Source organism: Cololabis saira, chromosome 21 (genome assembly GCF_033807715.1).
Source record: "Cololabis saira isolate AMF1-May2022 chromosome 21, fColSai1.1, whole genome shotgun sequence".
Lineage (NCBI taxonomy): Eukaryota > Metazoa > Chordata > Actinopteri > Beloniformes > Belonidae > Cololabis > Cololabis saira.
This window is the reverse complement of record NC_084607.1, coordinates 27,067,740-27,279,951: the sequence shown is the minus strand read 5'-3', so window position 1 is coordinate 27,279,951 and position 212,212 is coordinate 27,067,740. Positions and strand designations below refer to the sequence as shown.

The 212,212-nt window shown below is 41.6% G+C and overlaps 11 protein-coding genes, 2 long non-coding RNA genes and 1 pseudogene across 16 annotated transcripts; 6 read left to right on the top strand and 8 right to left on the bottom strand.

The window, feature by feature from the left end:
- Window positions 1-12,156: 12,156 nt before the first annotated feature.
- Window positions 12,157-18,368, bottom strand: il2rb (interleukin 2 receptor, beta). Of its 2 annotated transcripts, none has more exons than XM_061712309.1 (10): window positions 18,030-18,368; window positions 17,230-17,321; window positions 16,939-17,077; window positions 16,727-16,796; window positions 16,376-16,466; window positions 16,085-16,227; window positions 15,831-16,005; window positions 15,647-15,749; window positions 15,476-15,554; window positions 12,157-15,297 (listed from the first exon to the last, which is right to left on the bottom strand). In XM_061712309.1, the coding sequence occupies exons 1-10, from the start codon at window positions 18,032-18,034 to the stop codon at window positions 14,479-14,481; spliced, it is 1,716 nt and encodes a 571-aa protein (XP_061568293.1). In that variant the 5' UTR covers window positions 18,035-18,368; the 3' UTR covers window positions 12,157-14,478. The 2 variants fall into 2 exon arrangements, with proteins under 2 accessions (XP_061568293.1, XP_061568294.1); XM_061712310.1 differs by lacking the exon at window positions 18,030-18,368 and adding an exon at window positions 17,426-17,959.
- A 5,581-nt stretch (window positions 18,369-23,949) lies between these two features.
- LOC133422699 (uncharacterized) lies at window positions 23,950-25,099 on the bottom strand. Its single transcript, XR_009770758.1, has 3 exons — window positions 24,714-25,099; window positions 24,365-24,474; window positions 23,950-24,256 (listed from the first exon to the last, which is right to left on the bottom strand). It is a non-coding gene; the product is annotated as an uncharacterized LOC133422699 (long non-coding RNA).
- Window positions 25,100-32,418: 7,319 nt separating this feature from the next.
- Window positions 32,419-41,857, bottom strand: LOC133422045 (SUMO-conjugating enzyme UBC9-like). Its single transcript, XM_061711928.1, has 7 exons — window positions 41,556-41,857; window positions 41,204-41,289; window positions 40,992-41,075; window positions 38,989-39,061; window positions 34,349-34,458; window positions 34,062-34,141; window positions 32,419-33,765 (listed from the first exon to the last, which is right to left on the bottom strand). Exons 2-7 carry the CDS (start codon window positions 41,267-41,269, stop codon window positions 33,702-33,704), a joined length of 477 nt encoding a protein of 158 aa, XP_061567912.1. The 5' UTR covers window positions 41,270-41,289; window positions 41,556-41,857; the 3' UTR covers window positions 32,419-33,701.
- A 5,402-nt stretch (window positions 41,858-47,259) lies between these two features.
- Window positions 47,260-55,309, bottom strand: LOC133421562 (3-mercaptopyruvate sulfurtransferase-like). Its single transcript, XM_061711216.1, has 3 exons — window positions 55,186-55,309; window positions 48,769-49,386; window positions 47,260-47,809 (listed from the first exon to the last, which is right to left on the bottom strand). Exons 1-3 carry the CDS (start codon window positions 55,307-55,309, stop codon window positions 47,514-47,516), a joined length of 1,038 nt encoding a protein of 345 aa, XP_061567200.1. The 3' UTR covers window positions 47,260-47,513.
- Window positions 55,310-56,014: 705 nt separating this feature from the next.
- Window positions 56,015-70,493, top strand: LOC133421746 (uncharacterized). Its single transcript, XR_009770696.1, has 3 exons — window positions 56,015-56,065; window positions 70,251-70,316; window positions 70,482-70,493. It is a non-coding gene; the product is annotated as an uncharacterized LOC133421746 (long non-coding RNA).
- On the bottom strand, window positions 62,131-65,137 carry LOC133421744 (3-mercaptopyruvate sulfurtransferase-like). Its single transcript, XM_061711497.1, has 2 exons — window positions 64,541-65,137; window positions 62,131-63,443 (listed from the first exon to the last, which is right to left on the bottom strand). Exons 1-2 carry the CDS (start codon window positions 65,124-65,126, stop codon window positions 63,148-63,150), a joined length of 882 nt encoding a protein of 293 aa, XP_061567481.1. The 5' UTR covers window positions 65,127-65,137; the 3' UTR covers window positions 62,131-63,147.
- A 4,880-nt stretch (window positions 70,494-75,373) lies between the features above and the next one.
- On the bottom strand, window positions 75,374-78,119 carry LOC133421561 (thiosulfate sulfurtransferase-like; annotated as a pseudogene).
- An 8,529-nt stretch (window positions 78,120-86,648) lies between these two features.
- On the top strand, window positions 86,649-96,178 carry si:ch211-256m1.8 (uncharacterized). Its single transcript, XM_061712427.1, has 4 exons — window positions 86,649-86,693; window positions 90,076-90,538; window positions 90,716-91,117; window positions 91,597-96,178. Exons 2-4 carry the CDS (start codon window positions 90,095-90,097, stop codon window positions 95,473-95,475), a joined length of 4,725 nt encoding a protein of 1,574 aa, XP_061568411.1. The 5' UTR covers window positions 86,649-86,693; window positions 90,076-90,094; the 3' UTR covers window positions 95,476-96,178.
- Window positions 96,179-104,052: 7,874 nt separating this feature from the next.
- Window positions 104,053-110,261, top strand: mief1 (mitochondrial elongation factor 1). Of its 2 annotated transcripts, XM_061712486.1 has the most exons (6): window positions 104,053-104,191; window positions 104,288-104,441; window positions 104,539-104,719; window positions 104,814-104,849; window positions 105,140-105,411; window positions 107,194-110,261. In XM_061712486.1, the coding sequence occupies exons 2-6, from the start codon at window positions 104,295-104,297 to the stop codon at window positions 108,028-108,030; spliced, it is 1,473 nt and encodes a 490-aa protein (XP_061568470.1). In that variant the 5' UTR covers window positions 104,053-104,191; window positions 104,288-104,294; the 3' UTR covers window positions 108,031-110,261. The 2 variants fall into 2 exon arrangements, with proteins under 2 accessions (XP_061568470.1, XP_061568471.1); XM_061712487.1 differs by lacking the exon at window positions 104,814-104,849.
- An 8-nt stretch (window positions 110,262-110,269) lies between these two features.
- Window positions 110,270-117,911, bottom strand: napsa (napsin A aspartic peptidase). The gene is made up of 9 exons (XM_061712488.1): window positions 117,742-117,911; window positions 116,396-116,561; window positions 114,846-114,969; window positions 113,985-114,103; window positions 113,697-113,896; window positions 113,464-113,586; window positions 111,852-111,996; window positions 111,681-111,779; window positions 110,270-111,060 (listed from the first exon to the last, which is right to left on the bottom strand). Exons 1-9 carry the CDS (start codon window positions 117,807-117,809, stop codon window positions 110,899-110,901), a joined length of 1,206 nt encoding a protein of 401 aa, XP_061568472.1. The 5' UTR covers window positions 117,810-117,911; the 3' UTR covers window positions 110,270-110,898.
- A 6,144-nt stretch (window positions 117,912-124,055) lies between these two features.
- On the top strand, window positions 124,056-132,332 carry LOC133422448 (uncharacterized). 2 transcript variants are annotated; one of them, XM_061712446.1, is made up of 12 exons: window positions 124,056-124,134; window positions 124,418-124,617; window positions 126,766-126,838; window positions 127,070-127,274; window positions 129,242-129,355; window positions 129,528-129,608; window positions 129,719-129,796; window positions 129,888-130,001; window positions 130,120-130,206; window positions 130,346-130,385; window positions 130,939-130,996; window positions 131,480-132,332. In XM_061712446.1, exons 3-12 carry the CDS (start codon window positions 126,798-126,800, stop codon window positions 132,222-132,224), a joined length of 1,563 nt encoding a protein of 520 aa, XP_061568430.1. In that variant the 5' UTR covers window positions 124,056-124,134; window positions 124,418-124,617; window positions 126,766-126,797; the 3' UTR covers window positions 132,225-132,332. The 2 variants fall into 2 exon arrangements, with proteins under 2 accessions (XP_061568430.1, XP_061568429.1); XM_061712445.1 differs by having other exon boundaries at window positions 126,960-127,274.
- A 1,819-nt stretch (window positions 132,333-134,151) lies between these two features.
- Window positions 134,152-137,236, top strand: atf4b (activating transcription factor 4b). The gene is made up of 3 exons (XM_061712734.1): window positions 134,152-134,310; window positions 135,366-135,821; window positions 135,917-137,236. Exons 2-3 carry the CDS (start codon window positions 135,470-135,472, stop codon window positions 136,885-136,887), a joined length of 1,323 nt encoding a protein of 440 aa, XP_061568718.1. The 5' UTR covers window positions 134,152-134,310; window positions 135,366-135,469; the 3' UTR covers window positions 136,888-137,236.
- Window positions 137,237-137,673: 437 nt separating this feature from the next.
- si:dkey-110g7.8 (GTPase IMAP family member 8) lies at window positions 137,674-150,119 on the bottom strand. The gene is made up of 6 exons (XM_061712733.1): window positions 149,361-150,119; window positions 147,467-148,034; window positions 145,353-145,450; window positions 145,026-145,157; window positions 142,693-143,283; window positions 137,674-140,797 (listed from the first exon to the last, which is right to left on the bottom strand). The coding sequence occupies exons 1-6, from the start codon at window positions 149,389-149,391 to the stop codon at window positions 140,724-140,726; spliced, it is 1,494 nt and encodes a 497-aa protein (XP_061568717.1). The 5' UTR covers window positions 149,392-150,119; the 3' UTR covers window positions 137,674-140,723.
- A 1,321-nt stretch (window positions 150,120-151,440) lies between these two features.
- Window positions 151,441-161,219, top strand: adsl (adenylosuccinate lyase). Its single transcript, XM_061711043.1, has 12 exons — window positions 151,441-151,686; window positions 156,858-157,061; window positions 157,166-157,210; window positions 158,086-158,165; window positions 158,304-158,475; window positions 158,582-158,628; window positions 158,744-158,834; window positions 158,935-159,004; window positions 159,100-159,247; window positions 159,355-159,535; window positions 160,776-160,952; window positions 161,056-161,219. Exons 1-12 carry the CDS (start codon window positions 151,549-151,551, stop codon window positions 161,140-161,142), a joined length of 1,440 nt encoding a protein of 479 aa, XP_061567027.1. The 5' UTR covers window positions 151,441-151,548; the 3' UTR covers window positions 161,143-161,219.
- Window positions 161,220-212,212: the final 50,993 nt, after the last annotated feature.

Genomic DNA, 212,212 nt, shown 5'->3' with positions numbered 1-212,212 from the left:
ATAATAATAATAATAATCTACTGCTAATAATTAGCAGTATATTTGTGTCTCTTGTCTTAAGAGACTGAAAAGTATATATATATATATATATATATATATATATATATATATATATATATATATATATATATATATATATATATATATATGGCTCATTGTAGCAACTATACACATTGCCAACAACAGGACTTGTTGCCTTCATATCCAATGACAATGTGAATGACATGTCATTCAGCCTGGTCCAAGAAATGATTATGTCATATATATATATATATATATATATATATATATATATATATATATATATATATATATATATATATATATATATATATATATATATGTATATATATATATATATATATATATATATATATATATATATATATATATGTATATATATATATATATATATATATATATATATATATATATATATATATATATATATATATATATATTTTTTTTTTTTTTATTTATTTTTTTTATTTTTTTTTTTTTTAATTTAGGGGGTGGGGGGGTTGTACCAAATATGGTAAAGTTATAAAGCCTAAAGTAACAAATATATGGATTAATTAAGGGTGTGGTCTTTGGACCGACAGCAGGTACAGCCAATGATTAGCTGTCATCACTTTAAAACAGTTAAACTAAAGAACCATGTATGACACAAGTGTACAAACTTAAAACCCAACAACAATGACCCATCAGTTTTGACTCCTGAGTTGTTAATAAGGACAAGAGAAAATAATTATTCATATTTTAAAGAGAATACATCTTATGCATTGCACTGACAGACCGCTGGGACTGCCTGAAAAGTGGACGAGGAGGGACCAGGGGTGAAGTTAGCCAAGCAGGATGTAGGCTGTGGTAACTGCTATATATATATATATATATATATATATATATATATATATATATATATATATATATATATATATATATATATATATATATATATATATATATATATATAAATAAAATATACTTATGTACTGCTGAATATTCTCCAACTATGGTTATTTAAGATGAGATGGAATGAAGTCCAGTGGAAATCCATCCCATGGTCTAGCAAAATTAAACGGATTTAGGACCCAAAGACAGGACAGACGCAGAGGCTGGAACCCCAAAAATCAGTGATTTATTAGGCCAAAAAGCAAAACAAAAACGCTGGTGAGCAGGTTTAACAAAAAACACAAGCACTTACCGCCAGAAAAAAACAAAAACTTGGCAGGACAAAAGGAGAGTGGGAACAGTACGGACCAGCAGGAAGCAAGGAAAGACAAGACCAGATATACACAGCAGGCCTGACGAGACACAGGAGCACACGATCAGGGCAGATGGGAACAAGGGAAGTTAAGACATAACTGAAACACACGGACACGGGGTTTCAAATAAAACAGGAATTAAACACCAAAACTGTGACAAATTTGTGAAGTTGTTTTAGGGACTTGTGGATGCTGTGTCCTCTAAAGACGAGAAGCAGCTTCCAGCTTATTATCAGCACAATGGTCTGTCTGACATTAAAAAAGGGTTTGAATCAGCAGGAGTCGCCATGGGGCATTTTAGAAAAATTTAATTTAATATTTCTTCCTTGTGATAATTATAAGTAAGTACAAGATTTTAATTATTGCACTCTTGTTTTAGAAATGGCATCTTATACATTTGATTAAGACGTCCAGCCCGAGGCCACAGATGTGCGTGTTACCAGCTCATTTAGCAGCGGGAACATTTTGAGCTAATGGCCCTTTAATGGGTTTGTTCTTTGACGATGAAATGCTCATGCAGAGCAATCAACCTGGTCCCAGATCGCATCATCTCTGTGTGAGCTCAAGGCTGACAAACAGTAAATGAACAGTACTCACAGAGAAGTTGCTTTGTTTGCACAACACGGCTGAGAATTATGAAAAATGTTCTTAACGTCAGTCTCTTGCATGTGATTATAATATGTTTTTGATAATTGGTAGTTTGCCATTTTTACTCAGGGGAGAAAAGCAGCTTTATAGTTACAGTTACAGCATGTCCAAATATAACTTTTAAGAGAATTGATCCTTATTTATCAGCTTTGTGACAAATGCAGCATATCTGAAGTGATCCACTGTTTTAAAACATAATGCACATGGATTACAACCCCCAATGCCAAAAAAGTCCAGTTGTTTCATGATGTAAACAAAGACTGAACACAATTGTTTATACAAAAAACAAGATAAAACATATCAGATGTAGAAATTTAGATATTTTGCAATTTCATGAAAAATGTATGCTCATTTTGAATTTGATGGCAGCAGCAAGTTGCCAAAAGGTTGGAACACGGTGCAACAAAAGGCTTAAAAAATAAGCTGGACTATAAAGAAACACCTGGCGGATCATCCTGCAAGTAATTAGTTTAACTAACAGCAGGCCAGTGACATTAGTTGGTATAAAGGAGCGTCTTTGAGAGGCAGACTCTCTGAAATAAAGATTGGGAGAAGTACACCAAGCTGTGAAAAACAGCATACACAATTTCATAAAGTTTAAACTTTAAATTTCTCATCATTTATGTACATTTTACTCTTAAGAATCTGAAGAAATCTCTTGCGCTTGGAACAAGGCTGAAAATCAATATTGGACTGGAACATTCAGACCTCGGGCAGCTCTGCTTTAAAGACATGGAAAAGTCTAGGTCTCAACACCTCCAGAAATCTCCTCTAACATAGTTCACTGTATCATAAACAGAAACACTAACGTCTTCTCTGTGACAACGCTCGTTGAAAATGAAAGCAACATTCTCCGAACTGGAGAGCAGAGGGACCATCTGGCTCATTATCACCTTCTGAAATGATCAGATTGCACATCTGCAAAGGACACATCTTTGTTGAAAGGTTTTAAAATCACATATGCTCCCATGCAGACAATATCCTCTTCAGGGGAAGGCCTTGCATCTTTTAGCAAGACAAGGTTTAAACACAAAATGCAGTCGTTACAAAAGCATACAGAAGTAAAAGTACACTGTAAGAAAAAAAACGCTGTTTTTACGGAAAAAAACTGGCAGCTGTGGTTGCCAGAATAATACTGTAAAAGATACAGTGGATTGTGAAACACATTACAGAACAACCTGTAAATTGTACAATTTTAAACTGTAATGCTTTACAAAATAACATTATACAATTTACCTAAAACTGGTAAATTCAACATCCATTTTCAGCCAAATTAGCATGACTATACCTCCATTAAAACTATTTTCTCCTGTACAATTTACGTGCAGCCATTGCTTATTTGACATCTAATCCCATTAAATTTCACTGGAAAACATCAGAATAAAGGTATTATTAATCGGTAAAAGCCTCATTATAAGACAATAATTTGACTGAATTTTTCCGCTTATTTTATTGAAAGATTGTGTGTTGTGTAATATATTTTGTAGTATTAATAGCAGCGTTTTGTTGTGAAATAAAGATCTATCTATGATTGAATTCTTTGAGTAATGTCTTAATTAAATTAGTTATTACAAGTTAGACAGACAAACTCTGACACAATGTCAACAAAGATTTTCATCTGTAACATTTACGGTCCTTCACCGTTGCTATTCCACAGTTTTTTACGGTAATTTCTACGGGCTTTTCTTACAGTGATAGAGGAAAGTAAGGAAGTGGAGCTCCTGAACTGGCCGGCCTGTAGTCCAGACCTTTCAGTCCTATATCAAACAAGTGGGACCCTATTCATTCCCTAAAGCTCCAGCGGTCCACCCAGGGTCCACATAACCCCATGTGGATTATATCTGCTCTACAGAATGGGCTTGAGCTTGATTTCAGCAAATGGCACCGGCCCCGTTTGGAGTCAGTATTGTGGACCCTAGTTGGGAAGCTTATATAGACAAACATGTGGGGCCCATGAGCAATACAAGTATACAAAATGAGCTAAGAAATAGGAACATTGTGTGGTTGCCTAATAATTTCCTGTAACATATGGCCCACATTTAGAAAATGAACCTCCTAAAATCCAGTTATGCCACTTACAATCCTTGTGGACAAACACAGGAAGGATCACCATGCATGACACCTGCAGACAAACCCCCTTTTCCTGCCCACCTACAGATACATGCTGGTTGGAAACTCTTCCATCCTCAGATGTACATGTACTGTTATCAGGAGAAGAGAAGGTGCTGTATGCTGCCAAACATCAGGTTAGGTTTCCGACCTAACGTGTTTGGAGTTGATGCTGCCAAGGTTGATCGGCCCTGGCTCATGGATCATTTCTTAATTATCTGAAATCCTTTAAACATTTAATGATCTTAATTCAAAATTCACAAAGGTGAAGGAAAAGACCGCAACCGTTCACCATTTTTTTGGATGTCCGTTCTAGCTGAGGAGGCTGAGGCAGCGAACGTGAGCTCAGCTGCTGAACATTGCTGCTTTCATACGCTCTCAGATCAGAGGAATATTCCTCTGCTTTTCCAGCAAATGTAACCTTTAAGAGACTCATCTGAAGCCACCAGATGCTGTGAACCACCTGCAGTCAGGAGTAGTCACAGCAAAGCCCTTAATAACTTAGAAGCTGATAGAGCGTGGACCAGGGATTTAAACTATAAGTGAGGCTGTTTGCACTTAAATGAGACCTAGCAGTGTGGTGATCATGGGGACTTTTGAGGCGTTTTCCCCCCCCGATCACATCACAGCCCCACGCTCATTATTCCTGCAAAACATGTCTTTTTCTGCTGTCATAATTATGGAGAGCTGCATTGAAATAAAGTATAGTTAAAATTTCTGCATTCGAAGCATTCTTGAGGTTCAGCTCAGGGAAAACAAAGAGTTGGTCAGAAAACGTTGTGTGGTTCCTCTGACTTGTGCGTGCAACATTGGAGACTAAATCTGCTCCAGCCCTGGTGGTGATAGTGAGGTTTCTGAAGTGTTGATAAGATTACTCTCTTATCGGAGTCCACTTCCTGCATTAGTGAACTAGTGCAGGTCTTTTTTTTTTTCCTGTGACGTTTCTCTAGTGGAAAACACAGATTTATGTACCTGCAGAGCTGATGGAGTTTGAGATGAAGTGTAGAAGCCAGAATCATACGAAACGGAGAGCAGATGGGTTCGGGTTGTGCAGCAACTTTCCATTCATCAGCACCCTTCAAGGACACCGCTGTACGAGACCCAGAGGTTGACAGTGATTGAAGAATTAAGAGAAACTTCTCAACAAAAACCACGATTGTAAATAAACCTTCTTTTGTAATTTAACAATTTGTCTTGTAAATGTCTTTCGATTAAAATGCAACTTGTAGTTTTCTTATACTCTGATATCTAATACCAAACTTTAGCGCTGTGAAAACATTAGCAATCGTTAGTTAACATCGGTAACTCGCCAGGGCCGATCATTTCTCCTCAATCGACAAGTTAATTTCTCTTGAAATGCTAATATTTTCTCCTAACCCTGATCCTTTATTGGTTACTTTGAAGTCTATCAAGCTAAAACAGTTCCAGCTTTGTTGTGTCATATTTAAGTGCTATTAGCTACATGTTCAAGCCTCAAACTCTTAGCTTCTCTGCGAGTTTATCCTCTTAGACCGATCTTCACCATTCTCCCTCATGTTTTACAGCGGCTGATCTGTTTTTTTCCCCTTTTTGTTACTTTAAGAAGATACAATAGTGTGTCATTTTAAAACAAGGTGGCACACTTTAACGATGTCTGAGTAAAATGTGACTTGTTTTGGTTGAAATAGCGTACGAGATACAAGAGCAGCCCTTTTGATAATGTCTTTACGCCTCTGTTTAGCAGTCAGTTTAAAGGGGTCGTTTCAGTTTTACAGCTTCACACCACCTGATACAGCACATACATGTTGTTGTATTTTGCTAAATACTCAAGATATCGAAAAAGACAGCATGATGTGAGTGAAGTTGGGTGTGGATAAACATGAAGATGGATAATTGTCATATCTGTGTCTGTGATGTCACACAGCTCTGGAAATCTGATTGGCTCATCAGATGAAAGGTTTCCTGAATGAAGAAGCTGCAAACTAACTGACATGGATGAGTTTTACTGGAATTATTGAGCTGCTTTTCAAATTTATGGTGCCACTGGTTCTTTCTTTGCAATATCTTATGATAATTTTTTTTCCGTTAAAATTTTGTTTTTAAACTGCCAATTCAAACTTGTCTACCATTAATTTCTATCCCAGTTTGGATGTTGTTTTGATCTGCTTGCCATTCTGGCTGTTTTTAGGGCCTGTTATGATGATTAACCATGACATGTTAGGGGGGCAGATAACTGAGCAGAGGTTTTTTTAAGGGGGTCGTCATGCTCAAACCCACATGTTAAAGGGGAGATGTTAAGGAAGCTGATCAGGAGGGAATCTGAAAGCATGAAAGAGGAGGTTTAAACCATTTCTTGTGGTTGTCATGGAGAATGTGAGATCACTGGCACATAACATGGGAGGGGTGGGAACCCTGATGGAAACAAATGAGCCTTTTCAGGCATTAGGTTGGAATATATTGTTGACTCCAACTCTGCAGTACCTGTCCTACACACAGGGGAACAGGGCAGAAAGACTAAATGAAGGAGGGACTGCAGTGTTTCTTAGCAACATGGCCCAGACCTGCATGTTACTCTGAAGGAACGGATGGAGATATTGAACTGTTGGATGTGAGTCCTTATCCATGTTTTCTAATGAAACTTCATATGTGAAACTATATGTGATCTCATCAACTCAGCTGGAGATTTCTGCAGATTTCAACCAAATTTCAACCCTCTCTAACAGTTGGTTAACTAATTTATTTTTCCATTTTTCATATGACTGTAATTTCCCTTTTGTTCTGTTATATTTAAGTCTCATTTGCGTCAATTCAAACCCCCAAATACATGCTCTCCAACACTAAATCTTTTTCTTTTCATATGCCATGGTCAAAAATGGACACAACTGATACTCTAACAGCTCTTAATGTCATTGTACAGCTTTCTTTCTTTTAAGAAACATTATTCTTGCAATGTGTTTCAGTCACGTGGGCAGTTAAACTGCATGTTGCTCAAACACATGCCATTACATATAACAAGCCACTTTTTAAATGGAATCAGGTGGCTCTCTGCTAATGAGAATCTATTTTAGCCCAGTTTTTGTTATTTTTATGATTTCAATCAACTATTTCCAAAGCAGGAATGCATATTTAACCTGAAGTCTTCGCCCTCTTTTCCTCCTCTCACTGCAGCTGATGGATCCTCAATGTCGGATCATAAAGAGATCTGTGCTGCTTTTAACAAACATTTTTTAGCTGCTGGTGACCTCTTTGACAAATCTCATTCAGGACCCCCTCTGTCCACTATTGTTCCTGATTCTCAGGATGCTCAGGCCTAGCTTTACATTGGAGCTCTTTTCTCCTGGGGAGGTGGCAAATGCCTTGTGTGCATTACATTCAAAACATTCAGTAGGTGAGGACAAACTTGACCCTTACTTTTTAAAGCTGGCCAGCCCAATTATAGTAAATTATGTAATGTATATTTTTAACCGTTCTATCTCATCAGGTACAGTTCCTAGGGTTTGGAAAACTGCTTTCGTGACTCTATTGCATAAAAAAGGTTATAAAGCTTTATTAAATAATTATATGCCCATCTCTAAACTGTCATGTCTGGCGAAAATACTAGAATCACTAGTGAATGCCCAACTTAAATCATTCCTTTCAGCTCATTCTATTTTAAGTACCCACCAATATGGTTTTAGAGAAAAGCACAGCACTATCACTGCCACCACTCTCATTTTAAATGATATTGTTTTAGCTCTGGATAATAAGAAACACTGTGCAGCTCTTTTTATTGATCTCTCAAAGGCATTTGACACTGTTGATCATACAATTCTTTTACAGAAACTCCGTAACATCAGTTTTGATGATGTCGCCTATAATTGGTTTAAGAGCTATCTCATGGACAGAGAGCAGTGTGTAGCAATAGGAACTGAGAAGTCGGAGTATGGCAAAAAAAGAAAAGGTGTTCCACAGGGCTCAGTCCTTGGACCTGTTTTGTTCACTATTTATATAAATAATATTGTTTCCGCTGTAGCTGGCTGTAGCATTTGATTTGATTTGATTTGATTTGGATCCCCATTAGCTGATGTAGTTTACATCAACTACTCTTCCTGGGGTCAGATCAATAAAACAATAAAATAATATGATAAAAATCAAAAATCAAAATAAATTTCAGAAATATCACATCACAAAAAGATTTACATAGACAACGTACAGTCTATAAAAGTAACAACATTTAACAAATCAGCAAATTTAACAAACATCACAAAAAGATTTACATAGACAACGTACAGTCTATAAAACTACCAGCCATTAGCAAATCAGCAAATTTAGCAATTAATTTAGCAAGCAAATAGCAGCAAAGCATAGTCTTAACATCCAATCAGATATAGTGACATGTGATTTTGTGGGGGATCATCACACATATACAGTGTCAAAAAACACACTCAGATGCAGCAAGACACACTGTAAATAAATAATTTATGGTTACACTACCTTTTGTGAGCTATGTATTTCTTCACTTGTTTTTTGAAACTGACCTTGCTCTGGGTTTTATGCTTTTTGGCATTTCTCTGGGATGGTGGGTGGACGATGAGTCTGTCATGGCGGATTTAAGCAATGTTCCCCTTGGCTCTTTCAGCTTTCATCTTTGGGATGAGTTCTTTTTGTTTTCAGCCTTAATGCTTCGGAGAAGTCCTCATTGAGGAAGATGTTGGTGTTTTTCAGTTTTTTTCCCCTTACCATGACTGCCTCCTTGTCTTTCCATCGGAGAAACTTGACAACAACCGGTCTGTGTCGGTTACCTGCCTTAGGGGCTCCAATGCGATGAACCCGCTCCAGCTCAATCTCTTCCTCATTCATCTTTAGATTTTCTACTAGAATCTTGCGAACCTTGCTTTCAGTATCATCCTATCCTGTTCTGACTCAGACACTTCATCAATAATAATGTTATTTCTTTTTGTCTGTCCCTCTATATAGTCAGTTTTTCTGTCAAGTGATAATGTTGATTCACACACAGTGCTTAAGCCTTTGCGTGTTTCTTTCAGCGTTGCAACTAGCTCCTCACTGTTCTTTTTCTGGTCCTCCACCTGTGATTGTGTGTACTCAAGACTATGTTTGTATTCTGTGACATCTTTCACAAGCTCGTCTACTCGTTTGTTAGTTGCCCCCATAAATAGTTGCAAATAAGTTTTAAAGTTCTTCTCTTGCAGATCCATCATGTCTTTAAAGACAGTTTTTTGCTTTTCTAACAATTCTGCTACCATATTGACAGTAATGTATTCATCATCAGCTACATAGTCTTTAAGATTCACATTCTTTTTTGGAGGCATTTTGAGTATTCGATCAATTCAAGTTCCACTTACAGTAGTGGTTACCAGGGAGCCTGGTGGTGATAGCTGTAGCAGGGCCTGGTGGTAACCAGGGAGCCTGGTGGTTAACTAGGGAAGGAAGATTCTCCAAAATGTAAAAAATATTGCTGGAACAAGTCTAATATCAGATGTGATTTAAAAAGATTCAGTATTCATCTGTATGCTGATGACACTATTCTTTACTGCATCTCAGATACCCCAGAGTCTGCTTTAACATCTCTCCAGCACTCTTTTGCTGATCTTGAAGTTGCACTCAATAATCACAAGTTGGTTTTAAATGCAGATAAATCTAAATTTATGTTTTTCTCCAGATCCAAAAATAAAGATTTGAGTAATTGCACCCTTACTACTAAAAATTGCAGTTTTATTGAAAGAGTTATTGTTTATAAATACTTTGGTATTTATATTGATGAAAATGTATCTTTTAAATATCATATTTCAAATCTGGCAAGTAAACTGGGGCAAAAGATTGGCTTTTTCTACAGGAATAAATCCTGCTTTCCCTTGCATTGCAGAAAAACCCTTATTGAGGGAACTTTTTATCAGTTTTAGATTATGGTGACATACTGTACAGACATGCCTCGGCTACAATGCTAAAGACCCTTGATTCTGTTTATCACTCTGTCTGCATTTAGGTTTATTACTGGTGACCCATATAACACTCATCATTGCATCCTGTACAGTAAGGTTGGATGGTCCTCCCTCTCTGACAGGCGAGATTTTCACTTCTATTTATTCATATAAGGCTATTATTGGCTTGCTGCCGACTTATGTTTCCTCCCTCCTTGCTTGGCCCGCTAGTTCACACCACACTCGATCCAATGACTGGCTTACACTACAAGTCCCCCGAGTCTATACTGAGCTTCCTCCACCTGGAACTCATTACAAAGCACTCTAAAAATCAATTCACTAGTATCTTTTTGTCATTTTAAATCCCTGATATTAAATCTTTAAAGCACTGTTTGTATCTGTTTTAATTGATTTTATTGTTACATTATTTATTAATTGTAACTTCATATTTGTTTAATTGACTGTTCTTTTGTTGTTTTGTTTTTGTTTTTTGTTTTTTACTTTTGTATTTGCTCGACGTCATTGTAAATGAGGGCTTGCCCTCAATGATTTTCGAGTTTAAATAAAGATATATATATATACAGTACTCGAGTTGAGGGGGGATGAGCGGGGATGGCGTCCCCCCAGAAATAAAAACGGTCAAAATCATCCCCCCCCTGTAAAACTGCCATCCCCCCTTTCCATCCCTTATGACATTTCATCAATGAATGTGGTTTTACTGCTATTTCAACATTTAGAGTAATCACCAGAAAAATAACACCAGAAAAATGTGACAATTTTCACCTGTTTCAGGTAAATTTTCAATTGAAATAGCAGATTTTTCTACTTATTTCAAGTGAAAATCTACTTGAAACGGGTGAAAATTGTTTTAAGTGTAATGAGATTTTTTTTTACTAAAATTAGACATTTTAACTAGAAATAAGACAAATATTCTTGTTAAGATTTTGAGTTTTTGCAGTGATCCATTTTACTTGTGAAGGACAGAGTCATATTGATAAGTTCAGAAAACTGTTCTTTATTGTTGTGTTTTGATGTATTTGATGTAAGCCCAGTGGATATTTAAAGCTTACAGAAGGCTGCATTTAACTGCTGCTATGTCATTCCTGCAGTATTTCTGCAGGTGTTTTGGTCAGTGCTATTATTTGTAATATATTATATTATTTGTAATCAGCACAAATTATCTGTCCCCATATGATAAAATCCACCATCCCCCCTGATTGTTTTTACAACTCGAGTACTGTATATATATATCTTGTTTGAAAAAACAAGTTTGGGATGTTAAAAATGCGCTGGTGTCTGCGGCGGCTGCGCCGGCGCCTGCTCCCGACAGATCTCTCCACATGGAGACGGTGAAGATCATCTCCACACCTCACATCCAACCGCACATCACATCCAAAACCAGCTCCGAGGTTTCCCGCAGAAATTGCATTTGCAGAAGCTGAAGAGGAAGGGTCATCTAGTGGTAAAAAGAGCACAGTACATATCCAGTCTTCTGACGCATGAACTGTCACTGTGCTAAACATAACTGCGTCAAAAATAGCACAAACCCAACACAATCACCAAACAGCCGTATCACTCCTCAATTGTCCTTAACTCGAGCTTTTCCCATAAATACGACTCAAATATTATAATAAACTGCCCCCACAACGGGTAACAAAATCCCCTCTTTCTGTACTGTAGAAGGGAGGATGAGGCTTCACTTGCACGGCTGAGCTGCAACAAAGACAACACACACCCTGCAGAGGGTTTAGTGCAAACGGCTGCTTTTCAGTGAAAACCTGATAAAGTGGCTTGCTTGACACAATTTAAAGGAAAATGCGGTGCGCTCTTGTGCAACTGAAAAAAGGAGATTGTGGAAACGCTGATGAGAAGCGACGACTTGAGTGGTTTCTTACCCGACATGGGTTGAATATTTTAAATTCTGTGTGAGGTGAGCGGATGTTGCTGAGTTTAAATGTCAAACCGCACTCTAATATACATTCACACATACACCACCTGGACCACCTGACAGGACATGTAAACACTCCGAGCAGCAGCAGCGCGCAGCCCGAGGAAAGGATGATTTATGGTTCCGCGTTACACCGATGCAGTGCCCACGGCGTAGGGTACGCGGCAACGCCGTACCCTACAGCGTAGAGCTCTGCGTCGATTTAACGCGGAACCATAAATCACCCTTAACGCGCCCCTTTGTCACAGCAGCGCACATGCCCACCCTCAATCCACACCGACACAGGAAGTCACGGGGTGACCCATTTCTACCAGAGCTTTTATTTTCTTTGGTCTCTGTACATATGTCATGGAAACATTGCAGCACATGTAGAGACAAGGCAAGTCGACATTTTGCCATTGACCTCAATCATTTACAAGAGCTCTAATACAATCTGCTGTGACCGAGGACACAAATGTCAATGGTTACTGTCTGTCAAGGGCACCAGGTGCAGCTATGATCTTTTTCTTTTGGTGATATGGGATGAGATTAAAGATCAGAAGAGGTACGAAGGTAACACACACCAACATAGACGGCAAACCAGCTGCCTTTCTTTCAACAGTAAATCAGTGTTTGATAAAAGTATTTAATGCATAATTAGTCCCAGGAACTCAAGAAGTGGACATATACTGTCTATCAAACACTCAAACTCAAAACAACGTCAAACATAGATACTATTTACACAATAAAAAAAAAAAAAAATGATTACCTGCCTTCAAAGTTCCTGAAGAACTTTTTTCAAAGCATCATTGTAAAATGAAATGATAATTTCCATTGGTTCTTACAGCATAGGTGTTTAAAACTAAAAAAACTGCATCTCCCATCAGCCCCTGAGGGTGGTGTTCATTGATAAGAATCAATGAGGTCATAGAAACTAAATGATGGAGAGTTTAGAGTATCAGCTGACTTTGGCTGATCAGACTGTTTCATCACAGTTTCATCATACCTGCATTTGTTTTGTTGTGATTCTGTTCACTGTAAAAACAATCTCATCAAAAAACTAAAGCTAACACAATATATTAAAGGTTTAGAGGTTAAATAGGCTGATTATAATGATTAAAAATGGTAAAAGTTAGCTGTAAAGATGCTCTACTCAAACATTTTACAGAAAGTACAGACAGAACTCCGAGCCATACTTCAGGCATTTATCAAGGACATCGAGGACTGGATGTCCACTAATCTTTTACTTCTAAATTCTGATAAAAGAGAGGTTATTCTCTTTGGTCCCAATGACCTTAGGGATTAGATGACATCATGATGGCCTCCACTACAACTGTGAGAAACTTTGGAGTTATATTCGATCAGGATTTGTGGTTTAAACATTTTAATCAGGTTTGTACTACACTGTTTTTCCATCTTCATAATATCGCAAAGATTAGGAGCATCCTGAAAATGCTAAAAAAACGAAATAACACGTTTGTATCTTCTAGACTAGATTACTGTAATGTATTATTAGCAGGATGTCCAAATTTATTGCTGAATATCCTCCACTGATCCAAAATGCAGCAGCTCGAGTGCTGACAGGAATCAGCAAGAGAGACCACGTCTCTCCAGTGTTACTCTCACTCCATTGGCCCCCGTAAAACTCCAATAAAAAAATGTATTACTTGCGTATAAAGCCCAAAACATCTTAGCTCCGCAATATTTGCATGACCTGATAGTGCCTTATGTTCCCAACAGAGCTCTCCGTTCTCAGGTGCAGATTTACTCGTAGTCAAATGTGTATTTGGAGGGCGGGTCTCCTGCTATCAGGAACCATTACTATTGTAGTTTGTTGCGCTGGACTGGCTCTTCGTTTTCTCCTCTGTACAGGTTTGCAGGCCAGAGCTTTAGGAGCTGCATGCTGACCTGCAGTCCCCCCCTCTAACCATCTCAGCGTCTGCTGTCTACATCTGTTCATATAGTCGTCTCTGTCGTCCACCAACTAACCAGGTATCAGTCATATGAACATAGAACTCTTAGTTCTCCCACTAAGGAATAATTAATGCTAATATATCTTGTCTTGTGTACCAGTGACAATAATATCTGTGTCTCCCATTTCTCTGTCCTTCATTCGTATGATCCAGGTCCTGCTCAAGGTTTCTTCCCTCCTAAAGGGGAGTTTTTCTTGCTACTGTTTGGCTTAAGGTTTTTCCCCCACCAGGGGAGTTTTTTTACCTGCCATTGCTCATGCAATAATTGCTCAGGGGTTCATGTTCTGGGTCTCTGGAAAGCACCTAGAGACAAGTTGGGTTGTAATAGACACTATAGAAATTGAAACTGATATATTTTAAAGGAGAAATGATTTGAAGGAAAAAAAATATTGTTGTCTAAATTAACAATTAACCTAAAAATACAGAGATACTCTTTCACTGTGGTATTTTGACCCAAACATGTAACTGATATATAATCAAAGCAGCACAATTTAAAAAAATAAAATACAATATATATTTCTGTTTATTTGAAAGAATATTTGATTTCTTTTAAGAAATGTTGCTCCTTGAACTTTCAGCCTAAACCACCCAAAGTAACCTTTGAGTAGCATGTGACATCTCCTTTAAAATAAACTAATGGAGATTTTAATCACATGTTTTCAGATGGATTTATTGCTGAACGTTGTCTGCAGCTCTTTGAGTGTCAGATATCCAGTTTTACAGGGTTCCACAGGCATGGAGGAAGAGCGGCACACACCACCTGTGACCAGCCGTGAAACTGAACTCTCACCTGCTGCTTCCTCTTTCTCATCCTCATCCACATCCACATCCACATCCACATCCACATCCACATCCACATCCACATCCACTTCCACATCCACATCCACATCCTCATCCACCTGAAGGCTGCCAGAGGTCTGCACGAGGGTGGGAGGCTGAGGATGAACTGGAGGAAAGGAGGAGGGAATATGTACAGGGAGGATGAGAATGGGAGAATGCTGATCATTGAAAACCTCGTCCTCTTCTTTATCCATATCTCTTGCCTCATTCTGTTCATTTTCATTTTCAATGCCAAAACCAGAGTCTGGACTCACTGGTTCCCTCTTGAGAGATTCATAAGAAGGACATGAGGTGAGAGGCATGCACAAGGAGAGGTTAAGGTCGTGGCTTTTGGGCAGATGTTGGAAATCCTCTTTATAGGTGAAGTAGGCTTGACTGCCGTGACTTTGGGCTGAGCTGCTGCAGGAGCTCGACATGAAGTAGCCCATGTTGGAGAAGGTGGACATGGAGGACGAGTTGTAGACGATGATGTTGGAGCCAGATGAAGGATAGCCCTGGGAGTGGAGCAGGGCACTGGTCAACGACTGAGACGGTGAGGGCACCTCATCCCAGTCCCTACACACCTCCACTGGGGAGATGTCTTCGCGAGGCTGGGCCGTGAAGAACGACTCCGGGAGTGACACGGGATTTAGCCATTTCTGGGGGAAAAAGGGACGGATTCAGGAATCTGCTTTGGATAATTCAAACTAGACGTGCATGCAACATTAAAGAAGCTTGTCCAGTGTTTTCCAAAATTCAGAAAACCAGTAGGAAACTTTGGATAAATTCACAGACAGTCTGAATATTCATCTGAAATCCAGAAGTGAAGACTTTTACCTTTAGATTTCCTTCGTGGACGGATTGGAGAGTGTGGAAGTACTTGGATGGGTTTGGTACCGGCTTCCTTCTGAGGAGCCTGATCAGGAATAAGTGAAGTGGTAGGTTTGACATATGCACACAAACACACAGACACTAATAAATAGACAGAGCGGATAAATGCTCACTCACCCTCTGGACTGGCAGCACTTGTTAAAGATCAGAATCAGAACAATGTTGAGACACAGACAAAGCACGGCTCCGGCCACTATGAGAGAAATCGGAACCGGCCAGTCTGAAACAGAGGGATGATGTTGTAAAATCCCCGTATGAACCCAACCCGTGTTTAAATTCACTTCTACGCCCATGACGATACCTTGAATATCCACCGTGTCCGTCGCCTCTACCCAGGTTGTTGCTGGACTCCAGTTGCTCCACTGGCTTCCGGGCCGTTTAAATGGCATGACTCTCACCCTGACCTGCAGCTCTCCCGTCAGGCTCCCTGCAGGTACTCTCAGCTCTTGCCCAGAGACAGAGAAATTCCTGGCGTCCTAATAAGTAGGGAAGCGTCAAATTATCAGCTACACTGGACTGGATCAGTGGTGCGTACACTTATGCACGGGAGCTCACCCTCCATAACTGGTTGCTCTTTTTGATCTGAACCTGGAAGTCAAATCTTTTTATTAAGTAGGAAACCGGACTGCCCGGAGTCCATGATATCCAGGTGCCGTTGGACGTGTTGACAGTGGGGGTGTCTGGAGGATGCATCTTAACTGTAAAAAGCAAAAAGTCACACAGACAATACTTGGATCAAACGGTTGACCGATTCCATGTCTTCTCTTTTGCTTTTTAAACTTTTTCGCATGGACTTCAGGTGTGACTGCAGCAGGACATGCAGGTAAAGACGTAACAGTAGCTCACTGTGATGCATTAGGTTGTAGTCCGTGAGGTTTTCCATCCACTTGTCGCCACACCTGATGCTGATCCGGTCCATCTTCTCATTACTGAAGAACTAATGGAGGGACAAGTTCACCCGATTTTAATGAAAGGAAAACCAAACATTAATTCTAACTGGGATTAAACATGAAGTTAATCGGCAGGGTAAGAAGTAAAAACTAACGAATGCTCTCAAAGGCTTGAAACAAGGACACTGGACTCACTTTTCTTTTGTTCATCCATGCAGAAGTTAAAAATAAATGCAAGCCGTGTTTCAAACCTTTGATAGATGCCATGACCTGGATGACTGGGAGTCTGAACCAGCTGGGGACTTACTTCACTGTTTGCAAAGACAAAACTGCAGCCGGGAGGAGAGTTTCCATGTTCTTTTAGCTCACAACGTTCACTACAAAGGAGGGACAGAGTCAAACTTATGAATACAACTGCACTTTCTCTTCTTCTCTCAATAAAAAAGGTGTAATTGCTCTCCATTCATCATGTTTTGGCAGATGCAGCAGTATTTTAAACAAACGTCTGTCGTATCTTACGTGACTGGTTTGGATTGTTGTGTCTTGATATTCCACACCTTCTTCACTCCAGAAATCCAACAGTCCGTACCAGAACCCCCCCGAGAGCCGCCCCAAGTACAGCTGACATTGTTGATAAAGTCAGTGGTACAGATGAGTCCTAGAGTGACGGAGACGTGGGAGACACAAAGAGGGAGATAAAAATACATGTCATCAGCATAAGCGGTCATCAGATTCCAGTAATCTTGGATTGGTTTATGGCATCTTTGGGCTGAACGAGACACGAGGTTTAAAACTGAATAGCGGTCATACCGGGGGAGACTTGGTGAGAAGCATGCACTGGAAACAGAGCGGCCAGGATGTGCAAGAACCACAGCCCCTCCATGGCCTGGATTGGGACGCGACTGTAATCAGACAGGACTGATCATTTACTCAACATAAATCAGTCACATATTCAGCTCAAAATGTCCTGTCCTCAAGAAAGCTGATTAAAAAAAACGTGTTTTACTCTGCAGCTCGTTTCTGTCAGATGGAAGCATCGGCCGAACGGAGACGTGATAGGAAACAAACAAAAACCCTGAGAGAGGCGGCAGCTGCCGGGGTCTCGATAAAGCTTCGACAAAGCCTCGCCAAAAGCAGAGGCGCCAGTCTCGGTGCGCTGCGGGGAGATGATCGACCTCGTCTAAGCGTCAGCGGTCCTGTGTAGATGTAGCAGCTACAGCGTCACACGGCTTACTTCTCACTTTTACGGGCTGGTGGTTTCTGCTTTGCAGAACTCAAAGGTCAGTCAGTCAGTCGGTTAGATGCAGCAGGCACTAAAATATGTCACCTTAAGAAAATGTATGCAAATATAGTTGCACGTTATGAGTCAGCCAGCTCTGTTTTTCCCCCCATCAAAGCTTGAGGTGAGCTGGACTATAAGTGACGTGAGTGTACGTGTAACAGTAACTCACTTAGATATAAATAAACAAGCTAAAAGAGAAATATGAGAAATAAAATACGTTGTTAGAAGACATTTATGTTATAACATAAGAATATATGAATCTATATATATATATATATATATATATATATATATATATAGTAAGAGCAGAATTTGTTTAAAAGAGTACCTCATGATTCTTGTCAGCCAGGGGTCAACAAGAAGAAACTCATCGCTCCTCTGGACTAATGAGATGGTTTCTTCTGCTGCTTCTTTCTCTTCTACTTGTGCTCTCCGTCACTCACGCTCATCCCTCCGCCTACTTTTAATTGCCCGGTGACTTTTTTTCCACTTGAAACCTCTGGTGTAGGTCTGACAGGAAGCTTCGTGTAGTGGTGAGTGATAGTGAGAGGGGATGGGCTTGGGGGGAGAGCGAGGACGGTGCTGAGGTTGGTGGAGAGGGGTTGGGGAGCTTTGCTCAATGAGCACCTCCTCCCGTCCTCCTCCTCCTCCTCCAACAACAGCAGCTGCTACCTGGTCCTCATCACGTGGCTTAAAAGGTTGTAATAATTGTGCAAAAAACAAGAAATACATAGAAACACCACATCCTGTTTCAATCACGACTCAAAGTGAGGTTGTAGAGACAGACGCCCGACCTATGAAGTGGTTTCGATCACTGAAACTCAACTTAAAAAAAGGAAGATTCAAAGGAATTAAGAGGCCTAAACGTACCAGATTTAGAACAATGGGGTGATATAAAATAAGCTCTCTGTCAGTTTGGCAGACACACAGAAGCTGTAAGATATCAAAACCGCTGCCGTTTCAGCCACAACCGCTGCAGATGAATATAGTCAACTCAAGTGTTACTTAGCGGAAAAGGGTTTGAAAGTTAACGCAGCTGCCTGTTCATCACCCACTGGTCACCAAACCTTTCACTTCTGCAGCACCAGGCTTCAAGATATTTCCATTGGATGCAAGACCTCCATTGATGGGTCATGGGTGACGCCTCGTGGAGCCTTTCAGAGGCTGATACAATATCTTGAGATGTTTATCAAATATCTGTGGCATGCTTGGGTCAAAATATCACGGAACATATCACCCATTTCAACTATGTCTTTGCATCTCTACTCATAGCAGGCAAACTCCACTCTTTCAACTTAAAAGTTGATTGCAGCCAGGAAGGATGACAAATGCAGTTCCTCATCTGACCACTGGGAGCTAGCTGCAAAAGTGAGTCAATCAGTCAGTTCAAATGGTTTTGGTCTCCACAGCTAGATTTAACATTTATGACAACTGGACAAAAGGTGAAGTTTTTAGGTTTGATTTTACAACATGAAAAATGATATCAATTAATAAATTATGTTTAATTAAGAGTGTGGTCTTTTGATTGACAGCTGGTGCAGCCAATGGCTAGCCTAGTTGTCATCACTTTTGCTACTTAATGCCCTTCTGAGCTATGAATAAAGACATTACAGAGCACATTGACTTGTTTTTAAAGAAAATACTTGTTACCGTGCTGTTAAAGGTATAGTCCCTGATTTTAGAGAGCTAGCAAGATTTGAAATTGGCACCTCCTCTAAGCCCCACCCCCTCCTCCCCCTCCCGTCAGCGCTCCGTCCAAAGCCACGCCCCCACAAACTTTGGGGAACGCGCATTTGCAGGAGTCGAGTTTTCCAGGAGATTTTGGACAGCACATTTTCAACAAAACTACCCCATGTCTCATTCACCTGTAAGTGAAGCCGGTTTTAGGGGGGGGCAGGGGTGGGCTGTGCCCACCCAAACGTGCGTCCTGCCCACCCAATCAAATTTATGGGGATCCTTTATTTTTTTATAAATATAAAAAAATATCACAGAATATGTGTACCGTTTCTGATTGGGTGGGCAATGCGCATCATTTTTAGACACAACAATGAACGCATACCACAAAAGTTGTGTCTTTGCGGAGGGACCGACGTCCCAGCAAAATGAGAACAACAGAGAAGTTCAGAACAGCACACAGAGCACACACTAGGCTGATTTATGGTTCCGCGTTACACCAACGCAGAATGGTGCGTGTCGCCGTGTACCCTACGCGGTAGGCTACGCCGTAGGCTATGCTGAACCCTACGCCGTAGCCGTGGCTCCAGAGCCTGCAGGGCACCGCAGCACCGCAGCAGGTTGGGCTAACCGCTTAAGTCACAAACCGCCATGTCTCCCCCCTCAGCCGATCATTTCAGGACCATTTCAAGTGGAAGTCCGATGGAACCTGCAGTTAATCAGCTAACCACGATGCCGGTAGCCGCAGGCCGTGGGACCTCTGCTAGTCCTTGTTTTAGATCCAGCAGAACTCGTTTTGGATGTTGTTTGGCAGCAACACTTGAAATGAGGACGTTTGGACAGATTTGATCAGAATGAATGTAAAGTGAAATCATTTAGTAACTAAGAAAACCAAGCTAAAATGGCTAAGTGTGATTGAAATAAAGATGGGTTTGTTCCAGCTGACTTCCCAGACCTGTTTGTTGAACCCATTTGCAAGTGTGTGTGCACCCACAGTATGATGAAAAAAGTAGCTTCAAAAGCGCTCTTCAGAAAACGGTGATGCTACGCGGGAAATGTTGAGATCTGGGCCAACTGAGGCAAAACGACAGGATTGCGTAATGTTTAAATTTTGGGGCTCTCAAGCACAGAAGAAGTGATTTCTGTCACTTTTAAAGGAACAGCAGATTCAATACAACCCAAGGTTGATTATTAAATGGCAAGGAGCTTAAACCTTTGTTTGGGAACAAAACCACCTAAACCAAAGGAGAGAGCAGAATATGGGTTTGCGGCAAAATGGCAATTAATGTTGACACATGAGACTGCTGATCGATGTAAACGTAAATGAAAAGCCTTCGACAAGACTCAAAAATCTGTGTTAGAGTCCCTGGAAACAGACCAGGGTCATTTTAACTTTTTACGTATAAAGGAAGTGTACCTTTTTGGCATATGTATACATATTTATGTACTCTTTGTTATAACAATGCTTCTTGGCAGATGATGATTGTACTAATGAACCTCCTTAAAGATGGATGGATGGATGGATGGACACACCTTCATTCAAACAAATGGGGAAGTGTGTCCAAACTTTTGGTCTGTACTATATATATATATATATATATACACACACACACACGTGTGTATATATGTGCTCTACATGCCCATCTAGAGGGAAGTCAAAAAAAGAGATCATGTGTTTTCCTGCAATCATGTCACCTTTGTAGTGAAAGGTTAAACATGAGCGCAGTGATTGCTGCTGCACGAGCACAACCTCTAAGATCAATCTTAAAAAGGATATCTGGTGTCAAGCATCTCAGACCTGAAGTTCAATGAAGGGCCATTGTGTAACACGCCTCCATATGTCCTACACAGATCTGCAAGCCCCCGAGCATTCATGCGTACAACTTAACATCTATTGCAACACTTGATGTTTGAACTCTATAGAGTCAGAAGCTTCTTTCAGTCTGTCTGCCAGGCCGGGTTCACGCTTTCAGTGGGCCAGAGGGCGATCAGAGGCATTTGCGTGGGTTTCAGCAACAGCCAGAGGTGGTAAAGGGGGAGGAGAGTGAGCGTGTATGTGTGTGCCTGGAGCCGCAGGAAGAAAAAGAGCACGAAGCGCTCACTGAAAGGTCAGCGTCCGCTGAGTCTGAGGCGGAAAAGCCGCCGAGAAGACCAAGTTAGTGTTTGCGCTCAGAAGGCTGCAAGAAAACAGTGTCAAATCAATACACCGCTAGGAAGGGTGGGGGTGACGTCTGTGGGGAAGAGGTGAGAACAATAACAAGGGAAGGTGTAGTCATAGTGAAAATCCTGCAACTGTATAAGAAATAAAAGAAAGACGATGCCACTCCTGACTACTACAGGGTTAATATCTTCATTATTACGATCAGCTGAAGATGGGTCAGTCAACCGGCACTAAACACGGCCTCTCACTCCCTTTAGCTCATTCTGATGACTCATTCAACGGAGGAGTAAACAGTAAAACACGTACAATTCCTGTAAACACGGCCTGACGCAATTGCATTCAATATCTTGTGAGGCAGAATGCTGCTTCATAATCTGACAAAATATACTCAACACCTGGCCACCCGGCCTTGATGGAGATGCTTTGATAAACAACGCAGGTGAACCCCGAACCCTTTGAAATAAACTAATGTTCTGCATTAATCTGCCACCATCATCTAAGACAGAACACTTTACTTTGACGCTGCATCGTTCAGTTTACACGTTATACCTCAGTCGGTGGAGAGCCACATCAACATTATCCTGTAGAACATTTTGGGAAAACTGGGAATGAATTCATCCTCTGAATGAAGGCAGGCGGTCGAGGTTTTGAGGCAGCAAAGCAAGACCAAACCATGACGCTCCCTTCGCCATACTTCCCTACTGGAATGATGTAAGCTCTGCACATCACATGACACTCTCTATACACCGACAACAAGCCGTTAATGAAGTGCTCTTTCATCAAAACAGAGGGAAAAAAACAAAAAAACAAAAAAACCCACCATCCCTCTTTGTGAGTGACCATTGAAAGGTAATTGGACCAGTGGCTTGTCTTGTCTTTGGCATTTCCCATCTGCGTGTTTGGAAAGGTGTGGCTTCAGAGCCTCACTTGCTTTTCCCAACATCTTCTACACCCCCTTCAGACTCCTGGACCCGTGTGGGTCGGGTCAAACTGGGCGTTAGGGGGGCACGATGGCGCAGCAGGTAGTGCAGCCGTCTCACTGGGTTCGATTCCCGCCGGGGACGCTGTGGGCGCTGAAGTGCTTGTTAGTTCCCCCATGACTTCAGTGCCCACACCCTGGGTGGGGTTGGCGAAAGGATCTTTCTGTGTGGAGTTTGCATGTTCTCCTCGTGTTCCCCTGGGTAGCTAATGTGTTCTACCATCACAACAACATGCAGCAGTCCTGGGCTATACATGTCTTGTCCTGGGCGCCAGATGGGGAGGATCCGGCCAGAATAACGTGATCCTTCCACGCGCTACGTCCGGCCGGAGAAACCCCACCCTGTCTGGTGAAAAGAAGCGGCCTGCTCACTCCTCAGGTTAAGGAGGAGACCTGAGCTCAGTATGGCCCTCCTGGGGTTGGTAGAGGATGGCAATGCCCAGGACTGTTAGGTAGGAGCACTGGGTGATAAAATGGGGAAAAAACCGGGATAAAAATTAAAACAAAAAACAAAAAAAAAACTGGGCGTTGAGGCTTTAAAGGTCGGCCAAGCTGCGAGATTTAGCGGTGATGTTGGCTAACCACCGGAACCATCCGGAAATACGGATCCGGGGCTGATCAGATATCAACCCCCAACTGAAGTCTGAAATGAAGATGCACGGATAAACTCAACCAGATGAATGCACGGTAACATTAATGAGCTCCTTATCTTAGCATGAGCTAAGCTAAAACAGCTATCTTGTGATAATTCAGGTAAAGTGGGCTTGTTCGCTCCGATTTTTAAATTAATCTGAGGTTTGACAGTCAACTCCTGTAACTTTCTTTTGCATCACTGCTGTAAACGCCTAACAGGTTTGTTAATTAAAAATGCAGGAATAATGGTTTTAAAACTGCTTGTGAGTTATGAGCTTAAGCACATCAGGGCCGTCTGCTATTGCAATTTAAATGAAGGTCAGATCACATTTGTCTGGTAGATTACTGCAGAAAACCGGTGCACCCTGATGGGAACACATACTTGTACTCCGCTGCTGCAGGTTAGTTGGTATCGGGGGAAGAGTTTAAATGCAACAAGTGAGGCGATTTTGGCAGTTAGTGCAAGTCGGTTAATGTAACTTCAAAAAGTCCCCAGAGTGCTCTTCATCTGCGTAGTAAAGCCTGGATTTGATTGTTACTACAGACCTGACAGGAGAGGCAGCAGGCTGTGACAAAAAAACAAGTTTCAGTGGTTTTGAGCTGAAACCACCTTCATTCTACTGCTTTTACACACAAAGCAATAAATACCTGCTGCCTGCACTCTGCAGCTGAAGTCCTTCACTTTGAGCCCGGACATTTTAGACAATAATCATCAAAATATCAAAGTGAATTAAATGCAAACATTTCTGACCACTTTGAGCTTTAATGCTTTTTATTTAATTTTCACATATTGACACAGGCCATGTCATCGCTGCTTTACCACTAGTTGGGTTGAGCTTTAAACCAAAATAAAGCATTTTCTTCTGTAACAATAAAATGTTTTAGCAGAATTTCATGTCAAACACACTTCCTCTTATTTGTTGAAAGTAGTGAGCAGCACTAGCGGTTTCGTGTCCAAAGTAAGCCAGAGTGTGAATCAGAAAGGCGTCGTGTTATGTTGTGGTGTGAAAGAAGGAAACAGGACCTCATTTTGCGGCGCCCTATTTTTCCATTTCCGTCAGCAACTTGTCGAGCTTCTGGTTCATAATGTTTGTCTCTGTCCACTGGACTGCAGAGGAAAAACACAAATGTGAGACGTAAGCATGAAAAGAAACATCACATCAAGAACCAGATCTTACCAACAGAGATTAAATATATACAAATAGAAAGTACTTACCTGGTTGATTGTGTTGTGGCCGAGCCACAGGTGGGGCTCAGCAGGCCGAGCGGCCAGAGTCTGGCTGATGTACGAGTCCCTGCTGACGGACTTCCTTGTTGACGGAGCCCCTAGAGACAGAGAGCTCAGTGGCTTGAACGGAAAGTGGACACGATCAATAAAATACAACAAGAATATAATGTAGGGATGGATTATTATTAGCCAACACGTATAAATGTGACAGAGAGGACGACATCTAGGGAAAAACAGTAAAGGAGGATCAGTCTGAGAGTCACATACACCGTGCAGTGTGTTGCATTGGACACGGCAACATTTGCACACAGATAAAGTATTCAGTTTCATTACTCACCATGTGCAATTGCTCTACTATCTCATCCTGACCATGTGGCAAACATGTTCAAGGTGAAGGATGTAAGACCATCTCCAAGCAGCTGGATGTCCTGTGATGTGGCTCTAAATTTTATTCAGGAGTTGAGTTTGAAAGGATGTCCTTTGGACCGAGGAGACAAAACTGGAGCTTTGTGTGAAGTCGCATCAGCTCCATGTTCAGAGACACAAAACTGAAGCCATTCGAAGAGAAGAAGACTGCAGCTAATGTGAAACACGGAGGAGGCTCGGTTCTGTTCTGGAGCTGCTGCGCTGCGTCTGGTACAGGATGTGTTGAATCTGTGCAGTGAAATCTCACGACTGTCGAGATTTTCTGGAGACAAATGTGCTGCCCAGTGTCAGAAAGCTCGGTCGTGGGTCTTTCAACTGAATAATGAACTAAAACACACAACTAAAAACAGCCCCGAATGGCTCAGAACAAATAGAGTCCTGGTCTAAATCCGACTGAACGTCCACGTAACGAGCTGAAACATGATATCTGGAGAAGAAACACTTCAAACCTGAGACAGCTGGAGCAGTTAGCTCATGAGTAGGAGAACATAATACCTGTCTGCAAGTGCACACAGAAATCTTCATTGAGTTGTGCAACAAAATATTAAGTTGAGAGTCCCATCGTTTTTGTCCAGGCCACTTTCTTTTGAACCACAATTCAGAAGCAATTTATGATTTTCATTAGTCAATACTGCGTAAATTAATTATTATTGCTTTTGTCAATGTAAAGTTATTTTAGTGACCATTGACCTTTAATTAAAGGTTACAAACAAATTTGGCCACGTTTGCAGCTAGCTGTCAGTGTAACACAAGCAGTCCCCTCAACTGTGCACGGACTCACTCATGCCGACGTACGCAGCCAGCAAGCAGCGCTGTCCAGGCTCGTCTGCTTCACCCACCTGATCCTATTAACTCAAAGGGAAAAAAAGAGTTTGTAGGTGTGAAAGCCATGTGACACGATTAAGCATGAAGTTGTGTCAAACCACACCACAAATAAAGGATATGTTGTTTGCTCATCTGGTGCACTTTGGTGTTAACACGATACAAAAAGGAAATAGCTTAAGAAAAGCAATAGTTTCTGCTCCTCAATCTGAAAAGAGCTTTAAAAATAACCATCGTTTGGAGTTCAATGTTCTAGAAACATTATTCATAAAGTGGATAATATTCAAGACTATTGCCAATCGTCCCAGGAGTGGACGTTCCAGCAAATTTACCACAAGGTTAGATCATGCAGTGCTCAGACCAAGTAAAAAAGATTTATATGGATGCTTTTGCATTGTTGGGTCTGGTGTCTTTCAGCTTCTTCTTCACAATACCCCACAAATTCTCTTTGGGGTTCAGGGGCCTCATTTAAAATGGACTGCGTAGGAGTCATACTAAAAGTGCACGTACACCTAAAAGCCGAAAATGCCAGGCGCAAAAAAAAAATCTGGATCAATAAAACCATGTGCACGCACACTTGCACGCAATGTTCACTTTATAAATCACAGTCCAGCTGGAAGGTTGCGCAGCTGAATCCGCCTCATATCCCGCCCTCTAGACGCCCACTTTTTACCTTAAAAGCGTAATGCAAAGTAGTATTTGCATATGAATGAGCTTGCTGAGCATGCGCAGTGGCTTCCTGCAGCCTGTTTGGCGTCAGAATGAATGAACGTGTCCAGCAACCGTGCCACTGAATTTCACTGAGATCTGAGATCTAGATGTTGAGGATGAGGTGGAGGACAGGAAAACGACATTATTTGGTGGTGACAGTAAAAGTAGAAAGAGTATATAAATAGTATAAAATAATTAAAGCGAGTGAGTGGCAGCACGTCGTTTCTGCGCTAAAAGCTGTGAGTCCCCCGGCGCAACAGGGGGGACATGTCCCCCCGTCTTTTCAAAATCCTGTTTTTGTCCCCCCCACTTACAGTTTAAAAACTAACGGTAGGCTCAGCCTGTAATTGCAAATCATCCAGACACCCAGTGCGAAGGCGATGCGAGAATGGCCCGGCAGCCCCGCCACCCCCTCCTCCCCTCCAGTCTCCCCTCAGAGCTGCTCAGGGCTGATTTATGGTTCCGCGTCACACCAACGCAGAGCCTACGGCGTAGGTGCGCGTCGCCGCGTACCCTACGGCTTAGGCTCTGCGTTGTTTTAACGCAGAACCATAATTTAGGCTTTCACCCGCACGTAAAGGTTTCACGCGCGCGTAAAACTCATTATATATATAAAAAAATCTGTGTCCCTTTAGGGAAGAAATGAGGGGCTCCGTGCAGCCCCTAAACGCTCTACGAAGCCCCTCATTTGTTCTGTCCTAAAGCGGTGGGTGTGAGGAGGTTCCCCGCGTGTCACCGCGGCTGCAGCAGCACCAGAGTCCTGACTGACACTGAGCTTCACACACAGAGGAACACGATCAGCGCTATTTTATTATAAGTCTGATATATGTTGTGATATGTGATGACATTATTAAGAGTATGACATGAATCTGGCTTCATTTCACCACCTCAAACCCTGCGTCCACAGTTCCCCGTGTCTTACGTAAATTCTTACGGGAGGGTCCGGGTTGCCGTAGGGATACGCAGATTATAGATAGTTTTTTCTTTTTAGATCCCAGCCTTTGCGTAGAAGGTGGCTTGCGCATCTTTCAGGCCCTTTTTGTGCGCAAGCAAGCTTTATAGATGAGGCCCCAGGTCAGGGAAATTGGCAGGCCAATCGAGGACAGTAATGTCATGGTCAGTACACCATTTACTGGTGGTTTTGGCACTGTGGGCAGGTGCCAGATCATGCTGGAAAATTAAATCATCATCTCCATAGAGCTTCTCAGCAGACGGAAGCGTGTAGTGCTCTAAAATCTCTTGGTACACAGCTGCATTTACTCTGGACTTGATGAAACACAGTGGACCAACACCAGCAGCTCACATGGCTCCCCAAACCATCGCTGACTGTGGGAACTTCACACTGGATTTCAAGCAACTTGGATTTTGCTCCTCTCCAGCCTTTCTCCAGACTCTGGCGCCTTGACTTCCAAATGAAATACAAAACTTGCTTTCGTCTGAAAAGAGGACTTTGGACCACTCTGCAACTGTCCAGTGCTTCTTTTCCATAGCCCAAGTCAGACGCTTCTTCCGTTGTCTTGAGTTCAGAAGTGGCTTGACCATGGGAATACGGCTATAGCCCATTTCCCGGACACGTCTGTGAACTGTGGCTTTTGATACCTGGACTCCAGCTTCAGCCCACTGTCTTTGAAGCCCCCCCAAATTCTGGAAGCAACTCTTCTTCACAATGCTGTTAAGGCTGCGGTCATCTCTCTTGGTTGTGCAGCGTTTCCTGCCACATTTCCCCCTTCCAACAGACCTTTTGTGGATGTGCTTTGAAACTGCACTCTGTGAACAGCTTGCTCTTTGAGAAATGTATTTGTGTGTCTTCCCCTCCTGATGGAGGGTGTCAATGATGGTCCTCTGGACAGCAGTCAGATCAGCAGTCTTCCTCATACTTGTGATTTAGTGCAGTGGTCCCCAGAGAGAGAGAGAGAGAGAAAAAGAAAAAAAAAAAAAAAATATATATATATATATTTTTTTTTTTTTTTTTAATTAAAAAATAATTTCTGTAGAATCCCCGACTGATGATGGATGACTCTCAAACTGATGGTTCACAATGTTTTTATTCCTTGGATGAAAATACACTGCAAACACACCGTAAGAGCTATAAAGGAATAAAATAAAATAAAATAGTTAGACTTTCTACATTCATATAAGTTTAACTTAAATACAGACCGACGCAGCTGCTCGCTCAGTTGGCAATAAAGCTACCACAATAGATGAGCGACCAAACTCAAGCTGGACATAAATACGGTATAAAATTTGCACAAATCCTTATCAGCAGGTGCTTTTTGTGTCAGTTGGGCACCACTTTAGCATTCCCGACACTAGTTTAGTCTTTCAGACACACTTTCTACTGCCGTTAAACTTTTACCGTTAAAGTCCGAAGCGCCGGATGTTTACGAGCTACACCTTTAGATTGGGCCGTGAAAATATTGTCGGACATTAAACCGGTCCGCGGTTCAGAAAAGGTTGGGGACCACTGATTTAGTGTACTGAACCCAGCTGAGTGTTTTTCAAGGCTCAGGAAACCCTTGCAGGTGTTTCCAGTTAATTAGACGATTCTAGTGATTAATTGAATACCCTAGTATACTTTTTCATGATATTCTAATATTTTGAGATAGGGTATTTAAGTTTTCTTAAGCTGTAAGCCATAATCAGCTATATTAAAATAATAAAAGGCTTACAATATTTCAGTTGATTTGTAATGAACCCAGAATGTATGACTTTTTTTTTTTTTTTAATTGCATTACAGAAAATAAAAAACTTTATCACAATATTCTAATTTTCTGAGACAGTCCTGTATATCTCAGACCCTTCAGACCTCACTGAGCATGTTAAAAGTCTGTGACAGCAACAATTGGAAGAAAGCTGGAATATTATAGATTGTTTGGGAGTGTAACCAGGAGAGTTTTCTTAAACCAGTTCTGGGGCTAATGAGGCTGAAAGCTACAGCTAGGTCAAAACTGGATCATGAAGGACACCAGGAAATCTACATCAGAATGGCTGATGTCAAAGTTCTGACTTCAGCTTCAAAAGGAAAAAAAAAAGAAAAGAAAGAATGAACCGCTGTGATGGGACCTCAAGAGAGCTGTGCTCAATGAAGTGAAGAAGAGTTGTGAAGAGGAATGGACCAATTCCTCCACAACCAGGTGAGACTGATGAAGTCATACAGGAAGTGATTACTTCAAGTCATTCATCCTGAGCATGGATATACAAACTAATGAATCAGAGGGATTGTCCATATTATCACTTATAAGATGTAAAGACCTACTGTGACCAGGTCCCTAATTTTCATTATAATTATTTTTACACAAAAAAGAAAAAATAACATCTGGATTCAAAATGGGTACTAAATTTGCTACATTTTATTTCATTCTTTTTGATTTTCATTTATTGTAATATTATTACACCAATACACAAATTATTTACTGTATATAATGATTGTTTGAGAGTTTACCAGACAAGGTTCAAAGATGTTCTATAACCATGATCCACTTTGATCCTGCTACCTACAGTATCTGCTTAAGCAATGCCTTCATGTTTTCTTTTTCTTTGAATTGCTTTTGTAATTTTTTTAAATTATCATTATTAGTGTAAATATTATTATGGGATACCATATTGTGTAGAATAAAAAGACGTGTAAAGTTTCATAACTTCTGGGTCCAGATGCATAAAAATGTGTGGTTTATAAATGCACAATGTCACAGACATGACTTCCTGTAAACATCATAGAAATGGCACAAAAAAACACACTATTTTCACCATAACAATAGAGACATGACAGTACAGCTGAGCAGATAAAACAAATTGAAAGTTGTTTTATTAGTTGTGGTCACTTTTGAACTCTCAAACCAAAAATCCCTGAATGGTTCAGCGCAGAGAGTGGATGATGATAAAAAAATCTGAAATAAATCTCTATTCTACTCAGAAACAAGCTCAGTTCAATGATCAGTTTAATGTTAAATGTAAACACTCTGCACTGACTGAATTGTTGAAGGGTAGGACAGGTGCATGGTTTTGTTGTTTATGCATGTGGCTCCTGGTGCAACATCTGATAGCAGGTGAGTGATTCTGTTTTCATCCCCGTCAGGACTGACAGGAGAGGAAGAGGGAAGGAGGACGCAGGAAGTGAGAGGAGCTGAGGTCATAAACTTTTAACAAATGTGGCGCCCCTGCTTCAGACATGTCATTTCTCATGACTGCTTCAAAAATCACTTATGCAGGTTTTCTGCACCCGTGCATCCTAACCTATAGCTCCTGGAGCCTCGTGGTGCATTGAAGGAAAATAAGATATTGTTTAAGGTGTTTTGTTCCAACTCAGGCATTCTACTTAAAACTAGGACATGATTTTGTCGTAGAAATCAACACACGGACTCAGGACCACTTCTGGAAATCACTGTCAGGGAACTCAGTCACAAATGTAAACACTATGTAAAACAGACAAAGACAAAAACAGCTGCACAGAAGTCCAAGAAAGTGTGCTGCTTTCTCTGAATCCAAGTTTATATTGGATGGACAGAGGTTGAGTGGACCGAACAGTGCTCTTACAAATCAAAAGGTATCTGGCTCCAGTTTAACTCATCAATGCACCTTTTACGGAGTTACGGAGAACTGTGCACTGGCTAACATTTATCTGCAGAGCATATCTTGGCTTAGTTCCATGCTTTTTGTGTACAAATGTCCAAAGATATATATATATATATATATATATATACATATATATATATATATATATATATATATATATATTCCTAAAAGTGAACTGAAATCGCTCTTAATACTTTGAAAGCTTAAATGTCAGCGAAGGAAGGAACCAGTGGTTATGTTTTTGGTTTAACCTTTATATGAATATCTATTTTTACTTTTGTGAATGTGTTATAGGTGAAACGTGTAGTATTTCACCGTATGATAACTGTGCTGCCCTCTTGGCAAGATGAAAAAAGATCTTGATCTCAGTTGCCCTGTTAAATTAAATAAAAAAAACAAATTCTTCTTGAAAACTAGGACACGGGGTTCTTTGTTGTCAGCACAACTCTAGAGTCAGCATCCATGAACAACTTACACGTTTGACGGCCCCATGAATACCGGATCAAATATTATGTTTTAAGAACAAAATATGCGGCCAAGCAGGAAATGTCTTGCTTAATTAATCCAGCAACGTGGTGATGACCCACATTCTGCTTCTTCTTCATCAGTAAGGTCCAGAAAAACAGTGTGCATTGCAAAATGGAAAAATACAGCAAAGGAGGTGTTAAACTCCTGAGCAGTTAAAATCAGCAATTGTTAACAAAGATTTGAAAAGGATGTAAACTTCATAAAATCACCTTTTTCAGCTCTGTACCATTTTAACTCAATTTAAGCATAAAAAACAAACAAATGATTGCATTCTGGTTTGTTTTACATTTTACATCATCATAGTGACTTTAGGACCACTTGACAACCTAAAAGGTGTTTTTGAGGTCATTTTTCATTTATGGGACCAGCTGCTCGAGAGCATCAACTATATTCACACACCTGGAAATGTGTTGGTGCGGAGACAGAGGCTCAAGCTGTGCTAGTTTTGTCCAGCAGGTAGTGGCGGCAGCCGGAGGCTCGGCACCTCGGGGCTGCAGAGTCTTCATCAATGCAAAGGGAGCCGTTCAGCAATGCATGGGTCAATGAGAACAACACGCTGTGTGCAAAGAGCTGCAGGAAATAGAGAGTGAAAAAAGCAGTTTCTCGCCTTAGCCTGCGCTGGGTTTCGGTATTTTTGGTTTCCTGAGGTCATAGTGAGATGATAAACCACTGGAGAGGCACAGCCAAACAAAACAATAGGTGTTACATTTCATCAGAATGTCACACACGATAGCTGAGAAAACTATCTGGTTTCACCTGGGTGCGGGGGGGGGGGGGGTATGTCACATTTAGCTGCAACACACGCACTCATTTTTACATCATTACTGTATTGTTACTATTTACCACCATGTGGAGCTTCTAAAGCTACAGCTTGATGTGACCGAAGTCCCTACAGTTTATTGACGGCTGCAAACAAACAAAACTTCCACAAACTAACAGAAACACCAAAAAATAAGGTCAGACGAGAAGAAGAATGACCCGAATTGATCCGTTTGGTTTTTATTCAACTTTATTTCACAATATTAGACCATCATTTGTGTCTTTTGTTATAACACCACACATAATGTCAACTGGCTGAAACAATATAAAACAGTACTTCCACAGCTTTCTGTTATTTATATTATTTACATGCACTCGTATATTTAGAGGCAAAAAATATCAGGCCTTCGATTTCCTCTCAAGTGCACTTTCTTTTTCTTTACGTGGTTGTTGAGAGGCCATCTCAATGAGGATCCTTTAGCTTCTTTTAGCCAGTCACTCATTTTTGGTTTTTATATACATTTATGTTAATTGATGGAAGTATTATGGCATAGGATGATCAAATGAAATGGGCCGAAACAAACACATGATAACAGGTTTTCTTAATTTTGACTACGCAGTTTTGTTACATGATAGCACACCATCTTTGGAAGAAGACAACACACGGACGAATGTGCATGAGGTTCACGACTGCAACTGACAGTTTCACTCTCAGCTGGATTCACAAACGGCATCTTCACAGCAAGTGTGTTGAACTGCGATTCAGGATGGTTGGAGGAAGCAAAGCCCTGGTTCTCCTGCCCCTTCACTCCGACCGCCTTCTCCTCCGAGTCGGGCAGGGCTTCGCTTCCTAACAACATTAAGTGCCACAATTTGGTTCATCACCAACATTTGAAGTGCCAGGATTGTCCTTTGTATGACTTGTGTTTTCTTTTGATGCTTATCTGAAAACTCAGACATGATGGATGTATATAATAAGAAAGAAAGAAATTCCACTGTGGCTCCGACTGCTTCTAAGGTTTAATTAAAAACTGGAAGAGTGTAAAATAGATAAAATCTCCTCCTCTCCTGCGAACAGCTGAGGACGACACGTCGTAGCTGGACAGGACGTGTTATTTGTGCAGCTCTGCCAAAACTTTACTTACAGTTTTAATGGATGCATGAGTAAACCGAGCACTCATGATAAAACTGGACATATGAATTATACAAGTTACACATGTCATAATGACAGCAGAGTCTTAGCATCATCAGCTATGCATTGAAAATGCATAAATATTTCTCAAAGACGGATACAATCATAATCTTATTGAATTTTTGTAGTTTAAAAAAAGAAGAGAAAGAAATAAAGGAAGGAAAAAAGAACAGGCGTGTTTGTCACCTGTGTAACAGTATAATATGAATCACAAGTGGATTGTTATTGGAGTGGTCCTTGAGGAGCTGCCTGCCTCCTGCTCGTCACCACTGTGGCTTCAGGCTGCTCAGGCGGGACGGAGGGCAGCTCTCCTCTCTATGTGGGGGCAAACTTCTTGGCCTGCGCCCTTACCCGCTTCTCGTAGTCCATCCTGTTCTGACTGAAACAGACAATCGCAGCAACAGGAACATGTTTAATCCACTTTTATGAGCCTTTAAAAACATCTTCAGAAGTTCCTCCAAACAATTCTGAAACCCTTATAAAACAGGACTTAATACTTTTATCCAGATACGACCTTGTCATGCTGAAAGTGTAACTACTTGTTATTTAACCAGCACATGTGAACAAAGAAAGGTTTTAACTGTTCTCAAATAAAGCAGCTCCATAAAGATTTTATTCAGAGTTCAGCTGAAGGTCCTCCAGCAGGTCACGTCTTCACCGCACGCACACACTTACCAGTAAATTGTGTACGCTTCCGCTTGTGCTGGGTCTTGAATGTTGGGCTCATTAAGCAGCTCCTGGATGCCCAACAGGATCTTGGAAAAATTAACAAGAAAAAAAAAGGATTAATGCTGTTATCTGAGTCGGACTTGACTCTACATTCATCACTCTTGTGGCAACATCAGATCCAGACCCCCCCCAATGGGAATCTACCGATTCATTCCTCATTGGTTTTAGTAAGAGTTCATACACTTATCATAACAGCACTCTAACACAGAGAGAGCATGAGTGAGTTGTCAAACCTGTTTGATGGTGATGGCAGGTCTCCAGTCTTTGTCCTCCTCCAGGATGGACAGACACACTGTGCCTGACGGGTACACGTTGGGATGGAATATGGGTGGCTCAAACTTGCCTGTGGAGAAATGTTGAAAATAAAAAAAACATCAGAATGATAAAAGCTTAAGTAAACAGACTTCCTGGAAGTGAAGATTTCTCTTATAAAAAAATAGTGTAGTTGCTGTAGAAATCCATCATAAGCTACTAATCATCACTAATCAAGTGATTGTCACAATATCTTTAAAAACACAAAATTATGAGTGTTTTCTGTGCCACATTTAAAAAGGCTCACACCTGCCAACATCACTGATCACCCACTTTGATCATGCAGCAATACCAGCTCTGACCACATGGGGGCATCGTATCACCAACAACATTCACCAGCATGATAGTCTGACCCCCCCATTATGATTACAGCATTATCAGTGGCTCTTATCAGCACACCAGAGCTATAAGCCTTCATGTGGTCACAAGTGGTGTACATAAAGTAGTTTTCAGTGGCAGTAATGTTCACATGATGCTACAACTACCATGTTTCATGACACCAGGAAGGGGTTTATTGATATGGCATTCTCCTGTATATTTACGCACTAACATGCAATTTATTCTTGAAATAGTGCATTGACAGTTACCTCTGTTGAACTGAATATTTATAGATGCAAGTAAACGCTAGACCTTTTCTAAACTTCCCTCTGTCAATCAACTAATTAAACTCTTCCTGACAAGACATGTGTTTGACGTTCCTACTTTAAAAAGGATGTACCTATATTAAAATGAACAGCTCAGCAACTACAAGATGTATTTGAATAAATTACATAATACTAATGAATAAAATTCAAAATATAGGCACATGTAGGTATATGTAAGATTACAACAGAAAAATAAATTCAATTCACATATTAGCCGGCCAGAGGGGAAAAAAAACAAAAAACCTTATCTTTGTCAAAATCAAACTCCAATTACAATGAAGTTGAGGCGTTGTGTAAAAGGTAAATAAAAACTGAAAAAACAATGGACCTTTTCAGCCTAGATTCAAATCAATACACTACACAGACCAAATATGAACCCGTCTCTTTAGATTCCTGCATCAAAAACCAAAAAACACTGAATACATTCTAAAATATCTCATTTTTTTTGTACCAAGACAGACTTCCCTGGTGTGAAAATTACTTTTTTAGAAAGGTTTTTTGAGAGAAATGCGGCAGTTCTTGTGCATTTAGGTTTTTCAGGGAAACATTTTTGATTTGATCTTTAGGTCACTAAATGTATTAATGTCTTGTGACGGCCCCTCCGGGCCACTAGGTGTCCCTGTGCCTCTTGCTGGTTTCTGTTTTGTCTTGCAGGATCTGGGTGACAGTGGCGGGTCCTCATCAGGCTGATCAGCCACACCTGCGCCCGGTGTGGTTGGATATAAAGCCAACGTGTTCCCCCGTTTTTCCCTCGCTCTTCCCTTTTGGACGCCCAAGAGCCGGGCTGTGACAAAAATGGGAGACCAGACGGAGGTGCCACCATAGCAAGCAATTTATTTTTCAAAAAGCAAGAAAATGTGGAAGTCGGTATCAGTGGTGTAAGCTTGTGTGTGAGTGTGTATGGATGACAACAAAACAAACAGCAGCTGCGTCTGCGAGGGAAGAGAGAGGGAAAAACGGGGGAACCCGTTGGCTTTATATCCAACCACACCGGGCCCAGGTGTGGCTGATAAACCTGATGAGGAGCCTCTACTATGACCCAGATCCTGCAAGACAAGACAGAAACCAGCAAGAGGCACGGGGACACCTAGTGGTACGGAGGGGCCATTACAGTCCTTCTTTGTATCAGCATTCAGTAATTTGGGTTTTGAGTGATTTTGGTGAATCAACTTCTTTTAGGTCTTTAAAAGCTCTTCAAATTCTCTGTGCTGCTGAGTTCCGGTAACCTGCTGTTTCATTGGAAATATCTGTGTGTTTTGGCTTTTGATTAAATAGCAAAACCATGGGACAGATTTTAGTCACTCATCAGGGCTGTTGTTAGGGTGTCCTCTCACATCTTGTCCGTCTGTGTAACTAAAGTGGTCTTAAGAGCCCGTTCATGTCAATAATTATGATTTTAGGGACAATCCAGAGTGCTTGATTAAACTGTTGAGGTGACGTGACGACAGCTCGATCGCTTTGAAATATTTTAACAACATGAGGATTTAATAATTCACCTTTGTTTATTTGTTCTTTTCTTATATTTTACTTGAAAATAACTGATTCACTGTAATGATTTAATTTAGGTTGCAGTGAGATTTAATTTAAGATTTAATTTAATGTAGTGTGTGCTTAGGAACAGCTACACCTATCTTTGTCAAGAAACTGCAGTCAGGTTAGCTCTGGGTTGAACTTTAAATATTGTGATTTAGGTAGTAACATGTTAAACCAGTTATCGACAGACTGTAAAATTGGTCTTGTAAGTCTACATGTGCAAGACAATCTGCAAGAGAGATGGTCTGAGAGCACAAAAAAGGTTTTAATCTGTCATAGACACTTGAGATGACATTAATCAAGTGGCGTTTCAAACTGGGATATGATGACCAAACACCATTGGTAGGTCCCCATGTAGAGATGGGCTGCAGAAAGCAAAGCTGCTGGCTCGATTATATGGAGCTAGAACAGTCTCATAATTCACAAATGCACAGGACAAGTTTTACAAATGCACAGACCGATTTGCAAATACACACACAGTTTCACACGTGCACAGAACAATTCACACGTGCGTAGGACAAGATACACAAATGTATTTTTGATGCACACACAAATATAACCTGATTTACACATGTTTTTTTGTCTGTGAGCTGCGCTGGATTTGTGTGTGAGTTTTGAGACTCTCCTGACGTGACAAGATCCACACGTAGGTTTTTTTTAACACGGAAGGATCTGCAACCAATCAGATTAAAGGGGCGGATACACCTGCTGTTTGAGCTGCGTTAGCGCTGGTTTGTCGGGCTGATCAACCAGAGCCGTCAGGAGACTGCACTCCAAGTCCTGCCGATGCAGCAACTGATGATGAAAAACAGCGGAGATTTTTATATATTTGCTCCGTTTGGTTTCACGAAGTATTACTGTCCCGCTGATTCATCTCAGAACCAGACAGACAGCAGAGAGCTGCTGCGCTGCCTGGCGGGGACGAGCAGCGGCTGCAGGTGGAGCAGCACGCGCATGTCAGGAGATTAATTTACCCAAATATCTGGAGTAACGTTGGTATCAGTCGACTGATAACCGAAGAACCTCTGTATCCAGCTCAGATGTTTGATGATCGGTGGACTAAACCCCGACCAGCATCATCACGGCTGCATCTTCCCATGCATGACTCTATCTGCACCGGGAATGTGTTGATCTGCCACCGCTGTTCTGACACATGTTTGTCTCTGTGTGGTGGCGATGTCACATCATAAATGTGAGGATAACAGCTGCTTGTTTCTGACCTCCGTGTCTGGTCCCTGGTCAGCTGGTCTGACCGGGACCAGCGCCACCCACGGCCAGAGCCAGAACGAGACTGCAGCAATATTCACCCCCGTCAACAGGCTTGTTCTCCTGAAAGACACCTGTAGTTCAAATATATATATATCTCCGCTGTTTCTCATCAGCTGCTGCATCGGCAGGACTTGGAGTGCAGTCTGCTGGCGGCTCTGGTTGATCAGCCCGACAAACCAGCGCTAACGCAGCTCAAACAGCAGGTGTATCCGCCCCTTTAATCTGATTGGTTGCAGATCCTTCCGTGTTAAAAAAAACCTACGTGTGGATCTTGTCACGTCAGGAGAGTCTCAAAACTCACACACAAATCCAGCGCAGCTCACAGACAAAAAAACATGTGTAAATCAGGTTATATTTGTGTGTGCATCAAAAATACATTTGTGTATCTTGTCCTACGCACGTGTGAATTGTTCTGTGCACGTGTGAAACTGTGTGTGTATTTGCAAATCGGTCTGTGCATTTGTAAAACTTGTCCTGTGCACGTGTGAAACTGTGTGTGTATTTGCAAATCGGTCTGTGCATTTGTAAAACTTGTCCTGTGCATTTGTGAATTATGAGACTGTTCTAGCTCCATACGATTAGCTGCTCGTTCTTACTTTTTTCAAATCAGGACTCCTAGCTCTAAACAGGTATGTAGCAGCTGTTTTGCCTCATTCTTGTCATTCAACCATGTGTTCACTTACCAACTTGGTGCTGCAACTGTGTGTTTAGGTAAAAAAGGTCTTGACAGGAGCATAGTTGAGCATGTACCCTTCATTTGGTGTGGTGCTTGTGTGCATCGTGTCATGGTTCATGATTAAAAATGGCTTTCAATGATCTCTCACACACAGATCACAGATTAAAATATATTTCTATGTTCACATAAGCTGCATGTGGTAACAATGGCATTTACAGTACCTTTTTCATATTTTATAGGAACTACAAAAGGCATCTATAAGACAATGTTTATCTAAGCTTACGGTTTCTACCAGGTCATGTTATGCCTAAACCTAATATACAAAGCTTTTATTCCCTGAACTTTCCTGCTCTTGTTTTGAGTAGGTAACTTCATGTACATGTTTCTTCTTAATAATACGCTACGCTTCATAGCCCGACTGCAGAGGAGAAATACTCACATTTGGGTGGAGAGGAAGGGTAGTCATCTTTGAAGAGCATTCTGAGTTTATAAAGGCCTCCCTCCCACAAGGTCTGATGAATGAGTAGAGGAACAGAAGCTTCAGCAAAACTGAGAAAATGCTCAAGTCAAAAGAACAAGCAACAAATGCAAATATAATTTTTTTAAAAGATCCACCAATACAATATTTTTCCACAGTTATAGAGCAATCATGTTAAACATTATTTTCAAATGAACAAAATCCTTGTGGTAGTGATTTAAAATTGTTTTTTTTGCCACCAATGTGCAGCCCCAGGCCAAAAAGATAAAAAAAAAAAAAAAAAACCCTTACAGATCAAATTAAGCAAACACAAAATGTTAACTTAATTTCTTTAAGTATAACTTGCCATGCCATTTCCCCACAACAGGTGTGTTTCTATTACCCATAATAGGTGCTAACTGAAACTGTGTATTGAAAATATGACTAATGGAAACATCAGTTTCACAAAAACTCCTTAATATCACACAACGATTTTTGTATTTGCATGAGGTGGGTTTGAGGGAGGTCATATGAGGTAATATAAAGATTTCCTTTTACGTAGGAACTGGTTCATTTGAGCCTGATGTGGCAGGTGCAACAAAAGGAGTTACTTCTTAAAACAGCCTCATCCTAAAGTTTTTACTCCACTGCTCCTTTATCGAAAGCCTTGGACGTGCCAGACTCTACACTTAAGAGCCTGGTCTTGTGAAAATTCACAGCAAATATCTGGCTATCAAGCTAACAACAATGGCAGCTAGTGGTTATAGAATAGATTTTAACCAACCAAATATTACAGACGGGTTGGACATCTATCTCCATTATCCTTTAAAGGACTATTTGTGAGGAGAAATTCTGACTTTCTTCCAAAACATGGCTTAATGCAGTGTTTCCCAACCCGGGTCCTCGAGGCCCACTGTCCTGCATGTTTTAGATGTTTCCCTTCATCATCACACCTGATTCTAATTAAGTCCTAATTAGCTTGTCATGAAGGTCTGCACAATTCTGTTGATGAAATATACCCTAGATCAGTGGTCCTCAACCTTTTTTCAGTGACGTACCCCCTCTGAAATATTTTTTCAGCACTTTTGGTTATAAAAAAAAAAAGACCTAAAACAGCACTGTGCCATCAGTAAGTGATTTATTTAAACAAAAATATTGCTGCTACGCTTCAACCACGACTCCATCGTTGGTCCAAGTGATTGACAGGTGAAGCCAGGTGATTGACAGGTTAGGTGGAATCATCCTGGTGTGGGGGAAACTCTGCGGTTTTAGGATAATAAGTTGAATAGCCTACTCCTGAAGATAAAATTAATTTTGTGAATTTAGACTTATATTTTCCTCAATTATTTATGAAATATTTATTTTTAAAGGATTTTTGCATGGATGCTACTTTTTAAATATATGTATATTTTAAAATCTCACGTACCCCCTGTAGTGCCTTCACGTACCCCCAGGGGTACGCGTACCCCCATTTGAGAACCACTGCCCTAGAGCAGGGGTGGCCAACCCTGGTCCTCGAGAGCCACACTCCTGCATGTTTTAGATGATACTCTGCTTCAACACACCATGATACAAGTACCTGTGTCATCAACAGAATTGTGCAGACCTTGATGACAAGCTAATTAGGACCATTAATTAAAATCAGGTGTGTTGAAGCAGGGTAACATCTAAAACATGCAGGAGTGTGGCTCTCGAGGACCAGGGTTTGCCACCCCTGCCCTAAAGTTAATATTCATCACAAACAAGCAGGTTGTTTACTAAAGCAGACAAACTAACGTTCTTTGCTTGAAGTTGTTTTTAAAACAGCAAAAATGTGCAGCTCTCATTAAAATTTCATAATTACAAATATTTAAGGCCTATGTTTGGATGGCCTACTTTAACCCTGTGTGTGTGTGTGTGTGTGTGTGTGTGTGTGTGTGTGTGTGTGTGTGTGTGTGTGTGTGTGTGTGTGTGTGTGTGTGTGTGTGTGTGTTTCAATAACGTACTCCTTTCTTTCCCGGGATGGCACATTCCCAGTTCATCAGGTTCATGGTTCCATCTGGATTTTTAGTCGGCACAGCAACAAAACCCTGTTTTTACACCAAACACAGCAAAGTCCACTTTGAGTCAGAACTTTGTTTGGTCAATATATTAATAAATGTGCACATCAAGACATATTACATGCGATATCTATGAAGTATTGGACGGGGATTCTTACAAAAGGGTGGTCTTTCCTCCAAGCTTTGCGCTCCTGAGACAGTCTGCTAAGAGCAATGCCAGACATTACTGCTCATCAACGCCTCCCTGTGGAAAAACAAAACCAAATAACACGTTCCCTTCACGTTAGACACACATTACATATATTTTATCATTTTATTTCGCATGAACAACCCACGCGGATCAAATTTTGAGTATTGACCAGTTTAAGTTGATAATTAGACGGGTGTTTGTTGCCCTTTCCTCTCCAGTCCTCGGGAGGAAACTACAACCTAACACGACACACAATCAACAAGACAAACACACACGCAAATAGTAATGACGTTAAGTTGCGTTTATTCCAGTAACCTTACCTCTTAATTTAGGACTAAATATCAGAATCGGGGTCAGGATGGTTTCAGGAATAGGTTGCTAATGCTAACGTTAGCTCCACTGTGACGGAGACTGGGAAAAAAAAACAGCTTTCCCCGTTTAAAACCTTCTGCTCGGCAGTTAGGCTGGTACTGACCCGCCCTGGAACACACTGCTGTTACAGCGATCCTACTATATGTGTTTTTGACATGTAATGACGGTCTTTTCAGAGAATTTACCAAGATTTTTGTCAAAAATAATGTAAGTGAAACCCCCTCGACGGCTAGCCTTCCGCTACCACAGGACCCCAATTTGTTTATTTCGGAAGGACCTGCAGGCAGTGGAGCGGACACCTCGATCCCGGCACAGGGCTGGGCGGCTGGTGTTGTTGTTAAAATAAAAAATAGTTTAATTGAAAGCCATTTGATTTAAATATAAATACATTCAAATTAAATGCGACATTCTGGAATAAAAAATATTTCCATATAAGATATCGTTAAAGCCACTCTATAGAACAATCAAAGTCAAAGTCATCTTTATTGTCAATTTTTCATAAAATACAAGAAATCGAAAGTACGTTTCCCCCTTGACCGACATAAAATAAATACAAATTTAATAAAATAGTAGTGCCAACAGATTTTAAAATTAACTTAAAGGGGACCTATTATGAAAAACACATTTTCTCTTGCTTTAACATACATAAAGTGGTCTCCCCTCAGCCTGCCAACTCAGAGAAGGAGGAAAGCAACCAAATTCTGCAGTGTCTGTACAGCCGCCCGGATGATCCGTCCAGTGTGATGTGGATCTACGAGCCGTTCAGATTCTGCTCCCTTTCGTTACGTAACCAAAATGCAATTTGCATCGGTTGGCCTCCGATCCGTGAAACCACGCCCACAACTAAGGGTGCTTTCACACCTGTGGCCCGTTTGTTTTGTTCCGATTCAGGGGCTGAACCGATACAGTTGTTCCGTTTCTCGTTCGTGGGGTTTGTGTTCACAAGGCAAACGTCTGTACCGTTTCAAAGCTGTTAACAAATTCCATGCGTGAACCAGCGGCTCTCTGATTGGTCAAATGAACGCGGAAGGAATTTCCTCTTCCGCACCCCGGGAAAAACAACACGCCCCGTTCAGCGCAGCGCAGACCGCAGCCGTTGGCTTTGGCTGATTTATGGTTCCGCGTTACACCAACGCAGAGCCTACGGCATAGAGTACGGCGTGGGCTCTGCGTCGATTTAACGCGGAACCATAAATCAGGCTTTACCCATTCATTTATGTGCGCTCGGCGCAGAGCGGAGCTCAGCAGCGGACGAGAGGGCGCCTGCTGCAGCCGGGTTTGGGCTGCGCAAACCCTGCCCGAATTGAACATTGTTTAATTTCAAACAAAGTTTAATTTGTGCCGTGCTGGGAAGACATCTCACACGTCCAATAGGAGAGGAGTTGGTGGAGGACCGACTCCTCTCCTTGCGCCGCGGCAGCACACACACAATGAATGGAGTTGTCTCGGTTGCTGTGTGGATCATGTTCTCACTCCAAATAAAAAAAATGAACCGTTTCAGGTCTCGATTGGAATCGGGCCGAGACCACCTCTCCTAGGCGATCTCGGAACACTTGTTTTGTACCGTTTCAGAGCGCGATTGCTGTGTTCACATATAACAAACGTTCCGATCTTTAGGGGGAAACGTTCCCTGTATCGGAACAACTGCTTGAAACGGTACAGGTGTGAAAGCACCCTAACTCAGCCGGCCGAAGCTTCCGACATTTTTTCGTAGCGGTGTATCGCGTCATTCAGGCAGCCAATCAGCACAGAGCCTCATTATCATAGCCCCGCCCACACAGAATCCCGCATAGATAATGAGGTTAGAGAATGGGAAGATAAAGACATTGCTCAGAGGCTGAATTTCTAATTTATTTAGCAAAAACAATCAAAACCTTGTTTTTAAGACATTAAAGGCCTGTTTAAAATAGGTATTAGATGCCATAATAGGTCCCCTTTAAGTTGAATAGTAAAAATTGTTAAAACACTATATACAATGTGTTTTAAAATGTTTTAAGGCGGAGGAGTTAGAAGAGAGTTAAGCTTCCTGGCGGCCTGGTGGATGAAGCTGTTTGCCAGTCTGGTGGTGCGAGCCCGGAGGCCTCGGTATTTCCTCCCCTCACCTCCTCTGAACTACCGTATCAGCGATGTCTGATATGGGCCGGGTCCAGGCTGTGATGTCAATATTAACATTGTTCTGTCCCAGGAAAAGTCTGGGCCCCATGGAGTTAAATCAGCTTTCTCTATCCCTGTGATGATAGGTAACAGAAAACGTATCAAATTGAAGAGAAATGAAAAAAGTTCAATTAAATCTGCCAATCTGTTGAGTATAGCCTCAAAACGCACCAGTGTCTCCTGTTAAGTATTTACATTTAGCCCTTTTAAATATCAGGTCTCTGGTTGGCAAATCTTTCTTAATCAATGTTTTTATTAAGGAGATTTTTTTAAGATGTTTTTAACTGAAACTTGGTTAAGTCAGGATAATAGTGCAGCAGTTCTTATCAGTCAACACCCCAGAATTTTAGTTTCTTTAGTGAAGCAAGAATACATAGGAGAGGAGGCGGAGTTGCTACTCTGTTCAAGGACAGCTTCCAATGCAAGAAAATGTCTTATGGTCAATTTGATTCCTTTGAATATGTTGCCATTCGGTTAAAATCCCCCTGTCGAGCAATCTTAGTGACCATCTACAGACCCCCCAAATATGATGCAAGGTTTTTTGATGAGTTTGCCAAACTACTGTCAATTATGTGCATGGATTTTGACTGTGTTGTTTTAGTGGGTGATTTTAACATTCATGTTGATAATCCCAAATATGGATGTGGTAAGGAACTTTTAAATATTCTGGATAATTTTGGGCTTTCCCAGCATGTCAAAGATTCAACGCATAACCGAGGACATGTTCTAGATTTAATTATTTCCAAGGGTCTTAATATCTCAGAGGTTGTGGTGAACGATGTTGCTCTGTCTGATCACTACTGTGTTTTGTTTAAAATGACCACTGTTGCCAATCCTATGAAAGGTGAAGCAGAGGTAATCAGAAAGTGTTATATAAATGATAACACCTGTGCATTATTCACCCAGGGTTTTACACCATCACAAACCCTTCCCTCAGTTCTAGTTGATGACCTTGTTATCAGTTTCAGTTCCAATGTTATGACTGTTATTGATTCTATCGCCCCAATTAAGACCAAAGTTCTGTCCGGGAGGAAAAAGTCACCCTGGAGAAACGCCACATTGGTTAAAGCACAGAGAAGGGTATGTAGACAAGCAGAACGCAGGTGGCGCAAAAACAAACTCCAGGTATATTACAACATTTATAAAGAGAGTCTTCGCAATTATAACCAGAAACTGAAGAATGCAAGGCAATCGTATTTTTCAAAGATTATCGATAGAAACAGTAATAATGCTCGCACAGTGTTTTCTGTGGTAGACAGACTGACAAACCCCACAGCCTCAATCCCCCCTGAATTGCTGTCTGAAAAGGCATGTAATGACTTGGCTGCCTTTTTCACAAACAAAATATTACAGATAAGAAGCAATGTGCAGCTCCAACCCAGGAATGATAACACTCCGGCCTTCCCGTCTAGTAAAGCTGGGACAGTTCTGCCCCTTAGATTATACAACCCTAACGGAAACGGTTTGCATAAACAAGACGTGAAAAAACTTATTCATGCATTCATTTTCAGAAGGTTGGATTATTGCAATAACATTTTTACAGGCCTTAACAAGAAATCAACCAGGCAGCTGCAGCTGATCCAGAACGCTGCTGCCAGAGTCCTTACAAACACCAGGAAACTGGACCATATTACACCGGTCATGAAATCACTACACTGGCTTCCAGTGAGTCAAAGGATAGAGTTTTAAATCCTACTGCTGGTCTACAAAGCACTGAATGGTCTTGGACCAAAATACATGCTGGATCTGTTAGTTCCTATGAAGCTCCCAGACCCCTGAGCTTCATCTGGATCTGGTTTGTTGTGATTCCCAAGAACCAAGCAAGGTGAGGCAGCGTTCAGTTATTCTGCTCCTCACCGGTGGAACAAACTTCCTGTAGACCTGAGGTCGGCTCCAACTGTCATCTCCTTTAAATCAGGCCTAAAAACATTACTGTTTACTCAAGCGTACTCTTAAATTAAATACTTACCTGCTGTACTCTACTGCCCTTATTTTTAACAGCTTGTGCTTTTTATTATTTTACTTCTTTTCTTATCATTTTATTTCATTTATTCGTTATTTAAGCGTACTGTTAAATTAGCAACCTGTGCTTTTATTATTATTTTACCTTATTTTCTCATAATTTTATTTGCTATTTACTGTACAATTATGTCTTGCTGCTTTTAATGTCGATGTAAAGCACTTTGAATCACCTTATGTTGAATTGTGCTATATAAATAAACTTGCCTTGCCTTGCCTTGCCTAGGGAGGGCCGTGGGCTCCAGCTGAACACAGTCCTGTTGCAGTTACTCGTCTGACAGCTAGAGGCTGGCTGCAAATCTAGGCAAAGTTTCAACAAAAATCTCCAAATCTCAATTGATTCACATGTTAAAATGTCAAACTTTAGAGGAGAAATAAATATATTTACAGCCTGGTTTGAAAAAGCGTTTTGGCCATAGTCGTTTGATTTCACACCCATGACAACTCTGAGGTGGGCGATATTTTTTTGTAACATGCCAGGAGAATTTTTATAAAGAAATACATTTATATTTAATATGATTGATTGACAGTCGGCTCAACCATTGGCTATCAATTATTACTTCCTAATCTGTAATTGCCATGTTACTGCGCTTAGTGAGGCATCCACGTGTTTGTATTAACCCAGCATTGGATAAATGCAACAGTCATTTTTGATTTTGCCGTCAAGTCAACATGTTATACCGCTGAAAATATCTGACAACAGCTCTGCAGATATTTTAATGGGGTTCAGCTGAAGGAGCTGGTAGCAAACTAACTTTGATTGACATGCAGTGGGTGTGTTTCCATTGGCTTCTCAAGCAATATGGCTGCAGAAGAAAAACGAGCTTCATAACCGCTGTTCAGAAACCCGTTGGGTTCAGAAACCCATTGTTTTATACAGTCTATTATCTCCACTCAGCAGTTATTTTGGTGGCTCAGCTGTCTTATATGCCCCCATGTGATCAGAAGTGGTATTGCTACATAGAGTTGCTTTATATACTTGGGAATTTTGATAACAAAGGATGATAAAATAATGATGAATGACAACAGAGGTTTTTCTTTGTTTGTTGCATAACGGTGAGCAGTTTTTGCATAAGTGATAGAGGTAAGGGCTTCCTCCAAACAGGTTCATTAGAAAAAATAAAGGGAATTAAAAAGTGTAATTATGTTAGAAAATTCTGTGATAAGCTCACTATTAAATAGATTTATTTAAAGTTCTAGTGGCTGAAAGTATGTAATCTTGGTATATCTTTGGCATTGTTCCTGACGGTATATTGAGCCAGGTCTTTAAAGCTGTTCATCTTTATTTCCTTCCTAAATTGCTTGCACGAGCATCAAACTAAAAAACTACATTATTCATTAAAAAATGTGTTTCATGCAGCTTTTTTTAATATAACATTAATAAACTGTTCTGACAAACTGGTTGAATAACAATAATGTATAATATAGGCTTGAATAATGTCACTTTCAATATGCATGCAGAAAAAAAGTCCAAAAACATACAACAGATGAAACAAACATTTATTTGTACATGTAGTGATGAAGCTGATGAGCTGTTTATTACTCCTTTAAAAGGCTGATGGTGGGTTTCTGTAATTTGAGACTCTCCCCAGGTCAGTATAGTACTGAATGCAGTGGCTGTCTACCTGTTCCCTTGAAATTATAAGGCCAGTATTGTCATTTTTTGACAGCAAAGATGGTAAAGACCCTCTTTGAAAAAAAATAACACGTTGTTTATCAATTATTCTTCCCACTCACTTCTTCCCCTCGCCCTCTGATATGATGTTCTCTGGAGACGCCCTTTTGAACCATTCACTCCAGGAGCCATCGTAAAGACAGACCCCGGGGTGCCCGAGCCTGTGAGCAGCCAGCGTTACGTGACACGCCGTGATACCAAAGGTGCAGGTGGACCACAGTGGCCGATCCAGGTCCACCCCCGCCTCCCTGAAAAGCTCCGCCAGCTTCTCAGGTCCGTGATGCTTTCCTGATGCGTCCAGGAAAGATGTGTACGGCATGTTGATTGTTCCAGGGAAATGTCCAGGCAGTATATCTGTCACCAAACAGACAAGAAAGACATGAGGAGTGGAGATTTTGAGTGACAATAACTCTTATTCACTCACTCAACAGAACATTATTCTCTGATGTTTTAGCACGAGTAGATTGATTATTTGTGGAAAACCTTCAGGGCTGATGTCTATTAAATCATCAATATGTGAACTGAGAAACTATATTTGCAAATGTAAACCAGAGTCATAAATGAATTACAAGGAGAACTCGGAGCAACAAGCACCAAGAGATCTGAAGTTGCCAGAGTCCTTATCTCAATAAAACAGTTATTCTGGGATGATAGGAGGAAACAGAACATATTTGAAAACTTATTTCATTATACTTGAACATCCAACTTGCCAAATACTTTTTTAAAGTGTGCACAACTGTATTAAACGGCAAGAGGAAGTTATACCAGTCAGTAATGATTAGTTGTTGTTTCATTTACTGCCCTTTGAATGAAGTCAATGAATAATAGACTATTTAAAAAAAACCTTCAGGGCTGATGTCTATTAAATCATCAATATGTGAACTGAGAAACTATATTTGCAAATGTAGGCCTATACCAGAGTCATAAATGAATTACAAGGAGAACTCGGAGCAACAAGCACCAAGAGATCTGAAGTTGCCAGAGTCCTTATCGCAAGAAAACTGTTATTGTGGGATAATAGGAGGAACCTTGCCAAATACTTTTTTAAAGTGTGCACAAGTGTATTTAAATGCAAGAGGAAGTTATACCAACTGTTTCATTTACTGCCCTTTGAATGAAGTCAATGCATAATAGACTATTAAAAAAAAACTGTTTCCATGTTCATGTGCAGACTGAAATGAGACTATTTTCTTTATTATTTTCTTATCTTATCTTATTTTGTCCTCATTAGCAGCTCAAACTTTCAGAGTATTTGCATGTACGAGCCTGCAACTTCCAAACTCCTGATTCCAGTTTAGTGTGCATGTTCTCACCATCCTTGGGCTCCGGCTCCGTCCCCCTGAACCTCCCTGCAGACCTGGCGTCCACCACCTGGACCTGCCTGCTCTTCACGTTCTGCAGAACTTCTTCATAACTCTTCACCCATGCTGCGTTCAGGGACGCTCGGAATTCTCTGCGCTCCGGTTGACGGTGCTCCGATGTGAGCGGGTGACCGTCGGCCACCCAGTTCTTCATACCTCCGTCCAGCACCGAGACCAGGTCGTGTCCGAACAGCCGGAACATAAACCACACGCGGGGGGCGCTGAACGACCCGAAGTCGCTGGTGTCGTACACGACGACATGCGTGTCGTTCCCGACACCGAGATTTCCGACGTACTCGGAGAACTCGCGGGAAGTTGGCAGCATGTGGTCGAAGGCAGAGCTCTTGTCGCGGCATTCGTCCATGCTGAAAAACGACGCGCCCGGTATGTGTTTCTGAGCAAAGTCATCTTTGGCGACACGTTTCGTTTTCGCAGGGTACCAGGACGTGTCAAGTACACGAAGTTTGGGACCCACGAGTTTCTTTGTGACGGCGTTTGCCAGCCATTGACCCGACACTACTGCTCGACTCTGAGCCATGACTGCGACTGCACTGAGGTCACGCCTATTAACTGGACTTTACACCCAGGTTTAGTTGCCCTGTAATCTGTATATAAAGATCAGATAAAATAATAAGTGCTCCACATAGGAGTTGCTTCATCAGTGATCCCTTAGTCATAGTTCATAGTGAATGAATTAATGAATGAATGAATGAATTAATTTTATTTTGGTGTCATGTCCGAAGACCCATCCCTTACAGGATTATAAGACACCAGAAACAGAAAATCATCAATACACAATATCACCACAGGTGGAAAAAGTACAAAAATATTGTACTTAAGTAAAAGTACAAATTTTCTGCTTGAAAATTACTTAAGTAAAAGTAAAAAGTACCCATTAAGAAAATTACTTAAGTAAAAGTATAAAAGTACCTCAAATTAAATATAATAAAGTACCAAAAGTACATGGTGTAAAATGTACTTAAGTACAAAAGTAAAAAGTACAAAGTACAAAATTCAAAGTACAAAATTATTTTCAAAAGGATTGCAAAGAAATGAAGAATCCAAGAATTTGCTTACAACTCTAAATAATGGTGATATTATTCTGACCCCTTTAGCGTTTGTTTCCATTACCCCATTTTAATTTCGTCGGCTTGAGCGTCGGCTGCCGCTCAACCGGATTTATGGTTCCGCGTTACACCAACGCAGAGCCTACGGCGTAGGGTACGCATCGATTTAACGCGGACCGATAATTCAGGCTTCAGTCTTCATCGGTCCTCGACGCGACGGCGGTTCCTCCGGCCTTTCCGGCCGGCCTCTGCAGCGCAACTCCCCCGGGAGATGCGTCTCCTTCTCGGAGAGGTCTCCCCGTCCGCCCCAGGTGTCTTGTCACGGAGCCGCCGCCGGGCAATCACGGGCAATTCACTCGCCCCCTTCCTTCCCGTCCGCCTTATGGTTCCGCGTTAAATCGACGCACACCCTACGCCGTAGGCTACGACGTAGGGTGTGCGTCGCCGCATACCCTACGCCGTAGCTCTGCACCGGTGTAACGCGGAACCATAAATCAGCCCCCGCTGTGCTGTTCTCACGGCAATAGCCTACATTTTCATTTAATGTAAGACTTTAATTTGTAGCGAGTAACGACGTGTCCAATTTTAAATATAGCGGATTAAAAGTACGATTTTTTCCTTGAAAATGTAACGAAGTAAAAGTAAAAGTACAGAAAAATGAAAGTATCAATAAAAGTACAAATTCTCAAAAATCTTACTTAAGTACAATAACGAAGTACTTGTACTTCGTTACTTTACACCACTGAATATCACACGCACTTAATTGGGAGCTGCACAAAAACAAAATAAATAAATCAAAAACCAGAATGGATATTTTTACATATATGTTACTTTTCTTCGTTTATCCCATGCTTTCTCCAAATAGTCAGCAAGTGCAAATACTTTATGATCAAAAATCCATTTGACTCTCTCAGCACCGCTTACCCACATCAAATCCAAATTCTTACACCTATCAAACAATTTTTGACGCAGCTCATGATACAGAGGAAAATAAAATAGAAAATGGAACTCATTTTCAATGTCATTAATATCACAGTAGGGACAAATCCTCTCTTCTTCTGGGACCCCTCGATAACGTCCCGTCTCAAGGTGCAGAGGCAAGATTCCACAACGGATATGGGCACATAATGATCGTTTTCTTTTAGATAATGAGGCACAAACGTACTTTTCACAGCTATAACAACTTTTTATCATACTAAATATTCTTAATTTTGGTTTATACAATATGTCCTGTGACCATTTGATCTGATATACATTAAACAAGGCTTCCTTAGCCAAAGAGACATTCACAACGCTCCCATTCTAAAATACATGCAATTTGTGTATATATATATATATATATATTTATGTTTCCTGTTTCTCATTTTGTTGTTTACACTGTCTTTGTTTACATAGTCTTTGCATGTGTGCACTTTTACGGAGCTGCTGCCTAATCTCATTGTACCAGTATAATGATAATAAAGGCTTTCTATTCTATTCTATTTCTATTCTATTACAGTGTGCATATATGCATGTTTAAACCTTTCACCTAGTTCTCTGAGACAATCACAGGAAAGAAAAAACATGCAGACACTGAATGCTGTGCAGACCACTTAAAAAAACAACAATCTCAACCCTACAGTTTGATTACATTTTAGACCTGCTTCTCATTTCCAGGTTTCATAAAAAGTTGTTTTAATCCAGTTACAATCAATTTTACAAAAATAGCCCGTTTGGAGATCATAACACAGCACAGATCTGGTGCTGCTTAAAGTACAGAATAATAATCTTTTATCCCTTGTGCTGATCGATCTCACAGCAGCTTTTGACAGTGTGGAAAATTCAGTTTTCATTGCTTGCCTGCAGTGGTTCAGCTCATACAGGAGTTTTGTTGTTATGATTGGTGACTTTTCATCCTCCGCTGCCCTTCTATCCTCTGGTGTGCCACAAGGTGCTATTCCTGGTCCTTTCCTTTTCTCACTGTATATGCTACCGGTAGGATTAATTTTTGCTAAGCATAAGCGTTCTTTTCATTTATATGCTGATGACCTTCAGGTCTATGTGCCGGTGCTCCTAAATGCTGAAACTGCTCTTGATTTTCTGCATAGCTGCCTTGCTGATATAAAATAACGGTTACCCCCCAAACCCTCTTTATTTAAATGAAAGTAAAACTGAACACATACTCTTTGGTACCTCTGATTTACAGCATAGTGTAATGTCTAACATGAGTGTCAGTCAAGCAGTGAAAACATGAGGGGGGATTATTGATAGAATTAATTAATTGATAAATTAATTGATGTTCTTGTTCAAGCAAGCTTTTGGCAGTTTCTTCTTTATAAATGTATTTTATTCTTATTGTTGTTAGTTAAGTCTTTTGTGAGCGTTCTTGTTTTAAATGTGAAGCACTTTGGCCCCGTGTTTTGTTGTAATGTGCTATAGAAATAAAGTTTGATTGTTTGATTGACTTCAAATGGACAAATCAAACAATACGTCATCAGACGGGATAAAGGTCCCCAGTCAGTGGTTTCATAACTTTAGTTTAAAACTACTAAAAAAAAAGAAGAAGCTGGAAATTGCATTAGACAACAGCATGAGGTTGCGTTCAGTTTCACTCATGCCACTTTTATTAAACTTCTTAACATGCCGCATCAATATATCGTGGTAAGATGTGGGAAAAGAGTCAAAATAATGGTTATAAGTGTGTCAGCGTCCAGTTATAGAGGGTTATGAAAAAGTTTCTCTATTTGAAGATGAGGAAAGACCTGATGATGACGTCTTCTTCTTCTTCCTCCTCATAACTACAGTACAGCCTGGTCTCTGAGTGTCTTCACTTGCCTCCACCAGCTATTGACAGCATCTATGTTTATCACCACATCAGGCCTATCTGTGGATTAGCATTGGTGCTAATCATATGTCCAGAGTCCACGTGCACCAGTTTAGAACAATGACGCCTCAGTTTATTAACATCAGCAGCAGACTGACGAGAACAATCAGAATTCAGAAAGTTACAACACTATTAGATTACTCACATGAAGTCACGAGCATTTAGTCAACCACAGTTTACTGTCTGGCTTTGAAGTGGTCGTTCAGTATCAGCGCCCAGCAGGACTCACAATGTATTTCGACAATGTATTATTTCACAAATGGCGACGATCTAACACCTGATTGGACTCTACATATAAGTCCGGGAACAAGGGGCACCATGAACTTTCCCAAATGTCAGACCAGCCATTGTTAGTAAAAGCCTGCTGATTCATAGCAACGCTTTACTTCAAGGGAATGGGTCACTACCACTCGAGTGCAAACCCCGGTGATGGTGTTGGATTGATTTGAATCATGTGTGTTGGAGCAGAGAAACATCTGAAACATGCAGAGCAGTGGGTCTCCAGGACTGGAACTGAGAAACTCTTGATTATAAGTAATTTATAAGAAGTAAGCACCTCCACCAGGGCCTTTTATTTACTGTAATGTTTGTTAGTAACGCTCGTCTATCAGTGATGGACAAGAGACTGAGGACAGAGAGCTGGTGGACCGTTTTGTGGCATGTTGAATGTGAAGAAGACAAAGGAGATGATTGTGGATTTGAGGAGAGCAAGGATTAAGTCAGATAGTTTTTCCATCATGGTTGTAGAAGTGGAGGTGGTGAAAGAGGATAAATACCTTAGTCATCACCTGCAGACTGGACTGGAGATGCAACACTGATGCTGTTTATACAAAAGGACAGAGCAGACTTGACTTCTTAAGGAATCTGAGGTCCTTCAGCATTAGCAGCAAGATGTTGTCCATCTTCTATCATTCTGTTGTGGACAGTTCAATCACATCTGCAGCCATCTGAGATTGTACAATTCAATTTCCCAAATAGATAAAGTACTTTGAATTGAAGAGAATTACATTTTGCAATGTTTTTTGCTCAGAGGTCACACTGTGGGTCTCTGAAAAGCACCTAGAGACAGTTTGTATTGTAATAGGGACTGTATAAATAAAACTAGATTGGAACTGGTTTATAGTTTTTTTCTTGTGATTCTTGAGGTTTTCCTGATTTAATCTGGTTTTCTTGTACATCTGTATGCTGTGTGCCCCCCCTCCCCGTCTTTCCTAGTGTCACCCTTTTCTTATCCGATGAAAAGGCAGTGCAGCCTCCTCTACCCATGTCCTATGGTGTTGGTTTGTTTCTTTGTTTTCTTGGATGGGCTGTACTGGAAAATCAATTTCGTTTTGGGGATTAATTAAGTATTTTGAATTGATTTGACGTAGGCTTCCATCTTTGTTGCATCTCTTCTCTTTTATTATCGAGGTGACCAGTTTTATCTGTCTGTTTAACTTGTTTACCCATTCTACTTAAATGCAGCCATTGTAGCTGTAGGAAGTCATTTTACTGATGTGTCATTCTCATGCTGAAATAAGAAAAACCTCCCTAACAAAAGCTGTCATCTGCAAGGTAGAATTAGTAAAAACCTATGTATATCAATCAGCTGTTAAAGTGCAGATGTGCAAGTTTGAACTGTGCACAGCTTAAAAGACATATTGTCCCTTTTCTCAATAGCTTGAAAGACTAAATAGAGATTGATATTTCAGACCCCAAAAAGCAATATATTTGGGCTTAGACTGGGAAGCCTTTGAGACACATGGCTCAGTTACAGCACTGGCAGGTGTTACTGTATGTCAGGCAAATGTGACTGAAAGGTCCCAAGCCTGTAGTTGTGGGCTGTTTCTTGGTCAAACATTCTTTGCTTCTTGGGACATACAACAGTTTTCCACTCTTCTGCTTCATTTTATTTTCCTATTTCTTTGCATGGTGGAGTTTTAAATTTTTGTTGAATTGGTTTCCCTTCCCCAGGGTTTTTCGCCACTCTCTCAACTTAGCAACATTTTTTCTGGTATCAGAGTGTAAAACTGTCCTCAAAGGACCTCCTGTCCAAAACAACTTTATCTCTCCAACCTTTCGACCCACAGGTTCTCCTACCTGCAATCTGCAGTTCACCATGTTTACTGCGGCTTAACTGTTTTTCCTCGGTCCGCAAGCCACTTAGGATAAAAGTGTCTGTTAATTGTAATGTAATAAAAGCCTGAGCTTGTTTTTCAAGAAACAAAAAATTGTTTCCTAATTTGATTCCTGTGTTATGCTTTTATTTAAACTTCACAGTGTCACAGCTGTTGACGTAATGGGGCTGTAAAAAGGAGCTCTAATCACCTCCATATAGTTAAAGTACTAAAGTGGCTGCCAGTCTGTGAACAAACAGCCATTTAAAGCACATATTAAGATTTTTTTTTCAGTATTTATAGCAAGATTAAATCCCACATATTTATAAAACTTTAGATGCACCATTTCTTGGCTCTGGAACTTTTCCTTGGAATCGTGAGTAGGGCCTCATATCCACCACCTGGAAGCTTTGAGAGCAGATATTATCTGTGATATCCTCAAACGACTTCACCGAGGAGCGGCTCATGGTGGGCTGAACTGTGCAGGTCCAGGCCGGGTGTGGTCCCTGAGATCGGGCGACCCTCTCTGACCCGGTTCCTGAAGCACCGACACGTGCGGATGATCAAACGTTCAAATCATCCACCAAACCCTCGTGCTGGAAAATCCTCCGTAGTCACTGGCATTGTAAACAACCACATACTTTCTAATGCCCAGGCGGCCGACGTATAATAAATAATTATTTCTTAATTAGCTAAATTTATTATTTTACCAATGAGCCAAAGAATAATATACTTGTGATCATGTTTTTAATAGGTGGAATATTAAAGTTATTATAATAAATATATTTCTAATATGATTGATTAACAGTTGGCTCAACCAAATAGCCACATCTTTAATGTCCATGTTACTGCGCTAAGCTAAGCAACCACGTTTGTATTAACCCAGTATTGGGTAAATGCAACGGCTATTTTTGATTTTGCCGTTGAGTCAACATGTTAAATGGTATATTCCACTGAAAACAAATCCAACGACACCTCTGCAGATATGCTCTCAACAGTTTTGTTTTAATCAACATTTTCCTTCACACTTTCTGCATTGTGTAATACAGTTTCATGCTAAATTTCTGGATGCAGCAGTAGAGTATGTGGCACAGCAAAGCTTTTCCAAGATGCTTCGAGCCTTCTGACAGATCAGTGCCATGGGAGGGCTTGAGGGTCACAATCCTCCAGCAGTTGCAATGAATCGGCTCACAAGAGGCACTACAGCTATTGACAGATCTACTGTAAGTTATTTATTTATTTATTCATTTATTTACTTACTTACCTACTCACTTCCCAGATTTTCTGTATTTGATGCATTTGATAAGGACAGCAAATGTGTTATGAAAGAAATAAAAAAATGTGTTAAACTAAATATTACCATTGCATGAATAGTAGCCCGTGTGAGTGAAGCTTAAAGTGTTGTGATTTGGGATTTGTACAAATTTGATCATGTAAGTGGCAATAAAAACTCAAGGAAATGCGGGCAGGCATTTAGTTTCAAAATAAATGCAGGCTTCATCAGATTTTATCAAAGACAGATACTGTAAACTGCATGTGTCTGTGTTGGGGGTTTGTTAAGAAGAGCTATGTTCAAAATATTTTTCTTGCTTTTAAATTTGTTTTCTCTTATTTAAGAACAGAAGACATAAATGAATGCGATTTAGTGCATGTTTGTTTCGGGAAGGGGTGCTCCTTAATATGCTTATTTCAGATTTGTTTCATAGCTGCATCAACATGTATAATGCTGTCTGTTAGAAACACCAAATGCTGCAGCAGGGTTGGACTACTCATAAATTGTGGACGATGTTCTTGCAGCAGCTCTGCCATTAATTTTGTGTTAGCTCTGCACCAGCCCTCACAGCTCGGCTGGCTCATGTTTCACAATTCATTAAATGATAGCCCCTTGAGATGTGCCATCTCATTTTCAAGGGGGTCCCAAGAAAACATACAACATTACAATATATCACATTATAGTCTAGACATACATGACATAAAACAAACATAGACATCTTGCTCACCCCCTCCCACACACAACCCCCACCCACATAAGTCTAGTTACAAAATAGACTCATTGAATAACAGGAACAATGAGATAAATATAACATAACAGAGAGAAAAACAAATAAATTAATTAAATAAATAAACAGAAAAAAGGACAAAAAATACATAAATTAAAAACATAGGCATTTTTTTAAGATGAGAGTATAATGACAACTTAAAACAAGGAAAAGAGGTAATAGAACGCAAAGAGAGAGGAAGATTATTCCAATGCGATGGAGCTTTAAAATGAAATGATCTTTTACCAACCTCTTTTGAAATTCTAGGAACAAAGAAAAAAGAACAATTCATATGTCTGAGTGAGTCTGGAGAGTTTTATGAAATCATGAGTTCTTTTAAATATGGAGGACAGTGAAAATAAACATTTAAAAAGGAACTGAAGCCAGTGAAACTGCCGTCTAGATTTGGGTTGCAACCAGTTCAATTAATCAAACATAAAACAATGATGTGTTCTGAAAGGACAACATAACACAAATCTACATAATGAATTAAATAATACAGTCAGAGGTTTAAGATGGATATCTGGAGTATTTTGACACTGATGTTTATTGTCCATGTTAGCTCATCCACCATTCCAGGAAAATCTGGCACCAAATGCTTGCCATGCATATTGTATTGTATTGTATTGTATTGTACAGGCCTTGAAATAAGCAAACATATTTTACCCACAGTCAGTTGTTATCGCACATTTCCCTCTGATGACACACCATCATGATGAAGCGCGGTGTCGGCTGCGCTTCAGCACCGTGTTGGTGGACAGCTCCTGGCGCTCTGCTGCAGTTACACTGTCCCGCCACTAGGGCGCACCTGACCTTCAACACAATGCCCTTACATCAGTGGTCTCCATTCCTAGTCCTCGAGAGCCACTGTCCTGCATGTTTTAGATGTCTCTCTGCTTCAGCACACCCTGATACAAATGACTGTCACCAACAACGTAGTGCAGATCTTGTGGACAAGTTGGTGACAACCTTTAATTAGAATCAGGTGTGTTGATGGAGGGGAACATAACATGCAGGACAGTGGCTCTCGAGGACCAGGAGTAAAGACCACTGCCTCGCATCATAGCAGAATGCATCAACCACACAGGAGCATCTCACCAGCACAAACCCTGCACTGATACAAATATTGTGCTTGATCTACTTAAAAAAATAAGTCAACTTTTTGCATGAGATTATTATGTAGATCAAGAAAGACTAGTCTTTGTATAAACTACTTAATTTTATGTATTTAAATAATACATTTTGCAAGTAAAGTCAACTTAATTGTGTTAAGTTTACTTTATCAAAATTAAGTTGACTTTAAAAAGAAAAAAAGAAGGAAAAAAGGGAAAAAAGAAAAAAGAGAAAAAAAGAAGAAAAAAAGAGAAAAAAATAAAAAAGGAAAAAAATTAAGTTGACTTTACTTGCAAATTAATTTTGTACATACTGAAAATTAAGTCATTTATACAAAGACTAGTCTTTCTTGATCTACATAAAAATCTCATGCGAAAAAGTTGGCTTAATTTTTTTAAGTAGATCAAGCAAGATATTTTTTACTGTTGTGTTCTACATAAAACAAATAAAGCATGTTTCATCTAAATGTTGGTCAATCTGCCCAATAGGTAAAAATTGTTAAAGGAAAAGTAAATACAACAAGATCATTGCTTGTTGTTTGTGTATAAATGAAAAGATTGCCTGGGATTACATAAATACTGCTTGTTAAGGAAAAAATGCACAATGTCTTGTTTTTTGAACAAATGCAGATTAAGTTCAAAACTAGATGTATTCATGTAAAGCAACAAACTTCATTTTTAATTGTTAATATCACAGATTTAAATACGTTATGTTTACATGCGCTTAGATTTATTTTTTTCAGTGTGCTGTCAGTTTGTCCTAAAGCAACAGGATTCATACCAACACTGAAAAGAAGGAAAGGAACAATAAAAAACAAAAGAAAAACACACATAATACACTGAGCGCATGCTGAATGACAGGAGACCAGCTTGCAGCTTTCATTGTTACTGAGATGGTTGTTTAACCGTGATGACTGATCAAAAATCAACCTCGGCACAAAAAGGGCCGAGGGAGGTGCGAGTGATGCTTCCTCGTATGACCCCTTCATTTTGACCCACTCCGGGCTGGCCTTTGAGGAAATACCTGGAGTAACAGTGCTCTTTAGCAGATCCCCATTAACCACCATAATACTCTACTCAGAGTCTTCCTATATTGATGGTTTTCTCTTTTGCCGTATTTCAAAATAGTGCATTTTCGGCATGTTGTTTCAGATTTTGGGCAATACTTCTTCCAATCATCCGGGTCACCCTCCTGAATGGAGGAATTTACATGTACTATACAAAGTAATCGTTTGATTTGATAAAAGGCTCAACTTGTCAACACATATCTTTTCTCGGCAGTGCACAGGCTTTAGGATGGCTTTTTCTGTTCTTCATCTATATGGAAGTTTCACAGAAACTGTAAAGGTGTGTTTTGCCACTCGCAGCATTTGCAGACTAGAACCGAAGCCGCTCTTCTGGAAGTCTCTTTCTCTCACACTCCGACAGTCCCATTAGAGTTGAAGTTTAAATGCTCTAGTTTTCTCTATTGTTTCAGTTTAAAATGATGTTTACTTTACTTTCTAAATTAAAGCCGGTCTTCTGTTTTACAGCATGATCACACAATATTGGAATATGAAGTGCCCCATTAAGGAAGAAAGTGTCTCTGAAAGTTAAAAAACACAGAGTTTTCATTATATAAAGAAAATTCAGTGCCAAAATATCATGTTAAATAATTTAATGCCCCTGAGTGTTTCAGCTGTTGTTCAGCTGTCGGGGTAATTAATTTAGTCTGTTCTGGTTCTGTCATCAGCAAATGTCACACACATTCATTAGAAACGGTGATGACATTAATGTCATTAAGCTTTCAAGCATGCACTGATTGTAAATTAAGTTGCTTTTGTTCAGTCCCAGACCGTTGTCATTAACTCATTAAAGGACTGTTTGTGAGAAAATCTGACATTCTTGCAAAACATGTCATTTTACAGTTTGAGGTTTAATAACATTTCAAAATATAAACAGAGTTTGTGCTAAAAATGTAAAGAAAACGCAGTTTATGATACAGTTTTCACACCAGAAATATTGTGTATTGTGCTTTTTCATTGTACATGTTTCGCCATACCAACACAAAAATATATCCTACAGTTGATATTTATCACAAACAAGCAGGTTGTTTACGAAAGGCAGAGAAAAACTAAGGTTCTGAAGTTGTTTGAAGTTGTTTTGAGTTCAGCCAAAATGTGCACCTCTCATTGAAATGTAATAATTACAAATATTTAAGGCCTACCTTTGGATATTTTTAGGAATTGTTGGCCTACTTTAAACCAGTGTGTGTGTGTGTGTGTGTGTGTGTGTGTGTGTGTGTGTGTGTGTGTGTGTGTGTGTGTGTGTGTGTGTGTGTGTGTTCAATAACTTACTTTCTTTCCTGGGATGGCATATTCCCAGTTCATCAGTTTCATGGTTCATCTGGATTTCTACACTTTGTACTCATGCAACCACTCTTTGTTCAACTCCTCTTCAAGGCTGTTCTCGTGATAAAGCAACTAACTTTAAAGGAGCTTGAGGCCGGATTGTGGCAAGATTTATGAAAAAAATTCATATACGTTTTAAGTTTTCTAGTAATAATGTCAGATGAAGCGTTCCAAACCCAAAAGAATGAGCCCTATAGTGTATCTCTCCTTTGCCTTGAACAGGCTGTGTGCTGCAAAATGTGCTGCAATTCGGTCCCGAATTTCCCGCGCTGGGCTGCGGATGTGACGTCACATGACGCTGCATGCAGGTTCTCCCCGTTCTCCCGTGCCGGCTTCACTGTTGGCTGCAGTACCCCCAACGGCCGTCGTGGTGAAGGGTGGCGCTAGAGTCATTTCTTAAAAGGAGCCTCATGCTCCTTTAAGTCATTAAGAATTAACATGCGGAGCAAGGTCGCAAATTCCAACTGATTTTTAGGTCTTTCTATATTTTAGTTTTTCTTACGGCTTGCAAAGACTAAATATACACCAGACAGAAGCTACTGTTTTCACAGGACTCCAAGAATATATATATATTTGACATATAATAATGGGATCATAAGGGAATTTACCAACATATTTTTAAAGAGAAAGTGACTGCAAACCCTTTCGACGGTTAGGTTTCTGCTACTACAGGACAGTACTGGACACCTGAATGATATATGTCACAGGACAGTCTTGGTTTTTCTCTGCGCGTCCAGGGTACAGTAGATATGTTTTTTTTTTTTTTACTTAAAATAATATTGTATTTAATTTAATGTAAATTAATTTCAATATTACTTTAAAATTAAATGTGACATATAAGAGATGGTCACATATTTCTAATATGATTGATTGACATCTGTAATCGCCATGTTACTGCACTTAGCAAAGCATAAAGCAACCACGTGTTTGTATTAACCCAGAATGGGCTAAATGTGTCTGTCATTTTTCAGTTTGCTGTCGAGTCGAGATGTTTAATGGCATATTCCACTGGAAACATCCCATGACCCCTCTGCAGATATTTCGGCGGGGTTCGGCTGAAGGAACTGGGTGCAAAGCTAACTTTGATTGAAGTATGATGGTGTTTCAAAAAACAGTGGGTAACGTGACCTAATGCTTCACCCATTGTTTTATAGTCTATTATCTCCACTCATTAGCAGTTATTTTGGTGGCTCCTGTTTCAACTCAGCTGCCTTATATGCCCCGATGTGGTCAGAACTGGTATTGCTACATAGAGTTGCTTTATGAATGTTGATGTCAAAAAGAGGTTGATAAAATAATTAGGAATGAAAACTTCAGTTTTTCTTTTTGTTGAATTAAGGTGAAACATTTTTTGCACAAGTGACCGCGAGAAAAGCTCCCTCCAAACAGCTTCAATTGGAAAAATAAAGGGAATTAAAAAGTGTAATTATGTTGGAAAATTCTGTAATAAGCTCACTATTAAAGAGATTTATTTAAAGTTCTAGTGGCTAAGTATGTAATTTATTGGTATATCTTTGGCATTGGTCCTGACGGTATATTGAGCCAGGTCTCCAAAGCTCTTTATCTTTATTTCCTTCCTAAATTACTTTGTAACATCAATCTGGAAAAACTACATTATACATTAAAAAATGTGTTTCATGCAGCTTTTTCTACATAACATTAATAAACTGTTCTGACAAACTGGTTGAATAACAATAATGTATAATACTGGCAATATGCATGCAGAAAAAAATTCCAAAAACATACAAAAGATGTAAGTATTTATTTGCTCATGTAGTGATGAAGTTGATGAGCTGTTTTTTACAGCATATAAAGGATTCACTCACTAGAAACTGTGTTCAAGCAGCTATAGTGATCAGAAAATCTTGATTAGTCTGAAATACTGCAACTCAGCTTCTTCAAAAGTAGTTGTATTCTTTCATTTGGCCAAGTTCTCTTTTATTTTAATCTGATCTGCCTTCCCCCGTAAATGTCAAGTCCAGATCTGAGTAACAACAACTCATCACTCAAACATGATTGATGTTGAGAACAAACCAGTCTAATGCTCCTTGGAATACAATCACACAATGCAGGTCATTTTCTGAGCAATTCGTAACACATGACATTTGTTTATCCATTAGAGTTAAATCGTTAGGAATTAAATGCTGTGCATCCATGTCTGTGTGCAGTCACCCTGGTGTAACAGACCCAACGTACATGAACTTTGCTCTAGAAATCACACAAAGGACTAAACTGGTTTACCCCAGTGCCAGCTTTTTCCTCAATGTTTGCATTTAGAAAAACATTGTTTATATGTATCCATGTTATCATTATATGTTGTTTTTTTTCTAAAAAGATCAATAAAAAAAAACGAACAACAGTGTTCATGCAAGATTTTTAATAGATGTATATTAATATATATTACTGTAATGTACACATCAGAGTAAACTTGATAGTTGAAAAAGATGTGGCCACTTGTGCAAATGCATCATGAAAACGCAACCTATCGTAATACTGTATGAAGTACTGTATACTGTAAGAATACTGTATGAAGGCAGGTGGGGATATACTGTATGCATAATGGAGATAAGTGCTTTAAAAGGCTGATGGTGGGTTTCTGTAATTCACGACTCTCTTCAGGTCAGTATACACTGAGTGCAGTGTCTGTCTACCTGTTCCCTTGAAACTATTAGACCAGTATGGTCTTTTTTTTTGGACAGCAAAAAAAAACCCACCTTACTTTATCATCAAGGTTATCACCTTGTTTATCAATTATTCTTCCCGCTCACTTCTTCCCCTCGCCCTCTGATATGATGTTCTCTGGACCCGCCTTTTTGAACCATTCACTCCAGGAGCCGTCGTAAACACAGACCCCGGGGTGGCCGAGCCTGTGAGCAGCCAGCGTCACGTGACACGCCGTGACACCAGAGCCACAGGTGGCCCACACCGGCCGGTCCAGGTCCACCCCCGCCTCCCGGAAAAGCTCCGCCAGCTTCTCAGGTCTGTGATGCTTTCCTGATGCGTCCAGGAAAGACGTGAACGGCATGTTGATCGCTCCGGGGAAATGTCCAGGGAGAACATCTGAGAGGATGAGATACAGGAGAGACATGAGATCTGAAGATTTTGAGTGAGAATAACTTTTATTCAATCACTCAACAGAACAACATTATTCTCTGATGTTTTAGCATGAGTAGATTGATTATTTATGGAAAACCTTCAGGGCTGATGTCTATTAAATCATCAACATGTGAAGTGAGAAACTATATTTGCAAATGTAAACCAGAGTCATAAATGAATTACAAGGAGAACTCGGAGCAACAAGCACCAAGAGATCTGAAGTTGCCAGAGTCCTTATCTCAATAGAACTATGTTATTCTGGAATAATAGGAGGAAACAAGTGTATTTAAATGCAAGAGGAAGTGATACAAGTCAGTAATGATTCGTTTTTGTTTAATTTACTGCCTTTTGAATGAAGTCAATGAATGATACACTACTAAAGAAAAAAAAAACTGTTTCCATGTTCATGTGCAGACTGAAATGAGTACTATTTTGTCCTCATTAGCTGCTCTAACTTTCAGAGTATTTGCATGTACGAGCCTGTAACTTCCAAACTAATGATTCCAGTTGACTGGGCCATTAGATTGCTAAACAATACACAACAAAACATAACATAACAGAACAGGTGTATTTTTTTGAATGATGTGAGAGTTTGTTTTGTATTGTTTGTATTGCTTTTATGTTTTTATACTGTGCTTTTCATATTTATTTATTCCTCTTATTTTTGCTTCCTTTGCACTTTGGTGGGAACATCCCAACCAATCTCATTGTAACCTGAGCACAATGACAATAAAGTCTATTCTATTCTATGATAGGAGGAAACAGAACATATTTGAAAACTTATTTCCTTATACTTGAACATCCAACTTGCCAAATACTTTTTTTAAAGTGTGCACAAGTGTATTACACGGCAAGAGGAAGTTACACCAGCTGTTTCATTTACTGCCCTTTGAATTAAGTCAATGAATAATAGACTAAAAAAACAGTTTCCATGTTTATGTGCAGACTGAAATGAGACTATTTTGTCCTCATTAGCTGCTCCAACTTTCAGAGTATTATTTGCATGTACGAGCCTGCAACTTCCAAACTCCTGATTCCAGTTTAGTGTGCATGCTGCTCACCATCCCTGGGCTCCGGCTCCGTCCCCCTGAACCTCCCTGCAGACCTGGCGTCCACCACCTGGACCTGCCTGCTCTTCACGTTCTGCAGAACTTCTTCATAACTCTTCACCCATGCCGCATTCAGGGACGCTCGGAATTCTCTGCGCTCCGGTTGACGGTGCTCCGATGTGAGCGGGTGACCGTCGGCCACCCAGTTCTTCATACCTCCGTCCAGCACCGAGACCAGGTCGTGTCCGAACAGCCGGAACATAAACCACACGCGGGGGGCGCTGAACGACCCGAAGTCGCTGGTGTCGTACACGACGACATGCGTGTCGTTCCCGACACCGAGATTTCCGACGTACTCGGAGAACTCGCGGGAAGTTGGCAGCATGTGGTCGAAGGCAGAGCTCTTGTCGCTGCACTCGTCAATGTCGAAAAACGACGCGCCCGGTACGTGCTTCTGGGCAAATTCATCTTTGGCGACTCGTTTCGTTTTCGGCAGGTACCAAGACGCATCGAGAAGGCGAAGTTTGGGACCCAGGAGTTTATTTCTGACGGCGTCCGCCAGCCATTGACCTGACACTACTGCTCGACTCTGAGCCATGACTGCGACTGCGCGGGGTCAGGCAGGTGACAGTCAGCGGATACGTTGCCTAGCAACTAACGTCAGCACATTTTTGTTCTGATTAGCTGACCTGGCGTGGGGAATTTTTTTTAACCCCTTTTTTGTGAGTGAAACGATTTTTTTAACTATTTGACTCGAACCTGAATTCAATAAGATGCATATTTTTGAATGCCATGAACACGTGGAAAACAAACGATTATCCAGCAATTCACTTTAATACAAAATAACATAATGAACTGAATAAAATAAGTATCTTTCTTAAACAGAAACCTGTCCTGCTTGACTTAAAATTGTATAAATTCATATAAAACAATAGAAAGAAAGAAGAACATCCATTCTGTAATGGTGCACATATTTAGTGCAATAACAAAAGTGCAAACAGAAAGTCTGTAAAAAAAACAATTTGTGCCTCAAAGGCCATGACTGTAGGCTACAGTTGTAGTAAAACAGAACAAAATAACTTATGAACTGAACAGCTCAATGCCATTTTCCATTGGCATTTCATGACTATTTTTTGACTCTCACAGTAATACAGGACAAAGTGCATCCCTTTTCAGATCAATACGGGACGATTCTGTTTTTCAACGGACGGTTGTCAACCCTACATGGCACAGAGAAAACGACTGTATTCATCTCTAATGAAAGCAAAATATTTCCCCCGTTTCATACCATCTCCATCTATTTTCATACAATAACAATATGTTTTTGTTGGTTCAGAATAAATATGCTTCCAACGGGATAATGTCTCGATGAACCTTTTATAGATTCAGAAAAGTTTTAAGAAATTTGAAGGAATTAAACTTGACCGCCTTTTGTATAGACATATCTGTAGACTGCAGTGTCTTTTCAGTGTGAATGTTTCCCAGAAAGGAAAAGTATTGGGAGAAATGGGATTTACCAGCAGTAATAATCTCTGTGATACGCCACCAACCCTTCAAGGATTTGGACAGGACAGTGTGTGTGACAATGTGCATATATTGTATATATGTGTGAATATATTAAAGTTACAGATGTATTTAAACATTTCAAATATCTCTGTGTGTGTGTTTATGTATTGTTATGCTGATTATATTAATAGAATCCAATATTATTTCTTATTTTTTAATTCAGTCAAACTGACCAGTACTGTCTCTCTATGCATGTGTGTGTTTTGTGATACACTGCAAACATCATGTACCTGGACACAAACACCAAACATTTTAAGCCTTCTATCTGCATGCAAACTATGAAAATATGCCCTTTTAATGTATCCAAGCATCCTGTATCATAGTAACATGTCTGACCTTTGCAACAAAGGAAAACCCGCTGGAAAGTCGGTTGAGAATCCGGTGACTTCTGGTTATTTTTATTCCTTCTAAACAGGTGAGTGAACGGAGCTGACGACCGGTCCAAGGACACGGCCACACGGTTTGTAGGCTCATATAGGTGGCAGCAGTTGTCAAATTCAAAGGAAAATTGGTGGAAAAAAGGCCAAAGGAGTGGGCAGGAAAAAGGAAAAACAGTGTTAGGAATGCTTATATATTTTAGCCATTGAGGAGTTACAGCTTATTAGAACTAAGATTAAAAAGGCCCAAACATCATTAGGGATTTGGGACGTTGCTCACACTCATGCAGGCAAAATGTGTATCATATGGAGGTATTACTGCGATGGACTGGCGACCTGTCCAGGTGAACCCCTGCCTCCCGCCTGAAAATGAGCTGGGATAAGCTCCAGCAGATCCCCGTGACCCTGCAAAGGATAAATCTGGTATAGATAATGGATGGATGGATGGAGGTATTACACAGGGTTACGTATGTTAACTCTTGATTCACTTTTAGTAGTTCCCTTATCTCAAGAAAACAGCGACGAAGGGGAGACAGCCAAGAGTGGTTACTTGAGTAATGTTTTGTTTGGAGGGAAAGAAAACGAAGAGAGCCGAGTGAACAGGACCAATCAAGGCCCTAATGAAGGGAGGGCTAAGTCTAAACCTCAGTTCCTCCCCATCAGTTTAGCCAATTATGTTGTAATCTAAATATTTGCATTTTTGTCAGTAGAAAACTATGATGCACATTCTTTAATGTGGTCTTTCTGGGAGGTTGTCTGTCGAACAGAAAAGGTCCGTGTGTAAGTTTACTTTGAATCCCCAATAAGAAAAACTTTAACTGTTGAAGAGAAGTTGTTAGTCTTGTTTCTCATATCAACTAGCACAGGTTTAAAACACCTAACGGCAGCAAAAAGCAATTCAAGTAGTGACAATTAAACCAAACTGAGGAGGACAGAGGACAAATGATTAAAATATATTTTAAATCTACCTTTTTTGCTCAGAAAAAAAACATTACAATGTGAAAGTTACCAGGCTGTTCTATTTAGTTTTTTACAGTATCGTGGTTTTAAAACAAAAAAAACGATATATATATATATATATATATATATATATATATATATACATACATATATATATATATATATATAAAAGAGATGAGACGAATCGTGTATAAAGATTTATGTGTAACTATGGCTCAAAACTCTTACCAGTAGGTGGCGCTAATGCGTCAATTTCTTGTTTGCCAATCGACTGAAGGAAGTGGTCTGAGCTAAAATTATGCAAAAGACTCAAGAACAAAATGAAAACTTTCTCACTTTGTGTTTACAACCAACAACATGTAATACATCTCTATGTGTAATTGGTTTTAACTACCAATGATTTGCAGAAACTGACAAAGGAAAGCTCTGGTCCTGTTGGTCCTGTTACATCATCTCACTTCATTGCTCATCCTGTTCATGCTCATTTTGCACATTTATGGAAAACAAAGAAATGAAATAATGATAATATAGATTAATAATATTAATCAATTTAAACAGTGAGCTTCATTCATGGTTTCATGTGATCATTATTTCAGCTGCATTTACATGTATTATACACTCATTGCACAAACCTACAAAAAGCCATTGAAATAATGTCTATTTTTTTCTTCTTCTTCCTAACTGAGTAGTAGAATCTGGACGTGCTTCTCAGATGTGGATGTGAGATGCCACAACGTCCTGCACATCTGAAGCACTAACTGAAAGAGATACTTTCTGACTTTGGCTGCCCCAACAAAACAATAAGGTTGTGTTTTGTCAGAAGAAAAAAAATCCAGGTCCCCTTTAAGTGGATGTGGTGGAAACCTTTGTGTCTCAGGATGAAAAGAGAAAAGAATATATGCTAGACCCAGGAGCTGCCTTTGTGTTGACCTGATAATGACGTCTTCTCCTTCCTCATAACTACGGTGCAGCCTGGTCTCTGAGTGTCTTCACTATTGACAGGATCTATGTTTATCACCACATCAGGCCTCTCTGTGGATTAGCATTGGTGCTAATCATATGTCCAGAGTCCACGTGCACCAGTTTAGAACAATGACGCCTCAGTTTATTAACATCAGCAGCAGACTGACGAGAACAATCAGAATTCAGAAAGTTACAACACTATTAGATTACTCACATGAAGTCACGAGCATTTAGTCAACCACAGTTTACTGTCTGGCTCTGAAGTGGTCGTTCAGTATCAGCACCCAGCAGGACTCACAATGTATTTTGACAATGTATTATTTCCCAAATGGCGACGATCTAACACCTGATTGGACTCTACATATAGTGGCAATGTCCGGGAACAAGTGGCACCATGAACTTTACCAAATGTCAGACCAGCCATTGTTAGTAAAAGCCTGCTGATTCATAGCAACGCTTTACTTCAAGGGAATGGGTCACTACCACTCGGGTGCAAACCCCGGTGATGGTGTTGGATTGATTTGAATCAGGTGTGTTGGAGCAGAGAAACATCTGAAACATGCAGGGCAGAGGGTCTCCAGGACTGGAACTGAGAAACTCTGGATTATAAGTCATTTATATTATATTATAAGTGAATACCTCCACCAGAGCCTTTTATTTACTATAATGTTTGTTAGTAACGCTTGTCTACCAGTGATGGACAAGAGACTGAGGACAGACAGCTGGTGGACCGTTTTGTGGCATGTTGAATGTGAAGAAGACAAAGGAGATGATTATGGATTTGAGGAGAGTAAGGATTAAGTCGGATAGTTTTTCCAGCATGGTTGTAGAAGTGGAGGTGATGAAAGAGGATGAATACCTTAGTGGTCACCTGGACAGCAGAATGGACTGGAGATGCAACACTGATGCTGTTTATGCAAAAGGACAGAGCAGACTTGAATTCTTAAGGAAGGTTAGGTCCTTCAGCATTAGTAGCAAGATGTTGTCCATCTTCTGTCATTCTGCTGTGGACAGTTCAATCACATCTGGAGGAATCCGAGCAAACTGATAAAGAAGGCTGGCTCTGTTCTGGAAATGATACAAACGATGAATAAAGAAAGTACTTGGAATTGAATTGAATTGCATTTTGCAATGATTTTTGCTCAGATATCACAAAGCACCTTGAGACAGTTTTATAATTTTATAGAAACATGTAATAGTTTTCTTTTTTTTTTCTACATCTGTGCTTTGCTTCCTGTTTTAGTTTGAAAGTGTGTTTTCTGTGTGTGTTTATTTCATTTTTTTTACTTCCTTTGGTCCAACCAGACTTCTGTCTGTTCACCTGTTTGTGGCTTTTGCCCTTCTGTTTTGGATTTGGGTTCAAATAATTCAAAGAATTTGTCTAAACATACAGTATACAGAGGAAGCACAGTAAGAAGAAGGATATAATAGTGAGTACATTGAAGAGTGCCTGTTTGGATGCCACAAGTGGAATATCTGCAGTCCAAAAAGCAAGACATGGCTTTTGAGCTTGAAGACTGCAGACAATATCATTTAATGGCAGTAAGAAGTTGAAGCAGCTTGTTCACTACATCTACAGGCATAAAAAGTTCTCACAATAACAAACTAGTTGACGATGATACAAAGCTGGACCCTGGGAAAAGAGGAATGAACAAAGTTGATTGTGGTTTTCCTTTGAGAATACATAGTCATTTTTTTAATCCATCCCTCAGTCAGTAATGTTTGCAGAATCTGAAGTTTATCCTTGTTCAGTATTTAGATCTATCTTAAATCCATCCAGGTGAATGATCTAAAGAATTGGCCCTGATGAGATCACTGTATGACCTTAGGAGGATTTGTGTTTTTTTTTCTTTTAGGGAAAGGGTCAAGAACACCCTGTTTTGCAGCCTCCTGGAGCTACGGATGGAAAAGATGTTGAGATGGTAAACATGCTCAGTTTTATACTGACATTAGTCCGACAAAGCTCATTTGAAGTGTCTCTTTACTACTTATGCTCTATTATTTATACGTGAATAATAGTTTATGCCACTTTGTACAGTAGTTTTGCTAAAGGGAGAATACTTTCTTCCTCTTCATCTTTCCCATAGGACAAGACTGCAGCCAGGATCATATCTGACTGTAGACTGTAAATCAGCAGAGTGGGTGGAAATAAACCAACATTTGTTTTCATCCAAGATGGAGTTGCCCAATGCGCTAAGAATGGAAGAGGAGGAAGATGGCATCCGGGAAGCATTCAAGTTCAAATTCTCCACAATCCAGGACATGTTTTATGCTGAGATTTGTGACAAACAGGTACCGGTATACTGATTGTGAATATAAAATGGAGTATTGCAGTCAATAAAAGCTTACCTGCAACCACCAGCCTACTTTTTACATTAACAGGACTGATTGAGGACATTTTATTTTCATTTCTTGTAAATAAACATCTGTTAAAATGTACAAACCCTCTGAGCAGACAAAAACATGTGTCAATAAATACATTTTCCATTAAGTTTAACGTTCTACATGGACTAATGTCGCTAAACTACTGTATAAGCTAAGAATGGAGTTTATTGATGTAGGCTAATGGAATAATAATGCTGATAGACATAAAATGCAACATATAAATTCATGTTTCTCGGGTTAGTGTTGATTATTTTAAAGTGAATTCAACAATAATATATCAACAACAACAAGAATAAATCGACAACAAAGCGGCTTCTTCCAAAAGTGTGTATGCAGTTTTATTATGAAGTTTCTTGTGCATAAGAGATCGTCAGATAACCTGATTGTCAGTCAACCGTTAGCATAACAAACCACCCACATTCGGTATTAAGATTCGGCAATTTGCAACATAACCCGTGGATTCAGGTCCTGACACTGAAGCAGCCAGACACTCTTGGGCCTCAAACCTTTAGGTCCTCCCATCGTAGCACAGACTGTCTGTATACAGTCAATTCATCAATACTCATTAAGGGAGTCATAAAGTATTTTGACACAATTTCCTGAGGTCTTCCTGGAAAGTCTGTGACTGGTTTATGTCCAAATGCTATACCGATACCAGTTCCCTCTTCTGCCGGGTGTTGCTCAGTTGAAACTGTTAGTATTACTAGCTGAAAAAACTGCCTTTCAGTCAAGTGGCAGCAATTACCGTGCTGATCATTTTCAACTGTATTTCATACAGTTGGAAAAAGAAAACCTACCTTCAGGTTTACTTCATTAATTTTGCCACTAAACACAAATGTTGATCAGCAGTTATGCATTTTTAATTAAAGTGAGCCTGAACCTATGGAGGTCCTAGATGTACATGTGCAGTTCATAGATGAACATAGTTGAAGTCATGACTGCAAACCTTATTAATCAGGAAATCCAACTTTTTGTTTCTTGGTTGAGTATGAAACATCTTGGAGTTCTCATTTCTTAACAGAAGGAGTATTTTAATTGGAGTATTTATCATATAAACCTTACATTTCCTCATGTGTCTGTCAGCCAGTAAGAAGCTGAGGAATTTGATCTTGCAGCCGGTGACCTGACCGACCTCTGACTGGAGGAAGAAGAGCGGTGCATGAGCTTCACCTTGCAATCTCCCATCCATCAGCAAAAACCCTCCAAAGTTTTAACTTTGGAACTTTGGAAAGTTTTAACCATCCCGTGCGTCTCTCGTGTCAACTGCCTATTGTTAAAACCTACAGGCTGATATCAAAGCTTCCTTTTATGTCTAAAATATTGGATAGAGTGGTAGCAGGACAGCTAACTACTTTTATGGAAAATAATGCATTTTTGCACATATTTTAGTCCGCTTTTAAGAAAATACACACCACAGAGATGCTTTAACCAACATCTTTAGTGATATAAGGATGGCTGCTGACTCTAGCCGACGGTTTTTGTTCTACTTCACTGAAACTAATTTGGAGCGACATTTACTTAGAAAAAGCTTGGCAACTTTTTCCACATAGAAATTCTTTGCGATTTCTACTTTAGAAAATCTTGAGAAAGTAAATTTTACTTACTAGAAAGACTTGTTTTACTTAACTCTAGTTTTTTATTCAATTCCAAAACTTATGTAAAAAAGGTTTAACTTTTATAGCTTTATTTTTAAGTAATATTGATGTAATTCTTACATAAGAAGTAATCTAAATCTCACTGCTACAGTATTTATCTCCACAAGCCTACGGATACGTTTTCCTAGAAAAGTGTTTGATAACTTTGAGGGAACATAATGTGGTCCTGAAATAATAAAACTATACTCAACATATAAACAAGACCTTGAATGGACTATTGATGAGCAACAGAAAAACTGTTTTATCTTGAATAAACTCAATGTCACACTGTTGGTTTACTTGGTAGCAGAGCCACCAAATTAAATGATCTTTGTTTAGATTCTTAAGTGACGGTACTCAAGAAGAAGCTTATTGAGCATAGATTGGACTTTTGGAGACATCTTTTATGCAGTGAGCTGCAGAAAGAGCTTCTGAAATACTTTTAATGTGCATCTGAGTTTAATTGTGTAACATTTTCATGGATAAATGAAACCCATCAGCAGAATTCCTGCCTTAGTCACACTTATGCAGTCCTAAAGGACTTAATTCCCCTGAATGATGATTATCACATGGGGAGAGGCTTCCTGCATCTCGTTGTCATGGATGACGATAACCTTTAAGACGTGATGAGCCAAGTCTTCTCTTACGATCTCTTTGCTCACACTCTGATGGACAATAATTACATAAAACGTAAATTGCTGTAACGAAGACATTGAATTTTTAATTTCTGAAAATGTACGCTACCCTTCAGCGGGTTCATGCAGATATGTGATAAATAATAAATAATAGAAGTGAAATAAGACACTTAAAGTCAAAGATTGCTCATCTGCTTCATCTCATGAAGGACAAACAAGAATATTAAAGCCAACGAACAGCAACAGATGAGGCCAAATGATGACGAGGAGATCAAACGTGATCTTTAAACGTTTGAATGTAATCCTCTCTGGGACCATGTGACCCGTACACTCGTGCCTCACTCAATAAAAATTCAGTTTGTACATATGTTTTAAGGTAATATTAAAGAGTGTTTTGGTTACTCATTTCATAGGAAACAAATTAAAAGGGTGTGTGTACTTCACATGAGGTGATCCAAAGGTGATCCAGAGTGATGGGGAGCGTCGGATCAGATCAGACCTACTGTAAGCCCCATTAATGGCCTGAAAAGTTTTGTGTAGATTTATTAGATGAAATGACTTTGTTGACTGCCTATAGCTACAACATTTAGTTAAATGTTGTAGCTGTAGGCAGTCATTTTACTGATGTGTCATTCTCCTGCTGAAATAAGTAAGGCCTCCCTAACAAAAGCTGTTTCCTGGAATGTAAAAACCTATTTATATGAATCAGCTGTTAAAGTGCCTTTGCTCTCTCAACTTACTTAGTGACATTTTCTTCTTGCATCAGAGTGTAAAACTGTCCTTGAAGGACCTCCTGTCCAAAACAAGCTGGTGGAAATCCCCACAAATTCTGCTGTTTGGAGTCACCATTGATGTACCAGAGAGACTTTAAGGCAGACGGAAAATGACTGAAGACGGCCTGAACCAAAACAATGTTATCTGATTAAACTGGAACAGAGGTCACAGACTTACTACTCACACAAACATACAAATACACACACACATGCACTATACGAAATTCACATACGAAACTATAAACACACCTTCTGCTATTCAACGCTTTTGCTGTTTTTTACCCCCTCCCCATTTCCTAGTGTCACCTTCTTCTTGCCGACCCATGACTGCAGTCTACCCATGTCCTATGTTGTTGGTTTGTTTGTTTGATTTCTTGGATGGGCTGTACTGGAAAAATCAGTTACACTTCGGGGATTATTGAAGTATTTTTAATTGAATTAAGTATGTTTCCATCTTTGTTGCATCTCCTCTCTTTTAGTATCGAGGTGACCAGTTTTTATCTGTCTGTTTAACTTGTTTACCCATTCTTCTTAAATGCAGCCGTTTAGCTGCTAAAAAGTTAAATTTTGTAACTGTAAGAAGTCATTTTATTGATGTGTCATTCTCATGCTGAAATAAGGAAGACCTCCCTAACAAAAGCTGTCATCTGGAAGGTAGAATTAGTAAAAACCTATGTATATCAATCAGCTGTTAAAGTGCCTTTGCAGATGTGCAAGTTTGAACTGTGCACAGCTTAAAAGACATATTGTCCCTTTTCTCAATAGCTTGAAAGACTAAAAAGAAGTGTCCACGATTTAAAAAAAAGAAAATTAAATAAATGAAATAAAAAAATGTATCTTTCAGACCTCAAAAAGCAATATATTTGGGCTTAGACTGGGAAGCCTTTGGGACATATGGCTCAGTTACAGCACTGGCAGGTGTTACTGTATGTCAGGCAAATGTGACTGAAAGGTCCCAAGCCTGTAGTTGTGGGCTGTTTCTTGGTCAAACATTCTTTGCTTCTTGGGACATAGAACAGTTTTCCACTCTTCTGCTTCATTTTATTTTCCTATTTCTTTGCATGGTGGAGTTTTAAATTGTTGTCGAATTGGTTTCCCTTCCACAGGGTTTTTTGCCACTCTCTCAACTTATTTAGCAACATTTTTTCTGCTATCAGAGTGTAAAACTGTCCTGAAGGACCTCCTGTCCAAAACAATATTATCTCTCCAACCTTTCGACCCACAGGTTCTCCTACCTGCACTCTGCAGTTCATGTTTACTGTGGCTTAACAGTTTTTCCTCGGTCTGCAAGCCACTTAGGATAAAAGCGTCTGTTAATTGTAATGTAATACAAGCTTGAGAAACAAAAAATTGTTTCCTAATTTGATTCCTGTGTTATGCTTTTATTTAAACCTCATAGTGCTGTTGACGTAAAGAGGCTGTAAAAAGGAGCTCTAATCACCTCCATATAGTTAAAGTACTAAAGTGGCTGCCAGTCTGTGAACAAACAGCCATTTAAAGCACATATTAAGATTTGTTTTCAGTATTTATAGTAAGATTAAATCACACATATTTATAAAACTTTAGATGCACCATCTCTTGGCTCTGGCGCTTTTCCTTGGAATCGTGAGTAGGGCCTCATATCCACCACCTGGAAGCTTTGAGAGCAAATATTATCTGTGATATCCTCAAACGACTTCAGCGAGGAGCGGCTCATGGTGGGCTGAACTGTGCAGGTCTAGGCCTGGTGTGGCCCCTGAGACCGGGTGACCCTCTCTGACCCAGTTCCTGAAGCACCGACACATGTGGATGATCAAACGTTCAAAACATCCACCGGTTCGGGGATCGGGCCTCCCCTGACCGGGGGGTGCACGGGCGGGCGCGGCGGCGGGGTGGCACCATTCCCAGGTGTCTATGTCTTATGTTGTCAGTATGAATGGGGGGATGTTGGACCGTTTCCCCCTCCGTCTGGGGGCTCCGGCGGCGCCGGGGGCGCCCGTTGAGGTACGGTGGGGCCCTGGCCCGGCTCGGAGGGCCGGCCCCCGTCTACTGGATGGCCGGTGGGGGGGCGCGGGTGTCTTATCAGGGCCAGCTTTGCTGGTCCTGCTTCCTGGCTTCGGCCTCCACTCCCCCTCCTTCCCCCCCTACACGATTCATACGCACATAGGCGAGGGGCGGGGGGTCCGGGTCGTGGGGGGCATTGTCCCGCGTGGCCCGGCACTCCCCGCCTCACGGTTTTAACAGCAAAGTAGACACTGCACATTCAACACTTAATAAATACATTTGACAATAACACATAATTCGGGAGGGGGGGTCGGTGTCAATCGATACTTGGCCCTCCCCCTCCCTGTTTTTATGGCATTAATCACATGCACTCAACACCAGGGGCGGGAGGGGGTCCCACATCACCCGCGTTCCCTCGCCGGCCTGGGATAGGTGGGTCGGGATACCCGGGCCTGCCGGGGCTCGCCGTGCAGCCCGGGGTGCCTTCTGGCGGTGCTGGACCCCCCGGGGAGGGGGAAACGGTGCGTGATTGTGTGTCTGTGTCGGTGAGAATGCGGTTTGGAAGTGTCCTGCCATGGAGGATTTGAGCCTCCATTGGCAGGACAACAAAACTTAATAATTTATCAATATTATATTATACAAAGGTGGTTATTATTATTATTATTATTATTATTATTATTATTATTATTATTATTATTATTATTATTATTATTAGTAGTATTCGTATTAGTATTATTATTAGTAGTATTATTATTATTATGTATAGTATATATTATTATTATAGTATATCTTATTATTAGTATAGGTATCGGATAGGTGAATGGATGAATGAATGGGATGCCTGGGTCTGGGGCCCTCCGTTGTCAGGCCTGTGCGGGTGTCGCCCTGTTGGGGGGTTCCCTCTCTCCGGGCCCGTCTCCGGTCCCCCCCGCTGCCTCTAGGGCGGGGCGCCCCTCTGGTCTTGGAGGGCCACTTTCGTGGGGGCGGGTGCGCCTGCCCCCGTCGGCGGCCGGGGCGGCTCTGTCTCTCCGGGCAGGCTGGCCCCCTGCCGGGTGGGGGTCGTTGGCCTGGAGGGTGAGGGCCTCCTGGCCACGTGTCCGGCCCTGACCGGGTGGCCGGGGATTGCCTGGGTCGCGGTCCGCCGTCGCGGGATCCCTGGCTGCTTCTTTCCACGCCGTGGGGGCCCCGCCCTACTTCTCCCCTCTGTGGGGTTGCTGGTGGCCTGGGTTCCGGGTTCTTCCGTGTCGGCCTCTGGTCTCGCGGGTGGCAGGGTTGCTCCCCCCTCCCCCACTATAGATACACTTCAGGTGGAGCTTTGTTTGGTTTTTTACACACACACACACACACACACACACACACACACACACACACACACACACACACACACACACACACACACACACACACACACACACACACACACACACACACACACACACACACACACATATACACACACACACACACACACACATACACACACACACACACGCATGATCATATACATACACGCATACACACACATAGACATACACACTGGCTTGTTCACCTGCATGCTGGCTCTCTAGTTTTTGGGGTTAGGTAGCGGTAGCTTAGCTCAGACTGCGATCAGATCTCAAGATTTGGGTCGATTGCCCTTCATGTTTCGGTTGGCTCCGTGCCGGTTTCGTGCTTTGTTTGTGTTTTTTTTTGTTGCAGATTTCCAGTGCTTGACGTGTGTTTCCGTGTGTTCCTGCTTCCTGGATTGGCAGTGGATGTCGTCAGCCCCCCCCCCCCCACAAAAAAAAACAAAAACACTGGGTTTGTATGTGTATATTTATGTATGTGTACGCATATGTATGCGTATATATATATATATATATATCTATATATATTAAATATAGTAATAATGCACATATATATACCTTTGGTTTCTACCGTCATGGTATCAATCATTAATATGTGTGCAGACAAGGTAAAAAAAAAAAAAAACATCCACCAAACCCTCGTGCTGGAAAATGCTCCGTAGTCACTGGCATCGTAAACAACCACATGGCTGTCGTTTCCAATACATAGGCTGCCGACGTTAATCTGCAAACAACTTCTCTGTTGGCAGCATGTGGTCAAACTTTGCGCTCTTGTCAGAGCACTTGTCAATGTCAGAAAATTACACTCCTGGGATGTGAGATTGTTTAAATTCCTCCTTGGCATCTCATTTCATCATTGGTAGGTACCAGGACGTGTGCAGGACGTGTCAGGCGCAGACCGACAAGATTCTTTTTGACCATGTTTGCAAGCCATTTTTCAGAAATGAGAGTCTGGGTCTGCACCCCCATGGTGACAGGTAGACTGTGAATAATCCCCGACCGTTTTCAAATAACAGGAATCCTCTAGAAACATTCCTTCAGTAGAAATTAAAGGTTGCAGGGGCGTTTCTGGCTTCTTGGGCGCTTCTGTTTGGGGGCTCTTGTTTTGTAAAACTACATAGCGACGGGGGAGTTAAAATCCTTTAAGAAGATCTGTGACGATACATTGATTTGTTACACTCCGATGCAAAACAAATTTAGATTTTTAAGTTGAAACATCAATTTAACTCTCATATGAAAGAATATTTGATTGATTTCAGGAAGTGTCTTGCAATCTCCCATCCATCAGCAAAAACAAATTGTCTTTTTAACTTCCATCCCGTGCGTTTCTCATAACAACTGCATATTCTGTCTGAAACATCTGCTTTGTCATGTGGAGTCCCACAGGGCTCAGTTTTGGGTCAAGTTTTATTTTTTTTATTGTTTTGTCAAAATACTGCAGCAAGACTTTTAACAGGATCTTCTGGAAAAACTTATATCACTCCAGTTATAGCTTCACGTCACTGGTTACCTGTCAAGTTTGGAACTGATTTTAACATTTTGTGCTTACATTTACTGTCACGGTTTGGTTTAAGTTCCTGTTTTATTTTGAAACCTGTGTCTTTGTGTTTCAGTTCTGTCTTGACTTCCCTGGTTCCCATCTGCCCTGATCATCTGCACCTGTGTCTCGTCAACCCTTCTGTGTATATCTTGTCTTGTCTTTCCCTTGCTCCCTGCTGGTCCGTACTGTTTCCACCCTCCGTGTGTCCTGTCATGCTTTTGGATTTTTGCTCTCGTGTTTTTTGTCAACCCTGTTCTGCAGCACTTTTGGTTTGATTTTGACATAATAAATCAACTTTTTTGGAACTCCTGCTTCCTGGTCTCCTGCATCCGGGTCCTATCAACAGCATTCATGACATTTACAGCATTACAGCAGGACCCTGAGACCTATTGACCCTATACTCATCTAGCTCATCTAGCTAGACCTAATGAAAGTTAGTGAAAACTGCACCTTAAAGCATCTTTCATGGATATCTAATGGCCCTGCTCCTTTAATCAAATTCCCACCTGTTTGGTAATTAATCAAACGCACCATATGTGCATAAATGTTAATGAAAATTAAAAAAAAGTGGAGAAGAATATTTCAACATATTGATGTGGAAGGTATCTGTTAAATGAAACAAAAATTAATAGGAATATTCCCACGTATTACATCTGGTCTTAAAATGTTTTCTTTACTTCTTATGATGCTCTAAAAGCCAGAAGATGCTGACCTGAAGTGATGTAGTCATGGTCACACTATTCTACCATTTGGTCTTTGGAATCCAAAACTATTTCTTACATCAGACAATGTTTTACATTTGTAGAGAAGAAGAAAAGCCAGCAGGGGCAGTGAAGGAAGACAGCAGGAGCTGATCCACTCTTTTAATTTCACACTTTATTTTGCATGCTGAGATGAGATATTCCATCATTATTTGTTAAGTATTAAATTCATTATGAAAACATGGTGTCACGCTAAATCGGCCTTATGTGGATGTGGAAAAAATACAGATTACACCTTGAATAAGGGTCTCGAGTTAAAAACACTTTTTCCATGACTGAGAATTCATTTCTCTTAGAGTTATCAAATATCAAATTTATGGTTTTGAAAAAAAAGGTTTGAAAAATCTGCTTTTATTTCAGTAAAACTGTTTAAAAGTGGCTTCAAAGCGTTTAAATGACTGCATTTTTTGTGGAAACGGTACAGCTAAGACATCTGTTGTAAAACAGGAGGAGAAACTTGCATCAGACAAAATATTGCAGATCATTAATGATGACATTGGGGATGCAAACACTCAGGCTTTGATTTTGAGTTGTAAATGTGAGTTATGTGAGTTAAAATCTTAGAAGGACATTGTTGTGTGAGAGGATGCTGTTACTTTACTAAAACATTATTCCTGACCAGGTTCTGTTCCACTGAAGAAAAACCAGACCAGAGTTGGAGATAAAGAGAACTAAGCTTGGCAGACGTCGACCAATGTCTCCACCAAACAGCTCAGAATCTGCATCTGTGACTTCAGACTTTCCAAGAATCTGGTCATTCACAGATGAAACACCACATTGGGACATCTTTATCTGTACTTCCTGTTTCTGGTTGGTTTTGATTTCACACACATTTTCATGCAATAAAAAAAAAGAAAAATAGGTTCCTCTATAAAAAAGTTACTCTATATGCCTTTGTATTTGTTATGTTATCTGTTTAAGAATATCATCCAATATCAAAGTGAAGTTTAAAAAAAATCAATTAAGATCAAGGATATCCATGGCTGCATCATGCACCTATAGCTCCACACTTCCCTGCAATCCTCAGGTAGGCAATTAATTAGAGCAAGGAGTAAAAAACAACAAAAATGAATAAATAAAATAAATGTTTTTATTTTCAGCATTCATGGCGGTTATGGCCAAGATCCAGAGCAATATACCGAATAGATGCATTAAGCAATGAAGTAAAGTAAAATGGTTTGGACGCCGCTAATATTTGGATGTTTTAACGGATGTTTTAACTGGGAATCTTTGCAATTTCCACTGAATTACAGATCTTTTAGAACAAAGGATACACTTTTCAAAATTTATTTTCATGACAATAAAACATCAATATGACTATTTCACTCTTTTACAAGAGAACAAAACTATTCCTAGGCGAACACACTGACATTTTAAGATCATCATTTGAATCCTACTGCTACAAAATAAATACAGGGACAAACTAATTAGAGATCTGCTACAGTAATTTTGATGTAGAACTGCTACCTGGACCATGCCACACATCTTCCTCTGCAACTCAGCAGTGTCCACAAACCACTGTAATTGACAATGAAAACAAAAAAAGATGGAAGTGAAAATATCACAACCAAAGAAAGGGAAGTGATGACCTGACCTTGTAATGTTACTCTTGACAAGGCTGTGCTCCCTGTTTGCCTCTGCATTTGACACCCAAATGTGGATTAATACTCTTTAAAGTTTAAACATATTTGGAGGAAGACAGCTTTAAAAGCATTCAAATATGCCTCTCATAACACATGTACATAGGCAAGATATCACTAATTGCATGGGGCTTATCTTATACTATCAATAAGATAAAAACAGTATAATTTCAAAATATAGGAATGTGGCACCCTATACCAATGTTTCAACCCTCAAACATGGGTGTTTTGGAAAACTGCTCCAAAATATAATTCAAAAGTGTCATGTACAAGTGTTTCATTCATGTTCTGACAAGTGCATACCTGCTGCTCATACGGTGTTTTCAAGAATCCTTACTCCATATTTTTCCAAACAAACTCCGAGAATGCTTTAGAGACACACCTGTCCAACTGCTCGTTGACGCACATTTCTAATCAGCCAATCACATGGTTGCCTCTCAATACATTTAGGCATGTAGACATGGTCAAGACAATCTGCTGCAGTTCAAACCAGCATCAGAATGGGGAAGAAATGTGATTTAAGTGACTTTGAACGTGGCATGGTTGTTGGTACCAGACGGGCTGGTCTGAGTATTTCAGAAACTGCTGATCTACTGGGATTTTCATGCACAACCATTTCTAAGGTTTACAGGGAATGGTCCAAAAAAGAGAAAATATCCAGTGAGAGGCAGTCCTGTCGGGGCAAATGCCTTGATGCCAGAGGTCAGAGGAGAATGACCAGACTGGTTGGAGCTGATAGAAAGGCAATAGTAACTCAAATAACCATCCAACCTTGAGGCAGATGGGCTACAGCAGCAGAAAACCACACCAGGTTCTAGTCCTATCAGCCAAGAACAGGAAACTGAGGCTACAATTCAAACAGACTCACCAAGATTGGACAACAGAAAACAGAAAGACGTTGCCGGGCCTGATGAGTCTCGATTTCTGCTGCAACATTCGGATGGTAGGGTCAGAATCTGGCGTCAACAACATGAAAGCATGGATCCATCCTGCCTCGTATGAACGGTTCAGGCTGCTGGTGATGGTGTAATGGTGTGGGGGATATTTTCCTGGCACAATTTGTTAGTACCAACTGAGCATCGTGTCAACACCACAGCCTACCTGAGTATTGTTGCTGACCATGTCCATCCCTTTATGGCCACAGTGTACCATCTTCTGATGGCTACTTCCAGCAGGATAACGTGTCATAAAGGATCATCTCGGACTGGTTTCCTGAACATGACAATGAGTTAACTGAACTCAAATGACCTCCACAGTCACCAGATCTCAGTCCAATACAGCACCTTTGGGATGTGGTGGAACGGGAGATTGGCATCATGGATATGCAGCTTACAAATCTGCAGCAACTGTGTGTTGCTATCATGTCAATATGGACTAAACTCTCTGAGGAATGTTTCCAGTACCTTGTTGAATCTATGCCACGAAGGATTAAGGCAGTTCTGAAGGCAAAAGGGCGTCCAACCTGGTACTAGCATGGTATACCTAATAAAGTGTCTGGTGAGTGAATATAAGCAGGACAAGCTTGAAGCAGACACACACAGGCCGTATAAAAAGAACTGGACAAACCCTCTGTGAGGTCACCCAAAGGTTTTCTAAAGAGTGCTTTTAAAGTCTCATTTTCCTCGAACGGCACTGCACCATTTTCCAAACAAGTGGAACAAGCAGAAGGTGCCCACCTTATTTCAGTCACAGTTGTCTATTTCAGCTTCACTGCCTTAGCTCATGCAAATCTATTATACTAATCAATATTACTCTATATTCAGTCTGATCAACACAACAAACACCCTCATTACGTACAAGTGTCTGTAGAAAAATGCCTTTCAAAACAAGTGCTGGCGAAGCTGAAACACGGCCTAGAGCTAACAATGTAGTTGGCCAAGTGGACAAACCTTACCTGAAGTAGTACAAAAAATGTTTTTTAAATCACTCCTCGTAAAATTGTCAAGGATGATCTATCTATGAAGACCAAAAACACTGTTTGAACCAGGGTGTAACTACGTTTATTTCTGCTGCAAAGCTGGACATTTTAACATGGAGGTCAATGGAGATTGACTCACTTTTGGCGCCAGCACCTAGTTTTGTAATAACAATATTATAATAATAACACACACAAACTCCTCACTCCTGCAATGGACTGGTGACCTGTCTCTCACCTGAAATGAGCTGGGATAGGCTCCAGCAGACCCCCGTGACCCTGAAAAGGATAAAGCGGGTATAGATAATGGATGGATGGATGGACAAACTCCTCACAGTCAGCCCACACCTGTTGGCAGCGGTAATTAATATCACGACAAGTCATAATATCTTTAAAATAAGAGTGATTTTGTTCTCTTAGCTCTCACATATTAACTTCGCACACATCACACACACATCATGCCACTAGGACCCCAAATTAATTATTGGTACAATTAAACTTTCCAGAAGTACTTTGGGTAGTTTTGGTTCTGCATCCTGAAGGTTAGCCTAAACTGAGATTAATTAAAATAAAACAAAAAAACAGAAGTTGAAGAAAGAGAAGAAGAGGAAAAAAAATCAGGATCTCAGAACTTTCGATCTTAGTCTGAGTCAGTGACAAAAGGTCACTCAGACTCATTAACTGGCGTTTCTCGGTTAGCCAGTATGAATAGCTGGTCATGCTGGCTCATGTACTTACAACCACTTACTGAGAAAGAATTGGCAATCAAGGAAAAAAATAATCTTGATCAGCAGTTTCTGTCTTTGTCAGACAGTTTTCTGTGAAATTCTTGAGAAACCTTTCATTACCTTTTGAGGCAAACATCCCACAACAAATGAGTATAAATACACCCAGCTTATAGTATTCTGCCGCTGGTCTCTGCCTTGTTAGGACGCCTGAGTCTCCCAGCGACAATTCATCTCATCTCATCTCATCTCCATCACATTCTTCATCTGTTTTCACGAGCTGAATAATTGATGGTGAGTACACTGATCAATAGAAATTTAAGAGGGTACAACAAAGACATACATTTCTATAATTTGTGTTCTTAAAAATATTATTCATTTTCATGAATTTCAAACAACTTCTTTTATTTGCAGAATCTTGAGTGCCTCCAGCCAGAGCAGAGGTCAACGAGGACACAGGCAACGCCGGCGTGAGGTGTTCACATGCACTGGTAAGTTAATTTTTGTAGAAATGCAGACTTTTATTAATTTCAGTTTCAATTAATGTGAAAAAAGGGTTTATCACTCATTTTAGTTTAGACTTAAACCTTTAGTATTCACTGTATTTTGTTTTAGAAAGGTGATATTTTAGAGAGAGTTTATCTGTCTGGCTTATTATGGTCACATCTATTTGTTTCCACAAAAAATAAAATAAAAAAATGGATGAATAATAAAGTAAAATAAAATGTTCACCTCTTCTTGACATTTCCGACCACCTTCACATGGATTGAACCCTTCTTGTACTGGAAGAGTTTGCGTCTGTGCTTTAACCCCATGTGGTGCTGACTCCTCTCTGAATCAGGATCATCAGTTCAGTTCAACTGAAATCAGTTTAAGTCAATAAAATTCAGTTTATTAGTAGGCTAACAGTAATCTCAGGCCATTTGTAGTGACAAAACAAGGCCAATTAAATACAGTCCATTTAAATTAGTTAAATTACATTACAAGCAATTCCACTTTGCTATAATCCATTTATAACCACCTTTATTCCAATTCATTATGTTTGTCGGTTTTTGTAATCAAAGATCAGAATTTTGAACAGCTACACAGGAAATGTGTACGTTTTCATTGGAGCCATGAAACATCTATAATTTTATTCAGTTCAAATTATTTGAAAAAATTAATAGGTGAGGGGAATTTTAACTTCTGTTACAATTCAAGATCTTCGATGTCTTTTGCAACAGCATGACTGATGATGACATATCAAAGAAAAAAAAACATGTCTTGTGCTTCCACGTGAACAACAGGCTGCGTGAGTTAAATCTATCAGTGCATTCAAAAATGTGTCGGCAACTGTGAGTTTTTATTGAAATGTGTAGATTATTCATCCCTTCTCAAATAATTGAAGCCAACATGTTAACAAAAAAAGAAATCAGAATGTTCAGGGAAAAGGGTCAGAACATGGGCAATATACATTAAATACACATGATAAAATTATTTCTTGGCTCCACGCCATCATATAAAACTTAATTTCCTTCAAGAACGAGTTTGCCCGTGGGCTCATGTCTACTTAACTTAACTTAACTGTTCTTTCTTTGTACAACTTTAAGAGCAGAAAAAGGCAAATATGTGGCTTTTGTGTGCACGCTTCTTTTTATTAGTTCCCTTTTACAATTACTTAGAAATGTGGAATTCCTCAATTTATCTTAATAAACCAAAGAATTGTCTTTTAGGGGAAAGATGCATCATTAATTATTCTAAAGATATGAAATGATTTTTTTCCTGCTCTCCAGAAAAAGTAGGTATTTGGAAATAATAAAACCTTTGACATAATCACTATTGTACTTAAATTGGATGTACAGTAAACTGGTGTGATTATGCTCCGTTAGGTCTTTATTCACAGCTCTGAAATCAAGTTCACCAAAAGTGCCAATTAACTTAAACGATGGTTTGACTCGAGAGACTGTGAGGCAGCTGTTGCAGACCTGTGAAGACGCTGCTGTAGAAATCAAACCCACTGAAGATAAACACGTGCCACCGAGACATTAGTCCCTTGATCCTGGAGACAGTCATCTTAATGTGTCTCTGCAGGTTCAGTGGTTCTGCTGCTCATTGTAACGTGACAATTGATTGAATTAGATCCTAAATATACAAAGTAAAATGTTTGCTTTGAGTGGGAAAGGTCACAGGCATGTGTTTCTGATGAAGGGTCATCACTTTACTTTCTGCTTACTTAATCCTGTTTGGTTAATCTCCCACTCACTAACCCACTAACCTGCAACATCTGACTTGCTCACTCAGTCTTCCACTTTGTCACCTCCTCCGTCACCGACTCAGTAACTGTCAGTGATGTGCGGAAGAGAGTCATGCAGACACTCATGATGTTCTGGAAGCTTTGAGAACATCAGTTTTTAGAGCTACGAATAAAGTGTTACGTCATGTTTTTGTCTGCATATTGTATGGTTAGTACCGTATTTGTTGTTCTTTTTATGTCGATTCTGGTTTTTCTGCCATGTTTGTTACCATGCTGTTGCAAAGTAAAGTCTGATTAAAGATATTTATAATTTTCTGAGAAATGATAAGTCATAAGAGGCTCTTCTGAGTACCAACCTTCCAAACCTTTGCTGTGTTATCATGCAAATAAGGTACAATATTCAATGCAAGGTGTGGTGGATTCACCTGAAACACCTCACCTGATGGCTCTGTAATAGATAGTGCAACGAAAAATGCCAAATGAATCAACGTTCAAAAGGAAAAGAGTGAAGAGCAGGGCAGGGCCAGAGTAAATCAGGAGTCTTGTACAGGGGCAGACCATGAGAGGAGGAGAGAAAGGAGCGACACGAAACTGGGCTACAAAAATTGGAGTCACTGCTTCTTCATTAAGCAAAAACCTCTTGTTTTTGCAGTCTGCACGACTTTTCCTCCCACTGAGTGTTCGTCCACCGACCAGCTGGCCAGATCTTGAAGAAACTTCCATAGCGAGGTAAGAGGAGATTATTCTTGTTTTCTCTACTTTTCTTTGCGCGTTTGTGCGTTATGTTAGGAAAAAATATTGTATTGTATGTATTTATATAATAAGGCTCACTCACTGTACTTTTTTGTACTTTTATGTATGTTTTATAAATCACTTAAATTAATTGAATGATATTTTTACTAAAAGTTACTATTGCTGTTATAGTAGTGACCTTTTATAGGAGATTGGGTACTTATGTAACTACACTGATATAAGAAGACAACTGACACGTCTCTGAAATGTCATTTTAACATTTTTTTAGCAGCACAGTGTCAAAGACAAAACATTTGTCACTGAGCCAAATCATTTAAAGTATTTGAACGTTTCTCGATGTAAGAGTTGAGAGTATTAACATTAACATTCTGGGGATAATCATCAAGTTTAATAATTTGCAATGTTGAATAAACAGGAACTCAGACACAAATGTTAAAAACACCGGTACATAGAGATCTTCATGACAATCACTTGAAGATATTTTGAAGTTTCCATGTAAAAATAAACATTATGATTATTGTTTTCCATTTATTTTGCAAAAGAAAGGTGGTAATTTTAGTCTCACAGAACCTTTACCTGATTCTGGTTCCATGTAGTGCTACAATGACATTTGTTTTTTTGTGATGTATGGTCGTGGTAATACTTGCTATTGAAATCACAAGACCGGTATCCATGGAGAGCATGAATTCTTCAGAGAGACCACAGGATTTGGACAGAACACAGACAGCCAGCATTGTGTGGATGATTTGAACTGATGGAGCAAATCAGGAGAAATCTAATTTCCATGTCATGCTTCCTTGACAACCAGAAACAAAAAAAACGAGCCAAATTTTAGCTAAGAAAAGGGAGTAACTACTTTCACGTGTGAGATGATGGGCCTGCTTATGGGGCTGTTTAGTCCAGAGGACATTGTCCCACACAGACGCAAAATCTGGATGCATTCCATTCGTGTCCACCACTGTTAAGCACAAAGAGACCTGTGTTGCACTCAGTTTCCCCTTAACCATCAATCAGTTAATGCAATTACTAACTACGCTAATGTGAGAAAGGTCGGACATCATGTGAAGGAACCATATGTCATACTGTATGTGATGTATTTCCTTGTCCTTAATTAGTGTGTGCATATTTGTACTTCTATATCTGATGTTTAAATTGTAGCTTGTCAGTAAAAACAGCATTTTTTCTGGATTAAAACAGCAGGCCAATGCTACACTGAATCTAACCTAACTGCCTGTGAGGGTGCGCAGACAGCACCATTTCAAGAGAACATTTGATTTTATTTAATTATTTTAATGTTTTGGTCTTCAGTAGTCGACATCCACAGAAACTTAGATTGAAAGGTTTGGTGGGTTACATGTGTAAACGCTGAAGTTGGTGGAAATGTTGTCAATGATGTCAGTTTTTCTAATATTGTTTTTACAAACCAAACAACAAACCAATGTCCTCAGGGGAAAACAGGAATGACTATCATAAAGGTCATGGTATGTCATCCGGCGGTTAAGCCTCCCTGAAAAACTGGTTTTTCAGTCTAAAAATGATGCTAGATGAGGATCTTCTGCTCATTCTGGCGTTACTGGGCCAATTACTGTTGACGGCTAATTGAGTTTAGACTTTAACCTGCTGTTAAAACATCTTAATCAACATGAGTCATGTGAGCTGTTAAACCCTGACTATGGTTAGTAAATGTGGTTTAAAGGGGCATGCTTGAGTTAAATGTACCACGGCAATGAGTGTAGATTTTAGTTGGCAACAAAACGACATGAATTGAAGCAATTTGATTTAGAATAGTTCACGTTTAATGTCAGGGCTGAGGACACCCAGCTGATGTCAGTTTAAAATGCTGTCATAAGCCTCTGAAAACACTCCAGTGTGTGTAGAGGATTCTTACAGACAGACCAAGATACTTTTAACCTTGTGAGTGTACAGAGAAGGTATAAAAAAAGGATATTTATACATACTGGTCTGGATATGCCTTTACTGTGAATTTATCAGATATTAATGACAGTTTTTTTCTCCTCAGGCAATGTCTGCCAAGTACAAGCAATCCTTTTTATACACTTCCTGTACACTCAAACAGTTAAAGGGGCCTTAGCTCATCTGTAGGGACCCCATCAATACTAACATTTAAGTGGAGGACACTTCTGAGACTTAAAAAAGCAATTTAAAGCATTGCTGCAAATGTACTGTACAGTATGTTGTTCTAACTGAAAACTGGCTCCATTAACATCATTTTGGTCCCTGATAAAACTTTACGCTCATTACCATCTAATAATAGACAAAGGATTGATTTAATCCCAGAATGCTCCGTGATCTCGGTTATTGTATCCTCAAAAGGTTTCTCATAAACCACTAAAGGTCTTTGCTTAAATGTGATATTGCTAAGATTTAACAAGTGTGTCAATAATTATTTTATCAAAAGCACGCATGTATCTCATGTGATTATATTTACCCTATTTAGACCCAGTCAGTCTTCTTCACTACAGACCTATATTTACAGGGCACCACCAGTTATTAACCACGATTATCAGACAATGCAGAACACACACGCATGCACAACCACCCACCCACTCACACACACCTTTGGTTATGTTAATTTTAGTCTAGTTATTACCGGTATATTAATTTTCTAACTCTTGACTTTTTTGTTGAATCACAACATTGTGTCTTTTTAGACTATATAATTCAAAGTTCTCCATAAAGTGTTAGCACATGTCAGTAATTATAATTTAAGGCCATCCAGTCCAATCAGTTCATTTAAACCCCTTCGTAACCATGGGATTCAATAAACATGCTCTATTAGAAGGAGTAAATGTTATTCTATGGGTGGATGTAAAAATCAATTTTGTTTGTAAGACACATGGTTTCATTGGCTGATTCTACAGGGTTAACATTGATGTGAACTGCTGATGCTGTCCATTCAGTTTGAAGGTAGTTTAAATGTTTGTCAGTTGAATTCGTGCTTGTTGTGGCACTGAAAGCACAAACAACTTTGACCTCCTGAGACCTGGCATACATATATGTGGGCATCCCACATTGTAATGTCTGTCATTGATTACTTGACTTTAGTTTATAAATATATCCATCATTCGAACAACTACTTATGTAACGTGACTATTTACTGGCTTTTTGTGCTGCCGGTGGGTTATATTCATATAAAATGTGCATTACTATTGGCACTTTTTCATGTTTTGTGGTGAGTTTAAAATAGTTTCTTTCCAGGATACAGTTCCCTGAACTAATGCTCCACATTTCTCCCTACAGCTGTAACGTAACCATTGTTGTCACTGAGAGCACCTTGCGCCAGCAATTATTATTCCTCTGATTCTATTTCTCTTTTCTTCACCTCTTTTATTTTCAGCCCCATTAGTTTTTACAGGATGACACTTCTGAACTACCCTGTTCCAGAGCTGGATGTCACCTTGCAGGAGGTGAGCCGTATTCTGCAGCTCACTCTCAGCCCAGATCTTTACAAAGAGTTCAAAAGTACGCTGGAACAGCAGAGGGAGGTCCTTGAGGGGGCTCATCGGAAATTTACAGCTATCGCTGCAGGACAAGAGAATTGGGTGACGCAGCAGTTCAAGAGAGGTTTGCTGTCTTGTTTTGACCCCCTGCCCACCTCGACAGCCCTCCCGACTGTTCTTCCTCCTTCTAAAGCGAAGACATGCACCCAGCTGGGAAGAGCAGCAGCTCTGCTCTGGGCCGCAGCAAAGCTGCACTGCGAGCCCCTTTTATTGGAAGGCAATGCTCCCATAGAGCACACCCAGCAGTCTGAAGCATTCACTGCCAGCCGTATTCCAGGAAGGAATCAAGACGAAATTAAGGTGAGATTACTGGAAAAAGACGGCTGGAAAGAAATGCAATGGGGTTTGGATTTGTGTCCAAGGTTTTAATGTAATCACAAGGGTGAATGTTTAATTCGTTTCCTCATTACTTACAATGCAATCAAATGCGTACAAGCATCTTGAGCCTTTTCTAAGATCTCAATGTTTCATTTGCAGGTTTACCCGGATAGCCTCCATGCTATCATCACCTGTGCTGGGGGTGTGTTTCCTATTGACGTCCTGCAGCGCCCCAGCACTGGCGGACCGGTTTCTGCGCGGCCATTTATGGACATCTACAACCAGCTGGCTCAAGTGATTAATCAGCCCAGTCCAGGGAAACAGAATGATCCCACTGTCATTTGCAGATTTTCAGCTCTGGAGCGCAAATCCTGGGCTGCCATCAGGGAAGAGATCCTCAAGCAAGGAGGAGAAGCAGTTGAATCACTGCAGCTGATGGAGAGTGCTGTGCTTGCTCTCTGTCTGGAAGATTGCAATGCACCTCCTGAACTGGCAGATGTCCTCAATGCTGTTAGGCTGGGAGGAGGAGGAGATAGTCCATGTCTGAGATACTATGACAAGGTACGTCTGAACTGATATCCTTAGATATTCAATTTAGTATTTTAGTAATTGCAGCTAATTCTGCAGTAAAATCAAGAAGGAAAAACCCCACATGATTCAGAGGACTTGACGTTAAGCAAACATTGTCAACCATTATGTTATAAATAAATCATTAGGACATTAATTATGAGTAAAACACATTACACTCCTCACACACGATTTCATTAGATTATAAAAGCAGTAAGACCCTGAATTATTTTATCAAGACCTGCGTTTGGACGGACACATCTAAAGGAAAAGATAGGATCAGGAAGTGTCAGTATCTGCATAATTGTGTGAAAAAAGATATTTTATCATGAAAGAGTGTAAATTCATACGAATGTTTGAATGTATCTTGTTTATCAAGGTTTGAGGTGGTCAGATTTTACTTGTTGTTTTTCAGCAAATAATTTTGAGAAACCTAAACAATTTTTGTTTTTTGCTCTTCTTCTTTTTTGCAGGTAATGAACCTTGTGGTGTTCAAAGACGCCACAGCTGGGATGATGTTCGAGCACAGTGCTGTAGATGGGATGGTGGCTGCTCTTGTGTCTGAATGCATGTACCATCTCTCTGAGACTGTTGAGCTAAACCTTGTCCAAAATGACAATGAAAACATGCCCAAGTCTGTCACAGTAAACAATGTCAATTCTGTTTGTTCAACTGCCTTGAACTTCCCCTTGCAAGGAGTCAGTACAGCCCAGCAGAGTCCTGACCTAACAGTAGACAATCCAGTTCTCACTTTTGATCTGCCATCCTATCCTGATGTGTTTTCTACTCTTAGAGGTCAGAGAGGTCTATATGATGCTTGGGTTAATTTCTCCTTGCAGCTTTCTCTGAGGCAGACGCTGGGGGAATCTGCTTTCGATCACATTCTGGTCACACCAACTCATATGCGGCACTACAAACATGGTCGTTGTGATCCTACATATTCTATCACCACGCAGTCTCGCAAGTTAGTAAGTGCCTTGGTATCCCACCTTCATCCAGATAACACAATCCAGTACACTGCTGACCTACTACAGCTGTTTCATGTTGCATTTATGGAGCATAAGAACATCATCAGAAGCACTAAACTTGGCCACGGTGTTGGTCCCCACCTCGCTGCCCTACGTCGATCTTTGCCATCTGACAATCCACTGAAGAAGTTCCTGGACCCTTTTGCATGTCCATCAGTGTACCTCACAGGTGTGGATCTGATGGAAGGTGTGGAGTGTGGAGTAGGGAATGTTTATTCCCAAGATCAGCTAGCCGTAACCTACCTTGGGAAGAGGGACAAGGTGCGCATCATGCTTAATGGCAAAGGGAGCTTTGCTTTAGCTCTGGAGAAGCTTCGAGAAAACCTTAAGACGAATTTGAAGTTAGTGATGCTTTTGGCAGTTAGATATGCCATTGCAAGCCAAATGGGAGCCCTTGAGAACCTATTCCAAAAAGGTCAGACAGAGCAGAACCTTCACTGCACAGAGAGTTCAAACAAGAGCAAAAACTCTGGCATGCTTCCAGACTACACCTTGGTGATTCATGGTGGTGCAGGAGAAGATATGATGCTGAACAGCAAGGTGACAGATATAATTGAGTTTGCTCTACAAACAGCCTTATCCCTCGGGTCCCAAGTGCTTCAAGGTGGTGGCAGTAGTCTGGATGCAGTTCAGAGGTCAGTGGAAGCGTTGGAAGACTGCTTCTTGTTCAATGCAGGTAAAGGCGCAGTGCTTAACAAAGATGGCAAAGTTGAAATGGAAGCAACTATTGCAGATGGCAGTGCAATGAAGTCAGGAGCTGTTGCTTGTCTGAAGAGTGTAAAAAACCCAATTAAAGCAGCTAGATGTGTAATGGAAAATAGTTCACATGCACTGATTGTGGGTGAGGGGGCAGAGGAGTTTTTTCAAGGGTTGGAAGAGAAAGGCAAGGCTGTAGGGCCAGAGTATTTCTACACTGACATACGTCAAAAAGAGTTACATGCAAAACTCAATAGTGGGAATACCTCAAAAAGTAACCACCCTCAGACAGTTGGAGCTGTTGCCTTGGATCGCTGGAATGGATTGGCTGCTGCATCCTCCACAGGTGGGTTAGTGGGAAAACTTAAGGGGCGAGTTGGGGATACAGCTGTTGTTGGGGCAGGAATATATGCTGATGATAAGATAGCTATTACCTGCTCTGGAGATGGAGATGTTTTTCTGAGGAACAGTGTGGCACAGAAAATAGCCAGTCTATACCACAGCAAAGGCTACAGTCTTAAGCAAGCTTGTAGGGAAGTGATGGCTGAAAACCTGAACGGCACTTGTGCAGGAATCATTGCTGTAGACAACAAAGGGGAGGCTGTCATTGAAACAAATGCTGCTGTAATGTTTGTGGCTTCAATGACTGGAGGGATTTCCCGAGTAGATGTTCTGAGGCCTATGAGGAGCTTCTCTAATGTGATCTGGGAAAAAGATGACCTGGTTGCCTACCTGAATCCCAAGCCCTGGATCCCTGGGTCAACCATTTTGACAAGAAAAACTCTTAATGGTGCAAGCAGCCTTTTCCACTTGCCCACACCTGATTTCATTGCCATGCTACAAGGAGCAAAAGCTGTATCAAACTTGCTATGTGAGAGACTTGGAGTGCAGCGGTGTGCCATGGTTTTCAATCCAACCCCTGATAAGCCAGCCCAAATCAGACTACTCCCACTCCATGGCTTAGAGCCAAAGTGGGAGTGCTGTCTTGCTAGTGAGGAGGAATTCCATGGTCACAATACTGGGTACTGTACTTCGAAGAATGGCCCTCGCTGGGCTGATGAAGAGCTGGTTGATGTTCAAGCCAAGATCAGAAGTGCACTGCCAACACCAAACGCACCCTTTTGCTTTGACTACTTTGGTGACCCTTCAAATGGCAACCTGTTCAGCCGTATTGTACGTGGAGAGCAGCAACAGTGGAGAGTCTGGGAAGACAGTGAGCATGTTGCCTTCCTGACACCGTATCCAAACAGGCCTGGAATGACTGTTGTGGTACCACGAAAACCACTGTCCAGTGATATCTTCAGACTGGATGAAGCTGACTACACAGCACTGATCTTAGCCACTCATAAAGTTGCCGGGCTTTTGGAAAAGGGAATGAAAACTCCAAGTGTTGCACTGATCTTTGAGGGATTTGAAGTTGACCATGCTCATGCCAAGCTGATCCCATTGCTACCTTCACCAGACGGCACTAAAGCTGTTGAACTCCAGTCGGAAAACTTCCACAGCTACCCTGGATTTGTGTCATCGCTAGATGGCCCACCTGCTGAATCGGAAACCCTCAAAAGTATCCACACAAAGATTACCCAGTGCAGTGCTCCTCGTTCATGGGAGGACCCTCAGTCTCACTCCACACTTGCTATCAAAAACCAGTGGTATCGCAACTTGTTCCAGATTCAAAACAATCTATTCCACACCACAGTGGAATATTTTCACAGTTTCCGCCAGTTCTCCTACGCTCTGACTCCACTCACCACTGACACCATTTCCTCACCAATGGGCCTAGGATCTGACTCAGAACCAGTGTCTGTTGACCTGCTGGGGCAGCAAGTTTACCTGGCCGACTCAATGCAGTTTGTACTTGAATACTTCCTACGCTTCCAAGAGAACCTTCCAGGGACCTACTACATAGCCCCCAGCTTTAGAGGGGAAGACCCAGATGCCACACATTTGAACCAGTTCTACCATGTGGAGTGTGAACTGCTTGGTGACATGGATGATGCAATCGCCACTGCAGAGGGATACTTGGCTCATCTCACCAAGTCCATGTTGAAGAAACACTCAGATATCATCCTGAACACTGCCGGGACCGTTGAGCACATCACAGCCTTGCTGAGCAAACTGGAAGGAAAAACTCCCCTGCCAAGAATCCCCCTTGATCAGGCCATTCCCATGATGCCTTCTGCTGACTGCCTAGAGTGGGTTCAAGATGGTCAGCCCCATTTTGGCAGAAAGTTAACTCGGAAAGGAGAGAGGGTTTTGATAGAGAAGTATGGTGGTGCTGTTTGGCTGACTGAGATGGACCACATGGGTGTTCCCTTCTACCAGGCATATGTGGAGGGCAGTCAGCGGTCCAAGGCCAAAGCTGGGGACCTTTTGCTCGGGCTGGGTGAGACAGTGGGGCTTGGTGAGCGCCATTCCACCCCTGAGATGGTACAAGAGGCACTGAGGCACCACGAGGTGCCAGAAGAGTCCTACAAGTGGTACATTAACATGCGGCAGGTGAAGCCACTCCTGACCAGTGGATGGGGCATGGGGACAGAGCGCTACCTGTGTTGGCTTCTTCAGCATGATGATGTCAGAGATTTGCATATCATACCTAGGATGAAAGGAATTAAGTACATGCCCTGATCAAATCCATCATCATGTTTCAGGCCATTAGATGTGATATATTTGTAGCAATCTGGCCAAAGAAGAGTATACAATATGGGTTCTGAACTTGTGAGTGCATCAGTGACGCTTGATTTAAAACTTAGTTTTAGAGTCAAGAAAAAACTTGCTGTAGCCTTTAGCTTTAACTGCAGATTGAAAGCTTTTCATTTTTTTTTCCTGTTCGTAGACTAAGGACATCTGTTTGAAAAGTAAATCTATACATGTTATAACAGGGGTCCGTTTCATTTTTAGCTGTAAAATTGCAGCATCAATGTCATTTTTGAGTGACAATGCCTTAATTATGAGAGTAGAACCTGATATGTTATTCGTTTTTTTTTTTTATTGATTGATTTTTCCATGTTGAAATAATTATTTACAAGGTATCAGATTTTGTAACCAAACATATCATCGACTATAAAAGCAAATTCCCTCTATTACTCCTAGATACACTTGTCTTATTCCTTTTTTCATTTTTTTTTTTTTCATATAAGTGATTGTTGTTGACATCATATGATTAATGTATCAATGCTATTTTAATGAAGTGAAAATAATTTGTTGAATAAATACACTATATGAATTCTAAACACCGATCTGGATGGTTTACTTACAAGTGTTCATATTCCAAAGAGAGATGAAACAATACAGCAGTTAAATACCAGTGAACATATTCATAGTCATTGGATTGGAATTCATTCAATTTGCTTTAATAAAAATCTTTGATGCAAAAGAATGGTGACCGTTTTCATTTTTTAATAAACAAATTTACATTGATGGCAGTTATAAATGCGGAGTGCAAGAATAGTGACTATTATTGCAATAATGTACCTTTTGTGTACACTCAGGGAGGTGGGGGGTGGGTTTCCCATTGTTTGTGATTTTTATTTATTGAACATTATGTATTCATGTATGTGATAAGATGTTGTTAGGAAGTGTTTCATTTAGTTTCCAACATAATTGACTCTTTGAAAACACACAATCCTGTCATGATTCTTTCCTCACCTGCCTGCCACTCCCACCTCATCAGTGCAGCAGCTTCACCAGATATACACCCACTCCTTCCACTCAGTCTTTGCCTGCTTGTCTTAGCTCCATGCAAAGCCTTCTAGCAGTTTTCTCTGGATTATCTTGTTGGTTTCTTTCGACCCTGCCTGTTCCTGACCACTCCACCTGATCGTCGCTTGTCTGGTTCCTGGTTGCTCGGATTCCCTGCCTGAAGGTTTCTGCGCCTGAGAAGGACTGATTTTTGGACCGTTCAGGTTGTGGACTTCCACGTTCAGCTTTGGCCAATAAATTGAACTGTTCCACCGGCCTCGGTCTCTGCTATTCTTGGGTTCAACCTCACGACCATCACACAATCCTATGGTTCTTAGAGTTTTTTGCTCTGTAAACGATATATACTGTTCAGACAAAGATTATTCATATCAATACTATATTTTACTTTACAGTTGATTTGGGGTGCTTTAATTTTTTCTGGAGATATTACCAACAAGTTAAAAATGACAGTCAGTGAATGTTTTAGGGGGGGTGGGGGTTTTGGGGAGGTAAGATGAAAATAGTTTTCAGTTGGAAAATCCCAAATTTCAGAGGAAAACATTTTCAAATATTTACTAGGGCGCGCTGTTCTTTTAATGTAACCAATGGGAAACAAAAATAAAGAAATTTGGGAAAAAATTTGGTATTACAAAAAAGAATTTGAAGTAAATAGATTATTTAAAAGATTGAATGAAGTGTAAAATATAAAAAACAAAAATGCAATGATTTGAAAATGTTGTAAACCAGTATTTTCTTTGCAGAAGAACATATAAACCATGACAAATGTCCAGGTGAAATTTTGGGAGAGGAATGTCGTGTTGTCTTATATGTGATTCATTCAACAGTCCTGGGTCTTCTTTGTTGTAGTTTTCATGACTGAATGTTTTCAGCTGGTGAAACGTTTGGAAAGCAGGCAGGCCAGTTCAGCACCAACAAGCCTCTTCTACGATGAAGCCATGCATTCATGATTTGATGCGATGCGATAGCATTGTCCTGCTGAAAGATGCAAGGTATTCCTTAAAGGGCAACATATGGTTTCCATGGGAGCTTTTATTGGCCTATAGCCTGCAATTATAACATTGATATCCATAACCTTTTTGATGTTTTCTTTCCAGATGTGAAAGCTACTCACTCCACAGATACAAAGGCAACCCCATACCAGAGAGGCTGGCCTTTTTTAACTGAGCAGTGAAAACAAGCTGGATAGTCCCTCTCCTCTTTTTCTCTTACAACTCTGTCCTTGGACAGGATATTTTTGTTATAAGCTGTATCCCGTGCATAGATATCAATTACATGACCTCTCTCTTTTTTAATGAAGAACTGCTGAGGGGCAAGGATCCCAGGCACCCAATAATAATTTCATCCTTGTCCGCTCCACAAAGAGACTTCCTCGTATTCACAAACCACTGATGATATTAAGCAATTTGGATGATGCGATATTGTACATTTTCACAAGTTTATGCTGAGGATAAATAACCTGAAATGTTTTCATAATTTGGAGATCCATTTTTTCAGACTGGCAAGGTTTTACTCCTCTTCTGAGCAACTGTGTTGATTTTATGTTATTTTTGTACTCAGCCATGTCACTAACCTTTTGTCTATTAACCAAATTATCTGGTAGATTGCCAGTGTAAAGAGGCTAATATTGGGGTGATATGGTCTCTTTTACCAGTTCCTGTTAGCACACGAGCACACGACCTCAGAGTTGTCATGGATGTGAAATCAAATGATTAAGACCAAAATGGCTTTTTGAACCAGACTTTAAATATGTTTATTTTTGTTCTAAAGTTGGACATTTTAACATGGGAGTCAGTGATTGACTTGCAGCGGGCAGCCAGCCTCTAGCGGCCGGTGGTGGAACTGCAACACATTTTAGCCCTATATGAGCATCCATCCAGCTAACCAAGTTAGATGGTTGGCAAAACTTTTTTTTTTTTTTTATTGAGAAGAAGTTATATACAAAGAACATCAGACAAGTGCTCCAATATATATGTAACAAAAAAAAAAAAAACATTCCAGTGAAATTAAAAGAAGTAGGGAGAATGACACATAAACGAGTGAATAAATAAAATATGAAAAAAAAGTAAATGAAAAATTAGATGGTTGGCAAAACCATAGACATACATATGTATATATGTCTATGGGGAAAACCACTCTTCAGGAAACCTGCAGGGGACGTCACGGATAGTGGGACCAGTATTATTACCACTATGGTAATTTACATTTTACACAGCGGGCCAGCTGCTTCAGTGTGGTTGTTGTACATCACTTTATTTCATTTTAAGTAAATATGTCTCTATAATTACATGAATTGAATTATCAATGTCGATGTATTCTCAAGTATTTTCTTAGAGATAATTTTCCCTTTTTTTTTGGGGCAGAATGTTTTTAATTATTTTTATTAAGCACAATTAATAAACAAAACACACACACATTTATACAAACTGCTAGTGGAGGAAATATAATACAATATAAGAAAATAGAACATATTTAGGAGGTATCATGAACAAGAGACATACACACAAACAATAATGTAAACATAAATAAACTTAATAAGAAAAAACAGTAAGGCATTTTAAGGCAAATAGTATCGACATTTCAGAAAGAGATATAAAACAAAGACAAAGATATAAAAGATACTTTGATAGGGCAGTTACTTGACTTAATTTTTTATAGTGACAAAAAAACGTTTGAAATCATTTAAAAAACATTGGAAAGAGGGCTTAATTTTTCTCCACTTACATATAATTATTAATATGATGATAATTTTCTTCTTAAAAAGCAGCTTGTCGACAGTGTTTACAACTGCGTTAAAGAGCGAGGACCATCCCCAAAGATTAAGGAAACTCACTTTAAAATATTGTATACCCGGTTGCAGAATTCCGAAAAGATTCAAATTCGAAGTTGATCAATGTGCTTTCTGTAATGTAACAGATGAAACTTTAGAACATTTGTTTTTCCTGTGTCCTGTGTCCAGAAACCTCTGGTTAGAATTAAGAAACTGGTAACTACTTAGAATAGAGGACATACCAGTCTTTGATAGCTCTCATATTTTTTTCTATATAGATAACTTGAAGTCGAATGTATCTGACATAATAAATATAGTTGTTCTCATGGGTAAATATCATATTCATTGTAGTAAGTAGAAGAATAGCAAACCCTCCTTTGATTGGTTTTTAAATGATTTTAATTTATTCTTCTTATCCCTAAGAAAAATAGACTCCAACAAAATGGCTAAAAAGATTTGTGACGATATATCTTGTTTTCTGCTTTTTTGATGCATGACTCAGTCCTTGCTCCTCTTGTTGGCACTTTTGTTTGCCTGATTTTAAATACTGTGATACTTTTATAGTTTGCACTTTATAAAAACCCCTATGGTTTAAATTGTCATGCAGAATTTATAAAGGTTTGTAAAGCCATTCCCCTGTCACTTATTAATTTGATTAAAGGTGCTCTAATGTATGGAGATATTGAGACAGTACTTCCTGTGTTAGTTATTGAGGATTATGGGTTATTGAATTAGATAACCCATTGAATAGAAATGTAACAACAAGTTTATAAGTGCTGTCTTTAAGTCGAGATCATTTAATGACTATCACAGAGGGTTATATTATGACACTTCACAGTCTTTAAGTGTGTCTACACTAGAAAAAGCCCACTCAAACTATATCAAATGGCCCATTCTCCCCAAAGTCAAGGAAACTTATTTTAAATTGATTAATAAAATGTATCCAACCGCTAAATTTTTGAGACAAAGATATAAATTTGAAGTTGACCCCTGTGCTTTTTTCGAAATGAATCTGAAGAATCTCTTGATCACATGTTGCTATTGTGTCCTGTCTCACAAATATTTTGGCGTGAAATTAGAAATTGGCTATCTTTAAAAATGAATGACATTCAAAATTAGAAATCGCGAATATAATTTTTTTAAATAGATACAATTGATAAATCAGTGTCCTTTTTGGTTAACGTCATTCTCTTACTGGCTAAATATCACATACACTGTTGTAAGTGAAGAAAAATGAAGCCCTCTTCCAATTTTTTCTAAATGATTTCAAAAGTTTTTTTGTTTCTATAAAAAATATTAAGTCAAATAAAAAATTAAAAAATATTAACTGATATATCAAAAATGCCTTACTGTTCAAAAAAACTTTATAAAAATCCCTGTTTGTCTTTTATTTCAATATATAGTTAATTGTTTTTCTATATAGCTGTATATTTGACAGCATCTCATATTATGTCTACTAAGTATAATATCATCCTTACGAGAAGATGTTTAATTATTGTTCTATGTTGTTTTATTGTGTTAAATAAAGAAGAAAAAAATAAAAAATAAAAATAAAATAAAGAGCGATGACCCGGAAGTAGTAGCTGGGAGGCGGGAGAGTTTCCGGTGTCTCGGTCGAGCCTGACCCCGCTGCCGCAGCTCCGTCCTGCTGCTCCGCTCCAGCATCTGGTCTCTTTCTGACACGTAGGTGGCTCTCCCGTCTTGTGTGTGTACGTTTGTGCCGGTGAGTCTCCGGGGAGGGCCGGGGGTGGCGGCGGGGGAGCGTCGTCCCCGCGGCGGGGAGACGGAGGTCAGAGCCGGTACCGGCCAGCTAACCAGCCGTCACACCGAACACTCTCTGGGGGTTATACACCTGTCGGTGGTTAACCTGCTAATGTTAGAGTTACTGCCGGGGAAATGTCTCTGAACTGGGCTGGAAGCAGACGAAGCTCCGCCGGGACGGTAGTAGAGTTTGTGTGGAGGCTGATGGAAGAGATGACTCACATGTGGCTCTGTAGGGGGAACCGGTTTGAGTTAAATCAGGGGCAGCAGTCCTGCATGGTTTACATGTGTCCCTGCATAGTCCAGGGGCCAGAGCCCAACATTTCACTGGTCAGTACCACTCAAGGTGTGGAAGTTTGGGGCAACACATAAATAAGCAATTTACAACCGTTATTCAGACTGCAAAAAAAAAAAGCAATCAGGATACTTCACAATGTGGGCTATAAGGATCACAAAAACTCACTGTTTTTAAAGACACATGTGTTGAAATTCTGGGACATTGTCAAACTAAAAACTCTTCAAATCATATTCAAAGCGAGAACTGATTCACTTCCAGGCAATTTACAGAAAGTGTTTTGTGACAGGGAGGGGGGTTATAATTTAAGAGGTAAATTTAATTTAAAAAAACAATGTGTTCATTCTAAAAGGAAAAGCATGTGTATCTCAGTTGTTGGAGTGGATCTATGGGTGATGGGTTGAAGCAATGTACAACTATAAATCAATTTAAAAAACGGTACAAAAAGGAAGTTCTGGGAAGTTATTTGATTGAGGAAGAGTTATGATAAGGAAATATGGTGTTTGTTAGCTGGTTAGGTGCAAAAGCACGACCAATGCGAAAATCGGTAGCCTAATAGGTAAATTAGCAGCTATTTATTATTAATATTTATGTTTAATTTATAACAAAGGGGCAGGGTTAAATAAGTTTTACTTAGTTTTACTTACCTAACCCTTACCTGCTCCTTTTCGGACACTCTTTTTTTTTTCCCCCTGTATTACGTTTTTGTTGTTGTTGCTTCTTTTTCTGTATGTTTTGAATTTGTTTTAAAATTGTATATTTTTTTTCCTTATGTGTTCGAAATAAACAATTCAATCAATCAAAAAAAGGTGACAAAACTTACTTATGATTTTTGAAAAGATCCATGTCTGTAGATGATATTTTGGTATGATAACCCTTCCTGAGTGGCAGCTGGATCATAGTTATCAGCTCATGAAGTTACCCACCCCCTTCAGAAAATTACATTTAGATGCTGCTGCATATCCTGGTTTAGACTCATGTACAGGATATTTGTCAATGTGTCACAATATTGTCTTTGGTATCATTTTAAAGGGGACCTTTTAAGCTTTCATTCAAGCTAAGATGTGCATCTTTCTGACCAACATAGAGGTCACTGCAGCTCTTTAAACTATAAACAACACACATTTTTTAGCCCTGTGTCATCTAGGAACAACAGAGATACAAAAACTGGAATACTCACAGGACCAAAAGGATTCAGGAAATGTATAATATACCCCATACGATATCATTGTTGCAGGTCATTGTGAGCCTTAAACTAGAAGAGCATCATTAGGCTCCTATGAAACTATAACAGCCACTAGGCTAATGTCACAAACTGGTCTTTATCATGCAAATACAGGACATAAAGAAACCACAATGAGATAAGGAACCAGCTTAGTTTTATAAACAAGCCTCTAAAAGGTAATTTTCTGAAGGGGGTGGGTAATTTCATGAGCTGATAACTATGATACAGCTGCCACTCAGGAAGGTTATTATACCAAAATATCATCTACAGACATGGATCTTTTCAAAAGTGTTTGTCACCTTGAGTGGTACTGATATCTGGTCTGGCCCATGGACTATGCATCACCGCACCTGATTCTTATTAACAGTCATCATCTGCCTGTCGTCCAGGTCTGTACAGGTCTGTTAATGACACAGTCGTTTGAAGCAGGGAAACATCTAAAACATGCAGGACTGCGGCTCTCTAGGACCAGGGTTGCCTACCACTGGCTGCAACGGACTCTTTTTCGGGATCCCTAGCAAGAACATCCAGAGGTTGCAATATATTCAGAACAGCGCTGCCAGGGTCCTGATGAGAGTCTGTAAATACGAACACATAACCCCCATTCTTCACACACTGCACTGGCTCCCTGTCTCCTCCTGGATCAACTACAAAATCCTACTACTCACCCATAAATGCATCAATGGACACGCACCCCCATGCCTGCAAGACCTCATCCCTCCACAAACCTGCACCCGCTCCCTCAGATCTACAGGCAGCTGTTCCCAAAAACAAGACTGCACCATTGGGGACCAAGCCTTCTGCTCATCAACACCGGCCTGTGGAACCATCTCCCCGCCCAGTTCAGGGCTCCACAGAACCTGGACACTTTCAAAACAGACCTAAAAACCTTCCTATTCAGGAAAGCTTTTAACTTCTAAGGAGAGTAGAGAGGAAAGGACGCTGGTGTGTTTGTTTGCCGCTTCTCAGTCTCAGTTTTTACATTTTGATACTGACCTTTTCATGTACTTGTTTTAATCTTGTTAGCACTCTGAGATTCCCTGAATGAAGAGTGCTCTATAAATAAACTATATTATTATTATTATCACCCCTGGGTTAAATGTTGAAATAACTGGAGGGAGATCGTGTTGTTCAACATTTGTTGTGAATCCAGGCCCTCGAAATGTGAATGTGATCATCTGTCACATGCCAACTTGAAAGGGTTCAGCTCCCGGGACACCAGCTCCTCTCTGCTGACCTCAGCATGAGCCACAATAACCCCCCCTGCTCTCCTCCCCCCCAGGTGCCAGGGTCGCCCCCCTCTCTCGGCCTGATCCCTGATGGGCAGCTGGTCTCGCAGTGCCGTGCTGGAGCTGTACAGGGCGCTGCTCCGGGCAGGGCGCCACCTTCAGTACACCGACCGCAACTACTACCGCCGGGCCGTGGCCCGCGAGTTCCGGCGCTGCCAGGCCCTGACGGGACCCGAGGACAAGGAGCAGGCGCTGAAGAGGGGCCAGTTCTTCCTCAACAGCCGTCTGGGGGGGCTTATGTAGGAGGACAGGACCGCGGGGCATCCGGAGGAGGGTCAGAGAGGTCGTCTGGAGCTGAAACCCAGGTGGGAAAACGCACGGGAGCAAATACACGCTTTACTTTTGCAAAAAAAAAAAAGTGCTGCAGAATCTCAATATCAAAATGTACAATTTCTTGGCAGTGGCAGGATGGCAGGGGTGAATGGAGACCGTAAAGGGAAGAAAGATGACAATGGGATTGGGACGGCTATCGACTTCATGCTTTCCAACGCCAAGCTGGTGTTGGGAGTGGGAGGGGCCGCCATGCTCGGCATCGCAACTCTGGCTGTCAAAAGAGTAAAGATCTTTTCATTATTTTTTTCCATTCCCATTTGTGATGACAGGGGTAAAAACAAAAATCCACTTTTGAATGTACGACTGATTGCTTGTGCAGATGTACGATCGTGCCATCAGCGCTCCCACCAGCCCCACCAAGATGGAGCAGACTGGGAAGAGGAGCTGGGAGGAGCCGGCCTGGATGGGCTCGTCGCCCCGGGTGCTGAACCACGACATGAAGTCCGGCGTCAGCCGGTCGCTCCAGTCCCTGCCCACTTCCTCACACGCTTTTGAACCAGGTGAGCTAAACAAGTCCTGCTCATATTGGTGTTATTGATCCATTTGTTGGTTAGACTTTCAGCCAGATGCCTTTTTTTTCCCATCTGTTGACAGACGGCCAATTTGGAGGATTCTTGCTCCTTTTGTACAGTGGGTTTTATTCCAGCTTAGTTTTCCCAACTGATCTCCGGCAGTATGATAAATAGGCTAGTCGTGGAGTACAATGTTACGCTTTAGAAACCTGTTTTTTTTTTTTAGATACTTTTTTTTTTTCCCCCACGTTCTCACTCACTCCTCTTCTTTCTCACTCCCCACTTTTGTAACTTTACCTGCTTTTAAACTTCACTACCTGAACTCTAAAATACCATTAGCCTTAAGTTTCAGCTACATTTTCAGCAAATGCGTCTTTAACATTTAAATTGCTCCCGGTGTCGTCTCAGACTGTCTGCGGAGAGCCGTGGGTCGCTCTGCCTTGGGGGTGAGCGGCGCCTCTCAGTCCGAGATGCTGCGTGCCCGGATGCGTCTGTCTCTGCAGGAGAACCTGTGGGAGTTTTACCAAAACAACGTCAACATCCCGGCCGAGGAGCAGGCTGTGGCCAGGAGGGCGGCGCTGGACATCTGCGCTGAGCTCAGGGTGTTTCTTCACGCCAAACTGCCTGACATGCCGCTCAGAGAGATGTACCTCAGTGGCAGTCTCTATGACGACCTTCAGGTAAACAGACACACCGTTCATATTCAACCCTTATTTAGCTGGATTTCTTAATGAGCACCCCGGTACCAGGAAGAAATTACACTTATATCATTAAAACTGTTAAACCGTGAAGAAATATTCACCTGCAGCATCAAACAAACGGGGGAAAGCTCAGCTTTAATCAAGACCACTTCCACCGAGACTTTCCTGAAGGTTTAAGAATCCCCTCAGTGTTGCAGAGCTAACAGTGGAATAACCCCCTAAAAAAGACAACTTTTTTTGTCTGTTTGTGTTGTCAGGCAGTACGGCACTGCTGTCATTGATGCGCTTTTAAAACCTCACAAATACCACGGTCATCGGGAATAAATAGGCCCCACTGCCAGATGGATGTCATGCAGGCTTTGCAGCAGCTTATATGACCCTGTTGATGAAACTCCGGCCTGCAGACAAACATCTGTGCCTCTCCTCTCTCTGTTCTTCATCCTCTGTCCTTCCTCTCTTCTTTTCTTCCTCTACCCGGCTCTTCTTCGGCAGGAGCCCCCCCTCATGATACAGGTTTCCTTCCTCTTGAAAGGAGTTTTTTCTTTCAGCCCGCTGTTGGACTTAAAGGACCTTCTTTCGCATTTGGAGTTTTTTTTCCCTATATATTGTTTATTTTAATAATTGCTCAGGGGTCATGTTCTGGGTTATATAAATAACTATAAATAACACTGAGCTGATGACACACCGCCTGGTCAGCCGTAGTAGTGAGTCGTGAGTGCGAGCTGTGAGAAACACCCGTCATTATTCAGCCAGATCCCGGCAAGGCGTACGGAGGGCGTGACTGAAGTAATCATTGAGTTTAAAAGATAATCAACAGATAAGTCGAATACCAAAATATTAGTTCCAGTCCTAGACAAAAGGGTCAAATCTGTCTAAACAATCCTCTATTGGCCCTTTTCCACTAGTATCTACTCAGCGCGCTTCTACCCGCCACGCCCCCGTCTTGCGCTTTTCCACTACGGGCCGAGGTGGGTGGAGCCGTGCCAAGCAGATACTTTTTCTGTAACCATTCTGCAGAGGTTCTAACCGGGCTGAGCCGGCACTATATCTGACGTCATCACCCTGCAAGCCACCGATTGGTCGGGGGGCGGGGCCGTCAGACATTTGAATCAGGAAACGGGAGTCTCTGAGGTGCAGATGTTCATAAACCTGGTGGCTGAGGAGAGAATTAAAAAGGGATGTAGACGGGCGATAAGGAACGACCAGATCCACCAGGCGCTCTGTTTTACTCTCAGCCGCTCGCGGCTCCAGCTGATTTCTGATCAGCGCCGACACGAACAAAGGGGTTGCGCAATCGAGTACGTCACAGCAGCTTCACCCAAACCTGCCCACTTCTCACCTGGCTGTGGAAAAACAAACGGGGACAAAACGGGTAGAGCCGGGATGAGGCGTGACGAGGCGAGTCAGGCTGAGTAGGTGCTAGTGGAAAAGCACCATATAAGAACAGACTGTAACCCAACAGGAAAACCAATCCTTGTGCAGTAATCTGGGAGATGTTACAGAATTAATTTCTAGTGTTTAAGTTTTAACTACATGAATTGAAGTGAAGTGAATTGAAGTATATTTTCAGACAGGTACATTTTCCTGCTTTTTTTTCTGTATTCAGTCCATCCTGGTATCATGTTTACTTAATTTCTACTTTAATCTCATGTTACCTTTTTTATTTTGATACTTTAATCTGTTCTAATACATATTTTAAATTAGAGATGTTTTTTTAGTAGGAATCTCAAAAATTAATAAAAAAAAATGTCTGTCTTCTAGGTGGTGACTGCTGACCACGCCCAACTGATGGTTCCTCTTATTTTGGAGAAGAACCTCTGGTCATCCATTCCTGGGGAGGACACCATCATGAATGTCCCGGGTTTCTGGCTGGTTCGCAGGGAAAACCTGGAATATTTCCAGCGGAACAGCAGCTACTGGGACCGCTGCATGGTGGGAGGTTACCTGTCCCCCAAGTCCGTGCTGGAAGTGTTCGACAAGCTCGTGGCGGGATCCATCAACTGGCCGGCTATCGGGAGCGTCCTGGACTACGTCATCCGCCCCGTGGTTCCCTCGGAGACGCTGACCCTGGAGGTGCAGTACGAGACGGACCGGCGGCTGTACGTGGACTTCTTGCCTTTGCTCGTGATGGAGGACGGGACCTCGCTGATTGCCAAACCGCACCGGCTCGCCGCCGAGCGCCACGAGAACCTGTGGCGGCAGAGCTTCCGCGTGGCGGAGACGGCGCGGCTCCGGGCGCTGGACCAGGAGGACGGAGGCTGCCGGTGCATCTGCTTGAAGGTGGCGAAGGCCGCGTGCAAGCTCAACCCCGCCCTCAGCCGGCTGAACTCCAGCCAGCTCACCAACGCCATCCTGCTGCTGAGCGAGAAAGAAGGGGACTGGACCACGGAGGCGCTGGCCGACCGCTTCCTGCAGCTGCTCCGGGCGCTAGTGGGACACCTGGAGGCCGGGAGGCTGCCGTGTTCCCTCAGTCCCAAGGTTAACTTATTTTGCGAGTTGACTGAGCAGGAGGTGGACGAGCTGGGCTACACCCTCTACTGCGCGCTGTCAGAACCGGAGACGCTGCTGAGGACTGCCGTGGCCGAGCCGCAGCCCTGACCAGCAGGAGCTCCACCTCCGTTCACGTGGCTCCATGAAACCCCCTGCATGGAAGAATCGTCTATCATGAAACACCCCGTCTTGATTCTTGATGCCTCTGTGAACGAACATGTGATTAAACGTGAGGCGGTCGAGGGTTCTCAGTTTTGGGGCATGAAAGCTGTATCCGTTATCCAAATATTTTAAATCTCAGCAGGAGGTGGAGGGCTGTTTCAGTGGGTGAAACCCCTTAAAGCTGTCGCATTGATGAAATTTATCGCGATTACGGCGACACGTTCCTCTGAATTAAGATGGACTTAGCGTACTTTGTATTTGTTGCTCCAGATGAGATTGGAAGAAAATTCAAAATCAGTCGTATATTCGAGTTTCTTCTCTCCGGCAGTTCAGAGTCATTGTGGTTATTGTGCTGACTGTTTTTGTTGAGTTTAAAACTATTTGATTGCCCCCCCTCCAAAAAAACAAAACAAACAAACCTCAACATTTCTGGCTTATTTTGCCTTAAAACTTCTCAGACAATAAACCAGGAATATTTCACCAACACGGTGGTTGAACCGGTGACGTTAAATGTGGATTATGTGAAAACAGTCTTGAATGTCTGCAGTTGCATGTTATATCTGCATTGTTTATAAACTGCAACGGTTAAGTTAGCGTTACACGTTGATGTTTGTCACCACGCCATTCGACGGTGAATTTGATATAAAGTGGAAGATGAATCTTCAAATTAAATAGTATGTACCGTGGAAACAGGAAATGCCTGATTTGTCGCTGATTCATTAAAATCCCAACAAATGAGCAGCATTTTTCTGTAAGTAGACAGTTTAATCACATGACGACGGGACACAGAGCCGGTCTTTGTTCTGTGATTGAGCTTCTTGTCCAGGTCCAGCACGGTTAATGAGCTGCCCGCACTGCGGACGCCCCCCGTCACATGTTTGATAAAGATGTTCTGCTGCAGATTAAGAACCAACCTGGTTAATGGGATCAATTCTTCAGTTTAGAACATATTTTTAGCTACTGATCTTCAGCAGTTTCTTTTTTTTTTTTCTAAATCCAACCACCACGATGTTGAAAGCTACTCATTGGCAGGGGTTTTGTTTGTCCGTGTAATGTTTTGATCTCAGTGTTAAGCTTCAGGTTATAGTCAGAATCCAGTGGTCCGGTGTTCGTCTACTTTGAATCAATGTTAAATCCTGATCAACTCGAGGGTGCTAGCCTGAGTTGTTTAAGTAGCCAGGCGTGGATTTAAGTCCATGTCGTATAAGCCAAACAAACGCTCTCATGATCCATGTGGTTGCTCACAACGAGCAGACCGCTTCCGTCTGTGACTTCTTCACCCATATTAATAGATTACTGCGGCTAATCTCTCTGATGGCGGTCCGATCCATCAGGAACGACTCACACATCCTCAGCTATGTAACAACGGCTATTTCCAGTCCAGGTTTGATGGTCAATATACGATCTAAAGTAGTTCTACCAAATCCACTAAGTCTTATTAGCTGGGATCGGGTGTTAGCTGGACTAGTTGAGATAGCTGCCAGACTGCCAAGAGCCGTTTAACATGTCGCTACTTGCAAAAAAATAATATCCAGAATATAGTCTGCCTCCTTATTGTCAATTTAAGCTTTTAGAATGAAAAGAAATTAAATATAGAACAAATATCTAGATCCCGACTTAATGTTTGTACAATGTCCTTAATGGAGGGGTTTGGGTTCATTATGGTTTTAATTATGTATTTAATCAGATACTAGATAAAGGTGACTATTTTTGTATTTATTCATTGGTAACCAAAAAGAGCTGAATATTTATTTTCACCGGTGCAGTTCATCATGAGGTACCCATCAAGCTTCAATCAGTGCTTTTATTTATTTTCCTGGATGTACCGATATAAACTGAATCTGTGCTAGATAAGGAACATCATTTTACTTCATGCTTTAGTTTGATTTCCGTGCAGGAGTGAGGGGAATCACTGTGCCACACTTGTAATGTTGATGTAAAACCCCAAAGTATATCACTACCTCTACCTTGTGGAGGGCGTACGAGCCACCTGCTGTGATGCATGCCACACTCTTCCCCCCCCGGCTGCATTCTTATCATTTCAGTTCTGGAGTCAGCAGTGCAGCACTTTGTACACTTCAAAGGTTGAAAATGTCTGTATGGTATTTTGTTTTCCTGCAAAGATATGCTTGAAAGATTTTTATTTCAAACTTAATAAACTTGTCCATCTGAAAACATGACAATATACTTCTTTGGGAATTTTATTCCATCTGATTTTGTAATTCACACAGGCATGTTACAGAGACCGCCTACACTTTTATTAGAAACAAAAAAATAAAAAAAGTGGTTCACTAGAAATGTTAAGACATCCATAAAAAGTAAAACATTAAATTCTGATGTGTCAGATGTGAAACGTTAAAGCTCAAAAACCTGAAGCAGCTTGACAGACGCGTGCAAGAACCGGGACGAAGTCGTCCGTCTGAGCCAAAGCTCTTTGTTTGATTATTAATGTAAAATTCACATTTGATCCCAGTTTATCAAACTTCCTTTTGAAATGTGCATGGAAAGAAAAAAAAAAGCTTTATTGCTGAAAAAGAAGAAATGAAACCTTTTCTTTATATCAGTGTTTCCCAACCTCGGTCCTCAAGGCCCACTGTCCTGCATGTTTTAGATGTTTCCCTGCTTCAGCACACCGTGATACAAGTGACTGTGTCATCTACAGAATTGTGCAGGACTTGATGACAAGCTAATTAGGACCATTAATTAGAATCAGGTGTGATGAAGAAGGGAAACATCTAAAACATGCAGGACAGTGGGCTTTGAGGACCGAGGTTGGGAAACACTGCTTTATATCAAATACTCTTTCAGTGTGATCTACTTGGACGCAGCGAACCCGACGCGGTCGGCATTCCTGTCAAACACGGTGTAGTACTTCCCGATGAAAACGTCTCCCAGGATCCAGAGCGGCCCGGCTGGAGGAGGGATGTCCATGGCCATGAAGCCCGACAGGCAGATCGACGTTCCCATCTGAGACTCCTGCGTTACAAAGGGACAGATCCCAATTTTAAGCAGCACAAAAGAAAAGAAAAGTACAAAGCTACTGAGAAGTAATTTAATATCCACCACATGCAGGGCAACACCGACGCAGCTTAAAAGAAAACAAAACAGTACAAGAATAAATCTTAAAGTAATTTCATCTCCTGATAATTTAAATTTCCTAAAAAACATCTGTGTTTTGAGTTCCAAGTACTTTTGTGAAAACTAAACGTATAAATATTTTATCTGTACTCAAACAGGAACTGCCGGACTGCAGTAATGATGAAAGGCGACTAACGGACTCCAAGTAACGACAAAAGAAGAGGAACAAGTGCGAGAGTTAATCTCGGACTGAGTCATAAAGGCCACTTCCTCACGCAATGACTTCCTTCCTGCTGCTTTTTCGGTTACAAATAAGTGAACATTTGGCCCTTCAGCCAACACCAGGAGCGTGTGTGTGGTCTGATCTGCTAAAGGTCTGTTTGGGCTGTCAGATATGTACTTTCTTAATCTCTGTTCTTTACAAGTCAGGGATAATAAATACATCTGATCTGTGGATGTTCACATCCACCCCTCCCCTTCAGCAGAAAGAAAGGCAGAGCTTTGGTTCACAGTAATACCTTCAGTACATAGTCGTCCCCCGTCAAGTTGTAAGTTTTCCCCCCGATGTTGAACGAGATGACAGGAAGAGAGGGAATCTTCTTACAGTCGATCAGGTACTAGAGGAGAGGAGAAAGTTCACTAAAATATCACCAAAACCCCCCAAAAAGTGCTTTTATCATCAGATCTACCTCTCCCGCCAGCAGGGGCAGCGCTCCGATGGCTTTGTGCAGTGCTCTGACTTCAGTTGCGGGACCAACGATTAAGGACGTTCCCGTGTCGACGATAGCCTGGCAACCGGCTTTACAGAGAGTTAGCTGGTTACCGACATTCACGCTGCAGGAGACACCAGGAAAACAATCAGTGAGGAGACGCAGGAGACATCCTGTCCAGCACCTGCTGAGTTAGTCTGTATGCTGCAGTGCAGATTTCAGTAACACTGATATGATCAATTAACTGTTGAAAAAGCACCAGCTGCATGAGAATATTTTTAAGACCCAATAAAAAAGGACCACGAGAGAATCGGGTCAACCAGAAACTACATGAACCACAAGGTCACTGTTCCACTTCTTGGTAGCTACAAACCGCTCGCTGGTTCCTCACCAGTGGCCATTCCTCTAAGACTGCAAGGTGAAAAATAAGTGGTTAAATATGTACTGTTGTGTTTACATTTCATTGACTATATATGCACTAGAACGCGATCACCTTTAGTTCAGAATCTTATCTTATCCTCTTATCACAGGTCACAGACGTACGGAGCCCCTAAAGGGACACAGATTTTTTTTTTTTTTAATATAATGAGTTTTACGCACGCGCGTGAAACCTTTAAAGGAGCACGTAAAGTTGTTTACGTGAGCACGTAAAACGTTTATGCACTCACGCGCTCTCGCAAAACTTATAAGTGAGCGCCTAAAAGTTGTTCTACGTGAGCACGTAAAAACAAGTACATGGGAGTATTGCTGGAACTGGAGACCCTCCAGTTGCTCCCTGCTCTGTTTATGAATGGAAATGACATTACAGGATTTAGCTGAGCTATATTTTAACCTGGGACTTCATTATAAGGACATTACCACTTTGCTTGCAAGTAAACAACTTTACGTGCTCACTTAGAGGTTTTACGTTGGTGCGTAAAGGTTTCACGCGCGCATGTAAAACTCATTATAAAAAAATAAATAAAAAAAATCTGTGTCCCTTTAGGGGCTCCGTACAGACGCGACTTCCTTCTCATTCATTCCTGCAGCTTCACGTGCAGAAGCTCAGCGTCTATGAAGCTGGAGTGGGTTGTTCCACTGCACCCAAACACACCGTTATTGGATAAATGCTCGGTTTTGTCCCGCCCATCGGAAGCTCAGCTTCTCTGGGGGTCTATGGGACAGTGGGCGTGGCCTCGGCTGGCCTGCTGCATGATGATTGGATGATCTGTCTGAGTCTGAATCCCTTTCTGATTGACAGCGAAATGAGCGAATCAGCGATCTTGTTTTGTAGCTTCATTCCGTCATTCCAAGTTGATCTGGAGAGTTTGGAAATCCTCGTAGTGACTTTTGTCTTTGTTAAACCGATAAGCGACACACTCAGCAACTTGTTTCTGGTGTTTGGAGACTGCACTGGTGTTATTGGAGACTCTGACTTCTGTTGCTCTACAGTTATTGTCCCCGTAGAGCAGCGGGTGCTGCTGTAGCCGCTCCACCGTTGCAAAGCATTCACAGCCAGTTTACAAGATTCTAGCTAGTTTAACTGACACAATTTATGATGTAAGGCGAAAATGAGCTTCCCCTCCTTAAAAGAACAGCAGCTGTTCCTCACCTGTCCGTCTGGATCTGCCAGTAGGCTTTTCGTGTCACGTTTACATAGTGAATGTCTCCGGTGTAGTACTGCGGATCGGTTCCGCCCAGCATCAGCTCTCCTCCTACCGCTGCTTTGGGGTTTCTGAGAGACAAAAACCAAAAGGACGATTAGCAAAGACCCAAAAATGTGTCACGTCGTTTTCAACTCCTTGTGACAGTGAAATGCTGCCAGCAACGTTGTTATAATCCCACCGGCTAATGTAGACGGAGAAGATGTTCTGGGGCAGCAGCTTTGCCGCCATGGCCGTGTCAAACACCGGGGTGACGTTGGCCACGGATATGGAGGGGTACGCCATCCCCAACACCCCATCGAACCGCGCCACGGCGAACGTGATGCCAGGCTGCTTCACTGCTTCTCCAAACTGCTGACTGGGCACAGACAGGCCCGCGACCTGCAAGCAGCGAGAGCCGGAGAGACCGGTCAGCGTCCCGTAGACCTGGAGCTGAGAGGGAGCAGGGGAGTGTTGGGTTTAAACTCACAGAGACGGTGTCCTCGCTGATGAACCCGGACAAGCTGCCTCGACCGTACTGGATAGAGAACGTCGTCCCGTTTTTGACGTACGTACTCGACTTCTTAGAGTTGTAACGGTGATGAAGCCCTGAGGAGACAATCAATCACAACTAACACCAAGTGATGTAACCTATTAAACAAAGAGATTATAAGTAGTGTTGTCCCGATCACGGCATTTTCAAAACATCAGTATCGGCCAAAAAAGTATCGGGACATACCCAGTTATTAATGTTTTTAAATCATTTTATATATCGTTGTATTTAACGTCACTTCGGCCGGTTTACATGATTGAATTGTGAAATGTTATATATGTTCATGTTGCATTAAGCTGCTGCTATTCATTTCATGCCATTCAGAATGTCGCACTAAGGTTAAGCCAAAAAGTATTTTAATTTTTTTGTGTGTGTGAGTTTGACTGGATGTCATTCAACTACCTCTTTTGAAGTTAAATTTATTTATTTATGTTATTGCACTATTCTGCACTTCTTGTTTAGTTTACAATTTCATGTTTTTACATTTTGTGGCACCAGAGCTGATAAGCTTTGTTGAAATATATGTCCATGTTTTTCTGCAATCTAGTTTTAGTCCTTTTTTTTTTTTTAATTCATTGCCAAAATGTATCTGATCGGGAAAAAGTATCGGAAATGTATCGGGAGCCAAAAAAAGTGATCGGATCGGGAATAATCGGGATCGGCAGATACTCAAACTTAAGTGATCGGGAGCTAAAAAATCCTGATCGGGACCACCCTAATTATAAAACTTGAAAAACGTGCATTTTTCCACATATGAATCCTTGTTGCATTTACACAAGTCATCCCCCCCAAACTCACAGCAGGCCAAGTCGAAGAAGGAGCAGTGGATGGAGGGAACCCAGAGGTTGGAGGAGCCGGTGTCAAACAGCACACTGAACTCCTGGGGAGGAGTGCCAATACTAATCACCCCGTAGTACTGGGCCTGAGAGCACAGATCACAGCAAGGATTACAACTAAAGTACAGACAGATGGATAACAGACAGTTAAGGTTAGATGATGACGAAACTCTGCTGCTTCTGTCTCTGCGATAGATAGTTGTTTTTGTTACATCACAAATGACACAAAACACCATATGAAATCCTGTTTGAGCAACCAAACGGTCCAGATTGAGACATGTCTGTGCCAGTCTCGTAAGACTCCTCCCACCTCCACATGGTCCGACTTTAGTTTGGAGAACGTAGCCAAATGCAAGTCCAGCTGATTGTTCACAGATGTGTCCAAAGGTTTCTCAAAAATAAATTCAGTCTTTTGTGTCATTTGAAGCACAACAACATCAAAATCATCATCATCTCCCAAGGTGATGAGTTTAGAGTGCAGAAACTGTTTTGTCATGGTGGATAGTAAAAGATAACAACTCTCCATAGGCCGATGCTGAAAAGAGTGGAGCAAAGCAGCAATGTCATCTCAAACAGGTAAATAAATCTGCTAACAGCTGAGTGGTTTTTTCAGGCTGCATGCCACCCGAATAAATATTTTCTATCCTCCCCTTAAAGCTTGTATTCACTTCTAGCAAGCTCAAACAAGTAGGAAGAGCCGCAAGCAGGGCTGCATGATATTAGGAAAACATGTGAAAAACTGTGATGACAATAGGACACAGGTGTCAAACTGAATCCCAGAAGGGCCGGTGTCCTGCATGTTTTAGATGTTTCACTGCTTTAACACACCTGATTCTAATTAATCATCGTCACCAACTTGTCATCAAAGTCTGGATAGTTCTGTTGATGACACAGTCACTTGTATCATGGTGCAATGAAGCAGGGAAACATCTAAAACCTGCAGGGACACTGGCCCTCGAGGACTGGAGTCCGACACCCCTGCAATAGGACAATAAGACTTAGGATTTATATAAAAACAAAGAAATGCTTTAGTTTTGGCGTCTTGAAGTTTTGCAGCTAAAATTGACCTTTGTTTCTTTGCTCGTCCCTCCTTCTTCTGTCGTCATAATGTCCATGCCGGCATCTAAACCGGCCTCCTGGACAGGGAGGCTTCATCCGACGGAGCAAATATAACACTGACCTTATGATTTGTGACCAAATGCCATGGATTTTATATTCTAAAACCACCGTTTACTGTAATATCTTCTTTGTGTTTCCAATATTAGTAATGCACTTTTACTTTTAACTATTTTGATAAATTTGAGCTATATTATTGCAACCCTACTTATAAACCTTCTGTTTTTATCATATAAAGTTAAAAGAAAAGAGTCCTCCTGTTGACACAGATTATCACGGTTTGTGAAGTCTAATATTTACATCATATTTTAGGCCTTCAGCGGAAGATCACCAAGTTCAAGAGTGTGGACTTGGTGACCTGCTGCTGATACCAGCAGCTCCTGCAGGTGCACGTACATCCATGAAGTTGATGAGTCTCTCCACGGGCAGCTGGGGCTCGGGGGTGGGCTCGGGGGGGCCCTCGGGGGCCCCCAGGCTCCTGGCCAGGTCCACCAGCTCCTCCACGGACCTGCCATTGTCGCTCATGAGGCGACGCAGGCTCCTGGTTTTGTAAAGAGGAATTCTGCAAAGACATGTTGTATTATTGTTAGGGCCCGAGCACTGACAATGCGAAGGCCCTATTGTATCTGTAAGAATCGTTTTTCTTCTGACGAAATGAGGGCCTTTTTGCCCCCCTAAACGTGCCCCAAAAGTCACCAAATTTTGCACGTAAGCCAGGCCTGGTGAAAAATTTGATATTTAATGGTTTGCATTAGTGGGCGTGGCAAAATGGCTCAACAGCGCCTCCTAGAAAACTTTGTGCCTCAAGCCCCACAATACGGTTTGACGTACATGCACAAAAATCGGTACACACCTGTATCATGTCGAAACTTAAAGAAAAGTCTCTTGGCACCATGGCCGAAACCGAACAGGAAGTTGGCCATTTTGAATTAATTGTGTAATTAATTAATCGTGTAATTAATCGTGTAATTTTTGATGTATAACACATCAAAATGTGTGTGTCGATCCTGAGACGAAGGGCATTACTTTTCTCAGTCAAAAGCGTTACTGTGGCGACGATAGACGCCAAAAAGCGCGACCCCCTTCATTTGATTGGTCCATATTTGATACGTCCTACTTTCTGCCATAACTTTTGAATGGTTTGACATAAAGAGTTGTGGGTGGTGTCATCGAACTTAGTTTTGAGTCATTGAACATAATTGTTGCAAATTAGCCCCGCCCCTTCTTCTGATTGGTCGATATTTGATAGTTCCTATTTCCTGCAACTTTTGAATGGTTGTACATAAAGAGTCGTGGGTGGTGTCATTGGACTTAGTTTTGAGTCCTTGACCTTTATTGGTGAAAATTGCACGTGCGAGGGCCCGTTCATCGCTGCTTGCAGCTTTAATATTACATATTATTATTATGTTATTGAAAGTCACGTGGAAGGCGATGGTTGTGCACTTTGCGCGAGAAAAGCTTCCTGGTTTAGAGCAGTTTGAGAAGCGTGAACTTCTTTAGTAGCACTTCTCAACATGCAGAGCCCTGGGTGACATAAACTATATAAGTGTGTCACGAGGAGCGCTGATGGGAGACGCGAGGGACACATTAAGCCTAATTTATGGTTCCGCGTTAAATCGACGACGTAAGGTACGCGGCGACGCGCAGCGTACGCCTGCGTTGGTGTAACGCGGAACCATAAATCAGCCTTTACAGCCGTGACGACGGTAATGAGTCAATATCACCTGAGAAACATCCCCTACCTGACGACAGCAGCGCACTGGCTGATCAGCAACGTCGCGATGATGGAAAGTATCCTGATTCGTGCCATGTTCGTCCTCCTGCTGGGGAGACACGCACTTGTGGAGAGTTTAACGCTAACAGACGCACCAGCTGAGCAGAGAGACGGACACACTTCGGGGATGTTCGGACCCGCTCGGATCGTCCCGCCATGCGGCTCTCTGATTGGTGGAAAACGATCCATGGTGTGTTCTGATTGGTGGCAAATAATCCATGGTGTGCTCTGATTGGCTGGAGAGTGTAGCTCCCGCCTCTCATTATAAACCAGGGTGATAAAGGAGTCACGAGATACAGGGTTACATGACTGACGCGCTGGGTACAAAACAATACATGAAATAAGTGTCTAAATACTGTGATAACGCTTTTCAGGAGAGATTTATCTAGCAGTTATTCCACTCATGACTATTCACTTAGAAGTAGGCTGACACGGATGACTCTCAGCAATATTTAATTGTTGCATGTCTTACACAACTCTTCCTTCTTCGACTTTTTTATATTTTTGGATCAAATTTAAACGTACAAGGTCTTTTTTCCTAGGTAAACACATAAAGTTTATGCACTACGAGTCACTGGGAACTCTACCTTTCCACCATCCAATCTGGATACTTTTAGTCTCTGGGAAAAGGCAGGCATCCATACAATAGGAGACTTATACATTAAAGACATATTTGCTTCTTTTGCACATTTACAGAATAAATGCCATCTACCTGGAAGTAGAGTCTTCAGGTATTTGCAAATAAGAAACTATGTAAGAACGAATCTGCAAAATTTCGAGACCTTCGAAGGCTCCCATCTTGACAGATGCCTCCGGCCTATGTCTCGCTTAGAAAAATCCATATATATGACATCTTGCAAACTACCAATCCAGTGAATTCAACTTTAATGAGGACAAAATGGGAGGAGGAAATGGGCACTGAGATCCCAGATGCTCTATCTTTATTTAAACTCGAAAATCATTGAGGGCGAGCCCTCATTTACAATGACGTCGAGCAATACAAAAGTAAAAACAAAAAAACAAAGACAAAAATAGAACAACAAAAGAGCAGTCAATTATGGGCAGAGAGTTTAGAACACGTCCATAAGTGCTCTAACAACGCTAGGAACTGCCTAATCCAGTTTGAAATCATACACCGTCTTCATTATTCTAAGGAGAGGTTACATACAATATATACCCTAAGATCTCTCATGTGACAGACGCCTCTCAGCAGACGACACGTTGCTCCACAGCTTTGTTCTATGTCCCAATTAACAAGGTTAAGACCTATTGGTTTAATATATTCAGTTTAATTTCCAAAATACTTCACATACAGCTAGAAACCGATCAATTCATTATTATTTTAGGTACATCAGATGATGTTATAAAGTTAAGCAACTCCCAACAATCTTTCCTCTCCTATAGTCTTATTAGGGCCCGAGCACTTACAGTGCCAAGGCCCTATTGTATCTGTAGGAATTTTCCTTTTTCTTTTTCTTTTCCTTATTTTTCCAACGAAATGAGGGCCTTTTTGCCCCCCTAAACGTGCCCCAAAAGTCACCAAATTTTGCACGCAAGCCAGGCCTGGTGAAAAATTTGATATTTAATGGTTTGCAATTAATGGGCGTGGCAAAATGGCTCAACAGCGCCCCCTAGAAAACTTTGTGCCTCAAGCCCCACAATACGGTTTGACGTACATGCACGAAAATCGGTACACACCTGTATCATGTCGCCACTTAAAAAAAAGTCTCTTGGCGCCATGGCCGAAACCGAACAGGAAGTCGGCCATTTTGAACATTTTGAATTAATCCCGTAATTTTGGCACAATTTATGCCATTTCTTCGGCCGTTAATGCAGCCCGAACCGTAACATGCACCCAGGTGTGTTATACATCAAAATGTGTGTCTCCATCCTGCGACGACGCGCATTACTTTTCTCTTTCAAAAAAAAAAAGAAGCAATTTTTACTTGGAGAGAAAACCCCATTGTTTACCCTCCATGGTCTAGCTCTGGTATTCACAATTTCTCCCTATGATAGATGAAAGAGGGTTAAGATCATATGAGGATCTTCAAAACTCACACAATCTACCTAGAACATCTTTTTATTTTTATTTACAATTGAGAATTTTTATTCTAGGTTATGGAGTTCCATGCAATACTTCTCTTTCTGAACACCCTCTTCTTAAGCTTGTAGGTATTAAACCCAAATCGGGAGGATTGGTTTCCTTTTTATATCTAAAATTACAAGATGCTACGGGGTATACAATGGTGGTGACTAAAGTCTGGAATGTCGATTTGAAGGAATGGAAGCAAGTTATTAATTGGAAGAGAGTATGGGGAAACATCAAAGTTACATCACAAAATTCTAATCACCAAATGATTCATTTTAAATTTATACATAGGTTCTACTATACTCCCAGGAAACGTTGCCAACTACAACTCTGCTCTACTCCCATCTGTCCCTTGTGTAATACTAAAGAAATAGGAACTTACTTGCATACAATGTGGCAATGCTCAGATGTGGAGTTTTTTAGTCTCAAGTAGCATCCCGGATGGGTGATATAATCGGAAACAGTATACCTTATAATCCAATTATTTTGTTCTTTAATGATGACTCCCACCTATCACTTAATTTCTCTCAGAGACTACTTTTGTTTTTAGGCTTGACAGCTGCAAAGAAAATGCTGATAATGAGGTGGAAATCCCCACACTTACTCCATATCTTCCAGTGGATTCCCATGCTGTATGACATCCTGACCTTAGAACTTTCTATTGCCCGTTGTAATGGGGCCAAAGCAGAAAATGTTGAGGGTCTAAGGCAGGGGTCACCAACCCTGGTCCTCGAGGGCCGTAGTCCTGCATGTTTTAGATGTTTCTCTGCTTTAACACACCTGATTCTAATTAATCATCGTCACCAGCTTGTCATCAAAGTCATGATACTTCTGTTGATGACACAGTCACTTGTATCATGGTGCAATGAAGCAGGGAAACATCTAAAACCTGCAGGGACACTGGCCCTTGAGGACCAGGGTTGGTGACCCCTGGTCTAAGGCAATCGAGAAAGTTAGAACTATGTACATAAAATCAACTTATTTAAATGCACATCCAATTGTAAAGAATGAAAGGAGGTAGTGACCTCCTAAATTGGTTCTTATTCTGCTGGCTTTTATGTCATTGAAAGAGAAAGAAACGTTTTTTTTTGTTTTTGTTTTTATTATCCTATGTTACAGATATTATTTATTTTTTCTTCCTTTCTTTTTGTTTTCTCTTTTCTCCTATGTTTAAATACCACAGATTCTCTAGGCCAGCAAGGGGAGGGGCAGGGAGCAAGCCAGAGGGGTGGGGAAACAGCCCAGTTATCTAAGTTACAATACCTGCAATAATGTAAAGAAGTGTACAATTACGTATGAATATAATTTTTGTAATTATGGATTTATCGCTGGTATGCTGTTGAAGGGGGGGGGGGTTGGTAAAAAAGCTCAATAAAAAACTTGATCACTAAAAAAAAGAAAAGAAAGCTCATAGATTTTTGTTTGTTACAAGTCAAAAGAGTAATAGCCTTGAAGTGGAAGGATGTTCAGATTCCTGATTCCACTCAGTGGTTAAAAGAGATGTCTTCACACCTAGTATTAGAAAAACTAACATACATTCTAAGAGGCAAAGTTGAAGAATTTAAAGACATGTGGTGACCCTTCTTACATTTTATGGATAATATGTCCAATGATTCTCACAAACAAAGATTAGATGACAGTTAATTGCTGTTTATTTTCAATGCCCCTTTTCTTGTGACTCTGCTCTTCTTATACAGGAAAGGGTGGGGGGTGGGGGGCTGTTTATGTATTTTTACCTTTATTTTTTATTTTATTTATTTATTTATTTATTTTTATTTAATCATTTATTTATCTATTGTTATTCTTAGCTATTCTTCTTTCTTTGTATTTTGCATTCCACATTTTATATCAGTTTCTTCAGTTATTATGTTCTAAGGACACAAAAAAGTGCACTATGACCTGTACTCTCTGCGCACTGATGTGAGTATACTGTAAATTTGCAACTGTATTTTAATGTGCTCTGATAAAACACATTTGAGAGGGTAAACACATAAAGTTGTTGATGGACTTAGTTTCCTTTTTGAAAGGAACTTACAAGAGTTAAGGCGTTAAGGTGTGATGTGAACATTTTAAAAACAGGTTTCATCTTGAAATTCAACCAGTTAGTGAAATGAGTCTAATAAATATTTGTTAATGTCTACAGTTATCAGGGAAGAACACATTTGTTGCACCAACCCAGGACTGAACTCAAATTAGTTTAAAGGACAAAAGGCTTTTACAGAAAAGAAGATTATGGATATCTCTCTCTATATTTTTGAATTACCTTATACATTTGAAAATATTATTAACAGAGACAAATAAACCTTTAAAATTCAGGTTATATCTAATAAGTTTGATGCACGTAAGTACACATGCGTGTAGTTCTACATATTGTACAATTTGAGGGAACGATATAGATTGTAAAACCGATAATAATTGTAGCTGGTAGATTTCAACATAGTACGCCCCCAGTTTATTTCTGAAAATCTCTATTTGACCAGCAAAGAAGAAGTAGCTAGTTAGAGAATTGAGATTTTGCTTCATAATAAAACGCCTCTTTCCTCTGCTCTTAAGTCTGTTATCATTCCTGGCAGATCTTCTTCCCTGTGTCATGATAGAAACTGTACATGCAGATGCAATCTCTGTTAAACTCCTCAGGTATTTGCAAGACACAGATGACTGAATAAGATGTCAAACATGAGTTCAGTTGGCTAAATTTGGACTGTTGTTATTCTAAAATGTTTTCACTGCATGTCCCAGTTAACTTCTCCTTTACTTGTGGTTTGTAGTAATCCCTGATTAGGTCTGATTCATAAAGAGAACTGCACTATGGGGAAAAGGTGAGGCTTTGTTGATGCTCTGGGAAATTTCTGCTTGCATCAGAGAATTTCCCAGAGCATCAACACTTAAAGTAAACCACTATTGAAAGTAGCTACTCAGATCACAGGATTAATGTTCCTTAAAAAGAACTGACGTTAGAGTAGGATATATTTGTATATATATATATATATATATATATATATATATATATATATATATATATATATATATATATATATATATATATATATATATATATATATATATATATATATATATATATATATGAACACAGCTTTAACATTTCTTGTGCACTTTCATGATGTTACAATAACGAACATCCTGACTAAAATGCATAATCTGGTCTGGGATTTAAAATATTAGAATCTTCAGAACAGAAAAATATCAGAGGTAATTTCTTGTTTACTGCAAGAACCTTTAGCCAATAAAACCCTGTCACTTCACTTGACCAACAAATCAAGCCATTCAGCATCCTGGTCAGATTTGCAACTGTGTGGGGAGAGAGCTGCATAATAAGGGTCTTTCATTCATGCATGCATTCATTCATTCGTTCGTTCGTTCGTTCGTTCGTTCGTTCGTTCGTTCGTTCGTTCGTTCGTTCGTTCGTTCGTTCGTTCGTTCGTTCGTTCGTTCGTTCGTTCGTTCGTTCGTTCGTTCGTTCGTTCGTTCGTTCGTTCATTCATTCATTCATAAATCCCGCTGCTGCTTCCACCTGCCTGCTGTGTGCTGCTGACGTTCCTGACTCCCCCAGTCTGGCCTTCGGCAGGAGGGCTTATGATCCTGGTCCTGCTCAAGGTTTCTTCCCTCCTAAAGGGGAGTTTTTCCTTGCCACTGTTTGGCTTAAGGCTTTTCTCCCACTAGGGTTTTTACCTGCCATTGTTTATATAATAATTGCTCGGGGGTTTATGTTTATGTTTATGTTTATGTTCATGTTCATGTTCTGGATCTCTGGAAAGCGTCTAGAGACAACATCTGTTGTATTAGACGCTATATAAATAAAATTGAATTGAATTGAATTGAATAAATGCATTGCACTGCAGTCTAGACTGCTTGCTGTCATAACTGTAGCTACAATTGCTTTATCATGTAAAAAGACTTGTCATCACACTCGTGTGTGTAAATGTGTGGTCATTTATACCAGAACCTCAGAATTGTATTGTTTTTTACGCTCATGATGGAGAACTTTGATGGGAACACCAAATGTACTTTATGGTGATATTGACCAAGAATGTGGGGGCACCTGGGGGGCGGATTTTCCGAATTACGCACAGAACACATCGCGTGACGCAACATGTAAGTGGCTGCAGACAAAACAGGCACTTGTCCGGCCTGCTGAACGAGTTTCAGATAAAATACCCAACAGTTCTTTGTCATAAAAACCAACTTGCAGGAGAGATGTGCACGCACATCCTCTTCAATCACGTTGAGCTGAGAACAAGGAGTCTTTACAAGGTGAAGCCTAAACCTTATCGTGTAGATGTGATTTTTTTGCTTTAGTGGGGTTAATTAAAGTTGGAGTGATTGATGTTTAGGGGTGCAGGGGTCCAGTGCATGGTTGTAAGATGGTAGTTAGTTTTACCAGTAAACACTGTAAAATAATGTATGTGTGTGTCTGTGGATGTCTTGGCATATCTTTACTCATTGGTTTACATATGCCCTAAAGTGGAGCAAAAATACGGTTCACTTATGTGATTTCTCTGTCTTTGTCTGTTCTAACTTGTCTCTGACGCTGCAGATACATCACACACCTGTATGATCATAGACTGTATGATCGAGAAGCATAAATCAAGAAGAAGAAATCCTCCTTCTTCAGGCATCCTTTGCATTTGTGGCTGGAAAACAGAAATGTGAGCGGATGGGAAACCCACATCCCACACCTGATTCATAATCAAAAACGTTTCAAGAAATTAAAGCCTTTAAAACTGGAGCAGAAAGGTAAAAACAAAGCATTTGTTTGTTCTTTGTTCAATTGCATTTGTTTAATGTTTGAGGAATTTATAAAACCAAAGTGAGAAAAAAAAAAACCTTTTTTATTTCTGTATGGTGACAGTATCCAGCAGTGATTCAAGACATATGCAAAATAAATAACTTCTAGTGATTAAGTTTTTTTTAGATCAGTGAAGCATTTGAGACCCGCAGCTGTCCAACTCTGAATCTGATGAGTGAAATTCACCTCACGATCACAGTTTAATGAGAACTATAGCCCAAATGTTAAATAAATAAGAGGGAAAAAAAAGAAAAGCACAGGTCTGTTAAATTTATTAAATTAATGGATGTGAGTCTGAACGATAATAAAAAAATTCCAGATGTGAATAAACTAATTTCCCGTAAGCTTTACTGCAGACAACAGCTGAATAGTTCCTGCAAGCATGGCTGATCACCATTTATTTCCTTTCCTTGTTACACAACAACTCTCTTGTTTTCTACTAGAAAACCCTGGACGTGGAGTCTTTTTGCTGTATGTTGCAATACCAACATACATTTTTGCCCACAGTTCATGTAGAAAACAAAAGAGCGCTAAATAAATATGGTTAGTTGTGTTGTTAAGGAAGTTGACAGGGACGTTCATACTTGATGTATGTTTTCTGGAAGGGGGAGATTTGCAGGGCTGATGCCCAGTTAATTTGCCTTTATCAATTACTAACATGATTTATTGATTTCTTAAAAAATGTAAAAAATATATTATCATTTGAATATTTTTACATTACTTCCATAGTATATGTTAGCACATTACGTCGTCCTTATACTTAGCAAAATGGGCACATCCCTGAATATTCTTTTATTTCTCAAAACATCTTTTAATTTATTTAAAGTACAGTTTGTATATTTAGCAATTGCAGTCAGGCAAAAGTACCTTCTACTTGTGCAGGGCTCGAACTAGAATTTTTTTTTTTTTTTATTTTTTTTTTCCTGGGCATTGCAGTCCTGGGCAAACTAGAAGTTCTTGTTTTGCTTCATGATTGTATCTTTCTCAGGTCTAAGGAAGAATTTTTGGTGTATTTATGCAAGCTAAAGTCTCTTCAGGTCCCACCAAAACATTCAAACTTTGTTACAGTCTGGACTTTGACTAGGCCATTTCAAAACCTTGACGTCCCAATGTCAACCAAGGCTTCGCTGTCAGACTGATGTCCTCACACTTGCCTTCGGTATTCCTCTGGTATACAGAGGAGTCCACGGATGAATCAGTGACTGCAAGATGTCCTGCAGAAGAGCCCCATATTACTACCCTCCCACCACTGTGCTTGACAGTGGTTTGGTTTTCACCAGAAATGGTGCCAGGCATTAAGCCCAAACAACTCCACTCTGGTCTAATTTGTCCATCTGGACATTGATCTAAAGTCTTGTTTTAGAAAAAAGGAAGCCATTCCTAAAAAGACTGTACTTGTTCAGTTATCTCCTAATATCTCTGTCATGGACTTAAACTTTTAACAGACTCAGTCAGGCCTGTTGGTTCTGAGATGTAGCTCATAATTTGCTTTATATTTCTCTGACCACTGCATGACTTAGTTTACGGTACATTTGAAGGCACATCTACTTTTCTCACTGCAGACGTTTGAGCTCCAAATTATTTAGAAATAGTTTCCAATACTTCCCAAATTGATGTACAGTATCAAGTGCCTCTCTATGAATAGTGCTTATGACTTTCCCTGTTGGCATTGTGTTAACACACATCTGAATGTTTCAAACCATTTGGTCAGTTCTAGCACCAGCATGCTATTACGGTGTACATATTGATGCTTCATGGGGTCGAATCATCTCAAGGCCAGAGTTTCAATTTTTTTCACAATATTCTACAGTTTCTGAAGCATTTAGAGCTGATTTCAGTAAGAAATTAAACCTGCTTAGTGTAACACCTCCAGTGATGTTTGTAGATAAACTGGAAGTAGACCGTCAGTAGTAGCAGGAAACTTAAAACATCCCGGTTATACCAGAGATAAGGATTTCTGGTAACAAGCTTTTGTCAGATGACGTGGATATGGGAGAATAGGTAAGAGACTGGCTTTGATCTATTTCATGGGAACAGTAATGGTGAGAGCTAATTTCTGTCATTATTTAAACCTCAACGTCATCCCAATCCTGCAGGACAAACTACAGAATGAAGTCAACAGTCCCAGATGAACTCTCAGAGTCTCTGTACGAAGACCCGGACGCTCTGGTAAAAAAATGATTTGTAATAATTTTACAGTTTACATCTAAAGACTTTACATATGTGTTTTTTTTAAATATATATATATATATATATATATATATATATATATTTTTGATGTTTTTATTAGTCTCCTGTCTCAGTTGGGAGCGGGCCAGAAGTTAAAGTCAAGCCCACACCTCTACCCAGGAATAAATCCTGGGTTATGCCTAACGTCTACAACAATCTTAATGCGAGCAGCATTTATGAGTCTCCAAACCAGAGGGCCAACACAGTGAAAGAGCCGCTACGTCGTGACCAGCGTTCTCCAAGTCAGGAGCAGCCTCAGCACTACATGAAACCTCGGCCTCCTTCCTTACCACCTCACCCCAGAAATGTGTACTCAACAGCAGAGGACCAGGGGGAGAGTCATGACAGAAGTCCTGTTAATGAGTCGGCTGCCAAGGTACGTTGTATCTTATACCTGATGAGCTTTATTTACTCTTCACCAGCCTGTGCGTTTGTGTTTTGAGTTGAATAAAACACTGATACCATCGTTAGTGTCCTAGAGATGTAGGGGAGAGAGCAACCAGTCCTCATAACTTGTAGACTTTGGGAAGACATTTGACCACATAACTCTGAGTATTCTGGTTGTAAGCAAGACTGGGCCCACTCCTATGGACTATTCAGTGCCTTTGCAAATGGAGAGTTTGGCCAAATTGTTGGCAGTAAATCAGATTTGTTCCAGGAAAAAGCTGGACTCCGCCCTTTGTCACTGATTCTGTTCATCACGTGGACATCATGGACATAATTTCTAGGCATAGCCAACGAGTGGAGGGTTTCCTGTTTGGTGGTGTCAGGATAAAATCTCACCTTTTTGCAGATTATGCTTTCCAGTTGACTTCATTGAGCTGCGGTCTTCGGCTTTTACTGGAGCGGTTCACAGCTAAATGTGGCGTGGTGGGGATGAGAACCAGCACGACCAAATCTGAGATCATGGTCCTCAGCGGGAAACCGTGGCGTGATCTCTCTGGGTTTGGAGGGAGGTGTTTGTTCACCTACAGGAGCTTAAGTATCTTGGGGATTGTTCACAGTTGGGGGAAGACTGGGGTAGAAGATTGACGGGCAGCTTTGTGCAGTAAAACGAATTATGTTGTGGTAAAGAGAGACTTGCACCAAAAGGCAATGCTCTGTGTGTAGCGGTCAGTCTACACTCCAGCCCCCACCAATGGTCACAACCTTTGGGCAGTTAGTGAAAGAATTACATTGTGGATACAACTGGATGAAATCAGTTCCCTGAGTCTGGACTCGGCCTTAGAGAAACTTAGAGAACCGTTACTTAAAAATCCCTCTGTTGAGCCATTTTAGCAAATTAAAGACCATTTTCCAACCTTTTATTTGTATCTAAAATTCTGGAAAAGGTAGTTGCATGTGACCATTTTTATAAAAATGATCTGTTTGAAGTTTTTCAGTCAGGGTTCAGAATGCATCATAGCACAGAGACAGCACTGGTTTGAGTCACAAATGACCTTCTAATGGCCTCAGATAAGGGATTAGTGTCCATACTAGTTCTACTGGACCTCAGTGCTGCTTTTGACCCTGTAGATCAGCATCTTACTGCACAGGTTAGAGCATGTTGTTGGGATTAAAGGGACAGCTCTACATTGGTTTAAATCATATCTGTCTGACAGATTTCCAGTTTGTTCATGTAAACAAGGTTTTTTCAGAACAGTCGAGGGTCTTTTATGGTGTTCCACAGGGTTCAGTGCTCGGGCCAAGCTTGTTCAGTTTATGGATGGTATCCTCTATAGCAAATGAATACATGGCCCAGACATAGAGACCATTCCCGTAGGTGTTCTTTGCCCCATTGAATGGCAGTGTTGATTCAGGCACCACCAGCCCACCCGACAACCCAGATCAGCCATGACACTTGTCAAAACCCATGTTGAACCATCAACAGTCAAGTTTTGGCCAAAACAACACACACTGTAACCCAGGTTACACTCAGTTTATGACCTTTCACATTTGGCACATAAGACAATCGCCAGTGCTGAGCCCGTTTGGCAAAAGTTTGGAGAAAGCCCAGTTGTGGTGACAATCAAGGACAGAACATATAAATGAAAATTATTTTTTTATATGTTTTTTGTTTTGTTAATTTTGTAGTAGAAAAACATGTACTTTTTGAAATTGTGCAATGTTATTCCCGAAGGACAGAGGGCCAGAAAGCTCTTCCTTCTGTTTGTAGTTTTAGTTTAAGATAACTAACTGTTGCTTCACTCAGCACATGTACGTACAAGAATGGCACTTGGGTATTTTTTTAAAGTACTATATTTATGTAATTACCACTAAATAGTTATGATTGATCATATGTAGGTGACATACTACTGAACTTTTGACAGGCCTGTATTGACATGCTTTGTCCTCCTGTTTTAGCCTCAAACTCTCAGGAAAAAACCTCCTCCTACTCTTCCAAAGCCGCTAGACCGTCCTCCTCCTTCTCCTCTTTATTATGAAAGACCCAGTTCTTCAATGAGTTCCAGATCAACGGTAAAGCCATGTGTTTTTTTACAGTTTATTTTCTTTTTTTTAAATCCTCATGAAGACATTTGTTAACTCCTGCATCTGATGAAATCCTTTGTCAGACTTTTTTGCACCACTTTTTTTCTGGTGCATATTAAATAGCATTTGTATTGACTGGAGTTATTCTTTGACACCTTAGTCATCCAGGGGTTCCTCTATGAGCTCCTCAACGCTGAGTCTGGTCTCAGCAGTTTTTTATGAAGATGCTCAACAAGCACAGGTAAGCTAAAAGCTGCACTCATGGCACCATTTGTGGACTTGGGATATTGCTTTTTGAAAGTTTTTAGGCTGTGCTTTCAGTAACTGCAGTGTCACAACTTCATTTTTCAGGCTACGCGCAGCATGAACAGACCTGCCTCTTCATCTCGACGAAGCTCGACCTCGATGAACAACATCTCAAATTCCCAGGTAGGATTGCTGCCAGAGCTGATTAGCCTCTCTTCCATTCCTACCAGAGCAGCAACAGAGGTGCAGAAACACTTGTGTTTGTCCACTACAGATCAGACCGTCACCACCTTCATTCAGACCACCGCTGCCACCTCTGTCTCCCTCGGGCTCAGCTTACTACAGTGCGAGAGAATACCTGACCATGATACCAGCTGAAGATGAGATGGTGAGAGACGGGCTATGCTGGACAGACACACACAGGCACATCAATGCAAATGCTAAAGCTAAAGACGAACATTAACGTATTATTTCTAACGGGTTTGTGTGTTTCTGTGAAACACCAGTCCCTGAGTGGGTCGGAGCGTCTCGTGGAGTCAGACTACTGGAACTACCAGTACGGCCCAGACTCCATATATCAGCTGAAAGCAGATGTGAGTACTTTCTTACACTTTGTGTTTTTTCTCATCTACATCTTTTACAACCTCATTCAAAGAGCCAAAGAGTAAATCACAAGAACCTGTCACTTTTCTGTGTTTTTGATAAGAAAAACTGAAAATCTGCTTTCCTCAGGACATCCCGGACCTGCTGAAATGGTTGAAAGTTGTGTCAAGTAAGTACCCATCCTTTTAGATGATCATTCCTGATACTTGCAGCGGTACAGTGCTCACCTTACTCATATATTGTTTGCACTCTGTACACCTGATCATTGCACTCCTATACAAATCTGCATATACACCTGTATACACATACATTTAGTTTATCTGTATATATTGTTCATAATACATGTCATATTACCCACCTGTATATCAAAATAGTGCATATAGCTAACTTATCTCAGCTCTATATATATATACAGTGCACTTGCTGCTTTTGCACTAGCTTTGATGCCAAACTGCATTTCATTTCCCTATAATTTACATGTGTGATGACAATAAAGTTCAATCAATCAATCAATCAATCAATCAATCAATCTAGAACTGTACTATGTGTATTTTTCCCCTTTGTTCCCATGTTTTATTATTATTATAATTCATTCATTTTTTTAAATGTGGGGGAAAAAAATCTTTAATTGTGAAAAATATACTGAAATTATTCTCAGTTATACAAAGTGTCAGCGTCTAAAAGTGCCCTGCTTCTAACTTCCGTCTGTGTGTTTCCCTCAGGAGATCCTGGTGCCACGTCTCCGTCACTGTATGGACTCAGTATCGAGGAAGAAATTAGGTAACAAATGGAAACATGAACATGGTTTTAGGGATATAGTTTTGTGCATAAGAGCAATGTTTCAAACCTGATCCTTGGGACACACGCCCTGCATGTTTTAGACGTGGCTTTAACACGCCTGGCTCAAATTAGTGAGGGACCTGTGTAGACCTTGATGATCCAGTCAGGTCGGTTTGAGCAGGGAAACATCTAAAGTGTACCTCAAGGAACAGGGTTGGGTAAGCAGAAGTTCATCAATCTGTGAAGATCCGTGTCTGCAAATAGTGAAACCATTTCCAGAATAACGTGCGACTTTGTGTGTTATCTAAAGTAAATGATATCATCAAAAGATTACAACATCTTTTAGAAATCTGTCTATTACATTCTGCACGTTCTCCCAACTTTTATAAATGTGACAAAGGTAGTCAGCTAAATCATTTCAGAATATTTGGTATCAAAGTTTGGTTATAGAGTTTTTTCTTTCCTGTCACCGTCTGAATGCAGCTTATTTACTGAGAGAGCCATGAATGTTCGAAGGGCCCGTCGTCTCTACAACCTTCTCATGATGAGGCACAAAGAAGGCCTGCAGAGTTGCATCAAGGACTTCCAGTCCATCTGTGAAAAACTGGAACAGGTGAAGAAGAAAAACAAGACGATGGGGATTGCTGGAGGAGCGACGGGTGCCGTGGGAGGAGTGGCTGCAGTGGCAGGCGTCGCCTTGGCGCCGATCACCATGGGCATCTCGCTGATCGCCACGGCCGTCGGCGCCGGTATGATGGCGACTGCGGGGGGTTTAGGTGTCCACGCTGCTAAAACCAGCCAAAACAGGGTGAGGCGCACAAACATTGAGAAGTTGGTGGACAGCTACAAGTCGGAGGTGGCTGACCTGGAACTGTGTCTGGCTTTCATCCTGTCTGCGATGAATGAGCTGCAGCGGTACGACATGGTCCGGCTGCAGACGGCCCACGCTCACCCAGAAGCGCTGAGGATGGCCCGTCTGTCCCAGTCTGTGCTCAGGAGCAACGTGGACAGTAGCGGGGGGATGTCTCTCAACCACCCGGGTGGGGGGACATCTGCACGCCTGCTCAAAGCTTTTGCCAGTGAAATGGATCAGTATTTCACCGAAGATAAAGGAGAGAAGCTAAATATGTCAAAAAAGAGCAAGTTTTCAGGAATAGTTCACACTCTGAGCAAAAATCTGAAGGAACAACTCGATTATCTGATTAAAATGTGGGAATTATTGAACTGAATCCTGTGTGTGTGTGTGTGTGTGTGCAATTTGTAAATTTGTAAAGAATTTAGAATCAAGATTTTAACTACATGAACCTTTGTGATGAGAATAAACAAATAAATAACTCCCCAACCTGATGCTGCCGCGCCTGTGCTTCACTGTGAGTGTGGTGTCTTGAGGCCTTCAAGCTTTGCCCTTATTTCTTCCAACCATAACAATCATCAGAATTGCACCCTTTTGTCCTCCGCCCTGATCAATATGATTAATTAAATATTTTACCTCGACTACGATTAGTTTTTTTGCTCTCATGTATAGCTAACAAGCTTTTTGCTGTAAATGTGCTTCACTGTAAAACCTGTGATATATCTTTGTGATTTTGAAGTAAGTGAAGGGAAAAACACTCACATGAAGTGTTTAGAATCAGAATCAGCTTTATTGGCCAGGTTCGAACATTGTCCAATTGTTGTCCATTGTCCATTGTTTATGGTACTGAATTGTAAATTCTTGAATTATTTATTGAATCATCATCAAATCAGCAACTGACATTGAAGCACAAATAACTTGAAATGAAGAACATTAACTCTACAACATTCTGACCACATATGCAGACCTCTCAATGTAGAGGGTGATCACAAAAAAAGCCTCTCACTCTTTTTGTGTTCAGTAACTTGATTGTGCTGCAAGTGTTGAAACAGACGACCGGTTTTAACCTGCTGGAGTCGTTCAGTGACGTCAGTGTCTGACTTTTCCTCAACGTGGCCTCCATGGACTAGATGAGGAGGAGTCCTGTGACAGCAGGTCCCACCACTCTGCTAGTCCTCGTTTCAGCTCTGGAAGCACTCGATGTTTGGGCAGTGACCACATATGCCTGTTTGCATCATGGCACCATGTCGTATGAAAACAAAGATGCTACAAAAGCCCTCTTCAGAAAACCTCTGGGTGATATCATGGGGGATGTCCAGTTCTTCTTATACAGTTTACAATTGTGTGACATTGCATGAGCCCCCCCTCTTCCCTCTTCTATGTGCAAGCCACATCAGTCAGATTACAGTATCTTCCCAGTGCCTGTAGTACAATAAGAACGAGTAAACATACACTTCCAGTCACCTGCATGTATTAAATATGCACCATTTACACAATATAAGCTTTCACAATTTTCAATGAAAAAAGTTCCTTCAGTCAGTGGGTTCATTTTGGGGAGATTAACATCTAATGATCATTCACAGAATTGGCTTTATTCCTTTGCTAACCGCAGCGAAATGTCAAGAAAGGCAAGGCCAAGGCAACAGAGTGAAAGAGAGTTAAAAAGGTGGTTCAAGGTAGCAGATTTCCATCCTCTGTCAAACCATCCAGCAGGAAGATGGATGAGAGATCTAGAGCCTTTTGGTACTCCAAAGAAACATTTGTAATGTGGCATTCTTGTTGCAGCCTTTTCATATAATAAGTGCTCTTTTAATACAGCAAAAGCACCCAGATAGCAAAAGTCATCTGAATCCTGAGCTTGGGATCTGTATCAGAATCGGAAAAAAAAGGTATTTCTGGTATGCGGATGTGCTGGTTTGTTGGCAGTTCCAGCTCAGCTGTTGTCTGGGCATTGCCAGTGTGCAATAATACAGTAGTGCAGTACTTTAACTACAGCAAAGCTGCTTTCATGGCCAAAAATAATGTGTTATGTTAATTGTTATGTAATTATCAAATTATGGTCATCACAAACAAAGGCTAATGATTAGAAACACGTCTTATGTAATATTGTCATGCATACCATGTTATGTTCGTGTATATTATTAAAATATATTATTTTAGTAAAGTATATCCTGTAACTATGCAAAGTCTAGTACCACTCCTTGTTATTAAAACACGACTCTTCCTGGCGGAGTGGTACTGTGGGTGGTGCGGAGCGGCGGAGGGGTATCGCCGCTGTTCGAGTATAAAACCGCGGCGCTACTTTCGCCCACATTTCGCGAGGATCAACAAACGCGCAGCAAACAGTCCCACACAGCTCTTTTTGCCGAAATGGCAGTGTAAACGTGTGCAGCGACCGAGCAGCCAACAAAACAGTGCATCCAACTAGTGCACTGAGTCACTTCTCACAGATCAACATGTCGTAAGTATTATTAGTGATTTTAATGTAACTTTTGTCTGTGACAAATGACCGGCCTGTTGTCGCCGCCGCCTGTCAGACCTAACTTTGATCGAATACTGATGATCATTTGACAAATGTCAATCACTTTGACATGGGTAATTCCAATACAAAAATCAGCGTTACTTATATTACATCTGCAATAAGTTATTTGATTTTTATTTGAAGCGACGCAACACGTGACAGTAGGACGTGTGATTATTTTATTTTTGCCGGGTTGTGGGTTACGATTGGATGCTGTATACTGGCAGTCCGAGTCGTCTATGCGTCGGCATTGACTAGTAAAGGATGACTTTGTCGCGGTCGTCGAGGGCCAGCGTGGCAGAAAATGGCTCTTTTCTCTGATCCAAAATGGCGGCTGAAGGGCGGTGACGTCACCGGCCCGTCTGGAGGCGGGTGACGTCACCGTCACAAGACTGAGGGGAACCACGTGGTGCGGGGCAGGTGCACTGCAGCCGAGGGGGCGGTGTTGAGGAGCTATACTGACCTTAAGATGAAATGTTTTTAACATGTTTTTAACCAGATTGTGTTTTTTATGTATTTTATTTTTATTTTTTTTATTTTATTAGTTTGCACACAATAAAAGTAACACTTGCAATCAAAATAGTAAAACAAATGTGACAGTAGAGGTCAAAAAGCCAACAGGCTTATGCAGCGGACCTCCCCTCAATTTAGGAAGTAAAACAGTAATTACAAAAATCAAAAAAACAACAAGACGAAGACTATAAACAAAAAAGATTAGACTACATAGTTACAGATCATCAACACACACAAAAAAATATCAACAAAGAAAACTTGTGACATTTTTTAAATGAGATGATACATTTCTTTTAAAAATCTCTAGAGAAGCAGAGCTTTTGATGATGTGAGATTTAAAGTTCCATATCTGTACACCGCGATATCTGAGGGAATACTGGCCGTGTTTAGTTTTATGAAGATGATTGACCTGTCTAGTATTATATGAATGTATTTGAGAATTATATGTATAAATATTTATTATATTATCTTTTCATTCCCAGGTCCTACGTGGAAACCCTCAGCACTGCTGCATCTGACAGCACCGACCAGTTTGTTGCCCTCCTAGACTCGTCACGCACTCCGTTTGTGACCGACAACAGCCACTATGACCATGATGATGACCAGCTCACAGTTTGGCCCGGACGACATGGAGGCCCTTCTCTGGGGGCCTTCCTCTCCCATGGCTGACGTCCTGGACTCCATGTTCACACACCCTGACAAAGATGGACAACAGGAAGGAGGAGGAACCTTGCCGACAGGGGAGACTTCACCTTCGTCACCCTTCATCTCCTCATCGCTGTCTTCTTCTTCCTCTCCTCCCTTCTACTCACCTCCTTCCTCACCGCCGGCTGTTCTCCTCTACGGGGACAAAGCTGAGTCTGACCTGCTTCCCCTCCCTTGGTTGGACCCGCCTGGTCAGCTGAGATGCAGCCAGACGCTCTCAGATGAAAGGAGAGGTAATGAAGAAACAAAAATGGCTTTTTAAGGTTTTTGTAGAGCACGAGTGTTGATCTGGTTGAGTAAAAGCTGCTTTCTGTCCCGTTTCCTGCAGAGAATGCTCTCAGTGACCTGGACTGGATGGCCGAGAGGGTTGATCTCAGTGAATTTGACCTGGACCGCCTGATTGACTCCTGCGGTCCCGATGACGAGCCGCCCGACCCTCCAGAGGAGCTGCTCGCCTCCCTGGATTGCTCCATGGAGCTCGACTCCTTCCCGCTGCCAACTCTGTCGACCCCCGAGCTCCCGACTCTCGCCCCTGCTCCTTTTCCAGACCCATCCTCTCCCACCCATCCCACAGTCTGTTCAGATCCATCCGTTATTATCACAGAGGATGAGTCTGAACCTCACATTGACGGGCAAGAGGTCCCCTCATCCCCGATCTGTGTCCCAGAGCCACAGGAGGAGCTCGAGATCAAATCTGAGCCCGTTTCCCCGGTGGTCGACTCTCCTTCCTCCCCAGACTTCACTCTAGACCTGGGCAGTGAGGTGGATGTCTCCGAGAGCGAGGTTAAGCCCGTGGTAGCCGCTGTGATCCCTCAGGTCCCAAAGATCGTCCTCTCCCTTGCCCCCACCCGCATCGTCCTCGTGCTGGCCCCTAAAGGCGGGATCGCCGCCACACCAGAGGTAATTCAGTGCTCCCCGCCAGCTTCCCCTCCCCAGAGATCCCCCAGGACCAGGCCGTACCCCGAGCCGACGCGCGGGGCCAGTCCGCCCTCCACCAGTAGCATAGTTGAAGTAAAGTCGCCCCGGGCTGCAGGTAGAGCTGAGAGGACGAGTCTGAAGGCTCCCAAGGACAAGAAGACGAAGAAGATGGAGCAGAATAAGACGGCTGCCACGCGCTACAGGCAGAAGAAGAAAGTGGAGCAGGATTCGCTCCTCTCAGAGTACGCCGTCCTGGAGAGGAAGAACATGGAGCTGACGGAGAAGGCTGAGTCCATGGCCAGGGAGATCGCCTACCTGAAGGAGCTGATGGAGGAGGTTCACCAGGCCAGACTAAGGAAAGGTCTTAGTGCAGACCCCTGATGCTTGGACCTGACAGTAGCTTTAAGTGTTATAAGAGATTCACAGGAAGTTGACGGCACTTTTATTTCCTTCATCCTATCAAGTATCAGTATAGCGCGTGTCCTGGTCACAGCATGTCTGAAGTATCATGACCTACATGTATCCAACACTGGTATTTATATTGTATTAATAGTGACACAAAATACTCTTTCCATAGATTATAAGCTTAAGCATTGTTACTTTTATGTAGTCTCTAACTGGACCTTAGTAATATACCAGTAGTCTGTCTTTTTAAAGTTTGTAAATGAGTAATGTAGTATAATGGCTCCATATGTGTAATTGATCTTGTAATAAATGGTCTGAAAACTGATTTAAATGAAGCTGTCTCTTTGTAAACATGGATGACACCTGCAGGTGGCATGTATGAACAAGGTGCCACCGAATAAGGCACTAAAATAGACCCCGTTTGTGCACAACACTCCCAAATTAAACCTTTTAAAAGTATGTTTAGTTGTGTACGACGTGACCTGAAACAAAGGAGCCTTACATTGATTTTAATTTGAACTTTTTATTTACGTGTCATGCACATGACGTGCCCAGCCCGAGTGGGCTTACGAGACACCAAAAAAGAAAAAGGAACATAAAGCAAATGAAAGCCAGACAACAGACCTTGTACCAATTAAACAAACAATCCTGACGCTTTCTCCAGGCTTCAGAAACAAAATGAGCCAACTTAAAAACATTGACGTTCAACAACCCGTCCATTCTATCATCGTCAGAGCACCAGAACATTTCTGGGTTTTTGACAAACATTTCAGAAAATAATGGAGTTCTCAGTTCATCATACAGAGGGCAATATAACAGAAAATGTGATTCACTTTCCACTTCATTAAGTTCGCATAATTCACACAACCTTTCATCTTCGGGAATGTTTTTAAATCTACCGACTTCAAGATTCAAGGGAAGGATTCCTGTTCTCAGCTGAGCCATTAAAGACCTTTGTTTTCTTCTTAGGTTTGCTTTAACATAGGGTTCAGGGCCATAATTGTGCTTGATTTGGATGTATGTTCGTAATTTGGGTTTAAACAAAATCTCATTTAACCATTTTGTCTCAAATAAAGCAAATAACTTATCACTAATTGAAGTTATTGAACAAGTTAAGTTATTACTATACATATACTGTAATCCAACCTCTTCAAATAATGCAAATATTTCTTTAGCCCATGGCTAGCCATTTAATTTACTCCGAATAAAAACTTTCTTATTGACCCTGTCTTCTGGCATATTAAGTAAACGATTCCACAATCTAATCATCTCACATTTATGTCTTATGGAACCAAGACCGTACATGTCCGAGGGGTCATGTTGGGAAGCACCTGGAGGGATAATCCACTCCATCTGATCCAGTCACTTAAGTCATATGAACTCAATAAAATATATTAAGTTTGAAGAAACTAGCTTGACATTTTATTTTTAGTGGGTTTTATTACCCCGGTGGTCACGGGGTTGATTCCTGTAGTTCACATGTTGACGGAGTAAACATTTTCACCAAACGGAGGGTGGTACAAGGGAGAGTGGGGCTGCTTATCTCTGCACAACATCATTACCCATAAAAATGCATGCATTCATCTTCCAGCGGGCTCCTGGGTGGGGATGCTGTAATGGACCCGGGCATCGGTCCAAACCGCTCAGGTCATCTATACTTCTGAGGGAGCTTGCCAAAGACAGAATGGTGCAGCACTAATAAGCTGTTTTTCTTTTTTTTTCCTTAGGAGAACAGTAAAATGGGGTTGTAAAGGTTATATATGAGTAAATGCCCTCATTTTTAAATGTAATACAAGTAATGAAAAATGAGCCAAATAATACATTGTTTTCTTAAAAAGCACTTATCAGCCACAGTATTAGCCTTGTTTACACCGCCATCTAGTGGCGGTGGTGTAGAATGACCATATACACCCTAGGGCGAAATGAGGACGTTTTTTTTTCCTCTTTTTAGAAAAAACTCCAAAGCAAAATGAAATCAATATTGGTGCAGCAAGAAGAAACACAATAAAAACAACCCAATATACTGTATCTTTTATTGTCAGAGGATGAACAAAGTACTGATGATGTCATCACCATACCATCGGTAAGATCACTTTGGCTACAGTAAAGTGGTAGAACGTACACAGTGCAAAATGCTTTGCTAAGAGCTTATCATCTTATATATATATTTTATACTCTTCATATACACTGATCATACAACATATTCACAGATGGAGCGCTACTCGAAGACTCCGGATGAATGTTTGAAACATCCTCATAAAGTCATGCTTGTGTCACTAAGTGCTGCGGTAGCTGACGTCACAGGGAGGAGGAGAGGAAGCTGCAGGGTTGTTTCTTACATCACAGGCAGAGGTGAAATCTATACAGCATGGCAGTGGTGTCCGTCACACTTTATAAGCACTTCTAGACTTCCCTTTCTGTGAATTTTTCTTTTTCCCTTCCACTTTTGTCTTTTTTATTTTTATTTTTATTTTATTCTATTTTTATTGCAGGTGCAAGAGGGGAGGGAGGGGGTTGCGGTGCCATACAAGAAACTAACTCTTTCCTTTCTTTATTTTGCTCCAAGCGAGATTCAGAGGAATAAGACGTGAGCTTGCCTTCAACTCTATAGGCACTCGTTTGCTTGCATGCGGTGTGTTGACATGCCTAGAAGAGCGGAAATAACATTTAAGTGCCACTTTTTGTGAAAACGTCACAACTGATGTGAGTCTCTGGCGTCTCGTGGATGTAGAAAAAGAGAGCGGGTAACAAAGGCCGTACTGAGCTTGGGTGATTTATGAGGTTATGTTGTTTCTGTGGCATGCGAAAGCTTGACGCGGCCTCCAGGATGCAGCCCTGCTGCTGCAGGACCGTGCTCCCGCTCTCACGCTTTGATGCTGAGGCACGTGGCTGGATCTACCTCGTCAATATTTGCGCTGGATGCGTGACCGTAGCCGAGCCGAGCCAGCTCGAGCTGCTCCACGGGGATCTGAGACTGCAGAGCTTCAATGTAGCCATTCTTATCTCTTTTCAGGGCTCCTCTTGAGCATGAACGGCAACAATCTGAGGCGAATCCTCGCACAGCGGCTCCGGTTTGGCTCGAGTCAGCAGTTCTGGGACCGGGATGAATCAGCATTTGTGTAAATGTGCCAGACTTTGCCCTGAAGGGATTGGCTCGTTGTTGACTCCCTGAACAAACTCTAATCAAACTTTAATGAGGGGGGTTTTAGCTTGCAGCTTGTGAATGATCAGAGACACCATGTTTCACGTCTGGTCCACTTTTGTAATCGTAGCGTACACAAACCGAGAGCTGCGTGCGACGTCCTGCTCCGTGGAGCACTTGTTCCTTTAGTATCGCCGTCCATGATTTGGTATTGGTTTTGGCTCCGGCTCTTTATTTCAACACTTAGTGATGAGCAGCAATGGCACCTGGTGCAGAGGGGGACGGCCGTACGAAGACAACTCACAGAGAGACACCTCTGACTCTCCCGATGATCACAGACCTGCTGCGGACATGGCCCCGACCTTCGAGTTAAACTTCCAGCCAGGGAGACGGAGCTCGTCACACGGCCTGCTCCGGTTGGGGCTAAAACCGCCCACTGGGAGCATCATTGAGACCCGGTTCATCTGGGCTGAGCTCTGTTCAGTGAACAGTGAGTTCGGTCTTCTTTTTTCAAACGAGGCGATTCCCTTTCCTAACCTTTTGCTCTCCCCTGAAAACTCTTCAGAGTTAGAGAGGGACGTCTAGATGAGGTTAAAGTTACATGAGGTGATGTTTGGGTCTTTCAAAGACACGAAGGGAACCGGGCGGCTTCTCCTGCGAAGCCATCGTGTCACTGCACTTGGCATCCTCGACAGTCGTCCTCCGGCTCGGTGTTGTCGGAGGAGTAAGAGCTCTCCTCGCTCACTGTCGGAGGAAACACAGAGACGTCAGAACGTACAGATTCTAGCAACGAAAACTTAAACCTCGTAGGTACAACTTTGGAAACTGTGTATAATGTGAGTAAAAATACAGTTACATTGTTTCAAAGTTATTCAAAAGGGCCCGTTAGGGATCATTAGAGATGTGTGACATCACAGATCAGGGCAGAGCAGAACTACCCACAGTCCTCCCTTTAACACTCTTGCAGCATTTGCTGATCTTTGTAAACGGGAAGCGCAAAGATGTTTCAAAATATTTTATAATACCTCTCCTTTAAAATTAATATTTAAATAAAAGTAGCACAAACATACAACAAATGGAAACTTATATTTAAAGCATGTTCATAAAGTCATTAGACACCAGCAACACGTTTAAAAACAGCTTGGACAGAAGCAACGAAAAGCTGTCAAGTTTGAGTAATAAACACCTGGAAAATAATGAAGTTAAAAAGCGAACATCTATAATTTTAACGGTATGAACTGAGTCTCTGAGAGAGACGTGTGAGAGGTTCACTGACCCGTCTGAGGTTCAGTAATGTGAAAATAATCTTTTTGTTTGTTTTTGTGTTTTAAATGTGAAACTGGACCCAAGACAGACCGTTGTCCAGGGTTTCCTAGCGTTTGAGGTGGACACTTAAAATGGGATAGGAAAAGATAAACTACGGATGAAAAAAGGACTGAAGCCAGATTAAAAAATAACCTTTTGGCCTGAACTCACTGGGGGAAAGTGCAAACTGGTCCACGGTCACATGACCTAACACTTGAAACTCCACCGTCATCACAAATCACACGTGATTCAGACTAAAAAGGCGAGTTGTGTCTGGTTATCAGTGTCGGTGAAGGTATTAACGATGAACCGCCTTTGGGCGCGTGGCATTCACACGTACGCCGTGAATGCCATGCGTTTGGGAACAACGTCTGCCACCATCCAGACACCAACACCTCTTCCTCAGAAGGTCTTGCTGATTTCAGCAAGACAGCACCAAACTACACAATTAACAACAGTCCTGCTCCTTCACCAGGTCTGGCACCTTCTGAGAGAGACAACTTCTGTTGTAATAGACGCTATATAAATAAAATTGAATTTAATTTTATTTAATTGAATTGAATTGAATTGAATTGAATTTTAATTTAATTGAATTGAGACTAGGAATGGGCGATACTTTACCGTTCACGATAAATCGTCAAAAAAACGGTAAGAATTTGTCATCTCGCGGTAAAAACGATAAATTCCCGTTGATGACGTTTTTGTGTAAAGCTGATTAATGGTTCTGTGTTAAATCCACGCACAACGTACGTGAAGGAAGGAAGGAAGGAAGGAAGGAAGGAAGGAAGGAAGGAAGGAAGGAAGGAAGGAAGGAAGGAAGGAAGGAGGGAAGGAAGGAAGGGAGGGAGGAAGGAAGAAAGAAAGAATGAGCCTGAAAGAAAGAAAGAAATCAGCCTGAAAGAAAGAAAGAAAAAAGAAAGAAAGAAAGAAAGAAAGAAAGAAAGAAAGAAAGAAAGAAAGAAAGAAAGAAAGAAAGAAAGAAAGAAAAGGTGGAGTTGAATTGGTATTTTTTATCGTCTTTTTTATTGTTATCGGGATAAATGCCAGAAATTATTGTGATACATACCGCCCATCCCTAATTGAGACATTCTGGACATTTAGAAAAGGAAAAAAAGAGAAAAGAGGCCCTAAACTGTCTCAGCTGGACTCTTGTATCTTACAAGAGTGAAACCACAGCTTTTATCAGGTAGGAGCTGTTATAAGAAGAGGTGATGCTGTTTTTATTTACATCTTAACAGCATCCGGAGTGTTTTAAGTAGCTGCAACACAAGATAAAAATACAGATCATTAATCCAACTATTAAATCCCCTATAAAATGAAGGAGTGGGACTTACACCACTCCGTCTGGATGGGGAGGAAGGCCTTGTCTCCGTTCTCCCGGATCATCTCCTCTATCCTGTCCAGCAGCGCAGACACGCTCCGGTCCTTGCCGGGCACCTTACTGTCCAGGACGTGGTAATAGTTCCCGCAGTACTCCAGCAGTCTCTGCAGCTCGCGGCCGCCCCGGAGGATGTGCTCCTCGATGGGCGTGCGGCCCAGCCAGTCCCCGCAGCTGAACAGCACCATGGTGTGGAGGCAGGCGCCGTCGCCGAACAGCGCGTCTATGTGCGCCAGCAGCGTCCTCCTCTTCCTGGCGGTGAGGGACGAGACCACGGGCAGCACCAGCAGCAGGGTGTGGGGGCCGGGCCTCAGGAGGGCGGCCCCGCGCTGGGACTCCTGCCGGATCCGCTTGGGGGTCCGCCGCACCGAGAACCAGTCCCAGCCCGGGGTGTCCACGATGGTGACGCGGCGGCCGCACACCAGCGCCTGCCTCCGCAGGCACAGCTCCGTCTCCTGGCCCGACTCGAAGAAGCGGCGGCCCAGGATGCAGTTCCCCACGGAGCTCTTCCCAACGCCCTTCCAGCCCAGGAGCAGCAGCCTCAGTTCTGTTGGAGGCAGAGAAAAGTGGAGGAATAACCAGAACCGGTGTCGTGCCAAAAAGAGATTGCCTGCCTGATTTTTCCCCTGAAAATGGGTCTTTTTACCTGCCAAAAATTGATTGAAGGCCAAATACAATTAATGAAAGGTTATTTCTACCTAAATATGATTTGATCTCATTCTTTATTATTCTATATTATTCTTTATTATTCTATCTCTTATTTTATCTCCATATATATTTGTTTGCTTTTATATTTTTATTTTTATTTTTACTGTATTGCACCAATCACCACAACAAATTCCTTGTGTGTGTTAACAAACTTGGCAATAAACCCCCCTTTCTTTCTTTCTTTCTTTCTTTCTTTCTTTCTTTCTTTCTTTCTTTCTTTCTTTCTTTCTTTCTTTCTTTCTTTCTTTCTTTCTTTCTTTCTTTCTTTAGCTTCATAATATCAGAATCAGAATCAGAATCATAAAAGGGTTTATCGCCAAGTTTGTTAACACACACAAGGAGTTTGTTGTGGTGATTGGTGCAATACAATACAAATATAAAAGCAAATATATAAGAGATAAAATAAAATGTATGAACAGAAATGTACAATATGAGTTTTTTAAAGTGCCGGATATGAGTCTACAAAAGTTACCTAGGATGTGCGTTAATGTGACGCATAAGGTCAGGATTGGAGTCTTTACGTTAATGTAACGCAGAGTGAACACTAGAGCTCACAGGATTGCTTTTAACTCTTTTAAAGGACCATTACAACACAAAATAGGCATTTTCACCTGCCAAAAATTGATTGAAGGCCAAATACAGTTAATGAAAAGTTGTTTCTGCCTAAATATGACTTGATCTCATTCTTGAGCTTCATAATCTGAAAATCTGACGTTTTATTGCTATCGCTCAACGGGCTGCTGTGCGCGCTCCCGCGGCCAGAAATCAGAAGAAATCAGATTCTGGCAGGCAATCACTTTTTGGCACAACACTGGCACTCAAACACCAACCCGGAGCCTTGTGATCAGGCGAGCGGCCAGAGGTGTCAAAAGTATTCACATTCATTACCCAGGTAGAAGTATAGATACTAGAGTTTAAAAATACTCCTGTAGAAGTTGAAGTATCAACTCAAGTTTTTTACTCAAGTAAAAGTATAAAAAGTACTGGTTTCAAAACTACTTAAAGTATAAAAGTAAACGTAATGTAAGGGGGAAAAAGGCCATTAAGAACAAAGCCATTGAAAATGAATGCATCTTAATATAATACAAATATATTAAAGAACCATATATGTGTACTATTGAGCATTAACATGTGTTTCAGAGAGCAGGAGATATGATGACTAGTTGCCTATAAGTATTGTAATGGTGCAAAAAGTCAAACTTCAGAGGCATGTTATCATTTATCCTAACCTTTATTGGAATGTACATCCAAGTTTAGTTGCAGGAATCTGAGGGAACGGATGTAAGAACAAAACTGGACAAGAACATCTGAAACAACCACAACCAAATTCACTCTATCCGGATGGAGCAATTTAACTGGATAGTTTTTTTTAAAGGCCGAAATGAAATAGAGTAACGAGGCTGTTTTTAAAATGTAAGGAGTAAAAAGTACAGATAATTGCGTGAAAATGTAAGGAGTAAAAGTAAAAAATCTTCTGAAAAATAATTACTCCAGTGAAGTATAAATAACCAAAATTTCTACTTAAGTAAGGTAGCGAAGTAATTGTACTTCGTTACTTGACACCTCTGCGAGCGGTTCTACCTCTGGGAGGTCCTCCGATCATCTGCTCCCGCTGTCTGGCGTGCTCCTCCATCCTCATCCTCTCCTCCTCCAGAGCCCTCCGGGCCTGCTCCTCCTCCAGCAAGATCAACTCGTTCACCTCAAAGTACCAGCCTGCAGGTCACCATGAATTATTCAATGGATTGTTTTAAGTAGGCTTTTTATCACCAATGGGACATTTATCAATAATGCAATAATCATACATGCTGCATAAGTGTTACTATTTATAACAGCTCCTTTAACAACAAGAAGAACAATATGAGGAGCTACTTGAGGAGGAAAACATGAAGATCAGAAGTCTGGTCCAACCTTGGTTGTCGGTGATCATTTCCTCCACTTTTTCCATCAGCTCAGGTACCTGCGTGTTCTCCTCGGACTCTTTCCGAGTGTTATCAAAGGTGTGATACCTGCAGGAAGAAAAGAAAACAGTATTACCACTAAACCTGCAAACGTAAGATTCAACTCCACCCACATCATTCAGAAAATGGTTGCAGCTGATGTCATGAGCTTTGGAGGAGACGTTTCCAAGCAACCAGGAAGTGTTGCCGTGATGTCATCAGGCAGTTTTCAACTCAGGTTTATAGCCACTAAATGTTAATATTGAATGTTTATTTGCATTCAAGTTTTGATGGTTTAAAAGGTCGACTGACTCCAGATGCAGGAGTCGCCTTACGGGAACAGGTTTGACTGATTTGGTGACGTTCTCCTTCATCCAGGTAACTGGTTAACCTAACAAGGTTAAGCAGAAGGCAACAGGACTTCTGGTTCTGGTTCTTAGAGACCTCTAACTGGAAGATTTCAGGCTTACTGTCGTCGGGGCGTTCATTCTTTTACGTTGAGGTCTCGTGTAAATCACCGGCCCGCCTCTCATCTCCCTTTGGGATGGACTGTGTCTCGCTCCTGGTTTTCCTGATCAGCCTGCCAGGGGTTTTGGTCAGGATGAGAGTAGCTCTGAAACCTCTTGGGTCGGGGAGTAACCGTCCGGCACGTGAAACCTGAGGCTCTGTCCTCTGTAGAGTTCAGGGTTTCCCTGTTTGACAAATCACCTGTCCCGAGTGTCCGCCTCACCGCCCTCAAACCAGCGCTGCTCATCCTGAGGACCCGGAGGAGCAACTGTGCTGTTCTACCTTTATTTTAATTTTCTTATTAGAACGGTCCACTTGCTTCTCAGGGATGAAGGTCATTATTTTGAGGACAGTTGTTCTGGACGGAGATCAGATGGTTTGAGAGACACTGAAACTCACCCGCCAGTCAGTCACAACTGAATATGCCTTTGAGATGAGAGGTGGCGTCTCAAAAAACGGAGGATTTTAACTAACTCAGCATTTCACATCTGTACCTTAGTGGGCTCAAACGTGTCGTTTTGGACAAACAACCCCTCGGTTGCAGGTTGGAGCGCCGGGTGGAGCCCCTGCAGCCGACTGCTTAACCATGAGACGCTTTCTACATGTTTCCAGATGTGCAAGGCCCCACAACAAACTCTGATGTCTGTTGAATAGTAAAACGCCTCATTCCCACCAGAATATTGAGAAAGTACTTAAAGGGGACCTATTATGGCATCTAATACCTATTTTAAACAGGCCTTGAATGTCTTAAAAACAAGCTTTTGATTGTTTTTGCTAAATAAATTAGAAATTCAGCCTCTAAGCCATGTCTTTATCTTCCCATTCTCTAACCTCATTATCTATGCAGGATTCTGAGTGGGCGGGGCTATGATAATGAGGCTCTGTGCTGATTGGCTGCCTGAATGACACGATACACCGCTACGGAAAAATGGCGGAAGCTCCGGCCGGCGGAGTTAGTTGTGGGCGTGATTTCACGCATCGGAGGCCAATCTATGTAAATCGCATTTTCGTTACATAACGAAATTGAGCAGAATCTTATTGGCTCGTAGATCCACATCACACTGGACGGCTCATCCGGGTGGCTGTACAGACACTGCAGAATGTGGTTGCTTTCCTCCTTTTCTGAGTTGGCAGGCTGAGGGGAGACTACTTTATATATGTTAAAGCAAGAAAAAACGTGTTTTTCATAGTAGGACCCCTTTAATTTTTCTGTTTATGGAGACCAGTAAAGCAGCATGTTGATGAAAATTGGAAATTTAGTTATAACATAAATTCTGATGACAGATCCTGTTTCAAGTGAACATTCCTTGCCGAGGTCATGCGCCTTTCACACAGTACGGTTGTCAGGGTGATACGTATGTTTTGTCTTTGTTCTCAGCCTGACTGAGACAATAAGATAGGATGGGCGGATCACATCGGGAGGGCATTTGGACTGACTGTTCATCTGATCAGATCGGTATTTTGCGTGACCCTCCATTCAATTGAATGTCATTTTTCCTCTTTTCATTAAAACTTCAGAAGGACAGCTGAGGTGTCCTGACATTCATTTTTAAACAACTATTTTTGCCACCACAGTACCTGCTCCCGCATCGCTCCACCAGCCACTGCAGGGCCTCCCCGGTGTTGGCTATGTGCTCCTCGATGAAGACGCCCTTGGGCAGCTTGTCCACGCCCGTGAAGAGGACGGTGGAGTACCTCCAGGTGCCCCCGCCCAGGGCCCCCAGCTGCTCCTCCGCCGCCCTCTTCTCCGTCTCCGTGAAGGGCTGGGTGACCGACACCACCAGCAGGATGGCGTGGGGTCCCGGGGGGCAGAGAATGGCCCCCATGCACGGCCCCTCGCTGTCCAGGCTCGGCAGGGGCCTCGTCGGGCTCTCAGACTCGGCGCCGGCGTTGTCCGTGCTGTCACCTTCGTCATCGTCGTCGTCGTCGGTGCTGGGTTCGGCAGGAATGGCCCACGCTGGCGTGTCCACCACCGTGACCCGTCTGCCGTAGATCTCCGTCTGGCCCACGTTGCTGTGCGTGGTCTCCGTCCCGGCCTCAAACACCTCGTCCCCCAGGATGGTGTTGGCGGCGGAGGTCTTGCCTGAGCGCGGGCCCCCTAGGATCAGGAGTCGGCGCTCGGGGGGGTGGCGGCCCCTGGAGTCCCCTATCATAACACAAGACACAAAAGCACCCGTTTCCATCATGTATTTATATCTCACTTTTACAACTTTGTGCCTCGTTTGACGTCAGCTTCACAGCTTTGTTCCACTTCTGAGGCAATGCAGCATGACGTGACAACGGTGATAAAAACAGGGGAGAGGGGTAACTGTCATTGAGGTCTGTGATGTCACAGACCCCAGCAAGTCTGAGCAGCTCCCTGAGAGACATGCTTTCCTTCTCAAGCCTCCCCAAACTAAAAGACAGGCTTGTAATATATCAACGTTTTTGATTTAGTGGTCGCTTCAGGCCCAGATGAAATTCTCTCAAGCAAAGACAAAGTTCTCATAAAATGTCTCCTTTAATGTTATCGTCTTAGTCAGTGGTCTACAACCCTGGTCCTCAGGACCCCCTGTCCTGCATGTTTTAGATGTTTCCCTGCTTCAGCACACCCTGATACAAATGACTGAGTCATTTACACACTTGTGCAGACCTGGATGACAAGCTGATGACGAGCATTAATTAGAATCAGGGGTGACGATGCACGGCAACATGTAAAACATGCAGGACACGGTGTCCTGAGGACCAGGGTTGAAGTGAACAAGTGATCTCTAATTACATACAAAGCTGCGATCATGACTCAACTTCTCAGATCAGTATGATCACAGCCAGGCATCCGTATGAACTTTTTTTCCACAACACAATAAAGACAACCTCCTCTGCATCAGGAGACCCAAACACTCCCTATCTGCCTCCAGGTCCTTGTTGTGACGGTAGATCATCGTGTTCTCGTTCATGTCCTGGCTCCTCAGATTTCTCCTTCTTATATAAGCTCTTTGCTGTCTCATACTCCCTCTCCTTTGTTGCTTCCTCGTTCATTCCCATCGGTATCTGTTCCTCTGACCCTGCTCTCAGCAGCGCGCCTCCTCTCTTTATCTGTCCTTTGTATTGGGGTTGCAGGAACGCCCGGGCTCGGCCCAGACAGAACGGTATGTGGACAGAATACTAAACGCTCAGAGTAGAAGGTACGAGAGAGGACGAGATGTTGTGAAGGAAAATGGCACCAGGATGGAGCAGCAGATGATAAATGCACCATCACAATGACAAGCTCACCAGCATCAGAGATCACTGATGCACACCTGCTTCTCCATGATGCTGCTGGAGCTTTCCATATATGAATACAGGAAGTTGACTCATGCAACAGTTTCCCATTTTGATGGAGTTTGGTTCAGAAATGTCTCTGTGAGAGCGACTGGGATGCTGCGTTTAAATGAATGGTGATGAAGGGGAAGTTCAGGCCAGGCAGTAGAGGAAAGCATGATAACTAACTTACCGGTGTCAGAGGCAGAGGACACAGCAGCCATCTTGTGTGTAGAACCTCTGGCTTCCTCCTCCTCGGCTGCCCCCCTCCTTCGTCTCCTTCTCGCCTCCACTGTGAAGTCCTTTTTCTTGCTTCTTCAGAAAGCGGCAGACCCTGAACGGTGTGCAAAAAGCTGCCAGCTGAAATACTTCGCAGCTCTGTCTCTCACTTTAACCCTCATTCTACTGCAGCGCTGTTCACTCTTCCACTTTGCTGCTCCTGGCTCCTCTTTTCCCTCCATGCATCCTTCCCCATTCAGCCTCTTCTCTGTAATCTATTAATTTCCAACCCTCTTCTTTCCCCCCTCCCACTACTAACTCTGTTCCCGTCCTCCACTTGGTTGCTTCTTCCCCTTCTCCTTGTCTTCCAGTGATCCGGTTTTTGTCTTTTTTTTTTATCAGTCTGAGTGGAGGGAAACGATTGTGCAATGCAGAAGACAGGAAGCCAAGTCCACCCCTGCTGCAGCTGCTCCAGGAGGATGTCTCGTCATTTTTCTTCTTTTTTTTTTCTGAGGCACACAGGCAAAGATGTTCCTCCCACTCACCCCTATCACCCACAGCAGCAGCAGCAGCAGCAGCAGCAGCAGTGTGCCACTGAATGCAGACTGCAGTCAGGGGGACAGATGGAAAGATGGATAGCCAGAAAGAAGGAGAGATAGAAAAAAGAGAGAGTGCACTCTGTTCCGTTTACAGCTGGATGTATACTCCAGATGCTGCATTATACACAATCCATATCCCTGCAGACATAGAAACACAGTGAAGCGTGAATGAGGCGCATACAGCATTCATACATTTAAATATTGATACAAGGTATGATGTCACCACTTACATAATCCTCTACATAACAGCTCATTTAATTAGTCAATTACAACGAGGAGTTATTATTATCATTATTATTATTATAAGCCAAACATTGTCACCTCAGTGTGGACTTATTCTGAAGGATGCATTAAGATAAAAATTAAAATGAGAAAACAACTACCCGTCTTTGGTTTATGTGCGCCAATTATGGTGCGATGGTGCATTCACGGACCCCGCAGGTTCATCGTTCGCGTCTATTTATTTAGCAAAAACGTGTCAATGAAATTTCTTAACCTTTTCTTCGTGTATTGCAGCACTGGAAATACTCGATATTTGTAGCAACAATCGAAAAAAATACCTTCCGTCTGTTGTCCCAAGCGTCACTGTCATATAGAAGTTACGTAGACGCTGCATTTAGGTACTGGATCAGGTCCAGCCCGTTGCTACGATACTTGGACGCATCCGCCATATTGGCAGGGGAAAGAGGCTCCAGAGAGCCACAAGGGAACAGTGAACTGTCTGCACTTTTACAGAATTAAGAACAATATGGTTATGAAGGGTTTGTCTAATATTTAGTGGTTTAATAGCTATTAACATATTATTTTACCTTTAGTGACTTGGAACCTCCATAATTAAACAATACACAAGAAACAAACTGAAAAAATGAGTTAATCGTAGAAAGAAAACAACTTTCAATAAAACATTAGTCGTAAAAATTATCAAGCATGTCAAGAAAGGATGTGTCATTGCTTCCAGTTACATCATTATGTGACGTAATCTAATACACATGAATGCCCTGTATTTGCACATTATTAAAATGCTTCTTTTAAAAAAAAAAATCAAACATCCTTTAGTTTTTTTTGTTTTGTTTTATCTGATACTTTAAAATATTAAAATAACTAGGCTCTGTAATTCTAGTTAAAAAAACTGATCATCAAAAAAAAAATTGTAATCAGAATACATATTTCTCAATGAATGACAATCTAAGACTAATCAATCGCATTGAAATGTTTATGCTGTGGTATAATATCGCAGCATAATTAATAAGGGTTGTACTATGAGTTGATTTGATATTGTTCTTGCCATTTAAATGTTAAAAACAGTTGAAACACTGTTTGTGCACCTGCAGTATGCAGAGATGTAAATCACTGTTTTCCTCCAGCAACGTAACACGTTGACCCGCACAAAGATGGCGGCGCCATCACGTTCGAACGTGACTACGTCACATGTTAACGTCTGACGTCTGAAAGTGTCGTAAAAAACGACCGCGTCCCCATGTGATGTTACAAACCGAGCGGGTTTTCAGGGGAGCGAGTGTGAGCGTGTTTCTGCTGTAGCGGACTTGACCTCGGCCAGCGAACATGGACGATGAGTTCGGGAAGTACCGCTCCCCGCTGGTGTCCCGGTACGCCAGCAAGGAGATGGCCTTTAACTTCAGCGACAGGAAGAAGTTCACCACCTGGAGGAAGCTGTGGATCTACCTGGCCAAGGCGGAGAAGGTTTGCAGTGAAATACCAGTCTCTGCTTTTCCCCTGTTATTGTTCCTATAAGAGCACTTTTATGTCTCAACTGTCCCAGTCTTGTGAAGTCAAATGTGTGACCTTTAAGGAGCCTTGTCAAGTTTCCTGCTCTAAATATAGTTTTTAAGGAGGACCAGGGCAGCAGCAGCAACACTGTTTGGTATTAACAGTTGTGATGAGGAGCATTTGATATTTGATTTATTTTATTTTTGTACATGTAAAAAAAAAAAAAGGAAACAACACTTCATGAGAAGTTTAAGAAAACAACAACAAAACAAAGAATTTCATCCTTTAAAACTTGCTAACTTGAATTACATGTGCCAAAAAAGGACTAGGAAGAAGTGTAAACTTATTTAGTCCTACCCCCATTCATGCATGAAGACGATATAATCATTTTAGGTCAAATAGTGTTATATCTTTCAGATTTATTCATAAAATAATCGCATTATTTTACTGTTCAGTCATTTGTAAATGCAATGAATTGTAATTCCCCCTTAAAACGTATTATTATTTCCACGAGACTCAGAAAAAGAGTTAATAGTTATTCATTTTGATTGAATTATATTATAATTTTCAAAGGGGCAAAAAGTATTTATATATTATTATTATTATTATTATTATTATTATTATTATTATTATTATTTTTATTACGATTGTTTTTATGTTATTACTCTCAAAGTAGATGTGGATTTACAGATCTAACAGATTTTAGTTCCATTTTAAAGTATGAATACTTAATTAATGCACTTTCTCTCCAGTTTATTCAAAATAATGTTTGTTGCCTGATGTTTATTAGAGTTTAAAGTAAATGTTTATATCTTTAATCCCTGTCTAGCTGCATAATAATTGAATGAAGTGATAGATTCTGGAGCGATGAGAAAACCTCCCCTGACATGTGGCTCCTCGCCTTAGATTCAGATTCAGCCCCTAAACTCATGTGATCCCTCTGATGTCCTCCAGTGCATGCTCCAAATGCCAGGGTCAAAGAGCAAAAAGACCCTTAACGTGTAAACAACCACAGGTCCTGCATTTGCTGAAGATGTCTGCAGATTAACATCTGCTGACGTTATCGTGCAGGTATCACAAGTGTTCAAACACTAGGGTCCTGTTCCTACTATTTCACAAGTGGTCTTATTTTAGAGGCCAAGGGGGGTTTGAGGGAGGGTTAAGTGGCGACAGACCCTCTCTCACATGTGTCACCTGGCCTGACATGTCAGACTTGCATGCATGAGGTTCTGTGTTTCTGTGCTCCAGTGCAGGGCGGGTTAGGCTGGTCTGCAGCACCAGCTGTAAAACAGCAGAGGAGCTAACAGGGATAGAGACGGCTCTACGGCTTATTGATGTTAGCTGGAGTTCATTTGTGTCTGAAGTTTTTTTCATCACGTCTGTGTCTTGTGTTCATCAACTCTGTCCATTGAGCTGCCTGATCTTCGACCCAGCCGGGCCCGATCACTTTGATTTGATTTATTTTATTTTTGTACATGTAAAAAAAAAACACTTCAAGAGAAGTTTAAGAAAACAAAACAAAAAAACAACTAATTTAATCTTTTAGCACTTGATATCTTAATTTACATGTGCAAAAAAAGGAGTAGGAAGAAGTGTAAACTTATTTAATCCTACCCCCATTCACTAATCATTTAACCCGTATTTATAAATACTAAATACACACTGTATTCACACTGCTATAACAGTATTATTATTATTATTATTCTTATATACTGTAATTATACTCACATGTATACATACATACACATAGTTGAATATTTCTATATTTGTACACACATGCCCATATAAACACTGTACTGTCTCTATTAACTGCATCTGCTCTATATCTATGTATACATCTACTTACACACACACACACACACACACACACACACACACACATACATACATACATATATATACAATTAGCTGCCCATTTCTGTACATAAATATAAACATTTAAATGTACTTCGTCTGGATCAGTCAGTCTACACAGCTCTGGTGTTTTGAACTGTTCATCAAACACCTCTGATGCTTGGAAAGCTCCTACTGTGAAGTAAAACTGCTGGGCGGACCCTGAAAAAGCAGTTTCATTAACCAGTATCCATAGTTCCCACTTCAATGCCGGCAAGGTTCCTGTAGATCCTGTACGGAGAGATCTGATTACATGATTGGACCAATTTCTCAATTTCCCCTTTCATTAGTCCTGGATCACATGACCACATCATCCCAGCAGAAGATGCATACCAGGCTAATGAAGACTTTCTGCTCACGAGGACGGCACGGGTCTGGTAATAGCGAGCAGGAGACGCAGCTGGTCGATGAAGTTAACAACACGTCGTTTGTTTTCAACTCAGCCAAATGATTCGCAAAAGAGTTAATGTGGCAACATTTAGGATTGTTTTCTAGTATATCTCTGAACAGAAGAGTCAACACAAACACGCTCTGTACGTCGTGTCAAAGGCTTGTCATTAATTATTTCGGTGAGCACAGATCATCTATGTCATTATTAAGATTTAAATGATCGCCCCTGTATTATAGTCTGAAAAATCAATATAACTTCTCATTTATTGACAACCAGAATCTTAAATTTAAGAATCCATGAAAGATCTATCCCTGTAAACGATCTCCATTTGATGTGGTGTTTTCTAGACCCTTTAACGTCCACTTATCCAATAGTCTTTCTTAGATTTGCTCTCCTTTCTCTGGCTTTCACCTCTAAAAGGATTTTCTCTGAAGAATCTACGGCCGAAGGAGGGGGGACTTGTTCCTGCCAGATTTGGGGTGGGAACTAGTAACTCATTGGCTACAAATGACAATTTACATCAGCATCACTGCCCCGATATCGCGGCTCTGTTTCCCCAAATCTTTGTTGTGATCCTCCATTATTATTGGACAAAGTTTCACCAGTTCTTCTGGTTTGAGGTCGGTGTGATCTTGACACCGGGGATGTGCTCTGAAGCAAACCGCCCAAACTGCAGGGTTAATGCGCCATGATGTCTTCCAAGTATGGTATTATCAGAGCGTAAGATGAGCTCATGGTGCCGAACAATCTCCACCTGTGCTGAAAATGGAGCAGAAAAGCAGCACAAAATAACAAATGAGAGCATAAGAAAAACCGGGACCAGGTTACAGTTTTAAACAATGATAAGCTCACGTTGTTGACATTTAGGGGTAAATCCACAAAAGGATTGCGCTGCTTTTGCGGCCGCTAAACCGGTGCAAATGACGCAAAAAGAGAGCGTCAAATTCACAAAGCACCCGCAAAGGGGGAATTGCACCACAAACTGCGCTGCCAAGAAAATAGTGGCATTGTGCGAATGTTCCATTTGCATGCATGTAAATTAGGTAATATTCATACATTCGGTGCAAAATTGCCCCGTTTCTATGCAAATAAGCCTCATTGCAAAAACCGTCTAATTCACAAAGGCCAGCGCTATTTGCCACACGCAAAAATAGTGGAGCAAATACCGTCTTTTGGAAGCGTGTATTAAACTGCGCGCAAACTCACTCCTCACTCCCGCTCTGTCTCTGTTTCTCTCTCTCTTCAATATCATTCAAGCCTGTGTGATACTGAATGATATTAAGGGTGAAATGTATAGTCAGACATGACTGTACACAGTCAGATCAAGTGAGGTTGTGGACTTATCTCGGATTTAGAAATAAAAATAACAGGAGCTCAGGATTCATCCATACAGTAGGGGCTTTATTACAAACAATTCCACCATATAAACATATAAATCTAGAATGTGTGTGTTTAACAGCTTAATAATGTCATCACATATCACAACATATATCAGACTTATAATAAAATAGCGCTGATCGTGTCCCTGTGAAGCTCAGCGTCAGTCAGGACTCTCAGCTGCTGCTGGAGATGCAGCCGCAGTGAGTGGGCTCGCCACCCGTCCCTTGAAATACGGAATTGTTACGTAATTGGGAATTAGAATTCATATAAAACAGTTTATTCCGTATTTCACAATCGTCCCATGCACGTCTGTCACATACGCACACACTAGTTAAGCCTAATTATGCCTAAATAATGGTCTGCGTTAAATCGACGCAGAGCCTACGTTGTAAGGTTACGCCGTAGGGTACGCGGCGACGCGCACTGTACGGTGCGCCAGCCGCGTAACCTACGCCGTAAGCTCTGCGTCGATTTAACGCGGAACCATAAATCATCCTTGAGCAGCGCTGAGGGGAGGAGGGAGGAGGGAGGAGGGGGAGCGGGCTCCTGTCCCGTCTTCGCACAGTGTCCTGATGATTTGTAATACAGGCTCAGCCTACCGTTAGTTCTTAAACTGTAAAAAAGCTGGGGGGGGGGGGGCAAAAGCATGAGTTTGAAAAGTGGGGAGGGACGTTTTATTTTCACTCGCTTTATTTTTTTATTTCTGCAGTTTTCATTAGGGACCAATGTGTGTGCTGAAATATGGAGAACACTGGAAACAGCTCCACTCACTTACTCAGACAAGTGCAAATTGCACTCAGCCGCAAAACTTTATGGGCGTGTTTGCCCCGGTATATCATTAGAGCAAAATCTTTTGTGAATAGGACCTTAAGGCGGGGCAAATTGCGGGCGCAAATGCCGCGCAATTCACAGCGCTATTTGCGGGCGCAATCTGTTCTTTGTGGATTTACCCCTTAATCTTGAACAGGTGAGGTATCTGATGAGTTACCTGATGCTGCTAGAATCTGACACTGTGTGCCCATGGATTTATTTCATTTTTCTGTGTTTTTGTCTTGAGCTGTATGAAGAAAATACCAAAACATAAATAAAATCAAGGGTTTGATGCGTGAGGGTTAGTGACACCTAGTGACAGAGATGCAAACTGCAAACAACGGAACCCCCATTCCACCTCAGATTCCCGCCCAAATCATGTAGTAGGCCACAAAAATAAAACCTGGAAGTCTACGGCTGCAGCTTTTGTCCTCTCAGAGGAGTATAAAAAAATGACGGCCTGTGAGGAGATCCTGCGTCCTTGACGCTTGTAAGGTGGTGATTGACGTGATTCTGCCCCTGGTCATCGTTACGAATGTTATTCTGCTTCTCTGCCACTGTTTATCCCCAACATTGTTGAAATGATTCTTATTCCACCTAAGACATCGAGAAAATAATAGTAATAAATGTTGGTTCCTTTCCTTCACCCCCTGGTTGTCCTCTTCCTCAGGGTTTGGGGCTGCCCATCACTGACGCCCAGATCCAGGAGATGGAGAGCCACGCGGAGGACGTGGACTTTGCCATGGCAGCTGAAGAAGAGCGTAAACTCAGACACGATGTGATGGCTCACGTCCACACCTTTGCACACTGCTGCCCCGCCGCCGCTCCCATCATCCACCTCGGAGCCACCTCCTGTTACGTTGGAGACAATACCGTAAATATTATTATTCATCCCAATATCTTACCGGGTCGCCACTGTGGCTCCATCTAGGAGTAAACTATCTTACAACAATTGTATTTGTTATTTTTCCTCCTCAGGATCTCATCATGCTGCGTGATGGTTTCGACATCCTCTTGCCAAAGGTGAGGCTCAGCTGCCAGAAATACACACGTGTCTATCTGTAAATGTTAAGTTAATAGAAATAGTGGAATAGTAACTGACCTTGTTTTTTTTTGTGTGTCAGAGTCAGAGATGTAGAAATAAAAACTGTGATAATTAGGGCCTGAGCACTGACGAAGGCCCTATTGTATCTGTAGGAGATGTTCTCGTTTTTATTTTTCTGGCGAAAGGAGGGCCTTTTTGCCCCCCTAAACGTGCTCCATAAGTCACCAAATTTTGCACGCAAGCCAGGCCTGGCTAAAAATTTGATATTTAATGGTTTGCATTAATGGGCGTGGCCTAATGGCTCAACAGCGCCCCCTAGAAAACTTTGTGCCTCAAGCCCCAAAATACGGTTTGACGTACATACAAGAAAATCGGTACACGCCTGTATCATGGCGCAACTTAAAGAAAAGTCTCTTGGCGCCATGGCCAAAACCGAACAGGAAGTCGGCCATTTTGAATTATTCGTGTAATTTTGGCGCAATTTATGCAATTTCTTCAGGCGCTTCTTCGCCCGAACCGTAACGTGCACCCAGGTGTGTTATACATCAAAATGTGCATCTCAATCCTGCGACGATGTGCATTACTTTTCTCAGTCAAAAGTGTTACCGTGGCAACGATAGACGCCAAAAAGCGCCCCCCCCCCCCCATAACTTTTGAATGGTTTGACATAAAGAGTCGTGGGTGGTGTCATCGAACTTAGTTTTGAGTCCTTGACCTTTATTGGTGAAAATTGCAAGGGCCCGTTCAATGCTGCTTGCAGCTTTAATTGAGCTGCTGTGTTTCCACAGCGTGGTGCATGTCGATTGACCCTGAGTTACGGCTGAACTGTAACTCATAATGTTTCTTTTTCCAGCTGGCGAGAGTCATCGACCGGCTGGCAAACTTTGCAGAGAAAAACGCTGACCTCCCTACGCTCGGCTTCACACACTACCAGTGAGTGTGAGCGCAGCTGCACCTCCGTGCCTGCAGTCCTTTCAGACGTCTTCATCAGTCGGCTCGCGGCTTTTCTCCTTTTACCGTCTCACAAAAACAAACAAAAACCCAGAATTTTCTCTCATGCTCGGTGCACAGGCCGGCCCAGTTGACCACGGTGGGAAAGCGAGCCTGCCTGTGGCTGCAGGACCTGGCCATGGACATGAGGAACCTGCAGCGGGCCCGCGATGACCTGCGCTTCCGGGGAGTGAAGGGTACCACTGGTACCCAGGCCAGCTTCCTGCAGCTCTTCCAGGGGGACCATGACAAGGTAGAATACATAAACCAGGGATAAATAAACCAGCACATGCTCAAATAGGCTGTTAAATGGGTTTGTGGTTTATTTAAATGCCTCCATTCATATTTTCTGTTTCCAGGTGGAAGAGCTCGACAGGATGGTGACAGAAATGGCCGGCTTCAAAAAGTACGCTTCAACCTGCAACGTGCTGAGGAGCTTAGGGACCTTCAAAATAAAGATCTGCAGAGTAGTGTGGCGTCTTGGAGCTGTCTGGATCTAATGTTGTTCCCATCTCACCCAGAGCCTACCTGGTGACCGGACAGACGTACAGCCGTAAGGTGGACGTGGACTGTCTGTCCACCCTGGCCAGTCTGGGCGCGACGGTTCACAAGGTAAACTGAGGACGATGGTTGGAGAAATGTCTCCACCTAGTGGTTCTCTAGCAGAAGGCCAGTAACCATTTACATGAACGCATCTTTTGATCTCTCTCAGATCTGTACAGACATCCGCCTGCTGGCCAACTTGAAGGAGATAGAGGAGCCTTTTGAGAAGGAGCAGATTGGTATGTTTGGACGTTAACCATCTGAAGTTTAAACGTATAACGGTGTAAAGTAGGAAGCACAGCCGTACTGAAGCACCAAGCTCTCCCTCCTGCAGGCTCCAGTGCCATGCCGTACAAGAGGAACCCCATGCGTGCGGAGCGTTGCTGCAGCCTGGCCAGGCACCTGGTGGCGCTGATGGCCGACCCGCTGCAGACGGCATCGGTCCAGTGGCTGGAGAGGACGCTGGACGACAGCGCCAACAGGTGTGTTGTGTGTGTTGTCCGTAACGATACACAGAAGCAACCGGTGTGACTCTTTCAGGATAGGTTGGACTGGATTGGAGGGAGTAACGGTTCTCTCCCGTGTGCAGGAGGATCTCTCTGCCGGAGTCCTTCCTGACGGCAGACATCATCCTCAGCACTCTGCAGAACATCACAGAGGGACTGGTGGTTTACCCCAAGGTCATTGAGAGACACATCCGCCACGAGCTGCCCTTCATGGCCACGGAGAACATCATCATGGCCATGGTGAAGGCTGGCGGGAACAGACAGGTGGGAGAGAGCAGAGTCACGGCTCAGAGCAAGTTTTTAGTTTAGTTTAGTTTATTTATTTAGCAGTATAAGAAATTGAACAAAAAATGAAAAAAAAAACAATGAAATAATATGCAAGGAAAGGAAGAAGCCTGGTGGCTTATATAGAATCCTTTCCATATATGAATAAAAAACAAAACAAAAGCTACACAAGGGGGAGTAAAAAAAACACAAAAGAAAATGTAACTCAGATCAAATAATGAACACTACAAAGATGAAACAATAAGAAAGTTCTTTAAATGTTTTTTGAATATTGGCAAGGATGGTGATTTTAAGAGATTTATTGAGTGAATTCCACAAGTGGGGTCCTCTGAAAGTGATGAAAGATTGATGTTTACATGTTCTACAAAACGGTAAATTAAAATCCTCTTTGTGCCTTGTGGCATAAGAATGAATATCGGAATTAACACAAAAGAAATTATGAAAAGAAAAAGGAGGATCTTGTATATAATTTTTAAATTTGAACATAAATAAACATGTTTGAAAAATGTAAATTTTATTGACGGATAATGAATATTTAATAAAAAGGGGGAGCAGATGGCTCATATCTGTCTGCATGTGATATCATTCTGAGGAACCTTTTTTGAATGATCAATAATTTATTAATATATGCTGAATGTGTCGAAGCCCAAACAATGTTGCAGTAATTAAGATGAGGGAAGATTAGGCTATAATAGAGAGGAATGTATATGTATGTATGTATATGTATAATGAGAGGAAGGAAGAACAAAAGGACAAACTTTTCTCAAAATACCAAGCATCTTCATAGATTTCATGCATACAGTATCAATATGTTGTTTCCAATTTAAACAATCATCGATAATGACACCCAAGAATTTGGTATGAGTAACCTGGCAAATTTCAGAGCCATTAGAGTCACCATCGACTGGCTTTTAACCTACATTTTAAACAGATGTAATTTACTTACTGAACAAAATCAACCAAATCAGAAAGTTTTCTGTCGAGTTGTGACTCTACCAATGTCACAGAAGTACCTGAGACTCTTCAGATAAGCCGGTGGTTTTACAGTCCTATGTCTGGTTTTGGTCGGATTGTGAGGTTTGAAGCTTCGGCTTCATGATTTCCGTTGTCATGGTACCCAGCTGGGTCCTCTGCTGCTGTAGAGGAAAGTTCAACACGCAGAGACGGATTAAACGTATGATGTCAGGTGTAGTTCAGGTGTCTTTCCTCCGTCCCCCAGGACTGCCACGAGAAGATCCGTGTTCTGTCCCAGGAGGCGGCGGCGGTGGTCAAGCAGGAGGGGGGGGACAACGACCTGCTGGCCCGAGTCCAGAAGGACCCGTACTTCAAACCCATCCTGGGCCAGCTGGACGCCCTGCTGGAGCCCAAGACCTTTATCGGCCGGGCCCCTCAGCAGGTAGGAGAGTCGTGGTTCTGGTCCAGCAGCCGCGTCAGCCGCGAGCTGACCTCTGACCTCTGACCTCAGCTCCCGTGGAGTAACATGTCTCCTTCCTCTCCAGGTCGGCAGGTTCCTGTCTGAGGAAATACGCCCCCTGCTGGAGCCGTACAAGTCCAGGATGGATGTCAAGATTGAACTTGAGCTGTAACGGGCCTGCATGGGCTCAGAACTGGGAACACTGGTCCGTGCTGGTCCGTGATTCAATAAAGAAAGCCGTTGAAGAGATTTCTTCTTATGTGAGGGTTTTTATTTCTGTCTGCTGCATTTAAACACATAAGAATGAAATACTTTCTCACAGAGATGTTGTCCTCTAGCCATCATCTGTTACCCGTTGGTTCTTCTTCACCTCTGTCAGGAGTCTCTTGTACATTTGGAGGCATCTTGGCCACGTCCACCTCCAGGAAGAGTAGTAACAGTAATGAAGTGTCATTTATGGACAGTTTCTCTAACTGGCCTGATGGATGACTTCACACTTAGACCGGTTTACATCCCTCTCTGACCTCATCCTTGGGAGGTGTTAAATCTCTTTGTAAGGCATGCTTCACATCCTTCTGATAAAACTTCACATTTGAGTTTCTTACATCAAAGTATTTATACATCACATTTCCAAACCCGTCTTATTAATTGGACTCATGGTATTCAAACTTCGTACTCCTGCGAGTGTAAATAAACCCAGCAGACGTGAACAGACCAGAAAACCGTCTGTATTAGGCCACGTTTACACGTAGCCGGGTATTTACAAAAACGGATATTTTCCCCTCTACGTTTTCAAAAAAATCCTCGTTTACACGGACCCGCATGAAAACGCTCTTAACGTCATGCAAGCCAATCAGAATCCTGGAAAAACATCAACAAATGACACGTGTGTAACTTCCAGTTAAGGCTGATTTATGGTTCCGCGTTACATTAACGCAGAGCCTACGGCGTAGGGTACGCGGCGACGCGCACGTACCTTGCGCGTCGCCGCGTACCCTACGCCGTCGATTTAACGCGGAACCATAATTCAGGCTTCATGCTGCTGGCTGACGCGCTCACAGGCTTGAATGAGCAGGAGGCTGGACGGGGGGGGGGGGGGGGAGTTACTTTTAAGTGTGACTTTAGAATATTAAACAGGTAAAATACAAGAAAATATTGACGGTGGCCAAACTAATTGTAAACACAGGTCGCACACATGACGCTGGTGAGTTTCTGGTGCATAATGTGACGTTCTGAAGCTTAAATCTCCGTTTTCCTCCGTTTTCCTCCGTTTAGACGCAAACGGGAAAACGGAGTTTTTGAAAATCTCCACTTTGGCCGGAGTTTTCAGAAATGATCGTTTTTGGTGACTTTGACCTCCGTTTCCGTGTAAACGAACGGCCAAAACGCATGAAAACGCCTCCGTTTTTGTAAATACCCGGCTACGTGTAAACGTGGCCTTAGTTTGCTCTCAGAGCTCTGACAGAGGGCTGCTTATCAGAGCAATCACAATTAAATGATAAGTAACAGAGTAGCAACTAAAATATTACAGCAGTGAATGACAAACGGGAAATGTGTCTTTGTGTGTTTTAACAGTGTCTGGATAATTTTAGAAGTTCATATTAGCTCCTAAAACAATACGCTCAAACCTTTTGTTTTCTTTTACATTTCGTTATGACAGTTTAATAGGTTTCTTAGCTGAATTTTCATACTCATGTAAAGCTTGAGTGCCGTTAACTCTGAAATCCTTCACACTTTCTTTTAACAGCACAACCAGAAACCGGTGTTGATGGGGAGGATTGACAAGACAGAGAATAGACACAAAAGTACGTCTCAAAGTATATTTATTAAAAAAAAAAAAAAAAAGGCCAGTAGAGTTTGAAAGCTTTGGCAAGCTGACTCCTCTCCTTGCACCTGGATTGGTCACGTTGTGTTTCTGTTGCAGCGTGCAGGAGCAGGCTTTGTGATCCTAAAACAACCATAATCCCTGATTGGTAAATGTCATGTTTTTGTGAAACCACATACATTAAAGCGAAAAGTCTGCACTGTGGTCACACATTGATTGTCTTATTTCACATCCTTTGTGATGCATGAAGACAAAATCATACAAAACTCTGTTGTTACCTAAATAGTTCTGGACCTCAGGGGAATATTCAACAGAAATGTGCAGGTTTTTTTTTTTTTTTAACTGAATAAAGGCTTTGGTCAGTGACTGGTTATAAGAAAAACTGATGGTTGTTGCTGTTTATGCTGTGATGGTAGTTCATCAAAGCAGTTTTAGGAGTCGGTTCAAACACAAGGTGGCACCAAAGCTGCGCGCGCCTCTCTTGATGTGGCCTTTTATTCTCAGTGAAGACTTTTAAAATTCTTTATAATAAAATAAACCCAATAATTCCAGCACAGTGTGTGAATACCAGGAAAAGCCTTTTTCTTGTCCTCGCTCTGCGTCCACCTGTCAGCTGTGCAGCTCAGCAGAGGATGGAGGATGGAGGATGGAGGAGCGGCGGAAGAGCCGGCTCAGCGTGGGAAAAGGTGACGTCACCCACGTCAAGGTGTGGCAGGAGCAAAAGTCACAGTTGAAGCTTTTTTTCTTCTTTATTTAACACAATAAAACAACAGAACAGTAATTAAACATCTTCTCGTAAGGATGATATTATACTTAGTAGACATAATATGAAATGCTGTCAAATATAGAGCTATATAGTAAAACATTTAACTATATATTGAAATAAAAGACAAACAGGTGTTTTTATAAAGTGCAAACTATAAAAGTATCACAGTATTTAAAATCAGGCAAACACAAGTGCCAAAAAGAGGAGCAAGGACTGAGGCATCAAAAAAGCAGAAAACAAGATATATCGTCACAAATCTTTTTAGCCATTTTGTTGGAGATTTTTCTTAGGGATAAGAGGAATAATTTAAAATCATTTAAAAACCAATCAAAGGAGGGTTTGCTATTCCTCCACTTACTACAATGAATATGATATTTACCCATGAGAATAACTATATTTATTATGTCAGATAAATTCGACTTCAAGTTATCTATATAGAAAAAAATAAGAGAGATACCAAAGACTGGTATGTCCTCTATTCTAAGTAGTAACCAGTTTCTTCATTCTAACCAGAAGTTTCTGGTCACAGGACACAGGAAAAACATATGATCAAAAGTTTCATCTGCTACATTACAGGAAGCACATTGATCAACTTCGAACGTGAATCCTTATTTAAGGAATTCTGCAACCGGGTACACTTTATACAATATTTTAAAGTGAGTTTCCTTAATCTTTGGGGAAATGGGCCATCTAATATATTTAGAATGAGCTTTCTATAAACATAGACACAGTTATTTTCTCATTCTCTTGAGGTTTAAATCATCGGTTATAATCATAAAATACTATTGAAGTCACAGTTCAAACTGTTTCATAAGGAAGTTTCTCCGGTGTGTCTGTGCTGCCCAGGAGCAGCGTGGCCGCCAGGGGCGCGACGCGCTCTCTGGTGGGAAAACCGCGCCAACACGGAGCTCCACATTCAGCTCCACATTCAGCTCAATTTGTCAGGGCTGTTCAAGAGCAGCACATAGAGCTCTCATGCCCCCCCTCGTGTTTATTTAAACACAATAACTCATGTTGTCGTCGTAGTGGCGCTTTGTGATCAGCAGCTCCTCAGTTGTTTGGGTTTTTGTTCAATGTTTTACTGATGTCATTAAGAAGTAGCAGGGCTTTGGTCTGAGATGGGAATCCTGGGCCCCCAGAGCCCCCAGAGCCCCTCCACGTCCTGCAGCATTCTTTCACATACTCCACGCTGTGGCGGCCAGAGGGGGGGCTTTGATCCGCGGGCACGCGCCCCAGACGGCCAGCCTGGGACTGGATGGGAATTTCTCAAGTGCAGTTTAGTGTTTTTTTCTTCTGTTTCTGTCCGCCGCAGGAGCTCAACAATGATCCCTGGTGAACAGTTTTACTGCTGCCGGTTTACAACAAGGACTTAAAGGGGAACTATTATGGCATCTAATACCTATTTTAAACAGGTCTTGAATGTGTTAAAAACAAGCTTTTGATTGTTTTTGCTAAATAAATGAGAAATTCAGCCTCTGAGCCATGTCTTTATCTTCCCATTCTCTAACCTCATTATCTATGAGGGATTCTAAGTGGGCGGGGCTATGATAATGAGGCTCTGTGCTGATTGGCTGCTTGAATGACGTGATACACCGCTACGAAAAAATGGCGGAAGCTCCGGCCGGCGGAGTTAGTTGTGGGCGTGGTTTCACGCATTGGAGGCCAACCTATGTAAATCGCTCCGTCGTTCCTTAACAACGGGAGCAGAATCTGAATGGCTCGTAGATCCACATCACACTGGACGGCTCATCCAGGCGGCTGTACAGACACTGCAGAATTTGGTTGCTTTCCTCCTTCTCTGAGTTGGCAGGCTGAGGGGAGACCACTTTATATATGTTAAAGCAAGAAAAAATGTGTTTTTCATTCCACATTTGACCGTAGAAAGTATAAGTTTAGAAAGTGAGAGATTTTAACATTTCATGAGAAGATATGAGCTCGTCTTGAGTTTAATGCCAGCAAACGTCACAAAAAAGTTTAAACCCTGGTATCAAGAAGCTTGAAAATGTAGGAGGAACTAAAAAGACCTGGACGAACATTATGAAATGAATTAGATTAATGGGCAACAGGTCAATGACACAATTGGGTATAAAAGAAGCACCTTAAAGAGGCCGGACACCTCTGCTGAGGGTTACCTGTCTGAGGAACCAAGGCTGCAAATTGTGAAAAAGAAAAAACTAATAAAAGTACCGTCTGAAAAGTGAAGGGGAGAAAAAAAAGTTCCAGTGTTTTGTCTACTGACATTAAATTGCAACTTGAAATGATGGATGAATGCAGCGCAGCTCCTTGAATAAAGAACATGGAAGTGAAAAATAAAATAAATCAAGCTTTATGAGGCCTGGTGGAGTTGTGGCAACAAAGATCAACACCATGAAGGCATTGCAAGTTAATTACCACACAAATAGCGCTTTTATACTAGTACCTACTCAGCACGACTCGACTTGTCACGCCTCGTCTCGCCTCCACTAGCCTTGCCCTCGTTTGTTTTTAGACAACCAGATGAGAAGTAGGAGGTTGGAGCGAAGCTGCTATGACAACAACACTAAAGATGTAGAACCTGGAGGAGATGATATATGTGCTGCTGGGTCTGTGGCTTGTGTTCCATATCAAGTTAAAAAAATGAAAGTGAAAGAAGCTTCAAGCGGCAATGCTTTGTTTGTCTTGGTGCTGCTGAAAAGTCCATTGGGAGCCGCAAGCAGCTATGAAGAGACAGAGCTCTTGGTGGATCTGGTGGTTCCTTATCGCCCGTCTAGATCCCCTTTTAATTCTCTCCTCAGCACCAGGTTTATGAACATCTGCACCTCAGAGTTGGATCATGAAACAGACTTTTGCTGCTTGAATAAAATGAACAAGAAGCTGCGAGTTGCTCTTTCGCTGATTCCCGCTTCCTGATTCAAACGTCTGAGTCCAACCCCCCGACCAATCGGTGGCGTGTATTGTGATGATGTCAGATGCAGCCGACTCAGCCGCTTAGAACCTCGGCAGAATAGATACAGAAAAAGTATGTACTCAGCACGCCTCCACCCGCCTCCACCCCTAGTGGAGAAGTGCAAAACCGGGACGAGGCGAGTCGAGTCGGGCTGAGTAGGTACTAGTGTAAAAGCGCCAAAAGTGTATATGCAGACTGGGTCATATCACATCATATTACACTATTACAACTTACTTCCTGCTGTCTGCAAAACTGGCATCCCAATTTGGCCTCTTCTTCTGAATCATGACGTCTTACCCAAGATTAAGCAGATCCCAGTCGTACAGTGTGAGAGGCAGGGATCTTATACGAACCCACAAACCCCAGGTTAAAACGCTATCATGCACAGAAGAAACAATATCTAAACATGGTCCAGAAAAAGGACTGAGGCAAAGCGGACAATGTTCCTGTGGTCAGACGAATGATTGAAAGTATCTTTTAGAAATCATGAACATCCTCTGGAAGAAAAGGAAAGGCGCTGTGTGGCCTCACCATCAGCACTCGGTTGAAAAGCCCCTCTAAACTGTGACTGTATGGAGGTGCATTAGTGTCTGTAGAACGTCACGTCTATGCTGAGAGGTACAGTCTTTACAAGTTTTAGTGCAAAACTTAATTTAAACATTTAGACTTGCATCTTTAAGCAGAAAAGTCGACATACTGAACTTATCAGCTAGTCGTCCAGATGTTTCCCCAAATGTATGTTTTAAATCGTGCACATGCATGCTTGCACTTAATATTTTAATTTACGGTAATTTTCATGTAAAGAAATGTTATTTGTCCCCTTGAGGCAATCCGAGCAACCCTGGAACCGCACAACATCACGCAAGGGGGTTAGCAGATGTGGTGATTTCTGGTCTTACTTCAAAAATGGAAGAGAAGAAGAAGAGTTGACCAATCAACACGGCTCTCAGGGAATCAAATGGAGATTTAGAGGATAAGGAATTATGTACTTGTGGAGAGAAATAACAAGAAATGGTGTGTTTTTGTTGCGGCTGCCGAGCAGAGGCATGAAAACCTGGAAGACTGGGATGATGTTGAATCCGACCACAAGAGGTGAAGGGTCACGACCAAAGTCAGTTGGAAAATGGTAATTCTTGATGACAAAAACGTCCAGTCGAATGCTTTGGACTGACATTCCCAACATATTTGGTGTTTGGTATCTGGTGACTGTTTGCCAACAGCCAGCTGACGAGCTAAAAGCATCCAGGGACCAAACTGGTTGGCTTGGCCTGGATCCAGTGCAGAAGCGCGTTCGCACTGACACTTGTATTTTACCTGAATACCTGGATGGAGCAGGCAAAACCACCAGACAGTCGGTGTGGAACACTGGACACTCAACGGTCACTGTCTGGTCCTTGTAGCGGAGTAGCGGGTCATGTTTTGGGTCAAAAAGAAGGACAGCAGCTGTCTTCAGTGCCAAAAATGGTGCGACTTGGATCTCATTATAAAGTGGAGAGATTTGACACCTGACAAGTAAAGATTAGTTCACTTTATTTGGACTCGGTTTGTGGAAATATGTCAGAAAACATGCCAACCTTCGTTGGCCAGACGGGCTGCAGGCCCGTTGAGATACTCAAGGCTTGAGTCTCCTTCAATCTATTTATCTATCTTTCTTTTAGTTTTCTGAAAGTTTGGTGCAGTCCAAAGCATAACACTGTTGAAATTTCCTTCCAGTTAGCTTTTTTTTTTTTAAATTATGTTTTTGTTGCTTTGTTTCTGGGGTTGTTGGGCTTTTGTTTCCTCATCTAAAGAAAACTGCCTGATGATTAGCATGTCCACGCTGTGTAACCTCAACGAATCCTTCAATAAATACATCTATTATTTGTTTTTTGTATTCATGACTAACAAAAAGTGAAATGTTGGAGACCGCATGATGACAAATGCAGCAAATGAAGAAGAAAGTCATCTCAGGGAAGAGCACAGTGGCACTTTTCTGTTTTTGCGTTGCACACACTGGCGCATCACAAAACTAAAGAATCCACAAACTCTCAGGACTTTTGAACAGCGTAAATCCTTCATCTGACAAGGATGGGGCGACACTCCCCTCCCAAAACTCCTCAGATGTTTATGGACCGGTCTTATAAAAGAGAGCACAGGGCTACAGATCTAGACCCAAACATTGAAGTGCATCAAATTCAATTCTTTATTGGCGGCATAGCTCATTTTCAACATTTGGCAAAATTTTATGCAGCGTCTCAACCTCTTTGGACTTGGAGGCTAAAGGTCACATCTGTTCACCTGAAATATTGTTAATATCTTAGATTCTTTTCAAACTTCATCGCTGCTCTTTATGAACGTTGTCTGTAAATCCAACCTGGTCTTGAATCATACGGGTCATACGGAGGAATTCAGGAGCAGGACTTTGGCGCCTTAATAATGTTAACCCTGCTGTTTTCATTAGTGGGAATAAAAGGCCTCTGACAAAGTAGTAAAACTCATAAAATCACCAGTAGCGATTGTCAAAGAACTGGGAGGCCCTCGCTGTAAATGTCAGAATAAAAAAGGTCTGGATCCTGTACTGAAGTGTGAGAGATCAGGGTGTATGTGACACCCGCCTTGTTGCTCTTGACTTTGATTCAAGACGGAGGTATTAGCAGACTTATCTCATGGGCCTGTGCTGTAATCTCTCCTAACACCTGCCCGTGCTCTTGTCGTTCTTATCCATGCGACAGCTTTTGAGCTGAAACAAAAGCAAGGCCTTCCGATCATGCAGCGGCGCAGTCGCCCCCAAGTGCATATCAGATGTTGGAGTGGCAGCCCCCAGCGGCCCGGCTTCTGTGCAGCAGCGTGACCTGTCAGCTCTTATCATCGGAGGCCCGAATCGGGTGCATTCCACGCCGAAAAAGGCCACTCTCCTCTTTCCACAAGACGGGGAGTTAAGCGTTACAGGGAATGGTCGGCAGGGACGACGGACGCACAAGAGAGATGGGATTGTCCGCATGTCAGAAAGCTAGATCCAGGGACCGATAAGGGGAAAAGAAACAGAGAGTGGGCACCAGCAGCCGTGATATCACCCTCCGCTCCTCTCGTTGGCACGAGCTTCCAGAAAGTTGCCCTTTCGCTGAAAAATGCCAATTGCACCGCATTCCAGCGGCCACACAAAAGCCCTCCCTCGTCTCAGCTGCATGAGCACAATCAGACAAGGCGTAATTACATAATTGGGCTGGCCGGCGCAGACAGGGACCCTCACACTGCGTCGGTGTGTCGTATTTATGTTATCAGACAATAAAGAGAGTTTGGCCTTATCGGAGGTGGCAGCAGAATGTGTGTGTGGAGGAAGCAGTGGTGGGGGGTGTGGGGGGGGTCTCCAGCTGTGGCCCTCGGGAGCAGATTATCATGACAGAGAGTAACGCGGCGATGGAATGACATTTGGCTGGTGGCGTGGCGGAGATCAGGGAATGTGTGTGTGCGGGATCCTGTGATATGTGAGGAGGTGGGGACTTTTCGGGCTCCGCCAACCAGCTAATTACTTCGAATTACTCTGAACGTGTACAGTCGTGCGAGGAAAGAAAGTCCATTTCAATTCCAAGACTTCTTTGTATGAGGAACATGATTTAAAGAAGATAAAAAAAAATCACCTGGTGCACAACAGCTGTCATTACTGCATCCTCTCAAGAAAAACAGATGAGTTGGCACTTTGCTGGTACAGAGCTATCAGATGTGTGTAGAATAGAATAGAATAGAATAGAAAGCCTTATTGATCTCCCAGAGGAGAAATTCAATCGTGCAGCAGCCAAACACACACACGCTCAACGGTTTATACAAAAAATTAAAATAGAAATAACCAATAAATAGCTAAATAATAAAAAAAGAGCAATATAAACTGTAGAAAAATGAGTAATGTACAAGAGAAAAAATAGTAAACACAAAAAAAAAAGGTTAATATTTACATGTGCAAAAATACGTGAGGTATTTAGCGAGCAAAGGTTATTGCACTTTCAAAGAGACAGGTTATTGCACTCGGGTGGCTACAGTTTGTTATTATAAAGTCTGATGTGTAAAGACAATACCAAAGAGGAAAGACATCAGCAATGATCACAGAGAAGCAACTGTTGCTCTCCATCGGTCGGGGAAGGCGTATCATTTGGTGTCCATCAGTGAAAAATGTTATTCATAAGAGGAAAACATTTAAGGTAGTTGTCAGTTCTGTTGCCAGGAAAAAAAAATCCTTCCTCTTGAAAAAGAAAGAAAGAAAATAGCAGCATAGCTTAGATTTGCAAAGTTTTATTTGAACAAACCACCAAGACTCATGCAACAAATTTATTTTGACAAATCAGACAAAAGTGGAGAGATTGGCCACGAAGGCGATACCACACGACAAAATCGAAGCATCTCAGGGAAAACAGTTTGAACAAACTGTCCAGGGTTGATGCTTCGGTCAGAACGCCTGTGCACCTTGCACTCATTTAAGTAACCACTAAAGCCCCTGAATACCACAATCTTCTGGGGTAACTTGTCAGGGCATCTCTACAACATTTACAGTTCGACTGAAGCGCAGCAGCAAATCTGCAGCAGAACAGCTGATAACTAAAATAATCCAGATGTTTCAATGCCCCAGTCAAAGTCCAGACCTCGGGCTGATAGATATAATGGGGAGATGCGCGTAAACAGATGCTCGCACAACGTCAATGAACTGAAGCAACATTGTAATGAAGAATGAGACAAAAATTCCTCCATAACGATGTGCCGACTGATGATGTCAATGAAGTTGGTTCAACCAGCTCACGAGTCATGTGGTGGACTTTCACACACTGCTTCTGCAGTTTAGCTTAGTTTCTGTTAAATAAATAATGATGCCGTGTTGCAAGGCAAGTTTTGTTGTCTATCTGAGGTCATATTTACCTCATTTGAAGACATTAGGAGGGCCAGAGAATGTTTGTAATAAATCAAACCTCAGACATAAAAGACACACGACTGCAGTGTTCAGGTGTTCCAGTTGACTCAAAACATATCTTTTGTAATGTTTAGTCTCTGCATTTTCCAAGTCGTCTGAGAATGCAGAAGTCCCCCCTTTTGCTTTCAAACTGTGCTGGTCAGAAAATTGTTGCACTAAATGACAACTGCAATTTTCGGCCCAGCAGATAAGACCTCAGCTGTCCTCCAGTCCGTGCAGGATCCCCTCTCCGAGACGAGAATCGAGCCAGTGTCTCTCGGAGCTGGCCGCCGGCCAGCAATCTCCCCTCGCACCGCGGCCTTGGCTTTGGGTGTGTCTCCAGTCGCACGGGACGGCACAGAATAGACTATTGTTGCTCGCACAAGACGGACAGGCAAGGGAAGAAGGAGGGGTGGTGGTGGCCGGGGAGGGGGGGGGTGGAGATGGTGGGAGGAGAAATAAGCTTTTAACGAGCAAGCAAGAAGCACATGGACAATGAAGCGTGGCTCCCTTCCCGTTCTCGTGCACGAGCACCAGTGCAGAGCCACTGTACGTTTATCCGCCTGCACAGACCCCGCTGCCTTCGCTTTCTTTCAGGTTTTCCAAGTACGTGCGGTGTTTGGTTAAAACTCAACGTGCAACACCAAATACTCAAACACCAGACCAAGGACACGACATAAAGAAACAGTCTCGTGACACGTCATGGGAAGGAGGAGAGTTTGTCATCAGAACAAGGGCAGGGTAAAACATTAGGGATAAAGTCTGTCTGTCTGTTTAACAAATTTGTTGTTATTTAGCTTAGTTTAGTTCAAACAAAGGGAACAGTTTAGTCTGGCTCGTTCCAGGTCATCGGACCGCCGTAACTTTCCCAGTAAAACTCACTTCTGTGGCTGGTTTACGTCTGTGTTTGGTGTTGTTGTCCTGCTGCATCACCCAAGTGTTACCAAACCTCAGCCTGACGCTGTGATGGAAACCAATCTTGAGGCATCAAAGCAAAACATTACACTCCTTCCGCCATACTACGCTGCAGGGATGAGTTGGCGTTGGTACGCTGCCAACCGGTGTGCTAAGTATCCTTCCTGAACAATTTTACTTTTATCCAGTCAGTCAACAATACCTTCTCCCAGTAGTGTTGTGAAATGCCAAGGTCCTTTCTGGCAAACATCAGGTGCACAGCTGACTTCTTTCAATAAAGACCGGCTATCTTCCCCCAGCTGAAGGCTAGCCAGAGCTAACTAGAGATGTCACCTGCCTCCAGCTTTTACCTCTTGCAGCAGCTGAGTCGTCCAATCGCTCAAGCGTTGCCTTCGACCTCGTCAGGGCCCCTCTACGTTTACTGCACTCTGCCTCGCTAAGCTCAGTCAGCTAGGATACGAGGCTTGATGGAGTCACGGGCCACCATGACCAGTCTGGTCCCAAGAGTGGAAGACCGATCCAGGTCCAGAGGAGTTCTGCTCGTCTCCATTTCAGCTCCGGCAGTGCTCATTTTGGATGTTGTTTTCTTTAGCGACATCTGAATTGAAGATATTTGGACGGATTTGGTCAGAATGACCGTAAAGTAGCATTAATTGAGGTCAAATGTTTGCAAGCTAAGCTAAGGGCTCACTCGTAGTGGCTGAGCTTGTTGGGAGGTCCAGCGGGCTTGCAGGCCCACTTGTTTCGCCCATTGATCCATGTTCACTTAAAGGAGCTTGAGGCTCCTTTTAAGAAATTAGACTCTCTAGCGCCACCCTTCGCCACGACGGCCGTTGGGGGTACTGCAGCCAACAGCAAAGCCGGCACGGGAGAACGGGGAGAACGCGCATGCAGCGTCATGTGACGTCACATCCGCAGGACAGCGCGGGAAATTTGGGCCCGAATTGCAGCACATTTTGCAGCACACAGCCTGTTCAAGGCAACGGAGAGATACACTAGAGGGCTCATTCTTTTTGGTTTGGAACGCTTCATCTGACATTATTCCTAGAAAACTTAAAACGTATACAAATTTTTTTCATAAATCCTGCCTCAATCCTGCCTCATGATCCTTTAAGTTTCTACCAGATTGGTGCCCTGCAGTAAGACGACAGTGCTCTTCAGAAAACCCATTACTGATGTAACGCTTGTCCAGCTGGTTTCATACAGACGATCTCTGCCGGGGTTTTCATGGTCTTGCATCTGGACTTCTGAATGAAAGTGAGGAATGGTTCTGGATCACGAGGCCGGCTCTACTGCAGTCTGACCCCACCAAGACACCCCCAAACAAAGACTAGATTTATGACCCTGATTGTTTCTTCTTAGTTCCCCTAATCGTACAATCGGATCATTTACTAATGTAAAAACTATCTGTAAATCTGTTATTTTTTATTAACTTCGGGGTATTTCCTTTTTTTTCTAATTTTTTGAACGTATGTTGGTCAAGATACCACAGATTTATATGACTAAGCATCCTTTTTAAACCATGTTTTTCTTCCTGTGTTCATAGAGTTGGTTTTAGTGGGACCCTCCAGATACAGCAAATTAACACGATAACAATCACTTTCTGTAAAATTAAATGCACCATTTGATTCTTTCTGTCTATTTATGTTATTAATGTTAAACATCTTAAAATAATCCACATTTTTTCTGACCTTTCTCTAATAACACACACAGTGAATTTGAGGTGTAGAGAATTGAAAATTGAAAACCCGCGGGGTTTTACCTGTACTCAAGCACGCCAAGCCGGAATGTGGTTCTTCATTTCGTTTGCATGTAATCGCACTGTCATTTACTTTAAACATATGCACCTGATACGTATTGCCTAGTAAACATGCCTTAAGGAAAAGCAGACTGTGTACATCCTCTGATGCCGAGAAGCAGATCAAAAACTCAGAGGAATTTCTTTGTCTCATCTAAATACAGATGAGTGTTTTCCTAAAACATCAGCAAACAGTCATTAGCACTTACGGGGCTCCAGTTGTCTGTCTCTTTGGTGAGATGAAATTACAGTCTCTCATCCGGCTCAAGATATGCACGTGCAACCCTCTGATGCACAGCTATATATGGTTTCAGAAGTTCTGGAGATGGTGAGAAACTGCAGGCTGGAGCAACCATTGCCATCACCAAGACTCCCTGTCTTTAATCAGGCTGTTTTTAGATCCTGGCAACAATATTGCGATCTTTGTTTCCCCCCCGAGGATTGCTTTCTTTAAGCTTTGCTAAACATTTTCCACAAGGACAAACAGGAACTGGGCAGAGGTTAGATTCACTGGCTTGGAGCAGCAGTGTCTTTATGTGCCCCCGTGACTAAAACTGCAATATAGAGCCGCATATTTGTGCTCAGTGTCACCATCAAAGATGCATATTTCAAAGATTAGTGACTATGTTTAGAAATGAGTTTCTTTATTTGTCAGTCACATAGACCCCATGTTCCCCTGGTACTCAGCTTCTTCCCAAGTCCCAGTCCAGAAACGTGTGCGTCAGGTCACATGGTGATTCTAAATTGCACATAGGCGTGAGCGTGCGGTTGTTTGTCGTTCGGTGGTTTTGTGATGTCACCTGTCGAGGTTGCATCGCTGCCTTTCACCTGAGGAGAGCTGGAATATGCTTGAGCAGATTCCCACGACCCTGATCAGGAAGAGGCAGGCAGAGAGGATGGAAGGGGTTTGAGGCCTGATCTCGGGAGCTGGTTGACATCCTGCCAAGAACTGACTCATGAATGTTTTAATTTAAGAGGAGACAAATTCTTTGTTATGTAAGTGTTTTTGTACTTAGTCAGTTGCCATTCTTCATGCTTTTTTCATTGTTAAAATAGCATAGTTTTGTTATAAGCGGATTCAAGTGTTTTACCTGTTGAATGTTGCTCCTTACTTTAAATGTTTTTATATACTGTATATGCAAAATTGAAAGCGAAATATATATGTTTTGTAAACTTTATCGACCCCCCCCGAAAAAGGGGTTAGATCTGTGGCTCAAAAACCATCTGAACTTTGAGGTGCACTCCAAAAACTCAAAATCTTAACAAGAATATTTGTCTTATTTCTAGTTAAAATGTCTCCTTTTTAGTCAAAAAATGTCATTACACTTAAAACAAGACTCATCACTGGAAAAGACAACAATTTTCACCTGTTTCAAGTAGATTTTCACTTAAAATAAGTAGAAAAATCTGCCAGTGGAACAAGATTTTTTTGCTTGTAATGAGAAGATAAATCTTGTCCCACTAGCAGATTTTCCTACTTATTTCAAGTGAAAATGTACTTGAAACAGGTGAAAATTGTCAAATAACAAGTTATTTTTCTGGTAATGACTCTTGTTTTTTAGTGTAATGAGATTTTTTGACTAAAAAATAGACATTTTAACTAGAAATAATAATAATATAATAATATTCCTGGTAAGATTCTGAGTTTTTGCAGTGTGTGTGATGCTAACAAATGTTACTTTATGCTAATCCTAATCAAATCTCTCCATCCATCCTTGCAACTGAAACTACGTTGGAAACGGCTGTCGGAGCAGAGATTGCCATCATGGTTGGGTAGCTCTGATTGACTATCTGGCCCTTCAGCCTGGAAGGCTTCATGCCGGCCTAGAAGGGCCCCCCTTGGGGTCCATAGGTGGTGGCAGCGGCAGGTTAGCAGCTATCTGGAGCCAATGACAGATCAGCCAGTAGCCAGAGCTGATGAATCTGTCTCCAGCTAGCAGCCAGATGCTGTTGGCCACAGGACCAGTCACAGCAGCCCGTTAGTACAATTAACAGCACAACGAGCCGTCTGCTGTGAAGCTGGATATGTCAACATGGATGTCAATGAAGCCTGACTCACTCTTGGATGCTGCCCCTAGTGGTCATTCAAGAAACTGCACTTCCACATTGGCTTCAGAAAGGACAACCAGAGGTTGCCCCCTGGTCAGTGACCTACACCACCCGCTGAAGTCCTACACTTTTATTCCTAATGACCACTTCCTCACTCGCCATACTGTACCAGTTTAACAAAGCCAGTCTCAGTTATCATAGGTCACTGACCAAATGTGACATAATCAATGAATCACCGACCGAGGGAAGGGGACTATGAGGCCTCCTTTTCACACGATCTAAACTCCCGGTCCACATTCCAACCTTTAGTTTGATGCTGGCTAAGCACTTTCTGCTTTCTAATGTCTTGACCTTTTTGTCTTGTTGAAAGATTTCAGCACGGGCCGAGGGTATAGATGGTGTTTTATGATAGGAAATACTTGGAGGAATTATGTAAGGGCCCTGACATTTTGCGGTGGGCTGTGACCTGCTTTGGTCCTTTTCTACTTTGAGGATCAGTCAGACATTCGCTCAGACAGACCTCTGAGCTCGGCGCCACTCGTGGGCTGAAATGACGTTAATGCAGCATCAGTGTGGAGGATTGTCATGGGCACATAATGACCACAATGAAGATCATTATCCATACAGATAAATACCTGATGCTGAGACCATCTCATTATCTATTACATGAGGTCAAAACCTCCAACCTCATGTACAACTGTAAAATTGTTCGACACCCACAAGACTGTTAAAGACTGTCTGGAGTTTCTGACAACTTGTCAGGATGGATTCAGTCCAAAAGTCACTTAAAATTCATAACCAGATACACTGAGATGGGAATTCTCTTGGTAGTGTGAGACGTTTGGAAGAAAGTATATTAGCAAATTCAGAGACTGACAGTTCAGTTATCCTGAGAAGTGGAAACATTTAGTCAATATTTTCATTTTAGACCATTAAGAAAATGTGATCCAGGAAATTTGAGCTCTCACATTATTGTTATCAGGGTTTACAAACGCTTCTCTACAAAAACGCTGAAGCATTTTGAACAAGGTGTCTGTGGACTGATTATAATTAGTCATCTTAGGTTGCAGTGAGCTAAGGTACATTTGGAAATAAAGTTTTGCAGAAATTCAGGGAAAAAATCTCCTCCAGCTGCCAGGCAGCCAACACCTGAGATGTGAATGGGCTGAAAGATTGTCCAGAGGTTCTAGCGCGTAAATGTGGGGCCAATGTGCTTCACTGACCGCTAGAGGCTGGCTCCAAAAGTGAGTCAATCCCCATTTACTCCCATGTTAAAATGTTCAACTTTAGAGCAGAAATAAACATATTTACAGCTGGTTCAAAAAACCTTTTTGGTCTCGATTTCACATCAATGACAACTCTGAGTGGGTGAATTTTTTTGCACCATGCTAGGAGAATGAATATCAAGCAATACATTTATTTCTAATATGATTGATTGGCAGTCGGCTCTGCCAATGGTTAGCCGGTATCACCTCCTCATCCGTAATTGTCGTATTACCGCCCTTAGACTACGTTCAAACTGCAGTTCCCAAGTGACCCAAATCCGATTTTTTGCTCATATGTGACTCAGATCTGATTTGTTTATGACAGTGTGAACAGCACAAGTCACATGGAATCTGATCTTTTCAAATCAGATTCGGGTCGCTTCCATATGTGGTTCTAAATCGGATACAGGTCTGATGTTTTGCAATGCGACCTCAGTGTGAACAGCCAGGTCGGAATTAGTGCGACTTTGACGTCACTTGAGAGCGACCGTTGTCATAATACTGCGCTGGCGGGGACACTCGGAAGCGATCGGAATACAGATGTATTGGAAGGTAGCCCTCGACATCCTGAAATTCTGGATGAAATCTGTCTCTGTAAAGATGTTCATCACATCATGATCCCACCACTCCTGACTCCGAGTCCGCATCCACACACACCTCTCTTACAGACGAGGCAGCCATCGCTCCACAAAAAGCCATTATTAAAAATGCGGCTTTCTTTCTCCTCCTTCTCCTCTTCATTAACACTTGCTCACAGTTTCGTCGGCTTCCACCACACAACAACTTCAAAATATACCCATGTACGCTCACTTCTGTTGCCTCCATGTTTACCGCCGTATGATGGCGTGCTGCGTGTGACGTCTTTGTCTTTGAGTCTTAGAGAAGCAACCAGTCAGTAGAAACCCAACGTCGCCTAAAGGCAACAGTCATTTTTGATTTCGCCATTAAGTCAACATGTTAAACAAATACATCACTGTAAACATCTGATGGGAGCTCTGCAGATATTTGATTCTCTGTCTCCGATGTGCAGTGGGCGTGTTCCCATCAGCTTGCTGAGCAACATGGCTACGCTCCGTACGGAGGAAAACTGGTCTTCAGAAACCAGTGGATCACGTGACCTAATGCTTGTCCTCCGTTATATACAGTCTATGGTTGGCCCAAATGGGACCAAGATAAGACTTTCATTTTAGATCCATGTCCATCTATCATCCATGTACTTGAGCATAACCATCTGAAGCTCAAGCAGTTCACGTGGACCAACATACATAAACCCGATATGGGGCCCAGGGGCCTCATTTATAAAAGAATGCGTAGAATTCATACTAAAAGTGCACGTAAACCCAAAAGCCGAAAATGGCGGGCGCAAAAAAAAAATCTGGATTTATAAAACCGTGTGCACGCACACTTGCACGCAATGTTCGCTTTATAAATCACAGTCCAACTGGAAGGTTGCGCAGCTGAATTCGTCTCATATCCCGCCCTCTACACGCCCACTTTTTACCATAAATGGGCAATGCAAAGTAGTATTTGCATATGGATGAGCCTGCTGAGCATGCGCAGTGGCTTCCTGCGGACTGTTTGTGCGTCAGGATGAATGAGTCTGTCGAGCCACTGAATTTCACGGAGACTGAGATCGAGATGTTGAGGATGAGGTGGAGGACAGGAAAACTACATTATTTGGTGGTCACAGTAAAAGTATAAATAGTATAAAATAAAGCGAGTGAAAATAAGACGCTGTGAGGCGCAAGGGTGCAATTTCCACTGGGAACAGGGGGGACACTTTTCAAACTCATGCCCCCCCCCCCCTTTTTTTACAGTTTAAAATCTAACGGTAGGCTCAGCCTGTAATTGGAAATCATCAAGACACTCTGTGCGAAGACGATGCAAAGACGGGACGGGAGCCCCGCTCCCCCTCCTCCCTCCTCCTTCCTCCTTCCTCCCTCCTCCCTCCTCCCCTCCTCCCCTCCTCCCCTCCCCTCTCCCCTCAGTGCTGCTCAAGGCTGATTTATGGTTCCGCGTTAAATCGACGCAGAGCTTACGGCGTAGGTTACGCGGCGACACGCACCGTACAGGGCGCGTTGCCGCGTAACCTACGGCATAACCCTACGGCATAGGCTCTGCGTCGATTTAACGTGGAACCATAATTTAGGTATAATTAGGCTTAACTAGTTAGACCCTCCAGGAATCCGCGATTCCGCGATCGCGGAAATTTCCGCGGATTTCACAGCTGTCCGTGGATTTACAGACCTTCCGTGGATTTCAATGTCTGGTGCAGAAAAATCACTTTTTTTACATGTAATTTTCATCCCGGCCGCTAGATGTCGCACATACGTAGTAACACTAGCCGGATAAGGAAACAAACAGTCACCAGCATCGGTCCTTGGCTTCCACGGAGACATAAAGTAAAGTTTAAACTATTAACTACATACTGTAGATATGGGGAGACATTACTACATACAGCATAAAGAAAACCTTCAATTATGGAGCGATTTCTCCGTCCGGTGCCCAGTAAGTCAAATGCCGCGTTCCATTTACCTCGGATGTCGGAACTGGGAACTAGGAATGGCAGCCATCTTGGAATGGTAACTCGGGGGTGGTGAAGCTTCTCCCACTTTCCCAGTAGGAAATCCCACTTCAAGGGGCGTTCCAGTTGAAAATTCCGACTGGGAACTGGGAAATCCCCACTTCCGAGGACAAATAGTACTGTTCCCTGAACACTGGTTTTCCCAGTGTTCAGGGAACAGTACTAGCCTATACTGCATTTCACAGACCAAGTGTCATCATTTTATATTTTTATTTTTACTGCAAATGGCCTTCTCTTTTCGTTGCAAATAAATATGCCAAAGTGGGACAAAGAAAATGTTGATGTTCATTATTTTATAACCAGTAATAGTATGTTACACACTGTTTTACAGTTTTAGAGTGTTTTGGTAAAAATTTACCTTATTTTTACATTAAAAATATATATTTTTTAATGCCCGCGGAATATTAACTTTCAAGCCGCGGAATCAAGAATTCCTCTCCGCGGAATTTAAACTTTTTCTTTGCAGATTCCTGGAGGGTCTAACTGTGTGTGCGTGTGTGACAGACGTGCATGGGACGATTGTGAAATACGGAATAAACTTTTAATTCCCAATTACGTAACAACTCCGTATTTCAAGGGACGGGTGGCAAGCCCACTCACCGCGGCTACAGCTAAGTCTGATATGTGATGACATTATTAAGAGTATGACATGAATCTGGCTTCATTTCACCACCACCAGTAAGTTCCTACGGGAGGGTCAGGGTTGGCGTAGGGATACGCAGATTTCTGGTTCGTTTTTTCTTTTTAAATCCCAACCTTTGCGTAGAAGGTGGCTTGCGCATCTTTCAAGCCCTGTTTTGTGCGCAAGCAAGCTTTATAAATGAGGCCCCTGCTCCTTTAAATCTGGCTACAGTCTACAAAACACTTTACGACCTGTTACCATTCATCCATTGGCTTGATAGACTGCTTACAGAGATGACAAACAATCAGGAGCAACTCTGAAGCCGTTTTCAAAACTGCGTACAATGTGACGTTTTAGGGATTTGAACTGACCAGGCTTGAAATAACACAACATATGAGAGTGATATTTTCTGCTTTATACGTCTGCTGGGATCTCCGCAGCTCTGCAGCTCCTCTGACGTGGGTCGTTGAAGGAGCTGGTGGTATCTGCAGCTAACACTGACATACAGCGGCCGTGTATGGAGCTAGAACCTGCAGGAAGACTACAGCCCAACCTGGCTGAGAACGAGCGCTGCAGACTTGTTTAATTTGGGAGCAGAACAGGTGAGAGTGATGCGGCTGATTCGCTGGCAGGGAGAGAGGTACAGACAGGAAATCGAAATATGAAAGAGGACTGGTAATGACAGACAGAGCGAGCAGGATCAGGACATACTATACACATCATGCAGAACGGCTGAGGTGGGCAGTCTGGTCCTCAAGGGCCACTGCTTTAACACCACCCGGCTCACATGACTGTGTCATTAACTGACTTGTGCAGACTAAGCTGATGACTGTTAATTTGACTCAGGTTTGTTCAAGCAGGGACACCACTAAAACATGCAGGACAGCAGCTGGGGGACCTGGATTGCCCACCGCTGCAATATTAATGCCATACAGGACTGTGTCAGAATATTTGAATATTGTGATAAAGTTCTTTATTTTCTGTAATGCAATTAAAAAAACAAAAATGTCATACATTCTGGATTCATTACAAATCAACTGAAACATTGCAAGCCTTTTATTATTTTACAATTGCTGATCATGGCTTACAGTTTAATATTAAGATTCCCAGAATATTCTAATTTTTGAGATAGGATATTTGAGTTTTCTTAAGCTGTAAGCTATGATCAGCAATATTAAAATAATAAAAGGCTTGCAATATTTCAGTTGATTTGTAATGAATCCAGAATGTATGACATTTTTGCATTACAGAAAATAGGGGTCTTTATCACAATATTCTAATTTTCTGAGAAAGTCCTGTATTTCACACAGCGCTCTACATGAATTTGCAGCATACTGTAATGAAAGAGAACAATTGTGGCGGGCTTTCAATTTTAGAAATCAGAAGCAAACATTTACAATTTTTGAAACCTTAGATGAGAAGTTACGGCTTTTGTCTCTTGTTCAATCGTTTGCCTGAACATAAGGCATTACATGAAGCCTGAACCATCAGATTTATGATCAAAGCTTCTCTGCCACCTGCTCCTGTAAGAGAGGTTGAAGAGTCTGACGCCACTTTAGCTCTACAGGATTTTCACGGTTCTCAGATTGCCGTGCTGTTCAGACTACATGACTTGCTGTCCAATAATTGTGAGTCTTGTTTGCACTACATAATTGATTGGCGGCTGGGGGTCATGCACATCATCCAACAGCGACTCAGTCCCCCAGCTGGTTTCTAAACTAACCTTTTTCCTGTCGGATATGAGTCGCAACCACCTGGAAAACTTGAGTAATGTATTTGAAAATGGTCTAAAGGAAGATATGAGCGATGCACGCCGTTTCTTCTGAATATGAACAAAAAGAAAAAGAAAAGGGCAAAGTCTTAGTAATACATCAGAGAGTGTCTTGGATGAATCTTTGAGCTGTAATTCTCACTTTGCCTCATCGAGCTTAATGACTGTAAACACACAAGCTTCCAACACTTACAAAATGCTTCCATTTCCAGAAGCTGGTCTGTCATCCAGACTTTTGTTCTCTACTGCATTGCATAATAGTTTAAGTCTCATATGATTTTTGGATTATTTTCTAATCAGCATCAGGCGGAGGATGAGAAGATGCTGACCTGGTTCTGATGTTCTGATGACGTGGTAGCAATAAACAAGACCCTGTTAACTGTTCCCACAATGCGGCAGGCACGCTAATTACGTCAATTATCTGTAGCCATGACTTCTGACTTGAGAGCCACTTTGTTCATATGTATGATATTTCCCAGCTTAAAGGAGCATGAGGCAGGATTGAGGCAGGATTTATGAAAAAGATTTGTATACATTTTAAGTTTTCTAGTAATAATGTCAGATGAAGCGTTCCAAACCAAAAAGAATGAGCCCTCTAGTGTATCTCTCCTTTGCCTTGAACAGGCTGTGTGCTGCAAAATGTGGTGCAATTGTGACCGGAATTTCCCGCGCTGTCCTGTGGATGTGACGTCACATGACGCTGCATGTGCGTTCTCCCCGTTCTCCCGTACCGGCTTCGCTTTTGGCTGCAGTACCCCCGACGGCCGTCGTGGCGAAGGGTGGCGCTAGAGAGTCTCATTTCTTAAAAGGAGCCTCATGCTCCTTTAAAGGGAAAGTTCGGTTTTTTACAACCTGGTCCTTATTTCTGGCATTTTTTATGGTCGTATACTCACCCAGGCAAGTTTAGTGTCATTTGGAGTCCTTCGGAAGATATTAGGGGGTTTTTTGCGAGCCGCTTCTCCATATAACGGTAGCGGATGGGGGCACAGCGGGACACAGACGATGCAGCGTCTAAATAACACATGATTGCCGCCAAACTCGTTCATTTCTTTTATGAATCACTAGATCTGCTTCCAGGACCTGTTGTCTACATCCGGGGCTGTGTGTGTAACAAAGAAATCAGTTTGTAAACAAGACCTCTGAACTGCATGACGTCATCTCTGTGCGCGCGTCCCAGACACAGCTCTGTGTACAGCTGGAGTTCGCTACTGTTAGTTTACTGTTAGTTATTTGAAACATGTCTGAATATTTGTCAAATTCTGAGGTTGTGGACGACGACTTTGAATATGATGGACGTCCTTACCGTTTTGAGCCAGAGTATACGGCTGAAGAGCTCACTGAACGGAGGACAGAGTGCGCGCACAGAGATGACGTCATGAGTTCAGAGGTCTTGTTTACAAACTGATTTATTTGTTACACACACAGCCCCGGATGTAGACAACAGGTCCTGGAAGCAGATCTAGTGATTCATAAAATAAATGAACGAGTTTCGCGGCAATCATGTGTTATTAAGACGCTGCATCGTCTGTGTCCCGCTGTGCCCCCATTCGCTACCATTATATGGAGAAGCGGCTCGCACAAAACTCCTAATATCTTCCGAAGGACTCCAAATGACACTAAACTTGCCTGGGTGAGTATACGACCATAAAAAATGCCAGAAATAAGGTCCAGGTTGTAAAAAACCGAACTTTCCCTTTAAATGTTCATAATAAGTGCGAAAACAGGTTTAACTGACTGTAAAAACTGTTAACCAGCTGATACTTCGTAATGTTCGTCTCAAAGCAACACAAACGACTTTAGCACATGTTAAAATATTCATTTCAGTTTCATTTCAAGGAACATTTGATTATTTTTAGGAAGCATCCTCTAGCTCTGGTGGTGTCCCGTCCCTCCTGCCAGAAATAACCTACCCAAACTAACTCTGTCTCAACACAGCTATATGTCTCCTTACAGGCACATATCAGCATGTCAAAAATGATGTAAAGGTGACTGGATCCCCCACAAAAAACATTGTTAAAGCTCTTTTGAATGACTGACACTGTGAAAGATGGAGGGAAAGAAAACAGTTTTGCATAAAATATTGTCAGCCATGTTTTTGAATTTCTGAAATCAGGTCATTTCATATTTGAAAAAGTCAGCAGAGTAAGGAAAAAAAGAAAGGGGACAACAATGCTGTGATGGGGGTTTTGCTGGATAACGTGTACAGTGGAGGAAACTATAAAAACCTTGTTTACAGTATGAGACGCCGACAATAGTTTACTTTTGTATTAGGAAAACGTGTTTGAGCGATTCCCCCCGCTGATATTGCACCAGATGATTTGTTCGCATGATTGAGTAGGTTGATGACGTTTTCATTGTAGACTAAACATCTTTGAGCCAATCGCTAGATGCTTCTTTCTGCTATATCTTGAAAGTGCAAAGTTTTCATCTGGACGTTTCTGTACTCAATAAAACACATTCATTGACGAGTGGTATTCAGGCCGTCTTTGCTTTCGTGTCGGGAGCTGTTTTTTGTCTGACGCGCGGACACCAGCAGATGCTGCTGAGCCTCTGATGAGCCTCCGGCCCGATCCGTCGGCTGCACCGCTCCATGGGAAACCTGACGTCAAAGAAGTTCACCTTCCAAAATAAGTAACCTTTTTCCCTTCTCTCCTCTCGGGCCCGCATTTTCATATTTCAGTGGTATTTCCGGATGGCTCCCACATTTGCAAAATAAAGGCCATCAGAGTAATCATTATAATGTTGAACAATAATAACTGGAGGAACTGAATGAAAGCCTGGAGAGGCTTGTTGACCTTTCAGAGCTAAACTGGTCCTGGCTTCTGTCTGTGCACCGCCGAGCCCATTGTGTTGCCAGACCTTATCATTGTGTTGCAGCTTCCTCTCCCCGCTGTGTGTATGTGTGTGAATGTGCATGTGTGACACTGAGGGTGTGAGTCCGTGTCTATGCGTGCATCCCGTCCTGTGTATATGCATGCAGTGTGTGTGTCCGCTTCAGCGACCTGAACTAACGCACTACAAAGGTGCGACGGGTCGAAGACATGTGTGCCACTTCACACTTGCTGGACGTGGACAGGCACGAACACACAAGTGTGCAGACTTTACACATTTAGATCAAAAGCTGACGTGTTGACTCAACGGTTCGAGATTCTCTTTGAAGGATATTTTCCTACATGAGAAAAACAACAAGATGATCGGATGAAACAGCTACCAGTCTCGCAAGGGATGACGTGATTTTATCCATGAGTGAATATACTTTTCCAGACCATTCCCATACTGACACAGCAGGATCGGTGCACATTACCCAAACAATGATCTCTTCTTTGTGTGATGGTTGATGGTATGACGTGATGTGTCCTCTAAGCAGGATTTATTCAGGCCTGGCCGACCGTACCCGTTCACTTCGTAAAATTGTCTCTTATGAAACGGCTCTGGTACCCGTTTACAGCTGGAAGCCATTCCCTCTGGTACAGAATGTACCAAACCAATAACAACAGGCAGAACTGTCTGGGAGATTTGCGAGGCCCTGTGCGAAATGGCTTGGGGGGCCCTCGCGCAAAATTTTGGGGTTTTTCGGGTCGGATCGGGTGTCTATATGCGCAATTTTAACTCTCCAATTAGCAAAATACTGGATACAAACACATACACACGTTTCATTATGAAGCATTGCGTTGACAAGACATGACAAGTCAAGATATTTTTTATAGTAATGCCTGTTTATTACAACATTGTTCACACATAAATAATCTTACATGAATCAAATCAGCCTGTTACTGAGAGCGACTTATATATTAGTGACTTATATATTAGTGACATAGGGGCCTTATTCAACTGACATTATATAGTGTGTGATTCATTCCAGTTCTACACAAAAGAAAATCGCCCCATAAGTTAACACATTAACAACATGCTTATAAATCGTAATTTTCTCAAATTATCGAGGCTAAATAAATGAAAACGAAAAATATGTGCCTCGACTCCCTCAGGGCGGGGCCCCACGGCTGCTTGAGACCCAGTCGGATCGGGATTTTTGTAACAAATGTATCAAGCGAGCCTTTCAGAGAGGCATTAAACTCTTCCATTTTCTTTAATTTTTTTCTTTTTTCATCCCCTGATGGAAATTTCCTGAATCTGTCTCGTTCTCTCGACATTGTGTGACAGTTTGTTCCAACTCCACCCGTCTGGATCAGAGCAGCTTGTGTCTGCGCTTGTTCTGACGCAGTTGTATTAAACAACAGACACGTGCATCATTGCACATATTTATTGATATGCACAGACTAGTACACATTTAGGTCTGTAATGGTACGTGACTGTTGATATTTATAAGGGAAAGAAGGAAAAAAAAAGAAAAAAAAAAAGAAAATGGCGCATAGCGTGAGGCCCTTGGGGCGCGAGGCCCCGTGCGGTCGCACGGTTCGCACAACCCTTGCGGCGGCCCTGACAATAGGACAACCGTTGGTTTCATGCAAAGACTAATTAAGGAGCCACCATTAAACACAACCAGGAAGGCTGCAGAATTACTGATTGTCATTTTCTGTTGATCCTACTTCATTTTGTGACCTTTTGGATGTCATTTGTTCAAATTATTCTGGTTGCCCTTCTGCCAACATCCAAGGGCCTAAATTTGGTTTGCTCGCCCAACTTAATCCAGGAAATAGATGAAATCTTGATTCCTGGACGGAGCACACCAAAGGTAAGTTCAAAAACAGTACAGGTCTCCATGAAAACTGTACAGTTCTGATCTATAAGACGTCAGGTAAAATGGTATAACGCAACAAATGTATGCATAAGTAGTTTAGTGTTTGGATCGACAGTCTGAGTTTATGGTGTTAACTGGTTAGTTAAGTTAAGCCGATTATTGATTATTGCTCAGATTTATTCTTATTCTCATTATGTCACCTGCTACTTTGACTTTTAGCTGTGAATAAAGAAGCAGCAGAGCAAAATCATCATTATTTTTAAAAGTAATATGGTTTGTTGTGCTGTTGACTGTACTTAAAGACCGGTGCGACTGGTTCTGGGTTGTCCTGGAAGGGTCTGGAGGCGCCAGGGTTTGCAAACCAACCTGAAGCAGCCGTCTTCATGCCGGCTGCAGGCTGCGTGTCAGGCATTACCAGAGGACAGCAGTTGAGGTGTCTTCTAAGTTGACTAGCCAGACCACTAGCCAAGAGATAGCTCAGCCTCCACATTGGAAATCTAGATTGCAGCCATCACTTGGCTGCAGAGCACCGCTAACCTTTGTTTAAGACTCATTTATATCATATATCGTTTCTGTAGAACATCTGAAGTAAAGATGTATATATTTGATCAGAATTACTGCAGTCAGCCAAGATAAACTCCTAGCTGCCCCCCAGGACTGCTCCTTCTGCCCATTTACCCAGACCTGGACGAACTGCAGCTGGGACACATCAGTCCCTGCACATATGTTTCCTCACAGAGAAATGAAATCAAGGCTGTCCAGGCATTCTCCAGAAAAGCTTTGTGAGATGTCAAGGAGGGTTTGTCCTTCACATGTTTCATCTCTCTGATTGGTTGTAAGATACTTCCCCCAGAGTAAACCAGACTCGTTCTGTCTATCAAAGAGGGAAAGAATCAGGACGGGCCGGATTTATGCAAATACAAACATTCACACGATGTGATAGAACAGTAGGGATTTTATTTCTGCGTCTTCAAATCTCTCGCTAAATGCCATTGAGGAAAAATATAAATAAATAAAAGATTTTAAACAGTGAAGCCCATTCACAGAATCTGAAAGCTCACGATAGCTGCAGGAATGAGTACATGGTTCTGTTCAGTGGTGGAAGTCAATCAGGGAGAGAGAGAAAGAAAGTAAACACTGTCCAAACAAAACCCCAGTTGCCTCCACCTGTCCCCCCCTCGCCTCCCACCCTGCCATCCCCACCTCCTTCCTGCGTTCCTTCAGGGACTGCCGGAGGAGAAAGAAGGCCTATGATGTCAACGTTGGACAATACGCCCACCCCTGCGGGGCTTCCCCTGCCCTGGCAACAGGGGGAGCTGTTGTGTCCGGGTGGTATGTGTACGATGACTCATCGCCTCCTTTCTCCCACGCAGCGCACACACACACATTCACAGGGGACCGTCGGATCTGGAGCGCGATTCACAGACAGAATGAGCTGTCTTCATGTGGGATGGACTGTTGGGGTGGAAGGATAGAGATGTTTCCAGGGGCAACTGGTATCCCATCACAGGGCTGACCCCAATAACGGCTGTGGTTTATTGAATCAATGGTGGTATTGACAGACGTGGTGGGAATGAAACAACAAGCAAAAGAAATAAGAGAAGTTAGTACACTTTTTTCCCGTCCTTCAGGAAAATACTGGACACTAGAAATACATGCAAAGTGTACGTTATTAAATTTATGTACACATGCCTGCATGGATCATTAACTTGGTCTGGGATTTTACACCAAACAATCTGTTTTACGTCCCAGCTCATTACATCCAAAGTCAATTGGAAAAAAAGGAGGTGAAAAGAAAACCAATAGGACTTATTGTTGGTTGAAACAATGAAATACAGGGTATAAAAGAGTTTCCTGCAGGAACTGAACCCAGCGCACATGTGGCAGACCCATCTAGCATCTCCTTCCTAACACTGAGCACTCTGTTGGTTCATAATGCTGAAGTGAATGAGTGGATGACTAATAATGATTAATGAGTGCATGAGGCTGAAGTTCCCCAGAATCGTGTACACGTGTACTAAAAGCATCTAGACCAGGGGTCGGCAACCCAAAATGTTGAAAGAGCCATATTGGACCAAAAACACAAAATACAAATATGTCTGGAGCCGCAAAAAATGAAAAGTCTTGTATCAGCCTTAGAATGAAGGCAACACATGCTGTATGTATCTATATTAGTTATAACTGGGGGAATATTTCTTTCAAAATTTTCAAGCAAAAAAGTCGAAATTTCAAGATTAATGTTGTAGTACAATTTCGAGAAAAAAGTCAAATTCTCAAGAAAAAAGTCGAAATGTCGAGATTAAAAAGGAAAGGAAAAAGGAAGAAAAAATTGAAAAAAATAGAAAAAAAGGAAAAAAGAAAAAAAAGAAGAAAAAAAAGAAAAAAGAAAAAAAGAGAAAAAAAGAAAGGAAAAAGAGAAAAAAAGAAAAAAAAGAAAAAAAGGAAAAAAAAAGGTCAAACATTTTTGAAAAAGCTCCATGGAGCCACTAGGGAGGCGCTAAAGAGCTACTTGCAGCTCTGGAGCCGCGGGTTGCCGACCCCTGATCTAGACATTATATTTTAACATAATATATATTCTTATAGACTTTACACATTTACATTTGTGGTCTTTTGATTGCATGCTTTACATTTTGATGTCTGCACCAGTGTTTCTGTTTTTTTCTTGTTTTCTACTGAGGGGGTCACAGCTGGCTCGCTAAGCTGGAGTCGTTATGGAATTACCTGAATCAGTTTTGGAACCCGTACCTGGGTTTCACATCCGTGGCAGCTGTCAAGAGGAGATCTTTTCCCGGCCACCGTAGAGCGGTCTGGGTCGTGGCTGCAGCGACACCGGAGCCACCTAACAGCACGATGAGGGTCCAGCGAGGGATCGAAGGTTGCAGTGGCTGTAAATATGATGGCAACATCTGAGGATAGGAGGACAGATTTAATCACCATGAATGTCACGTGACATTAGGTTGTGTGAGAGGTTGCATTAAAATAGGTAGCTTGTGGTATCTGACATAACTAACTTGATTGTTTGTTCTTACCAACATGAAGTTCAGATCTCTACTATATAAACTCTGTACCAACTGTGACTACCGAGATACACCGTTGTCCAAACATGCAAGAGAGTTGATGACAACTCTTCCTGTATAACTGGTAAAAGTTAGTTTAAAAGAGCAATGTATAAGATTGTTTGCTAATATATCCCAAAATAACCTAGAAACAGCAAGAGAGTGAGAAGAGAGAAGAGCAGTCATGTCACATGACGACTGTATTTGGCTGCTGAGTTAACGTGTTACATAACTGGCTTTGTACGTTCAGCCTCGTAATACCAGTTTCTGCCATGTGTGGCGGTAAAGAGCAACATAGCAGTCTCAGAACAACATGATGACACGAAGAGATCGCATGGTTTTGTGGGTGTACTTGAGTTTTGCTGTCAGTCATGTAGGTACCGCCCCCAAGTTACTGTTTTAGGGTACGTAAATCAAGGATGGCTGAAGCTCTCGGGAAGGAAACATGTAAACCACCTGGTGCAGGACAAAAGCCTCAATCAGAGGTGAAAAAATAGCAGATAAAAACAGGCTACAACCAGAGTAAATATCAGCCGTGTGAACCTCGTTGGAGACAGTTCACAGACGGCTAAGAAAGAGAGAAAGTTGCAGCGTTACTTTTAGGTTGTAAAGTAAACTGTTGCACTAGACAATTCTGTTTCATATTTTTTTATTGATGCAAAAGTAACGAAGGCACTTACATATGCCAGGGCACATTGGTGACAGCAATGAACATGGTTGTATCATGCACCAGATCATTTAAATTTACATATTTTTTTAAGAACAAATAACGATAATACAAAACAAGACTATATAAACAATCCAATAAAATAGACAAAGTCTGTATGAAATAATTAACTGGGCACATAAACATAAAGATAGACAAAAAGTAAAGATCTTAAAAAAAAAAGAAAAAGAAAACCCAAGTAAAAAAAATAAAATAAATAAATAAATAAAAAGGGTGTGGGGGGGTTACGTTGTTGCAAAAAAGTCCATAAACGGTTGCCATTTATTATAGAATTTGTTCAAGTTTCCCCTTCTTAAGTATCTAATTTTCTCTACTTTTAAAAAGGACATAACCTCGTAAATCCACTGTGTTCTGGAAGGTGCCGTCGTGGATTTCCAGTTAAGAAGGAGGTGGCGTTTAGCAATCACGGAGGTGAAAGCTATTACTTCCAATTCTTTAGTAGAGTATCGGGTATACTCCTCAGGAAGACCAAAAATGCCAATGTGCGGTGAGGCGTCAATAGTTTTTGAGAATACCTTGGACATGGTGTCGAAGTAAACTTGCCAAAAATTTGTCAGGGCTGGACAAGAGAAAAACATATGCGTAAGATTGCAAGGTGAGTCTGCACATCTGTCGCAAAAATCTGCACTAAACAATTCTGATGGTACTGTAAGTCAAGTTCTTAGGTAACAATTGTGTTTTGATCATCCAATTTTTTATTCACTCTACATTTGGTGTTGAATTGAGGCCATTAAACTAATGGGGGGGCAGTGCGTTTGTTCGTTTCTTACCCGTGTGGACCACCTCTGCGCAGGGACACTGTCCCCATCTTGATTGGAGTATGAATTTAAATTTTTGGCTTCACGTTACACATTTCTCACCATGTTATATCACAGTTTGCATGAGCGGTAGGTGGTATTCTGTTCAGCCCAGAAATGACCTATAAATGGCAACAAGGGTTCAACCAATAGACTCTACAACACTGCATTGTTTTTAAATTATGTCAACCGCCAAAAGCTTTTCTTTCACGTTTCAGCTTTTATTTACTGCATTTGCTCTGTCTGTATTCGTCCTGATTTCCTGGCCCTGCTCGGCGATAAAGCAGCTCTGTGGGGCGGGATGCTGCCAGGATCTATGGCTGATGTGGCCTGATAAGGGAACATCTACAACAAACTACCTCTGGCCATCAAAGCTATCCTCCTATTGTTCCCCCACACAGAGGAAGCTAGGTTTGTTGTGTTATTGTTGGATGAAGGAGAAAGAGTAAAGGAGCTGGACTAAGGTAGTATGCGTGCACGAGCGGGTGCACGAGCGGGTGCACGAGCGCGTCACATACACCAGACTTGTAAGTTTGTATCTGTTTGTTTTTGAGTTTGTTTTAATGTCTGTGTGTGCAGAAGTGATTTTGAGCGCCGGCGTGTCACGGTCGATGAGCGCGGTGTGTGCTGCAGCCCGGCGGGAAGCCGTCAGTGCGTACCTGAGTCAGAGCGGAAGAGCGGCTTAGGCGGCCCTCTGCTCAGCGGAACATGGAGCTGCGCAGGAAAACACCTGGGAGAACAAACAAACCCAGAGGAGGGAAGAGGAAGAAGAGGCAGAGGAGAGGCAGGATGAGGAGTGGAATTAAACAGAGGGAGCGAGGGAGGCAGAGCAGCTACCGTTTAATCCATGTGGAGTCCAGGAAGAAGGCCGGGGGAAAGAAAGATCCGGTTCAAACGTCACTGCTGCATCGTTGAGCGCCAACACAATCTGTTTGTGAACAGCTACCGCAGCTTTGAGAAGCGCGTGATTAATCTTCCCTCTAATGCCAAGATAATCTGGCAGCTTGAAGGTGCAGCCTCTAACTGGTAATGGACCCGTGAGTAATATCGATCTTTCATGAAGAAACCCCATCAGATGTAGATTTGGTTCAGTGAAAATCGAAAAAAAGGTTAATTGTTGAAATGTCCATCTTCAGAGGAAAAATAAACATGCTTACAGCCTTTTGGTCTCCTTAGCTAGCGTTCACATCCAGTACACCTCACCAGGTAAAAGGTGGAGGTGGATGTGATCCAACCAGTTTCCAGGCTGCTCATTGGAGTTGGGCAGATTCAATCAACAGGGAGTGTCCAAAATCTGGCATCAGTCCGACTTTCCAGAAAACCCACGAGCAACGTCTCAGTTCATGACAACAGCGTATCATGGAAACTGGAAATACAGCATTTCCCCCTCATAGCAACTAAAGAAGAAGACGAAACAGTCTTTATGTAGCATCGCTGAATTTCACATTTTTACCCTGTAGTGTTTTATCATAACTCTGGCATGTCTAAATCTTGTTTGGTTGTGTGCGAAACAAGATCAAAGCTGACATTTTTTAATATACACCCTGAAGAAGGCTTGCGCCGAAACGCGTGGGTCTCTGCTCCCATGTTTTTATACTTATTAGCCATGTTTCAATAAAGGCTTTTTAATATTTTTCCACAAGAAGAGTGCCTTGGACTCCCTTTTTTGACTAGATATTGTTTTTTTCCCCAACACCAAAGAGCACCTTCAAGATTTTTTCTGAACAATTCCCTGAACACTTCGGATTTTCTCTTCACTTGATATATATGTTTATTTTTGATTTATATTTTATTTTGAAATTACAAAAAAAGTTTCATTATTTCATCATTAAGCACATTTTTATAAAATAAATAAGTTGTCTCACATTAACATAGTTGTAATGTTACAATCAGTGGTTTTATTTCACTTCAACTTTAAAGTTTAACGTGCTCACTTTGTGCTACATATAATGTATGAAAAGTGCTTTACAAATAAAGTTTGATTGACTGATTGATTGTTGCTGATGACTCAGTTGGTAATTTTTGTGAAATCTAATCATTGCAGTCAAATACACCCCCTCCAGTGTCAAATCTTCCCACAAATGGACATCCCACCAAACTTATACCAATGTCAGACCGTGCAATACTCAAAGGAATGTATCTTGGCGTCTTGGAAGTGGTTCGATGTTTAGGTCCATGGTAGCACAATGACAGTTTATAAGGGTCGCCAGGACATTCAAGCACATCGAGCATCTGAAGTTGCAGGACTTCAGGAAAATTCTCCCAACAAAAGTGGAGTTGTTCAGCTGAAGTGTCCGGCACCATGTTTGATGAAAACCAAACAGCATTTCAGCAAAAACACCTCATACCCTCTGTCAAGCCCAGTGTTGGATGGTTGATTATTAGGAGTTGTTTTGCTGCCGAAGGACCTGGGGCCTCATCTATAAAGCTTGCTTGCGCACAAAAAGGGCCTGAAAGATGCACAAGCCACCTTCTACGCAAAGGCTGGGATCTAAAAAGAAAAAACTAACCGAAAAATCTGCGTATCCCTACGGCAACCCCGACCCTCCCTTAGGAACTTACTTAAGACACGGGGAACTGGCGACGCAGGCTGTGAGGTGGTGAAATGAAGCCAGATTAATATGTCATACTCTTAATAATGTGATCACATATCACAACATATATCAGACTTATAATATAATAGCGCTGATCGTGTCCCTCTGTGTCTGAAGCACAGCGTCAGTCAGGACGCTCAGCTGCTGCTGGAGCTGCAGCCGCAGTGAGTGGGCTCGCCACCCGTCCCTTGAAATACGGAATTGTTACGTAATTGGGAATTAAAATTTATATAAAAACAGTTTATTCCGTATTTCACAATCGTCCCATGCACGTCTGTCACACACGCACACACTAGTTAAGCCTAATTATGCCTAAATTATGGTTCCGCATTAAATCGACGCAGAGCCTACGCCGTAGGGTTACGCCGTAGGTTACGCGGCGACGCGCCCGGTACGGTGCGCGGGCCGCGTAACCTACGCCGTATGCTCTGCGTCGATTTAACGCGGAACCATAAATCAGCCTTGAGCAGCACTGAGGAGAGGAGGGGGAGCGGGACCGTCCCGTCTTCGCACAGTGTCTTGATGATTTGCAATTACAGGCTGAGCCTACAGTTAGTTCTTAAACTGTAAAAAAAGCTGTATACTATTTATATTCTATTTATACTTTTACTGTGACCACCAAATAATGTTGTTTTCCTGTCCTCCACCTCATCCTCAAAATTTCGATCTCAGTCTCCGTGAAATGTAGTGGCACGGTGGCTGGACACGTCTCATCATGCGTCTCATTCATTCTGACGCCAAACAGGCTGCAGGAAGCCACTGCGCATGCTCAGCAGGCTCATTCATTTGCAAACACTACTTTGCATTACCCTTTTAAGGTAAAAAGTGGGCGTGTAGAGGGCGGGATATGAGGCGGATTCAGCTGCGCAACCTTCCAGCTGGACTGTGATTTATAAAGCGAACATTGCGTGCAAGTATGCGTGCACATGGTTTTATAGATCCAGATTTTTTTCGGCTTTCGGTTGTACGTGCACTTTTAGTATGAATCCTATGCACTCCATTTTAAATGAGGCCCCTGGACACCAAGCACGCACCAGGTGTTTTTAGATTGGATCCCGCTAATAACGCTGGATGATGAACGAGTGTTTGACATAGGTTGGTAATATAAATGCAAGCCGTGTTATTGGTCCCTCGTGCCTAAAGGTGAGTTCGGAGGCGTTATCTGCGAAACGAAGCATAACCTGTGTAGGCATGTAGAATGACGTATTGTTCCTACATCAGCAAGATTCATAATCCATCAGACAGGTGTAATTTTCAAAGTGAGGATGGTTGAACATCTTCGTGACCATTTTTTTGGTTGGGTTCTGGTTATTGTAAAGCCCCAGTTTGTAGTTTTTGTGTCCAATTGTTCAAACAATGGACCATCTTTTGTTGTTCTGGATATATACGCTGGTTTATGGAGTCCTTGGCTCTGAGGCTTAGTAGCTTGCAGATCTCCTCGTCTCGCCAGTTACTCATCTTGCCAATATAGGCCTTAATGCTCCTCCTGGCACTGTTGCTACTCTCATCAGCTGCTTCCTTATTTTATAAAATAATAATAATAAATAAAAACTTCCCTGGTGGGCTCGCGTTAGTTCTGTTTACATTAGACCTGACCTGCGGTTAAGACTACCCTCGGAGGCGAGCTATTCAGAGGGGAGCTCAAAACGCCATCCCCACGTTGGATAATGTAAAAGGGGCCTGTAACACGTTTCGCCAGTGTAAAAGGGCCTAAGGAGTCGGCCTTGAACGCTGAAGTACACCAGAATACTCTTGAGGCAACTCTGAGGGACCTTAAGAGAAAAGTACAAACGCACAAAAACCTCAATGAACTGGAGCAATGTTGTAAAGAAGAATGAATTAATTGTCTATTAGTCTCAAAAGGGTTTTGGAGTCATGCAGGAAATTATTACATCAACTGCTGCTAAGGGTAGATCTACTGACTGCTGAATCATGGGGATACTTTATATATGACTATGTGATTTCTTTCTTTTCGGGCTTTATTGTTGTTAATTATTTACAACAATATGAATAAAAAAAAAGTCATATGTTGTTTTCCAGGATTTTCCAGACACTCATACTCACTACAATCAGATGCATTGTATTATACTTTTGTTCACACACATTTAATCATCATTTAATCACATTTTGGCACATGGCTGTTTGTCAATATCACACTGTGAGTGTGTTTCAGTTTCTCTTATTAATTAACTGGCAGGTGGATGAACTCAAACGTAAAAGCATAAAACTAATTATCAGGCAAAAAAGTCCTAGTCTATGAAGATGTCTCAGATTATGAAGGATCTTAATAAATGCATGCTTGTTGGAGACAAGAAAGAAAGTTGAATAAAAATGTTAACTTATAGTTGAATAATTGTCAACAAAATTGTTTGTCTCATAGTAATGCAGATTACGACTGGCCCGTCTGAGGAAACAAAGCCCTGCACACAGAGGGCTTGGCTGCCCAGACATCACATCCTTGACACAGTTCCCTGGCTGCCATGCAGCTGAACTGGGCCACTCCAAAGTTTCTTCCCACTCTGTCTCTGCAGATGGCATTGTTTTCAGACACAATTTTCATTGTATCTGGAGTAGGAGGGGATGGAAATCACAGGCACAGCAGACGCCAAGCGGTTTTGTCCTCAACGACCCTCACAGCCGTTGAGAATCAGCTGCGGGTCTTCTTGCATGCCAGCCTCCTTGTCCTCCCCCGACGCCTCCACCCCCCCTCTCCTGTCTTCTGGGAGGTAAAGCCTGGATTTCCCCGTTTCCACTCTCTCTAGCTCTTTAACAACTAACGCCTTGCTCTCACCCTCTCATTTAACACCACTCCTCTCATTTCCTCTCCTCCCCCTGTTAAACCATTAGACCCCTTTTAACTTGCTCATTCACTCCGTTTTCCTACGTACCTACCTGAGCTCCGACCACTGAACCTGTTCCCATAACACACGCAGCATGTTCAGTAAATGGCAACAGCTTTTTAAAGTTTTACTTTACATTTTACTACCGTTTTCCTCCAGTTCACTGTTTTCCTCTTTTCCAAACTGAATAAGAAGTCACCTGCACAGCGTAATGAGCAGGTACTCAGAAATATAGAAGACACTTTCAGATGCGGTGTGGTATTTACTGAGCGTTCCCTCTAAATACTTGCGTGCCGTCTGGACCTGTCTGATTGTTCATTTTGATTACAGGGTACTTAAACTTCTTACCATGCAGTGAGATTCCTTACTGAGGGACAACACTCAGTAAGGGTGTGTGTGTTTGTTATAAAATATGTGAGACATGCCCTGGTGGACATTTCAAGGCACATGTATGTGGGAATGCTTGTGTGGTATTGTACTTGAACGCAGGGATGGACGTCTTTGCTAAGCCCCCAGAATTAAGTGTGGAGAACTTGGCATCTGTGTGATTTATGCTGCCAACTTTCATTGAGCAGCTGCATGGCAACGCCTCAAAGAGCAGCGCTACCAATGGCATAAAGTAAGATTCGAGCTGGAGCAGAGAACGCGGCGTTACGGCAACACTGAGTAACTTTTCCACCTTCAGATTATAGTTTCCAAATCCTTCTGATGTTTCACTGACTCACGTTGGATGAATGTGACCACTGAATCAGCACAGCTGGCCTGGAGATGCAACTTTGTGGTCCAGGCCGGATTCATCTTGAAAACAGGTATAGCGCTATGGCAACGCGTATCAGACCAACATCAACAACTCCGATGAGCTGGCAGGGACACTGTTGTCTGTGTACTGAGTACTGAGTCTGTACCAGACCAGGGGCCTGGTGTACAAAAGGAGCGCCGCACAAAAAACGTGCGTACGCCACTTTCTACGCTCGCAGTCGGATGTTCAAAAAGTGACTTGAACGTGGAAAGTTGCGGTCCTTCACCCACAGATCAAGTCTGGCTCTGTTAGAGGAACCTGCTGATGCAGGATCAGGAGGGAGTCTTCAGGGACCACACTGACCTGCTGGTCCTGTCAGGACTGGTGTGGTGAGGACCCAGATGCAGGAGAGCGAAGCCAGGAGTTCAACAAAAAAAGGGTTTATTCCAAAGAAAAGGCAAGGACCAAAAACCAAAGCGCTGCTTAGCAGGATCAAAACACAAAAACAGGGATCAGAAAACTGGAGCAAAAACAGGCAGGACACATGGAGGAAAACACAGTATGGGACCACAAGGAGCAAGGGAATGACAAGACCAGATATACACAGGGGATAACGAGACAAAGGTGCAGACAATCAGGGCAGATGGGACACAGGCGGGGCAAAACAGAAACAAACAGGGGGAAATGTCACACAATGACAGGTCCAGGATGAAGACTGGATCAGCAGCTGATTTAGGTCACCAAGAGGATCCGTCTGGATCGCTTTACCAGTTGCTGTCAGGTCAGACATCTCTCAGTCATCATGACGACCAAATGGGGCGTCTACTTGAGATAAAAGCCAGATCATAAAATATCCCATAAAAGATCCCACCCAGCTAACAATTTATGGTTCCCAAAACGTTCTGGTAAGGTTTCTGGTTGCGGTGATGGAGGCCGGTCTCTCCTCCGGGACCTAGACCGGTCTCTGCTCCCGCGGCTGCAACACTCCGACTTTGAACTTATACTTTGTTCTTTATTTGTCACGATTGCACCTCGAAAATCACGCTGGCACAACTTGTCTTTATTTCTGCAGCAGAGGACTCAGATCGTGATGCTTAATCTCTTAAACATAAGTTTATGTTTTTGACATACACAACACAAAGCAAAGAACTACGATACCCATAATGCAATGCAGCTTAAATCGGAATAAATGCACCTAAATAAATAATTTTTCCAGCCTCAACTTCTGACAGGAGTGTCTCCAGCTCACATCCGATGGTTTTTTTTAAATTTTTTTACTTGTTTTTCTTAGTTCCTTGTTAGGATGAGCGGTTTTTCATGGATATTTATCCTCATTGTCTTATTCAAATGTATCTAATTCAGGGAGGAGACAGGGCGGAGTGTTGTGCTCCTGCATTTGTGTTCAATTCCACGTTGATTGTGATGTTCAAAGAAACGTACGTGGATTTGGACGTATGCACAGTTTTTAACATCTGAATTGTCTTTTGCGTACGCAAGAATTCCAAACACAGATTCACGTTAAAATCCATGCATTCTTTGTACATGAGGCCCCTGGTCTGGGAGGTGAGGAGAAGAGAAGGACTAAGAGAGGGATTGAATGAAAGCAAATCTGGGATTGGCTTTTTCTTGTTGGAGGGAAAAAGGAGAAGAAACATCATCAATCTGCCATTTTCTTGCGGAATTAATATTATTTATTAAAGGTAGTCATCTTCCTGGGTGTTGTCACTGTCGTTACTTGTTTTTAATGTGGCAATAAAGTACTTTTTCTGTATGTTTCATTGATCCTTAGATAGGTGGCAAGTAAGCTACACCAACCTTGGATGAATGTCTGGATCGATGTTCAACTGTAATTTATTTGACTGAAACTATTCGCCCCTTGTCAGGCTGTGCAGGCTACATCGTATCAGGCACGCTTCACTCTGTGCCGTGATGGTTCTCAGATTAGTAAAGTCAGCTTTACATGGTAGCTGCACTTTTTCTGCTATGCGAATGGATGCTAAAGGCTGACAGAGGTAGAAGTGTCTTTGAACTTATACTAGTCAACCAGGTGTTTGTTTGTTTTTTGTTCTGTTTGATGGCAACTTGGCAAAAACTTTTCAGGGAATGCAGATTTATATGTAGGGATATGGTAGATAGACTACATTACAGTTAATTACATTGCTGCCCTGAAAGCTGGGTTTTCACTACCTGATGCTGTTGTAAACTAAAATGCTCCTTCTTTGGTAAAATCGGTCAATTCTAAAGATACACTTCCTTTACTGGGTATACTGGACTTCAGCTGGTGAACAAATCCACTTCTTTGTTTTAACAACAGTGCTCGGACCAGCAGGGACTCATTGACAAAAAAATTACCAAAAAAATTGCTTGTGGTCTCATGTTAAATATATGATTCTTGTGTCACCTCATAGGTGATTCTTACAGATGAGTGGACCAATATGCAAACTTTTCATGGCTTAAATGCGGAAAAAATAGTTTCTCCGAACAATAATTAAACAGCAATAGTTAAATAAGAGTTATTATGTTTGATTAAGAATTGAAAGCATAACTATGGAAATTTCAACAAATCAAACATTTTTATATGAGACCCACATGCCACATCTTTGTGCTAAGATATGGCTTGTACCCTTTACCTTACGCTCATTCTCCTGTACGGTGCTGACTCTTGTGTGTTTGTGTCCGCTGTTGCTCTTAGTAATGGCCAGTCTTATGACACCAGAGTAAACTATTTCAATTTTTCATTTCAGAACAATGACATGTCCTCTGTGTCAGGATGTGGACATGTTCAACCCACAGCTGTGCCCAGAGTTGTAGAAACGTGTGGTCATTGCAAAGCAGGATGACTTATAGGAACCTGTATCTGAAACCCCTACTGATGTGAACACAGTACAGGAACACACACACACACACACACACACACACACACACACACACACACACACACACACACACACACACACACACACACACACACACACACACACACACACACACACACACACACACACACACACTCTTGTTTTCAGCACAACAGAGTTCATTGTAGTGATTTCCCGCGACTTCTGGTGGCAACTTCAGCGGTTTCCCTGAACTACAGCTACACTACTTTTTTAACCATTACTTAAACCAGATGTTTCACCCTGAATTTAAGGCTTTAGTTTGTGGGAACTTGCTTCTTATCCTCAAAATCGGGTGCAAGTCCTCACAATAAGACTTTTCAAACACCACTATGTCCCCACAACACGGGTTAAATAAGTACAAACACACACTTGTGTATTTGAGGGCTCTGATTTCTGAAGGGAAAAGCAGATGACGGACCACGTCACACGTCCAGCATCACCAGGAAGTCACCTTGTAAACAGGAATAACCGGGAGGAGGCTCAGTGCGCTCTGTACGACAAAAAGAATTGAGGGCTTCATTTTTAGATCGGCCGTTACAAATCCACCTGTATTCAGGGCCCGTCTTCCTCTGTTTCCCTTTCTATTTATGTAACATGCGAATGTCAGCCACTGTTCTTCTGTATGACACCACGGACACTTACTTCCTCACAAGTTTGACTTTCTCACCTTCTTCTTTGTTCTGTTTTCACTTCAGAAGTAAATAAATAAATACATAAATGAAGCACATGTATGAGGCAGCATATGTCTCTAAAATCTCAGTATATTTATCTGCATCACGGTTAGGGCTGGGGATCGATTCAAATGTCAAGAATCGATTCGATTCCGATTCTTAAGATTCAGAATCGATTATCAAGATTTGATTCGATCCGATTCAATTCAATTCCGATATTGATTTGGGTTAGTGTTATTAAAACTATATATAATATATAATAATATTCAATTATATTAAATTGAATTGAATTGAATTGAATTGAAAACTGTTTTTTGAGCTGTTGCATGAATTATATGACTGTAGTTATGCAAAATATTAATACTAGTATTATATTGAGATTAAACAGCAAGTATTGCAGCTAATGATGCTGTAAGGACCAATCAGCTCCCAGAATGCTGATAGAACTGCTTTCAGAAACATCATGTGGGTCAGAATTACCAAACAGATCCAGGGCAGCAAACAGAGACGTATGAAATCGGTTTTATTTTTTCCCACATTCCGTTTTTATTTGTTCCATTTTCGGTCTATTACTGGGTTTTTAATTTTTGAGCATTTGGTTTTTAGCATTTTTTGCAAATGTAACCCCAAGACAGTATATAAAGTAATGAAATATAGACAATTTATGCATTTAGAGCCTAACACTTTAATGTTTTCATACCTTTAAACATATTTAAAGGCAAAAACATGGTACCAGTTATTCTCGTGTCCAACAAAACATTCCTTTTTTGGGGATAAACAAAAAAATAACCAAAAGTTGTAATGTAATGATGAAAAAAAAAATACATAAATAAATAAAAAAAAAAACAAACAAAAAAACCCAAATAATCTAAAAAAATCGATCTTTAGACATATGAATCGATTTTTAGGAATTAATATGAGAATCGATTTAGAATTGGGAAATCAATTTTTTCAACACAGGCCTAATCACGGTGCATCACAGACAGAAATGACAATCACCCTTGGTTCTGATACACCTCTCTACCTTCACCGCTCTTGACCGTTCGACTTGATTGACTAGGTGGTTCCATTTCATCCTGAAAACAAAAGAATGAAAGAAAGAGTTGTTATCTGGATGGATCTGACTACATGTTTCCCTCACTGTCTGAAGGTACGTTCTGGATGCCTCCGAGCCCAAAGATGTTGATCCTCTTGACAAGAACAACATAAGAATTTGTTTGTGCACAGTAAAGTTGTGGATTAAGTAGAATATTCTCTTTCCCCAGCCATTATATCAGCTTCTGATGAGTGACAGTTCTTGATGGAGTGAAGGACTGAGTGTCCAACTTAGATTTGCTTTCTTGCCCTTCACACACTGAGATTCCTCCGGATTCCTTGAATCCTTTCATGATCTTGTAAAAGGAGTAATACGCAAATGTCTTCAAGCTTATTTTTGAGAAACATTGTTTCTAAACATCTTAATGATTTTTCTCAAGCATTAGAAGATAGAATTGAGATCCTCTGCCCACGTGGCTCATAAAAGAGTTTCATAGACTTCTTTTGCACCAACTCATCATGGCATCATCCTTTTTTCCAACTGTAGTGCTAAACTGCTGCCAAAATGTGAAAATGCTTATACAAAAGGCAAAAAAATGTAAAAACATCAATAATTGAAGTTGAAGTCTCTGAGACGTTTCTGGCTTTGGAAAGCAGAACTACACTGCTTTGACCGGGTTATTCTGGTCCAAGGCATTATGGGATAAAATTCCTTTATTCATCTCTTTACTCCACGTAAAAAAAGAAAAAAAAAATGAGGAGAGTATAGAAGAAGCTAATATTGGCACAACTGTATAATATTTACTATGCCTAATATATTTTGCTCTGCTAAACACTAAATTATGTTTATTTATGGTAATTGATATAAATTGTTATAAAAAAATATTCAATGTATCTTTTCTGTTATTTGATCTTTTGACAGTGAAGTCTTCCAGGCTGAGATAATACTTAGAACCAACAACACAAACAGATAAAAAAAAGAAAAACAATGCTAAAACATGTTGCACTTTTTTTCTAAATGGCATGAATCACCTACAAACCAGTATGTGCTTTGAAGATACATGGATGATAACAGACTCAATCTGGTACTTTTCTTTTCCTTTTTTAAGAGGACAAAGTACATGTGCACCTTTTTACAAAGGAAAACAACTTAAAAAAGATTATTATTATTACAATTTATAACATCATTTTTACAAAGTGCATCTTAAGTTCAACCATTCAACCAAGCATTTCTGTAAAAACAATGTAATCTTCAATATAACAACAGACAATATCCTGTTTCAAAGGCTGTAAATGCAACATTTTTTTAAAGTAATATGTAACTTTCTCAAAGCAATGGAATGGGAGTAAAATCCAAAAATAAATATCTCAAGTAGGAAAGAAGTATAAAGCACATATAAACAAAATGCATTCAAAGTATCCAAATATTTTAATTCGTAAGCAAATTCTTGTGCAGTACTTCAGTGAAAGTACTGAATTCCTAATAAAAGTACTAAAGTACTGAAGTAAAAGTAAAAATTCACCACTCCTCCACTGTACTTTGATTAGCAGCGGTCCAAGGTAAAACCTAAGAGGTTGGATCTGTAAATGGAACGACCACCTCCTCGGTTTCAGGTGGTGTGTTTTCATTACAGTGTTGGACCTGGCAGGATCCACTGACTACGCACACTAGTACTACATCCCAGTTGGTGGTTATGCATTACTTTTGCTCTTTGCTTACTTTCAATTAATAAAAAGAAGACAGCAAAGAAAAAGGAGGAGAAAAGAACTACACACTGGAATGACATGATCAACACTCAGGAAGTTGAGATGGTTGCTGTGCTTCTGTTTACTACAATGATATACATGTAATGAGACAATGAACTAGAAGAGATTACCTATGTTTTGTTTTCTTTTAATCGGACACATTGATAAAGGAGATGATTGCCGCCAACAGTTAAAACATGTAAAGGTAAATGAAATCATGTCCTTTATCAATGTGTCTGATAAAAAGACACCAAACATAAGTAATTACTACAAGAGGACATCATGAACTTGTTTGACTTTGAAGGAGAAGAGATGGCTGGTAGGTGAAGGCAACGTCAACATGGCTGAACATCACGTCCTAAGTGCCTGCAGTACAGGACTGTCTCAGAAAATTAGAATATTATGATAAAGTTCTTTATTTTCTGTAATGCAATTAAAAAAACTAAAATGTCATACATTCTGGATTCATTACAAATCAACTGAAATATTGCAAGCCTTTTATTATTTTAATATTGCTGATTCTGGCTTACAGTTTAAGATTAAGATTCCCAGAATATTCAAATTCAATTTTTTTGAGATAGGATATTTCAGTTTTCTTAAGCTGTAAAACATGATCAGCAATATTCAAATAATAAAAGTGTTGCAATATTTCAGTTGATTTGTAATGAATCCAGAATCCAGAATCCAGAAGATTTTTGCATTACAGAAAATAAAGGACTTTATCACAATATTCTAATTTTCTGAGACAGTCCTGTATATCCATTCAGCACCGGATCAAAAGCTCCCCTAGCCAGAAGTTTTCTTGATTTATGAGGACATTCCTGATAATGGACGAGGCAATGACTGAAGCCCGTAAAACTACCCTAGACCCCACTAATGGAAATCCACCTTTAAGTGTCAATTTGTTTCTCCACCAGCTTTTTTATTTTTAAAACAACCTCTAAGAGGGTGTGCCCCCAGACTTCTCTGCCTAGATAAACAAAAATAACACATTTAAGCTAATTTAAATGATGTGACTAATGTAAGAGTAGACGTTCACCATGTTAAAATAAACCCTGGATTCTGGGAAATGTTTTCCATATTGTTGACATTGTGTTCTGTGCTGTAGGTCTACAGCGTTCGTTAGAGTTCCCTGTGAACCCGGATAGGGAGGCGAGGCTGGACAAGGAATGCTGCTGTGTACAGCCTCTTGGACAAAACCAGGCATTCCTCACGGAGGTGCTTATGCTCCGCAGCAAGGTGTGGTCCATCCTCGCTTCATCTGTTTGTGTCTTCACATTGTCATCATCACCACAAAGGTCATCCAACAGAAATAAAACACATTTATAAAAGAAAAGATCACACAATGTGGAATTATTCGTTGGTCCCTATGTAGAAAAGTGAATACACAAACTGCTTTGACAAAAACTGGAAAAGGATTTCTTGATTTGTTTAAGAAAATTACACTTTCTTTTCATCAGTTATAAGCCCATAAACCAGCCAAATGACTTCTACAGTCCTGAGAAATGCTAGATCTGTTTCAGTTTGGACTCTGCAAATTAAGTGCAGTGTGAAACGGTCTACAAGTGTCTGTTTGGATTTAGGATGAAAACATGGATTTAGTTCAATGCATCTTTGCATGATGCATGATTTTGCATTGAGGGATAATTAAAAGACTTGTTTGAGGTCTCATTTGCATTTCACCAAGTTGTTGTGTTCCAGAAATGGGCTGTCTCCTTTGAACCTAATATTTAAAACCCAAGTGCATAACAGCAGCACAACATAAGCTGTACCATTTCAAAAGCAATTTTCAAAACCAAAAGCTGCACATACATCACAGTATGCAGTATGTCCTGCATACATGCTGTGGTACACACTAAGTACTGGTACAGGGTTCATTATTAGTACCTCTCTCTATGTGACTGACCAACAGTGCTGACCGTTTTAAAAGACAACTGAAGACTTTATTTGGACAAGCTTTTAGTTAACTGAATAACCTTGACTTTGCAATTTTTGTATTTTGCTCTATTATTTCTTTTTTATGTTCTTAATCTCTGTTTGTTTTATACTTCTTGTTTTATCCTGCTCTGCTTTTATTGTAAAGCACTTTTTCTGTGATAAGTGCTATGGAAATAAAGTTGATTGATAGTATACAACCATACATAATGAAACAGAATGACAGGAAGCCAGCTATGTGACCAGTGTTTCCAGCTTCTGCTGTACTGATCCATTGCATTATGGGATATAGTATGCACAGCAGACTAGTCAGTTGCATGCTATTTTCCGATACTACTTAAAAAAAAGAAATCAGCATGTATTAGTATACTGTTCAAAAATAGGCTAAATAATTCTGCATCATCAGCATCCTCGGGTTCATCCACGACCTCCAATATTCCAAGTCACTGCGCAGCAGGTGGGCGGTTGGCGAGCATGCAGCATATATTTGGGCCCAGAATAAATCATAAGATGGTGTTTTACATAAACTGTCTCTCTTACAATGAATGAACTAAATTAGAGTGAAATTGCAGTTTCTGGCTGTCTGTCAATGTTGGTGACAGAATCAGTCCTGGTGATGTCACCCATGAAACAGGTACCACATGTGGCAGATCAGAAGCTCATGCCTCATTTCACCAGTGCTCTGTTTGGCCTTCAAAGATGATACATCCATCCATACACCCATACAATTTATAAACAAACTTAATCCTCTGCATTCACAGAGGGTGATGCGGTAAAGTCAGAAAACTGTTTTAAACAACAACTTGATTTGGTCCAGAAATATATGGATATCAGACGTCATACTTAAGGATGCCACCTAAAGCAGTCCACCTCTATGGAGGTAGAACAGTCTCATAATTCGCAAATGCACACACCGTTTCACAAACGCACAAGACAAAATTCACGAATGCACAGAGCGATCCGCAAATGCACACACCGTTTCACAAAAGCACAGGACAATTCACACGTGTGTAGGACAAGATATACCAATGTATTTTTGATGCGCACACAAATATAACCTGATTTACAAAGGTTTTTTTTTGTCTGTGAGCTGCGCTGAATTTGCGTGTGACTTTTCAGACTCCCCTGACGTGACTCGGTGTGAATTGTTCTGTGCATTTGTGAAATGGTGTTTGCATTTGCGGATCGGTGTGTGCGGATCGGTGTGTGCATTTGTGCATTTTGTCCTGTGCATTTGTGAAACGGTGTGTGCATTTGAGGATCGGTCTGTGCATTTGTGAATTTTGTCCTGTGCATTTGTGAAACGGTGTCTGTGCATTTGTGAATTTTGTCCTGTGCATTTGTGAAACGGTGTCTGTGCATTTGTGAATTTTGTCCTGTGCATTTGTGAAACGGTGTGTGCATTTGCAAATTATGAGACTATACACCTCAGCTGTGTGTGCTACATGTCTGTAAATTAAATTCACTCACATCAAGATGTTGGTTCTGGTCCAGCGGTTCTAGGAGCCATAGAAACTCACCAAATCTGCTATTTCTTCAAAAGATAAGAGTTGTCCCTTAAGTCTAAGTTCTTTTTGCTCTCAATGTCCTCTTATCCTAATTCCCTGATGCATTTTCATCGGTGACTTTCATATTGTTTTCCCCACTTTGCACATCTCAGTCTGTTTTTCCCCTTCAGTCTTTCCTTCCCTATACCCCCCCTCTCTTTGCGTCTTTGTTCAGTCGATGGAGTGCATTCCATTAATTCTCCGCTGCCAGTCAGCCCCGGACTCATTCGTTAGCTGCCGCTGACAGATCTTGGCTGAAACCCGAAAGCTCTGAGCTGCTGTAATACTGCTGCAATCATCTCTTTCCTGCATAGTCACTGGTGCAAAATATGAAAAAATGCCCCCGAGGGAACATGGCTGTTTGGTCCGATTCATTTGGACACAGCTATAAAAAGTTGTGAGAACTTCAGTTATTGGTAAACCTCCAAAACTTGTATGCTGCTTAGTATTTGATCTGTTTTGATTCATTTATTTTACTGCCAGAGCAATAACCTTTACTGGAAACAAAGAGCCATAAATGTCTTTGTTCAGCATGAATAAACCAGCCACAATGATGTGCACCTGAATGTAACTTCTTTCATTTTATAACCTGATTCATCCACATTCCTGCATCTGGGACTGAGAAACCTGAGAGGCGGGTCGAGTGGTCCTGCTGGAGGATGGAAGGGCCTACCAATGACTTCCCATCAGTCCCTTCAGTCTACATGATCCAGCTTTATCCCAGAGACACGTGCTGGGGAGAGACTATACCCACGACTAATTGGGGGTCAAATGTCTCCCTTTTGACTGTGATGCATGTGACAGCAGCCAAAGGTGTATCTCTGCACACACACATCACACACGTACAGATGCACGAGCCCAGAATCAACGCTTTGAGACCCAAATGGAGCAGATTCATGTTTTTCATCTGGAAAAGTTGACCAGTGAGGGATGGAGGTGGTGGTATGCGATTGCTGCATCGAATTAAGCAATGAAGCTTTTCAGCCAACATCAGCAAAAAAAAATGCACAAAATGAAATGCCATCATTGTCCGATAGAAGATTAGTTCAGGGTGCTGTGACCCTCACCGGATCTTCTGAAAAGCTCTAAAATATTTGAGCGAGTTCTGTCATTTCTCACTCGACTGTTATACATAGAGGGCCCTCTGTCCTCAGCTCATGGTTATAATGATGCAGGCTCAGACAGTCAGTGTGTGTGTGTGTGTGTGTGTGTGTGTGTGTGTGTTTGGAAGAGAGAGAGATACAATATGTCTGATCGCTCAGTGTGCAGACATCTACAGTATATATATGTATATATACATATATGTTTGGGTTTTATTCTTTTGTTTGTGCATGAGACTAACATGTGTGTCGTTCGTAAGGGGCTGCATCCGGCACACTAAACTGTTGCAATGCGTGCAGTTCTTTGACTGACCACTAGAGGCTGGCTCCAAAAGTGAATCAATCTCCACTGACCATTGTGTTAAAATTAATAAACATATTTATAGGCTTAAAGTATATATATATATATATATATATATATATATATATATATATATATATATATATATATATATATATATATATATATATATATATATATACACACATTGGACCCATGACTATGACCATCCATCCATCACAACTGTGAGAGGGTGAACTTACATAGAACGTTTTTATTCAGAGATGGCTGTACGTAGTATATGATCGACGGTTAGCTGGTGTCACTTGTTGTGAGCTTTTTTTGAAAATAGTATTGTCATGTGAGCTGTGAATTAAAACAGCAAAGAAAAGAAAAACATATTTTCTCTGCATACGTTTCATCTGAGGGAAATATATGTTCCCTTATGAATGACTGAGTAAGAGACCACATGAAAGCAATCCTTGACAGTATCATAAAAGTGACTAAACCTCCACCTGTGGGGGCCCCATTGAGCTAAAACTGAAAAGAGGTAATTTGTTCTGCTTTTAAGAGCAAGGACACAATATTCCACTTACTTTAAAAATAGTATGGCTTGTTTTGATGTTAACTGTGCTAACAGACTTCCATGACGAGATTCAGGTTAGCCTGGAAGGGTCCTGGGCTGAAAGTAGCATGACCAGCAGGGGTAACAGCAATAAAGTGGGCGTGTCCAACTGACTGTTAGGCTTCTTCGTTCCACCCATTTACCCACTTTTGATGAACTTTGGTTCGGTAGAGTCAGCTCCTGTCAAGACCGCTCAAAAGGTCCAAAAACGGGGCTTTAAATCTCCAGAAACCTGCGGGTGACATCACCGTGGGTCCGTCCAGCTCTTCCTCACACAGTTTGTTTTATTTGCACACGCACACGTGACTGAGCTGTAGGTGCAGGTGCCTCCATATTATTTCTGTAACTGTTTCTTGTTAAGTTGTCACCACCATGGAGATTGATGGATGGCAATCTCTCTGTGGGATTGTGGTGAGCTGTTTCTGTCACAGGTGTGTGTGTGAGAAAGTCCACCACAGTAGGATATGAAAGTAGGACCTGGTGGGAAAATCCCTGCCTCTAGTCAAGAACCTGCCCCCCTCACTCCCCCACCCCCCCATTCTCCTCCTCCTCCTTCCTTTCTCCTTAGAAACTACACACACCACACTTTTTGAAAGCAGCAGCTTTTTTGGTCTCATAATTTTACTTTTATTCTAGATATGATCATTGTGAGAAAATCCCAAATCCATGTTGTTTTACGCACCGTTTAGCAATAAAATTACAGCGTCAATAATGCACAAAGGCCTCTTTTTCCTTGTTGCAGTCACGTCTTCATGTATGTGAACCCCTAAAACAGGACTCGTATGATTCAGTGGAGTCAGTCTCTTAGCTTTTAAGGGCATTTGGTTTTCTTCTCTCTACAGTCATCGCCATTTCCTTTGCCTTGCATTGGTTTAGTGTCCCGAGTCACAATACAGTGGCCTTGCTCAAACGTGCAAATATGAAACGGGGTGTAAATATAGCTCCATAGCTCATGCTGTTTCCTCCATTGACTCTTGTTAGAAAAACAATGGCATCCTATTATTCACCGGCCCAACGCTGAACTGGAGGAACAGACTGGAGGAGCATTCCTCCCAACTACGCCGGTGCCTTCAGGCAGGAGCCGTGCCCCGCGCAGGCTGTTTTTGAGATGCAATTTCTTTTTCCATCATAAAAACTTTCTTGCTCTTTTCCTCCGGTCATAACATTATAAAGGCATTTAAAGTCTAAAAGGTTGCCTGTCTGATATACTATTTTTGGGCCCGTGTCTTTTGAACATGCAGAGTCACCGTCAACTATTGTTCAAAAATGTTCCCCAAACAAGAGCGACCACCAAAAGGTCAGAACTCCAGGAAAGTCACCCGTGACTTTTAGAAACACCATTTGTGCCCTGATAGCCTCGCTGCATGTGATGCTGATGTAATATGAGGTGTCAGTTGGCATGGCAACCGTCCTGATAACCTCTCCAGTAAAGAATCTCCAAAAAGGGCTGGTTATACAATCCTCATAACTTTCTTCTTCTTGTTTAACCAAAAACAAATGATTTAAACCTCTTGTTGATTAATAAATTATAGTCATTGTTATAGTGACAGTAAACTACACCCCCTGTTCTGAAAAAGTTGGGATGCTGCGTAAAATGTGAATATAAAACAAAATGAAATAATTATAAAATCTCATAAGCCCTTATTTTATTCACAATTAACAGAAAACATTTCAAATATTGAGGAAATGCAACATCTTAAGACAATAATAAAAAAAGATAATCTTGAATTTAATGTTAACAGCACATCTCACAAATGCTGGGACTGTGTGGCGTCCCCAGGTGTCCAGTCCAGGTCCATGACATCCAAGGAGATCGCATTTTAATCGAAGGAGGTCATCATTTAGCTAAAAATTTATATGAGAGATCATAAAAATCAAAGGTCTGACCAACCCAACAGTTTGGTACACTCTTTAAGAAGAGAGAAAGAAAAAAAGCTCTGGTGAGCTCAACAGATCTGGGAGAGCAGAGAGGACCACTAAAAAGGATTATCACACAATCATCTCCTCTGGGTAGAAAAAAATCCCTTCAGCAGAAGTCAAAAACACTGAAGTATCATCGCCGACATCTACGATCAAGAGAAGCCTTAATGAGTGTAAGTTTATAACAAACCACTGGAAACAGTCAAAAACTGGAAACCAGATTAGATTTTCCAGAAAAGCCTGAAAAAGTTCTGAAATCTGATTTTTTGCAGGGACACGGTGGAGGTCATGTTATGGTATGGGCTCGTGGATCGCGCCTCTGATGTTCACTGATGATGTGACTGATGACAGAAGCAGCAGGATCATACATGCAGGTTTAGATGAATGATGAACTCAAACCCACTGAGATGCTTCTCCAGACTTTATAAAGGTAAAAAATTGAAAATTCTTCAATGACCAATTGAGACACCTGATCTCAGCCCGGTAGAGCGTGTTTTTAACTTCCTGAAGACACAACTTCAGGCAGAAAGATCCCCAAACAAGCAGCTACCGAAGGTGGCTGCAAACTCAAGACATGATGATGTTGATGAACTGTAGACTT

Excerpts from the sequence above, each read along its gene's own strand:
- adsl (XM_061711043.1), top strand. The coding sequence starts at position 151,549 with ATGGACGATGAGTTCGGGAAGTACCGCTCCCCGCTGGTGTCCCGGTAC. Across the intron at positions 151,687-156,857 it reads ACCTGGCCAAGGCGGAGAAG|GGTTTGGGGCTGCCCATCAC; the intron begins GTTTGCAGTGAA and ends CCTCTTCCTCAG. Across the intron at positions 158,835-158,934 it reads TGGGCGCGACGGTTCACAAG|ATCTGTACAGACATCCGCCT; the intron begins GTAAACTGAGGA and ends GATCTCTCTCAG.
- il2rb (XM_061712309.1), bottom strand. Across the intron at positions 17,078-17,229 it reads TTCTCACCAAGTCTCCCCCG|GACTCATCTGTACCACTGAC; the intron begins GTATGACCGCTA and ends CCGTCACTCTAG. Across the intron at positions 16,797-16,938 it reads CAACAATCCAAACCAGTCAC|TGAACGTTGTGAGCTAAAAG; the intron begins GTAAGATACGAC and ends CCTCCTTTGTAG.
- LOC133421744 (XM_061711497.1), bottom strand. The coding sequence starts at position 65,126 with ATGGCTCAGAGTCGAGCAGTAGTGTCAGGTCAATGGCTGGCGGACGCC. Across the intron at positions 63,444-64,540 it reads GGAGCCGGAGCCCAGGGATG|ATGTTCTCCCTGGACATTTC; the intron begins GTGAGCAGCATG and ends TCATCCTCTCAG.
- LOC133422045 (XM_061711928.1), bottom strand. The coding sequence starts at position 41,269 with ATGTCTGGCATTGCTCTTAGCAGACTGTCTCAGGAGCGCAAAGCTTGG. Across the intron at positions 41,076-41,203 it reads GGAGGAAAGACCACCCTTTT|GGTTTTGTTGCTGTGCCGAC; the intron begins GTAAGAATCCCC and ends GTGTAAAAACAG. Across the intron at positions 39,062-40,991 it reads CCATCCCGGGAAAGAAAGGA|ACCTTGTGGGAGGGAGGCCT; the intron begins GTACGTTATTGA and ends CTCATTCATCAG.
- si:dkey-110g7.8 (XM_061712733.1), bottom strand. The coding sequence starts at position 149,391 with ATGGCTGCTGTGTCCTCTGCCTCTGACACCG. Across the intron at positions 145,451-147,466 it reads GTGGAGCGATGCGGGAGCAG|GTATCACACCTTTGATAACA; the intron begins GTACTGTGGTGG and ends TTCTTCCTGCAG. Across the intron at positions 140,798-142,692 it reads CCCCATCCAGACGGAGTGGT|TGAGCGAGGAGAGCTCTTAC; the intron begins GTAAGTCCCACT and ends TTCCTCCGACAG.
- napsa (XM_061712488.1), bottom strand. The coding sequence starts at position 117,809 with ATGGCACGAATCAGGATACTTTCCATCATCGCGACGTTGCTGATCAGC. Across the intron at positions 113,897-113,984 it reads TCAGCGAGGACACCGTCTCT|GTCGCGGGCCTGTCTGTGCC; the intron begins GTGAGTTTAAAC and ends CGCTGCTTGCAG. Across the intron at positions 111,780-111,851 it reads TGCCCCTGCTGGCGGGAGAG|TACCTGATCGACTGTAAGAA; the intron begins GTAGATCTGATG and ends CCTCTCCTCTAG.
- LOC133421562 (XM_061711216.1), bottom strand. The coding sequence starts at position 55,309 with ATGAGCCGCTCCTCGGTGAAGTCGTTTGAGGATATCACAGATAATATC. Across the intron at positions 49,387-55,185 it reads AGTTCCAGAGCCAAGAAATG|TTAATAGGCGTGACCTCAGT; the intron begins GTGCATCTAAAG and ends TGTAAAGTCCAG. Across the intron at positions 47,810-48,768 it reads GGAGCCGGAGCCCAAGGATG|ATATACTGCCTGGACATTTC; the intron begins GTGAGAACATGC and ends GTTTGGTGACAG.
- atf4b (XM_061712734.1), top strand. The coding sequence starts at position 135,470 with ATGACCATGATGATGACCAGCTCACAGTTTGGCCCGGACGACATGGAG. Across the intron at positions 135,822-135,916 it reads GCTCTCAGATGAAAGGAGAG|AGAATGCTCTCAGTGACCTG; the intron begins GTAATGAAGAAA and ends CGTTTCCTGCAG.
- mief1 (XM_061712486.1), top strand. The coding sequence starts at position 104,295 with ATGGCAGGGGTGAATGGAGACCGTAAAGGGAAGAAAGATGACAATGGG. Across the intron at positions 104,850-105,139 it reads ATTCTTGCTCCTTTTGTACA|ACTGTCTGCGGAGAGCCGTG; the intron begins GTGGGTTTTATT and ends GTGTCGTCTCAG. Across the intron at positions 105,412-107,193 it reads GTCTCTATGACGACCTTCAG|GTGGTGACTGCTGACCACGC; the intron begins GTAAACAGACAC and ends TCTGTCTTCTAG.
- si:ch211-256m1.8 (XM_061712427.1), top strand. The coding sequence starts at position 90,095 with ATGACACTTCTGAACTACCCTGTTCCAGAGCTGGATGTCACCTTGCAG. Across the intron at positions 90,539-90,715 it reads GGAATCAAGACGAAATTAAG|GTTTACCCGGATAGCCTCCA; the intron begins GTGAGATTACTG and ends TTTCATTTGCAG. Across the intron at positions 91,118-91,596 it reads GTCTGAGATACTATGACAAG|GTAATGAACCTTGTGGTGTT; the intron begins GTACGTCTGAAC and ends TCTTTTTTGCAG.
- LOC133422448 (XM_061712445.1), top strand. The coding sequence starts at position 126,779 with ATGAAGTCAACAGTCCCAGATGAACTCTCAGAGTCTCTGTACGAAGAC. Across the intron at positions 127,275-129,241 it reads TTAATGAGTCGGCTGCCAAG|CCTCAAACTCTCAGGAAAAA; the intron begins GTACGTTGTATC and ends CTCCTGTTTTAG. Across the intron at positions 129,797-129,887 it reads ACAACATCTCAAATTCCCAG|ATCAGACCGTCACCACCTTC; the intron begins GTAGGATTGCTG and ends TGTCCACTACAG.